The 251047-nt window shown below is 42.3% G+C and overlaps 12 protein-coding genes across 27 annotated transcripts; 4 read left to right on the plus strand and 8 right to left on the minus strand.

Moving 5' to 3' along the window:
• Positions 1–4770: 4770 nt before the first annotated feature.
• Positions 4771–8336, minus strand: six3b (SIX homeobox 3b). The gene is made up of 2 exons (XM_084341986.1): positions 7377–8336; positions 4771–5502 (listed from the first exon to the last, which is right to left on the minus strand). The coding sequence occupies exons 1-2, from the start codon at positions 8069–8071 to the stop codon at positions 5364–5366; spliced, it is 834 nt and encodes a 277-aa protein (XP_084198112.1). The 5' UTR covers positions 8072–8336; the 3' UTR covers positions 4771–5363.
• An 11722-nt stretch (positions 8337–20058) lies between these two features.
• On the minus strand, positions 20059–43459 carry ppm1bb (protein phosphatase, Mg2+/Mn2+ dependent, 1Bb). Of its 3 annotated transcripts, none has more exons than XM_084343302.1 (6): positions 43056–43454; positions 30990–31832; positions 28185–28302; positions 27514–27625; positions 26574–26631; positions 20059–21187 (listed from the first exon to the last, which is right to left on the minus strand). In XM_084343302.1, the coding sequence occupies exons 2-6, from the start codon at positions 31818–31820 to the stop codon at positions 21158–21160; spliced, it is 1149 nt and encodes a 382-aa protein (XP_084199428.1). In that variant the 5' UTR covers positions 31821–31832; positions 43056–43454; the 3' UTR covers positions 20059–21157. The 3 variants fall into 3 exon arrangements, with proteins under 3 accessions (XP_084199428.1, XP_084199426.1, XP_084199427.1); XM_084343300.1 differs by lacking the exon at positions 20059–21187 and adding an exon at positions 21905–25193 and having other exon boundaries at positions 43056–43459; XM_084343301.1 differs by lacking the exon at positions 20059–21187 and adding an exon at positions 21905–25166 and having other exon boundaries at positions 43056–43458.
• Positions 43460–52264: 8805 nt separating this feature from the next.
• Positions 52265–79805, minus strand: mta3 (metastasis associated 1 family, member 3). 4 transcript variants are annotated; one of them, XM_084341718.1, is made up of 19 exons: positions 79488–79805; positions 77185–77252; positions 75955–76048; positions 70866–70992; positions 70654–70717; positions 69649–69766; positions 68988–69090; positions 67718–67817; positions 67438–67626; positions 65396–65470; positions 63202–63260; positions 62923–63041; positions 61669–61826; positions 60662–60884; positions 58883–58975; positions 58465–58626; positions 57854–57885; positions 57647–57762; positions 52265–52914 (listed from the first exon to the last, which is right to left on the minus strand). In XM_084341718.1, the coding sequence occupies exons 1-19, from the start codon at positions 79513–79515 to the stop codon at positions 52743–52745; spliced, it is 2100 nt and encodes a 699-aa protein (XP_084197844.1). In that variant the 5' UTR covers positions 79516–79805; the 3' UTR covers positions 52265–52742. The 4 variants fall into 4 exon arrangements, 3 of the variants coding, with proteins under 3 accessions (XP_084197844.1, XP_084197843.1, XP_084197845.1); XM_084341717.1 differs by lacking the exon at positions 79488–79805 and adding an exon at positions 79324–79426; XM_084341719.1 differs by lacking the exon at positions 79488–79805 and adding an exon at positions 79324–79426 and having other exon boundaries at positions 52826–52914; positions 57637–57762.
• A 2678-nt stretch (positions 79806–82483) lies between these two features.
• kcng3 (potassium voltage-gated channel, subfamily G, member 3) lies at positions 82484–87124 on the plus strand. Its single transcript, XM_084342001.1, has 2 exons — positions 82484–83538; positions 84874–87124. Exons 1-2 carry the CDS (start codon positions 82913–82915, stop codon positions 85517–85519), a joined length of 1272 nt encoding a protein of 423 aa, XP_084198127.1. The 5' UTR covers positions 82484–82912; the 3' UTR covers positions 85520–87124.
• A 2211-nt stretch (positions 87125–89335) lies between these two features.
• Positions 89336–95679, plus strand: cox7a2l (cytochrome c oxidase subunit 7A2 like). Its single transcript, XM_084343110.1, has 3 exons — positions 89336–89494; positions 93983–94114; positions 95305–95679. The coding sequence occupies exons 1-3, from the start codon at positions 89423–89425 to the stop codon at positions 95443–95445; spliced, it is 345 nt and encodes a 114-aa protein (XP_084199236.1). The 5' UTR covers positions 89336–89422; the 3' UTR covers positions 95446–95679.
• A 9692-nt stretch (positions 95680–105371) lies between these two features.
• Positions 105372–107784, minus strand: pigf (phosphatidylinositol glycan anchor biosynthesis, class F). Its single transcript, XM_084341415.1, has 5 exons — positions 107410–107784; positions 106758–106849; positions 106473–106589; positions 106236–106344; positions 105372–105712 (listed from the first exon to the last, which is right to left on the minus strand). The coding sequence occupies exons 1-5, from the start codon at positions 107635–107637 to the stop codon at positions 105599–105601; spliced, it is 660 nt and encodes a 219-aa protein (XP_084197541.1). The 5' UTR covers positions 107638–107784; the 3' UTR covers positions 105372–105598.
• A 991-nt stretch (positions 107785–108775) lies between these two features.
• cript (cysteine-rich PDZ-binding protein) lies at positions 108776–111008 on the plus strand. The gene is made up of 5 exons (XM_084343107.1): positions 108776–108920; positions 109106–109171; positions 110020–110074; positions 110293–110396; positions 110537–111008. Exons 1-5 carry the CDS (start codon positions 108905–108907, stop codon positions 110599–110601), a joined length of 306 nt encoding a protein of 101 aa, XP_084199233.1. The 5' UTR covers positions 108776–108904; the 3' UTR covers positions 110602–111008.
• A 1998-nt stretch (positions 111009–113006) lies between these two features.
• Positions 113007–117094, minus strand: gch2 (GTP cyclohydrolase 2). The gene is made up of 6 exons (XM_084341976.1): positions 116725–117094; positions 115909–116018; positions 115427–115482; positions 114238–114269; positions 114046–114130; positions 113007–113756 (listed from the first exon to the last, which is right to left on the minus strand). Exons 1-6 carry the CDS (start codon positions 116987–116989, stop codon positions 113627–113629), a joined length of 678 nt encoding a protein of 225 aa, XP_084198102.1. The 5' UTR covers positions 116990–117094; the 3' UTR covers positions 113007–113626.
• Positions 117095–120543: 3449 nt separating this feature from the next.
• On the plus strand, positions 120544–128679 carry msh2 (mutS homolog 2 (E. coli)). The gene is made up of 16 exons (XM_084342595.1): positions 120544–120777; positions 120995–121143; positions 121425–121709; positions 121849–121995; positions 122645–122794; positions 123571–123704; positions 123925–124124; positions 124703–124812; positions 124914–125037; positions 125932–126082; positions 126179–126276; positions 126504–126749; positions 126974–127178; positions 127261–127508; positions 127988–128163; positions 128383–128679. Exons 1-16 carry the CDS (start codon positions 120570–120572, stop codon positions 128548–128550), a joined length of 2799 nt encoding a protein of 932 aa, XP_084198721.1. The 5' UTR covers positions 120544–120569; the 3' UTR covers positions 128551–128679.
• Positions 128680–129412: 733 nt separating this feature from the next.
• On the minus strand, positions 129413–142682 carry fbxo11b (F-box protein 11b). Of its 4 annotated transcripts, none has more exons than XM_084342599.1 (22): positions 142351–142682; positions 141007–141170; positions 140757–140817; positions 140408–140549; positions 140177–140306; positions 137801–137884; positions 137501–137633; positions 137242–137348; positions 135532–135643; positions 134009–134115; positions 133779–133916; positions 133476–133693; positions 133053–133233; positions 132825–132947; positions 132640–132725; positions 132436–132512; positions 132207–132350; positions 131916–132026; positions 131477–131584; positions 131265–131373; positions 131068–131166; positions 129413–130845 (listed from the first exon to the last, which is right to left on the minus strand). In XM_084342599.1, the coding sequence occupies exons 1-22, from the start codon at positions 142436–142438 to the stop codon at positions 130716–130718; spliced, it is 2652 nt and encodes an 883-aa protein (XP_084198725.1). In that variant the 5' UTR covers positions 142439–142682; the 3' UTR covers positions 129413–130715. The 4 variants fall into 4 exon arrangements, with proteins under 4 accessions (XP_084198725.1, XP_084198724.1, XP_084198723.1 ...); XM_084342598.1 differs by having other exon boundaries at positions 140408–140552; XM_084342597.1 differs by having other exon boundaries at positions 140736–140817; positions 142351–142681.
• Positions 142683–147828: 5146 nt separating this feature from the next.
• On the minus strand, positions 147829–162101 carry fshr (follicle stimulating hormone receptor). Its single transcript, XM_084343078.1, has 14 exons — positions 161730–162101; positions 158504–158575; positions 157108–157182; positions 156895–156969; positions 156726–156800; positions 154901–154975; positions 154532–154612; positions 152683–152751; positions 152496–152570; positions 151365–151550; positions 150924–151147; positions 150217–150398; positions 149944–150135; positions 147829–149850 (listed from the first exon to the last, which is right to left on the minus strand). Exons 1-14 carry the CDS (start codon positions 161924–161926, stop codon positions 149311–149313), a joined length of 2118 nt encoding a protein of 705 aa, XP_084199204.1. The 5' UTR covers positions 161927–162101; the 3' UTR covers positions 147829–149310.
• Positions 162102–167169: 5068 nt separating this feature from the next.
• nrxn1a (neurexin 1a) lies at positions 167170–234251 on the minus strand. Of its 8 annotated transcripts, XM_084341869.1 has the most exons (25): positions 233893–234250; positions 231421–232834; positions 225291–225308; positions 224454–224483; positions 208252–208553; positions 207161–207184; positions 205148–205309; positions 203199–203270; positions 202711–202935; positions 201797–201944; positions 199676–199806; positions 198318–198570; positions 193475–193678; positions 191255–191281; positions 188117–188239; positions 186622–187003; positions 186038–186228; positions 185162–185335; positions 183784–183903; positions 182103–182284; positions 180115–180286; positions 179095–179184; positions 177683–177993; positions 171251–171329; positions 167170–169808 (listed from the first exon to the last, which is right to left on the minus strand). In XM_084341869.1, exons 2-25 carry the CDS (start codon positions 232151–232153, stop codon positions 169507–169509), a joined length of 4455 nt encoding a protein of 1484 aa, XP_084197995.1. In that variant the 5' UTR covers positions 232154–232834; positions 233893–234250; the 3' UTR covers positions 167170–169506. The 8 variants fall into 8 exon arrangements, with proteins under 8 accessions (XP_084197995.1, XP_084198001.1, XP_084197996.1 ...); XM_084341875.1 differs by lacking the exon at positions 179095–179184 and having other exon boundaries at positions 233893–234251; XM_084341870.1 differs by lacking the exon at positions 225291–225308.
• Between the last annotated feature and the right edge of the window lie 16796 nt (positions 234252–251047).

Raw genomic sequence — 251047 nt, forward strand, 5'->3', positions numbered from 1 at the left:
GATGAAAAGTCATACTAATGAAATGAAAAGTCATACTAATGAGATGAAAAGTCATAATAATGAGATGAAAGTCAAAGTTTTGAGATGAAAAGTCCTAATAATGAGATGAAAGTCACAATTAAGAAATAAAAAGTCATACTAATGAGATGAAAAGTCATAATAATGAGATGAAAGTCAAAGTTTTGAGATGAAAAGTCCTGATAATGAGATGAAAGTCACAATTAAGAAATAAAAAGTCATACTAATGAGATGAAAAGTCATACTAATGAAATGAAAAGTCATACTAATGAGATGAAAAGTCATAATAATGAGATGAAAGTCAAAGTTTTGAGATGAAAAGTCCTAGTAATGAGATGAACGTCATACTAATGAGATGAAGGTATAATAATGAGATGAAAGTCACAATTAAGAGATAAAAAGTCATCATAATGAGATGAACGTCATACTAATGAGATGAAGGTATACTAATGAGATGAAAAGTCATAATAATGAGATGAAAGTCAAAGTTTTGAGATGAAAAGTCCTAGTAATGAGATGAACGTCATACTAATGAGATGAAGGTATAATAATGAGATGAAAGCCACAATTAAGAGATAAAAAGTCATCATAATGAGATGAACGTCATACTAATGAGATGAAGGTATAATAATGAGATGAAAGTAATAATGAGATGAAAAGTCATAATAATGAGATGAAAAGTCATAATGAGGTGAAACGTCATACTAATGAGATTAAAGTCATAATAATGAGATGAAAGTCACAATTAAGAGATAAAAAGTCATCATAATGAGATGAACGTCATACTAATGAGATGAAGGTATACTAATGAGATGAAAAGTCATAATAATGAGATGAAAGTCAAAGTTTTGAGATGAAAAGTCCTAGTAATGAGATGAACGTCATACTAATGAGATGAAGGTATAATAATGAGATGAAAGTCACAATTAAGAGATAAAAAGTCATCATAATGAGATGAACGTCATACTAATGAGATGAAGGTATACTAATGAGATGAAAAGTCATAATAATGAGATGAAAGTCAAAGTTTTGAGATGAAAAGTCCTAGTAATGAGATGAACGTCATACTAATGAGATGAAGGTATAATAATGAGATGAAAGCCACAATTAAGAGATAAAAAGTCATCATAATGAGATGAACGTCATACTAATGAGATGAAGGTATAATAATGAGATGAAAGTAATAATGAGATGAAAAGTCATAATAATGAGATGAAAAGTCATAATGAGGTGAAACGTCATACTAATGAGATTAAAGTCATAATAATGAGATGAAAGTCACAATTAAGAGATAAAAAGTCATCATAATGAGATGAACGTCATACTAATGAGATGAAGGTATACTAATGAGATGAAAAGTCATAATAATGAGATGAAAGTCAAAGTTTTGAGATGAAAAGTCCTAGTAATGAGATGAACGTCATACTAATGAGATGAAGGTATAATAATGAGATGAAAGTCACAATTAAGAGATAAAAAGTCATCATAATGAGATGAACGTCATACTAATGAGATGAAGGTATACTAATGAGATGAAAAGTCATAATAATGAGATGAAAGTCAAAGTTTTGAGATGAAAAGTCCTAGTAATGAGATGAATGTCATACTAATGAGATGAAGGTATAATAATGAGATGAAAGCCACAATTAAGAGATAAAAAGTCATCATAATGAGATGAACGTCATACTAATGAGATGAAGGTATAATAATGAGATGAAAGTAATAATGAGATGAAAAGTCATAATAATGAGATGAAAAGTCATAATGAGATGAAACGTCATACTAATGAGATTAAAGTCATAATATTGAGATGAAAGTCACAATTAAGAGATAAAAAGTCATTATAATGAGATGAAAGTCATGATAATATGATAATGAGATGAAAGTAATAATAATGAGATGAAAGTCAAAGTTTTGAGATGAAAAGTCCTAATAATGAGATGAAAGTCACAATTAAGAAATAAAAAGTCATACTAATGAGATGAAAAGTCATACTAATGAAATGAAAAGTCATACTAATGAGATGAAAAGTCATAATAATGAGATGAAAGTCAAAGTTTTGAGATGAAAAGTCCTAGTAATGAGATGAACGTCATACTAATGAGATGAAGGTATACTAATGAGATGAAAAGTCATAATAATGAGATGAAAGTCAAAGTTTTGAGATGAAAAGTCCTAATAATGAGATGAAAGTCACAATTAAGAAATAAAAAGTCATACTAATGAGATGAAAAGTCATACTAATGAAATGAAAAGTCATACTAATGAGATGAAAAGTCATACTAATGAAATGAAAAGTCATACTAATGAGATGAACGTCATACTAATGAGATGAAGGTATAATAATGAGATGAAAGTCACAATTAAGAGATAAAAAGTCATCATAATGAGATGAACGTCATACTAATGAGATGAAGGTATAATAATGAGATGAAAGTAATAATGAGATGAAAAGTCATAATAATGAGATGAAAAGTCATAATGAGATGAAACGTCATACTAATGAGATTAAAGTCATAATAATGAGATGAAAGTCACAATTAAGAGATAAAAAGTCACTATAATGAGATGAAAGTCACAATAACGAGATAAGCAGTCCAAATTGTGTGATGAAATGAAATTATGAGATCAAAAGTGTTGATTATGAAATATACAAAGTCACAACTGTTATGTAAACAGTCATAATCATTAAATAAAAAGTTGCAGTTATGCAGCAGAAAGTCGAGATAATGAGATAAATGTCATTAACGATAATTAAATGACGTTAATGGGCTTCCATACTTCCATCATTAAATGTTCCAGAAACAGCATTTTAATTAATATATTTCCATACCTGACTCTTCAGTGCTGCAGTCAGCAGCTACTGTATGAACATTACACAGCTGTGATGGTTGTGTTGTTCACCACTGAGTCTATTATTACATAGACCCACCAAGAAATAGGCTACCTGTATGTACCTGCAGCGAGGGAATGTAAGTAAGTACACTGACTTAAGTAATGTACTTTAGTACAATGTTGAAGTACTTGAGTATTTACAATATCTGAAAAATGATACAAACCTGAGTAAAAGTCTTAAAGTACTTTATATTAGAGAAGATACTTAAATATATGAAGTACAAGTACAAGTTAATTAAACATAGAGTATGTATTTAAAAAAGGGGGAAGACGAGAAATGTCCATACTGAGCATCATGAATCAGGCCGGACCAGCTGCGCCACCTGCTGGCCTGAGGGACACATTGCAGGGAGGATGACGCTTTCGGGACATGACGTCACTGAATGCTGTGTTCAAATGCTCCTCGTAGATTTGAAGTTTCGACGAAGATCAAGCGGCTGTCAAAGTTTTCTTCCTGGGTTTTTAATTGTTTTATTTAGTAAACCCCTGTCAGTGTGACATGATATTAAAGGGGCACTTTGTAGTTTTTTATGCCTAAATAAACAAACTCTCTTTGTTTTCATAACTGAATAAACTGAATAAACAAACTGACCTTAAAGGACAACACAAGTTCATACTTGTTTTACTGTGTTTATATGTGGCGGACCCTGCCAGCTTTCTAGCTTCAAACAGTGTTCTGGGGATCTGGTTTGTGAGATTTACAGCTGTTTATTTTCTGTCTCACACTGACATAAAAACTTGGCCTAATAGAGGTGAAAATGCAGTTGGGAGTTTTTTGTCTATTACAACAACAAAGGTGTGCTGTACTCATTTTGACCACATGATGGCGCCACTCAGTCTTTACTCTGTGGTGTCTGCAGGTCAGCAGATGACTGAAATAAAGAGGATAACTGGGTGTCTTTTAAAATACTTTTTACACATTCCCTTTTCATCCAAGATGGAGGCACATTGGAGGTGAATGGATGTTAATAATCATGAGTTTTGCACGAATAGATAAATAAAACTAAAAATATATAAGATGTTCCTACTGTGCAGGATGCTTAGAGGTTAGTGTGAAACATCTGGTTTAAGAGGGAAAATATCAAAAGTAGCCAAACCTAACAGACAGAGGTGGAAGAAGTCGACTCCACAGATCTTTATTTAAGTAAAACTAATAATACAGCAGCCTAGAAATATAGGATAATTCAGATCACATTATTTAATCAAAATACTGACACATTAGTGTTTAAATATTTTGATATCAGAGCTGTAAAGGTGGAGCTTTTTTGTGAATTTGTATTTAATATGTTTGTTGATTATATTTCATAATATTAATCTGGATCTATAAAGTAACAGCAGCTAAAGTTATTGAAACCAATGTGGAGTAAAGGACAAAATAACATGTTTGGAACAAATTAACTCTAAAAATATTGGTTATCCATCTGTTTTATTGAATAATTTCCTCTATTCTCTTTAAATATATTATAGTATGGCACACTTATTTATAATACATACTGTGAGATGACGATGCTTCCTCTTTTTATTTATTTATTTATTTTTCTTTTTTTCATCTTGTTTTTAACTTGTATTTTATATCTTGTACTCGACTGTTGCTGGCCCCTGAAAACTTGTTGTATGACAAATAAAGTATTTTACGTCTTTACGTCTAAAGATTAACAAGCATAATTTATCAGAGGTTAAAGCTACAGTTAAACAATTAACATATTTAAATCCACCTGTGAATCATCAGTATCTTAAAACATGCTTTATTACACACTGTAAGGATTTGTTCCTGTGTCTAATCATACTGTATATCATTAAATATGATATGTTATGAAATATGGTGTGATTAAAGAAGAACAGGCACAATAACAGTCATATATTAAATAATTTTATTTATATAAAATACCAAAACATTTATTCAGCATCAGATTGAACATAAAGGACGACATCACACACACAGACTGCACAGTGAACTCTGTGAACTTTAAATAAAGTCGACGCGAAGGTAAAAGAAACTTGAAAAAAAGGTCAGACGGGAGGTAGAAGGCTTCAGTGCGTGTTGATTGTCTACAGCAGTGGACATCCAGGGGTCTAAAGAAACTAGCTTTATTTATAAAAAAATAAAATGAAATGACACACAATTAGAGAAAATAAGAATAATTATGTCACTGGTCTGTTTAGGTCCCTTAGTTTTAGTCCAACAGGGGTCCACGGCTCGATGTCACCATCCAGAGAGGTTAAAAATAAAAACTGTGGGTCTGATCTGCAGCAGGTGATCAATAAACAAGCAGCATAGACATAAATCTATTAAAACAAATCTTTAACATGGAGCTGATTTATGCCCTGAACATTTATTGCAAACCCTGACCAGCCTTTTTTTGTCTGCGTACGTCCTCCTCCTCTCTCTGGTAATCCACACCGGAGCTTCACAGGAGTCCTGAAGGTCCATTTTCATAGATTAAAAAGTCTCAGACATCCAAGTCGGAGTCACTGTCCGTTACCGAGAGAAGAGTTTCTCCATCTGGTGGCTCGCCGCCTTCGTCTGGACTGCACTCTCCTCCGCTGAACGACCGCGCCCCGTCCGGACACATCCGGTGGTGCTGCAACCTGAAAATAAAGAGGAGAGGAAGAGTTGTTATGAGCGAGGAAGTCGAGGAAGATGTCGAAACTAATAGGACCTCCTGCAGCTCTTAAATCACGTGTCCTTTGACAGGCTGCTTCTACGGTACTCGACGACCCTACTGACTGACTGCCTTCCTTCCTTCAGTACCAGCCAAACAGTAAAGGATATCATCATTTTCATGATCCACAAGGCCCTCTCTCTCTCACCCTGCCCCCTGAAGCTGCATCCTGAATCACAGACCACCTCGCTGGTCAGCCACAGTATGTCAGAAATGGATGGTAACGCCTCTGAGATTGTAATCACCAACATCGGCACACCTCAAGGCCCTGTGCAAGGACCGTTCCTCTTCATACACCTCAGATTCAGATTAAACTACAGGAGGATTCACCTGAAGCTCAACTTCAGCAAGACCAAAGATCTGCTGGTGGATCCCTGACGCCTTTCAGTCTTTAGTCACCAGTGCTCTGCTCTTCGCATCCACTGCCGTCACACAGCACAACAGCAGTGGAGACCACAGACTGTCTTCAAACTGACCAGCCAGCTCTCCCTCACCATTGTCTTTGTTGGGCTTTACTTGCAAATACTGGACACAAAACTAATATATTTATCATTTACATTATAATATCAATATATTGTCCAGACATATGTTACATCAATAATATGCCTAATTTCTTTGCATATATTTAACTAAACTGTTAATATATTCATACTTTATATCTTATCTGAGCTGTTTTGCTGTCGTCTTCATTAATACCACAACATTTCTGTTACACTGCATTAAATACCACAATATAATGCTATGGAAATATGCACGGTTTAAATATAACACTATACTGTTTGTTTTACATTACTGTGTCAACACTAATACAGAAAACTGCAGGTATGATTACATCATCATATTATACAACATCACTTTGCTTTACATGCTACGGCTCCATTAGTTAAAGAACAGCCTCAGCTGCGTGTGCTGCTATTATCGCCTGTAATTTTGCATTTTGTGTCTAATTTCTCTTTTAATCAGAAGAGAAATATCTTCATTGACTGATTTCTTTTTTCATACTGTTTCACTTTGTTTATATGTGGCGGACCCTGCCACCTTCCTAGCTTCAAACAGTGTTCTTGGACCTCATTTTCCTCTGAGAACAGCTCGTTTATTCATTTATGAAAAAAATATGTATTTCTGAGTTTTACCTCATTAATATTGTAAATATTAAAATTCTGAGTTTGAATTTCTTCTCAAAAAACTACACACTGCCCCTTTAATGTTCCCTGTTTATCCTTGTGCGGCTGTAACTGGGATTTCCCTTCTGAGGGAAGAAAAATCTTATTTTAAAACTGAAAAACAAAACTTTTAATTTAATTTTGTTCTTGTAAAAATAAAATCCTAAAATGAACATAAACAATAAATCTATTGTTGTATAAATAATTGTTTTAAATCGATCGAAACCCTCAAAGCCAAACACCAAATTATCTCCTGTGTGTTTTGAGCCACTCGCTCCCATTCACGCACGTTTTGCCTTCACCACCAGAGCGGTTGACCCGCACACTGACCCTGAAGTAAATTATAGAGAGGCAGAGGGTGAAAAAAGATCGACCAGGTCAGGGGAAACAAAAAAAACCTACAAGCTGGATGGCCGCGCGCTTTTACGCATGAATGGCCCTTTTAACGCACAGCCTTGTGCTGCATGTGGAGAGGAAACAGCCTCAACAAGAGAGCGGAAAATAAGTGAGTGATCAACGAGAAGACGGATTAAACTGTGGACATTTACAGCTGCCGTGATTTTAACAGTAAAATAAAGTCTAAGTTCTTTCCTGTGGAGACTCAATGAACAACTTATTTCCAGTGGGAGTCACTGACCTGTTCTTGGCTGCAGCCGCTCGGTCTCTCTGCCTCCGGTTTTTGAACCAGTTCCCAACTTGAGTCGGCGTGAGTCCGGTTGCGTGCGCCAGCTCCCGCTTCTTCCCGGGGTTGGGGTACGGGTCCTGCAGGTACCACTCTCTCAGCAGCCCCCGCGTGCGCTCTTTAAAGCAGTGCGTCTTCTGCTCTCCGTCCCAGATGGTCCTCGGTAACGGGAACTTCTTCCTCACGCGGTACTTGTCCACCGGTCCGAGCGGCCGCCCCCGGAGCTTCTCGGCCTCCCGGTAGTGCGCTTCGAGCCACATTGCTTGCAGTTTCCCGTGCGAGGCGCGCGTAAAGCGGTGCGTCTCCAGGATGTGATAAAGCTCGCGGAAACTCCCCGTGTGGTAGGCCACCACGGCGCGAGCCCGCTGCACCGACTCGTGCTCGGAGATGGAGTCGCGGCCGTCTGCGGTCACCGGGAGGGACCAGAGGAAGCGGGCCAGCCGCTCCACGTCCCCGGTCTCCTCCAGAGTCTCGCAGACGCTCGCGATCTGCGCCGCAGAGAAACACAGTCCAGGGAGAGCCAGGGGAGGACAGGCGGAGGGAGGGTCCTCCGGGGACCGGGACCGGGCCAGAACAGGGGGCCCATCCGCGAAGTGGGGCAGGAGGATCCGGGAGGCTGAGAAAAAGTCGAGTGGCGATCTGAACACCATCAGGATGACAGAGTGAAGCCAGAGAGGAGACGAAGCGTGTCTCTGAAACAGTCTGACAAGAAAGCTGCTCAAGTCTGACTCTTTAGCTCACCTGGGAGTCAGGGAGGGACCCTCACTCCGACTTCTGATTGGTCACCCTTCAGCTGATGCGGGGTTGTCATGACAACACTGTCAATCAAACGCAGAGGATTTATCTCCGTCCTGAGGAGGACAAGGAGGCTGGACACATACAGTGACTATAAAAAAGTATTCAGCCACATGGATGTTTTACCCTGTTAGTGCTTTTCAATGCAGTCACTTATTTTACATTATATGTTTTTAATTAATTAACATTACTGTGTAGAAATCTGTTTATCTGAATCTGAATACTTTTCATTGGCGCTGTACCATTTCATTAAACATAAAACAGATACTTTGACTCAGAAAAACTTGACTCCAGAAGCACTTACTGGCTTTTTGTCCACGCTTGAGTGGAACTGATCTGAAGATGACAAAAAACAGCATCAGAAACAAAAAAAAACTAATAAAAAAAATCACTATTTTTGTCACAGACAGCATTTATCATTATTTTAGATCATTATAGTTTTCAGATCAGTCGGTTCTGTCTGATCCAGAAGCCCCAACACAGAAAGAGACACATTAAACCCTCTGTCGAAACATAAAAGAACAAAATGTGTCTGAACAATTTAAAAAGATATCCACACGACTCAATTCAACAAATATTATTGATTCAGGTGAATTATTGATATTGATTATGACTTTTGAATCACAAAATCAAGAGAACGCAAGCAAAATACAAAGTAAGGAGACCACAAAGCGGAGGAAAAACTGACTTTGACAAGAGAAATAAAATGAAAAAACATGGTGAACTAAACTACGCCGACATCACAATCTCCTATCAAATCAATCTCATAACCTCTGTCGTCCTGCCGGTAAGCTGCTTGCATCATTAATAGCAGTAATGTGGCCGGTGTGATTGGAAATCTCACCCGGACCTGAAAGCGTATGTTTCTCTAAGTGGTCTCCCGCCACTCTAATCACTTTCTAATCACTTTTCTATTCTCTAATATCCATAAGTTTAGAGATAATCTGCGCTCCAGCTCCATTCTATTACCTTGGATTAGCATCGGGCCCATACAGCCTGCTAACATTAGTCTAATAGAGCAGCATATTCAATCAGCATTAACACATTTTGGCTGCCCTGGAGCCATATGCTTCAGGAGTGTGGCACACTTCATGCTTGTGTGTGTGTGTTTTTGTATGAAATATGAATAGAAAGAAGTTGTTTTTGGGCACAACAAACAAAAGACGTTGCACGAAAACAAGCAAAACACACTTTTAGTACGTTTATTGTGCAAAATCTTCATTTTGTTTTGTCACACACACTCTTTTCACGAGAGCTCCAGTGCAGATGTGTTGGGCGTGAAAAAAGGGGGTCACCCAGATTAAAAGGGTTAATGCCAATTACCCCAACAGACAGATGTCCCTGTGAGGAGTCGTGTGCCAGTTTTTCACCCCAAATGATGCACAGGGTTCACGCTTATCAGGGTAATCTCTCCTGCCTTTATTAAATCCAATCGAATAAGCTTTATGATAACGTATAATTATAAAAATGTATTTGTGGCACTTCTCAAAATCAACAATTACCCCACAAAAAGACAACTGAGGATAAAAGGACTATAAATATAAGAAAGTAGCCTAAAAACAATTAAATACAAATTGTAAGAAAGCAGTTCAGTGAAAGTAAGTTACTGATTGTTGTTAACGTTAGCTGAATAGCAATTTGCAAACCGTTATAGCCAATCTACCAACATCATCCACCCAAGACAGTATTTTGCTACGTTAGCTAGTTAGCAATTCATCTGTATTAGCAGACGAGCTAACATTACGCACCCAAACAAAACACTCCCATCAACCACTACTAGCATAAAACAACCTCGGTTCTCAGCTGTGCCGAGCTCGTGTTAGCTAGTTTTAAAGGAACAATAAGTAAGAATACGAAGTAGATTACATGCATTGTTGATGTGTGCCAATCCACCTCGCCTCTTATCCTACTAGCCTACTAGTGACAATCGCTCACGACACTAGCCAACGTTAGCTTAGAAATGGAGCGTGCTAACGTCAACAAACAACCAGCTCCCACTACAAGACAGACACCGACACTAGAGTTCAAAGTCAAAGCTAACATACTGCAAAGCATGTGAAATACATTGTGATATTTTAATTTTATCTGGATAATGTTGGCTAACTTTACTTTGCTTGCTAACGCAGATGAAAACCTAGCCACCTAACGTAGCAAAATACTGTCTCGGGTGGATAACATTTGCGAATTCATGCGGCTGATTCGGCAGGTAAATTTACTAGCATGCTACTGACAGACAGGCTACGTTTGCATTCTGGGTAGGCTAATGTATGGTAATGGTTTGATTTAGCTGGATAATGTTAGCACCTTAGACTAACAGCACAACTTCATCGTCATATTCACAAACACAGATGATTAAAGGTGATCCAGAAGGTTATAGCAGCCAAGAAAGCTGTTTCAGCATCAGTAAAGTTTCTGTTCTCCTCTTCCCACACATACATTCAACATCAGTAGCTCGTTCTGCTCTACTTGAGATGTTTGAGTCTGCAGAGGATTGCAGCATGTTTCTGTCTTGTGTGTGTTTTAACAGCAGAACAATGGACAAACACACACAACAGTCTCTGAGCGACAGTCATGGCCAGAGCTCCTCCAAGTTGAAAAGACATTCTTCGCAGCTGAAGCAGGAAGGACACACCAAACACACTCGAGGGAAACGTACTCGAGGTGTGTGTGTGTGTGTTGTGGGGATGAGGGGGCGAGTGTGTTGTAATGGTGACAATTAAGTTAATTCAGCTACATCTTTCCTTTCAGCGACAGGACAATTATCAGGGAGGAGCAGGGAAAGCAGCTACAAGCGGGTGGATGACACTTCGATTGTGGCTCGAGGAACACAGCGAGGATACGAAGTGAATCGCCTCTGCGCCTCCTTATCCCCCCCCCCGTAAACAAAAGCCCAGCTCCTAATTAACCTCTCCACTGACCTCTACAACTTAACACTGACCTGTTAAGCCCTGAAACTTTAACCCCCTCACCCCGTCTCATTGGAAGAGGCCGTGCAGCCCCCCTAACTCCCCACAAAGCCTCCTCTTCGTTAAGCCACTAATCACTTCCTGCGTCTTTGTTGTGCTTTTGTGCTCTTGCAGGGCTCCAGGAGAGTTTGGTGCACAATGGTACCCAAAAAAACAGGAAGGATGGGAGGGGGGGTAGATGGTGGCAGACTAAAGGAGGATGAAAATTAAGACGAGGAAATAATGGGAGGATGGAGCTTTTTATACACGCTAACCTGACGCTAAAGTGCTGGTTGATCGAAACTTAATCAGCGAGTTAGTTGCCATAAAAGTAATCAACAACAATAATTTAGAAGGATAATTGAACGTTTTGTGAAATATAATGCACATATTCACTTTCTCGCTGAGAAACAGTCGAGAAGATCGATACCACTCTTGAGCTAAATATGTAGCTAAAGCCAGGAGATGGCTAGCCTAGCTTAAAGACCTGGCTCCGTCTGAATTAACAAAATATACATTGAGACACCTCTGAAGCTCACAAATTAACATGAAGTACAAAAACTAAAGTGCAAAAATGTGAAATTGTTGTTTTATGGGGGGTAAATGTAGGAAAGAGCAGGCTAGCTCTTCCAGTTGTTATGCTATTAACCATCTCCTGACTGTAGCTTCATATTTAGCGTACCAACACGAGAGTGGCATCTATCTTCTCAACTAACTCTCGACAAAAGAGCAACTGTTTTTTCCTAAAATGTTTAACTAGTCCTTTAAACACACAGTATGTAGGCTAATTTCTGCTGCTAGATTCTAACCAAAACAAAAGACATAAGTAGCTACGATGCTATATCTTTATGTCTGAGGAGTTATGTATTGAAGTTAGCATGCTAACAGCCAAAAGTAAACAAAACCAATTGTTGTCCATCGTATTGTTCTGTGCTCTGAGCTCACAAGCTAACAGCAGCTATAGTTAGCAGCAGTTAGCGGTTGCTCTGGTGATATGCGGCCCCCTATTTGTTAGGAGTATGAATTCTTACATTTTGCACCTTTAATTTAGTAGAAAGGAGGAAAAGTCTGCTAGCTGCTAGGCTAAGTCATGCAGTGTAAAATGCCATGGGCTTAAGCTAATAATGACATTTGTATCCTTGACAGTTATTACTGAGATGTGTGTTATAGTTTTGTTAAAAGTTGTTAGCATGTGTGCTGCACTTTACAATTGTTTAGAGTTATTTATTTGTAGTTATTTTTTTAATGGCCAAAAGCAGAAAATAACAGATTTTGTTAACTGGGCAGATGATTTGATATATTTTTTATGTAGCCTTTACTGATATTGATATAATATTGTCTCATATACATCGTATTGTTGTCCAAATAAACAATACATCATCGTTTTGTGATATAAAAAATGTTACATATAATATCTTTAAGTCCTTCATGAAGGAAAATGTTGGTTCCTTCCTCTAAAATATGATATATATATATATATAGTATTTCTAGTTTAATGTCGCTGTAAAATGCATTTTATTTGGTTTGGGAATGTTTTTCACACAAATTGAGCAAATTAAAGACGTCACATTGAAGTTCTGGGACTTGTGACGAGGATCAACAGTCACAAATTGTGAGTCTTCTCATCATCATACTGGTCCGAAGGCAGGGAGGCTCTGTGTGTGTGTGTGTGTGTGTGTGTGTGTGTGTGTGTGTGTGTGTGTGGTCACCGTTTGACCACAGCTTGACCTCTGAGGACAGGTACTCAAGTAACTGTACCTGGGCGACTAATCCTGGCCCCTGATTGGTTTGTAACCCAATACCTCGAAGTTAATCTCGCTACTCTTTACTGCCGAGTCCAGCTGTGCGAGCGCTGAAACAGCTGGACAGGGGAGGTGTTTTTCAGAAACACATGAATAAAAAACAAGCATCCACGGCATGACAGATGCACAAACACCTTTACTGAACAAACAAAATAATCAGATAATCAGATAATTTGACTAATAATTCCTCTCATGTGCCGCACTGCCCTCTGGAGCCAGATGTGAGCAGTAATTACATCATTATCCTGTGTTGTGTCGGTGTCATCTCACCACTCGACGGTGTTTTTTTTAATTGACAGCTTAAACGACACAAACACAGCAGCTGCCCGACAAACAAACCACAGCGGCCAAAAATACAAACAGCTGGAGCCCGAACAAAGACTGGCAGAGACTCACAGTCGGTGTGCGTTAACACTTTCCAAGCACACTTATTCATGCAAGAGAACAAAACACCACGTCAACGGAGAGGAAACGGAGAGAATGAGTGAGATTAAAGTTAATTTCCTTCAAACGGAAATATTATTGTCACAGGAGTCGTTGTTGTTTCTTGGTTTTACTGATTCACCTCCAGATTTAATCATTTTTCAAACAATCCACCCAAGAAATCAGTTAAAAAAGAGAAATCTGTTCACCTCTTTGAGAATCAAGGAGGTTTACTGAGGTGTTCAGACATTAAGTATTCATAATCATGCATTATGTTTTCAATATTGTGTTTTTTATACTCATCTGAAACAAAGAGTTGTTGGGTTTTATTACCTTGGACTGAGTCTTATGGTAGCCCAGAGTGGACAAACCAAACATGGACTCCGGAGCGGGCCTTCAAGGTTTTAACGGCCACCATAGTTTCTCCCTAACGCTCAGTAAAATGAACATCTGTAACCACATGCCATTTAATCCTCCTCGCTGCTCTTTTAACTTTTAAAAACAGCACGCCTCACTGTAACAACCTCCAAGAGATGGTCAATAATACTTAACATCTATTTCTTTATCTCTTTATTTTATTTATTTAGTTGTATTTAGTGAATTGACACCGGATCCAAATCATTTGTTCAGTTATGTGCAGGTCATAGCAGTAGAAGAGTTTATACTTAAAGCTCCATTAAAGTATATTTATTTACATTTCCCTGTGTTATACACAACATGTGTCCGTAATTTATCACTTGTTGTTTGTGATGTCTTGTAAAACCAAGTGGACCATCGTGCATATAAATTATTTGAACTGAAAGAGTTTTTTAAATCTCATTTCACACTTTTACTCACACTTGTTTTATCTCGACAGTAGTTGATGTTGGATTGAACCCGTGAACATATGGACAAGTGTGTTTTGTATCGATTAACGACAGAATGAAACTAAACCAGGCGTACTTGCACCGTTCATATAAAAATGTATTTAAATGTCAGTAATATCACGTTAAGCACACAAGCGCTCATCTCCCTTAATCCCACGATGGCGACCTGTTTAAATACATGGAGACAGAATATAAGTAGTTATATTTTAATGAAGAGTACACTGTGATATGTAGCACATGTCCATTACATCTTATGATGTTTACTTTTTTTTTTAAATAATGCTCTTTGTTTAAGATTTTGAATGGATTTTTAATGAAAACCACAAAGACAGGGATCAAAACGTCCTTTTTCAATGTCACAAATAAGAGAAACGAAGGAAGGAGTTGACAGTGTTTCGACGTTTTGAAGAACATAGATTGTATTTTTTTGTTTCTACCCTAGAGAAGAAATCAAATCATTAGGGTTGGATGATGTTGGATGATGTTGGATGAGGAATACGTGTTGGAGGATCTTGAATAAAGAAAAGCCTGATGAGAATAAAAAAGTGGGACGAGGATGTAGAAATGAAAAAGCCAAGAGAGTCTGAAGTGAAATGAAGGCAAAGAGGGGAGGCTCAGCTCAGATGGATTGAGGGAGGGAAAGGGAGGAGGAGGGACTACAGCTCCTGTCCTGTCTGGTGTGGTTTGGGGTAATCTGGTCTAATCTGCCGCATGTTAACCTATCTGAGCAGCAAGAGCCAGATTATCCCTCTAACAATGGCCACACGCTCATCTGCTAAATTACTCCACTCAAAATCATATGCTAAGACACGCAAACATGCACACACACACACACACACACACACAGGGAGGGATTTCAGGGTGGCCATCAGTATATTATATTTCACCATGTATGGAGATTGAACGCCTTAAAAGTCGCCTTCAGACGAGAGGTGTCTTGATTGTAACGTGATGCCGGTCACCGTTTGTCTCGCCCCCAGGCGGAAAGAAATCCACAAGAGTGGGTGGAGGAAGAAGAAGTCGAGTGAAAGCACCCGAGCAGGTAGAAAAGAAAAGAAGAAGAAGTGAAGGAGAGAGGAGAAAGGGCCACACTGCCGGCATTTTCCCTCCCTGCCGAGCAATTCATCTGTTGCTTTTTCTATTGCCGTGTTCTTCAGTGTGTCGGGGTCAGCCGACCTCGAGATGGAGAGCGCAACATCCACCGGCAACGAACACCTTCGCTGACCTTTCAGGAGAGTAAAGGAATAAATACAATGCTTAATACGGACGCATTAAATACAAATGTATTATAGAAATATTGTAACGCCGGGGCGGTTGGGTGTCATCGTGTATGCGCCCTGTAAATTGAAGTTTCTGAAGCCGCGGCTGCTTTTCAAACAGCTCCGGGTTAAAAGGTTGCGGAGCCGCTATCAATTCAAATAAGAGGAGAAAATGTGAATAAGAAAGAGGTCAGAGGAACAAGACCGAGCTGGAGAGCTGCTGAAAGTCTGAAAATATGAGATGTTTTTATGTAATTGAACAAGACTTGAAGTAGAACTGACTCTCACGATATATACAACATGAATCAACGACCAAGTATCTGAACAGTGTTCCCATTGTAGGGATGACTATTGGCACTTTCACAAAAATATTAAAGGTCGTATTGAACATTTGTATGTAGACAAATCGTTTAAAAATCAACTAATTTATGACACTTATACTCAAAAACCTATTTATTTGATCGTTACCTTTCTTTTGTACGCCGATGACCTAATCCTGTTACCTGTAGTCCATATTTCTCCGAGCCTGCTGATGACGGGACGAGTTTGAAAGTTAATGAAGTTGGCAGGATTCATCCTCTGGGCACAAGGAACGTCTGTACCAAATATGCCAATCCGTCCAGTAGTTGCCGTAACATTTCACTCAGAGGAAAAGTCAGAGGATCACTGAAATGACTCAGCTTCCTCTGGGGACCATGAATATCTGTTCAATGCAAATCCAGCCTGTACACATCAGTGGTGTAATGTAACTAAGTACAAATACTGCACTTAAGTACATTTTTAAAGTAGATGGATGTCCAATTTCTGCAACTTTACACTTTTGCTATTACTCCACGACGTCACAGAGGGAAATATTGGACTGTTTAGTACATTCACTTCTCAGATACAGTTTCTATTCAGTTAGAAGCATCCCAAAGTCTTTAAAAATATATTTCTAATCTTGCACACGATCCAAATCCGACATGCACAAGTTATTTTCTGTTAACACCATCTTTCGGGACCATGGGGAGCTACGTAACGTGACACTGATCTCATAAAAAAGCCGATGCTGCCTGATTTTGATACTTTAAATACATTTTGCTGAAAAAACGTCTGTACTTTTACTCGAGAAACATTTTAAATGCAGGAAGAGTGAAAGGTTTGACCTGCTGGTAAAAGTCAAAACATCACCAAAGATGAATGAATCCCCTGTGGACCATGAATACATGTAGAAAATATCACGGCACTCCCTCTGGTGGTTGTTGAGATATTTACATCTACTCACCGACCGACCGACGCCACGTCCCTGAGAAACGTAAACCAAAAAAGCCAAAGCGGCTGCGTTTCTTGCATTAATCTTGTTTTGTTTTACGTCGTGTACTTCCACAAAAACAAATTAAAGTGACAGAGATTAAAGATGAAGGGAGCACAAGCGGAGCGTGTTAACGGGTCAGTGTCTATTGTTTTGTAATATCAGGCTTAGCGTGGATTCGGTGGCGGACTCAGTGAGAGGGCGCTCTCTGTACCCCGCCATCATCAAATTAATATCACACACACACACACACACACACACACACACACACACCACACACACACCATAATGTAATATATTCGGACTGCTCATTCACACTTTGACACACACATGCTCCGCAATCCCACATAATCCCGCTCCAGATTGAGAACACCTTTAAGATACGACGTGATTATGATTAGAGATTATGATCAAATTATGACAGAGTGACAGATTAGACCGGTGTGTGTGTGTGTGGTTGTGTGTGTGTGTGTGTCCAGCACAAACAATAATTCATCACAATGTCATCTTTGCAAGTATCTTTGTATCGGGTGGAGGACGGTGTTTGTCTACATTCATCGCCTGATAATTGAACTGAATCACCGTTTTTTTGTTTCACTTCAGATTAAATCGATGAACTAATCTGGTGACGTTGGCGCCATTTCAGAGCTAATATACTCCATATTTTTCATACTTTTAATTGTCTTTTTGCACATTATTACGCATCACACTGTGTCACCTGACGCTGATCTTGTTTTCTATTTTTTAAAACATTCATTACATCTTAATTTTACACATTTCCACAGTAACACTTGTTTGTTTTTCTTCCACTCCTCTCATTCTCGCTTTTCTTTGGACACAACCTTCTTTCTTTTTCAAGATTTCAACTATCTGCTTCACTACCTGCCTACAGAAAAAGGTTTGTGTGCACTCTCTCCTCCGTAGAGGTCATAAAAAGTAGCAGGTCGTCAGCATGTCGACTGAAGACGCTTTTAGCGGTTTACTCCCAACCGCTGCTGCCCTCACTTTAACGCAATTCGTCTCGTCGAGAAATGTGAGCGTCACAACACCAAAACGATACCAGGCAAGACAGTTAAGAGTGGAAAATGATGTAGGCGGAAGCTTTCTTAATGACTGATGAGCCGGCGATGGAGCAAGTTCACCTTAAGCCTTTCGAAGCTGGTTCAAGAGGCTCGTTTAACTTTTTTTTCCAATCCAGTTCATGTGAAACTTATTTTGAGCAACATCATCAGAGCCATGAATGGAAGACTTGAGATCAGCGACACGGGAGGGGAAAGTTTCGATTAACCGTCGAACACAAGGAACACGTCTTTAAATGTGTCGTCAACATGCTCACCGAGCGTTTCCTTTTGACTTTCCTTTTGGGCTGCATTTATAATTCACTGCCAGCTAATTAAAATTGTGGATTTTCTTTTCTAATAAAAGAAAACAGCGGGTATAACGTTCAATATTAATTATCACCGAGTCGCCTCGTGTTATTCTGGAACAACAGGAGTGTAAAAAAAAAAAAAAGAGTGTTACATAATTTTCAGCTGTGGTGAACTTTAGCTCACTTTGCTTTAAAGTTGCTATTTGTAAGAAAAGTAGATTTTTGAGTCTCATCCCCGGACGACGCTCTGGTTTTCACAAACTCGTCAAAAGTGGTGCGTTGGGATGGCGGCCGTCCCGTCCTAAGACGCCAACGCGTCAGTTTTTGAATCTACTTTTCTTACAGATGGCACCTTTGAGCCCAGATATCCTGGATAAATCTCTCTTTATCATACCCTCAAAATCTGCTCATGTCCATGTTGAGATCCTGAAGGAAACTGGACTTTCCAGTGTTCTGATTGGTCAGTGATCGGGCTGTCGGCAGGTTTTGATCTGATGTATTCAGATCCTTTTCTTAAGTAAAACCACCAACAGCACACTTTAAAAATACTCCATAACAAGTAAAAGTATTGGATTATGTTATCAAAATGTATTTTAAGTATTAAAAGTAAAATTAGTCTATGCAGAAAAAGTACCCCCAAGTGTCAAAATAATACACGTTATATCCTTGAATTATTATTGCACGTGCATATTTGATTTATAGGTTGAGACAGGATGATGATTATTTCCAGTATAGATTACTCTGCTGATTATTTTCTGGGTTTGATAGATTGATTAGAAATGCCCATCACAGTTACTTAGTGACAGTTTTGTCCAAAATTCAAAATTAGTAAAAAATAAGTTGAGATTGTTAAAAAGGAAAAGTAGCAAATCCTCACGTTTTTACATGAGACAAAAACCTTTGACAGTTAACAAAGTAGTTTTAAAAGTAGCTTAAAGCAACTACATACTGTTTTTTACCTTAAAATAACAGCTTCAAATCATGTTGATGGTTTCTGCACTTTGTTGGATCACAGCGTTAGATACACGTTTACTTCGAGATACAAATTTTCAACACATAACATTGTGATGATGTAATGAGTTTTGTTTCTACATTACATCTTAATAACTGTTACAGACCTGGACTTTGTGTTCACGACAGTGACTGTGGGGGGCGCCAAATCGCACAAAATGCCAATTTTTTAAACATAATGTTGCTTTAGTTTATAATAAAGCAACGTATTTCATAAGATCTTCATGTGTTCTGTGTGCAAGTGTAAATAAAAAGTAACTAAAGCTGTCAAATAACTATAGTGGAGTAAAAAGTACATTTCCCTCTGAGTTGTGGAGCAGAAGTAGAAAGTGGCGTGAGAAGAGAAGACCAGTAAAGTAGAAGTACCTCAAATTTCGAGAACACATCGTCTAAACATCAGCTGATCGCGCACGAGGCCGAACAGACAGTACACAAACAAGCACAAACGACACGACCGCTCCGATTAAAATACGCAGCCACCACCGGATCCTTGGCAGGTATTTTATTTCATATATAGACGCTTTCTGTAATCAAATGTGAGTGCAATCAAACAACAGCAATACAAACATTACCAATGCAGTCTGAGAACCAGGAACAGGGTTAAAACAGGGAGTTCACTCACTCTACATAGCGAGCAGCTAGTAACCTCATGGACAACATTAAAAAAAAAAAATAAAAAAAAAATCTTTCCACTGTCAGGACAGTCCGCCGTCATGAGTACTTCCAACCATGATGGTGGGGAGGGAGGTGGGGGAACCTGTTTGGCCCACCGCCCTCCTGCCCTAACCCTCCTCCTCCTCCTACAGGAAGTCCAACCAGTGATACAACAATCCCGCCCCCCCACCCCCACCCCCTAGACCGAACCCACCACCCCGCCTCCATGAGTCCCAACTTGCACTCGGCTCTTCAGTGAACAAATAAACCTCCCATTTCCCCATCATGATTATCATCGTCATCATCCTAATAGTATCAACGAACAAAAAAAAAAAAAAAAAAAAAAAGGAGAAAAAAAAAATCAAAATCCTTTTCCACTTCTCACACGGCAGGAGCCAATCAGCGTACAGAGGTCCTTCGGGTTCAGTCAGTCTCAACCAATCCGGGTCGACTAGAAAACCACGTAGCTGTACATGTCGAACCAAAGTCCTCATGCAGTGCCCTGCGAAGGTGGCACATCACATACGTGCACAGGTGGAAGTGTTGGGTGGAAGAGGGGGGTGTTTTTATGGATTTTGGTGTGTCGTGTATGTGTGTGTGTGTGTGTGTGTTAGAGAGAGTGTGTGTGTGTGTGTGTGTGTCTTTTAAGAGGGGAGAAGCAAAGGTGTGTTAGGCAATTATCAGACCCAGGAGCACAAAAAAAAAAAAAAAAGTCCAGGAGAAGAAGAATTACATACAAAGTCTTTATCCACCGTCTGTCTTCTCTTGGCCCTCCTTGATAAACACTCTCACACACACACACACACACACACACAAACTCTCTCACACACGCACGCACACGCACGCACACACACACACACACACACACACAATAGGTCCTCATGTCATTGTGAAGTCAGGTGTTCAATGTCAACATTCAAGAAAAGAAAAGAAAGAAAAAAAACAAACACCTCAATGGTAAAAATCATCTCTACCATCACAATGCTTCAGTTCATAAAATCTTGACATTTCTGAAAAGTGATTTTCGTTTTTTTTTTTCCCTCCAGGTTTTTAAAGCAGTACGCGTGTGTGTGTGTAGTTGTCGTCTTCGTCTTTGTCCCGCTGCTGCAAACACGCACGCACGCACGCACACACACACACACACATGCACAACCAACATACGCACACTCACGCACTCCAACACACACCACATGTCCTCTTTTTTTTTTTTAGTGGAGAAAGACATGGCGCAATGGAGAGACAACTCCTCCTCTGGGGCGGACCGCACCGATCACCAGGAGGAGACGGGGAGGGGGAGGGGAGGGGGAGATCGTTGCCACGGCTACCAGGGGTCTTCCAGCTCACCGGCACTCTGGGTGAGTAAAAAAGGAAAAAGAGATGGAGAGAGGTGTGTTAGCTTTTTTTGTCGTCTCACACAGAAGTTAAGATGCTGCTTCCTGATGCCTTTAATAATGTCAAATCTTTCACATTTTGAACCTCACTGCCGTCTATAATCTACTCAAAACTGAATGGAGAGACAAGTGAGATTCCCCTGCCCAGCCTTAACACAACCAGAACCCAGACCTCTGATGACTCACCTTGCGGAGAATCACGAGGCCAACTGTCAGACTGAAAAACAGGGGGTGGGGGGGGAGAAACGGAGAGAACGGAGTCCCTACAGTCTACGCAGCTCCCCTCTCTCCGCTCGTCGCTGCCGCCGCCAAAGCTCGTGCAACGCAGCGGCGGCAGGCGTTTATTTTGAGCTTTCAAACTCGAGAGCCGCTATTGTTTTAAAGGAGACGACAGATTAAAAATATCTTTGAGCAGCTGAGATGAAATTACGAGCCAGCGGCTAAGAACTAAAAGTTAAAAGAGAGGCGAGGATTTATTTTCTGCTCGAGCTGTTCCCCAAAAACTTCACAGCCTGCACAGAAACACAGCAACACATTAAACACAGGGAATGGATACCTCGGGGCTACGTCAGGGATTTTTCATGACATATTTTGAATAGAGAATATGTAACTCTTTCTGTTTCGGTACAGGACAAAAAAAAGACAAAGACAGTGAGAGATACACTTGACACAAATCGTAGCATTATACCTCAAATCATTTTTATTTGTTCATTTGTCATTTTTGACCGTGTGGGACTGATTCGGCCCAACGTAATCACATACAAATACAACTCACACATACACAAACGCACATACATACACACAGTGTTTAGCATAACCTCCCCTCTGATAGTTAAGTGCCTTATATTGACATGATAAGTGCAGTGCATGCATTACCAGAGTCACTGGGTACTGGGCATTATATACTGTAGACTTACAATAACCTCCCTGCACCTGCTTTCAAAGAAGAAGGAGAAGAAAAAAAAACACTGTCGGTTCAGTCTGTTTGAATCAGATGTTCACAATAAGAGTTTCAGACTGGGTTTTTCTTAACGGTCATAACCTCCAAGCTATGAAATAAACTCGAAGTGAGCTGTTGTCAAGCAGAAACACATCCTGCCACAGGTTAAAACCCAACTGAACACCTCCGAAATCAATATCTTGGCAACTACAGGATGGATGAATATTTGGAAGAAACATTTGTGGACACAATTCTCCATATAACACAGCATGTGAGCATGTTAACATTATAAATGCTACCATATCGGCAAGCTAAAGTGATAAACCCTCTCCACTGAACGTCAATAGTTGTTTACATGCTAATTGTAGCATGTTAACATAATAAACATTACCATATTAGCAAGCTAGCATGACAAACACTTGATATTGACTGTTAGCATGCGAGCAAGCTAAAAACTAAAATGTTACATAGTAGTTAGCATGCTAATTGTTGGCATGTTAACATAATGTCACCATATTAGCAAGCTAACATGATGATTGTTAGCATGGAAACAGGCCAGAAACCAGAATGTTTCAGCTTCACTTAGCTCAACTGTCATCCGTCTCACATGTACTTCCTGAGAAAAGCTGCACTAAAACTCTGTGGTGCTTTGAGATGAACGCTAATGGTAGCGTGTTACCGATGATGGCATTAGAATTCAGCTGAAAACACCTCGCGTTATGCTAACATGACTTAAGAGCATTAAATCTAGTAGCTGCTAATACGCATGATGGCATTTTACCATGTAAACATTAGCACATTAACATACGAACAGTAGCCATGTTTGGACAGACGAGCGCCTTTACCTAGGATAGCGAAGGAGTGACCCGCCCTACTCTGCCTCTAACTGGCTAGTACTCCTTGCCTTTATTGTTTGGATTGGTTAGTTTTTGGCATGAGGGGTGATGATTGGTTGGTTGGGGTAGGACAAGTCATTCCTTCGCCAGTCCTAAGAAAAGAAATATCCCATTCAGGACTTCCTACTGGATGATTTTATAGAAGCTGCACCAAACCATCCACTTCCTTTTCTCTCATAAAATCAAACAAATACTGTTTGAAAACATTTATAATAAAACTATAAATCTCACATTTGTGACGCCTAACCTCACTGTGGTAGAAAACACTCACTGGTTCTTGATGGTTGATGAGAACAACAGTTGAAAAATGATGTTGTTCCCACAACGGCCACAAGAGACAGCAATGAGCTTTTTCCCCACTCAAAAACAAACCTCGCTAGGCAACACAAAGGTGAGATTCAGGCTTTATCTCAAACAGCATCTTTTGGTCTCACAAGACAAAGACATCAAGGATGAAGACTAACTGGTTATTTTGGCAAATGTACGTCTGGTTCATCTCCACACCTCCATTACAGTGCAGTGCACAGCCACCTCCCTAAACTTTTCTATGGCACCACCCAGGACTTGTCTCTTTGTGTCAACTGTGATTTGAGCTGACAGACAAACGTTGAGCCACGTCACACCTTGTGTTGCACTGCAGAGCAACGTACTGTTAGTCTAAGGCTGTTTATGACCTTTTGTCTGGTGCTGCCATTTTTTTTTTTAAGGTTTCTCTCCATTTTTCATCCATCCTATACTTTGTTTTCTGACGTGTACTAGTGCTAGCGTGGTTATAGTCTATTACTGTTATTTCCATTTAAACAAATGTTAATGTTATGGCTGCTTTGGTCATGTTTACTGACACATTTACATCCCAACCAGGATGAAGTCTTAACCCCTTTGTGCTAACACGTGTGGTGATATGCACCGATTTTAATTAAATGAAGCTCAGACTACAAGTACGCACCCACCAACCCACCTACACACAAGTGTCCCTTTGCGTTAAACTGCCCCGTGTTTCTGTACCCCGAATGCTTCGAACATCCTAGCATCCCCGAACATGCCGATCAACGGGCTGACACTCGCCCGCCACCACAAAAACACAACTTTTAGTAGTGATGGTTGGTCGCTTGCTCGCTCACACTCATGCAGACACACATACACACAAAACATATACACAAAAGAGTGTGTTCTGAGTCTGTAGATGGCCTGGAGACGGTGTGTTGAACACAGCTGCAGTTCAGAGAGGTCTCCTCTCCTTTTGTTGGTGAGTTCGTCCACTGTAAGCAGGAGTGGGGTGAAGCTGGGGGGGTGAGGCTGGAGAGGGGAGGGAGGAGGGGTTCAAGTGGGAAATCAGCCAGAAGCCAATACTGGTATTTATAGGCCATGGAGTGCAAGGTTCATTTCTGCTTCACCAGCCACTTTTGCATGTTATAGTAACGTGTTATTGATTATTTCTCTAGTGTAAACATCAGTCTGCGAGTTGTAAAAGTGGCTGGCAAGTTTGGGGATCCAAGCCAAGGTGGTCAGAGGACAAACACACACAAGAAAGAAAGAGTCCTTATCAGGTGGAAGGTATATATGTGGTTGGGAGACAGAACTTTAATAGACAGAGGGGCCATTTTTACTTCCATTGCGTTATTAAAATATTCATGAATAGCAATGGGAGACTACTGATAGGGAGTGGCCGATGTGTCCATTCGAGTTCTGTGATGAAGGAAAGAGGAGGAGAGGTCATAGCACATCTGACTAGCGCTCTGGGGGCGTATGAATGGGTTGGTTGGTTAATGCGGGCGGGGTTGCTCAGTCAGAGGAGGTATCGCACTCAGGGGCGTCTTGGCAGGCCTCCGGCTCTGCGGTGGCGGGTGAGGGCGGGGGCGAGGGGGGAGAGGGAGGGGAGGCGGGCTGCTCCTGGCCGTCGTCATCGTCATCGTAGGTCCTCCTGCCCTCCCCTGCTCCCTCGGCAGCGCTCTCCCCCCGCAGGTGATACGCGGCCAGGGACTCCTCCAGCACCGTGCGGTACTGCCCCCGGTGGTGCAGGCGGAACTGCCGCAGAGCCTCCAGCAGATGAGCCGCCGTGCTGCCACCTCCCTCCTCACTCTCCTCCTCTCCCCCCGCACAGGCCTGAGGTGACACGCCAGGGGTCAGACTCTGCAGGCACGCTCCATGGTCAAACACACACATACACATACATCTACACGGTACTCACATCATTGTCACACAAATATCTACCACACTCTAGCGTGGCGATGTCAGAGACATCCGTGCACCAGTCCAACAGGCCCATGCAAACACTACCTCTGACCCTGTGACCAACAACCCTTTGTGATATTCGCTGTGTGGTGTAACAGAGTGGGTGGGGGTGGGGGTTTGGTCAGCACCCACACAGCCCAGAGAAAAGAGCCTGCAAGTCAAGACTCAGCTGATATTAATATGACAAATACACTCATGTGCCCCTCATATACACACCTCCACCATCACATCCACCCTTCCAGGCTCATCTCCTCGTTAGAATAACACTTGAAGTGAAGTTCCTGTGGCTTTAACAGCGACTGAAATCTCTTCCTACACTTCATTTGAATCTTATATAAACTGAGGCTTGAGTTGCTGTATGTTGATTGCTTCGGAGTAGATTTATATTATCTATAACTGTATTTACTCTCAGGTTAATCAGGTTATTCTCAAACAAATCTATATACTTTGTTACACATCTGAAAAGCTCAGCGTCAGTCTCACAATCACAGTGATATGACTTTTTTGTTAGTTACTTGTGTTTCACTAAAAAACATACAATGACCATGAAAGGAGTCGGTGTGGAGTCTACCATGAAAGTTACTTTAACTTACTTGCTCAGCTATACACTGTTTACCAGCATTGTGATCAATATGTTGCAACTTTTAAAGCATGTTTTTCTTATTTTCACTTTTCTTGGATGTTTGGCCTTCACCGTGCAGAATTATATATGTGCAGAGTTTGACACTGGAGTTCATACCATACATTCAGATTTCTTTTTAATGCAGGAGAAGGACGAAATGTTGTTTTGCGAGTCCAAAGCAGTATTTTTTTATACATGGCAGAAAACATGTTTGGGGGGGGATCTTGAAAAATGCTTTTTTTTGTACATTGTATTGTAAGGAAAATATTACAGATAGTTTACTGAACAGATTTCAGCTGGAACTAAGATGCTTCTGTGCTATCAAAGAGTTAATTAAGGTCGGTTGAGTCGTCTGTAGGTTTTGCTGGACGTCCATAAAGAGGGTTATCGGGGTCTTACTGTATATCCTGTTTCAATGAGACGTACAAAATGAAACTGACCGCACAATATGAGATGCAGTCAATAAGCGTTTCACTGAGCTTGCCATCCTGTCCTCAGCCCTCTTTCACTCTCATTCTCACACATACATGCACACCTACACAAAAGAGTGCCCTTGTCTGGGCTGGTGTGTGTTTACGAGGTCATGTTTGGGGAGGGTGAGGGGGGTGGGGGTGTAAGGTTGGACAGGTGAGGGGTTTAGAGAGCGATTGACTCACCCCTTCCTCTTCTCTGTGAGGGTTCAGCTTGTTGTACACCGCCTCGATCACGCTCCGTCTGTAAACACACAAGACAGCACACGGCTCGCTGCTTAGAGAAGAGAACAACTCCCTACTTAATACAGTCTGTACAATCCTCGCAAATGTGTATTGATTATCATTTTAATGGAGCTAGGTAAGCAACTGAGTCAATACTTGAGTATCCGCTGTTTATGCATAAAGAGGCTGCAGCGTCCCCCGATGAATGTGAACATTTAGGTGTTTCGAGGAGCGTTATCTGCGCTTTTCTATGAGGTGTGATGCCTTTTACTGTGTAATCTTATTTACGGCAAAGTTCACCCAAAAATGAAAATTCAGTCATTTCTGCTCACTCACATGTTGATGGAAAATCAGCTGAAGATTTCTAGTGCACAGCAAAACAGTGCTAAAGCATTCCCTTAAACAACTGAAGTAGATGGGGACTTGTTTTAAAACATAAAAAGACAACTGAAAACAAACATAAAATGGCTTCATCCGGTGTAATTCACGTCTGTGGAAGCCTCGAGTTCGTACATTGACTTGAAAAGACGTTATTTACCCTTTTTAAAGCAAAAAAAGCACACACACACTGTCTGAAGTGGGTACAATCTCAACTGCAAGTCGAGGGTGTAAATAACCTTTTCAAATCAATTAATGATCTTGATCTCTTCACAGAGACTTTGATTACGTCGGACAAGCGGTCTGGAGCCATATTATGTTGTTTATTTAGGTTTTAAAACAAGTCCCCAGTCCACTTCGGTTGTTTAGGAGAATGCTGCAACACTGTTTATTTGTGCAGCTTCAGAAATGTTTTATGGACCATGAAACTAATGTAGGTGAATTGTGAAGTCCAATCATATTTTAACATGTTTTCTATGTGTGTAAACATGCAGTTCAATGTTGTTCCAGGCTGTGTATTTACTTGCTGGCCAGGCCTCCTCCAGGTGGAAGGTTGGGGATGTTCTCTGTGGCAATGCTCCTCAGGACAGACACGAGATCAGGGACTCCAGCCTCCCCACAGTTTCCCAGCAGCTCTACAAACAAACGCAAAGAGGACGACGGGTTTGTGAGAGGTCATGTTGTACACTGAGGTCAAGTTATGGTATATTAAACACCGAGACTTAAGAGTTAAACCGCCACCTTTCTCTGAGAAATCCATAGTAGTGGAAAAATCTGATCTGCTTACTATTTGCAGCACCACTGTGTGCAGCTAGACTGATTTCAAATATTTGTACTACCTAAAGAATGTTTATTTTGTCCTGGTTATGTCCACAGAAACTGAGCACAGTATGGGGGCGCTTGTTTCCCTTAACCTTTTTAAAAAACATTTTAGAAAGAGGCAACAGAAAGACGGCTGGGCTCAAAGAACAGTGTCGGCATTTATCTCCCACTGAACAGTTCGATCTTTATAGTAATCTAAGTGTCTAGCAGCACAATCGGCCAGTGATATTTTGTTCCTCGAGACACTCTGAAACCAACAATGGTCGACTGTCACAACTAAAGCATTTCTTAAACATCACTGAGTCTAATCTTAGATTATTGTAGCCGTGTTTGTTATGTTTGTATGTGCACAAGTGCTGTGCGTGTGCTGACCCTCAACACGCGTCTCCAGATATTTATCCAACTCCTCCTCTTTCTTCACGGCCTCCTCTGAGATCTTGGGAGATCCGGGGAAACACACCAACACCACGCTCATGTTGTCCCTACTCCCCTGCAGGAACGAGGACAGGCACAGACAGAACAAACAGAGAGAGAGAAATTAAATCTATGCAATACACGAGGTGAGGTCTGTAATTTCTGCTGTTAGAGGTCTTTCAATCAACACCGATGTCATAACAAAAGACAAAGTAGCGCGGGATCATGGGAGTTGTTGTCTTCATTGTTTAACAACCACCGTTGCTGAGGAAAATCTGTCTGACGCAACTCAAAAATGTTCACAGTCGATGTAAAGTTTTAAGTTTTATTCATGTTACATTATGTCACGCTGGCCGACTTCCTTCCTCCCTCTCTGACTCTCTCCCAGAAGTTATAGCGACAGGCCGTATCGTTATACCGGCACCAGCTGTGCTTTGTCACTCTCTCCTCTCTCCGACTGCGAGTTGACACACACGCGCACACTATTTTTAAAGGCCTAATTTAAAGTGAAGAAACAAATGTTTCCAAAAAAGGAAATGCATTAATATCTTTGATATTTTTCAAGTGCGTGTAGTCATAATGTTCCTCATTCTTGTTAAATCTAAAGCAGAGGCGCACAAACTTTTTTCCTGGGAGGTTCAGAACTTTACCTCACATTAAAATAACAAATATTATTTCTTATTTTTAAATTTCATTACACTAGAAACATCCTTCGAGCCAAATAGAGCCGTATGGCGGGCCAACTTCAGCCCAGGCAGAAACGATCTAAGGCAACTGGCCAGCAGTCAGTGTTTTTAACACTGCTTTACAAAAGCTGCCAAAAAAAAAAAAAAAACACACGCACATTACAAGCATTGAAGGGTCAACTTAAGCATGCTGCTTTGTATACTCAAAACTTTCCAGTGCAGAGGATTGCAGAAAGTATAGAGGAACTAAGAACTTGTCACAACTCTCCGGTGGACAAACAACATGGACGTAAACAACACAGGATTGAAAAGGTTAAAAATATAATAAACAAAACACAATAAAAATGGGCTTTAAAGACGTCTTACGAGGAAGGACATATATTCAACTTTTGTGTACGAACTCAAGGATAGAAAAAAAAAAGAGTTTTGGTGAGTGGCCCTGAGTGTGAACATGACATTTTGTGTTTACAGGGCACTGTTACAGTAAACACTTGTAAACAACGTTTTCTTGTCCTGTTGCTCAGAATATAAAAGAAGGTTGAGTTACAATTTGGACACAACAACAGACAAACTAACAGCTTCTCTCCAATACTGAAAAATGTTGGAAAAACAGCCCGACTGTAACAAGCTGTCAGCTGTCGAACACTCTCTCGTCTTTTTGAAGTTTCTGGACAGTCTTGAATTTATTATCAAATAAGAAAGAAAAGCAGCAAATCCTAACAGAAAAAGTCAAATCTGCAAAAATTTAGCACTTCTGCTTAGAAAAGGCAGATAATCAAAATATTTGCAGACTACTTTTCTGCTGATTGACTCATCGTTTCACCTCTAAAACACAACCTCTGGCTGGACACTGGGCAGGATATCAACTAGCATTCATAGGACACACAGTGAGAGACAAGATAGGGCTCTGGCTTTAAAGCAGTGGGTAGTCACCTTGTCATTACCTTGTAAAAGTCAATGTGGTCAGAGTAACTTTCTGCGAGTGTACAGTGTCGCATACATCAGAAAAGACAGCAGCGGCAGAGGAGATTTATGACAGTGTGTGGCTGTTATTTGAGATAACCCATCCAGTAAGTAAAAATAACTAGGCTGCTGTACGCTCGCCGGTTCTTGGAGTACTAGCCTAGGGATGCCACGTGGAGGAAATTTTCCCACCAGTTAATAAACTCGTGACAACAGCGGTGTAACTGATTACACCAGACTTTTTACAGGAAAAGATATTCACTGACGCCACTCAATATCTGTAGAGCGTTTACTTGGAGCTTTCTGTGTGTCTGGTCTCTGAGTCCCGCGGGGCTCATCTTGGCAGCCTCACGCTTGTTTTGTGCTCGAAGGTGTGTGTGTGTGTAGTAGAGCGACCGATACTATCAGCTGATATTGGCCAATCACAGATATCAAAACCTTTTTCTTTTCTTTTTTTTTACAGAACAGAATTCAGAAAGCGATACTTTGGGTATTAAATCTCCAGGGAAGTTTATGTTTTCTGAGCATGGATGTCATTTTGGACAATAAAGTAGGTTGGTGTCATTACCACATTTTAAGGGATCACGTGCAGAAATGTGTGTTTATGTGTACATACTGTGTTTATAAGAATATTGGCATATATATTGATAATTGAACTTCTTACTCCACGATATCTGTATAAACAAAAATCCAGTATCGGTCAATTCTCCTGACTCTCATCACGTGATAAGTAAAATATGACTCCTGTCACTGCTGCAGCTTTCCAGACACTGTCCGACTTGGCATTGAGACATTCTCTGGGCACATTCAAATCAGTATCTGTCATTTACAGACAGTATGATCCCTTTCACGGTAATCTGTCCCACACACCACAATGGATTTCGACAATAATTTAATTTTAAAGTCATTTTTTGCTTTTAAATTAACGTAGGGCTGCACGATATGGTAATATTCCCGTAAGTCTCGATAATGATAAAAACATAATATTGTAATGAATTGCTCTGCTCTAAATTAAAGTACTAATAGCAGTAAAATTAAAGACAAACTGAAAAGCAGGTAACTCTGTGGACACTTTAACTTCTAATGTACATCATGTGTGATATGTAAAGCTTACCTTATGCAGACAGGTGTCCACCACTGAGTTACAGACCTTCTCCAGGTCGTCACACACCAGGAGTCGTGAGCGGACAAACTCACACAGCTCCTCGTTGGACATGACGTCCCAGATTCCGTCGCACGCCAGCACCACAAACTCGTCTCCTTCGGTCGCCCGCTCCAACACACACACCTCGGGCTCGGGGCTCACCAGCTGCTCCGTGGGGCCCTTACCATCCACACATTTGTAGTCGTAGTCCCCCAGGGCCCGGGACACAGCCAGGGAGCCATTTACCCTCTGGATCATGACCGAACCGCCAGCGTTCTGGATGCGCTCCTTTTCACGGGGGTTGCAGGGCTTGTGGTCCTGGGTGGAGAAGCCCACCTTGGTGTCTCGACTCAGCACGGCCCGAGAGTCGCCGCAGTTAATGAAGTAGAGGTGGGTCGGGCTGAGCAACACGCACACGGCTGTTGATCCACTGCGGTCCAGGCCCTGCCGCAGGTCAGAGAAGCTGCGCATGTACTCGTCAATGTTCAGGAAGCCCGAGCGGATGCCATCTTTCACGCCCTCCACGGAGCCGGGTCCTGAACTGAAGTCGGCCCCTCCCGACAAGATGTGTTCCAGCAAGTGGCCGGAGCAGTAGTTGGCCACCCGGGAGCCTGCGTGGCCATCGTAGACAGCAAAGAAGGACCAGTCGGCGAGTCCATGGGGGAGGCCCACCACAGCTGTGTGGGCATCCTCCATCTCCACCCGCCAGCCCTGCATGGAGCTAAGGCCATAGCGCAGTCCATTACCCTCACCGTGGGCGCTATGCTTCTCCGTCTTCGGCTTGTCCAGGAATGCACCCATTGCTGCCTACAGCTGCAGATTAATCAATGGAGGAGAAGAAAGAAACAGAAATTGAATCATTACTCCATCAGCAGCAAGGACAAAAAGATAATCAATTCATCACTAAGACAGCCCCTTTTATCCTAATGCACTACCGTTCCATAAATAAACTGTTTACAGAGTAAGAATCAGAGCTGGAACAATAATCTGACAATATCAGCCTAATGCAGGTTCGTGTATCAGCATCAGCCACAAAAAATCATGTATTTGTCAGACTGTAGTTTGTGTGTGTGTGTGTGTTTTTTTGGAGTGAATGAGCCTAGATGTAATTTTCAAATTTTTAAACTCAGAAATCTCACTCAGGCTCGAAGTAATAACTCAGCGAAGGAAGGAAGTAAGTAAACATTGTCATCATGCTGTTGTTTAGGGATGGGTAGCGACGATTGGTACTAAATCGGTACTGGACCAGCTCAGTACCAAATATTGATAAGATCCTGGACAGACTGAGCTGCTATCAGTTATAATTGTTTAATGTTAATGCATTATAACATACTGTAGCGGACATTTTCAAATAATGGTGAAGAGGCTGCCAAGTACATTTGACTTTGCGTAACTCTGAGGTAACATTGTGTGATGTTGTGTCACGGCTGACGAGGCAAAATATTCAGAAGTGTAGAGTCACTTTACTAAACTGAATGATAATGCAGTGGAAGTGGGTAACACCAGCAAGCTTGTGAAATACTTACAAATACAACATTGTATAGATCTGAAGCTGAGCAGCGCATTTGACTGCAAGTGTTTCCCACACATAGACTTTACCCGGGAGGGCCAACCAGGTCAATTAACCACCGCCCAATCAATTTGACGACCCATTTTAACTAGTTGAAAATGTGCCCTCACTCCTCCCATCTACTTACATTACACATGCTGTGCAGAAAAACAAAGCGGGAGAGATGTTCTCTGGCATTACACCCCTCCTATAAATGCACTCTCCCATTTAATGCAGGCCTACTTATGCTGTTGTTTCGTACAAGATGTAAGTGCACCTAATGGGCCAAACTAAAAATGCGACTCGGCCTAATCAAGTAAAGGCACCACTCGTTATCACTACATAAATAGCTCTGCAGATATTAACTCGTGACACAGTTAGCATTGGTTTTAAGCTTTACTAATTTCTGTTCCTAAATAATCCCATGGACGTCAGTCAGGCAGCCACAGCCTCGTCAGTGGATAGCAGAAGTCAGCATTTGTTGACCAGACATTTGTAGCAGTTGCTGCAAAAATAACGGTTGAATCATTTTGTCACGTCACGTCTTTAAGTTATGGAGAGTACTATCAATAAGAGTATCTATAAGAATCAGTATCTTTAAGCAGTATTAGTAGCAATATCTGCATCAAGACAATCCAAACCTACAGTAATGCATTCGATTTAGTATGTTTTCATTATCAACATAAATTAAAGAAATAAACAATTGTTGTTGCCCATCATGACTCACAGGTCGTCATTCAGTTCAATGTGTAAAACGTCACAAATGAGACTGAAGTTAACCCGACTACATTTGTCAGGTCTACAAAAGATGACATAATATTATATTGTCTACAGTCATACCCGCGGTACTATGAATCCCTGTGTAAATCATCAGTCTTTGGTGTCAGTAGTTCAGTAGGCTGCTTCATACGGTGATTACAGAGTGCTTTTAATTACTCGATGGATGGTGAGAGCCAGAGATCCTGACAACGAGACAAAGATAGCAGAGGAAGGAGGCACAGAGTCGAGGATTACGCTGCAGCTGTAAAGCGTCTGTGAGCACACAGAGTCTCTTTCACTCTCAACACAAGGTAACTAATACCATTAGTTAACTTGTTGGCAGAACATAGAGAGTGACATTCGTGAGTCAGCAGGGCCTGAAATGTTCGCAAGAGCTGAATGGGGATGGACTCTGCCTTTGAGGGTTAGTTTTGGTCTTCTAAACTCCCATTAAACATCCATTCTGAGTGAGCGTGAACCACAATCAAAGGCTGGAGATGAATGACGATGCAGTCAAACAGTGTCTTTGTTTTGTTAGTGGGCATTCGCAGGGAAAACAGTCTGTGTTAAAACAAATTTAAAGAGCTGTGTTGGTTCGGGTACTGGTGAGACAATAAACCACAATGCAGGAACTCCAGTTTGAGTAACAGATCCTTGAGTTTGAAGGCGTGTTGGTCAGATGCCAAAACACTTATGAGGAGGCATTTTACTGCTCTGGACAGTTATCACAGCTTCGGCTAACCCAGTGCCTCGCCAGATGACGTGCTATCTAAAGTCAAACTGACTGCTAACTGAGTCCATTACAGACACTGGGAGTCTGAGATAGCATGCTACAAGCTAACAGAGCTAATGGAGGTGGCCAGGAATTGCTGTTTCATTGCCTTATAATTCACGCTGCTCGGTGAACATTTAAAGAGGGATACAGAGGAGGGAAACCTTTCAGACAACAGAAAGATACATAGGAAATCACGATCCTAAGTGACATCTTTGCCAGACTCGAAGTAGGCTTTGAATTTCTACATTTCCACCATTGAAACTATACTGTATTAAAGTTTTTTGGCACAAGCTCCTGATCCGCCATTTTGCTATAATTTCCACTGCATTCAAGAGCTACATGAAGTAATACATCGAATCAGTGTGGCCATCCAGTTGACTACAACACTCTGTTGGTATGTTCACGTAGCACAGATCTGCTTGTCACCGACTCTTCTTTTATGACCTGGACACGGCAACACCACTCCGCCATTGCTTCCAATTTTACCCAGTGGCCACTTGTGGTACTGCAGCCATTAAACCTCCTTGAAGAAGTGATGTTTTAATGTTAATAAATCATATCATTTTGGTCATTACGGCAGATATTTATGTTTGGAATCTACTAACAACTATACCTGAAGACACTAGCTGCACCTCGTGGTCCTCACACCGGCCACGGTCTTCAAATGCTCAACCGCCTTACGCCATATCTCTGGCATTTCTGACCTGCACTATACTTTCCCATCACACCAATCAATTCTGACCCGAATGTCAGCAACTGCTGCAGTATGGAGCTACTTACAGTATGTATTGCTTGGATGGTGTAGCACTCATGAGATCTTGAAATCGATAAAAATCAAAAGCGCCTCGAGCGCGTCTCTCTCTCTCTCTTTTTTTTTTTTAACACATTGATTTCTCGCTCTGCATTACCTCCCACATGAGCGCCCAAAAAAGGCTGGTACATGCAAGGAGCGACTACAGCTGGTTTCAGAGGAACGTGTGCGAGTGTGTGTGTGTGAATATGTTTGCGTCGGCTCTGCGCATGTGTGCAGTGTCACAGTCTATGTGCGAGAAAAAGACGCTCTATAAATACACCGGGCCGGTTTAGATTTCATGTCCAGGGTGGGGCAGTGGGCCACGCCATTCACATTTCTATTGCTTTACTGCTGCATGACTGTATCAACAGAATTCCCTCGATCGGGCTCTCGCCACGGGCCACCGCCGCTCAGAAGTAGCCCATGTGTTCATGTATGGTAAGAAAGCGTGTCCACGTATGAGTGTGTGTGAGAGAAAGAGAAATCTGTTATGTTCACCGGCAGTGATTCTCGCTAAAAATAAAACAAACACACTGCCATTGCCTAGCAACCACCCACCCTGCAGGGCAAACATCCAGGCTGAGCTTCATTCAGCGACATCCCCCTCTCTATGTCTTTCTCTCACTCTCTGTAAAAGACACACACTCACACACACTCAGCTGCCTGGTAGAGAGAGGAAAGGGGAGTTGCATCATCCATCCATTAAAAACAGTCGCAGCAGCCAGACCCTGAAAGGAGACATGCAGACTGCAAGAACACATGCAGATACTATGAGATTTCTCTGGCTCACAATGGTAACAACAGACATCTGGCAAAAACACACACACTCTCTCTCTCTCACACACACACACGCACGCAGAGGCAACCCCAGAAAAATATCTCCATTGAGACATCACAGGAGCTCTCAACCACTTAACCCCCTCAAAACTGCTGTCACCCGTGCTGTAACCGCAGGTCGAAACCAACACCCCCTCATGCTAAGACGCACATGTCTGCCAAAAACCACTGGCTACGAAGAGGGAAGTGGAAGGTCGGGGATTACATAATGCTGCAGAGAGCCTGAGTGCTGCTCTGAGAGCAGGCACACTCGCACAAAACAGTTAATGCTATCCTGGAAGCGATGTTAACACAGCTTCCAGCACTATCCCTGTGTACACACCAATACACCCTTTAGCTCCAAGCCCGACTCTCCAAACGCTGTGATAATTGAGGACACAACAGTTTGGGATGTTATTTATTTATGCTATTGACTTGATAACAGTTTGATGGTTAGAGCATCTGCAACAAATGTTTGTTTTTGTTTTTTTTTTAAAGGCACTTCCTAGTCCGACTCTCCAGATGTAGATTGTTGGTATAAGCCTGCCATTGGCCAACTTTTTCAGACCGCATCTCCTCCCCTTCCACTATCTGGGTGTTAGTGTCAACAACAACAACCTACAAGCTAGCAAACTACACACTGAAAATGGAAAATGGTCCAAACGTAAACAAGCTAGAAGTTTTTATCCTTTCTTTTGCGGGAAATCAGCCATTTTTTGCCAAGGCTCGCCTCCCTACATGCACCTAAGACGATTGTGATTGTATTTCTTTTAACCAAACAAGCCAGAGCTTTCTTTCTTTTTTTATTGCAACCAAACCCTTTGTTGAGTGCTGGCACAGTGCTGCGGAGATAGCTCTGGCTAAGTGAGACTAGGAAGGTCCAGACCGTTAAGTTAACAACCAATTATCAGATTTTGGCGAGTATTAAAAATTGGCTTGGTGTTGCTTTCATGAGCAACTGTTGCCATGGCTGGGAAAACAACTGAGCCAATGAAGAGCCGCTATGGTGCACACCACAGTGGCCAACAATACCAAGCTGACATCTTAAACAAAGTGATGGACAGCGGTTTACAGGCAGCATCTGACTGCTTAATGACGACATCCTTTTTCAACCATGATAAAGAGTTAGCTACATTACCACATGTTTGCTTGTCCACAACAAAGCTTAGTGACCCCGGTTCTTTAAAGCTGTATGATGAGCTGTATGGAGCTATTTTGTCTTTTACTTAAAACAATATCCCATCTACCTCAGGTGTTTAGGAGACTGCTGTAAGACTGTTTTGCTGTGAAGCTCCAGAAATGTTTTGTAGACCCGACTTTCCATCGGCATGAGGGTGAGTAGAGAATGACTGCATTTTCATTTTCGGGTGAACTTATCCTTTAATGTTAAGTTTCCTGTATATACTGTGACATTAAAGCAGAGACTTGAGAAAATGATAGCAGGACTAACTGCAGATGATAATTTAGTTAACGTGTTTTCTTGCAAACAGCCAGGCAGCCTGGCCAGCCTGCTGCTTCCTGCTAATAATACATTAGCTAGGTCAGGCAGACACAGTGTTTAAAAAATCTTGACTGCAACAACAATTTGTCTCGGCTTAATTAAACTCAGCCTCCCCTTGGTTTCTTAGGTAATTAAACTTTCTTCTGTCTGAACACTTTGCTGTGCAATATTGCTTATTTAACCACTAAACTGTCATCATGTGGACAAATTGTGATCTCAATATCTGTAGACTTACTAAACTTATGCCAACTGTCCGCAGGCTAATGCAGCTTCATAGATTCATTCTCTATTGTATACCTGTGTATAACACCGTAATGTCTGTACAAGGTATTTCCAAAGTTTCAATTAACATCAAAATCTTATGGTTCATTTCTATGATAAAAATCCCGTCCAGTTTCCCCATCACACCACTGAAAACAATCCCAAATCTACCCGAATTTGGCAGTTGACAGGTGTTAATTTCAGACCCAGGTTGCAACGCTATGAGATTTTCACAGTACATTAACCATCAAAAAGGACGTAGGACATGAGTCTGAACCACTGGCTGAACCTGCGCCTCCTAAAAGTCTAAAACTCTAAAGTCTTGACTCAGAGATTCACGTAGTTCTTGTTAACTTGCTAGCTCAACATGGATGGGGCCTTAAAATGACCAATAGAGTAGTAAGTATCAACAAATAAATGTCCCATTCACAAGATCCAAGATACTAGAGTTCACCTCATCCTATAATAGACAAATGGCGAACAATGCTACGTTAATAAGTATCCATAGATTATCGCATTTAGACTTTGCTGAGGTTTTCCTCATTGGTCCAGTCCATGTGATGGATGACTGATGACCACCTGATAAATACAACATGATCATGAGGTATTTCCACATTTTTACAAGGTGAGGAGGACCACAAGACGTCACCATTAAATCAACCAACCCAGAGTGGATTGAAGGACAGTGAGTGAGGACCACACCGGGTCACATTTCACAGCCACATTTGGAAAAGCATCTGGAACGGGACAACCTTGTCCGAACCTGCCACACGTTCCAATAACATCCATTCACACACCTGAAATATTTAAATCTTGCTTTTAATCTCAACCGCTGAAATCATTTCAACCTTTTTTACAATCAAACTGTGACCTGGCCTTGCCTCTGTTTTAACATTTCTTTTATTACACACAGAACAAAAGGTGCACAGATCCAACATGCAGCACTTCAACACACTTTATTGACCCTCCGTTTCTTCATCTCCCCTTTGAGCACTAAGCTGTTCCAGAGTGCTGCCAAGGTCGGACATACAACTCCTGCCTCATACCAGTCAATGGAAATCACTCAAGTCTCATGCATTATTTTCCTTTGATAGTCAATAATAAACTTTTCACTTCATGACTGTTAGATGGCAGCAGATTCTCTACAACAGCGCTCGTGCATGAACGGCAACACATGACACGTTTATTGTGTTTTCAAATGTAAGACGAAGGCATGGAGACCGACAACCCACACTCCAACCACTAATTACAATATGATGAAACTCTCATTATCAATAAATCTGTCTTTTATTGTGGTTCATCAATTCATTTTGTCTATGAAATTGTGCTAACCAAGCTGACATCTTCAAATGTCTTGTTTACCTGACAAAAACTGTCCGAAACAAAACTTCCGAACAGAGATATTCGTTTTTAAAAAATTGGATTGATTGGATCGATTTTCTGAATTGTTGTCCGTCGCTCGACAAACCAACCGACTGACTGATTCCTCACAGAGGTTCAGTGCTCTCCATTCAAGAAGCAACAAGACTCAACTACACTCCTGGCAGCAGTTTTCTATGATCTTCTTAAAAACCAGCATCACCTTCCTTCACAAGTGACTTACAAACTAAAACAAAGACTATCTGGGTTACTGAGATACTATCAATACGCAGAGCTGAGCCTGTAAATCATCACAAAGTATTAAAAGCGTTGTGATGGTGATTCTGTGTGTAGCAGAGGCAAAAAGAGTGAGTGAAGATTTTGGCTTCTCTATCAATCTTTAAAAAATATTGAATTATTATTAAATTATCTATTCATATAGATTCTGAATATTTGAAACAGTTTCGATACTCATTTTTGGCAGTATCAATACTCCTCCCACTCGTCTGGCTTTGGTCAGAAGTGAATTAATTTAGATGCAGTTGTGCTTAAAACAAAGTACAGAAATGTATATTATTTTTATCTTTTAATGAATATTAAACATTTCTATGGCCTAATTGTTGAATCAATTCTGCCCCAAGGTATCGAACATCAATAATTGTTTAAAAAGGACAGAAAATACAGTAACTATGTATCAGGTCTGCAACTAGCGATACATTTCATTCACGATTGATTGACCAATTATCTTCTCGATTAAGTGTTTGGCCTACAAAATAGCGGCTAGAAAAAAAAGTCTACCCTCTAAGAAAACACATCTAAATCCGTTGGACTGGGACTTTTTTGGGATCCGCATCATATTGTACTCACTCATAGATACCAGTCACCTAAATATGCTGGATTTTTATCATCAACATCTATGAACTCTTCCCTGAGAAATTAACAAAAATGTCATAACATGCCCCGTCCTGCAAGGTTAAAGACCGTGCGGAAAAATGCCCGGATGCATCTCTTTACCTGGATCCGCACCAAAAGTTAATGGGTTTCTATTCTGGGCCGAGACTCATGCTGCATCCAAGTTTCGTGGAAATCCATTCAGTAGTTTTTGTGTAATCCTGCTGACAAACCTCGTCGGTGGAGGTAATTAATTGATCATCAAAGTAGTTGCAGATCAACTGACTAATTGACCCCATTTTCAAGTGTTCATGAAAATGCAAATGGACATTTTTTCAAATGAGTATAAAAACATGACCCTAGTATAGAGGGAGAACACTTGATATCATTGCACCAACATTAAAAGCAAATATTAGCCCTATATGTTATATTTAAAGGGATTTTTTGTCAATTAAATCTGCATAAAAAACATAAATGCAGGGCTCAGGTCCGAGTGAATGATCTAAGTAAGCTGATGAGAAAAGTGCAGTCAAACTAAAGTGATTATAACCCGTTTGAAGTCTTTCCCATTACAGAAGATCAATGTGCGCTCCTATAGTTTTTTTCTAAAATAAGCTTGTTGACTGTCTCAATCTCCCACTGACACTGCGTTTCATCTGCTCCTCAGCCTTTACACAGCGACTGCTGATTCAGATAAGATTATCAGCTATTGAACCCCTCCCGTATCTGGCTCGCTGGGCACAAGCCCAACACCAAGTGATGTCATATACTGGTCACCTGTGCACCTTATCGCAATCTGATATACTGGAGAAGGTGAGCAGGGCGGCTGCAGGGCTACATTTCAACTCTGCACAATACAAAATTGATGATGAAATGTTATCATAAGCCGAGGCTTAGATGACAAATCTCTGCAATATAGGAGGGCAATTTAGACTGCCGCAATCACCTGAGAACATATAAAACTCGCATACTGTAAGGGTAATAAAAAGAGATAGCAAAGATGGCCTGCTCACACCCTTTGCCCTCTTCACATGGGAGTTGTAGGAACTTCACCTTAACATAAAATCAAACATTTAACATTTTCTTTGCCACGTCACTGGAGACTCTTGTTTGAAATGAGTCAAACTAGGAATATTTCTGTTTCGGACAACCGAGAACTCAAACATTTCCAACTTCCAGCGAGAAAAATGGTACAATTGAACGCCAATCAAAGTCAGAATTCTTACTTGTAATCTCGAGCCAAAATGATCTACCCCCACTTCATGAGGGAGCAGTTGTCTGACGTCACAACAGTGGCAGCACCCATGGGGAGGGGTTAGGGTGTATTTGCAGATGACAGTATTTGTATTAGGCTGATGAATGTAATATTAATATACGTTTCCTGGTGTAAAAGTACTGTAAAATAAAGTATATAATCACTTGTGTCGTTTATCCTCCTCTATTTTGTGTACATTCGCACGGAGGACGCACTGCTGAGGGTTCAGTTGTGTGTTCACTTGCCAAAGAGACGTCACTTTGTTACGGTCAGCCAACGTTTTGTTAACTTTTGGCAACGAGCACCTTGAACACTTGGAGGTCGGCAGGTGGAAAATTTCAACCAGGAAATTCTGACCATCATAACTGAATGAAAACATGCAGAAATGCCTACTACAATATTGGCAAAAAAAAAAAAATACTCGAGATGATTGATAGGTTTGATTCCTGAGTGATTTACTGAACCGATCACAGCAGACACATTGCAAGAGAGTCTAAAATGAATGAATGAAGAGAACAGGACACAATGTTCAAAAAGTTAGCAGCAGGAGTCAGCGCCTCGCTGCCGACTGCTCTCAAAACATGAAAGAAATGGCTCGTAGAGCACAAATTCAAAGACCACTTTTATCAATTCATTATCATTATTTATCATGTTATGGCCGATCACATGTGCTAATGGCCTGTGCAGCTGTATATCTAAAGTGAAGCACATGTTTCTGGTCAAGGCAACACTGCCTGTGCCTACAGACCTTCCTCTCTCTCTTATAGAAAGCAATATATTGACTATATAATAAAGAAATAAACATACCGCCACATAGCAGCTGACATTGCTGTGACATCAATCAATTGGGGCATGAAGCATGAACTTTAGACTTGTGCAGCTGTCATCGTACTCCAGTTAACAACCGAAAACAATTGAATAAAGCAGTTTAAACTGCAACATTAAGAGCTGATTATCTAGTGTTTAGCTTGTGTTTAAACATGTTGTTATTATAGTTTGCTTCAGTTATTTGACAGTCCTTCAGCTCCACGACACCTACCGCACATTATCCCTAAAAAGTAGTGTTACAGAGCTGTTTCTATCAGTAAATGTGACACTTTTGAGGTGAATAATGAGCTGTAGAGGGTCAGGGAAGTGTTGGGAGGAGCAGTGCTGCCTGCCGCAGTGAAACATGACTGGTTATAAACGCCTCACCAGCTTAACATTAAGCGTTATCTTCTGAGATTATATTTCATGTGTGCTGACTTGATTTCCCGGGCTTAAACAAAGATACTAGATGTAACAACGAGGGCTGGTGGTTGTAATTACCCTCTGAGGTCACTGCGAGCACATACAGTATCCACTCAACTGGCACTGCGAGCATTTTTGTTTTTGACACATGTTGACGGCTAATTCTGGTCACTAATATCCTCACATACTGAAGCTACGTACTGAAATTAATAAGACAAGGGCGGTTTGTGTCTGTGCGCTTGTTTAAATGCAATGTTGTGTCGTTAGAAATACCATTACAGTGCCAAGCTAACATCACAAAGCTAACCATTGACACCCATATGACAGAGTCCGCTAAGCTGTCATTAGCTAGTTACAGCTAGTATAGCCTATACCATACTAGATTAGCTCGCTTGGGACCAGACTAAGTACTGGAGCCCAACGTGTCGTTTCACAGTTAACACCAGTGTTACTTTGAATTTGCTTCATTCAGAATTGGCTCGCCGTCGTTGGCGGTAGCCAAGTTTGAAACTTCAGATGATGGATCAGGTTTTATTCTGGCAATGGTCCGTTTGTACGCTGACGTTATTGCACGGCACAATTTATGTTGCATGGACCGACTGGCTGTTTTTGGAAATGCGTTTCTGTGTTAAATACCAATCCACTGACCACATGCTGAACTCCATTCCACTTAACACTGGTCCCTCTACGGAAAGGCCTAGCTTGCTAGTGGTGTGTTGATATGCGCTAACGTTAGCTGGCATGCTAACGTTAACTTAACAGTTAGCTGTCGGTGGAGCCAACGCATTTCCCCAGCTTGTCAAACTCAAGCTAATGACGTTAGCGCACATACTAGCATGCTACTTACGTTTTCCTGCTGCTGCGAATGTAGATCCAATGTTGATTATCTGCTGGATTCTGCTTTTGTGTGAAGATATGTCGGTAACCTAGCTATCTACGGAGCTAACGTTCGCTAGCTAGCTATGTTATGTTTCCTTATTTGACAAAAATAATCGAGATTGGCCTCAGAAGAGCGGCGATAAATCCTTTCTCGGTGGTTCCCTGCTTGGACAGCGTTGATTTTTACGCATGTTTGACGCCAGTTCTGTCTCTCACATTAAATTAAGACAATTCCGATCGTTCCAAAACACATATGGACACTGAGAATTGGTTATATTATACAACACTGACAAATCTAGCACTTTCTTCAATTGAAAGGCCAGAGCTATCCTTCGACTTTGGGTGCTGAACAAGAGGAGGTGTTATTTTTGGCATATGCTCGCTGATTGGTCACAACGTCCAGGCGAAACGCCGGTTAATTGGCTGCTTCTTCTGTCATTCAGCTCTGCCCCTGTCCAAAACTACATTCTCATTGGTCCGTTACCGAAGTTCTGTGACGCATTGGGCTCTGTAGAGTACACTCGTAACTTTTTTTGGCGTACGCCGTAGCGGACCTGGATAGGCGGAGTCAGTCTTTAAATATGTGCGTTTAACCTTGCGGGGGGGAGTCGATTGACCGCAACCTGGCGGCCAAGACTCAAAATATTAATAAAATAAAGGTGGCACAGTTGAAATGTCTTATTATCCTCATCTTCTATATGTTTGGAAGTAACCACACAGGTACGAGTGTCCTGGAGTGAATACCAAGCGCGTCTATACCAAGCACAACATTGAATGGGTTCCAGTGGAATAACCATGGTGGTATAATGAAAGTACAGTACACCACTCAGAATAAGTAAGAAGTATTGGGATATGTTAGTGTTTTCACCTGAATAAACTTAAATAATCTTTCATTTTTAATAAAAAAATGTTTTTTCATGAGATAACACCAGTTCCTGAAAATAAATGCATCTCATAAAACCAAACAATGCACCTTTAGTTTCTGGGTTAAGGACCTGAAGCCAAAAACCACCTAGTCTTGAAAAAATATCTCTATATTTTTATTATTTACTCACAACACGCAGCAGCAGATTGGAACCCCGACCACTGCATTACTCACTGCATTAGTACGACATGTCTTTTTTTCTGCACATGACAAAAAACATTACGCTGATCAGACCTCGGTAAACGTCATGAGGGATGGTAATTTACTCCCACACGCTTCAGTTCTAACCTTTTTAAAGAGGAACTCCAATTTAAGCATTGACTCTAGTTAGGTGTTACAGTTCAAGCCAATAGAGGAAGGAATCGGTTCAAACTTAATCCAGCCACAACACACATCTGCAGAAGAGAAGTGTCAACAGGTAGCCTGGTATTTTGGCATTGAAAACTATACATACTGGACAGAGAAAGGGAGGATGAGGGGATTAATTTGGAGCTTAGCCGAGCAGGTTAATCTAGTACCTGCAAGAGACTGTACAAAGTTCAATATGAAACCAGAGCCATTCATAAATGCAACACACTCGACAGAAAGATGTTAAATTGCAAAATGGGTCAAGGGGTTTGCAGCCAGTCTGGTGGTTCCCCACAGAACATGATTAGTGCATGTTTAACATGAGCTCTGCCTGGTCTCATAGCGGGAGATATGAGTCTCATTTGGGTTACAAACAAATGTCTCCCTCATTTTCAAATAATCTGGTCGATGATTTTTGGGGGGAGATGTTGAGTTCACAGTCGGGCATGAAACGTCTCTGATGGAGCTCAGGATTTAAAGGGAAGACTTTACTCCAAACAGTTTTAGTGTGCAAGCCTGGAGTGTGTGTGTGTGTGTGTGTGTGTGTGTGTGTGTGTGTGTGTGACCTTTTGGATGTGTAGAAAAATACAGAACATTAATTAAAATTTTTTAATTTTTTTTCTTTTTCAAATACTTTAATTGCATTAAGTTCGTATTTCAGTACAGCCACAGGGTGTCTTTTATGGTTACATGCATTTTTTTCACGTTAATATTTTATACATCCAGTGAAACAAAAAGGGAAAAGAACAGAACAAAACAAAGTGGAAGTAATTAAAAAAAACAGGACTTTTGCAGGATCAGGGAGACTCTAGTGTTTTAAAGTTAAAAATGGGATCCTTTCTAGCATCCTAAACCCTTTACTCTGCAGTGCAACGGCTTACTTACAAACCAGCACAAAGATTACATGCATAAAAATACTGACAATATATAAAGAGGTAGATTTTTGAGAAGTTCTTGTCTCACCAGAGTATAAATACAGATGATATTCGTATTCATTTGAATAATTGCATGCAAATAAATCAAATGTAGGCTGCAGCGAACAAAACAGGGGTGGGGAGATTAAAGGGAAAACACGAGTTCAAGTGTGTGTATAAAGATGTTTAGTTAGATAGTGTATCAGTGGATCAGAGTTATGGTGTGTGTGTGTGTGTGTGTGTGTGTGTGTGAGGGGAAAGCAGGGCTTATCCGTTGTCATTTTGTGTTCTTCCCTCAGGATTAGACTTGTGTCTTATTAATGAAAAACTCATCAGATATCAGAACAGTTCCCCAAGGAACCAAGCAGGGTTATGAGACACAGGTCAGATTAAGACCCTCTTTAAATACTGTGTGTGTGTGTGTGTGTGTGTGTGTGTGTGTGTGTGTGTGTGTGTGTGTGTGTGTGTGTGTGTGAGCATGTCACAGACAGATAGAGAGTGTGAGCGAGCAGAAGAGAGACAGCAGAGTGGTATTTAATTTACCAAGATGGGGGATTATCACTGGCAGAATTTGATCATTCTGCTCTGATCAGGATGTTCAATCACAGCTTATCCCTAATATTAAACTCTCCGTCTTTTGTCCCCTTTCCCTTCAATCCCTCACACACACACACACACACACACACATGGTATGACCGCCAAGCTTCTCATTGAGTAAAGTGGCCCGCTGAGCCTACTGTCAGGGTGCTGTGTGTGATTGTTCAGCCACCTGGTCACCTCAGGGGATGGGTGAGGAGGAGGAGGGAGACACGAAGGGGGAGATAGCAGGAGAAGGAGGAAGAGATGATGTAGGGTGAGGTCTGCTGGGTCGAGGTGACGGGGGTCTCTGGTGGGGCCATGCCAGGCTTTAGCGTCTTATGGAAGCAGCTGAGGAGAGTAAATTAAAAAACTGTTACATCTAATCCGGAGCACCAAGAACTAAGTGGCACACACTCCAAAATCTGATCCCTCGTGTTTACATGGATCGGGATGAGCTTAAGCACACACACACACACACACACACACACACACACACACACACACACACACACACACACACACACACACACACACACACACACGCACACACACACACAGAGGGACGGCGACAACACATGCACATTCCCTCAAATGATACGCACACATGCGCTTACATACAGACACATATTCCCTGCTGCTAAATACCCTCTGATTGTGTCCCAGGCCGGATAGAGGGAGGGACGGGGGAGGGCGGAGGGGGTGACAGGAGGTACAAGGCCCTGATCTGCACTCTCATTTTCAGCCTGGAGGATCTGCACCCGGGACATCTGGGTCACATCATTACAGCAATCTTCTGCTTGTTCATTCCCAGCTTTAAAGGGCTTAGGGTGACGGACCTGCACACAAACACACACACACAGAGCGCACACACACACACACACATGTATTTATACAACATGTAACAGTCAGAAAAATCATGTTTAAAAAGATTGATGGGAGATGCTTGGGGTCTTCAGTGACAGATGGAAAGAGACAGTGAAGATTTTAAGCAGTGTGCACATGCTGTTTGAAGAACATGTGTCCAGTGTGCAGGCTGAAGTATTTTATTTTGAAAAGCTGGATTGCAAATAGATGTTTTATTAATTTTTTTATTGTAAGACAAGCTACCTGTCAAAATGTTCTTGAGGAAGATAAAAACTCCTCTACAGTTAGAAAAACATGTTGAGAGCTACAGCAGCTCTGGGCTCTGTCTGGTGCAGCTGCACCGCCCTCTAGTGGTAACAGGCTGGTATCACAACAAGAGCTGCAGTTCAACCTGTAGACCAGCAGGGGGCGCTGCAGAAAGACTTACCTGAGAGGACTGAGGCATCTCTGTCTTTATTAACCCATTTTAAAGGAGGAGACACACACACCTTTATTTATTTATTTATTTATTTATTTATTTTCCTTTTTATTCTTAGTTACTTTATATGCATGCATGAATGAATGTATATAACATGTATGCAAATATGCATGTATGAATAAATATGTTGTTGTAGTGGGGTTATTATGTTTGATTGTTTCAGCCTTTCCTCTCTGTTCTGTATCACTGGCTGTATAAAACATAAAAAAGTAATCATAATTGCAAATACATGTTAATACAATGGACATTTGTGGCTGTACTGAAATATGAATGTACTGCAATAAAAGTATTAACAAAAGAATACATTTTTAAAAAAGTGTTTGACGAATATAACTGACAATTTACTCTATTATGACTATATAGGCCAACTACTTTATTACTATTTGTTTTTATTTATGTCTTAAAACTTTTACTTTATCCTTCTGCCACATGATAAAGTTATTGATATGACAGATGCTGTGAGCATGTACATTTATGTAAGTTTATATATTTTATCTTCGTGTGCACACAAGTTGCTAACATGATTCATGTGTGAACAAGGGGCTCCATATAAAAATGATTATAAGGATTATTAGTGGCAGCTACTAATAGTGTAATTCATGTGCGTTTGGTTAGACCTTCATAAGACAAACAAAGGTCTTAAGATGCTTTTTGCAGCACTGGTACTTATAATACTACTACTTTTTTGTAGTAGTAGTAGTATAAGTACCAGTGCTGCAAAAAACATAGTTGTAGTAGTAGTAGTATAAGTACCAGTGCTGCAAAAAGCATCTTAAGACCTTTGTTTGTCTTATGAAGGTCTAACCAAACGCACATGAATTACACTATTGTGTAAAGTTGCTACACAAATAAAGCTGCCTTGCCTCATTTTTATGGAATGCCAATTAATATTATAGAAAGAAAGAAAGAAAAGATATATACTTAACATACATACTTCTGAGAAGTTATAACATTTCTGCTAACATCACGTTTTCTGCATATATTTGATGCACAGTCCTTTAATCATGGACACAATGAGATCATCGCAGGGTGACTGTATGAACTCACCTGTTGACAGGAGGCGAGCAGCCCAGGTGTTCCTGTGTATGTGTAGGTGCACCTGAATATATCACTACTGTTATTGTACGGGGGGGAATTACTCAGTGACGTCATGACTACGCAGTACAGGAAGTCCCCCATCTGACTGAGCTCGAGGGTTGTAGTTTTTTTTTACCTTGCTGCCACCAGGTGAGGGTTCGTCTAAAAACTCTGCTCCAGGTGAGGCTCGAACTCACAACCTCGGCATTGCTCTGCTGCATACTGTCATATAAGTACCGCGCGCTAACCGATTGCGCCACTGGAGCTTCGGCGGGAAACAGGCAGGAAATGGGTTTAAGAACGAAACACGACGCCTGTGACGAACATGTGTGTTTTATTTCCACCGATTCGTGTTTTAAACGGACGAGGCGTTGTGAACAGTGGAGTCTGGGTCAGAACCGGACCGCAGGGACGGATCACAGAGCCGCAGCTTACACACAGCCGATTTAGCTGCTGCGTTCAGGTACCTCTCACAAAGCTCCGACTTCCAAGTGACAGCGGGGGTAAAAATGTGACGTGTGTGTTGAACGAGAAACAACGCGAGTCTGAAATAAGTTTATGATATATGTTATATAAGAAAGAAACTAATACTAATGAAGTACACCTGACCCTCCCCTATCAGTCTTGTTTGCTTTTGGTGTTTACATACACAAGTTACAAACAGGAAAACACAACACAATGACACATACATTGATTTTTGTAATAAAAAAAATTAAAAAAAGAGAAGAAGAAGAGGAATATGTTGGCTTAAAATGGTGATATTAAAGAGTAGGGAAGCCCTTTTCTGCCAGTTAATAAAGAAAACAAATGATGTAAACTTAACCTTGATTAAAAAAATGAGAAAAGCCCCATTGTAAGTCATAATAATGACATACAAGCCGAAATAATGAGATAAAAAGTCATAATTATGAAATAAAAGCTGAAATAATTAAATAGAAAAATATTATTATGATATAAAAGTCATAATTATGTCATTAAAAGTCATAATTATGTCATAAAAAGTCATAATTATGAGACAAAAAGACAAAATGATGAGATTAAAAAGTCATAATAATGAGATAAAAGCAGGAATTATGTTGGCCAAGATGACCAGTTTGAGTTTATCAAATTTAAAATATCCGTGTCAGTTGATAATAGGTCATAACCGCTCCACTTCATTCTGTAAAATGTATCTTTATGATCTTAATTTTAAAGCTTCCACACTTCAAAAATGTCTGCTAAAGATAAAAACTCGCTTTTTGCTTCCTAACATTTTGACACATTGTCTAAATGTCCTGTGTCTGACAGCACCTGAAGGCAGCAGGTTCGTACAGGTGCAGCTGTGCCAGCGACAAACTCAGTAGATTATATGGCCACAAGTATGTGGACACACCTGTGATTTTGGCTGTTTCATGGTTTGGGCTCGGCCCTCTAGTTACATCTGTAAGTGAGCGTGCTCTTAACTTGGTGGCAACATGTTGGGAAACATCCTTCCTGTTTCAACACTCAACCACACCTCTGTGCACAGAGCCAGGTCCACCAACACATGACTGTCTGAGTTTTTGAGACCTCAACAACAAGCTTGTGGCTGAATGGGAGCAAATCCCTGCAGCCAGGTTTCAAAATCTTGTTGACAACAGCACGTTAAAGCAACATTATGTAACTTTTTTACCTTAAGTTATCAGCATGAAAATCCAGTGTCTCAGTGTCAGCCACTCCGACCTGCTATAACTTGTTTCTGAAGAAGGTTCAGGAGATGTGGACGTAACGCTGAAACATTTATTGAAGTTCAATTGTAAACCTAACTCTAAAAAGTCAGAATAATGACATAAAAACTCAAAATTATGAGGTAGAAAGTCATAATTTTGAAATAAAAAGTGATAACTTTGAGAAAAAAAGTCAAAAATTTTGAGATAAGAAGTCAAAATTATAAGATTAAACATCTAAATTATGAAAATAAATCATAATAATTAGTTTACAAATCAAAACTATGAGTTAAATTATGACTTTTTTTAAAAGCTGGCAGAAATGGGCTTCCATACATGGGAAAATATAGGTTTTTAAATATAAATATTGGTGTTCTGTTATTGTTGTGCTGTTATTTTCATTCTTACTGGGACCAGAGACTGTAAAGGAAATATGGCGGAAACAAAAACACACAGCTGTTGCAGCAGTTGGCTGGGAAGCTGCAAGGAGGAGGGCAGCAGGAAAAATAATTTCAGAATATAACAGCAGAAAAGTACCTTCAGGCCGGCTGTAAGCTCCCGAGAACATGATTTATGCTCTGAGAGCTCCTCATTCCTCATCAGTGTGTCAAGATGCCATATTTTGTGATGGTATTTTACAACATCCACACACAGGCCGCAGTGTGTACCATCCATTACACTCCCCCTCAAGAGCAACACAAAGAGAGACAGAGTAGGAGGCTGAGAGACACGGCAGGCTGACGGAGTATAACACCAAGAAATGACTCACTCAGACTGGACACCATCAGCCGTTATGGCGTTATGTTGTTGTTGTCGTTTGTTTTGTTTTTTTATTATTATTATCATTATTATTGTTCTCAGCATATTCATAAGTCAACACATGACATACAGGAAAACACTAACATAAACATTCTGAATGAAAGAGAAGAAATCATGTGACCCGATCGGTCAGCCGAGGCTCTCACCTCAAAGACATGCGGCGGCGATGCCAGTTCTTAAAACTCATAATCAAACACGCCTGAAGCCTCGATGGGGTCGCCGGCAACGTTTTGAGGCCCTCTGGCAAAAATTGTCAAGCAGCAAGGAGAGAGAGAGTGAGAGGTCTGAGTACAGGATCAACTGGACTGTTTGGGTGTGTGAAGATTAAAGGGACAGTTCACCCCAAAACCAAAAATACATCATTTTCCTCTCACCTGTGGCGCTATTTATCCATCTAGACTGTTTTAGTGTGAACACGGAGACTCATCTACTCACTAGTCTGTCTTTAAAAACTCTAAACTCTAACGTTACAACTTATAGATTGATCTTTTTGTGGTAAATTGTGTATTTTATAGTGTAGTTACACACTTAGCGGTGGTGACGTTGAAGTCATGTGACCGCGATGTAGTTTGTTTATAGCCTTTTATAACGTTAGCTTTTCACTTCTGGTGACTGAATTCATGCTTCAAAAATCATAACAGTGGTGTTCATTTTATTATTATCTTGCTGAATTATCCTTAACTTGTGTTTGCCACAGAGTTCATGGTGAAAAAATCCATTTGAAACTTCCACGTTAGCGGAAAAATAGACAGTCATCCCTGCTACACTCTCTAGCACTACAGGTAAGAGGAAAAAATCCTGATATTTGGGTGGACTGTCTCTTTAACTGCAATAAAGATAAAACATGTCAGCGAACAGCTGCTGGCAAAGTTGCTCATTGGTTCTGCCTCAAAACGTCACAGGCACATCGAAGCCTCGAGGAAAATATGACAGATTCATGCCCTTTTTCTGCTGCAAAGGAAGTGCTTTAGTACCCATTGTTAGGGCTAGGTAGGTACAGTCGGCCATAGAAATAGGATGAGTAGATTTACAGTGCTGTAATGACATTTACAATATATTATACACTGGTTCATGAGGGAGGCTGTTCGATGTAAGCTGGCTCTCTATTTCTTTGCCTTGTTATATTTTTCCTGCAGATTTGTCATGAATAACTGACAGGTTTGTATAATAATGCCTCCGGGTTGTCATTCTTCAACACCGGCTCCAGCTCATTGATTTAAACTTCGAGAAGAGCGGGAAAAAAAACTGCAGGTAGAACACAATTTAAAGCAGCCGTTTCTTTAAAAACAAAAGAAAGAAAGAAAGAAAAGAAAAGGCTGCTGGTTCATTCTTTGTATAGTGCATTTTTCTTTTTAACGTCAGCCTCTTTTTCAATGGTAAAAGAATCTCAGTTGCCACAAATGCAATCCCACCCCGCCACCCCGCCACCCACATCCCATCCCCACCCTTCCCATCCCCACCAGTCCCCATGCCCCCCCGCCCACACCACCCAAAGTAACCTTATACAAACTGATAAAACTTCACAACAATTCACCATCAACACAAAGGTCACACAAAGTTCTGTCGTCGTTATGTCCATCCATAAAAACCAAAGAACAGCACACGTCAGGATCCCCTTGTTCTCTCTCGTGTTGTTTGCATGATCACACACACACACACACTCACACACACACACACACACTCACACACACACTCTGCCACACCTTTACATACAGATCGCACACATACAAACACATTCCCAGGGGATGAAAGACAGGCAGCGCTTGCAGCCAGGTTCAGGTGTATGTTTCTATTGCATCACATCCTTCTGTCGCCCAACAGTTAGATAGCGTGTTTAAGTGTCGTCATGGATTAATCAGAACGGTAGTTTGGAGGAACGAAAAAAGCAAAAGTTTTTATGAGAGAACAGGAGGTGAGAATTTGTTAGTGTATGTGCAGTAGGGGGCGCCGAGGACGGAGGGTCCGATCAGTCGTGGATGACGATGGGGCCTCGCATCCTCAGGCTGGGGTGAGGGTGAGGAGGGGCGAGGACGAGCCCCTGCGGCGGGGCCTGGGAGACCCGGCGCAGGGTGATCTGCTCGCAGGGCTGCCGGCAAGCGTGCCTCAGCTGGGAGCGCGACAGCAGCCGTCTGGCCCTCCTGCACAGGTGGAGACAAGACAGGACATAAGTGCAGAAGAAGATACACTGATACAATTTTAGTCTTGACCTCGGAAACAGCAGTTAGTTGTAGTAAGAGTCAATTAGCCGACAGAATAATCTCATCGGTCTGCTCAATTACTGTTTCAAAGGTCAAGAATCCATTTTTAAAGGAGACTTATTAAGCTTTTCCAGTTTTTATCTTTCCTTTAGTGTTTTATAGGTTCTTGTGCATGTAAAAAGTCTTGAAAGCTAAAAAGCCAAAAGTACGCGCCAATGGGAGCTTGTCAATAGCTCGCCTTTGATTCCCACGACTTCGTGACATCACACTGCGTAACCATATTAATTTATGCCTTTATTCTTGCTAGAAGTGAAGCATGACTCAGCCCACTGGAGACACACTGAGTGGCGCTGGCTCAAGTTTGATCATTTTGACAGTTTTGTTCTGCATGAAACAGTTCGAGCTCCGGATATTAAATAATTAACCTCAAATTCGTTGGAAGCCCGTAAATCATGACTGCATCTTTATGTCTCAGCAGATTACAGTAGCTCAGCGTGCAGATAATGCTTGTTTGAATACATTATTAATACGTATCTGACCACAGGCGTGATGCTTCAAGTCCTTTTAGCTGCCTCTAATTACTGGAGCCACCGATGGGCTTCTTACTTAATGTACAAACTGCAATGTGGCAGCAACAGCCTGCAGTAAAAAGGGTGGTAACATATTGAAACAATGATGAAGTGGTTTCTGTGAGACAGCTTATTTTTCATGTATACTTTTAGTTTACCAGCAGCTGATGGCTGATTAATTGGTTGAAAGAAGTTCTCACTGATTCTGCTTTTAGCCAGCGACGACTGAGAAGGAGGCTTTTCTTTTTCCGTTTCAAGCTTTACGTGAGCGGTGTAAAGACTCGACACGCATAAGATGAAGAAACTCATAAAAGAAGGAATTAAATGTGAGCAGTAAAGTTCATTTTAAGGGCACCAGGCCGCTGAAAATTATTAGAAACCCCCGCTTTTTCTCATTTCAGGAGGATCCGCTTTAGAGCAGAGTGCAAAATTTATTGAGCATCAGTAATAGAGTTTTTAATATCTGGTATGAGGTAAGAGAGAGGTACATCTCAGCAGGATTTTCAGGCTTATAAAAGGAGCTGAGTGGTAATCTCCAGACCGAAGTGGGCTTTGTGCTGTGACAGGAAGTCTCTTTTAACAGCCCACAGCGACCAAAGGCACTAAAGCCAAGACCATTGGGCGCTATAACAAATGTTGGACACGGCAGCACTAATGGAATTCATTCAGAGACAACTGTGAGATGCATAACCACGATGTTTGGATGATTGCGCATGGTTCCCTTAAGGCTGTCTAGAAAAAAAATAAACTTAATGCACTGCATAGGCCTCTTGAAATGCTCTCATCTTCCTCCCGAGGATGTTTCTCTTGTACTGTGAACCGGAAAACACATCGGCTTCTTCCAGAGACTGATTTTTATGCAGCGTGACACGCGTTTTGTCAGTCAGAGTCAGAGCAGAATATAAACTGGAGAATAACAGAGCAGATTTATCTCTGGTGGCACATTATCTAAAGCTGTGCTGTTTGTCTGCTCAGCTGGCCGTCGGGGAAGGAGGAGAGCAAACATGTAAATCCAGACTCAAACATGTCGAGCTTTCTCATTTACATCCCTGTTTTGCTTTTTTTGCGTTCTGTTTCCTCTTGTTTCTCATCTTTGATTCGTTGTCCTTTAATTTTGTCTAATTTTCAGATTAAAGGTGTCAATTTTCAATCCAATAGATTTATTGGCACAAAGTTGAGACATTCATGGTTCCCTGTGGATGAATCCTAATAACCTTGTCGATACCCTGATTTTGAAAAGTTGGAAGATGTCAATTATCCAGTAAAAATATCTCAACATCTGACAGATAAATTGACCCACAATTTTAGACATTCTTGGTTTCCAGAGGATGAATCATATCAACCTTGACAACCCCTGACTTTGCCTCTTGTGCCACAAACATTTAAAGATGTCAATTTTCCAGTTAGATATCACAACATAAGTTAAGATTGACTGGAACACAATTTTAGACATTCATGGTTCCCAGAGGATGAATCGTAAAGACCTTGTCTGTCCCCTGACTTTGCCTCTAATGCCACCATCAGTTCACATTTGTGGCGCAGAGTGAAATATCACTTATCCAGTAAAATATCTCAACATCTGATAGATTGGCACCACATTTTGAAGCGAGATTCATGGTTCCCCAGAGGATGAATCCTATTAACTTGATTGATTCACAGACTTTTCATCTTGTGCGATCAGTTGGTTGACATTTTCGATTCAGAGTAAAATGTCGGATTGATTGCCATAAAATTAGATACACACTTTAATTTAACCTAAAGGATTAATGCAATATCAAGATTATTTTTTTATTCCTGACGTTTAATCAGCTTCATCATCAGGTTTCATGACACTCTTTAATGCGGCAAAAAGTGTTAATTTTCCATCCCTTTCAGTCTCTCGGGTTTTTGTCCCTATTGCCTCCATGAATAAGTGCTTGAGAGGGAGAGAAATGGTGGGATAAAGAGACAGAGAAGGGGAGAAAATGAAACTTCCATTCATTTCTCATTAGCAGCAGCCTTTCAGAGCAGATCTATTAATGTCTTTTATTCGGAAAAGCATCTCTACAAGGAGAGCGAACAGACACGATGATATAACAAAAGGGTGCAGTATTCATAATGATGCCGTCTCTCTCTCAAACGCAAACATACAGCCGTCATGATCGTAGTGCTAAGTGAGTGATCCATACGAGCGCAGCCATAGTTAATGTGGTAATGATATTTCCACTCAAGGCCCAGCGGTGCCTGGCTCCTCGCTGGCCCATCTGCACCAGTTAGCTACTCTAATTTTAGCCCTGACGGTCGGAGGGCGGCTGTGAGGGCCCGGTGCCATGGCTCATTTAGACACAGGCTTAATGGAGGAACATCTTTCTCCCTCACATACAGTCATGCAAACATTGACTCATTATGTGAGCGCATGAGACAGTGTGAGTCTATGCATGTGTGAGAAAAATAAAAAGAAACTGATTTCTGTGATTAAATAAATGTCTGTTTATTCAACAGTATATTCAGTCATGTATTTAACACAACGTGGACTGATGTAGTGTTTGCAAAGCGAGACCGACCATGAATGTGCGCAATCCGCTGTTTGGGGTTCTTGAGCTTTTGTTTCAGATGATACTTGTACTGCAGGTCTGAGGCGAGTTATGTATTTACAAGGCAAATAAACAATCAATACAAGGCAGCGTCAGTGGAGCAGGACAGTGGAGGCTGCTGAGGCATCACATTGTGTGAAGAGCAGTTTATGGAGGAGCTAATCGATTTGATCTAATTTCCATCCGTTTAGCATTTCTTGCTGACCACAATTTCATCTGATTCAATTTTGAGTTGTAAAAAAAAAAACATGATAATATAATATTATCTGCAAGTGTCACATTTAGCAAGACAGAGAGTCTAAAGCTGTGCTAGCAGCTTAGCACAGCAGTGCTTTAAGCTGAATTTTAACAGCAGCATGCTAACATACGTGCAGTAACTGTGTTTTCATGGACATAATATTCCTTTAATAATCAGAATAATAGGCCACTCAGAGTTAAAATGCCACATGTGAACACCTCAACTGGAAGAGACTGATCCAATTCAATCTGAATGACTTTTTAATCAGATCAAGAGGGGTGCTGTTCACCTTTTATAACGTGTTTCATAAGAAAATATTTGCGCCTAATAACCATGTAAAGCTGATTGTTTCTCTCTGATGGGAATAAATTAATTATTTCTGCGCATGTTCGCCTCATGTGTAGCGAACATTAGAGGGACTGCAAACAACCGAACACTCCTTGTTTCACTTTCCGCGACAGTGGTCACACGCGGATGTCGTCAGTTGGTTGCAATCCTCACAGCTAGGTGCCACTAAATCCAACACGCTGGACCTTTAAGCTGCCTCTTCAATGCTGCATACACCTGAGCAAAGAACAGACCGGTTTAACCAGATCGTATTCACTCAATCGGCCTTTTATCTAAATGTGGGGGAATCAATGAGGGCATGACCTCATTTTAAATGATGCTGAGAGGACAATGTTCCAGGTGTTAAGCACAAAATCTGTTGGACCTGAGACTTCAACAATAGACGATCACTTGAAAGGGTCAAATAAAGACTTTGTGACCAGATGAATAAGGAAGTGATGTATGATGGCATGCCACATTGAGGTCTTTATAACTAACTAGATGATTATATCTACTTAGGTTAAAGTGTCTGATCCCACTGGCCTGAAAAATGTCTTAATTCGGTCTGTATGGTTTGGTGCTTTTACAGTGTTTCGTCGCTGTGTGAGCTGAGTGAGTGTCGTGGTGAAAATATACAAATTAAATCTTCCAAACGAGACATTTTTACACCCCTAGATGGAGCTGCATTAGTGACAACAAGACTCTGCAGGCTGCCACTCTGTTTCACTCGACGTCTGTGTGGATTTAGGCACATATGTGTCGTATCTGTTTGTGTGTGTTTACACCACACAGCTGTCTGAGGTCACCACAGGACTAAAATAACTCCTGAGAGTCCCATTTCTGTCACGGTTCAATTCCTCTCGTCTGCTGTCGCTCGGCTTTTCGGCCTCACTTGCTTTCCTATCACACACACATACACACACAGTCAGCCAATCAGAGGTCAGAAAAGGGTCACCTTTGCTTACCTGGTCTCCCGGGTGACAAGGAAGAAGCTGTCATCGGGGGCATCGATCCAGTTGGGGCGTCTCTTGCGGATCATCACTCCGCCGCGGGTGCTTCCGCTGCTGTTGCGGCCGTTATGCTGCAGAAAAGACATTTACATATAATCTTATTGAAATGAGCAGATGCAGTTGTGCAGGATTTGTTTAAAATTAAGAGTACAAGACACTTACCAGGAGGGGTGCACTTGTTGTTCCTGGGTTCTCTGTGGAAACAAGAGAAAGATGCAAAATATGCATGAGGGAATCTGTCACTTGTGAATATTATTGATGAGTTTATTTCTTTTCCTAGCTACAAGTGGTGCAACAAATGACTGTGTTTCAATTTCAGTAATAATAGTGAAGTTACCAATAAAAAACAAAGTGTCAGACTGAAGTTGAATCATCCAAATTATCCAAATGACCCCCATCTGCTGATTCGTTTTCATTAGAATTAGTTGTCATTCTCTCCAACGAGCTAGTTTAGATAAGAAATGGCAGAAAAGGTTATCAACTCCGGGTGTGTTTCCACCAATCGGATTTTATCAAGCAAAAAGGATGACAAGAACATTGGATATCAACACTGTTTGGTCCCCAAGGTTCATTCACATCAGAGGTAACTCGGTTAAAAGCAAGACGGGATGCATTTTCCAATTTTTTTCGGGGGTGTTCAAGTAATACAAGTAATGACTTTCTGCTTCTGGGCAGGATTAGGTTAAGCAACAACAGCCTTATTGAAAAACAAGCCATGATAACTTTTTGTGGAATTAGTCCGGCTCTGGAAACGTGGGCCTGTGTGTGTGCACCTGCGCGCCTGTCCGGCTCAGCCCTGCTGTGGTGATGGTAGCTGCGTTTTCCCAGCATGCCGTGGGGGCCGTGCGGGAGGGAGGAGAGGAGGCGTCGAGGGGGAGGCGTCTGCAGGCCCGGGGTGCGGTGGGAGCGAGGGGCGTGAGCTGCCGGACGGGACTCTGGAAGAGACACCACACTGGAGCTGCATCAACTGGTTCTGGTGACACTTCATAATAAGCATCATTTAAACATTTATAGCTAATTAAACTTTAGTGATAGGTTAATTAAATGCTTTAGAAGCCATTAATTAACCAGTTATAAAGATTTTTAAACATCAGTTGCAACTAAAGTTTAATTAACTATTAATTTAAATATAAAAGTGTTGATGTGAGGCACATTGTACAGCTCAAACACTTCTCATGTGTGTCTATTTACCTAGAAACTGGAGAACACTGGTCAGAGTGCTCCTCTGGGCGGCTCTGGTTTTGGGTAGGCGAGTCCCCTGCCCTTCGGACACCCTTAACATGTCTAAACCAAACACACACACACACATTTTACAAACCACCGCACTGTCCTCTCAGACTGCATGATCTCCCTCCGTCTGCTCAGACTTACCAATACTACTAAACACTGCCCTAACATTTCTGCAGAGTCATGCAAGTAGAGGTTGGTAGAATCAGTCCTGATCACCTGTTTGATGTCTTATGTAATGACAATGTTTTATATTTTAATGAATGCAAATGCAGTCGAACAAGAGAGGAAACCACTCTGAGGTGTTAATGTGGTGACTTACTTTCAGGGATGGCATGTCCATTAGAGAATCATCTCCCACATGCACATACACGGATGTAAGTACATGCTCACATGCACACGCAAACCAACAAAAAAAAAAAAAAAAGGAACGTATCGGAAGCACACATACATTAAAACATGGATATGACAGCAGGCACCGGAGTCCATGCTGGGGGTGGGGATGCGAGCCTCTATGGTTCCTCTGAGTGTGGTGGAGTTGATGGACAGATAACACGGGACACATGAAGCACAAGGACTCGGAAGAGATGCTTTCAGGTGTGACTTTATTGGAGGTCTACTCTCACATTCACACAGTGATGAAAGAAAAGAGCAAAAAAGAGGTAGAAGGTGAGATGAGAATATTGCAACAGTTGTTAGAAGATGAAGGACGAGGAGGCAGAGGAGTGGAGGGGGAGGGAAAATGGCTCTGAATGGCAAATCCTGTCCGCAGGATTTACAAGAGGCAACATGATGGATTCATATGAATATTGCATGATCTGAACACAGGAGGGGGGTAAGGGGGGGGGACCATATCACGAGGACGTGGTCCGGTTGATGACTCCTTATGAATAAGCCTGATCTACAGCGGGAGATGCAGCCAGCAGTAAAGAAATCAAGAGCAGCTAGTTATTCTTTGTACCAAACAAACCAGAGGAGGTTCTTATTTCAGCTTCGACCTCCCTTCTTTCAAGTTTCATCAGTCCGAATCTAAAGCTCGTTATGTCACAAAAACACACATGATTAACAGCATGAGAATGTGCGCGTAAAGAGGGCGATGGCAAACACACTGTAGCTGAGGTTCAGTATTTACAATAAACATTCGCAGCTGAGGGATCAGCCATGACAGCACAGAGTGGGCACGCCTGTGCCAGCGGCGCTGTGCAAAATAGAGCTTCTCTTAGTAAAATACATTTTCTCTACATCTAAATTCAGTAAATATACGGCTCAGACTAGAGTACGACTTCTATTACAGTCTACTTGTTTATGACAGGAGCGACATGAGTTATTATGCGAGTGTAGAATAGCCCTGTTTAACCAAGAAATCTTTGTATGTCATTTCAACAATGGCTTTCAGTTCACAGTGACTAAGAACCACAACAGATAAAAGAATAAAAAAAAAATAAAAAAAACACGAATGAAAAGATGATCAGAACTCATAGTTATGAGGACAGGCAGTCTTTATTGGAAACAGGGGGTGGGAGAATACAAAAACCAAAATAATAATAACAATAATAATAAAAACAGAAAGAGAGACAGACGGGGGGAGGGGGGCAGAGATGGGCAGAGATGGGGGGCTGATGGTGGGGCAGTCGAGGGTGAGGAAGGGTGGTGAATGCGTGTGTGTGTTTGTGTGTCTGCGTGTGTTTTGTCTGCATGTGTGTCCATGTGGCAGAAGTTAGGAGGAATTGAAAGAGCTCTTACACTCTGCCTTTATGGCCCCACAGTTAATGGGGACAAAGGGCCGGCGTGCGGCACGGCGCAGCCTGATGATGTCACGGCACATGTGCCGGGCCAGCTTGGTGAGGCGGGTGGCCTGCAGCAGGAAAGCCTGCTTGGTCTTCATGGAGGATTTGGGGCTGCCGCTGTTTCGCATCGGCACCATGTGGTTGGACTGGCGAGGACCGTGACTCCGTGAGCGAGGCTCCTGGGACGGAGGGAGGGACAGAACAGAGGACACTGAATACAGATGATATCGATACCGGTATTGATACTGCAGATTTGTATATCGTACAGTGTCCTTCAGATATTTTATGTTCTTTTTCTTTCTTTATCTCTTCTAACATCTTCTAATCATTTTATTTTCTTATGTGTTTTAATGCAAAACAGCACTCAGAGCAGAACAGAGAGAATTTCACTATAACAGGAAGCTTGTTTTTACCTTTGCATATGACAAAACCTTTGACTCGACTTAAGGAACATTTTAAGTGTTTTGAAAACTGCTTTTAAAAGTTCTGAATCCTTTTTTTCCTCAATCATTTTCCTAGCATATGCCTATGCAGTCCTATAAAAACATAGAAAAGTTTGGGCAAAGTTTGTACGAGAGATTTCTGAATTTGGGTTTTCGACTCTGTTCTTCTCACCGTCTAAAAACTGTTCGTAAAATGTTCAAATGTTACGACCAAGTGACATCACATTTCAGTTTTTGAATGCAGAAAGTACATGCAGAAAGACAACACGTATGCAAAATGTACGTCTAGCTAAAACTGACAGTCAAACGATAAATCCTGCCCTCGTGAAGGTTAAATGACACGTTAGCAGAGGGTGTTGACTCAATGTAGGTTTAGAAGCTGAATTCCTTCAAAACCACAAGGTTAGGTGAATATAGGCATGTTTTGAAGAGCTGCAGACACCCTGATGTTTTTCAGAATCACCCTCCTCCCCCACAACATCCCCTGTGTTTTACATATCTGCCTTCTGACTGAGCTTACATTGCTTGCTGGACTGGGGGAGGTCCTCTCCTCTGGGCCCTCTGCTCTGCTTGGCATCTTCAGGCCGCCGTACTTCTTCCAGTACATCCAGCAGGAAACGCACAGGCGACACTGCATGTTTGGAGGCCCCCACGAGTACCACTGGGCCGACTGCATGGCTGTTAATGTACGAAATGCATTAATGAGAGTTGAAAGCATCGCTGGAGAAAACTGGCCCACAGACACTCAGCATATTGATCTCTCTTTGTCTCAAGTCTCTCCCTAAATGATTTAATCAATGTCGTATCAAGTCTCACTGCAGGCCTGCTGCTGACTGATGAGATTACCTTAAGTGATTTAAACATCTGAAGAAGCTCTGTCCACACACACACAAAAAAAAAAAAACGGCAAAAATTTAAACCGTTTATTATGTTCAACAAGAGCCAAATCCAATTTTAAATGAAAAAAAGGGTTAGTAACAGATGCTTGTTGTTTTAAGGACTAGTATTCCAGGTGCAGACCAGCGAGGGCAGCAACATGTAATCGACCAGTTGACACATCGCACCAATCACGAGTTTCAAGTACAAAACTACAAAATACTAATAGAAGTGGCCACCTGTTGAGTTCATCCTCAAAACAGATAGGGGGCAGGAAACTGCTTACTGCTGCTAACTGAAGCTGCGGTTAGCTCAGTTAGCGGTGCACTTACTGGTCTGGAATGGGAGCTAAGAGCACACATGCTAACTTTAGTAGTTATCTCTGCCACAAACGTATTGACATTACATCAAAACTGTCATTTTTTCCGCATTGTGTTGACCATTTAGTTAATCTTTGAACGTTTTCAACTAAAATTTGTACCTACTGCACCTTGAAATGTAAGGATTTGCACTTCAATCTGTCTTATATTATTCATTCAGGGGTTTTGGACTGTGAAACTGTAAACGTCAAGGACGTTTTTATTGGAAAAAAAAAAAAATCAACACATCAACAAGCTTGTTAGCCCTTTGCTTTCAGGAACTGGGCGAAGGGGAGATATTGATCAGTGGATTAGTCACAGCTGTCAAGATAAATAAGCAGGTGAGCAGTGATGAAAGCATCTCTTTCAGTCAGAAGAGCTCAATATTGAAAAAGAAGTCCTTTGGCTGGCTAACGCTGAATTGTTTCCCTTTCATTTATAATTGACCTGTGCTCACAGCCTCTGTGATTCAATTTCACACCTGCAATGCTTAAACACACACCCACTCTCTCTCTCACACACACACAAACAAAACTCACTATAGCAGCTCTCGCAGGCTCTGCCCCCGCCTGCTGCGTGGTAGGCCCCAGGGCCCGCTCCATTCACCGTCGCCATCTTGCCGTTGGTCATTGAGATCTGGTTGGGGTTGGGCTTGTTACTGTCGGAGAGAAGAAAAAGGTTTTAACTTCTCAGGGAGAGATTTAAGGCATTGACTGCAGCCGGCTTGTGCAGCGCTTTAAATCAAACACATCAATTATGTATAAAACAATGATCATCTGGCAGCTGAAGGTACAGTAATAACACCAACATCTACTTACTATGTGGGGATATAAACCTGCTTCAGTTTGCTCTCTGCCTCAGCTGCCTTCAGTCTCTTCTGCTCAGACAGAAACACAGTGGATTGATTCATTAATAACAAAAGAAATCAACAGTTGTCTTGCAAAAAAAAAAAAAAAAAAACCCTCTGGAGGCAGTTTGACACCTTACAGAATTAAGTCTGACAGGCAGTCTGAACACAGGACTGCAGGATTACAAAGATAATCATTAAATGTGTCAATGTGTTTTCAAGTGTGTCGTTTCCTTTCTTCTAGACACGTTTCACTGATAATCTACAGCTGAGGTACATGAAAACTCTGTGGCATTAAAAGAGTTATCCATTGTGACCTCCAATCACTTTTGTTGGCTGTTCAGTTGAGCGAATCAGTGCATGAGAAGGGAACGGATTAAGTTTGGGAAAGACCCTCGAGCCTCTCTCTGTAGTATCAATGATTTGACCCATTTAGCACGGTTTCTCCTTATTTCGCCTCTGCCTCTGCCATTTTTATCAGACATATTTTCGATTAGAAGTGACCGTGAAGCGAAAATGATGACAAACGCTGCTTTATCATATCCAGCTGGTGGTACAGAGAGTTGTTTCCTCTCACTCAGGTGGAAAACATACAAGCCAGTTGGCTGTCGATTGTAGTTTTTGGGGTGTGTTCAGGTACAGCTTGTTTTTGATTTTCCTGCATCCAAAATTCCCTTCACTTCACTTTACTGTCTACATAATTCTTACTCCACCAATTCTACACTTGTTCTGTTTATTCTTCATGGGGTGTACTATTCAGTCTGTAAAAACAGCTGTGTAATGTGCTCTGTGGCTCTGGAGGGAGCAACAGGAACTTTGCCAATTTCCAACCAGCTTTGTGGCACCACAATTTTGGTGGTGTATGCAAATGAACAATGTTAAACTCTCCACTTTGCCTGCGCCGCTTTTGTGCCAGCAAAAATCTGGCAAAATGTGTCAGCTGGTGGCTGCAGGGCGGTTTTATCAACTACAGATTGCAGTTCTGCATTTCCACAGACACAGAGTGTAGCTGGAGGGACCCTTTCTTTTTCTCCGTTTTCTCTGGTCATGTAGCACATATTTCAATTTCTTTCTACTGCATATACAGCACAGTTTTATGCAAGGACCATCTTTCCCAGACCGGAGGCAAGGCAGCCTGTCTGTGATTTTTATCTGAAGCGTCACATTGTACGTCACTGGCGTCACGTTTCACGTCACGAATGCGCAGGAAACAGTTGTAACAGAAGAGAAGACAACAATAGACCCATTGTGAAAGAAGCATCTGTAAAATGGTGTCTAAACTGTTTTGAGCTCGACAACCCCCGCGAAATGACTCGTTTCACTATCATGATTTGAGCCATTCGGTCCAGTAACATTTGGAAAGTCTAGAAGAGCCACACGATTTAATTATTTTATCCCCATTCAAGTTAGCTGGGTGCTAAACCGGCAGTTAGACGGCTCGGTCTGCGATCCAGGTATGTTCACAGCCGGGAAGTCGAGCTTTTTTGGCTTCAAAACACCACAGAGCAGCTTTCATAGGAATGAACAGGGCTCCACCTCCGTCACGAGTTTACACATTCCCATCGCACACAAAAGCCCGATCTTAACGGGTTTAAATGGGATTTTTGGCCAGTGGAAAAGGGGTATCAGAGACAAGGGTGTTTAAAAGGCAGAGGAGGTTTACTGAAAGATGCTCTTGAAGGGCATTGTGGGAAATGTAGGATCCAAAACTTTTCAAGTCTGAGTGATACGAAAGACTAATATTCAACATTTCTCAGCTTCATCGATTTTGAATCTCACGAGTCCTTTAACTTTATGGAAGTGCAATACTAAATACTAACAATACTAAACTGCAATACTAAACAGAAACAGAAGGAGTGAAACTACAAAAAAAATGACATAAACATAAATGAAGGCCTAAAGGCAGGACAAACAACATTAAATGATGGTTTTGTTTTGTTTGTTCTCATAAAAAAACACAAATCTTTTAGGGGGTTTGGCTTCAAGGGTGCACATAATTTGTTCAAGAATGAAACCCTGAATATAAACAGAAGCTTTGTTGACAAGAAAACGCCACAGGGCAACTTTCAGCCTTGGAAAGTCTTTCAGACGGTCCCAGGAGGAATACACATCGCATTTTTGAATCAAACATTTTTGTTGTTTTGAAAATTGTGAATTAGCCTCACCTGTTGCACATATCTGTCTGTGGTCTTCCACATGTAGTAGTACTCTATGATACTAGTCAGAGACTTCCATGGCAGCTGCACGAGAGGAAAGAAAGAAGAAGAGTGGAGGGAAGAGGGAGGGAGAGACAGAGAGCAAATTAATGATATTAATATCTCATGTTCTTGCCATCTGGGTGCGAAAGCCTTCATGTATATTCATGAGCGAGACGCATCGTGACCAAAGAAGCTGAAAGCTACCGGCTTTGCTCGGTTCCGAGCCTCAGAAGAAAAAACACACATACTCTCTCTCACAAACACACACGCACAGTGATTCACACATTTAATAAGTATTCATGAGCACCTGGTGCCACCGCATACACCCATATCCTGCCTTTATTGTACAGAAGTGGTAGCTGGTGGGAAGGAAAGTTCAATAGTATCAAATAGTCATCCCCTGTAGGCTTGAAAGGCAGCTGTTAAACTTGTCCTTCACAGAGCAGTGTGTGTGATCAGCTCGAATTCATGCAATACGAGGGAGTCCCGAGTTCTCACTGAGGAGGAAGAAATAGCAAAACATCCAGAGAAACTCCTTAAAATCACATCTGCAGCATAATAAATCTTCCACCTCCATCAATCTGTGAAGGAAGTTTCAAAAATCCAGATTTTCCACCTAAGCACTGCCAAACACACAATACAGATGCAGAGCTGACATACATGAAGAAACAGCCAGCTGTGACGTGAATCGAGTTGGACGAGTGAACTGAGAAAGTTTGAAGACTTTTCATCCCGACACGAAGCCTCTTCACTCATTATTGGAGCAGATTTTAACATTTCAATTCAAGCCACAGCTTCAGTTCTCCATTAAGAGTAAAGCAACCACTTCTGAACAGCCACATTTCAAGCCTTCAAAGGAGAATTATTTTATTAGAGCGGGAACGATAAGTCAAGTAATTGTTCAGTCGATTAAAAAGAAAATTGGTTGCCTCCTATTTTGATAACTGATTATTTGTTTTAGTTATTTTTCAAGTAAAAATGTCAAACCCTTGCTGGTTTCAGCTTCATAAATTCAAGGATTTGCTGCTTCTCTTTGTCATTAATGCTGGTTAATGACCCTATGAGGAAAAACAAAAAAGGCAATTTGAAGACTTTGGGCTCTGGGAAACTGAGCAGAATTTTTCGCCACTTATAGATTTAACAATTAATCTTGAAAATAATGAAAATAGTCAGTAGTTGCAGCCCTTTATTTTACTCTTAAGCTCCCTACAACTTGCTTAGGAAGGTAGAATCACGGTGGACAACAACGCAAATTATAACAAATCCCAGTTCAGACCAAAGATTCGTGACTAGGCGAAACCGTTTTAGATCGCTGCAGGGGAAAGTTGCAGAAGTATGAACTGACCCGTCTCAGCACGACTCAGGCCGGCTGATGGTGTCGGCTGAGACTCAGCTTGTCAAGTCGCTGGCGGCTCGTTTTACAATGAAATTCACAGAATACAGCTTTTGCACACCTGTGGATCGACAGGTGCATAGGAGAAGACCAAAACTCCAGCACACTATTCACTTCACTTGCGATGAATTTTAATAACAACGTTTCGGTACTCAGACCTTCATCAGGTTATCTCCCTCCGTCTCTCTCCTGTTGTTAAAATGAATTGCAAGTGAAGTGAACAGAATCAAACTCACGCAGTGCAGTCAGCACCTCGTACCGAGTCAGCTGATTAAGTCACTTACAAACTGTCAGCTGGCGGAAATGGCAGACACACCTTTTGCTTTTGCCATTTTATCATCACTAGACTTTGTAACAGAATTACAAAGAGTTGTAGCAGTGCAGATGTCTCTTCTAGTGGCACTGGTGTGAAGGTTTTCAAACCAGCACAATGCAAGAAACTGCAGGTTTCAACTAATCTCGTCATGAATCTTTGATCTGAACAGGCGTTTATACAAACCTGAATATCAAATTTAAAATATTTTGTTCATTCAATCACCTAGGGCAGTTTTCTCTTGCAGCTGGTGTCAGTCAGAGTCGGGCCGGCGTGTGAGCACGGTTAGTTAAACACACTTACAAAGTCTTGTCGGATGTCATTGAAGTCTTTTCCGTATTTCTCTAGTGCCTCTTCAAACATGGCCGCTTCCGAGGCGCTCCACTCCTCCATCTCATCCCTGCAGAGCACCGGGCCACCCGCTGGGACCAGTACACTCAGCGCACTGGACAGGTCGTAATTATGACGATGCAGCGTGTCCATCGCATGGAACTGCGGCCAACGAACACAGAGAACGGGTTATGATCTATCATTTAAGTTACAACCAGGTGCTTCAGGGCGTGCGAGTGTGTGTCCGACTCACCAGTGTGATATCTCGAGAGGCTGCAGCTGCACTCATGTGTAAGCTCGGCTGTCTGACTGAACTGCTGCAGTCCAACGCTCGAGCAAAGGTCCCAACCGCCCTGAAAAATACACACAAACAAACACATAAACAACCATACACAATACTTATAAATCACACAGTATGGGCTCATTGTTTTTTGTTAATTGTTTTTTAGCAAATAACCCACACCCACACCCAAGCTTCCAGTAATGTGGAGCAGAAAACAGCACAAATGAGCCAACCATGAATCAAACACAGCAATTTATCATTTGAATATTTGCACCGATTTAAACACAAATCTGTGTTTCGGCTATTAATATTAAATGCAGTTTTCATCAATCTTCATAGAAATATAAACAAACAAATCCACATATAATTTTTGTAGAACAACACGTGAAAATAATGAGCCTCACTCTGGAGCTTTTCCTCGAAAAACAACAACAAGAATCTATTACTTTTGCAATTACGCTTGCATTATAATCCACAAACAGAGGAAAATAATTAGTGCTGGGTTTAAAAAAACAAAACAAAAAAACACTTTCTATCGATTCATAAAATCAGAGATCGTTCCAATCTCTTCCTCTGAATGTGTGACAGGGTCCAAAATCAACACCAGATTTTCCATTTGCAGGTAAATCTCTCAAGGTTGTGCGCCACACTGGTGGGTAAATGTTTGCGCCACAGCAGTAACATGATGAAAAACTACTCTGAGATAACTGTCAGTTACAGACAGTTTCGGTTCTCTGCCGTCCGTCTGTGTCGGAGTTTCAGACACGGCAGAGGGGCTTCATGGTGCATTCAGGGGCACCGTGTAGACTCAGAAATCTATTGACTAATGGTCACAAAGCTTGTTCAAAACAGCAAAGTTACCTTTTTTTTTACCCACAAAACTCAAATTCACTTTTAAATGTAAACATTAATATTCTTAATAATGCACCAAACTTTCCTTGTATTATTCTTTTCATATACAATGACTTGGCACCTTCACTTAAATATCCCTGCGTGAATCGATATTTAATCATCAGTGGTGATACCCAGCTCTAAAATAATGGCATTAAAAGTACCAGTGAGGTTTCTAATACTCTAATACCTTAATACAAAATGTTCGATCTGCCTGTTAGTGAGGCTAATTGGCTGCAGCTGCAGAGAGGAGGAATCAAGCTCATAACATGCTGTTATATGATACCGTCTCGTCGGTCGATGTGGTCAGGTGATTGTCAGTGTCCAGGTCGGTGATGAAAGGTCTTACCGTGCCACCACTAGGAATTGGTCTATCTGTTTGTTGGTGAGTGGACACTCTGGATCCCACAGCTTCTCTTCTAACTTGGACTGGTCCCTGTCATCTGCCTCACCTGCCGGACACACACACACAGACACACACCAAGGCTTACACACCGAGCCAACATCATATACTACGATCATGAATATCGACCTGTGAGATTGCTGTATTAACCTTTCTGGTAGAGCAGGTACTATAAACTCTGCACACACTTTGCTACCAACTGAAAATGTTATACTTTCTAGCTGCTTGTGTGAAAAAGGCTCATCACGTCAGTCATGAAACCAAATCATTGTTCATGTCACGTGTGGATAATCTATAAATAAGCAGTGTTAATCACGTACTTTAACACCAAACCTCTAGCAGATTATACTTCATGCTACATTTCTATTTTCATACTATACTTCAAGGTCAAAAAGCTGTAATTATCTCCTTTAGAAGAACAAAGTCTGCATATTCGCACCCCTCCAAACAACAACTACCCTTCCCCACCGTAACCCTTTGAGACCAATCACACAAACATACACTATAGATGTTTTGATAATGAAGTTTCTACACAGATTTAGAAACACAACTTTTAGATCCGATTAAATAAATCATAGTGAGTGAATCATGTACAGTTCTCACTGACCCTCTTGTAGCATTTCAGGTACGTCTGCCTGAAAGCGCGGTCCCACTCTGATCTCCCCTTTGTCGGCCAGGAGGGTCTTCTGTGTCGGGTCGTACACCAGTGAGTAGAAGAACGTGTCCTGAAGAAAACAACACACCAATCAGCCTCCATATTTCACAGACACAAGCTCTAATGTCAGACTCCTTAATTATACGTTTAAATCTTAAAAGGTGCAATATGTAGGAATTTTTGTTGAAATTTGTGAACATAATGTAAAGAAATGTGGACGTTAAGTCAAAGAAGTCTATGAATTGTGTTGCAAAGATATCGGCTGATGTAAGAAGCCATGCTAACCAGCCCAAGGCCTGAAAACCTCTGTCTCCCATGGGTCCAAAGTCCTTTTTGTCTCAAGTGATAATAAACTTAATAGTTGTAGTCTTGAGATGTTAGCTGGACATAAAAAAAGTAATCATCTTGGGCGTAGCAGACAGGGTGTCTACAGGTATCAGATACGTAATTCAATGCTTTTCAAGACCTTTTAAAGATCATTTTAGCCAAATTTAAGACCGATTGTTGGACAAGTCTAACCCTAACCCTTTCCTGGTTGTCCCAGCTGTTGTTTAATAGTATAATCGTACTTAGCTATCTATAAAACAGTAACATACTAAAATTAGAAACAAGGTCAAGTTTTACAAGGAAATCAAGGTAACTGCTGCAACTGCTTATTCAAGCACTGCAGGCCAGTAAAAAGGTAGGTAGTTTGTATTGAATGTGTTGCCGTTGAGATGTAGGTTTTAAGTGGGAATATGGTTTTTAGAATGATGTTATGCTAAAATGTGTTGACCAAAGGATAAATGAAAGAAATAACCAGCTGACTGATCAACATTGAAAGCAATCTGAGGCCTCTCTCTCAGTTTTTTGTCATCTGCCATATAAAAGAGCCGGACCTGACCTGATATGACAGTCTGCAGCAGGCAAACACCAGTAAAAGATGACATATCTAAGTTGTTTTTCTCTCCGACTCACCTCTTTGTCAAGGTATGAAAGAACTGCTTCGGTCTCATTCAATAATGCGACACTGCACTTCCCCCTAATAGGGAGAGAGGGAGGAAACAAGCACCATGTAAAACTCAGGAAGTGAGCATTTGTCTTTTCATGGCTGGATAAGTGACCGTCCATGGGCACTGCCTGCACTTGACGATGATGTGTGTGTGTGTGTGCGCTTCTTTGCACAGTACCTGATGTGTGTTGCGGGTAGACTCTCGTACTGCCGGGAGAGGAAGAGCTCTCTGTGGCGAAGCTGGTGTTTCTGTTTTTCTGTTAGATCTGTCTCTGTCGGGCTCTCCTTCTCTTCTTCCAACTCCTCTGCAAAAAGGCACACAGAGGGGACAATTACACGTTAATGGTGTTAAAAAATGGTGTTCGTGAGCCACAAGCTGAAGAATATGAGACAAGAAACATGACAGTGGCTTAATCGTGACAAATAAAATCACAGATTATCAAAGTCACAAGTGGTTTCACCCTCATTCAGCCATTTATCTCAAAGATTTCAGACAAGAACGCTTCATGATATTTCATAACGGCGCCGTCTTCAGATTTAAAACAGGCTGGTAAAATGGCTCCCTGCAATCAGAAACTATTGCTGCCATCCATTTAAGACACTCAAGCTATTATGTTCGGGACTATTACTAGAAATGAAATTTTAAGAACAGCTTTCATCCATAAATACTGGATTAGTTTGCTGCAGCTGAGTCAGCACACAACGCCAAGAGGCAGATAAACACTTTAAATCATAGTCACACAGTGCAGGCATATACCTGGATAAATAAACATCATCTGCCACTGGCAACTCCTTATTATTACACCAGCTGTTTATCATGAGCCAGTGCTGGCGCTCGTGCAGCGTCACATCCCTGTTAGAAAAGCCCCTGGTTCCCCATTTCCTGATATAAATCACACTTTACGTTGCCAGTGTGCTTCTTCAGTAGCGCTTGTTGGATGGTCAGAAAGCTTTGGAAAACCCTCCTCCCACACCTTTCTGTAACTTTCCAAAACCGACAATCACACGCCCACCTCACACTGTGATTAGCCCGCTGTGCAGAAGGTGAGAAGAAGCCAGGGAGGGAACTTCGCTCTCTTTTTTCATTCCTGATACGACTATTTCTGTCGTTTTCCATGTGAATAACTGAGCGCAACACTCTGAAGTCTTCCAAGAGAGACTCTCTGAGAACGTGCACCCACCGAGTAAAACGCTTTTGCACGGCCACCCTTCCATTCTGGCTGTTGAGAACAATTACTCATTTCCATCCAAGTGTAAACCCACTATGACATCACCCATTGCTTTGAGCATCAGAACATAATGCTGTATTGACGAAGATTTTAAACCAGAGATTGAGACCATTTACTCATGAGGAAACTGTCTACTGAGGTGATAAAGTGAGAAGTAGGGTCATTTTCTCATAAGCTAACACACAATTGGACTTGAAACCAGTGACGTTGCCTCGTTGGCAATTACAAAGAATGCGGGGTTAAGGCACTTAAGGCGCTCCTTCAGAGCTAAATCCTCAAGGCCTCAATGCTCAAGACAAACTTGTTCATGAAGACGAGTCTGAATACAAAGATTACTGTTGTTCTACCACAGAACAACAGCCACACCCAAGGGCAGGGTAAAAAAAACTGTCCGTCATAAACTCCTTTCACGCTGGACAAATAACCCACCAACATCTGGCTTTTGTCTTCAGTGGGAAAGGGTCCAATCCTCATTCATTCCCAGGTCAGTGACTCTGCAGTACTCATGGGTGTTTACTGGCTACAGCTCCACTCAGCAGTGATGGAAACATGACATTCAATGGACAAACAAATATTTTTCCCTTTTCCATCACAAGACAATGACAAACGTTGAAATCAAAGACTTTGGCATGTAAATACTTTTCTATTTGTCTCTGTTGGATTAGAGGGGAAACATGGTCAATGTGGATTTTCTATTATTCAGTGAGAACCTGAGGTAAGAGTATACATTTCTCTCAACAATAGTATGCTAGCCAACGTTAGCCTCAAGCGCTAGAATGTTTACCGATGCCTCTCATTGGTTGTTGCGGCCTGGCTCGGAAAGTACCGATACAATCATCCAGATTTTAAATATCAAACATGTTTGATATTATCGAGGGTGGCCCCGATGGAGTCTGTGAGCATTTCAGGAGGCTCTGTAAACCAATCACAATACCAGGTAAACTGTGCTGGACAGCATGTTTTGAGCAGGCAATGCACAAATGGATATAAAAGAGTAATCACCATAACACTGTCACTGGCCTTCATGCGGCTTTATACTGTTGAACTGTCGAACGTGAAACATCAGGAGAAACAAAAAAGGCAAACTTGTCCGCTACGAACTAATTTTGGTGGCACAATGGAAATGCAGATGCATCAGATAATTGGGAATTAACGACAAAAACGTTTGGACAGTTTGTCCTCGAGGGCATTCGTGGCCCTTGTTAGATCACACAAAAGCGACAGACGTAAAACCTCTGCACACCTGCATCACCCCTCCCCAAATCAAACATCAGAGCTGTACGACCCTTCAACAAGCACTTCAGTTAAAGTGATCCCTTGACGGTCCACTCCACTGAGCAGTGTCTCTGGTTCGCAATCTTTAAAAGCCTCTCCTTATGCTCAGATTTTAGTGCAACACTGTCACTCCATTTTGGAGCTGCACTCCTACATTATGTTGGCTGTTCGTACTTTTACCCAACAGACAGCAGGCTTGTTGCCGTCTGATCTGCTCTCCTTTGATGCATCAGAACTGTGACTGCTGTATGAAGACAGCTAATGGAAACTGAAAGCTGATTTTTGTGCTGCTGTCGCTTCACGCTGAAAGCTTTCCACCAGCAAACCACTGGAAGTCAACTACAGGAAGTCCAACTCTTTTTGTCACTGACGTTAGCAAACGGTTGGTATTTATATGTCTTCACATCAAGATGCAGACGTATGCATCCTCGGTAGGAATGGTAGAAGAGGAAGCAGTCGCAGGCAATGTTGAGTTATAATAAAATCTAATTTGGGGATGATTTTAGTGCCACAAACACATTTCACCTCACCTCTATTGTGGCGGGTAGGCGGCAGCAATTTCATCGGCAGACACTTTAAAATATTGGCAAATAAAACTAAACCTATCTGAACTGCTTGATAACAATGAGGTTGAGAATGTGTATTTTTAGGTTTCAGCCCTAACCGGTTAGCTCTCCTTAGAGCTAATGTTAAGCCCTCAGCTGTTGTTTGATCTTGCGCTGCATGATTAATCAGCTCGACAGACAAAATGATGCAAAAGATGCAAATTGCAAAGATGCAAATTGTGCAAACAAAGCTCCCGAATAACTGAAATTTTTACCCTAATTTTAAAAAAGTACACATTCAGAGCAACACATTGATGTTTTTTTTTTTTGCTTTAGCTCAACTCGTTGATCAGTAGTTTGGTAATAAGTGCAGACATTTCAGCTTTGACTCCTACAAACTGCACATTCTGTTTCGTTTTTATAAGCTGGCTGTCGTTTTGTTTTCCCCTTGAAATAATCTGAGCCATAAATTGTGTGAATTCCTTTTCTTTCCAGTGTGGTAGGCAGTGTTAAATGTTATTGTTGTTTCTGGTTCCTCGGCTGACCAGCTGGGAGACGACTGAATCCAAATAGCTCGTGGAATTGGCTGTGATGAATGCATATGTTCCTGCACATTGTGTGGTTTACGTTTCTGTGCTTAAGGCTGCTTTATGTTTACAGAGTCTAGACAAATCCGCAAAACTGGTTTTCCAAACGGCACAGAGTGAATAGTGCTCAGCCACACAATACATTCTTGTCAGTCTCAGTGGTATATGTTCAATTTCTAAACCGTGCCTCGCTGGGTCTCCAGCTGCTCACTGCTCATCTCAATCATTCTCTTCAGAGAGGCGGGTTCGCTTTGGCAGAAGGAACGTTTCTTTTATGTCCAGAAGATGATCAATAACTTGTTTTATTCTAAGTGAAACATCACTGGAAACAGGTAAAAGGCTTCCCACACAGAACAGGTGATGTTGTGATAACAACACCTTCCTTTCCTTCATACAGCCACACTCATACTCCAGTTCCCTCCCAGAAATAACTAATTGAGAAATAAATGTGAAATACAGATATGAATAGCATCCGAGCACCTATGTATGTGACTAAATGGCCGCACTCTGGCACAATGTTCGACAAAAAAAAACATCATATTGAGAGTAAATGTAAAATGTGCAAAGGAGATGCTAAGTGGAAACACAGCTGGAGATGCCTGCTCGACTGACATGAAGAGGAAAACCCGAATGGACGTTTCTCTCACTGAGGAAGGAAATTCAAATGCACCCGACAACCATACAGTTTTCAAAATGGCGCTGTAATGTCGTTGCATTGCGTTTAGCCCCACAGATTATTTTCTCTCATCATCTGCCAAGTAGCTTCCCGATTCCTCAATTAGTTGTTTGACTTATAGAAGGTCACAAAACAACAAAACACAAACAAAACAAAAACGGCTACGACTGTGGTCGTGTTCCAGGGCCGGAACATGTTAACTCAACCTAACTAGTCTGCAAAAAAATCCAACTGTGAACGGCTTTTTGGCAATTTTACACATTCAAGTGTGTTCGCAGGTCTTGGAGAGTACAACTACATGCGAGAAAAAAGTAGTATTAAGCCTTTTGTTGCTCCAGGGGAAGCTGCATGTAATCTGCTAAATTGCCACCAGTGATGTCACTAAGTAGCTACATTGCATTGTGGGTATTGCAGGCACCAGGTTTTGAAAAAGGAAGAAGAATGCATGGAGAAGTCCATAATGAGTCAAAAAGTGTTATAGGAGTGCAATGCTAGACCAGTGAACTGCTGTTCAAAACCTGGTGCCTACCTTACCCACAATGCAACTTTGCCACTGAGTATAAGCAGCTTCCTCTGGAGCCACAAAAGGCTTTATACTACTTTTCCACATATGCAGTAGTACTCTCCAAGACCTGCAAACACACTTTAATGTGCAAAATTGGTGGGAGTGTTACCTTTTACCCGAAGTCCATTTGTAAGCTCCATTCACACCATGTTGTCAGGTACCGTGTTGCCAGCAAATGACATAACCTCCGATTTCCCAGAGTTCACGGTGTGGTGTTCAAATGGCCTGTTATGCCTGACCAACAGCCAAAAACCCAAATATATATCCATTTACAATGATTTCCAACAGGGAAAAGCAAGAAATCTGCACATTTCATGAAGCTAAAACAAGCAAGTGCAAGAGACTGACACAAGTGACTAAACAGAAAGTTTGACAGGAGTTCCTACTCACTTGCATGTTTGTCTGCGAGCTGGATGAGGCTGTGGGAGATGTCTCTCCTTCTGTAGAAACAAACCACCTTGGCCTCCACATTGCCGCTTGCCGTCTGCAACAGAAAGAGTACAGGGATCCTGGTTGACTGAAAGAGGTGGCAACACCTCCCTGCACAAACCTCTAATTTCCCAAGAGACCTGGCGCCTTTGAGTGCTTGTCAAGCTATGCTGCTATGACAGGCTGACCAGGGCAGCAACAGCGCTTTTGATCGAATGATTGATTGATTGTCTCGCTGTGTAATTAGGCCGACAGGCTTAAAGACTCATCTACTATTAAATGCTGTGACTGATGGAGAGTGAATGGACGTGGGGGGTACGAGGCTCAAGAAAACGGCTTCCAACTTCTGTTGCTGCTGCTTTTCAAAGGAAGTTGTAGGTACGAGTAGATGTAATTAATGATATTGTTAATGGACAAAATAACAGGAACACTGCATGATATATTGCAACATACAAAAACATGTCCATCGAGCTGAATCAACAACTCTCTTTCAGCCTCACCATAACTGTCACAGGGCGACTGTTTTACATTGCATCATCATGTTGCCAGGAGTTCCTGTTATTTTGTCCACCCACTTTATCACTTAGGATAATCACAACGTCTCCGATCTTTGTTTTATAATTTACAGCCTCGATACGTTTTTTTTTTCAGGCCGATACTGACCTGATCTGACACATTTCCACCCACGCCGTCTGATTATCACATGAATTCATCTGAATATCTAAGTGCATATGCAACACAGGAAATGCTTTTCGAACACGCCTGTTAAAGATGCTTGTGTAGGATTTAAACATAGTTTTGGTCTGTTTTTAACCGACACACCTAGGAAATAATTTAAGACAGGCGGTTTCGCAATTGATCAAAAATCAGCAGGAAAACATGAGAAGACGTCGCTTTTCAAAACTGGTATAAACTGGTCTTTAGTCCAAAGCCATCTGAGCTCCTGCAGTGGCTCATTACAATAATCTGCCACGCATACACATACACTCCCGACAGGTGTGTCCTGCGATCAACGGCAGTTAGGAGACCGTGCAACACCTGTCACGTTCCATCATATTACAAACACTTTAAGTCACAAAACGGATTACAAAGAGGGGGTTGGGACAGGAACAGAGAGGAATCCTGGCTATTCACCCTCAGGCATAAAGAGGAATAATCACACACAAAAGTGACACGCAAACACCCCATTACCTTGTTGAGTTCTTCTATCCGGCGGATCAGGTAAGGGTTACTTGAGGAGTTCTCAAAGAATACATAATCTGTAACAGAAAACACACAACTGGTCACTTCGCTGTAATGCCGAAACTGTCAAAACAAAAACAGTGGTCACTTTATGAGGTCCACCTGAACAATCCTCAGTTCAAAATTGTGTTTCAAAGCAAACTCATGACATAAATTACACATTTGCAAAAATATTAATGTTTTAATTGACACTAGTTTAACTACATGTTTATTACTGAGGTTGTAGTGATGCTGAACTGGATTGCAAGTGCTTTTAACCTTTTGCCAACCCGGTTTATGCACATGAGGGGAGAAAGAATATGGGAAACACAGTTCAATATAATGCAGTTCACCACTAACTGACCTTAATAATAAGGATAAAGTTGAATTACTCTCTGTCCAACAGTGTCAACATAGAGACAGCCTAATAATCTTCCTAAATGTGCAATGTCTAGCATGAAATTGAATGGGTGTGCCTGATAAAGTGACCAGGAAATGCATATACATGTATACGTGTACTTACTGAAACCAGTAAAACGTAAGTTGAGGAACTGGAAACTGGCCGAGTAACATACTGTTGAGCTCTCCTCATTTATTATATGTAACATTGAAAACTAGCGGTTTGCTGCTACAACGGAGCCAACACTAGAGGCATGTTTATCTGTGCAAATGTGAAGAAATAAACAAATCTATCAGCCTTGTTACATCTAGAGGATCGGGTTAAAAAACAGACATGAAGACCACTAACAAACTGGACAATTGTAATGAGTGAACGCCACAGAGACTTTCAAACAGGGCAACAAGGCGAAAGCAATTTTCCTGGATGTGCACCGAAAGATTCTCGTCGCCATACTGTTAAGATTTTCTAACGTAAATAAAATTGGAGGACAGAGGGTACGTTTCAGTCGTCATTTTTCCACTGCTCATAAACAAAATCAGCATGAGCATTACATGACTTCACCTCGCCCCAGAGACATAAATGTAGACCCACTGAGCTCCGACTGGGCAGAATATACAATAAGTCTGGAAAGCATCAGGCCATAGAAAAAGGCTTCCTCCAAGTGCTGTCTGAAATATTGTAATAACTATGTTTCAGACAGATAAACAGTTAGGCGAAGAGGTAAATATGTCAGAGTTGTTAAGGGGTGACATTAAGGTGCGTTCAGTCAGTGCATGTAAACACTACTTGTGTGTGCCTCTGGATTTAAATATATAAATACATATGTATGAAGAGGCAACATTTCAACAACACTAATTTCATGTGAGATTTCTTATCATTACATGCAGAATTTTAATGCACCCACAACTTTTACGTGAGAGAAGTTGGACTTTACGAAAAGCACCTGAAGGCAGCAGGAGGACAAGCTGAGGTGACCACACGAACAAACGAGCTGACACACTGAAGCTGGTGCTTGATAAATCGTTGTCCATAATATCACCTGGGAGAAGGTGCTTCTTGTTTGTGTTTGTGACATGTCAAGCATCCGTGCCAGTTGAGCTCGTGGCGCCGAAGACGTGTAAATAAAAGGTGTTACGGTTTAATCCAACCTGACGCAACGACGCCATGAATCGAGACAATAATTTGATGGATTCCAGCAGACTGCTAACTAAGCTAGCTAGCCAGTGAAAGCCAATTTTGCTAATTAACTGCGCCCGTGTTAGAAGTAGGTGAACTGAGTGACAATAACCAGCGTCTAACGTTACAAAGTGTGTGAGAGACACTGCTTATATTGTGTAAAAACGGGGCGCCACAGCTGCGTTAATGGTAATCAGTGAAGCCACTGCTGGTGCTAACGTTAGCTAAATAAGGACTCGTACTAATGGCTGCATGCCAGAAGAGGCAAATACAAAGGCAGGCTCAGACAGCCCGTGGTAACATTTTAACAACCTTTTAAAACACATGTCTGGCCGAGAGCTCCCGCCGTCTATCAGCACATCCGTATTCCGGGTCCGATTATCCGAAAAGCAAAGCCCAACAAAGGTGCCGACGTCTGTTAAAATGTTTACATTGTAAGCTAGCTATTTAGCAAGCTGGCGTGCTAGCTGCTGTGGCCACGACAGACGCGAGGCCTGACCCATTTTGAATCCCAAATATTTAGAAATTCTCACCTTCCCGCTCCAACTTAACGCATCCCTCGCTAGCGTAGCACAGCCGTATCTCACTATTAGACGCAAAGCGACAACAATAACGCCACATAAACACCCGGGGGATGTAAAAGTGGAGGGGTTTCTGTTTGATTAAAAAAAAAAGGGATCCACATTGACATACATACCTCCGACCCGGTACATGTTGGCCGCCATTTCTGCCCTCCCGGAGTGTTAACGTAAACCATAAACCAAAGAGGAATAGAATAAATTAATAAAAGCGATAAAACTCCCGTTTCTTAAAAAAAAAAAAAGGGTATAAGGTGCGATAAATTAGGATCGTCGAGACTCCGGATGTGAGGCCAATCGGGAGATTTTTGTGTTGGCAAATGAACCCCCCCCTCCTCCTCGGATTCACTGTTCCCTTTACAATACAGTGAACTCACGGCAGCCAAAAGAAGTCGGATCAGCCCGAAAACCACCGGCTGGTGACGTTGAGAGCGGCCGCGCACGCGCAAACACGGGCACGTCGTACACACTCGCGCGCGAACACGCACCTACACCCATTACCTTTAAAACACAGGTGAACTTTATTTATTACACTTAAGAGCACTTTGTGTTTAACAAGCGCACATTCAATGTCATGTATGTGTTTTTATGTCATTTACTCATCAGACTTAATATTTAAAGGTGCAATGCGTAGAAAAAATATAAAAGTTTTGACATTGTGAAAAATAAAACTATAGTAGTTTTATTATGCAACTACTTAAGCATTTTATTGTATATAGTACTTTATTGGGTTTTTTGTATATAGTACTTTATTGTATTTTTCGGATATAGTACTCTTTTGTTTTTTTCGGATATAGTACTTTATTGGTTTTTGTATATAGTACTTTATTGTTATTTGCATATAGTACTTTATTTTTTTTGTATATTGTATAGTACTTTATTGTTTTTTGTATATAGTACTGTATTGTTTATTTGTACATAGTACTTTATTGTTTTTTTGTATATTGTATATAGTATTTTATTGTTTTTTGTATATAGTACTTTGTTTTTGTATATAGTACTTTATTATTTTTTGTATATTGTATATAGTACTTTATTGTTTTATGTATATAGTACTTTATTGTTTTTTGTATATAGTACTTTATTGTGTTTTTGTATATTGTGTTTAGTACTTTATTGTTTTTTGTATATAGTACTTTATTGTGTTTTGTATATAGTACTTTATTGTGTTTTTGTATATTGTGTTTAGTACTTTATTGTTTCTATATTTGCCCTTTTGATTGTATTTGTACTTGAATGTACCCGCTGCTATGATAACCTTATTTCCCCTCAGGGATTAATAATGTTATCTATCTATCTATCTATCTATCTATCTTATGTCAAAGTAGGGATGATAATGATTAACCATTAATCGATTAATCGCTGTTAAGATTTATTTAAAAAATGTATTAACCGATAATCAGAGATGGGCGCAAATACATCTAGAAATATATATATACTGTGTAATAAATAATGCTACAGTTAAAATATGGGTTATTGCACATTATTTGTCTTAATTATTGCACATTATTTGAGAAACAAAGCGTCCAGAGTCCTCCTATTGACTCAGAGTGTCTGACACTCAGAGCGAGGAGTTGAACAGTTTGATGGACACAGGCAGGAATGATTAACCATTAATCAATTAATCGCTGTTAAGATTCCCACCTATTAAAAAAAATGTATTAACCGACAATCGGAGATGGGTGCAAATACATCCAAAAAAGTATCTTACTACAATTACAAATACTTGCTTTAAACATATCAAAATAAAATACAAAATACTGGTATGTAGTTGCATCAGTATAGCTTGGATTTTGTTGTACCAGTTGTTGAAGAGCAACAGACAGGACACAGGATCTCCGTAATCAACATCAAGTCATTTTTTGTGTTATGTACTTTATTATTAAGTAACTTGGTGTTTACTCTAGCTGTTCTTTTAACTCCTAATGCAGTCTACTCTGATTTTCCATCAAACATAAATCAAGTCAGTGGTTAAAACAGTTATCAAATGGATAAACGTCCAACATATTTCATATATAATGAATGATTAACTGGCCCTTCTGGTGAACCTCATGGGACCGTATATATAAAAAATAGTGTTCAGTAGTTAATGGGGAGAGACATTTTTGATCCCATTTGAGTTGTGTTGTGAATTACGCTGTAATGTTTGCGAGTTTAAAAGATATTTTTTCAAATCAAGGAAGTCAAGTTTGTCGTAAATAAAGTAAAACACCATCTAGTTTTGTGTGAAACTGCTCAGTCATCACAGACACCAACATGGCCGCCGCCTCAGCGCAGGAAAAGTATTAACAAAGGTGAAAATCTCAATAAATCTGGTCATATTGACAACTGCAGTTATGTGAAAGGGTAGTTAATAATATACAGGAGCAGCTCTACAATGTTTAAGAAGGAAACAGGAAGTGGCGTGATCTCGGCTCTCTATGAGAGATCTACTGAAGTTAGCATGCTAACCAGCTAGCCTGAAATCACTTTGTAACTCTAAATAGTCTGTTAGAAAACAACACCAACACTCCCTCTGCTCTAAAGACCAGTCTGGGCAGAGTAAGCTAATGCTACTGCTAGCTGCATAGCTAGCTGAGCTAACTCGCTAATGAAAACTATAGTTAGCAGCAGTTAGCGGTTACTTTGGTGCAATGCTGCCCGCTATAGAGTGCTGTAGTTTGTAGTCCTAAAACCAGGAAATAAGTTAGCATTTTTTGCACATCCGATTCCCTTGTCCTCGCCATCAAGTGTCACAGAGCTTATTTTGAGCAATATTCAAAAATCCAATTAAAAAATCTTATGGGCGTTTTGTTAGGGGACCAGGGCGATGCTAACATCCGGGTTAGCCAACAGAAATACGTCATGGCTACACCTCTCTATATGTTTGGAGTATGAATTCAACTGGTGGCAAGTTCTTATATATCGCACCTTAAAGTCCAGGGTATAGGAAATAACAAGAGTTACTGCAATCATTTTGTTTATGTTTGTTTGTTTATCTATTTATTTGCTTGTTTGTTTACAGTGCAGAGCCAGAGTTGGCTATAGGTGAATTTACCTTTTTTAGAAAAACGTCTCTGTTGAGAAAATTATCACTACAGTACAAAAGAAACTCACTTGTTACAGGACAATCAGCAACCTCAACCACGAGCATAAGATAAAACAGTAAAACACTACAAATTATGTTGAAATATAAATGTAAAGCAAATATTTATGGACTGTTTTACATCTGGAGATGAATGTGTGTCTCTGTATGAGTTTTCCTCTTTCTGTGCATGTGTCCATGCGCGCGCCCATGTGACATCGTTGATGGGATTGGCTCCCCCTGACTGGGGTGGAGAGTCTCCTCTACAGGCTACAGAGGGAGAAGAAGAGGAGTGAGGGACAGAGGGAAGAGTTTCCATCAGCCACGGAGCTCAACGCAGTGCCACCTCCACTCAGAGAGAGCCACGCCCCGGGGGACAGCCAGGGGTGACTGTGGCCCCGCAAGTGCCCAAAAAACTCCTGTTATGGAAGGGGGAGTGGACGCTGGAGAGGAGTTTTAGTCTGGTTACAGGTTGCCAAGATGAAGTTCGGGAAGAGCATCTGCGTGCTCAACGTAGGGGGGACACGGTACGCCTTCACCCGTGAGGTGATCAGGGATTTCCCTCTCCGGCGCGTCAGCCGCCTGCATGCCTGCGCAACCGAGAAAGAGGTCCTTGAACTGTGCGACGACTACGACCGGGACCGGAATGAGTTCTTCTTCGACCGTCACGCTCAGGCTTTTGTGTTCATCATGCTGTACGTGCGCTCCGGCAAACTCCGCTTCGTCCCCGGAGTGTGTGAGCTGTCCTTCTACTCAGAGATGCTCTACTGGGGGCTGGAGAGCGCGCACTTGGACTCTTGCTGCCAGAAGCGTTTGGACGACAGGATGTCCGAGATCGGACTGGACACTCTGTCCGAGGAGGACCTCAGATTGTCGGGGGATGAGCCTCACAGCCCGGCCGATCCGGTGCAAGGGACTGCGCTCACGGGTCGCGCCAAATGGCTCGAGAAGATGCGCAAGGCGTTCGAGGAGCCCAACTCTTCGGTCGGGGCGCAGCTTCTGGCTTCGGTGTCCGTGATCTTTGTGATCGTTTCTATGATCATGCTCTGTGCGAGCACCCTGCCGGACTGGGACACAGCCAAGAGGACGACTGTGGAGGAGCACAGGTAGGCGAGAAAGTTTAGAGGAATAGAGGGGCGCAGACTGGTGCGTAAAAGTCAGGTGTGACTTCATGTGAAGGATACGTTATTGTGATAAAGGATCTCAAACGTGCGCAATGATGCGTTCAAGGCAGCGGTCAAACTATGGTTTATCACCCAGAAGATGATGCATGGACGCATTTATCATACTCCAGCTTTTAGATCCCAAATAATACGCTATTGTTTTATTGTTTTTTTTAAATAAAAAGTAAAAAATCAACTCTTTACTTTGAAATAATTGGATATATAAAGACAGAAAACAGATATGGGGACTTTGTCCTTGTGTTTAGTGACTGGAAGTCAATACAGTAATGACAAGTTTCAGGCAGCACATTAAACATTAGTATCCTCACATGTCAGGGAAGCTCCCAAGGAAGCCGATCAATAACCAATCCATAGCATCTACAAAAAGTGTAGTGTTAATTATTACACAGAAAAAAGCCCACTCTTCCTCCTGAGCCTCTTCCCCTCCTCTTCACTGGTCATTTGAATATCTTTATTGGCGTGGTTAGTTTACACTGCATGGTACACAAGGAGGACAAACATACCAGATGAATGCCTGATGATGCACAATATTCCAGTGGGTAATAAATGGATAGAAGAAGGTGTACTGAGGGATTATATATTAGTGTAAGCAAGCAAAAAATGATTTAAGACACTTACAGGAATCACCTCCTATCTGAGTCAGCTATTTTGGCTGCAGGATGAAAAAGTGCACCTCTCTTTCCACATTATTTTGGCCGCGGCCTGTCCTCTGTAAGAACCCTGAGGCGGCCTTTTCTCTATATAAGGCTAGGTTATGTTCACTCGGGCTGGATATAGTTTTGGATCGGTTGCAGTGGTTAGGTAATCGACTAATAGTGCAGTTTATACTCGGGGTCAAGAGGATTCCAATTTAGTTTCATGCCTGTGGATGATACAATTCTCTCGCATGCTCTCAGATTTTTGTAATTTGGTTTGGTCTAATTGTGCTGATGCAGTTATCCTTTGGCTCCGAGATCTTTTGCTCGGCCTCGTTGCTCCAAATACGAGCACCACCTCTCTGTAATTCAGTTTGATTGCCTATGCTGTGCTAATCAATGGGGTAATGGGGCGCCTGTGTCACACTTTCTTTGGAGGTTTTGAATCCCCCCCCCCCCCTGTGCAGTTTCCCAGCATCGTCTCTCCTCCTGTCTTTGTTTACTCGTCTCAACCCAGATGTCTTCCTTATTTTCCATAATTTATATCAGCCTCATATCGTCCATATCTCTGTGTAGCTCCTCTGACATTTCCTGTTTACACTCTAATTTTTCTCCTCTGCAGGATAGTCGAGGCCGTGTGTATTGGCTGGTTCACAGCAGAGTGCGTAGTGCGCTTTCTGGTGGCCAGAAACAAGTGGGAATTCCTCCGCCGGCCGCTCAACATCATCGATGTGATTGCCATCACCCCCTACTATGTCACCATGGCGATGGCCCGTGCAGGGATGCCAGGTGCCGGGCTCGGGGTTGCTGGGGTGATCCTGCGGGTGCTGAGGATGATGCGGGTGTTCTGGCTCATGAAGCTCGCCAGACACTTCATGGGCCTGCAGACGCTGGGGCTGACGCTCACACGCTGCTACCGGGAGATGGTAATGCTGATGGTGTTTGTCTGCGTTGCCATGGCGATATACAGTGCTCTGGCCCAGCTGCTGGAGCACGGATTGGATTTAGGGACGCAGAACCCGGATTACTCCAGCATCCCGGCTGCAGCTTGGTGGGTCATCATTTCCATGACGACGGTGGGGTACGGGGATGTGTATCCTGTGACAGTCGGGGGGCGGGTGCTCGGGGGGATGTGCGTGGTGAGTGGCATCGTTCTGCTGGCACTGCCCATCACATTCATCTACCACAGTTTTGTACAATGCTACCATGAACTCAAGCTGCGCTCTGCCAGGTGTGCACGCAGCCTGGCGCCGGACATACTGCAGTGAACACGCATTCATGGCTCTGGAAGAAACTCAACAAACCAGTGGACCCGCTGCTCCCATTGTGAAATAATGAGCCTCAACCAGAAAGAAACTCAACAAACCAGTGGATCTGCTGATCGCTTTGTGAAATAATGATCAACGCTGTGCCCTGCCCTGTTTCCTGCCTGAGCTGCACCTGGTTTTATTCGGTCGCTCCAGCTCCTGCCTGTTGTGCTGATGATCGTCAGTCTTCAACCAGCATGCTCTGCATGGGCAGAAGAATAGAAAATACCCAAATAATTATTTATTAAACACGCACAGGCGCAGTCTATCCAGTGGCTTCTGTTTACACTGCATCCCCATGGTTACAACATTGGCAGAGACGGCTGCTTTTTTTGTGCGATGCATCGAATGCTCTGTGTTTGTCTGGCTGTCAGCCTTTCACTTTGTCTAAGCCTTGCACCCAGATGGGACAAGTTACACAAGATTGATGTGTGACCTAGATGCATTCTGTTAAACCTGCGAGACAGAGAAAAGGAGCGAACAAGTGGGTGCTGAGGGTTTTGGCGTGCAGGAGGGGCTTAAGCCAACGATAATGAAATATGGAGACAGGTCAGCGAGGACTACAAGGTGTCAGGCAAATAAAAGGGCCACAGATACGACACATGGCAGACGCACTGTGAAGTGGAGAATAAAAAGATTATGGGACAAAAATGACAGCGGTGGCAGAACGTGGAGCGAGCCTGCACGCAAGGAATGAATAGATGAAGATGAAGTGTGTGTTCTGCCTCTCCATTTGCGCCAGAATGTAAGGCATTTTGTATTTCTGCGTCTCCAAGGCAACCTCGTCCTCCGGCATGTCAATCATGATGGCGGTTGATTGTTGTGCACACAAATAGGCCACATGCGCACATACACATCTCCTGACTGGGAGGCAGCGTTTTTGTTCTGCCATTCTTGGTCGAATTACCTCTCGGGGATTAGCTGAAATTCCTGAAAAGCGAAAGAGAAAAAAGAAAAAGAGCAGTAGAGGATGTCACAGATGACGGCTCTGACATTCATGATTCAGACATGTTCGCCTTGTCCTTGGTCTGCCAAGATGATATGATTTGTTGAGGAGACACATGATCCAAACAAACAAGTCAACACCTCTCCCACACAACAGTCTTTCTCCTCTCCTCTTCCTCCTGTCGCCATCAACCATCCCCTTTTTACACACACACACACACACACACACACACGGAGCCCTTGCTCTTCTTTTGCAAAGGAAATTAAATAATTAACGAGTCTGTTCATTATCTGTCCGTCCCCACGTTTGTTATGTCCTCATGAAACCTCGCAGCCTCGTATGAGTTTAGTATGTATTGTAGACAGTACATATCTCAATATCCTTGTTGTTGTGTTATCAATGTGCTTTTTAAGTAGTCACAAAAAAAAAAAAGAAAGATAATCCATATTTTTGTCACCCTCCCTTCCGCTCGTAATTTCCTAAACTCGGTAGCATTGCTTATAGCCCAGTGAATTTTTTGGCCGGGCCTGATTGAAACCATCAATCAGAAACTTTTTCATTTGTAGAATAGGAACTTGTAATTAATGTGATCAATGTCTGAGCTTTTATAATAAAATTACTCCGAGCAAAATGTCTTTGAACGTGTAATAATGACTCATTACAAATCAAACTCAACCATAAAATGGTAAAACATTTAACTGTTAGACTCCATCTTCTGCTCTCACTGTGTAGGAGTATTGATCTTAGGCTTTTGACCTAAATAACCTTCTTAATGAATTAAAGGTCTCATGTTGGGGGATTGGCTGAGGGCAGCGACTGTATCGTTTTGACACCACAACCTCACTGATGTCTCAGCTCATCTGAATACGAGCTGTGTGAATTATTCCTTGGTTTGAGGTTTTTGAGGTCACGGTATTTATACAGCACCTGGCCCTGCTTTATTATAGAAACAATCAACAGACATCTCACTTTTTACAATATGGGACGTTTACACTTGTCCCAGCTTGGAGGAGTGATAAGTGCATAAGGCCTTTTGCGGCAGATGGGGCCTGATACATCTGGATGTGATGACATACTATTTACACCTCTAAGTGTCCTGCAGGCAATGGAACGTAATGTTCAAGGGGAGAACACCTGAGCCCGCCGGCAAGGGCATTCGGCGCTCTCATCAGACCCACACTGGGGTGAACATTGTGCCTCAGTCTGGTACACAAAGTGCTGTTATACAAGGTAAACGACTTGAATCACAGATTGCTGCCACTCTGTTCTCCAGGTTCAGACCTTTTATGCAGCTTTCCCATCTGTCGTTGAGCTTTGAAGGCTTGAGTTTCAGGTCTCAGTCTGCTCACCCTGTATTATAACACCTATGGTAAATAGAAATACACATAAGGGTGAAAAAAATAAAGGAAAAACTAACATTTAATGTCTTAGTAAGGTGTTTCCCAGAACACATTCTGTCTCTGACACTCTACTGGATGAGGATCATGATGGTCATTTGGATTAACTCTTTGGAGACCCAAATGCAATGGAAATCCATCCGATATTTACTGTGAAAGCACAAAATGTCAAGCTCATGGTGGGGATGAAGGAAAGGTCAGGGGATTACCAGCGTCAGTAGGATTAATCTGATGGGGACAATAAGAATTTGCACCAAATTTCATGGATATTGATCATATACACATTGGGATATTTCAGTCAGACTTAATTTGTGGACATCTGCATAGCTAAAAATGTGTCTGTGTCAGCCACATGACAAAGAATGTAACATTAAAGCAGTTCTTTCTTAGAAATGATCAATTTTTACCACAACTTTTATGTTCGCTGATAAAGTAGATTAATTTATAGAATGTGCAAATGAAGTATTTTATGAAACCTACCAGCTTTTCATCAACCTGTTACAACTTTAAGCCTCTATAAAATGTTTTGTCAGTCAGTCATTTGGTCTCTGAGAACTTCCAGTGTGGACGTCTCGTAGAATCTTGTGTTTTTAAAGATTTGTATTTAAGACATAGTACAAGACATGCTCTGACAACTGAACTCAACCTGGGGGCGGGAAATAGACACAATTACATGGAATCAATGAAATCCCCTTGCACAGCCACAGGTCGTCAGGTGCTGGTAGGCAGCAGGAACGTGTGTGATAAGATAAACAAACAAATCCTCCGCACACTGACATAGACTTTACTATAGTAATTTATTAAAGTGAACAACACGTCTCGCGTTCACCGTCATCAGGTTCACCTCAGGTCTGAAAGTACATTATTTGCAGAGTGTATAAAGTATACAGTAGCTGAAAATGGAAATACCTAAATAAGTACCTTAAAATTGTACTTAAGTACAGTACTTTGGTAGTAACATTCAAAAACTGGTAAACATGAAACCAAAGAGTTTGTTCTTTAGCAAATGAGAACATATGAACCAGGAACAATGGAGTAACTTTCAGTGGGTATAGGGATATATTTTATTTTTATAATGGGTGCTGTAACTTTCTGATTGATGGGAGGTTTATTGAGGCTGATGGTAAGACCTGCAGACATTGTTAAAGCCTGAGAAAATGACTGCTACCTCTTCTGCATATCTTTCAGTACAAAATCCTTAAATCTATTATGAATTTACACTTGACAATGTCTGATTATAATTCACATTCTCAGATAAGGCAGTAAAAGACAGCTCTCTTTTACCACATAGCCTATTATGAACAGCATCTATCATAATCTACAATGAGTATCAGGTCTCTATCATTTATTTAAGGATTTTCAGTAAAGTTTTATTGTAGTCTTCTCTCATACTGAATTTTCAACAGGCAGCGTCGAGCCACCTCACTGCTACGTCACTTTCCCTCGACGGACGCAGCCGGAAGACCCTTAACCGGTTGATTTTGTTGTGGGTGACACTTTCCCCCGTCCTTCAGCAGGAAAATGTACTACAAATTCAGCGGTATTACCCAGAAATTGACGGGGTCTGCTCCCACGGCTGCCTACAACCCTCAGGTGAGTCCTGGAGACGGGGTGTCGGTTTAAAAGAGACTCGTTAACCGCCGAGGATGACCTTCATGTCCGGGTGTTGGATAACGAACCGTTACTGTCTTCACTGTGGCTCCCGGGGCTGTCAGTTCACTTGAAGATAGTGAAAGTTCTCCAGTGTAGTTAAATGTATAATTGTGTTTTAATTCTCAAACGTGGTGTCGTTTTCCTGACTTGTTTCTCTGTTGAACAATAACTGTTATTAACGGCCGTTTCCGGTTTTGTTACACGGGAGTTTAACGTTACAGCTAAACTGGACTTCATCCCTGAAGTGTGTCCCAGAAAGTCATCTAACAGTAGTTTTGTAAAGTGATTTACGTTTTTGAAGACTTTCAGACAAACCACACAGAAGCAGCGGCCTCTCTTTCTTTCTTTATTTCCTTCTTTCCCCATTGTTCATCAGTGTTTTATCACAGCTCCTTTATTTAACCTTTATTCTGAAAGGTTAGGCTATTTCCGATGTGTCGATCTGGCCTTTGTGTGACTTAACAGCCAATTTTCTAAATTCAATAGTCTCTCATAGCATCTGCCAGATGTGACCTTTGTTATTGCTGCTCTGTCCTTTACACTGCAGCCTACTTGTTATTCTATTACAGAGGGTTAGGCTGCGTTCAAGCTCCCCTCTGCCTCCATTTGGAAGTCACTTATCCGACATTTAATTATTCTTAGTGGAAGGAAAATGTCCCTTTTGAAGTTCTTTAGCTCAAATCTGAACTACTGTATTTGTAGTTCACTCAAGTATTCTCCTTTCTAGCCTCTTTACACTTTTACTTTTCTAAATCTCAGAAAGAAAAATTGTAGACTTTGACTGTGTCTCGATATTCTTTTAAATCATTCGAGTTTAATTACTGTTCTCACTTTGTCGTCATAGGTGGTGGTGATGCACCTTAATGCTGGTCGGCCGATATTGGCCTGTCACACAAAATGCGCCAATTAAATCTTTTAATTTAGAGATTATAATGTAGAAACAGTTGCCTGAGGTGATTTATAATTATTAAATTCCCAGTGAAGTTTACTATTTCAGTTCAGTGTAATTGTTGCCCGCTTTTCTACAGTCATAGTGACCCAGACTCTCTCAGAAAAAAAGAGACAACACAAAAAATAAACAAAGTCATAGACAAAGCCAAACTGATATATTGGCCTATTAAATATATATATATATATCGGCGTATATTTTTCCCAATATGTCAATTTTCTGTGAAGTTGATTGTGTCAGTTAGCTGATGTCATTTTGGACAATAAAGTTTACTGTCAAACTCTAAAATATCCTGCCTACATCAGGTATGTAGCTTTGTGCAAAGCGTTTGAGAACCACATTTGAGGGATCATTGCATTAAATGTCAAATGTACGTTTATGTATATATTATGTGAATCTTAGAATACTGGCCAATATGTCAATATCGTTATTTCTTTACTCTCTAGTATTAATTAATTAAAATGTGGTCATTGCTTTGTGTTATTTAGTTTATCATTCAAGTAACTCTGTGTTTACTTTATCTGTTCTTTTAGCTCCTGATGTAGCCTACTTTGATTTTGCATCGAACATAGATCAAGTCGGTGGTTAAAACAGTTTCCTAATGGAAAAACATCCAACATATTTAATAAATTATTAATGATTAACTGATAATCGCTTATTAAGGCAGCCTGCTATCAATTAAAGAAATTGCTTCAAATTTGAATCCTTAGTTGGTACGCTGTGTAAAATGTAAATAAAAACAGAATGCATTGATTTGCAATAATTCTGACATATATCCAGTTAAATACAGCACAAAAACAACAGTTCAAACTGATAAACTTTATTGTTTTTTGTAAATAAATACTCATCATGAACAGCGTCCCAACAGCTCAGTCACACAGAGCTGTGGTTTCTCTCCACTTGGTCCTGCCGTCGTGTCACTTAGCACGCAAGCTGATTATAGTACAGGCGGCATATGAGGTGTCAGGCATGACATTTATTCTCTATTAGCAGATAAACAAACAGCAGCAGGTGATGAGACGCTGTGATAAACTTTAATTTCATATTCGTTATACTGACAGGTGTTGGATTCAGCCTCTGCAAAAAAATCTGTTAATTAGTCTGTGTAGTTTACAATTCTGTCTGTTCAGTTGCCACCCAGTGAAATGGATTGTATCGATTGAATATTATATGTGATAAATGTCAATAGATTAATCCATTCTAATCGCTGTTCTCTTAGCTGCAACGGCAGCAGTGTAAATCTGAAGGCTAGCTGCTCTGTATTCATCAACAATCAAACGGGGAAACACGGTTCCTTTGTGCCCAAATTCGGCCATTGTTTATGCGGGAAAAATCCAGCCCCGTGGTAGGCTGATTAGCAAAGTGAGTGTGTTAATGGGATTTATAGTGAAGCAATCTATATACAGTGTGTGTCATGTTTCAGCCATTACACTGCAATCAGTATTTACTTCAAAATGATAAGTTAAAGCAAAAATGTTGTCTATTGCAGCTTAAAGAACATTGAATTGGCTGTCCCAACCCAATTCTTAAACCTTAGCAGAGAAAAATGCCATTGCACTCAGAAACAATCAGAGCCAAGTTAATAAATAAGTGTTATTGTTAAATACATCAAAAGAACTGAACGAACAAAACGTTGAATAAAGACCCGCTTTTCCTATGAAACACTGGCGCCCACTGAGCATGCTGAGAAAAAAAAGCCCATGCCTGAACCTAATTTCTTTCGCTGTTAGAGGGTAATAGAAAATCTCACCTTTGCCAGTAATTTGTTTGCCTCTTTGCAACAGCAACCGTAATACTGTGGCAACTGCCTCTTTTCCCACTTGCACTCAGCAATTATCACCTTTAAAGCTGGTCATGTGACCTCAACTCAATCTGTCCTTCCAGGGTTTCACACTTGGCAGATTGGTGAATGAGCACGATCAATAGAAAGGCTGTTAGTCCGTCAGAAGACGACAAAATACAAACAAGAACAATCACACCTCAAGTCACACACCTTCAGGCCATGTAGATGTAAATAACCTAACCTGCACGCGTGTGGTAAAAGGTGAGGGAGCTCCCACAAGACGCCGGGCGCAGTTCACATCCGTCTGCAATAACAGGTTACACAGGAGCAGCACAACAAAGGTGAATGGTCCGTGTTTTCAGGTGTAAATCACAAATGTGTGCTCCTGCTGTGAACACATTTAGTTAAGCCTTCTCTCAAATGGCAAGTAAAAATAATCTGCTGTCAGTGCCTCTGCATTTTTTATATGTCAGATTTAATTTCCCCGCTCCCACACTATCTGCCTCCACACACTCTTAACAAGGTAATGGGTCTCCCAGTGATTTTCAGAGCCAAGGTGGGTGAGAAGCTTCTTCCATGTGAGAGGATATTAAAGAGGCACGCTTGTACTTCATTAACACCACAGTGTACGTCTCGTTTGGCTTGACAGCTAATGATAATTTCCCTAGATTCATACAGCTGAATAGTCCAAAAAAAAAAAATACAGCAAAACCAATCTGTGAAAAAGGTCTGGCTGCATTTGACAAGCCCAGACATTGAACAACTGAATACAAAATAGGCCTGCATGTTAATACACTCTTGTTTTGAATGTTGAACTGCTTGAGGTGCTCTTAAATGATCTAAGCAGGCACTCGAGAGGCATTTCATGGCTGGAAATGATGGCTCTGGCATAAAACTGGGCCGTCTGTGCAGTAGAAATGGCAAATATTTTTTTAAATTGGTGCTACATGACCAGAGGAAAAGTGTGGTGGTGTTCCTTTTGCTCAAAAGGTAGAAAATCTACAACAACCGGGACCAATAGACACTTTTTTTTCTCCTAACCTTTATTTATTCAGAGGGGGGTTCGCTGAGAGTGATGCTTTCTTTTGATAGGCCTGGTCATATTCGCACAGTTACACATTCACACCTGGAAGCTGCCCAGTACAAGTTTTCATCTGTTGGTCACTGAGCAGCTCAAGGGCACCTCAGTGGTGGTAATGAGGGTGGAGCAATTGTGCCTTCACAATCCCGCTTCTCTAACCTTTAGGCCTTTAGACAGGAAACATTATGGCAGCCTGCTGGTATTGAACAATATCGTATTACAACGAAACAGAACACTAAAATATGTTTTTAATAACATTTAAAGGGAGAATTAGACAGTGAGCAAGGTCGTGGTTCATATTTGATCAGCACTGCTTAGTTTTTAGTGTGATTGGAGTTTTTTCAGGCTCCGTTTTCACAATACAGGATCAATATTGTAGCCACTTAGGGTTCACAAACGTTCTCAGTTGCAGCTAAACAATACACTAAAATATGTTTCTGAAAACATTCTAGGCCTGAAATAGACAGTGTAGTAACAGAAAAGAGAGAGTGGTGGTCAGTCAGAGGGAGATGAATAGTTTTATAGGTATTGTAAATATGTTAAATACATTTGTATCAGTAGCTTTGAATGAAATTGGGCATAACCGTGACAAGTTTTGTTGTTTTTTTTTCTCAGGGGTTGAGGCCAGCCGTGCCAGAGGCCCCAGCCATGATCTTTGCCTCACCCACCAAGGTGGTGTCAGAGGCCGGGTCCACGGTGGAGTACTTGGGAGCAAACAAGGTTCCTGACTTCCAGAGGCTATTCCAGGTAATGAAGAACACAGACTGAAATAGACGTCAGTCGTAAAGCGCCTGGGTCTTCAACTGGGGGTCCTGAGAGTTACTTTAGGGTGACGGCCAAACTGTTGTTTGATAATATTTTGTCCGTTTTTTGTTTTTTTTCAAAGATTTAAACGTTTTCAGAAATGCAAACTAACTTGAAACCCACGTATTATTTGCAAAGAAACATTTGTAAAAAGCAGAAAACACATTTAATCCAACATCAATGATGATAGTTTACCCATTCCTTGTTCAATCATGTGAGCAAGTCACAGCACCATCCATACATAATTGAAATCCTTGAAATGGCTCACAACACATCCTCTTTAAAGCGTTCATTTTGTTTCAGTATTACAACTTAAAATTCATGAACGCACCGAAATTGGAAAAAGGACTTCCAAACACGGGAAATGGTACCATCAGAGGAGTACGGCCAGATTTTTTCCACTCACGCAAACTTTACACAGTGAATCAGCTTTTGATGAATCAAATCAGTTTTCAGAATAAGAGTTCAGGACCGGCCAACGCGTCTAATGGGTCGAACTTTATCTGTCAAAGCACTTAAAGTTTATTAGTTCTCGGTGCTGACTGGCATTTATTTCACTCTGGTCTTTATGGTCTCTTGCTTTCACCCTCAGTATTCATCACACGAGAGGCGCTGAGCGAAATAATAAGAGACCCTGGAGTTGGGGAGAGCAATCAGTCACACAAATGGAAATTACAGTATCGACTGCTGCTATTTTCAAATTTGAATATCCTTTCTTTCTGTATAGAAACTCTGGCCTTCAAAAGCAAATTGCAGTCAGTAGAAAACCTTTGTTCTTATAATAAGACTGTCAATTTGGTGTTTCTTGTTCTGACAATATTTTTGAAGAAAAAACTGTGCATGTTTTCACAATATTGAATAAGAAAATGATTTCCAAAACCTGCAGAAGTGGTCGGCAGTTCGGTATTTTTGGTGCGTCGTCAAAGAGAAAGAGAGGTTTATACGTAGCTACAGGAACATTGCCCTCAGACCCAAATAATTAAACGTGCTGAAGCCTTTCTAACGCAGAAAATTGCTCAGAATGCCCTGTACCTTCTGTTACGACTCAATTATTGTATTTTTCACGTTTTCGTTCTTTCTTTCTTGCGCCAACCCTCCCCTACCCCCCGCCATCCCCCTCCTGTTTCTCTCAGTCATCAGACGGTATCCCCATTCACCTGAAGCGTGGAGTTCCCGACAGGCTCCTGTACCGCACCACCATGGCTCTCACTGTAGGAGGCGCTCTCTACTGTCTGGTGGCTCTTTACATCGCAGCCCAGCCCAACAACAAGTGACCAACACTAACCCAGGATCTTTTCTGTAACACCTCTGACACGTTGCTGCTGTAATCCATCGACCCAACATTCCCGGTGTCCACCTGCCCTCGCCACGCCACCTCTTGGGACTCTTAGATGAGAATTAATTTCTGTCCGACCATCACGCCAATCATAACAATGATAATGTTTGTTTTCTTCGTCAAAAAGATGTCTAAGTTAATAAATTTTAAGGGGAAACAAAGATAAACCATGCTCTGAGTCCAAGTCTTTTTGCTTTTTGTTTGTCTTCAACTTGATGTCTTCTGTTTATATCGCCACATTTCCTCCCAAAGCACCTGGTAATGTTAGTGCCAGGAACTGCTTTTAAAAAACTAGAAGGTTCCTTCAACCGTTTGTTGTCTGTGTTTCCATCAAGATAAGGCAAATAAGTCCACTGTCATGTGAAAAAGAGACTATTATTAGATGTGATTTCTGCGTGCAACAATATATAGATGTATGGAAAGAGGATTAGGGCCACTGTAAAAAAAAAAAAACGTTGAGCGCTGCAAGCCCAAACCCCAAAGTTCCTGTTCTTATGGATAGAACGACCCCACATGCAGGGAGTTTCTGGCGTATGCAGTAATCTTCCTGGACCTTAATTTAGACCCGGGTCCCTGTTGTGTTGAGTTCCTCCAAATGTTCCTTCTCCTTTGGGAACATTGCTGCCTTGGAAATGCGGCTTCAGTCCCTGAAATAGCACTTCCTGTAGTAGAGGTGTCATTATTGCCAATCAACCCACAGATGCATGGACATCATGTATGAAATTATGTATAGGCTGGAGAGCTGCGGCGTCTCTCCCTGCTGCTACAAATGCTAAAATAGAAGCGGGGATGTAAAGATTTCTTGATGCCTACGGCCATCGACCGGCTTGAAGTAGCACAGTGATAAGCATGTGTGTGCAAGAGAGAAAGAGAGAGCAAGCATGATGGAGACACCCGGTCTGGAACATAGCTGCTGCTCACTTGGCTTAAGTACTGTCTCATACAGTATTTATATGTGTGGGCCCTGGTGTGATGTCAGATGCTTCACGCCGAGTTCAGAAGGGAAGGGAGGTTGTTTCAGACCGATATGCTGGCAGTCCCACATCAAGCTGCTGAGCACAGATGATGATCGTAGTGTCTCTTGCCTTGATGTGTTTTTTCCGCCGTTATCTCCGCCGAGGATTATATGTTTTCACCCGTGTCCATTTGTTGGTTTGTCTGCAGGATTACGCAAAAAATACTGAACGGTTTTCCACGAAACCTGGATGGAGGGTGGGTCTCGGCACAGAATAGACCCCCATTTACTTCTGGTGCTGCCATGATCACCAGTTATACCACAATAGGCTGTTGCACTGGACATGCCCAATGCTTTAATCACCATCATCTTTAAGAAGACCTTGGTCGATTGGTTGCAGTGTGTGGTTTGTTTAAAACTTGCCCTTGCGGCTTCCGTGTGCTGGTATTGATCGTGCGGTGAGGGGTCAGGGTCACATGAACACTCGCAACAGGTGGCCTCCACTGATTTAACTGATTGGTGCCGTAATCAAGTTGCACACAGCACGACCATGTAACATGGTACGCACACGTACAGTGAAGTCATTGTGTCGGTGTGATGTTGTTTCATCAACTCTTTGCTGCCTTTAAACCTCATACTCAGTTTCACTTTAAATTCAGTGCCGTTCCCAATTTGAGGCCGGCGCAGCAGGACTGCAATCCTACACACACGCACGCACAAGGCAATCAATGAGGTTTTTTTTTTCATGGCCAGACAGTTGAGAGTATGTAGGTCAGGCCCCTGACCTCAATCAATCTGTTCAAATGTTTCACTCCTGAGGACCAGACTGAAGGCAAAAAACCCTCAAAATAAGACACGAGAGGGAAGATGGAGTGCATGCTGGTTTCTGAATAATTGATGTAAAGTGTGATTATGGCATAACATATGTACCCATGTGATTGTCTGGAACGACACTAATCTCCCATGTAATCAAGGCAAATAAATGCACTTACAGCTCAGTACACAAAGCGTGAGGCTCCATTGCGTCCACACTGGAAACACGAGCTGTGCCGCGTTGAGTAATGGTTCAATTAACGGCAGAAGAATAAGATATTTACATATAGACCTTTACCTTGACCTATTCATTGCTTATTCCACAACATTCACAAACCACAGTCGAGCCAATATTTCCTCCTAGTTTGTCAATCGTAAATATGTAATTGTTACCATGGAAACATGCCTCAAGGGCTTGGGGGTCTAGCTACCGTCTATCTGGCAATAGAAAAGACTATAAGACTCTGTTGACCAGTTGAACCTCACAGCTTTTATATGTAGACGAATCGCAGGCACTGCTGTTCCCTCCCGAGATGGTTTCATTTACATATTTTTGGAAGCTAAAGTAAAGGAATCTGATATTTCACAATCGAATAAGAGGAAAGTTTTCCTCTGTGAATAAAAAAACCTTGAATGCTCCTGTTAAAAATCTGTATTTTCTGACAATGGAAAAAGTGCATTCTTCATCAGTCGGTCCACATAAACTCTGCACCTTTTGGCGGCCACGCTTTTCTCCCTAGGAGGCTGAAATTTGGCGTGGAGGTGAAGTGTGTGTGAGAAAGTGTGTTTGCGTTCGTGCCAATTTGCTAAAAGGGGGCACAGCAATTGGTGTGACCTATCAAAAAAGACAAAGGGTGGCGATGGGAGCAGCCTATTGCAAAAAGGTGTGGAACGCCCCTGAAGTCAGATTTCCAACTCGGAAAGTTCGATGCACCTCAACAACCCCAACCTCAACCTCGGCCTATAACAAAAAGGTACATTAAACTGAGGATGCATGGGCGCTACTGGTTGCAGATATTGTGAATTTCTACTTGTTTACAGTTAGAATTTACACTTCCGTCATCTCGTTGCAATTCATCCGATAGTCGTGGAGACATTTCACTCAAAACCACCGATGTCAATCTGTGGAAAAGTTAGGTAATGGATGAAGAGTTAAAGGATTGGCGGAGTCGGTCGGGATTCATCCTCTGGGGATTATGAATGTCACAAAATTTCATGGCAATCCATGCAACAGTCTGAGTCAAAGGCCGACGTGCCATCCCTTGAGCTACGCAGTAAGTGTAAGTAAATCTCTCGAGTCCTCAGGAACAAATAACCCTTGAATTTAAGGTGTACAACGGGCTGTTTTCGTGCTGTTCATTAGTTTCAACGAGGAATCCCGGCTCATTCCTTCCCTTTACGACTACGTTTCCCAGTTTTTCAGTCACCATCCTCCCACTTGTTTTGCTTGTAAACCTCGTATCTGCTTTGCATCGAGGAATACTTCAGCATCCCCTTGATTCCACCCTTCCATCTCCCTCATCCCTGCTGTGTCACGACAGCCCACTTGAGCGTCCCTCTGTAACAATAGACCCTTTTGTAGACGCTCTTAGACCTGACAGAGGAGACACGAGAGCTCTGCAATAACATGTTTATCACTCAATAAGGCTGCACTCCAACTGTTAATGAAGTACGCACATGGGGGGGGGGATGCGAACACAGGAAACTGGGGGCAAAAGGAGAAACATACACAGGAAGCTAGACGGGTGTGAGGAGGGGGAGGATGAGAGTGTGAGAAGAGGGTTGTTACAATGGAGGAGGATGGGTGTGACTTGGTGGAGGAAAATTGGAAATGTCATCCGTCTTTACAGATACTGACATTCTCCTCAGCAGCACCAGATGTGTAAGGGGGGTTAGATGTTAACGCCTTGCACTACGAGCAACTCCTAGTGTTTAATTTTTATGTCATAACTATTCAATAACTATTAGTTAGAATTACTGGTATTACTATTGGTAGTACTTTCCCCTCCAGCTCCAGTCAGCAGTCAACATTACAGAACATTAACACCCGACAATGGAGGTCACCTCTGCCGATTGCTGCTGCAGTCAGATTGATAAACAGGAGCGAAGTTAATCCACCTGTTTATGCCCAGATTTTTTTCGGAGTTGTAAGGCATATCATTTTATCAGTTGAGTCCCTCTGAATCATGTTATGCATTTATTTTTTCCATTTTGTACTTTGTTTTGGAGAAAATAGCATTTTTATGACTATTCACACAGCTTGTCACTAGGTCAAATGTCACCTAATAATAATATAGAAATAATAATAATAATATAGTCATAATAAATTTTAAAAAATGTATAACTGTACATGGATACCAATGGATATTATCATATCATATCAACATCATTCTACAATTTGAAATAAGTAAATTATGAGCAATCGTGCACAGTGTTTTCCTTTAGTTAGGGACAAGCTATGTGCCCACTGGCAACTTTTGTTGCCACTCACAGAAATAAGCCCATGAACAAAAAGATATTTATCCCAGGTACAATTTTTTAGGGGAAGGTTACTCTAGAGACTTGAATGATTAAATAATTATACATATGTTTGGGGGGAAAATCATAAGAAATGTATGTAAATTACCTCTTTCCAGGAGGATTTGCATCCGCCATGTCTTCAACCGGAAGGAGCAGGAAGCAGATGATGTCATGTAATAGGAAGCACTTAGAAACTATTTTTTATAAATCAAAACCTTTGTCTAAGTTGTCTACTAGCATATAAGTGGAAAAAGTTGCATTAGTACCTTTGAGATTTTTTATTGTGAGTAGAAAATGACAGTGATACACTTCGGCAACAATTGTTCGGCAACAGTGGGCATAACGGGTCTGCTCATGTCAATAAACGGATCTGGATCGGAACAGAATCTGCTGTGGCTGCAGGTGTTTATTCCTCCAGAAGGCCTGGCTCTGCACCCGACTCTCTCTAGCCGGCTCTGTGCAGCTACAGTGGTTATGCCCTCACTGCAGAGACGACATATTGTGCATTCAAAGCAGAATATGGTAAATTGTGCAGGGAAGATCAGGGAACATTTCACGGTGGACAGGCCCAACAATCCACCAGCTCTGGGGGAAGATTGACTATTATATACTGAATGTCTTAGTTCTGCCATTTGTATTCTGCCCACGACTTTATATTTCTTCAGTCTATCTGTTTAATGATTGGACCCAGGCAGCAATGATTAGAAAGAGAATTATTCTCAGGGGCCGCAGCGCCTCCTCATCAATATTTGCTGATAGAGTCGGGAAAAAGTTGTTGTCTATAAAAGGACGCCATAAAAAACATGTGTTAGGACAAAATATTTTCTCAAGCCAGGCATAACTTTGGCAAAAGAATGAAAAATGAGCTTTCTTTTGATTTGCAGAAAGAGGATTGTTGAATCAACTTTCCAGTCAGTTCTGCACTATGCATATGTGATTTACTGACACGCTGCTGCCTCCACACTTAGATTGTGTTTACCACCACTGAGGTTTATCTCTGGAGATAGCTTCAACACTCACCACTGTGTCCTTTATGATACGATTGGTTGGTCCTCTGCGACTGAGAAGCGCAATAAGCAGGGCATCTGTATATCTATAAAGCTGATTGGAAAACTGCTCTCAGACATCACGTCTATGCTGTATTGGAAGCCCGGTCCACTTTTAACTCGCTCCAGTGACTCCGCAGTGACTTCTTCTTCTTCGGCCTCGAGCCAGGACTGATCTTGGAACGACTGCTTCACTGCAGCAGTCTCATGCAGTTTCTTTTAAAGAGGCATAAAACTGAAAACTTTATCACGGCTCGACACTGTGGAAGTGTTCTCATTAACTTGGGTACGCCACCGTAACTGCTTTGAGTGATTATGTTTGTTGATCTGTATGGTTTTATTTCCCATGGTAACTATTTTACCTGATTTACTTTGTTGAATTAAATATATATTTGTATTTTTCTATGGTGTAATATCAACATCATTGAAAACTGAAAAGGGATTTCTTCGAGAATCTTAACTAAAAGTTGAAATGAAGTTAAATAAATGTGTAAGAAATGGATGACTTGATTTATACGTGGGAGCTAGGTTTTTGTTTTCTCGTTTTGTATTATTTATTTTTCTCTTGAAAGCCACTTCTCTTGTTCCTGTGTTCGGTCGGGGTTGGGATGGGACATTTTTTAGAAGTTGTGAGTTTGGAAAAATGCTTTTTTTCCCTAAGTTGTTGATGTCATATTAGATTTCAAAACAGGAAGACACATGTTAAAACTCTCAGGCACAGATGTGCTTTGACCAAACCAAAATAGGAACTAATTAAAAACCCAGAAGATTGCTCAGTGATCCATGTATGTACCAAATTTCCCAACAAACCATCACATAGTTTTTTTCATGATCCATAAATCCGCTTAACCTTTGCACGGTCGCTGGGGAGCTGGAGCTGTTTGCAGCTAACATTGGGCGAATGGCGGGGTACATTTTGGGTTGCCAGTCAGTCCCAGGGCTGACATTTAAAACACACACAAACAAACAAACAAGCAATTTAGAGTGACTGATTAACCACAACCTGCAAAACTTTTTTTTTATGTGAGAGGAAGCCAAAGTACAGCAGGCTCCACCCAGCCGAGTATCAAACTCAGGATCTTCTTGCCATGAACGATGCCCTGATATGTTTAATTTCGGGCAAAATTCATGGACCAACGGGCTTATAATGCCATCCGAGGGATTACAAGTCATAAAAGAAATGAAAATAGGGTGACCAGGTGTCCCACTTTCTGTGAGACTGCACATTTGCATCCCTTGTCTCATGTCCCACATATTGAGACGATGTCCCACATTTTGTTTGGCTATAGTTTTCGAAACCACTGCAGGACGGACACTGTTGACACAGTTTTAATAAGGTCTGTCTGTGAAGATGTGCTTTGTTCCATTTCAATCAAGCTGCACAAATGCAGGTGAAAGTTGAGGTCAACCTGTGAATGTCTTTGCTGCCTGCGTCTGACAGGATTAAGGTGGAATATGATGGAAACTAAGAACGGTAACCAGCAGCTGAAGTAACTAGGTTTTTCCTTCTTTTTTTTTTTTTTTATCACACTGTGCAGCACTTTTAAATCAATGTGGCTACTGGTTAGTATGTAGGCTAGTTTTACTACCTTGTACTTGTGCTCTCATAAAATCTACAAAGTATAAAATGTCTTGGTGTGTGGACAAAATTAAGTTATGTGTGTTTTGCAGCGCAGACAACATTAGCATCTATTCGGTGTCGTATTTCTGGCCGACAGATGAATCAAACTCACACTGCTGTGAGCTGTGAGTTACTCTCCTGCAACTCCTGAGAAAAATGTGGCTTGTTACCGTCTTTCACGACAACTCTTCACTAGCTAGCTTTGTCGGTGCTGGGCTGGAAAGCGTGCAGGGGGTCAATGAGAATCTGCTTGCTGAAAATAGCATGGCTGCTGCAGCCGGAAACAATGTGAGAGCTGTGAAGCTGAACCTTACATCTAATCTACGGGCAAATAAAACCAAGATGATCTAAAGGAGGGTAAAAAAGATGTATAGAGCTGGGTGTTAATACGTTTTGTCGCATTGCACAGCCATTTAATGCAGTGCCACACAAAAGATACTGATTAAGCGCGGTTTAATTTTGGGTGAGGGCAGAGGATGCATCTTAATTCCCACTATACAACTCTGTCTGTTTCTCTCTCCTCAGAGGAACAATGCAGAAACCTAACAGCAAACAAAACAAACGCCTGGCAGGAAGGACTGGAGGGGAGAGGAGGGGTTGGGGAGTGACAAATTACCTCTCCTCACAATGCCCTGCGACAATAGCACCGCCTGGGAACAAATAATGAATAAATAAAGTTCTCCGAGATTGGATGAGGAGAGCAATTTGTGAAGCAGCGGCTTTTGTGAGCGCGTGAGCGAACGGCCTTCTGCTCGTCTCTCTCAGATGAAACGACCACAAGCGCATGAACAAAACGACTCCATCCACGAATCCAAGAAGCACATCGATTACGCATAAAACAAACCTCGAGAAGCCGGAAAAAGACTTGTCACCAGATGTGCCCTGATGTGGAGACATGTATGAGTCATCTCTGTACATTCACACTACTTAACTGGGAGGGTGAGATCAGACTGATCACACCCTTTACTCTCAGAGGGCCCTACTCTACACTTCCACTGCTCTCCACAGGTAATGACGTATCAGAGCTGAGGTTGAAAAGAAGGAAAAAAGCAAAGAGAACAAGGGTAATGGAGGTAACAGCGTGAGGTCAGAATGAATTTCATCAAAGAGATGGAGGGAGAGATCGAGGCATGAAAAAGGCGTGCTGATTGATGCTATAAGTGCACACAGGCTACTTTAAAGGCTTTGAAATTCCCTCTCTCCCTGTATGCTTTTTAAAAAAATGTGTTTTTCTCTTTTTCCTTCAGGCTATTTTTCTCAGCTTCTCCCCGGCAACAACCTTATATAAGACATGAAACATAGGGTGAATGGACAGCTCTGCCCCTTGGCTCTCAGCTGAAACTCTCCACCAACCCCACACTGCAAAGATGACTGATATAATCTGCCTGTCTTTGCATTATTACTCAAGTTGTATTACGAGTGTCCAGACTAGTCCCGTCTGCGAGCAGCATCCCTCATTTACTCTGCAATTTGACACTGCGATGCAAGAAAATGTAAGTTTCATCGTAGTTACCGGCTGCGAGGGAGAACAAGGGGATGTGGGCGGCACGAAAAGGAGGAAAATTAATGTCCCTAAAATGAAAGTGAATCAATATGGTTGCCCGAGGACGTGAAAAGGTGGAATGAGAATGAGAGCGGCAGAGGGAGGGGGGTTGAAACAGAGCTGGAATAAGATTAATGGTTCTTTAAAAAAGAACAGTATTCATCAGGAGCCGGCTTCAGGTGCAGAACGGCGTCCGTGTGTGTGTGTCCGTGGGGGTGTGTGTGTGTGAGTGTGAGTGTGTGAGTGAGTATGCGTGTCACAATGAAAGTTCACTCCGCAGTAAGTTTACACTTTGTCTTTAACTTTCTAACTTTCCCTCATGAATCTTTCAATAAATGAACCATAATACTTATTACTTTGCAAATGAGAGTGAGGCTCGATTTCTTCTCTTCATTTAAACACAGACTCACACACACACACTCACTCACACTCACACAGAGGAAATCCAACAGCACCACCTTCAGGTTTGAGCTGTTTTAGATTTAATCCTTTAAAAACAAAAAATAGAGGTTTATATTAAGGAATGCATTAACTTGTGGCTTATTAGCATACATATTAGCAGCATATTGGCTGTTTATCTAGGCCATTAACTACAGTTTTTCCCCAGTGACCTCCTAAATACTGCATATTTATACTAAGTCAGAAGGCTGTTGTATATGAATCACAAGCTTAAAGGATAAGTGCACCCAAAAATTTAAATTCAGTAATTATGTTCTCCATAAATGTTCTGTGGACTTACGGAACTTTACCCGACTTTCCATCCGCATGGGGGTGAGTAGACAATAAATGAATCTCCATTTTTGGATGAACTTATCCTTTAATATGCTTTAGCCAGTGTTGGCCTTATAGGGTGGTATTTGTCCTAAATAACACTCAATAAAAATGGTCTATTCTTATATAACTTCTATTCTAATACACATAACTGCAGGTGTTTGGTATGTCCACATAACTCTAAAGTCTTTCTAACTTTGAATATGTTCCTTTTTTAAAGCAAGGTCTTGCTCATAACTAATTCACTAGTAGTTTCAGTTGAGTTTTTAGGTGTCAAACTACTAGTGAATTAGAACGGCACTCAGCAGAGCCAATCCTGCCTAACAGTCCCCTTTAAATAAATCAAGCCTAATCCAATGTCAAATAAAACATTTAAATCTGCTTGATCCAGATATTTATCTGGATCCACACCAAAAGTTAATGGGGTCTATTCTGGGCTGAGACACATCCTCCATCCAAGTTTCGTGGAAATTCATTTGGTAGTTTTTGTGTAATCCTGGTCACAAACCAACCAAACGACCAACAAAGGGACACAGGTGAAAAACATAACCTTGGGGGAGGTTATTAGGTCTAAAATAATTCCAAAAAAAGTGCAGACTGTTAAAGAAGTAATGTTTATTCATGTCAAAAATCTTCTCGAACATATCAAGCCTCCGTGCGTACAAAATAATGCTGCTCAAAAAGTAATCGTTTTTAAAAAATCATCTTCCCTACAGGCAACAAACTGAGCAAATCTTCCCAATAAATAATCAGTACGAAGTTAAAGGAATACAAGAAATAGCCTCACGGCTACATTCACACGCACACATATGTGTCTGTCCATCACTTGCACTTGTATGTGAGCTGTTTGCGATGATAGTGGATCCACGCAGGAGCAGCAACAAGCCCGGTCAGGTAACCAATCATAGCGCCCAGACTGCAGGAAACAGGCCAAACCTGCAGGAAGCAAGACAAGTCAGTCAGATAGCACCCGACTGTGCACTGATAGATCAAGAGGAGCTAGACTAATCGACATGTTAACACTTTTTTTCACCCCCCCCACACACTCGCATGTCTCCACTTGTAATGTTCAGATAATATAAAGAGGATCTTCTACAGCAAAAAGTACAGCAGCCGTGTCGTTAAGAGTTATGCTCCAATTACCACCGTCTAACTCTAATTTGCATTTTCCTCCAGTCATCTTGCAGAGAACGGCCTTTGCAATTATAATTTTAATCTTTTCCTATTTCCATTCTACAATATTGAATTCATTAAATAAAGAGAAAGATTTAAAGTTTACTGTGTTGAATTATAAATCCATACTCACGGAGGTTGTGGTCAATACTGTTTAAAGAGGAATGGAAACAACTGGCTTCTTTTTAGCTGAGGAAATTCCAGTGATTTACTGTACAAGCTCGCAGTCGGGGAGGCAAAAATGTCTCTCCAACAGTGTGTGAGAGGATTATCAGAGTGTGCTGACCTGCCACGGCCTGTCCCAGTCCAGAGGTATAGGAAAGGCTCCCACCCAGGCTCCCACCACTGTGCAGGCCACTGTGATCTGCAGACAGGTGTCCCACACAGACATGGCTCTGGAGCCGGGGACAGATTTAATCAAGAGCAGTTAGTGTATTCAATTTAGAGACACGACAAAAGCATGTGAAACATGTGACATAAGGACAGGAAGCAGGTGAAAAAGAAAAGCAGAAGTTAGGCTCACCCATGCCGACTGAACACTCGTATCCAGGCCTGGACGTTGGGGCCGAGGACACAGAGACACCTCAGTGTGGTCAGAGAGGTCAGCAGCACAGCCAGGGAGAACGTCTCCAAAGCGGATCTGAAACACACGAGGAATTAAAGGCTCAGGGTACAGTTTCAGTGACACAAACTTTTTGTGCAAGTAAAATCTTCATTCACTGTCCTGTGTGTCCTTTTTTACTTTGTTGTACGTCTATATATTATACATGCATACAGGGAAAGGACATGAGCAAATCCGGCTACTCACTCAATCAGCGGAGCTCCGTAGAGAACCACCACAGTGTGGAAGAAGAGGCACGACAGGAAGAAGTACAGACAGGAGCGAACCAACCTGGACAGCTGCAGAAAGACACAGGCGAAGACAGTTAAGGTACATGTGAAGTATACGAAAGAAAAGTTAAATTGTCTGACATTTCTTGTGTTTAAAAAGTTAATTTCCTGGTGAAATAGTCTTGTTGGGATGAAAGTAACTGGACGCTTACTTATATATCATATTTGAAATTGCAAACAAACCAAACATATTTTTTAGACCATATCTGCAGCCACTGGGCTCCTTGATTTCTAATTATCTGTATCAGTATCGGCCCTGAAAAAGCCATATCGGTCGACCCCTGGTACCAAGCTACAACATTAAAATGCTACTTAAACACTGATGCATCATTATTGACAGTCTAATTCTGCCATATATGATAATATATCAATCACATGGGACATTTTACTGCAGTCAGTAGTTTGAACTTTCATATTACAGCAGCTTTTGGCGCTAATACTTCTTAACGCCCCTTTAATATTTAGTAGTAGTAGTAGTATTTGGAGTATTTGTCAACAATCAACAGTTATTAGCCACAGTTAGCCCTCTCATGCTAACATCAACAGTCTCAATGAATGGAGGTCAGCACCTTGTAGCCCAGCGTGTGCTTCTTGGTGGGCGGTGTGATGCCGAGCAGCCAGAAGACGGCGACACTGACCGCGGTGACCGCTGCGGACACCGCGTACAGCCACAGCAGGTGAGTGCCGTACACCGAGAAGCCCGGCACCAGCACCGCAGGTAGGACGGTCGCCATGAACACCGAGGCGGCGATGATGGCGTGAGTGGACGCCATGGCTCTGATTTCATGGTCCCACATTATGGATAATGAGCCTATCTACAACACGAGACAAAGACAAAAGACGAAATCCTAATAAAGTACTGCAAAATGTTAATGTAGTAACCGAGGCACGGAGCAGGTCGAGGCCATGGGGGGGCTCCAGTGACCTGTCTTCCGTAAACATGGAGTGACACTGACTTCCGCTTGGACTTCACAATAAAAGTCAAGTGGTTCACCTTGAAAATGCAGCAAGCTGACTTTGTGATTTAGCGTTTCTGTTTTTAAGAGAGCTGATGTGACTGCAATGGCGTAATTATTTAATGTATGTGGCATTTTCCTATCAATAAAACCAAATGAACAACTGTAACATATCAGGATCATGTAGTTGGATAATATTTCTTTTTATAAAATGTTTATGCCTTGGGAATGTTTTTGTGTAAATATAATGAAAGATGACAAATAATTAACTTTTCCTAATCCTTGTCCACTTCCCTCCAAGACTTGTTTTCATGATATTTCCAGTGCAAACTCTATAAGAAAGCTCTCCTACCTTATAGTAACAGAGAAGCCCCGCCTTTTTAAACTATTATCAATTTACCACCATATTTTGCCAGGTAAAAACTCCATTAAGGTGTGCCCAAAAACATACAGTGTCATTTAGGGTAAAGTCTTGAGTGATATTTCTGGTATTTGAGCGTTTTTCTTAGTTAAATCAATTTCTCCTAAGACTATAACTGCATTGTGAAATGTGTGAGATTGCTGTACATCCCTTACAATGCAATTAATCAGAACAGAAACAGAAATATCAGGTTTATCTTGAAACTGTCTGCTTAATTGTGCAACACTCCAGATGTTTGAACAATGTGAAAGCTCATTTTACTCAGATCATAACAGATAATACCCATTTTGCTCCTAGAGACTCGTAAATATCATACACAGCTGGGATGTGACCCATTTGTGTCTGCCACCTCTTGTGGACTTTTATTCTGAAAAAGGAATTCAAGCCTTCAGCAAACAGGAAGTATTATTTTGTAGGTGTGTGCTTTACAGACGTGAAAGGCATCCTTCTAACCAATCGCTGAAGGCTAGTGACGTTTTACCGGGGCTTCCCGTGACGGACGGTAGTATCAGCCAATGAAATGTGAGCTTGTCACAGTTTCGACCAATCAAACTGTAGAATGGGAGCGAGAGGAAGAGAGACGAAGACACGACCGGAAGTTTACAAACAACAACTGAGGAAGCTAGGATATAGCAACGTTTTTTTGTTATTTTGACAAACTGTTGGAAAGCTTTGGTCTGAACCACGATGGTTTGTGAGAAGTGTACGTATCACATTGTTTAGATGCTCTCTATCTTCATAGCTAACCTGCTGTCTGTGCTGGAGAGTCTTCTAGAGCTAACGCTATGTTATGCTAACTGCTGCCATTAATGACCTCAACGTTTTATTACATTATTGGTTAAATAAATGTTATTCACTCCACAAATGTTGTGTTATTTATTATTTCAGGCGAGAAGAAGCTTGGTAAAGTCATCACGCCTGACACCTGGAAGGATGGAGCACGGAATACAACAGGTGAACCAAGAAAAAACTAACTAATTCAGTGTAAATATGGTTTTGTCGTAGCTGAACTCGTATGTAGTATGTCGTATGTGGCTACAGTAGATCAGGTTTTATAATTTGAAATCATAACACGAGCCGAGCCAGACAAACACACAATGACGTAGTTGCAAAACCTTTATATTGCAAGGTCTCTTCATAACAAATTCAGGCTGTAAATGACTGAGAAACCCTCTTTTCAGGGCCATATTCAATAAATGACAGGCGTGTACACAAATCATAAAATGTACAAGTGATATATTTAAGATATCAAACTGCTTATCTCATAAACTGGTATATATTTTAGTAAGGTAATTAAAAATGACACCTCATATCACTAGTGCCACAAATGTCTGGTTTAATACCATTAATTTGGTGAAATCATTGATCATGTATTCAATAAATTGTCAGAAAATACCAAACCAACAGTCTAAAACTTGAAGATATATGATTTATAATTATACGAGATGGATATAACAGAGAATGGTACAGTAGTTGAGGTCTCAGGTCAACGTTATTGTCACTTCCACAATGTAGTATGTTAAAAACATAAAGAGGTGTGAAATATTGTTTCTCCTTATCCCAACTACTAGTGCAACAGAAAAATAAAATATATAAATTATATAAGTTAACAGGATGAGGTATAAATGTGCAGGCTGACGTGGCAAAGTAGCAATCAAGATAGTCCAAAGGTCCATGTGCCGGTATTATATTATGAAAACAGCAATATAAACAGAACAGGAAGCACTGTAGGCTAGTGGATACTTGTTTTCACTTTGATGACAATGTTTAATGCAGTTTTTTCCCCCTCTTCTTTCACTCAGAGGGTGGTGGGCGTAAGCTGAATGAAAACAAGCTCCTGACCTCTAAGAAAGCCAGGTGAGTAGCTCACTATAGCCTGACCTTAAATCCAGATTTAACTGTGATCGTTTGTGAGGGAATATCCCAATCAGTGTTTTTATCTACAACATGTCACACTCCCTCACTCTTATTGTTGCACATTATTTTATTCCCTTAAGCTGACAGCATGTTTTTTAAAAAAACCCCACATTGTTGGATCTCAAGTTATGGATCTGTGATGTATCTGTCTCTTTCAGGTTTGACCCCTACAGCAAGACAGGCTTTGCCATCTGCAGGATCTGTAAGAGCTCAGTTCATCAGTCTGGATCACACTACTGTCAGGGCTGTGCATACAAGAAAGGTATTAACTCTCAAAAGCATAAGCTCACAAAGGGACTAGTATCATTGTTTACATGTTATGTAACACAAGTTTGCTCTTCTCTCTCGACGGATATTTTTTCACCTATTTTCTCTTTCTACCCTCCATTTTTGTCCTTCCAGGAATCTGTGCGATGTGTGGAAAGAAAGTTTTGGACACCAAGAACTACAAACAGACATCAGTGTGACAGCGTGACGATCTGAGGGCAGTTCTACGAGCGAATAACAGATGTGAAGATGAGACTAATGGCGCATGTCATCTTGTCAACCTGTCACATTTTCAGTATTTTTCCACATTGTTCTGCCACTGACAGCTAGAACTGTTAACTGTTCATCTCCCCACCTATGTGAAAGAGAGATCCTGAGGTGGTTTTGCCCTCCTATTATACACAGTAATAACATATAATGCTACTGGAACAGTGGCCGTAAACAGGGAAGCACTGTTGTCTCTCAATACACCGCCGGTTATCACCTGTTTCTCAGATTTTTTGTATATTTTAAATTCAATACTTTGACTTGATTCTCTGCTTTTTAAACTTTGATTTCTGTATGCCTGTATGTATTTTTTGAGTGAATAAAGCATTCTATACAAGGACATTTGACAGGATTATTTTGTACCTCTGCCTGAGGCTATAAATGTACAATTTTAGCCTCTTACGCACAACATACCCATCTTTGTCATGTATGCCTGTAATAATTGGTTTACCCTTTCATAATCATATTTGAACACAGCATGGTACGCTGCTCCCTCCCCTCCCCCACCTGCTGTCAGAGATGGAGGTTATAGTTCACAGGTTCACTGACGACAGGCTCCTCCTTTGATATTTAAAGGCCTTGCACTCCCTCAGGCCTTTAGCCACATGTGCACACGCTTACGTCTCTTTATTGATTTACTGTGTTGTGCCACAGCACGAAACACAGCACCAGTGTCCAGATTAAACGGGTAATGTACACTAGGTAATGTTTGGGTGAGGCGTTTAGTAGAGTAAACTGCTTATATAAGAGATCCAAAATTAAAATAAATAAGCATCTACTTTGGTTGACTGCAACTGGTTGTAAAATTCTGTAGTTTGCTTGTTATGTCATTGCCCTTTTGCTCCTGAGTCTGCTGTGGTACATTTAGGGACATCAGCATAATATCCCTGTTTTAACCTGTCTGACAGCAATGCAAAATTATATCAATTTAATAGCTGTGTCCCATGACCATACTACATAGTAATAGTGATGATGATGATGATGATGATGTGCTATATACGATATATACTATTATTTAAACTGAAACAGACATTAAAGATCACCAGACGATGAAGCATAGTCAAAATTTCCAGATCTGAAAAGTGAAGCCAATGCGGAAGTGCCTTAAAACTGCACTCTTTCTAATCACCAGCAGGGGGCAGATCCACTGGTTTCAAAAAGAAGTCCAACTGTATGTTAGCTTATGAGAAAATGACCCTACTTCTCACTTGATTTATTTCCTCAGCAAAGAGTTTCCAATTGAGTTTATGGTCTCAGTCGCCAGTTTCAGGTCTCCTTCAGCACAGCATGATGTTCATTTAGTCAATAATGGTTTAATTTATAGTTAAATAGACGATAAAGCAGGGTGTGTTTTAGGGCGTGGCTATGTTGTGATTGGATCATTGACAAATTGATGGGTGACGTCACAGTGGGTTTACACTTAGGATGAAGCGTATTGACTTTTCGTCTAATAATAACCACGTCTAATAATTGGATTGGAGCAAATTTGGTGCAATTATTCATGTTCCCAGGATATATTGTATTAACATTTGGTGATCCCTTGACATTTCCTCTAGCGCCGCCGTCAGGTTAAAGTTTCCGTTTCTCCAGTACTTTGATTCATGACCGAACACCTGCCAAGTTAATTTCATTCCCACCAGTCTTAACTTTTCTCTTTGTTTCGTTGCTAATTATGATAGCAAATGTTAGCATGCTAACACGCTAAACTAACATGGAGAAGTTTTTTCGGTCCACAAAACATTTCTGGAAGCGTTGAAGCATTCTCCTGAACTGAAGTTGATGGGGACTTGTTATATATATAAAATGGCTCCATACAGCTTGTCTGCTTTAATCCAAGTCTCCAGAAGCCCAAAGACCCCATATTGGTTTGAAAAGACGTTATTTAAACCCTTTAAAAGCTGCAATCTTCACTGTAGCCGCTGAGCTAAAAGCGTTAGCTCACACCCTATCTTGAGTGGGTCCAAGAGCGCGACCAAGGGTCTAAATAACGTCTTTTCAAATCTTAAGGCTTCCAAAGACTTGGATTACACCAGACAAGCTGTATGGAGCCATTTTGTTTTATTAAGGTTGATTTTTTTAACATTTTAAAACAAGTCCACATCTATTTAAGCTGTTTAGGAGAACACTGCAACGCTGATTTGCTGTGAAACTCCACCTGACTTTCCATCGGCATGGGGTTGAGATTGAATTGTCATTTTTGGGTGAACTCATCCTTTAACATCAGCATTGTTAGCATGTTTATCTCTTACCATGGCTGTACTGTCTTGTCCAGGTTATCTTTAGCAGTGTAAACACACTACAGGTTCAAAATCAAACAAAGTAAAATTCACACAGTTCATAATGTTTCCATCATTTTATTAAAGCAAAGAATCTCCAAAATACATGCATCATTTAATAAACCAGAACAATCTACTCAGCACATCATTTAATCTAATCTTTGCACTATAGAGTCATATAATTTGTATCTTAAAAATGTATGTATATCACAAAGATCTTATAAATGTATTTATAAATGACATAAAGCTTGTTAAATAATTAAAATCAGCGGATTCTAACTACGATAATAAAACAAGCAAGCGCGTACAACTGTGCAAATGCTCCAATGAATTTCCCATAAAAAAAAAGAGAAAATCTTAAGTATTGTCACGTTACAACATTGCACTCAGGTTTCATACTTTATAACAACAATATTGCCGTGTAAGACTGTAAAATATCTACCAAAGGCACCAAGAAAGTGAGTCTTGTATTTCCTATTCAGCTCACAGTGATTTCGATTAATGGATTTCTGCAGCAGGCCTTCAGTGCATTAAGGTGAGCCCCAGAGTGGCTCGGAGCCTGCATCATACAGCACCTATAGTTTTGTGTGTTTTCTTGAGATGCAGATCCACTGTTACTCTGGAGCTTTGTGTGTGTGCAACTGTATACGGAGGCTCGGGGGTGAATGGGGTGTGACATTTGTTAAACGCGCTGTGAAAGAGTCAGGAACTCCTCCCGAGTTTTGGGGTCCTCGAGGTAAACTCCCAACATGGTGCTCGTCACTGTGCGGCTGTTCATCTTCTGGACGCCTCGCATGACCATACACATGTGCCTGCAAAACACACACATACACACGTGCGGCTCAGATTTGCAGCTGGAGCGAATGACATGCTTTGGGAAGGTCTTTGACCTGCAGAACACGTGTTGAAAGGGGAACACCACCAATCTTACATACATGTGAAAAAAGTCTGCTTGGGGCTAGCGGCCAGGGGCTACATTAGCCGCTACTGGTCTTGTAAAGTTGTAAGAATCACAGGGGAATATGCATTTAAGCCTGTGAGGTATAAGGCAGCTTTAAATCGTACAGATGATGATGATGAAGGTGGTGTGTGTGTACTTACGCTGCTTCAATAACCACAGCTACACCCTTAGGCTGCAGAGCCTCTAATATTCCCATAGCGATCTGCTTGGTTAGACGCTCTTGAACTGAAAGAAACAAAGTACGACATGTGGAAACCAGACTGCAATCAAATGCTGAACTGGAAGAAAAGTGCAAAGCCTGATAATATTGCATAATTTCTTTGGACGCTTACCCTGAAGCCTCCGACTGAAGATCTCCACGATCCTGCAGAGACGAGAACACAACAAAAGCACATCCGATGTAAAAATGATTCATCTTTTTGTGATCAAAAGTTTTGCTTTCAAGAAAATGTACAGTCTGACAGGCCGGCTAACAATACACAGGTCATATTTCCAGTTAAAACAACGTAGCTGATAGCTCATGAGCTAATGTTAGCACTCGACCACTTCATAGCTGACATTGCTGTTTGATTACACCCAGTGTGTTTTCACTTTCGCCTCCTGCATCATGTCACACTATCAAACGGTAACGTTAGCTCGGAAGTGGTTGAATGCTAACATTAGCTGTTGCTTAATGTTAGCTTACAGGTTATTACATTTATTGAAATATGGCCCGATGTCCTCGCAGATTTTCACAACCCTTTTTTAATCAGGAAACGTTAAAACGATAAGAATTTGATTTCCTGCATTTATGATGATGTCAGATGTCAGTGATGTCAGAGGAAAATGGCCGCCGTGTGACTATGGTCTATCCTGTGGACAACTAATCTCACAATCTGCGATAAATCTACACCAGCATCCCATATTTTAATGAATAACGTACATTACGGTAACAAGACAGACCTGGTCTGCTCTGTGGTGTAAATTCGGCAGCATTAGGACTCAGATCCTAATGATTAATCTTTTGTTAAACATAAACTGTCATCAGTCCGTGACCCCCTGGCCTCTCCGGACATCCAAACTGTACACGACCCTTCATCTGTGAATGATTCACCCCACAAAACTCTCCGGATCTGTCGTGCAAGATTCAACAACAGCAGGTCCGTCTAAAAACCCAGCGACTCTGTTACTGTTATTCTTGGGGTTTTTGTGTCCAGAGATGGTGTGATATTTTAGGAAAGGGACAGAAGGAGACAGACAGAGAGGCTGTGATAATAACTGCGGATTCCCACAGGTCCGAAGGGATTTTCTCATGGCTCGAGGGCGGATAGAGTTTAGATTTGTGTCTGTGAGTGTGCTTGATGAGGGGACCAGATGATGGCCGCTGGGCTTAGACTTAAGCCTCCAGGTCAATGCACTGAGATAACAGAAGAACTCAGCCACCCGGCACTAACACCAGAAGCATACAGCCACAGTGGCAGCAGGACGGTTTGATGTGAAAGTGTGTATGTGAGTGTGTGTGGTTGTGTGTGTGTGTGTTACCTTGCCAGCTTGCTCAGTCCCACCACTTTTTTGTTGGGAATGTATCCGATGTGAACCTGGAGAGAGGTGGCAGTCAGTAAGAGCAGAGGTCAGACAGTCGGAGCAAAGGATTGTAAATATTTGCAATCCAATGCTTAGAGACAGCTGACATGCAGAAACACAGGACAGTGACTTCCACATGCACACACCTGATCAGTGTTTCAGCTCGTTTTTATACTCGCTTTCGAACGCAGAAACAAAACTTTTGCAACAATCTTGTAGGAATGACTTCTGGTGCTTTCACAAAATATCAACACAATGAAGATTTTTGATAAATAATCATCACTAATGTGAATTTAATGAGTTAGTGAGTGAAAGCAAGTGTAAGAACAAGTAGACCAGTTCAGAAAACGTCCTCGCTTTACCATAATGCAGCCTTTAAAATCAGGAAAACACAACACCAATGCCGTATCACGATATCCAAAGACGATATTTAGACTTACCTTGCCAAAAAAGGGCACCAGGTGATGTTCACACAGCGAAAACATGTCTATGTCCTTCACAATCACCATCTCGTCGTGGTCTTCATCAAATATGGCATTGTTCAGGATGTCTGGGGGCACAAACACACATAAACACACATTTTAAGAAATATGATTCACTAAAAAGAGGAGTGTGACGTCATCAAATGTACAAAACATATATGAAGATATTCAAAATACGATACGATCGTGGGGAAACTAAGATATCTTCACAGTTGTGAAGCTGCAACTGCTCAAAGCTGCATCGCTGTTTTGCTGCGACGCTCCAGAAATGTGACTACAAAACTTCGCCTGACTTTCCATCAGCATTGGGGGGTGAGCAGATAGTAACTTGATGGGTTGAACTTGTCCTTTAAAGATGTTGATGAAGGTTCTCAGTCATCCAGGTCCTGGTATTTCTAAGTGTTGTATCGTAGGCAGCTGGACTTGTGTCAGTTTCTTGAAGAGTCTCATCCAAGAGGCCTACGATACAGCACTTAAAATCTCCTTTAAAGGAGCCACAAATCACACAAAATCCCAACTGTTGCCACTTTATAGACCGACTAATGGATTTACTGACAAAGTGTGGCTGCTCTTAACTCATGACATCTTTTAAAGCTGCTGTAATCTAACACACGTGCCAAGAATAACATGTGTATTGTATGTTAGGTCCCTAAATCACACAGCAAACACATGAAAAACACCCTGCAGTTAATTTCAGCACCACTAACAACACCTCACAACACCTTTACTGAGAGGCCCGAGCATCTTCCATTAAACAGGACACCTGTCACTCACCCTCCACGGTCTCGTGGTAGCCCTTGGTGAGGAACTGCATGGCCTTGGCTGCGCGCAGCGGCGTGCGCAGCAGCCCCTGCCGGTCCGTGTCCTCCCCGAGCTCGCTGAGGATGCTGGTGTAGGCGGCCTCGAGCGCAGGTAAGCGGGACATGTCCTCGGACTCCTTGCGGGACGTCTCGTGATTGCGGTGCGCGGCGGACTTCTTGCTGTCTATGATGAGCTCGCCGAAGCTGTCGTTGAGCTTCCCGTTGCAGTGGCCGTTCATGTCGGAGGAGCGCTTCGTTGCTGTTTTGTAGACTCTGGAGGAGGAAGGAGGAGAAGAGAGGAGGAGGTCCTGGAGTTCAGACAGCCGGCAGGTTTTGGGAGACTTCTCCTGTTTCCAGCGCTCACCGCGTTTATAAAGCCTGTGCCCGCCGCAGCGTGCGCATCAGGCTCCCATTGGTCAAGGTGCAGCCCACGTCACGCACAATTTCGTCAGCAGGTTTAAATGTCATCAGGGAATAGGACCCCCCTCCTCCTCTTCCTCCTCCTCCTCCTCCTCCTCCTCCAGCAAGGTGGAACATAACTGAATTTTCAGCATCCCATCTCATGACAGATCATCCTCTCCACTCATGAGCTCTGATGTCTTTACAAGCTGCACACCAGCTCAGCAGGCTCATGACTTCTCAGACAGACTCGACTTTAAGTTGAACTTCATCATGAGCAGGGCCGTGCAGAGACCTTCTGAGGGGAAGATGCTGAAAATAATGATAATAAAAATTGTTTTTGTTTTAATCTCTTCTCTACCTGAGGCATCTCTGCACTGCTGAATGAAATGCCATGATGAATACAAGATGACAAACACAAAAAACAATGTAAAGATACACACAACAGTGTCGATTCAGCAGTTTTAAATAATAATAAAAAAGTAGTATAAAGCCTTTTGTGGCTCCAGAGGAAGCCTGATAGAAATCCTCCAGTGACATCACTCAGTGGCTGAGTTACATTGTGGGTAATGTAGGCACCGGGTTTTAAGGACGTAGTGGTTGCTGGGACACACTCGGGGACCCTGATAGAGATAGAGATGATACTGGAGCACATAATGAATCATCCTGTGGGCTGAAGTTGTAGAGTTGAAGTCAAAGTGTAAATTAGTGTAAAACCATCGGGAGATGAAAGTGAGAGTGATGTCAATATCTACTGAGACTACAAACAGATACCACAACGCTTCCGATACCAAAATCTTGTCCCTGGCCTTTCATTCATATGTAGATTACAGAGATTACCTATCAGCAATTAAGGACTTCTGACTCATGCCCGCCCAAACTCTTGGCTCGGAGTTGTGGTCTTTCTGCATGTGACGTTTGATGTTTGGCACGAATTTGAAATGAAGGGACAGTTTCAACCTCTTGATCCTAAACTGTCCACAGTCCAGTCGGGTTCATTCAGTTTGAAGACGTGATGGTTTGGACTGTGTTGTGTCTTTTTTTATTCATTGTTCCCAGAGGATTTATTGTAATGACTTTGGTGATTCGCTGTCTTTTTCTCCAGCACCACCAACGAGGTTCACATTTGTGGTTCTGAGCGAACTATCTCGGTAATTACTACTACTGTCTTACCATCAAGTCTGGTACATGGATTCACGGTCTCCTCAGGTTGAATTGTAATAACTTCCCTTTACTTTTCATCAGGAAATCACAAAATGTTTATGTCAAAAACTTTGGTGTTTTATGATGAAATACCTGCAAAACTGATGATATTCCCATCACTCTGAGCTGTTCTTTATGCTTAGTGCTCATTAGAAATGTAGTTTTAAGTGCCTAAGTTCAAGATATTGACCCTTTACATGTCTGCTGCTGCCCCAATACATTGGAGGCAGAGCTCACAGCGTGTAAAAAACAGTCGAAAATCTCAAAAGCGATTGACCTTTCCAGAAACAGCGTTAAAGTTACTCTAAATATTACATAACCCTCACTTTCTTTGACTTTCTTTGGTAGATTAATATGTTACACAGTAGGCGATCATTAGCTGTGATTACAACATGTCCTCTGAGAATAATCAACAGCATCACGATGCGGTCACAGCATCCACAGATAAACCATATTCTCTTACACGGACACTTAGACGTTGACAATGGAACAAAAGGTGTGAATAGAAAGACTGTAGATGATCACGTTAGTCGTGCATGTTTCTTGGAATAGGAATGACCGTGTTTCTCCGGAGCCGACCTGTCACATAGTCTCACATGCAAGCGTGTAATTCCCTTTACTTTTTACCCTTTAATCAACAAAACACAATAGTCTTGTGTCTGTTGGGACTTTCCTTTAATGGAAGGAGGACATGAGCTACGAAAACCAGAATAGCTTTATTTAAAGTAAACAATATAACAATAATAACATTAAAATGTTGTACATTTCAAAGCATAGGCTTCTTGAAAACAATAATGTCTGTGATAATCTGAACAACGCATAAACAACGATTAGAGCACTTCTCTTCCATTTTATGTAAAATAAGTTTATTTCTAGAGCACATTTAAGTGCTTTATAGGGAGATTAGATAAAACAAAGTGATTTCCAAATAAAAACTTCTAAAAAATGTCTAAAAATCACTAAATCAGTTTGCATTTAGCCCTTTTTTGAAAAAATTGGTTTTTGGTTTAATGCCTTAAATAAGGTCTGTGTTTAACACAGGCCGGAGATATTTACATGTTCCCCTCTACAACATAAGCTCTTGTGTGTCTTAATCGTCATCACAGCGAACAATACTCACTAGTCCGTCTTTAAAGGCCGAATTCAGTTAAAAAAAACTATTCTAACTCTGACTTTACAACTTGTAGGTTGATCAGTGTATAGTAATTGTGTAGTCACATGCTTTGTGGTAGGCGTAGTGGTTAGCTTTTGACCTCTATTTAATTTATGCTTTGAAAATCACAACAGTGGTGCTCAACTGAGAAGATTATCTTGCTGAACAACACAATTATCATATGCTTATGGTTGCCACACAGCTTATTTTCAACGATATCCCAAAATCCAATAGGCTTTTTGTTCAGGGAACTAGGGCAATGCTAACTTCTGGATTAACCTACAAAAACACGCTATCCCAACAGCACTCTATACGTCTCCTTTAACAGATCATTTGAACAATTAAATTACTTTTATTGTTTTTTGTAAGTTTCATGATAAAAACCCAAATTACTTGGAAAATATTACAATCTTTTAATTGTTCTTAATTCAAAATAATTAATCATTTTAATTTGAAAACAAGTTTAATGATTGAAAGCTTGTCTTTATTGATTTTTTTGTTACCATCTACACACATATACAGGAGGTGGCCTTTCACGATGGTGTGCGGCCCTCCAATAAACACGAAGAAGAAGAAGAAGAAGAAGAAGAAGAAGAAGAAGAAGAAGAAGAAGAGCGTAGTTTTTTTGTGGTTTTTAATGTATTTATTTTATTTGATCTTATCTTATTTAATTTTATCCTATTTTATCCTAATTTATTTTATTTTAATTTATTTCATTTTAATTTGTTTTATCCTTTTTTATCTTAATTTATTGTATTTTTATTTTATTTTAATTTATTTCATTATATTTTGTTTTATCCTATTTTATCTTAATTTATTGTGTTTTTATTTATACAATTTTCTTTTCTTTTCTTTTCTTTTCTTTTATCAAATTTAATTTAATTTAATTTAATTTAATTTAATTTTATCCCCATGCTACATACTCCGGTACAGCAGGCGGCGGTATGCAGCGTAAAAGTCATCGTTTCAACCCGCCATAAAACCAAAAGAAGAAGAAAAAGAAGACGCAGAAGAAGAAGAGCGTCATTTCCTGTTTGTTCCTGGCGGTGGCGGGAGATTCCAGCATGGCGGTGCAACCGAAACAGAACCTGTCCATGGACAGCGCAGCCGAGCACGGCTTCCTAAACTTCATTTTCTCCATGCCGGAGAAACCGGACACCACTTTCAGGATATTCGACCGTAACGACTACTACACTGCTCACGGGAAAGACGCCATATTCGCGGCGAAGGAGGTTTTCAAGACGAATGGGGTCATCAAATATCTGGGCTCAGGTAATCTCTATAGCCTAGCTAACCGAGAAGCTAGCTGGAGCTTACAAAGTGTTGACAGGCTGCGTTTGCTGTTTCAAAGCTAATTCAGCTGCGTGGTGTTAATGCGTGTACTCAAATGTCAAGATGTAGCCGCGAGCTAATCTAGCTACAAATGCTGCTATTAGCTGCTTCACAGGGAGCTTTGCAGAAATATTAATGTAAACGTGTTGGTCTACAGGGAGTCGTAGGCTGGAGAGTGTGGTCCTGAGCAAGCCCAACTTTGAGGCCTTTGTGAAAGACTTGCTGCTGGTGAGGCAGTACCGAGTGGAGGTGTACAAGAACCAGAGCAAGAGCAGCAAGGAGCACGACTGGAGGATCGAGTACAAGGTGACGTGTTTATGATGGAGGAGTGACACTGTCCTTCACTATATATTATGCTTCTGTATGTCTACATGCCATTTATTTGGTGCTTTCACTGTCCAGTCTATACTGTTGTTAAATACCAACTCAAGCAGGGTGATATGACTGAACACAGGATGACAAATGTAAGCAAAAGTCAGGAGATTTTAAGTAGATTGTTTTGAGTTTAAAATCCACAGATGTTATGTTATTGCAGCTTCAGATAAACCAGTAGTTATAATCCCTCTGTCCTTCTGTCTTTCTCTCAGGCCTCTCCAGGAAACCTGACCCAGTTTGAAGACATCCTGTTCGGCGGCGGAACCGGAGCTGAGGGCTGCGCAGGAGTCGTGGCGGTGCGGTTCGCTACAGGCGCTGACGGACAGCGCGTGGTCGGGGTCGGCTACGTGGACGCGGCCCAGAGGACGATGGGAGTGTGCGAGTTTCCGGACAACGAGATCTTCTCCAACCTGGAGTCTCTGCTCGTCCAGATCAGCCCCAAAGAGTGTCTCTTAGCTCAGGGTGAGGGCAACGCTGACGGCAGTAAACTTCGGGAGGTATGTGTCGAGCAGCGCGACGCCATGACAGAAAAGCATCTGTGCTCCGTGTCAAAGATTTGAAACGCTCGTTTCATGAAACTCGCTTTAACTGGACTTCATGGTGCGAAGACATTATTGTCGTTTCGTGTTTGTGCAGGTGGTCCAGCGTGGAGGCGTGCTGGTCTCTGACAGGAAGAGAGCCGAGTTCAGCAGCAAGGACATGGTCCAGGATCTCAACAGGCTGCTGAGGGCCAAGAAAGGACAGACGGTGGCGAGTAACACTCTCCCTGAGCTGGACAAACAGGTGAACAACAGACAGAGCTTCCTGACACTTAAGACTGACCTACTTGAGACGAGCAAGAAAGACAAAAAAATCCACTAAAATCACAGAAGATTCTGTCTCATGTGATAACATCAAGGGCTAGACAATAACGATACAGAGCTCTTCTCCTCAATGGAGGTAATTTAATCACACAAGGTGCACAACTCTTTTATGTTCTTGTTCTTGATTCACTGAACAGGACGACCTGATTCGTGTGAGACTATAAAATAATCATGCAACATATAAAATCTACCATTTTACTTTTGTCATTTCTGTTTTTTATTTATGTCATTATAACATGTCACTGCAGTTGAAGTTGTGGATAAAGAACAGTCTGTTGCATTCAAGGAACACCATATACTTTTGAAAATGGCTTTCCTCTTCTGAACTGTGCCCGACTAATTATCAAGTCAAATTCGTATCATCTGTGTTTTCTCATGCGTTGCTTCGTGTCCAGTTAGTTTTCTTGCCAAACAGTAAAAAAACGCATGATGAAACAGTCCAACGTCTGAAAATGTAAAGAAAAAAACATTTATTTCCCCCTTGTTGTCTGCATAAACAACATCAGGAGAATGGTTGAATTAAATAAAAGCTGAATATATTAAACGTCCGTGTGTTGTTGCGTTCTCAGGTGGCCATGTCTTGCTTGGCTGCGGTGGTACGTTTCCTGGAGCTGCTCTCTGACGAGTCCAACTTCAACTCCTTCAGTCTGACCACTCTGGACCTGGGTCAGTACATGAGGCTGGACAACGCTGCTGTGAGGGCTCTGAACCTCTTCCAGGTCAGTGACAGGAACCAGGTGTTCTTTGTCGCACCTCTACGGGTGTCTACCAATACATGTAGTTTGGTTAGTCATGGTTTTTAAATCTGTACTTCTGAGAGGTATTAAAAAATGACATCAGAGACACTTAACAGCAGTGAATTTTCTTGCTAATTCAGTTTCAAAGTGGAAGATGCTCTAAATACAAAGTATACAAGTCAAAGTTACAGGTCCTGAGGTAGATTTAAGCAAGAAACATCCAATCGTATCGTTTAAAATCCGGCTACATGTATGGAAGCTGAGAGGAAGTTGAGAAGACTGACTGCTGGTTACAATCTGCAGCTTTAATCAGTTTACTTTTGCAGAATTTAATCAGAAACTATGGCGCCTGTAAACACATCTGGAACCAATTTACAGCTGTATTATGGCAATCTATTAGCTTAGCTTAGCATAGAGAATAGAATTAAGGGGAAACGGCTAACCTGACTCTCTCCTAGTGTAAAACTCTTAACTCATCAGGTTAATCAGTGTAACATTTGTGGTTGGAGGAAGGTAAAGTGTGTACTTCACTCAATGTATAACTTGTTCCCGAGTTGTTTTTTAACTAGGAAGCTTGTTTGTACGGTGCTGTGGTCTCAGAGCCGACCTTTTGCAGCTGCTGACACATTTTCCACAGGTGTTTATGTCACAGGATGGCCTAGACTGGTAGATTGTTGAGGTTGTTTTTGTTCCCAGGCATCTTTATTACCGTATCATGTTGATGCATTGAAACTCACTTTTTCAATCATCTCCTGCAGGGATCCCCCGAGGACACCAGCGGAGCACATTCGTTGGCTGGTCTGTTGAACAAGTGTCGTACACCGCAGGGTCAGCGGCTTGTCAGCCAGTGGATCAAACAACCACTGATGGACAAAACCAAAATAGAGGAGAGGTAATACAATGATGGGAATCAATTGTCGAGATCAAGAGATGTCCAGAAGCACGTTTTTAATAGATGGTATCGGCTAAAGCTGACTCTTTGGTTTAATTACCTTGAAAGTGCTTTAAACTTTCTCTTAAACAGTTGAACATAATGTGCGTATGATTAAAGCTTTCAAACTTTGAGTTGAACCAGACCATACTTGTGACTTTCTTTGTTTGGTTGTTTGTAGGCTGGACCTGGTGGAGAGCTTCGTGTGCGACTCGGAGCTCAGGCAGACCTGTCAGGAGGACTTGCTGCGGCGGTTTCCCGATCTTCACCGTCTGGCCAAGAAGTTTCACCGTCACACGGCAACGCTGCAGGACTGCTACCGCGTCTACCAGGCTGTGAGCCACATCCCGGCCCTCATCACCGCCCTGGAGAGATACTCAGGTAAAATGGTCTACAATGTGTTGGTTTGATCAGTGTTTTATTAAAAACATACAGCAGAATTTTCATTTAAAAAAGGTTATAAAAATGTTTGTGTATGCTGTTAATTATAGCTCGTAGAAGGAAAGAATTGGCAGGTCAGACTTTTAAATATTCGGTAATTTGACACGGCCAAGAAAATTGCAATCGCTGCATCTCTAGTCTTATTGTATGATGGAAAAAGAAACCTGGTTTTGTTTCCCTGCTCCCATTGAAGACATTCTTATCAAGCAGGATGGATCTGAGGGGCAGAGTGTGACACAATGTGATCATGACGCTCCACGCTCTTGAATAAAGACTTCATACTAAATTGGTTTCATAGTACAAGCTGGAAGAAGACGGCCATTTAGGATCGAGTCTTGATGTGATCAGTGAGAATCTACAAGGAATATTTTTGACCTTTTGGGACGTTTCTGCTGAGAGTCACATGAAGAGATTCATGCACTCTCACGTCTGTATGCTAATTATGGGGCTAAAGCATAGGAGCTATTATCTTATACTCATTATATTTGTATAATCGGCCTATTTGTTGTGTGTTGTAGGAAGCTACGAGGTCCTGCTGGAGGCCGTGTTCCTGTCTCCTCTCAGAGACATGCAGAATGACTTTGTGAAGTACCAGGAGATGATTGAAACCACTCTGGACATGAACCAGGTCTTTCCTCAACTATTCAAATATCCATCATATTTGCATGTTACCAATTCTCCGTGTTGTTAACGTGGTTTCTTTCCTTGCGTGTCGTGCGTCACGCGCAGATTGACCACCACGAGTTCCTGGTGAAGCCGTCGTTCGATCCCGTGTTGAGTGAGCTGAGAGAAAAGATGGACGAACTGGAAAAGGGCATGCAGGTCGTGCTGAACAGTGCAGCCAGAGAGCTAGGTGATTACACACACACACACACACAACGCCAACACCTCTGCCAACAAGGTAATCTATTAATCTAAGTAAATCCTTCTCTGTGCTGAGTCAGCATTGTCTTATATAAGGCAAAACTTTAAACGATATCAAAGTACAAGCTCATTGTCTTTATTATTTACCAGAAGATGAACCAACTGTAGTCATACTACAGACACACAGTTTCTCTTCTCCTGCCTTGTCCACATGAACATGATATTTCTTAAAATAAAGCTTTTTCTATGCGTTTTGGCACGTTAACGTTCAGAGAAAACAGACCTCTTGGGCGACTCCTTCAAGGGTGAAGATATCTTTGTGTTGTGCATTGACTTAATGGGTGTTATATTGTCTATACAGTGTTTCCCACACATACCCTGGCCTCCAGTACCCTTACTACCATACTATTTAGTATGCCAGAAAAAGATGTAGTATGTTCCAATACTTAGTATGTGAAATGCAGTATGCCAAAAAATACGAGGATGTCGTATTTTTGCCGTATGCAAGCCAGCATGCTCCACAAATCCACAAAATATGTGTCACATACGTCCCAGTCTGTCACGCAAATATAAACCAAGCCAAGAGAGCACAAGCATGTGACGGCTCATTTCAGACAATAACCCACACAGCAATTACAGATTAAAGCTCTGTAAAGTGTAAGTACTATGTCCTTTGTACAAACTTCCTGGTGGCTTCACATTTATTATGACCTTCTGACTTCTAGTCATGAGCTTTGGTTTTGACACTAATGAGGCTGTGAATAATAGCCGTATACATGTAGCTTGATGGCTGTACAGATGAGGCGGAGAAGTCTTTGTGTTTTGATGCTTGAATGTCGTCCGAGTCTCAGTTTGAGCTCATCAGAGTAACGTCGTGTTTCAGGTCTGGATGCCGGTAAGACGGTGAAGCTGGAGTCGAATGCCATGCTGGGTTTTTACCTGAGAGTCACCTGCAAGGAGGAGAAGAGTCTGAGGAACAACAAGAAATTCACCACGCTGGACGTGCAGAAGAACGGAGTGCGCTTCACAAACAGGTCCGTCCGACAGCGCCGCCTCACACCTGACGTCGGCCTCGGTAAACCCTCTGCCCCTCCTGTCAGCTGATGGTCTGTTCTCTCACATGTCTGCAGCAAGCTGAGCTCCGTAAATGAGGAGTATTCCAAGAACAGGGAGGAGTACGAGGAGGCGCAGAATGCCATCGTCAAAGAGATCATCAACATTGCCTCAGGTGAGGAAGCTCATCACATGGTGCTCACTGTATCTCGTCTGCATGACATTGATTTGACAGACAGACAGACAAACAATGATCATCTCTTAATTAGAAGGAATTTGCCTTTTGTGACCTTTTTAGTAATTGATTTCATTCAGTTCAGCACACAGAGGAAGACTTTGTGCAACATGCAGCAGCCTCTCGTCTCCGTATTAACTCCTGTGAGGAACTCTTTAAACCGCCAGGTTACGTGGATCCCCTCCAGACGCTGAGCGACGTGATAGCGCAGCTGGATGTGGTGGTGAGTTTCGCCGTGGCGTCCGTCTCGGCCCCGGTGCCGTACGTTCGACCCCGTCTGTTGGCCGACGGCCGCAGGCGCATGGAGCTGCAGCAGGCCAGACATCCCTGCATGGAGACGGACGCGGACACCGCCTTCATACCCAACGACATCACCTTCGTCCAGGGAGAGAAGAGCTTCTATATTATCACAGGTTCGAATTTGGGATGTATGTTTACCTCCTGTAAACCGTGCCTGATTGACGTTATAACTACAAATAAAGGCTCAAACTACAAAAATAAGACGATGAAAAAGACGTTCCCGCAACATGTTACTGTGTAAAATCCTTTGTTTTTTCTCTGTATCTGTAGACACATCTTGTACCTCACCATCACTCATGATACACTTCATAAACCTCTTCTCTTTTTATATCTGTAGGACCAAATATGGGCGGCAAGTCTACGTTTATCCGTCAGGTGGGTGTGATCGCCCTGATGGCTCAGATCGGCTGCTTTGTGCCATGCGAGAAGGCGGAGCTCAGCGTGATTGACAGCGTCCTGGCCAGGGTGGGAGCAGGAGACAGCCAGGTCAAAGGAGTCTCCACCTTTATGTCGGAGATGCTGGAGACGGCTGCCATTCTGCGGTAAGATGAGACACACGAGAACTTGTTCAAACTATTGTGACAAACGAGCCTTTTCTCATCGCCCCCGCTCGTCCCCCTCCAGCTCGGCCACGGAGAACTCGCTCATCATAATCGACGAGCTCGGCAGAGGCACGTCCACGTACGACGGCTTCGGTCTGGCCTGGGCCATCAGCGAACACGTCGCCTCCAAAATCGGCTCCTTCTGCCTGTTTGCCACACACTTCCACGAGCTGACGGCGCTGGCAGCGCAGCAGCCCACCGTCCACAACCTGCACGTCACAGCGCTGACCTCCCACAACACACTGACCATGCTGTACAGAGTCAAACCAGGTCAGACCTCAGCACACGGCCATGTTATTAATGCAGTTTTATACATTTCCAAGGCGTGAGGATCGATGTGATTGGATATAAAGGAAGAACTCTTTACAGTTAGATTTATTTAGGTTTTTTTTAGGTTTTGCTACAAGTAATGACTATTTCCACGATTATTTACATTGTCAATGCATCGTTTGATTGTTTTCTTGATTAATTGATTAGTTGTTTGGTTTATAAAATGTCACAAACTTGTGAAATCTTAGTTTTTACTCTACAGAGTACCAGGATATGTTACCGAGTACTTAGTACTAAGAGAACTATTTCTGACAATTGATTATTAACAAACAACTTACTTGTTGTGTCCGTCAGTTTATTAACTTAAAGTGTAAACAAAACAAGTAAACTAAAACCAAGCAAAAAAAATTCTCTTTAAAATGTTTAAAACTGAGTTTCCTTGTCTAAGTTTGTATCTTCGGCCCTGACTGTACGTCCAGGTGTGTGCGACCAGAGTTTTGGGATCCACGTTGCCGAGCTGGCTGCCTTCCCGCCAGCTGTGGTTGCCATGGCGAAGGAGAAGGCGGAGGAGCTGGAGGAGTTCCAGGAGCCTGCGGGGGAGAAGTCGGAGCAGGTGGAGGAGCCCGAGGCCAAGAGACGACGGACTGACAGACAAGTAGGGCTCCGTTTTCCCACAATCCACCGTCATCACTTCTTATATATGATAAATAGTTGTACATAGTTGACGGGTTGGTCCTTTAAGGGTCATTGTAACTCCTCCAGCTGTTTCTAAAACTGCTAAATATGTAAATATACTTTCTCTTTTGAAGATACAAATATTTACCCAACATCTGCAGTAGTTTTTGTAAACCTAATCCACTGCCTGTCCCTTCAGGTGGGGGAGAACCTGATCCAAGACTTCCTGGAGAAGGTGAAGTCACTTCCTTCTGCCACCATGAGTGAAGAGGAGGTGAAGACGGAGCTCAGGAAGATGAAGAAAGAGCTCGTCGCCAAGAACAACACGTACATCACAGAGATGCTTTCACGCTGCGTTCCACGTTAAAACAGCTTGATATTCAGACTTTCATTCATGTATTCATCCTGATCTGCAAAGGTCAGAGCTCATTTACTGTAGACAGCCACACTAAAGCTCTTATACTGTATAGTTTTTCAATAAAGAGTCATTTCTCGATGTGCTGTGAGTTTGTTTTTGTGTAATCTCATCAGAAGTGTCAAAAATAACCATCAGTCACATAACTTCATATGTGACAGTCACATCCAATGTTATTTCATGGCTGCACCGAGTTTAAACGCAGATATTCTCAATTTCATGTTAAAATTCAGCAAACATGTCTCATTAATCATGTCTGAACTAGTATTCTGCAGTATGTATCTTTTCTGTACAGTTACTTGTATCTACAGACACCAGATACTGTAAACAGTGTTTACATTTACCTCTCCCTACTTTAAAGCACTAGGATTTAAGAAGTAGGAACAAAACCTTAAGATATTCAATTTGCTGAAAAGTTCTTCAAACTGATTTATCAATTGTCAAAATAGTTGGTCAATCTGTTTAACAGCCCCAATGTGTCTTTTGTGGCTGAAAAGCTTCTATTAGAGCAACAGCAAGTCAGTTTTAACATTATAAATCATATATAACCATAGGTTCATGTTTCAAAACAATCAGCGACCACTGAAAATATTTCAACACTCGGACATTTAGATGCTGCGATCACCACAACCCAAGAGAGCCTCAGCTGTTAGAGGACTGATGCAGGTAAGGGAGTATTTTCAGAGCAGGTGAATGTTTCCGATGCAATTATTCACCTGCAGAACATCTCCTGGGGTTCTTCAACAGCATTTTGTGTTATAAAACCAGTCATTTATTGTCAGTTCTGTGGGATGTGAATTTAAAGACAGACACCTCTGATCTAATAAAGTTTTATTTTCTTAGAAATGGCCAGTTTCCTGTTTTCTTTTTTTGTCTTTCTAAGAAAGTATACCCCTTTTTGAATTCCAACTAGCATCTACATAATGGTTATTGAATACTTCACAATATATTAAGTCTAGATGTTATGGTACATGCATACGATTCAGGCTGCATGAGGAGCCACAGTCACCACGATACACGGGGGAGAGAAGGGGGGGAGGACGGGGTGGGTGGGGATGGGGGACTGCAGATTGACTTGTCGGTTCCAGTACAAAAGGAGCTCTGACGCCCCCTATTGAAACCCTCTCCACGAAACACTGACTGCATCAACTTATAAACATATACACGCACACACACAACTTCCACTGTACACAACACACATTTACACACTCACATACACACCTTTATACAACTGTGGAGCCCCTCCACCTGCCATTTAAGCTAATATACTGGAGAGGGTTTTTAGTGTTTAAACGAGATTCTCTTTCACAGAAAGAACTTCACCACTGGGACGTCGGAGTGTCTGCAGTTTGCCTCTGTGTCGGGGTGGGAGGAGGGACGCTAACCAAAGAAAATAATAATAATTATAATAATATATAATAAAATAAAAGACATTCAAATACAGTCAGCTTTTTGCTTGAAAATACAAAACTACATGAGAAAGCATTGAAATAAAATCCATTGATCAGAACATATTTTTTTTTTTTTTTAAAAAAGCCCAAGTGCTCCATCACACACACAACCTTGCTCCTTATCCACACACAACAGAGCAACATCCGCCCATTCGTTGCCTAGTTACAACTGCCTGGGCAGCCAATGGGGGTGACAGCTGCGAGGAAGCAGGAAGTCTCTTTGACAGCAGTTCTTGTGAATAAGAAGAAATGGGCCGAGGATTAACGCCGGAGGGGTGGGGGGTCGGGGGGATATCTTCACTCGCTGGCTGCCGATCGACAGCCCTTCTCTTCCCATCTTCACTTTGTCTACAGACTGCATTAAGAAATACTCATGAGGAATCTCTTGTGGCCGTTCTGTCAGCTCCACTGCTCCCTCTAGTGGAGTCTGGCCCGCTGCAGTCAGACACACCGCAGCGGGCAGGAAGCTGCTTCCTCTGCAGCCTCTTTCACCTCGAGCCCGTCCGAGAGCGCCGCAATCGCAGAGTCTCTCTGGGTCCTTATGGCTGCAAGTGGATGTGTGTATGTAACTGCGTGTGTGTGTATATGTTTGTGTGTGTGTGTGTGTCTGTGTGCAGTGTAATGTGTTTGTATGCTAATGTGAGAGTGTAACTAAGGCCGATGCCTTCAGTTATGTTGCAGCGTGTTGGACTCGATGGGCGGCGCCGAGTCATACAGAGTGTCTGTGTCGTGTGTGGGCTCTCCGGCCAGCGTGCACGGGTTGGACAACGTTCCCGCTCCGCAGTCACAGAAAAACCTGCAGGGGGGCAGACGTCAGGGATTATGAACCAGAGTGTCTTTGAACGGTTTTGTTTCCTGAGCCTATCTACATTAAATATATCATCTTTGTACTGTTTTTAAACTGAGTATGTGTCAAGGAGGATTAAGAAATGATCAAAGCATCACAGCATCCAAAGCTTATTTGTATTCAGGGTTGTATAGAACACAATTGGACAGCATGAAAATAAAAATGTCTTACCGATCGTGCCGTATAAACTCTACATCGTGCCCTTGGTGGCACTTTTTGATGCAGTTAACACAGATGGCGTTCCTATCTGTTGTATTACAGGTGTGACATCTGGAGAGGCGAGACAAAGCAGATTTAGATAAGACAATGTGCGTGTGTAACTGATCACCGAGATAGGTGCAGATGAGTTTGGGTTCGACTCGGTTTACCTGTAGAAGTCGTGCATGGGGTAACTGGTGTAGCTGGAGATCTTGTAGAGACACTGTCCTCTGCTCACCGCCTTCTCAATGGCATCCTGGTTATTCAGAATCTTGTTATCTGAAGGAGGAGGGACAGAGAGTAAACACGGGAGAGTGATTAGAAGGAAGATACAACCAGATCGTAGCCAGACGGGGAAAAGCTTAACTGCACACAAAGTTACCTTTCATGGTGACGTTGACCCCCGAGGCCAGAAACAGGCCTCCGAAGCGATTGTTGAAGATCTGGTTGCCCTCCAGCGTGGCTGTGGCGTGGTTAGTGATCTCAATACCTGGAGAAGAAGAAGACAATCAGCACCACAAGGAGATGAATGCTAAGGAAGGAAAACTGATGCAATATTCACAGGAAATAGTCAACAAATCACTTATTTTAGACCACATTCTGGCAGGTGTTACATTCACTATTTGTTCAGTTTATACGCCGTGTTGTACTGGCATTTTATGGACTGAGTATAAAATGAACTATCCATAAAATATGTCACTTAGTCAGGGGTTGTTAACTCCTTTGCTCATTGAAATAAATCAAGTCCTTTAATAGAAAGGTTGGGAGCCACTGAATTAGGATGTTATGTGTTCTGATACGAGTTGATTTTGAAAGCCAACCTGCAGCGAAGCCGTCAAAAATGCGGTTCTTGCGGAGTATTGGATGGCTGTTGGTGCTGATGAGCACGCCGGCCTGAGCGTTCCTGAAGATATCGTTCTCTTCCAGCAGACCTGCCGAGAAAAAGATTGCAGATTATAGAAATACATCGGCAAAATCATGAGAACAAATACCAACGTAACAGGTAAAAAGATGCCCGAATTCTAGTATGTGAATCTTAACAGTGAAGTGCAATAATAGGTTAAAGTTTCAGACAGATATCGAACAAAAAGGAAGAGGTTTCAGGCTCGTACCTCTTCCTCCATTGAAGATGCAGATGCCTCCGTCTCTGCCGTCATGAATCTTATTCCGTCTCAGCGTGGGGTTGCTGTCCGTCTTGATCCACACCCCTGCCATGGCGTTGTCAAAGATCTCATTGTCCTCGATAAAGCCCAAACCTGTGATAACAAACAGCAGGATTTTAAGTGTACAAGTACACATAATACACATACATGTGTCAGACAAAGAGTGAGAAATACAGACCTGAGTTGTAGACTAAAATCCCTCCATTCTGGCCTCCCCAGATCTTGTTGCGCCTGATCTTTGGGTTGCTCCCCGTCCTGTTGAGATTCAGCAATCATTTGAGTCAAAAATAAAACTAGGAAAGTCGGTAACATGCTGACGTTTTTACGTAGGATCGTGTGGTGTTGTTCTTTGATTAAACTGCTTGAAGGGGGTAATCTTTACCTTATTTGTACACCAGAGTACATGTGATTATAGATGTCGTTGTCTTCCAACACACCGTGACCGTTGTCGTAGAAATACACACCAACCTAAAATTAAAAAAAGCCAGATGATCATGCTGTAGATTCAATGCAAGGTTATTTATCAAGTTACCTTTACACAAATGTATATAGTCTTTACAATGTTACCTGTTTGCCACTGTGGATGCGGTTCTTGCGGAGGACAGGAGTGCTGCCTGTGGTCACCCAGACTCCAGCCAGTGTGTTGCTGTAAACCTCGTTCTCCTCAATCACCCCCTGGCCTTTCTCATGCTGAAACACAAAGCGGGATCAGCTGTCAAACATGCTTTTGACGAGGATAGCTCAAGCTTTTATTTGAACTAAACACCATACAGATATTTAACTGAAGACATTTACCACATAGATGCCGCCGTGCTGTCCATCGTGGATCTTGTTGTGCCGTACGATGGGGCAGCTGTTGGTTCGGATCTGGATTCCCGCCAAGGCGTTACCATAGATGTCGTTACTCTCTATCAAACCTCGGCCATCTCCAAATATGTACACGCCTCCTTGGTTACCGTTGAATATAGCATTTCCCCTAGAAACAAAACAAAATAACAATCACAGTCTTGGAATAGATGCTAAAAATGAATTTTCCTACGTTTACAAGTAGCTGGAAAGTACAAGCACTAGTGTCCCCAGGCATCCCAGGAAAGATGCCATTAGTCTCGAGCCCTGATGTTGACCTTGACATAGTTTGCAGTCTTCAGTACGATGTCATTTTGCAGCCACTCCATCGCCTGAATGTTTTCCTAAGTTTCCTGTGTGTAGTGTCCTCACCGTATCGTGGGGTCACTGTTGGACGTGATCCACACACCAGCGAAGTTATTGGCATAGATTTTGTTCTCTATAAACTGTCCCCTGCCCTTCTCGTGGACGTAGATTCCTCCCGTTTGTCCGTGATGGATCTCGCAGCGCACCACCGTGGGGTTGGCGTAGGCCTTCACCTCGAAGCCTGCAATACGGTTTCTATGGATGTTGCAGTTCTCAAAGTAGCCCTGAAACACAGAAGAGGACGTGTTAGATGGTCCTGATGTTTCCCACGCAATAATGTGCGACAGGACATGTGTGATGTGTACTTACCATGCCATGATCGAAGGTGAACACTCCGACATCTCGTCCGTGGTGGATGTGGTTACGTCTAATGATGGGATTACCGTGGTTTTTCACCCAAATTCCTGCTAGCGCGTTGTTGCTGATTTCGTTGTCTTCATAAATGCCCTGAAACGGACAACGAGACGTGGAGTCACACACACACTAAGGAAAACGTCTGCTTATTACTGAGCTTTCATGGCAAAACAAGTTATTTTTACCTGTGCGTGATCCGTAATGTACAGTCCTACGTTCTCACAGTCACTTATGTTGCAGTGTTTGATGGTTGGACACGCTCCCTGGCCACTCACACACACAGCTGAACCCACTAAACACAGAAGAAAACACAAGCGTCACATCACAGTAGAGTTGTAAGTGATCATGGCTTACTTTATCAAATGGACAACAGACAAAAGCAAGGAAAAGTTTCAAGCACTTCATCCAAAACAGCACATTAAAATCTATGCATTTTCATGAATTTCCAGCATCCACACAGACCCTAAAATATATGCTGGTTGTGGTCATAAAATGTGTACATGTTCATACAGTCTGTTCAGACCCACGGGTCAACAGCTCTGCCAATCATCTATCATGTGGATACTACAAGATCTAATTTAAATGCATATGAGTCCCATTACCAAGTAACCTGTATTTACCAGCTAGAAGACTAAGATTTCTGTGCAACACATACATAAGAATTAACACTAGAATCCCACTACTGCCAACACTGTAGTCATTAAGGTTTAAAAGGTAAATTTAATATGTTTTTTTTAATGACATGCAGGTTTAAAAAATTTAATATCAAAAGGTTAGGATGTGTTGTAGGTAGGAGCAGTTTGGCTTCACTCCAAATAAGAAACTACTCCCAAGCATGTGTTTAATTGATGCTACATGTGGTGTGAGATCTCATGACACCAAGTCACATTATCAGAGACACATGACTCTGCTGCCCACCTGTCCTGCTGCCTGCTAACAGCTAGCTAGCTGTTAGCTCTATTAGCTCTGCAAGCTGTTATCCCCCTTAGCCAAACATACCGCAGGACTCTGCTGTCTACCGGCTGCTAAATGCAAACAGCTAACAAACTCTTGAACACATAAGTGATGTACAGAATATAACGTTATATCCTGTAATACTGGCCCTCGTTTTTCCATTGCTGTTACCGAATAACATGAAGAAAAAAGAAAGACTGCTCATTTGTTTTTTATCCAAGACCTAAATGAGAAATAAAGTTTCTCATCCTGGGAGATAACATTTACAGAATTCCTTTATACCAGCAGCAATCAATGTGCGCTGTCACTTTAGTTTACTTCATGTTCTGATCATGAGTATTTAATTCTTGCCAGTTTTGATGCTGGGAGACAAACAAATATGATGACAAGATCATTTAATGTCAAATATTAAAAGATGTTCGTTTTAAATTGTGTTTTTAAAAAAAGCATTTATGAAGGAGTATTCAAATTCAAGCATATTCCTAACCTTTGTTAAATTCCTTTGTAAGAACCCGGTCAGAGATAAATACCAAAATGAGGCACACTGTGTGCTTTGGCTAAGTTACTTTGGCTCTAAACTGTAACACAGAGTACAAACATACACCCGTGCAGTATAATATAAAACAATACTGCAGTAATTCTAATTTTTAGAAGCTAATGTTAGATCAGTCAACAAAGCGCTGATTCAACTTTGTCATTTTAAGGCTGTACAGGTACAGGTGTTCAGGTGTGGTCAGCGTGTGCGGTAGGGTACCTGTGCATGTGGAGCGGATGATGCAGTGGTCGATGTTGGGGCTGCAGTTGACGGTGATCTCCAGACAGTGGTGGGCGTTATGGTGCTGTGCCGACTTATCATCAGGATTAAACTGAGGAGAGAGAGGCAGCAGAGTTCAGACAGAGGCTGCGCTTACTGACAACACATCGAGCTTCTTTCCACCCACCACATCCACACCGGACTCTCCCTCACTGGAGGCAGCAGTGCCACTAATACTTGTAACTGAAAACGGGAATTCAGTCAGGAAACAGTGATGTCTTACACCACAAGAGACGTTGTAAGTATTTGCAAAAGATGGAAAACCTTTTCATTTGCATTTCTGAATAATATTGTCTCATAAAACGTTACAGCTGGTTTAATTCTACATGCAAAACTACCCAGACAACCAACCGAGGTGTTTTTCTAATGTTTAACGTCAGTCAAACATAAACCCAAATCTAGTATTTTGTACAGTGCAACTGGGACTGTATGACATCAACTCGGTTCACTAAAGTAGTCTGATTACGATCAACATATCCGCTTCCTGAGCTCTTTAATGATAAAGCAGACATTTCTAAATAGGGCTGCAACTAATGATTTTCATTACCGATTAATCTGCAGATTCTTTTCACGATTAATCGTTTATAAAAGGTCACAATTTCCAAGACCCCAAAGCTGATGTCTTCGAATTGCACAGACTCTTCATTTACATTATGATGACAAAGAGCAGCAGATGTTTGACATCTTTGCTTAAAATCGATTATTAAAATAGTTTGTAACTGGTAGGGGTGTTACAATTTTTATTCTCAATCAAGAATCAGTCGCTTTCAATTTTGATGTTTAAAATCAAAAGCATGATGAGCGTACTTGGGACACATATTGAACTGAAACTGAATTTCTATATTTGTCGTTTATTGTCGCATCCCTGAAGGGTGGCATTTTGTTGTTGTACAAATAATTGAAGCAAGGTATGTTTGTAAAATAAACAAATAAAATATCTTTTAAAAAGGGAGGAATTTAAAACTATAAATGACTTGTCAGGGCACGAAACCAATGATCTGTTGATCTTTAGAAATCCAGATGCGATAGTCCAACAGTGGTACAGCGATGAGTGCTAGAAAGTGTTTAAATCAAAAATCTAATTGCACTGTAACCTTAACATTGAAAATCAAATCGAATTGTGGATTTGGAGAATAGTGACACCCCTAGCAGCCACATTTCATCTCGATAAACTAATCTTTGCAACTCTAGTTCGAGCTTTAATTAAAAAAAATTAAAAAATTGAATCAGTTGATCAACGACCAGCAAATGGAAAAATTCTTAATCCAAAACATGACGATGAAGCAGCTTTGAGCTGTAAGAATATCTGTTATAGGTCACAGTCTTCTTTTCCACTCTTCAAAGATGCAGACAAAGTTTCCAGTCGATCAGATAATTTTGTTATCAGGAGCGGATGAGCATCACTACAAAGCCTGTGTTTGACATGTTTGACTCATTTGTGATTCTTGCTCACATACAGCATATTCTCCTCAGACCACACAGGAACTCCATTTGATAAATGAGCGATTTATCCTCAGCTATGGAGAAATAACTCAGCCGGTACATCCCGCTGAGACAACATAACTTAACATAACATAACTGACAATATACAGCCAGTAAGTTTGTTTAAAAAGGTGTATAAATCAGGGGAAAGATGAGATCTGTGCTTACCTTGATGGTCATGTATCCCACATAGGCATCCTCTGAGCCCTCCATGAAGACAAACGTTGAGTCTCTAGTATTCTCTATCACCACCTTATCTGCTACTTTACCAGGAGCTGAGGGGGAAGCAGAGAAAACCTCATTAACACCCTCATACACATGGACATAAACACAGCTGAGAGAGTATCTCTCTTTAAAAGAGATATTGATTGCATGCGGCACAGGCATCAAGGTAATGTCTTAAGCACTTTTCAGTGAACATGCTTACCTGCACCAATCATGGTGATGGGAGACTCTATATAAATCCACTCATCTGTATAGATGCCAGAGTGGACGAAGATTAGACCGTCAAAGTGGGCCTCCTGTACTCCTCCCAGCGCATCCTCAATGGTGTCATAATACTGCAGGAGAAAGGCACAAACACTTTGAGGCTAAATAAACATGCCTACAATTCATCAGAGGGCAGTTAGGAAAAGCTAGCAGGTGTTTACATTAGCTGTGCTTTGCACAATGACCAGTGAGGTAGATCCTGAAAGGGTTTCTCTTAAGCGATGAAGTTTAGACTCACCAGCATGTTCTCTCTGCCTTTGTATCTGCCAGGGTTACTGTAGAAATGCTCAGCGAAGCCTGGTTTTACATGAGCGCCTTTGTACTGCAAGACAGACAACACCAAGGTCAGAATAAACGTCAGAGGCATCTCACCAGAAAAGTTTGACTCAAAAGCATCTTTTCTTTAGTTGCTTAAGTCAGGTAGGGCTACAGTTATATACCATAGTATGAAAAGTCTTGGTTATCATACTGTTGCAGCATGGGACGATATGAAAATTTCCTGTAATGGTTAGCCAGTCCGACATAATCACGATTCACAATTGTGAAATCATCGAAATATTCTTAACTTAAAAATAAAAACTTCAGTTGCACTAAAACATACTGGAATCACTTTAACCTTACATTTAGTAAGAAAACAAATATTTTCATTGCATCAATTATAGAAAATGCAGTTCTTTGTGAAAAACAACCACAGAATCTTAAATGGGTAATGACAAGTCCTCAATAACAAATGGAGGAAACCTCATCGACCCAGTCCGTTTCTTTTTTGTTTTTAATTCTGAATCAGTAGTTTTTACACATCGGGGTGCAAGCCATGCCTTCAGCCACAGTGACGGGATTAGGCAATTCAAAGTAAATCAGGAAACCAATACAGGACTGTATGTCAGCGAGCTAGACAGCTTTTTCAAGTCATAAATGTGAGGATATTCTTGATTTTCTCCATTCACAAGTATCCCTGTAATGAAAATTCGTCCCATCCCTCATACTGTGTACATTCTCTTATCTACAGTACACGTTATTAAAAATCTATATATTTCAAGCTTCAAGTAACTGATAATAATTGTGAAGTACTGTATATTGTGATGCCATTAAAGTGTCATATTTTCTGTGGTGGTTATTGCACTGTGAAGGAATAAGGTTTGTGAAAAGAAAATGCGTAGTAAAGATAATGTGCTGCACAAAAGGGCACCATAAAAAAGGGGCACGGTGTAAATCAGTGCTTCTTGTGACCCTTTAAAACAAAGCAATGTTTCTACTGGTGGTGAACACTTACTGAGGAGGTAAAATCATTCAACAACTCACTGGAGAAAAGGGGCAAAAGTCTGAACAAATAATCGAATTTTGTGTATTAGTAAATGTCTTTTCAGGGTTATGCGAGACCCGAACCCCAAGTTAGGAACCACTGGCATTCATAAATATATGCAGCCCACAAACCAAGCAAGACGAGGCAAAAAACTGCATTCTTCTCTTCCTAGACATCACAATTACAAGCCACAAACAATAGGTAGGACTCCACGATCATTACAAAAACAAACTATGATCGATGTTTTGTTTTGAGTTGGAATTTTCCTACCACATTATAATTGGTAAAGCAAACATGTTTGTCTTCCATTAGCCTCAGGACCTTAGACGATGTTTAGTCTGAGAAAATCCCAGGATTGACATCATTAGATAATGAGATTAACTCAACGGTAAGGAATCTTACACATGCTATTGTTGACATAGGCCTTAGAACAACACTGCAATCAAAAGTTCACATATGAAACTGATCTGACTGTGGATGAACTGAAAGCTTTTCGTTGCGAGACTGAACTTCTGAGAAATACCATGTATGTAGTTCTGAAGAAAAGAAGCAGAAGAAGAGTTCTGACAAATACTGGTCCTTAAATCTGCCAAACAAAAGTCACGCTAAGGATCAGCTTTTGAGAAATTCTGAGTGTTGGTGTTTCCAGAAAATACTGACAAGTTTGAACAAGCACTTTAGTGGAGGCACTTTTTAAAAAAGTCTTTGACTGTTGTAGTTTTTACATTCAACTGCTTACCGTTACTTAATCGAGCACATATTCCCATGTGCTTGTCCAAGTTTTACTGTCAAGTAATAGCTAAGCTTCCATCTCTCAGAGGACACACTGTGACATTTCAAAATAAATACACAGACCTTGACTTGCTTTCTAATGTGTGTGTGCAAAGTGTTTTAATAACACTGTTATTTGTAAGTGATCAATTTTTTTGTGGATTTTTGTGTCCAGAGACAACCAATGTATCTGCATGGGTTGCTGTGGTTAACGACCTAGGTGCCAGTCACAACATATACTCGTTTCAACACAGAGAAAGGAAATGGAGAACCATCACCTCTCTCTCCAAACAATCACGCTGTCAAGCTGAGAACTCTGAATTCCAATGAAGCCCACGGACGTGTCTGTAGAAATCCGACTTGAATCGCTTCTCAAGGTACCCTCCAAATGTTATTTGGATCCAATTTGCAAAGATCACATTTCATATAGTTTTTTGCAGCTCTGACATCCTAAAATCAATCTGGATAAAATCTGAATATTCCTCTAAAGAAAACTGGGTGGCCTGGCCGCCTGAGCAGGGTTCATCAGGGCAGACTTACCAGCTGTTGGAAGCTCTCCTTCCAGGGGTTTGGATGTTCATGCTCCTCGGGGCTGACCTGGTAGAACCTGCCGGGCTCAGGGTGCATCATGGGACGCGTGTACTCAAACACCTCCATGTATAGACGCTTCCTAGAATATTAAATGCCACACAAAACTCATTTCAGTTGTCTGCCTTTAAATGACATTCAAAACAGGAACAGGCAAGTTTCGGTCTCGACAGCCGTACTGACCATAAGATGGGGTCGTTAGCTAGCTGGCTGAATCTTTTGCAGACACAAGCTGCCTGACAGAGGTCCTGTTCCAGTAAGTACGAGAAGATCTTCAAAACTACCTCATCTGGAAGCTTCTGTTGCAGATATTGCTCTGCTGGGGCTGCTAAAAAAAAACAAAAAACACAAATACACATGCACACGCACGATTTAAGCTTCAGGAAACATCTTTACCCACCAAGGAGTCATGCTATTTAATGGATTTATCCGCACACACTGAAAAATCAATAAGGATAAAAAAAAAAAAAGCTATCACTCTCCTTGCCCTAGTTGGAGATTTAACACACACCTGGCAGGTCGTGGCTCTTACCGGACACTCGTGCCCGCTTGGCTCGATGGCCAAAGGCCTCTGTTGATGAAGTGGAAGCTCCCTGCAAAGGAGAGGAAATAGGATATCAGCTTCATGCCAAGATTCAAGCACTAAGTAATCAACTGGGAAATTTACTGCTCAGTCACAAAATCATTGTTCCTTCAGAGAAGGACTTAATCAATCAGCAATTCTCTCTCTCATCCACAATCATACACACACACAAAAATGCACTCAAATGTTTCAGTCTTACCTCCATTGGGCCCTTGCTGGGGCAGGCAGAGGCGGTGGCAGAGGCAGCAGCGGTTCTCTTGGGAAGCAGGGTCTTGCGTCGAAGCTGGTAGGGACTGTTCTGAGCTCCTGGACCGGATTCCTCAATAGCCATCTCTGCTGCAGCTGCTGCAGGAGCCTCCTCATCTGGACAGAGAGGCATACATATTTCCTATACATACACAGTGTTTCTGAACAGGCACAAAGCAAAGAAAGAAATACCTGACAATAAAAGCCCAATCATCTCTCTTTTGCTCAGTTGCACGAGTAAAATTTCCTCCAGCAAAACCCTTAACACCACTCACACTTTTGACCATTAATGACACAATGGTGTGCATTCAGCTCACATGCAGTATTCTCACTGCGCAGGCTAACAGACAGGGTAATAGTTGGTAAGGCAGACAAAGGTTAGTGATTGATAATGGCAGATGCACCCCCTGCAGCCACATCTACCAGCCTTTCATGTCTAGTCATTGCCCACTGACATCGGGGCAGTGTGCATTTGAGCCTGGGGTCCTGCATGAGCTGAATCAGACTCATCTTCTTGCGGGGCTGTCAAACGAAAAGGGCCGCAGATGAAGTCGATCAGACGTGCGGCTAATGGCTAAAAACTGAACTGCGTAGCTGGCAAATCCGCGGTGTAAACAAATCGAGCTACGGCTAGCCACCGCCGCGAACAAGGAAGGGGACGCGGCTTCGATCTGCTCGCTTTGCGTTCAGCCTCAAAACTTACAGCCACAAGCGCAGAAAATAGACACGGCGAATTCATCCTAATCACATCCGTATCATCTATCACAGCTGATCCGTGTGGCCTCTTCGAAGCTGGGGGCAGCTAGCTAGCATTGCCCCCGTTCGCCGCTAATGTTTTTGTTAACGTTACACCCCAAAAATGGCAGTCCAAAGACACCGCAGATTTACACCCTCGGAATCGGTAGTGACAGCTGGGAATGCAACGGCCGAGCAGACACGCAGATTGTGGTGTGAGCGTGTGAGGTCGACCCCTTTGCCTCCAGCTGAGGTTACCTGAATAAGAGCTATTAATGTTGGCCGTATAGCTACATACGCATTACGTTAGGTGAAGACAACCCCCAACATCCACATATCCTGCTAAGCTAGCTAGCGGTGTTAGCTAGCCCCGATCACTCAAGCCAAACAAAGCGCGGCCTGGCCTAAGCCACAGAGCAAGAAGCCTCGGGTTTTCCTGCTGAACCCGCCGTGTCTAGGAGTGGAGAACAGGCCGGTGGCATAAACCGAGGGCTGCGTGAAGGCTGTTATCGCCTGACACGGCTTCGTCTTTAATCATTAGCTTGGCCGCGGCCTAGCTTACCTCTATCCCCGTTGTTCCGTTCGGGCTGCACCGGGCGCGGCCTCGACACTCGCCTGGGTCTCCTGTTGGTGGCTCTGACGGAGTTCATCTGGGGAGTTGGTTGTCGAAAAATAGACTGCTATCCTCGACCGCCCGCTGCTAAATTTAGCCCTCGACCCAAACTAGCACCCGGACAGCCTATTTCCCAGCTACACCCAAACAATTGCGATCAAAAACCCGCTGGTATTTGGGGTGTAATCGCTTTTTTTCTCCTCCGTGGTGATACAGCTCCCCCCGTATCGCCGCTCGGTGCCAGCTCCGTCTCAGACTGTAGCAGGAGGAGCCATTAACCCACACGGGAAACAATCGCGAGAAAAAAAAAAAGAGCAGAGCGTCCGTTCGACCAATCACAGCTCGCGTTGTATGATTTCCTCCCGCAGCGGCCAATCAGGAGCAGCGTAGCAGACGACTTGACAAACCTTTCTGTTGGGGTTCGGGATCGGTCAAGCGGCGATATAATCAATGCTTTGGCTCCCTGACGGACTCCACAGTCACCGAAATACTGTTTATTTTTACAGCTACATAACGAGTGAGCTAAATGCTAGTGCAGTATGTTAACAGTATGCATTAATGACAATTAACAGTCAAAATATTAAGGAGATCTCAACAAGCACTGCCACTTAATAACCAACAAAGAGCATTACCATGGATATATTTAATTGTCTGGCTATCTAATTGACATTTTTCAGATTCATATTCAGACAATTTTATTTATCCCACCATGGGCAACTTGCCCTGCTCACATACTAAAATATACAGTAAGAGGTGGACACAAAAATAGATGAGTGATAAATAGAATAGACTAAAATTAAATAAGATATGCCAAGGAGTTCAGTGGCATAAAGGACTCCGTAATCAATAGAAGATGTTAATAAATTGTTTGATCATCAATTAATAATATAAAAATGAAAAAACTAGGAACTATAAAAGCATCTACAGAGAATTTTAAAGGCGAATCGCAGAGGGAATAAAAGATTTCAAATAGCAGCTGGTTTTACAGGCAGGTAAGATGTAACGACGCCCTGATGGTGACATTATTATTTGCCATATTTATTTGAAAATGAGTTTTTCTTAGAACATACTGAGCATATAAAAGACAGAGTCTTGGGTTATCTGGTAAGTAAGTAAGTAAGTAAGTATAAGTGTTTATATTAAAGGGGCACTGTGTAGTTTTGGAGAAGAAATTCAAAATCTATATTAATATTTACTATATTAATGAGGTTATAGTACAAACTCAGAAATATTTACTTGTCCTTAACTGACATACAAACTGTTCTCAGAGGGAAATAAAGTCCCCAGAACACTGTTTGAAGCTAGAAAGGTGGCAGGGTCCGCCACACATAAACAAAATAACGGTATGAAATTGTTTTGTCCTGTAAGGTCAGTTTGTTTGTTCAGTTTAATCAGTCATGAAAATAAATGAAGATGAATGAAGATCTTCCTCCTCTCATAAAAATGTCTACCCCCAAAATTACATATAGCATCTTTAAGAGATTTCTATGTTTTTATACTTAATTTTATAAAAGTTAAATGGAAACATGAGTGTGAAAGCTGAGGAAACACATGCATAGTGAGATGGAGGATTTAAGGCACAGGAATATATATTTGTAAATGGAAAAAAAGTCAAATTAAAAAGCCAATCCAATAAATTCATTATTAATGAATTATTTAAAAGTGGACAGTAGGATATGTGTAAATATGAGCACATGGAAGGCAGAGTCTTGGGTTATGCTCCAGGAAATGTTTATAACAAGAGATTTTTATGTTTCTATCCTGTCACATTTTTGTGAAATCAAAATAGTTTGTCGTTTGTGAAAGGAAGAGGAATGTAAATAAGTAAATGGGGGAAAAGTAAAATTAAAAAGCCTTTCATTCAGTTTAATAATGAAGTTATTACTTAGCCTAATTATTCAAACAGAAACTGTCAGAATGCAACTTTTCCCCTCGATTGTTGTTATTTTGAGTTTTTTAATGCCTTATTAAAAGTGCAAATTGAATTAATCAATTTATGATAAAAATGTTAAAGGTATTAATCAATTATAATGAAACTACTTCACGTGCTATAGAGCTGGTATCCGTTTCAACTCCCACGACAAGCTGAAGCCGAAACTAAACCACAGTGTTTGTTATGCTTGTAGGCGGTGGGTGTTCTGAATTATAGATTTTTGGGTGTAGTATCACTTTAACGAACACGCTCGGTCAATTAGTATTGTTTTATGTAATTGGACCACCAGATGGCATTGTTTGGCTGCGAAAGATTATGATCTCAACGTACTTAGCAGACACAGCACTGCACTGAGGCTGTGATTGTGTCTGGAGAGGATCTGCACCACACCTTTCAGCATTCAACAACAGCAGCGATTAATCATTTTTATAGTAATCAGTGCATGAAAGTTTGTGGCTGATAATATTTTAAATAAAAAAGAGAAAAAAATACAGTAGAAATAGTCGAATGTCACACAATTTAACACAATCATCCTCACGCCGGGTGGTCATCAAATAAACTACATTCTACCATTTCTGCTGGTTGGATGTTATTACTTTTTTAATGTGGTCTTTTTTTTATTGGATTGTTTTTCAGCGAAGGAGAGAGAGAGAGAGAGAGGAGGGTGACATGCAGCAAATTAAGGTCAACAAGATGCCCTGAACGTTATGAAAAAGCAACAAACCAGCTGTAGTGTCAGTGCTGGAGACTACGCCTTTGCACCTGTACGAAGATTCAATTCACAACAAAGGATTCATCTAACAGATTTTGCCATTGTGTTAAGATTAATGCACGAAACAGGACGCCATCAGATGCTACTTTGGGGACACCTTTCGCAGCACAAACCAACTGCAAGAAACGGGGGATAAATCTGTTCCACGGTGCTGCTGGTGTGTCTAGACACTTAAAGGCGCGTGCTGTCTGCATGAGCAGGTGACGAGAAGAAGTTCTTTCACTCTTTCAACTCCTGAGCTGCAAAAAAAACATCGCACTGAGACTGTATCAGTAAACTTGAGCCGTCTCTCTCAGATATAACATTATTTTTAGGTGCAGACAGTGACAGTGATGTGCTCCATACACTTGTATGCAACTGTTGTCTGTTAGGGGCACTATGCAGTTTTGGAGGAAGAACTAAATAAACAAACTGACCTTAAAGGACAGCATAATCTCATACTGTTTTACTTTGTTTATATGTGGCGGACCCTGCCACCTTTCTAGCTTCAAACACTGTTCTGGGGACCTTATTTTCCCCTGAGAACAGCTTGTTTATTCACTTATGGGAAAGATAAACACCTCTGAGTTTGAATTAATATCTCATTAATATTGTAAATATTACAATTCTGAGTTTGAATTTCCTCTTGAAAAACTACATAGTGCTCCTTTTTACTGATAGTTTGATGCCTCCGCTTCACATTAAATCCTGTTTTTACAAACATGTTATGAAAGAAGTCAACTAACTACAGAACAACACATTTTATTGTTACTGCTCTATTGAACCTAACCTCTACATTGACGTATGTTCTTGTATCTTAACTCATTTTAAAATTGTTTTCTGAACTGCAGTACAGGTTTAATTTCTTTTACTGCCTGAAGTTGACCTGGCACAAGGTTCAGTTTGGCCCACCTGATGTTTTAAGTTAATAAAAGGAAAAGATTATTGCTGTTGTGACGTTAAACATGTAGGACGGCAGGCGGAGCGACATTTAAAGGAACTTATGATCATCCTGCATCTTAACAATATAATAAAACATGTTTCAGTTTTGGCCCTAAAATGGAAAAACTTTGCTATCACTACTATTTACAAGTAACTGTCTTGTTTTATCAACATGTTACTTTTTTTTTTTTTTACCATAATCCATTTATTTTGTGTTGTATTTAACTTCATTTGCTATGTTATTAGTATTACTTATTATTCATCTTTCATTATCTAAACTAACCATCTTTTATTTTTGTCTCATTCAATTAACTTTGTTGGGGTTTGGTTGTTGTGGTGTGTAAAATCCTCTTTAACATTATTCACTACACTTTGTCAGTCTCTTGTAAAGCATGTTGAATTGCATTTTATCTGTTTGAAAGGTCCTACATGAATAAAGTTTGATTGTTTGATGAGGTAAAGTACTGATACCACACTGAGAAAACACTGCACTACAAACAAGTAGTCCTGCATTAAAAACATTTAAAGCAAAATGTTATGAGTGAAACGCAGTCAAGGTGTGAACTTATGAAGATAATGGTCCCTGTCATACTTGACTTTTACATAGGATGTTTTTTTGTTAATATTGCATTAATGTTGTTGGGTAGTTAGTTTTATCTACAGCAATGCATCATGATCTATCATGTTTGCTGATCTTTTCATGAGCTCAGAAAACTTTAGGTTTTTAAATAGTTTATTTAGCTTAAGTAGAACAATTATCCCAACCCCCTTCAACTAAACTTTTTCTCTTGCAGGGCCAAAACTAAAACTTAACCTGTATTGTATTGTAATTTTTTGTTTCGATTGCAAAATGGTACTAATGTCTTAATATCTGAAGTTCCCATCACTGGATGATTTTTCCTGTGCAGTGTCATTGCCTAAAGCATTAAAATTATTCTTTTCAAAGCGTTATTTGTATTTTTTTTTTCAATCTTGCAGGCGAATGTGATCCTTGTGGTGGGCCAACTTTGACCTGCGGGCCCCACTATGAGCAGCCCCGCTGTAAAGGAACATATAACGCTTCAATTTATTGTGAAAATCTAATTAAAAATCACCAAATTAGCAGATACCTGATTTAACACTTGAAAGAAGGTTTTAAAATAATGTAATCTGAAGAGTAAACAGTAACAAAGAAAGTACAATATTTGCATCTGAGATGTAAAGTAGAAGTATAAAGTTGCATAAGTTAATAAAAGGTACATTTATAGTAAAATACATTAAGTTAAAAAGTTGTTTTCAGTGTTAACAATGAAGGAAAAGCTTTAAAAAGTATTTATTAAACAATTGTTCATTGTAAAGTTGCAGACAGTAGCAGCAGCACCTCCTGGTGGCTAAAGAGCATAAATGCACGCACATGTTCATTGTCGGCATGTAGGAGGCAGTGTATCCATATCAATGAGATGCACTCGGATTCTTCTTGCAGCTGCAGCCTTGAAACGCTGTGTTGCTTGCTCCTTAGTGTGTGTGTGTGTGTGTGTGTGTGTGTGTTATCTAGTTGCCATATCCATCCTCCTGTAATAAGCAGGATGAGCAGCTGTGTCGTCTCCCCCCTCCCAGATCCACCCACCCTCCCTGGCACACAGAGCGGAGGTTGACGGGGTCACTTTGTCCTTGAAAAGCTTTGGATGCTCTCAAGGACGGTATTTCTAGATAAAGACAGCTCAGTTTAGTGTGTGTGTGTGTGTGTGTGTGTGTGTGTGTGAGAGAGAGAGTTTTACCTTTTGTTACTACTCCTTATACACTCATTCAACGTACAAAGAGATGATTTAATAAACAAATTTATAAGTGAAAAACACCATGAAAATACATTCTGCACAAAACACACAGATATATTAAAAAAGTGGCTCTTAATAATGCTTTCATTCACAAACATAATAACACGTCCTTCAGTTAAAAACAAAACCAAAACAGGCAAACCGAAGGGTAACAGGGACGTGGCGAGCTACAGCAGACAGAGTATATGAGGAGATTATTAATCAGAAGGTCCCTGCGGTGCGTTTCTTAATGAATATCATTCAATCATGATGCTGAATGTGAAATGAATGTTGCTTTTTCTGATGTGCGTGCGCTGATATCCCGAGTGTCGAAACCTTTATTAAACTGTTTCAAAGCGCTTCGGTTCGTTTCATCATCTCGGGACACCAGATGGATGGCATTTCTGTGAGCGTAAGACGATGAGTGAAAGTGAAAAATCAGTTTACTTCTTCTTCTGTTCTTCCTGCTCGCAAACTCAGTTGTTGTGATGCGGTGAACTTCACCCATCTGGCCTTTCAATCGACTTAAAACAAACGTGGGGGAATTATCTGGGGCAGCTGTTTGACCTCGATCTGGTCAAAGTGTCTGCAGTTGTTCTGGAGCTATCTTTACATGGATTTTGTTTGGACACTGGGTACGTATAGCAGAGTTTACCCATGTGTCACAGTGGACACTTGTGCCCTCCGTATTTGCATGCCTGAGGTCAGGCCCGACGAGTGAGCAGCTGTCGCACGGGCCAAAGATACTGGCAGCAAATCAGAGATGCATCCGATGTCATCTGAAGCATAAGGGCCGAGTCAGCTTTTGGCCAATGTCGGGCCGTCGATGAGCGTCTGTGGCATGTTGAATCTGTAACCTGAGCCTGTTCAGAACTCCAGGATGCGACTGTTTTTGTTGCACATGTGCCCAAAAACAACCTAATCGCCAGAATAAACGTGAGCTAAATACGTTTCTGCAAAGTTTCTTCATGTTGCAACATTTATTTACATCCAATCTTCTATTTCTCTTTTGTCACAGCACTGTGCGTATGCTTTAGGCACAAAAAACACTTGGTCAGGGTTAGAAAAACATCATGGTTTAGCTTAAAATGCCTGTTTTGGTCGCCACAAAATTGCCTGGAGATGCTTCCGTAATGTCCCCGTAAACAAGCCTTGCAGCTTGTAATGACGCTACCTCCTTCCCCTCCATCTCCTGATGTGAAAGACAGCTAACGAGCATATAATACGAATGTGATATGCCACGGCTGGTACAAATGTCAACCTTGGACGTGTCTCCGGAGAAACATTGACTGCTAACATTAAATCCTGGTGACTGGGTTGCCAAAAATCTGTCAAGTGCCAATGTGATTTATTTGGGTTTGTGAGGCACTCTCCAACTTTATTTTGTGAACAACTGTTGTAATACTTTAAGGACTTCTCGGTGGACAGAAATACAACCCTCCTCTTGACAATCCAGCTATAACAAGTCTGTATCTTCTTCTGAATGACAGTCAGCCCTCGTCTTGTTTCCCATCCGGACTTAGTGCAGTGGCCAATGAGTACAGCATCACATGGCTGCTCTTTGCAGGGATCCACGGCGGCTGCTGACAGGTTGAACTCTCTGTCCGGTAAATCTGCGCCCGGGTCTTAAACAGGCCGAATCGAGCCGAGAGGAGAAAGAAATCTCGCCTGAAGTTGCGGGTGCAGAAGGCGTACAGGAAGGGGTTGCAGCAGGAGTTGATCGGGTAGAAGAGGACCAGCAGGATCTTGGCGTCCGAGACGGTGATGAGAGGGAGCTTGAGGGCGGCTGAGACGGCAAAGAAGGAGATGGGAGCCATGCAGACGAAGTCGGTGAAGATGAGGACGGCCATGCGCTGGGCCACGCTGGTGTCGGCGTGGGCTGGCGCGGACGAGGGGTTGCGGACGGTCAGGTAGATGCTGAGGTAACAGCCGCACACACAGAAGAAGGCCAGGATGTTGAGGAGGAGGAGAGACACCACATAGACCTGAGACACCAGAGACTCCACGTCCATGGGCAGGCAGATGCTCACCTGCACATATAAAGCATATTTTTTACTTGAGTACGAGTTCATGCACCATTTTGCATCCCCAACACCTTGAACAATGGAGAATGAAGCGCTCACCTTGCCGTAGCTGCTGACCCCGACTGTGGGCAGCAGAGCGGCGAGGGACGAGAAGATCCACCCTGCCGTCATGACGGTACACGCGTGTCTCAGGCAAAGCTTACGGTCGAGCCGCAGAGCGTGCGTGATGGTGTACCAGCGCTCCAGGGTGATCGCTGTCAGCGTGAACACCGACAGCTCACTGGCAAAAACCTGCACGGACACACAAACACACACATTACCAGTGTTCGACTGTTGTTTTACGTTTATTTATTTATGTAGAGCTATACACACCGTGAAGAAGCCCGCGGCGCTGCAGCCCAGGCCCGTCTGCCAGTCTATGGCGTGGTTATAGTACCGCCCATGAGTGACTATGTCTACAGTTGCTATGACGACCAGGTAGACGCCCATGCAGAGGTCAGAAAAGGCCAAGTGGCACATGAGGAAACGGGGAACAGTCAGTTTGGAGCGGCTGCCTGTGAGACAGACCGACAAAATGTGAGATAAGTAAAGTTTTCTTATATTCTCAGGCTCATATTGTACCGTAAAAGAGAGTCAAACTTAGTTCTGCTGTCGTGCGAAACCTTTTAATTCCAGATTTGGTAAAGAAATAGAAGTAAATAAGAAAGGATATAAGCACAAAAGCAAGGAACTGTTTGAAAATTACGAAAGAATGTAGAAAGAAAGAAATAACACAAGGAAGGAAAGCAGGAAAAGGGTGTGGGAAAATGGTGGGAGAAAGTAGGACATGAGGCAAGTAAAGAAGGAAAGCAGCAAAGAAATGATAAAAGTAGTAAGTTAAATTATTCAGTAATCTCATGTTGAATCTCTAAACGTTTTATCTACAAAGCAGGGACGGAGTAAAGAGTAGATTTGCTTCTTAAATGTAGTGGAAGAAAAGTTTAAAGTCTCATAAAAAGGAAACACTGACGTAAAGTGCGAATAGAAAATAGAAAATAAATAGAAAACCTAACGTGCAATTCGATTGTTCAAATCCGTACCCAGCAGGACCAGAAGCACCGCTGCGTTCCCCAGCAGGGCGAGGATGGAGATGAACCAGATGAGGATCCGTAGTGGGATGCCGGACATGATGTCCTCACAGGGGTTAAACTCATCTTGGGTTGGGGTGCAGATGATGGCGGTGGAGTTGGAGCAGTGGTCCTTGTAGAAGTGAAGCATATCCGGAGCATCAGGATGTGAGCAGAGGACGGGGTTCCAACTCGATCTAGCACAAACAAAAATGATTTTTTTCAGGGTTTTCCTGAGTTTTTCAGGCAACACAACTTCAGGATCAAGGCTCTGTGGGTCAATACTGCAATAAGAATGGTAATTAACATCAAAATGAAAATAAAAATGCCCTTTTAACCTTTTTCGATCACATCCTAATCTAATTATACTTTGATCCTTTCACAATAAGGTGTTGGGACACCTCTTGATGATACCTGTTCCCGTGTGCGTTGTGGAAGGCGCAGCAGTGCGACGGGTACGTCAGGTGGGCCTCCTGGAGGTTGGTGAAGAGCTGCAGAGGAGGAAGCTCCTTCAGATGGATGACGGACTCTGCGATCAGCTTCTGGAGTCCACCGAGGATGTTCTCCGGCAGGGAACTGAGGGCTGTGTGGGAAACGTCCCTGCAGAAACAAATACAAACACTGTGGTATTAACGGAGAAGTCATTTAAAGGGACAGTTCACCCCAAAATCAAAATGTTTCGTCTTACCTGCAGTGCTGCTTATCCATCTAGATTGTTTTGGTGCGAGTCGCTGAGTGGATTATCCGGTTTCAGTCCTATAGGCTAGGTATTTAAGCTAGCTACCGCTGTAGCTCAGCTGAGAGGGACACCATTAATGTTGACATACGAGGTCTGTGGATTATCTTGAGAAACCCGGTCATGATTTTTGAAAGAGACATTACTGGTGAGTTTTTCAATAGTAGTCTATCGGTGTCTGATCTGATCTCTACGGCAGATATCTGCAAAACTCGGCAACTCACAGCAAAACCATCCAGATGGATAAATAAGTCTAGAGAGAGGAAAAATATGTGTTTTTTTTTATTTTGAAGTGAACTGTCCCTTTAACTTTCAGGCTCAATGCCATTTAAACATTGTTTGTTATATGTAACACACATTTGACCGATGGTGAGTTATTTTTCTGACTGAGAGAAGAAGTTATATCAACAAAGTCCCAGTTTTGCTCGATATAAAACACCAAATCAGAAATTTCCTGAACAGGAAAGAGCCACTGTTTGATTGCCAAGTGATTACGAGGATGTAGAGCGAAGCAAACATTACAGCAACGACAGCCTGAAAGGAAAACAAATACAATTTTTTCTTTCTGATTGCTGCTTCAAGGTGTCTCTTCGGGGAATACACAGGTTTTTAAAAAAAAAGTCCCTCTCTCTCCCGTTAATGACTTCACCTGCTCTCAGTTTATTTTTACCGTTATCTGGCACGTTTTGTGCAGTTTTTTTTTTAGCCATCCCCCCCGCACACATGCCTCACTGCTCCTCTCTCCTACATCCTGAGATTAATAAGTGATGATGATGAGGACGGTGAATCATGTAGGATGTCATGCTTACAGTACCACCAACTCGCTGGAACCCACAAAGGCGTCGGGGTTGATGTGAGTAAGCTGTTGGTTGCCATTTAGGCGCCTGTAAGAGAAGGAGGGGGAAAAAAAAGAGAAATCAAATATGAGAGCTATCTTTTTTAAAAATGTTTTTGGTAAATCTTCTGTTTGTAATTGTGTCTCTGCCTGTGACTCACAATCTGTGCATCTTTGTGCCGTTGAAGGCGTCACTTGCCACCTCCTTGATTCCATTTCTGGTGAGCCGTCTGTCATTAGAGAGAGAAGCCAAATTACAGTCATGTGGCTGCAGCACAGAGCGGTCCCAGCAGCAAACTTATCTGAACTATCAAAGCTTTTTTTAGCGTGTGAAGTTCTTCTGTTCTCTCCGGCTCGTACGAATGCAGGAATAAATTGTATTTCGTGTTATGTAAGACTTCTTCTTGATCTCGTTCTTCCTTTTTTTTTTTGCTATTTAGCAGAACATTACTTTCACAGGTCTGGACCTGGAAGCTGCAGGCAAACCGAATCCTGCTTCTCTGCTTAACGTTTTGGGAAATGCACTTCCTGCTGAGAGTTAGATGAGATGGTTGGTGCCACTCTCATATCTGCCAGGTAAATGTGAACCTGCAGGCAGCAGACCGTTAGCTTAACCTAGCATAAAGACCAGAAACAAAAGGAAAGTCTACCTGTAAAGCATGCTAATTCACACATTATATTTTAATATGTACAAAAACCACACTTTATACCAATATTACTGTACGCTGTAGTTGACGGTTTATCAAGTCAGTCTAACGGTTGATATTTTAAACTAGCTGTAGGTTAAGGTTTGTCCTATTTCAGGTACTTTTTTGTTGTTGTTTGTTAATCAGCTGTAGTAAACAGAAGTTATTTTCAGCCGTTAGCCTGTTCAAGGACTATCGGCCATGAGAGACAACACAGTAATAAACGGTGCGTTGAAAATAGTGCTTTTGACTAATTGGCCACAATTGTGTCTCACTGGAGCAACTGATCAATAACACAGCTGTAGTATCAAGCTAATTACTCCCAACGTCTTGTTTAGTCTTGTCCAACATGCTAAGCTAAGACAGAACTCACACAATAAAATAACAAATTATAGTTTTCGTCGAGATTAAACAAAAGAGGCATAATGTGTTAGTTAGTGAGCTTTAGAGCTGCTGGTCAGTGTATTTGTTAACCTTTTGACAGAGCCAGGCTAGCAGTTTCCCCCTGTTTCCAGTCTTTGTGCTAAGCTAAGCTAAGCTAAGCTAACTAGCCGCTGGTTGTAGCTTCATAAATGAATCTTCCCATCAAACTCTTGCACAAAAGCACATCACCATAAATGTATGGCTTATGGCTTTAAGTAAAGGCGACAATACTACAATTTAAAAGTGGAAGAATGTTACTCAGGTTAAAGTAATAACAGCAAGAATTAGCAGCAAAATGCACGTAAATTATTAAAAGTAAATGTGATTATTATGTGGAGGAACTGTTTTATACTGAATATTGGATTGTTATTACTAATGCAGAACCATTAAAGCTGCTTTTAGATGTTTTAAAACTATTTAACACTCTATTTGGCAGTTTAATATATACATTGCATCATATTTCATAAGATAATAACACAAATTGTATATTAAATATTTATTTATTTTAATGATTTGATGCAAGTTACATCCACAATTAACCTCTGTAACATATAGAGGTATACCAGGGTATTAATAGGCTGGTAAATAAAATATTGATCACCATATTTTTCACCAAAGAAGAGCAAGATTAAAACACGAGCCACTCTGATTTCTTGACTCTGATTCAGTCGGCCTACATATACACCTGTACGCGGTTTCCAGCGACTTCAAAGAGGGACAATGAAAAAATGAAGTGGCAATTTTTAGCAGTAAGAGTGTTGAGAGATGCAGAGAGAAGACAGAGCTCAGTAAAGAGGGCAGGGAGCATCTCGGGGAACATTCATCATTGCGCATGTAAAGCCCACTCGGAGCTGTGTGAGGGTTGGAGCGTCTGTTTCTAAAAAAGTGATGAATCTCTCACATCTCGCTGATAGTTTGAGTGCAGAGGCCTCTGAAAGCATTGACGGGGACTCTCTCGATGTGGCTGTTCTCTTGCAGGCCACTGTGTAGATATAAAACACATGATAAATGAGAAGGAAATACCATATTTTCAAGTAGAAAAACAACAGATGTATGCATATATGAGACGGTTATAGGCTGGATATTCTAACAAAGTGCGTAGGTTTTAACTACATGTTTTTTGGTGTTATTTCCTCTGGGCATAATTAATTGGTTGTGCATAATGTATAAACTATATGCTCAAATGCATGTGGGAATAATGCTGTGTGGATGTTTATTTCAGCGTGTATTTGTATATATATATACATTTGGGTATATTGTGTTGACCTACAAAAGAAAGTCACTGGCCGTCGAGTGGATCTTGGTGAAGTCTGGAAAAATTCTCAGTCCGGTGTTGGAGATGATCCTGTGATGTGCAGATTAAGCACCAAATGTTGCAACTCTCACACTTCAACCTCTGAAAAACAGACCCTCTGTGCAAGTGAGTCATTGTGATAAAATCAGACAATGTAACATTCATCGTGTTGACCGAGATAAAATAATTATCAAGTGAAGGGTTTCCAAAACGTTTCAGAGAGAAGCTCAGCTGGCTGAAAGATTAATCAGACATTTAAAGAGCTACACGCTCCAAACAACTGTCCTGCTTTTGGCAATAACACGTAACAAGTTCAACATTCATTATCTATTCATCAGTCTGTAAAACACCGATTAATTCATTATTATTCACTCTTATTTAGTTTAATAAGAGTAAATGCTCATTTATGCTAGTATTAAGAGCAAAAAGTCAGATAGGATAAAAAAAAAGGCACTGGACTTCATCTGCTGTTCATGTCCAGTGCGAAACCAGAAGTCAATGGTGACCCTGGATCCCTCATGGATTCATACTCTTGGGATCATGAGAATCTTTCCTGTCAACCCACCTCGTAGATGATGGGATATTTCTGACGTCAGCCATTGGTTTGCTGACTACCGCTTTAAAGCCTCGAGTTTGGTATTACGGCCGAGGACAAGCAAAGGTAGTGACTCGCCAATCACAAGGTAGCCACACCCCTAAAGAGAGCCTAGCCTGCTTTATCGTCTATTTTGTGAACACAATACTCTATTGAAGAAGACGTGAACATAGTGATTGAGACCATAAACTCGTTAGGAAACTGTTTACTGGGGTAATAAATCAAGTGAAAATAAGGGTCATTTTCTCATAAGTTTACATAAAATCAGATTTCTTTTTGCAACCAGTTGCGTCGCCCTCTGCCGGCCATTAGAAAGACTGCAGGTTAAAGGCACTTCAGACCTACTACTGATTCTGTTTGAGTTTTGGACCAAAGTAGATCAACGGACCGACCGATTGGCGCTGTAATCCATAGAGCCACGCTGCTAGCTTGCGTGGCTAATACCTGAATTTGGACTGTACTTATGAAAAGCTTTTTTGAAAAGATTTTGCTACATTTTGGAACAAAACTGTGATATTTTAGACTAAATAACAGGGTTTTTTTTGTCTAAAAAGCAATCAAATAGACATATTTTCATTTTTATGCAACATTTAACAGCTTCCTTTTAGAGTTTAGACCTCTTTGTATTCAACCTTCAAGAAAAATAATTAAACTTTTTTCAAATAAACTACTAAGCCAGGTTCAAGATCACTTTGGGAGAGCAACATCATGGACATTTAATCATCATACAAATCAGAAATATTTGAGGTCTAATTCAAAATACATCGTCCTTGTGCTAAAGTGCTCTGGTTTAAAGTTAAAATTTTCACCAGAGCGACTTCTTTTTATGTGTCCCAGTTCTCACAAATTGGGACATACTTAACAGTAACAGTTCTGATAATGACGGTAAAGAATTTCGGGGGTGTACTTTCCTTTATAAATGGTCATTTTGAGGCCGGTTGAAAAGCTTTTTTTTCTTTTGCAGCGAAGAGATTTAACATGGCTGAAATGATGGTTCGCTTCTTTTTTCGTAGATGAAGTGTGACACTTGATTTCTCTTCCAGGGGAACCGAGCTCATTAAAAAATCATGTCTCTGGTCGTGTGGGGGCCCATCAGAAGTAGGCCTGTCACCCATGACCCATTTTGGACTCACAATCAGTTTGACAAACACAAATTGGAGAAGAAAAGTATTCCTCCTCCTCGCCGCACTCTCACCGAGCACTCACAGAATCTGAAGTTTCACGAGGTTCTTGAACGCATCTGGATGGATGCGTCGCAGGTGTTTTGACTTTGTTATAGTCCTGAAAGAAACACATTTAGTCAGGTACTCATTAATATGAATGACTTACAATCACTGGCTTTCACCACTGCCATTATCCTGCCAGTTATACTTACATCTCAGTGAGTTCAGGGAGATCAGAGAAAGCAAAAGCTCCGATACTCGCTAGCTCAATGTTCTCAGAGATGAAGCTGAGGGAAACAGTAACGCATGCCGTCACTCACATTTATTCTTTGACATATCTTGTCTCCACCACCCTGCTGAGCTTTCTCCTCGACTATCTGGGTGCTAAGCTCTCGCAGCTCTTCTGCAACTGCATGTGTACTCACATGTTGGTGAGCTGAGGGAGGCTGCTGAAGGCGAACGCACCGATACTCTCCAGCATGTCGTTCTTGGATATGATGCTGAGGTAGTGGAGAAACATTGAGTGAGTGTGATCTCACAGCTTCAAACAACATCAAGTAGGGCACACCTGTTCTTTGTCATGCAAGTACACATAGAAAGTGTGTATTGGAAGTGCAACAGACTCGAAAATGACAGTAGTGGTCCTCCAGATTTTGAATCCTAGATATCAAACACATTTGATATTTATCAGAGCAGCCCTGATGAGTCTGGAGTCAGTGTAGGAAGTTAAAGACTGGATCTGTGCACACGTCATATTACTAGATAATCTGGGACCGACCAAGCGCTCGAACCAGATGTCTCCTCCAGTTGTCAGGAGGGGCGTAACGGGCTTAAATCTGCCTGATACTCCTACAGAATGAGCCCGGCCTGAGACAAACTGGTTCTGTCTTGGCTTGAAGTAAGTAACGTATCTTTTAAATTGACAAAACACCGTGTGTGTTATTCATGGCACAATTCAAACAGGGTATTTCTTATTTATTTAACCTTGAAAAACCATTGAAAATAGAATAATACATCTCTCACCTCTCAATTCTTAAATGCTTCCTTTGGATTTAAGTTTTCAGAGCCTTACTTTTGGAGAGGAGATCATTCATCTGTGGCTGAATGAAAAACATTGTCTGGTTCAAGCTTCACCACTAAGGTGACTTTCTACTTTTTCTCTGTTTTTATACGAGTGTAAACTGAATATATTTTTGGGTTTCGCTGGTTTGAAGACTTCACGTTTGGAAATTGTCGAGGGTGTTTTTCAAAGACAGACTATAAGATTAAACGATACATGAATTAATAATGAGGATAGTCATTCGTGTCTCCCCTCAGGAGAAAAAACACACACTGGAAATTACTATTAAAAAGCAAATGTAGCGAAAGACTAATGAAGCAGAAAGTAAAGATAAAAATAAATGGATTCATCTATAAAATCACCTGTTGCAGGTTTGCTGTTATCCACATCAATGCACAATAAAAGACAGATATAACACTTCCATGTATCATTTTCCATTAATTTCAGGGATTTTTATATGTGATTTAAATTTACGTAGAAACATTTTGAATGTAGGAGATAATTTAAATGCTCCAGCTTCATGCACTGTGTATAAATCCAGCTAAATATTAAGCTGCATTAGCACCAAATTCCTGTTTTAAATCAGAAGGAATAACACAAAGCAAAGAGACATTTGTCGATGAGGTCTGAACAAAGACTCTTCACCCTCCTCCGCACTTCTCCTTTGGTTTGGATGATCCAAATCCTCAGTGTTTTGACCTCCTCAGTTCATTATGTTGCACATCAAAGAATGAACATGAGCCACAGACGCACTCACGTACAGTATCCTGAGGTGCTGCAGGCGGCTGAGGGCGCCCTGGGGAATCACTCCGATCTGCGTCTGCTTAACTTCCCTGTTGGAACAGAAACAGCCACTCACATCACATCACATCACATCACATCAGCTCTCGGCGATACGCAGACGACAGGAATGTCATCGCTGAAATGCAAATGTAGAAATCATCAGGGCACGAGCGAGGCCGTGACAAGTTCACTCACGTTGGGGTTTTTCTTTTCCTGCAAGAAGCATGTTTTGTGTACACGATGTCTTGATAAGATCCCGAGCTTATTTTGCACGTGGCCATCTGAAATGGCCACCTAGTGCTGCATACTTGTAGATATGCGCACTGTTCCTGAGCCTTGACCTTTGAGCAGAGCAGAACAGATGAGATCACACACCTGGGAGTTCACAATACGTCTCCTGGGAACAGATGCTGCCTCTCCCGCAAAGTGAGTCCTTGTCTGTGTTTCCATGTCGACTGTAGCCTTCTTTTATTTCATTCAATCAAAACTTCACTCTATTCTTGTCTATGTAAAGTCGTGTTTGTGCAGAAGCTTGAGTCAGTCCTCATCTTCATGCGGACCCCACGGCCACCATCCCACCTCCTCCTCTCTTCTGGCCCTGAGATTCCTTCAAAACGTTTCAACGGCCAAAACAAGAAGCCAGTGTTCACTCCATGTAGCAATCATCCTCTCTTGCCTCATCCAGCTGTGTGTCACTCTGGCATAAACACCCAAGTCACTTTTAGTACCTTTAATCACACCTTCGGAGGCTAAAACAACATTATATAACAGCGCAAGTCTTAAAGCTGCAATATGTAAGAATTGACCACCTGTCGAATTCATACTCAAAACAAATAAGGGCTAGCATAGCAACTGTAGTTGGCGTTAGCTAGTTAGCTCTGTTAGCCATGCAGGTAGCGATCCTGACTGGGAGTTTGGGAAGTGTTTACAACGCTAGCAAGGGAACCTTGGACTGGGATGGAACAGAGTTAGCTAGTTAGCATGCTACTTCTCTGCAACACAATGCACAGAGGTCATTACATCAAAACTGTGATTCACTATCTATTTTTTTTGCATATTGCACCTTTGAAGAAAACGTTGGAAGTATGAAGCTACAGCCAGTAGCCGGCAAACTAATTAGCTTAGCATAATGACAGGAAACAAGGGGATACAGCTAGCCTGACTCTTCCAAAGGTAGCTCTCTAGAGCTAAAAACAACTATTCCACAAGGGCAGGTTAGCACGTGTCCCCCTGTTTTTTGTCTTTGTGCCGAGCTAAGATAGCTGGCTGCTAGTTTTAGCTTCATAATTTCTCTACATACATGAGAGGTGTATCAACTACTCAACTAAGTCTTGGCAAGAAACCATATTTCAGTACAATGTACATACGAAATCAGCCTCCTAGGAAGCGGTGTTTAAGTATGTATTGTGAATACTATGCGTACAAATATTGTATATTCTATCAAGTATGTGCATCCCTTTCCCTTATCTAAATGGTAAGTGGATTTACCTTGGACTTATCTTGCACAAGGACACTTTGACATGAGCAACAGCCACTACAAAGCTACTGTAATTGGGGTGTCACTACTTGCATTTTTGTGCATACGCTTTAGGTCGACGTTCTTGGCATCCAAAGTAGTCGTGGTAATTTCATAAGCAATAAAACGCACCCTTACGAAATTCAAAACACTAGACAAGTCTACAAGTCTAGATTAGGGAGGCTACTGTTCCCCAATGCTGGCAACTGTTAGCTATGTGTAATTGACATTGCTGAGCTAGTTCCCTGACACTTGTCTATTTTTGGTACCATAATGCTAACTTTTAGCACTTAGCAGTACGGGGACAACACAATACACAGCCACCAGTTGGTGGCAGAAATGCATAAATTCAATGAAGAAGACTAAAACGCCAATAAACTACTGTCAACAGTTTACACTCGCACAATTTAAAATATTCAAACAAAATTCACTTTGCAAATGTTCTATAAGGAAGAAAAATTCATTTGATGCCTTTGTTACGTCAAGGACAAACACGACATGTTTTTGTGAGACAAACTGAAACTAAACATAACTTCTGTTTCCATGAAGTTTTTCTGTGGATAGCCGCCGAGGCCGCCAAGGACAAACAGACGTGCTGTGCATACATTTCCTGAGTGAATGAATGTTGACAGTAATAAAACCAGAATTGGCAAGTTTAGAGCAAAATTCAGCCAAGAGGAGATGAGCAAGGATTAGAGAGGAATTATCTAAATGAGAGGTCTAAACGACTGCACGCTCACGAGATAGGATTTTTAATTGTCTGCATTGCATATTCCCTAAATCTGTACTGGCGCAAAATGGTGAATGGGCTTTACTATTTTGGGACGTAACCTCTGTAATATTGATCCGCGTCACTTGTCGTAGTTAAGTGGAGGGACGCAACATCAGTTTTACACATTAAAGACGGTTGACTCATCATCAGGAGTTCGACTCGTACTCGGAGTGATCCTGAATGGAGGATACCCGGAGGTAGAGAGTATCAAAGACGCTGGTATTTACCCGACTTTAAGGCTGTTGCATTGTGGGAAATGTAGGATCCCCTGACTTTGATTTGATTTTCATCTTTGAGACTCGAGTGTCAGGATGTCTTTGACTTAATGTTGGCCTTATTTAAAACAAAATGTTATTGTCCTACAATATTAAACACTACTAAAAATATGTGGCGGGCAATTCAAAATATCACCAGAATAAGAACCCGTATTATATTTCTGGAGTGCCTCTCTTACAGCAGAAATAACTATATAAAATACAGCAATATCCAACTACAACAATTCAAATGAAGGAGAAAAAGAAACCAGGAGAGAGCCACCATCACATTCACAGCAGGCCATTAAGATGAGCTACATTTCAGTTGAGGTACTGATTTTATTTTTTTTTAAATTAGAGAGTAGAAGAGAAATTGGCCAGAGCATGTTGTTGTTGTTGTTGCTCTCCTGTCTTGGCATTAATATGCTGAGAAATATTTCACATAAAAGCTTATTTAGTAGTTTTCTGCACAGTTGCAAACCAGACGGCGAATGCATCAAGAGATAAGCGTCATTATCATAACAAAGTAACACCACAAATCAACCTGCAGTATTAATATGCTCGGAAATTCAACTTTCTCTGAGATTCCAGCGAGCAAGTGACACATAAACATCTGCGATGGATGCATTTTCCTGGCTAGGTGTGTGTTTGTCTGTACTCACAGGCATTCGGTGTCACTGGAGATGTTGAGGGGAATTTCTGTGACCTCGGATGGCAGCTGGTTGCAGATTGACAGGGTTTGTTTGGCCAAGACGGTCTCAGCTCCGGGTTTAATGTCCATCTCGGCGTCGGGCGCCGAGGCTGCTGCCGTCTTTATCATCACAGTTACTGACATTATGAGAACCATCACCATCATCATTGCAGTCTGTCCACACAGTCCAGATTGTTAGGTTTGTCTGTGTTTACATGTATGCAGGCGTAACCACAAGGGTCCACACAGTCTGTCCACTCTGGGTACACCGGCAGGTCGGAAAGAGCGTGAGATGCTCATGTGCTTCCTGCCGTGCAGTGGTGAATAATGGGGGCGTGTGAGAAGTTTTATGGGTGTATGAGGATGTAGGAGGTCTTTGCTGAGTTTTGTGTGTGTGTGTGTGTGTGTGTGAGAGAGAGCTCTAAATCTTTCAAATTAAAACTAATCTAATCAAATCACAGAAGTATTCATGCATCAGTCACTGAGTATAGTACTGGATGAAATAAAAGGTCACTTATTTGTACAAAACTCCCTTTTTTAACATATTTATTTGATGGATTTTGAAATCTTACACTGTGATAATTCTTCTTTATTTGCGATTTCCAAAAATTGAATCGCAAATAAAGTCAAAAATCTTTTATACGGAGGTAAAATCACATAATCTCAGAGCATTTCTGTTAAGTGAATCTGTAAAACTCGACTTTTCAAAGTTGAAAATTCAATTTTAACTGTTTGTCCAGAGCCCCAGAGTTTATGTGACAGCAGGATGTAGTGCTGTATATGGGTGATTAACAGATCCTAGCCTACTATGGCTGGTTTATTAGGCAAGATCAAAAAATAGGGAAAGGAAAGAGCCGAAAAATGAAATACTAATGCGAGATAAGAAGAAAATCTGAATTAATTAATTTTTTGTGTATTTTATAAACTGATTTGTATTAAAAAGGAGAAGAGAAAATAAGAGTTAATGTCATAAAACTTCAACGTTTGATACGTTTCTGGGGTCCACTAAGTCACATTTAGATTTGAAAATCTCTCACGCGTTTGTTGTTTTGGTTTTTAATGATCGTTTTAATGCCAAGTTATTTACAGTTTTTGGAGTAAATGGAGACTGCAGGGACTTACTTATTTCTGGCTGATTGTTTAACTTCAAAGTGATGTCAGCAAACTAAAGAAGAAAGAAAAAAAAACACCATCATGGAGAACAGGAGTGAATCTGTTTTGTTTCCTGCCTCGTATTTGTGTTGAAAGATGAGAACAGTTAGATAGCGATGGACATAATATTCCCTTCCACTCCCCACACTTCAGCAGGACAGCCAGCTCGCAAGGACGCGCCTTCTGCATTCACATTCACACACACACAACAAACACACACACACATATTTATATAACAATCGTTGTTGTCGTCTCCTCCTTTATGCATCTACGGTTTCTCCTCTCCACATCCGTTGTTGTCTCTGGCAATGATACTGTTGTACTGTTTGTTCATGCAGAGGAACAGAGCTCTTTATGATTTATTAAAGCAGGGCGAGAAAACGCAGCCTTGAGCTCCTGACATGACCACACACACACACACACACACACTCTCCCTCGCTTATACACTGTCTTGTAGCTCTGCTGAGACACAAGGCATGAAAGAAAGATGGGTACATAGACAGTCTGGCAAATGCAGGTGCAAAGAGGAGTGAAAATGAAGGACTGAGGAGCAGGAAGGTCCATGGCGTCTGTGTGTGTGTATGTGCGCTGACGCATGATATGAATCTGTAGATTAAGTTGGTGCTGATTGTTCTGCACCTGTGGAGCTGTGGATGAATATACGACAGTTTTCAACAAGAAGAGTGGTATTTTCATCCATTGCGATCTCCTGCTGGGGCACTTTAATGGACCACAGCCATGTTAATGTTATTAGAGTATCTATATGTGTCTCTATATGCGCCAGTAGCGGCTAATTGTCTCGCTAGTCTCATGCAGAGTGGACTAAAGAGGTCTTGTAACAGGATGAGACTCGAAGCAAGGATACTAATGTGCACGTTAAGATCCCTAACACGATCACCAGGATAAATGTTGGCAATGCATGTTTCTGAAATCCACGAATATGTTGCAAGTTTACATTTTACGTTGTGACAATCCTGTGCTCAGCATCTGGTTAGGTTTGGGAACAAAAATCATTTGGTTAGGGTTAAAAGATCATTAAGATTTGGCTCACCTGGTTCTGTCACCACAAACACGGCTGCAAACTTACATTTTTCTGACACTAAAAGGCCTGAAAATTATCCCGACATCTAGTTTCAAACACCAAGTTTCCTCCTACAGATTGCCCTGACATCTCCTCAAAGATATCTGACTTTTTTGCAACTAACACGGCTGGGAATTGCCCCGACATCTCGTTTCAAGCGCCTAGATTTTGTCTGCAAAGTGTCCTGACGTCTCGCCAACAATATCTGTATAATATATATAATATAACAATATATTATAATGCAGCTGGAAATCTTGATGTCTCATCCAAAATACCCAGTTTTCGGCCGCAGATTGTCCTGATGTCTCATCAAAAAATTACACAGCTGCAAATTGTGCTGACATCTTACCCAGTGGTATCTCACTTGTAGAAATGTTGGTATGTATGAAAAGATCCTGTAGCTGATAACATGAGTGATGATGTTAACACACTTACAGTAAAATTTAACTCAATCCAAGTCTGACAATGGATGAAATGTCCTAAAATGGCCTCTGGCTTTTTAATCAAGTGGCGCCCTGAGTCCAAACTTTCCACTTTTTATTCGACCAGTAAAAAGGATCAGATGATTGTAATTCTGTCTCCAGTTTCCATCTCTCCGAGTTTTACTGTCTGGTGTGTAATGAACATTACAGCTTCATGGAGCTGCCGCTGTGAGTTCGCTCTATCTGCAGACTGAATGTAAACGTTGGAGATGTATGCTGACACGAGGTAGCTGATTGGCCGCAGCTGAGCACTGGAGTGTCTCGTATTTACCACATAAATACAGCAGGGCTGTGTCTTTATCTATGTACTAGCTGGCTTTGGTCAAGGACAAGCACAGCGGCAGATGGCTACAGCCTAACACAAGGCTTTTGTTCAGGCTGTTCGGCAACAGACAAAAAAAAAAGCAAGAAGCGAGAGAGAGAGGGCAGAAACACTGAGAGAACAGGACCGACTTGGGAGGTGTTTATTGAAATAGCAGGTCCTTGTAGCTCCCCTCACCTGAGGACGCGAGCTCCTCTCTGCAGTCTCGGGGATCTTTTCATCCGGCAAACAGCAACTCTGCAGAGACTTATACCGTTCACTGCACTGAGTCATACTTCAAAGCCCTGTGTGGTGTGTGTGCGACGGGGTATTTATGTGTGTCTACTGTCCCAGTTAGGCTGAACGGGACTCGGAAGAAAAGGTGCTGCTTTTCTTACTTTGATAAAGCAAGAGGTGAAAGGGAATAAGAGGAGTGTAGGGGGATCTGACACGTTTAGAGGATTGAGGAATATCCCGGGAAATATGGTACACCGCTCCCGTGTGCTTCTGTTAATACGGGCTGTAACTAACCATAATTAGCACCATAAAGTCATCCATCGAGTAAAACTATAACAGAGCACGAGAAAGCGCAGAAATATGGGAATATATTTGAGCTACAAACTCAAGTTTTTCATTTGTCTTCTTTTAATTAAACGTAAAATGACATAAGTGCCCAAAATGCCACCAAGCTTGTACATCTAATGGGAGCTGTGGGTCGATTTCTTCTCCTAACTGCTGCATTGATGCCAGTTTGTCTGAGAATATGGAAAGTCAGGAACACAATGACAAAAATGGAGGATCTCTTTCAGCAGTTTATGGAAAATGGGCTCCTCTATGATTCTTTAGCGCCCTTCCAGTCTACTGGACGCCCAAAAGCACTTTACTACACTTGCCGCTGGAGCCGAGGAACCCAACCAGTGACCCTCCAATTACTGGACGACCCACTCGACCTCCTGAGCTGCAGCCGTCTCTTTATAGTTTACTTCCATAGACTGCACTTGGGTATCCTGGCTTTTGATCGTATCCAGGCTGTGGTGTTTACGTGGACCGACGTGGTTATTCATCCCTGTGTCAGGGCACTCAAGTGTATGTAAATGTGCTCATAAAAGACAAAGAAAAAACAGAAAACATTTCCATTTTTGCTTTCTTAGTTCACCCCCGAATCAAAAGCACATATTTTTCCTCTTACCCAGAGTTGTGGAGACACCAGCCGTAGAGATGTCTGCCCTCTCTTGAATATAATAGCACTAGATGGCCCTCAGCTTGTGGTGTTTAAAGCAACAAAAAAAACTCAACAGCAATAAAAATCATGACCCGCTTACTCAGAATAATCCACAGGACTTGTTGGGAGCAGTTCCCTGTGGGGACTTCTTTCTTTCTAACCAGATTAAACGCACAGACAGAAGGATGCATCGGCTCGTAGACGAGCGGCTCGTGCTCGTGACTTCCTGGAATGTAAACATTAAAGACGTCCTCCATGGTCGAGCCAAGACCCCCAGGAAGAGCGCCAGAGCTTTGAAGCCAACCTTCATAGCGGCCAACTGTGTAGTTATAACGCCACGTGATGCACTCGGGCCCAGAAAGAGCTATAGGCTTACATTGTGAAAGAAAAATGACTGCCACTCCGTCTCCTACACTGTATCCAGATTTGACCCGTAACGTTAGCTTAGCTTAGTTAGCTAACCCCTCGTCGGCGAGTAGATGGATGCTTCCTGATCCAGTAAGCAGGTGTAGCTTGGTAGATAGAAAATAGTTTCTACATGAACCTGCTCACGATAAGGATTATCTTGAGTAACCAGGTCATGATCTCTGGAAAGAGACATTTTTGGCGCTTTGAGCTCCACAAGCTGAGTCCTGGCTAGAAGGACATGGAGGGAAACGTACTAAACAAGGGGGACAACGGAAAGGAGGTCAGAAAGGCCAGTTAAGGATGGAGAGAATAAAGCAGATGTTCAGTTCATTTTGACATTTATGTGTATTTGTTGGCGCTTTGAGCTCCACAAGAGTCCTGTTTAGTTTCAATATATCCAAGAGAGGGCAGAAATCTCTACAGCTGATATCTCCAAAAGTTTTGTTTTGTTTAGTTTTGATTACTACTTCTTAGCTCTGACCAGGTGAATGTATAGAGCCAGGGTGGCTGTTTCCTGTCCTTATGCTAAGCTAAGCTAACTGGCCTCTGGCAGCAGCAGCATGTCTCTAACAGACGGCTCATCATCGAACTCTCTGCCAGAATATTTCCCAGAATTCCTGTTCCTTTAAGATCTGCTTCCTAACATCATGTGGGCTGGTATTTACTTGTCTTAATTCGACACTGATCTGCTCTCGTGGCGGTGGGCGATGTGAGACACACACACACACAGTACTGTTGGGAGCAAAAACCACATAGAAAACTCACTCCAGGCTCACTTGGGTAATATTTTATTTACTCGTTAATCTTCAAAACTATTTTTCATAATAAATTTCCACTTTATGTTCATCAAAGAACCGTAACAATAAAAATAAAAGTAAATACTGTAGAAAAATTGTACATATAGAAAATAAACATGGTTAATGAACACCTAGATGTAGAATCCCATTGGTTTGAGACACCTCCTTTTTGTTTCAGATGGCAACACAACAGAGAGAGAGAGGGAAAAGAAAGCGATAGACACGGAGGGCAGAGAGGGAAACGTACTGAACAAGGGGGAAAACGGAAAAGGAGGTCAGAAAGGCCAGTTAAGGACAGAGAGAATAAGGGAATATGTTCAGTTAATTTTGACATTATACTTTGAAATCTCACACACAGTCCTTTTCATGTCCTCTCTTGTCATTTTGCATGCATCTTTGACTGGTTGCTTGGAAGAACTAGAGGGGGGCTTGTTCATGTCATGGCACTGTTTGTATTGATATATCGTGGAGCTACAATTCTTCAGCTGTGGAGGAGCTACAGACAAGTCCATAAACAGATAATTATACTGTAGCCCGATCGGAAACCCATCCGTCCGTCCCGCGTTGGCCGAGCCACGAGTATTGATAAATCAGTCAACCAATAGCATGAAGACAAAAGGACGCGAAGAGAGAAAAAGGGAGAGCCGATGAAAAGCAACTCAAGTTGTCGTATAGCCAATGGCGTCATGAACTGGACTTTTCTATCTATTAGCAACACATGGTAACATTTATTTGATCTGTTTTTGATTCTTTTCCTCGGCTGGTTTTTGCTATAAAAGGTGGTCGATTAGAGCAGGTATAGTGGGTGTGGCCTATAAGACATCAGGCTAGAAAACAGGACGTGGCCTGTGATGGGCACACACATCCAGGCGTTGCACTGGAGTTACATCGCGACCCGCAACAACACCCCATCCTCCTCTTCCTCCTCCTCCTCCTCCTCCTCCGAACAAACAAACAAACAAACCTACCACCTCTGGACTTCGTGGGACACGCCACCACTTTCACAGCACAGCTCGGAGACTCAGGCATGCAGCAACACTCGAGATGGTCACACTTTTTTGTCAATGAGGATTTGATTAAATCATTTTTGAATCCCACACACTGAAAACCATTTTTATTTAGGAATACTTCAAGCCAAGGTGGTAAGTTTATGATGGTGGTGCGTCACGGTGTAACCTCTGGAGTTTCAACGCAGTATAAATCACACGGAGTAAGATAATTCACGTGCAATAAGACCCCCCCTCCCTTCCCCAAAGAGTCTATACTGCCCAAATGTTCTTCATATTCATCATTATCATTGCCATAACAATTATCATAATGGTCTTTGTCATTTTTCACCATTGTCTTCTTGTATAGTCTTCAGTCTCATGAAGATATGGTGGGTCTTTAGCATTGCAGGTACGTGTATGTCTGCATGTGTTTATATTTTAGTGTGTGTGCATGTGTGTGTGTGACACTGCAGTGTCTGTAGGTAGCATCTGAAGTCTCAAGTATCCTGTCCAGGAAAATATCCGCTGATTCCACCCTTTGTGATTTACAGCGTGCTGTAAAACATCAGCCCGTTCATTATATTAACGACACCAGCCCTGCCTCCGCCCACTCGCTCGTGATTCACCGTCTCTATGGCTACACCCTGATTTTTCTGTCCCGTTGGTGTGCTTGTTTCTCCGGCGTCCTCGGTGCTTCGTCGAGTCCCGTCTGCTAACAGGGAGGAAGGCCAAGAAAGCTTGGAAGAGACACTTAGTGCTTTTTCTAAATCATCTTTGTTCTGGTGCTCGGCCCTCTCGCTCAACACAGTCTGCCATGTGCTTCGCTTAAAGTCTTCCTCGACCTCTCTGAGTCCGACGGGAGAGGCCCCTCTGTGGCAGGGGAGTTCACTGGTCTTTTTTAATCGTGCTGGCCCCGAAATGGTTCTTTACTGGGAGTTGAACTGGTGCTTCTTTAAATCATTTGGAATGGTGTTTATGTTCATAAAACGAGCCTCTCTCAGAGGCTCTTCTCATTGGTAAATACTGTACAGTAAGGGTCCACGCCCTTGGGCCAGTCTGTATGTGTGTGTGTGTGTGTGTGTGTGTGTCTGTATGTTTGTGCTTCAATGTATGTGTGTGTGCTTGAATGTGTTTATGTTTGTGCTTGCCAGCATGTGTGCAGGTGTGATTATTGGAGAGTAAACATTAACATCAGCATGTCTATGTCAGTGTGTATGTGTGCATTTTTTTTTTTTTAGAATATATCTATTTATGTACATATACCGTTATATATAAAGGTGTATGCGTATATGTCTGTGTGTCAGACGTCTTCCGCCTCAGACGTAGTACTCCTTGTCTTTGTTCTTCTTGTTCTTGGAGATCTTGGCGATGCCCAGCGGCTTGTCCTTGGCGCTGCCGTTGGGCTGCGTGGCCGAGTTGCTGATGTAGTTGCGGCTCTCGTCCACGTGGTACGAGCCCTCGTCCCGGTTGCGGTACTTGTACATGGCGTAGAGGAGGATGAGGATGCAGAGGGCCGCGGCCGCCACGATGCCCACCACCATGCCCGTGGTGCTGCTGCTCTCCCGCACCACCTCGGACGGACCCGGGAACACCTTCACATCCGGCAGGGGAGGGCGGGCTGCGAGGGGAGAGGGGAGAGGGGAGGCACGTGATGTTACATTACAGTTTACTGCATACATTATTAATTTGTACTACATGTCAAGGTGATGGGTGGAGAGCTGGGGCAAGGAAATACAATGCATCATCATGATGAATTAGTTGACATGCATTTTGCATAATTCTACAAGCTGGCGAGGGAAAGCTGCAGCTCAGAGCCAAAGCTGTTTCTGTATTATCACATAATGTGTAAACAGATTACATTACAGCGTGTTGAGAGGAGGGCCGGAGCACAGGTGCGCATTATATCAATTTTTATTACATACATTTGACACTTTATGACATGCACAGGCAGCCAGGGCTGCAGGACTGTGATATACGACATCGTATTAAAAGATTGTTGGTGAAAGAATTTGCATGTGAATTCTCTGAGCTGGATGGAGATGAGGTGAGGGAGGGAAGAGAGGAAGAAAGGATGACTATCAAGGGATAAAGGAAGGTGAGGGAAGAGATGGAGACTGAGATTGTGGAGCGGATGGAGAGTGTTAGGTAATGCCTCGAGGCAGAAACCTAAGTAGAAATGAAAAATTCATCACAGCGAGCGACAAAGTGGCCGGAAAAGTGACGCTGAATGTGGAGACACATGGGGAAAAAAAGTCACAAAGGCAGTGTGATGTGTGGATTCGAAGGGGGGGGGGGTCACTGCTTGACGTCTGGCGTCTTGGACAGTTAGGTACGGCAACACTACTCGGACAAAAAACACATATAGAACTGCAGTGAAACCAGAAATGTGTTAAGCTTATTTATGATTATGATTACATGTGCTAGTTTAAGATAAGCTTTTAAGAAGGAAAATGTTGTCTAATAAAGATAAATAAGCCGTAATCGTTAACAGGAATTATATAATTATGAATCACCCAAGGCATGTTTTTATGCGTTGTGTCTAAAAACCAAAAGTTTCATATCATTTTCTATCAATTTTTTAATCAATTTTCTGAAGGGTTGCAAACAGGAAAAACGATGCAAACACATGTTTTTTCATTTATATCACAGCACATGCAACAAGAAAGGTATGTATGTGTGTAATATATGTATGTATATATATAATATGATTAGATAAATAATTCAATATACAGATTAATACATAATTAATGAGGTAGTGGAGAAGGGGTATGATTAAATTAGTGTATACTTCTTATTTTCAAGCATGTAAACTGTAGTTTTTTGAAAATGTCTTTATTGAATTTGTGAATTCTTGACTTATTTTTTGATAGCGTTTCTTTGACAGTTTGTTGTCTTTTGTTTTTACGTGTTAAAAATGTATCAAAATCAAAAATAAACTGGGCAAATATAAGTTGTGCTGCAGTTCGGCAGGTGGTTTGTTCAAGATGGCGGACGTGCTCGATCATGCGATGCTCAGATCTGGCAGCCGCTCAGATCGGGTTGGTGACAGGTTCATCTCACCTGAACTTGGGTCACAGGGGTCGATGTCTTCATCATCGCTGGGACACTCGGCCGACGCCACCAGCAGGTCGTCTGCCGACTGTGGAGAGAGGAAAAACCAGAAAAACTCACATATATATATAGACACAAACTCACTATCCACAACATCTCCAAGAAAGAAACAGCCTGTCCTCCACACCCCTTCTGTTTATTTTCTACAGCACAAAATCCATCGCCCACCCGTTCTCCAGTTTGCCACAAACACTTTTGCCTATTACGGCCCCCAGCGATGGCAGGCGGCCAAAACGAGAGAAGAAGAAAGGAGGAGGGAGGAGAGAAACACTGAATCCTGTTTAAAACCACAAGGGGAAAGCCAGTTATCATCTCCTACTCTCTTGACCCTCCCCCTCTTTTTCTCTCCTCTTCCACACCTCCTCTGTTTCTTCTCTCCATCTGATATTGGCTGCTGCTGATATGTGTTGTGGAGAATGCGCAGTGAGGAGGAATAAAAACCACTTTTTCCTTCCCCCCCCCCTCCAGATTTCATTAAGTATTCCAACTAAACACTTCACGGTTCATTAAAATCTCCTTTACTTAACACCTCTCCTTAAGCACCATGCCAATAACCCACTTACATCCAACCTCTAACCCAACAAATCTAACCTGATATCTCAACCACTGCTCTTTTCTTCCGCACTTCGCTCCCTCTCTATGGAAAAGGAGCCCTTTTTCCCTCTCCATCCCTGCTCCTCTTGTTGCCATGGCAACTCTAAGTTCAGGCTGTTAAAAATGATGGGGAATAAAAAAAATAAATAATAAAAAAAAATAAAGGAAAAGGAGTGTGCACCCTCAGTGGGGACCTGTGCATCGATTTGCCATTCCAGCCAGAGAGTGCGAGGAGGGGAAGAGGGGTGGGAGGAAAACGAGGGAGGAAAAAGATAGATGGATACATTTTTGGGGAGAAAGAGAGAGAAAAAAGAAGACAGAGGAGAGAGGGAGGAAGAGGAGGACTTCAAAGTGCTGCGGTCTTTACTTAACACCGTGCTAATGCGCGCCGCATATTCATGAACCACTGTTAAACATCGCCCGCCTTGGCGCTCCAGCATGAGAGATATGAACGCGTGTGTGTGTGTGTGATTTAACCACACTGGGCGCTCAGTGCCAGCACTAAATTAAAATTGGATTGTGATGCATTGCAGTGGATGTTAGTAACCCACAGAATAAAAGGAGAGAGCGGCAGCAGCTATAAAAGACCAGAGCTCTAGAGGCAGATTACAACCAGACCAGAGGAGATTCTGAACCAAATCAAAGTGCTAAGTGGTCGATGATGCCTCAGCTAAAACCTACAGGCAGTATTTCAAACTGAAATTCATTAAGCTTCCTCTCTGTCCTTGGTTTTCTCTACTTCCTCTTCTCCTCGTCTTTGTAAGATTACATAAGGTTCAAGAAGCACTTAGTTTATTCGTCTGAAAGAGCCCACACTGGTCTTGCGTGGCGTGGTCGTGGTCCCGACAAGTCCACTGTGGGTATAGTTTTGCCCTGAAACATACATTAGGTTATTGATGCTTGACTCTGTCTCTTTCCTCCACTGCCTTTCCAATCAGTTCTGCCCATTGGGCTGTCAAATGCTGCTAGGGTGAGCTTAGCCTCTGGAATCCAGCCAGTCAATAAGCCTCGCTGCCTTTGCCAGGATCCAAATAGCACGAGAACCAATCAGCCGGTAGGAAACACATCACCCCCTGACTGTCAGCGATCAATGTCGAGCCACCATGCTTGATTATCGATCCGGAGACACCTATGTGCCCTCCGCGGGAACCTGTTTTGAATCCTGATTCCAGCCAAAACAAAAGCAGACAAGTACATTTGCCAAGGCCCCTCCTCTGATCTGTGACACCCCTCTTGTCAGCTGACCAACCCCATTCAACCGGGAAGGTGTCAATTGGACTATTGATCCACCTATCACACGGGAGACAATGAACACGAGAGGAAAGCAGAGACATGCCAAACTTAAATCACATCAATGAAGTGCAGAAGTTTTACTAAAGAGACCTCTGCCCCTCCTTCTGTCCCTCCCTCTTTGTCCCCGTCCTTTTCACAGTCTATTAACAGAGCATGCCGACACAATCATGGACACGGATGCACACACAGAAAAGAGAGCAAAGACAAAGGAAGTGTGAGCATGCTGAAAGAGCAAAATCTCTACCTGAGCAGCCGAACAGTGCCAACGACCGTCCATGCCTCCCTGACTGCCTAGTTCACACATAGTAGCTGCACTCTGTCCTCACACACACTCTTGCAGAAGATTCAACAGCTTGTCTGCTGACTTTCACAACTGGAAAATCAAACACGCCTGCACATACTCGAGCTCTATAATAGCCAAACGTGCTCCATTGGTCTCTTTCTATTTAGACACAGTTACACAGACACACACGGGCTGAAGTTGGCAGGCTGATGAATAGATCCTGACGAGAGAGGAGTGAAGCTAGCTCCACTACTGCAGATGGTGAGATAGAGTCATACACCGCCTGCATTAACAGCCTATCACTGAAGCTCAACCACAGAGAGAGAGAGGGTGGAGGGAGGGAGGGTAGGATGGAGAGGAGGAGGAGGAGGAGGGGGGGAGTGACGGGTAAATATGGAAAGATATGGAGGGAGAGAGAGCAAAGGAGAGTGAGAAGAAAGGAAAAGAGAGAAAAGTGAAGCGAGGGAGGAGGGAGAAAGTATCTCCAGAAGATGGATAGCGAGCGGAGGGAGGGCAAAGAGGGAGAAAAAGATGTGAAAGATGTGGAGAGAGGAGCGAAGAAGAAGAAGAAGAAAAAAAACAGACAGGGAGGGAGGATGGGAGCGAACGAGAGATAGATGCTCAGAGTGGAAGTGTCTGGGTCAGCTGATTCCTGGGAGCCAATCGTGGGCGCCGCTGCGAGCCTCAGGTTTCTTCTATCAGTCTTGCCATCAAACACAGGTACACACATACACCTGAGCGCGCGCACACACGCACACATGCACACACGCACACTAGACAGATACCAAACATCAAAACCAAACTCGAGCTCTGTGACTCAGAGCAGCCTCTAGCATAAACACACACACACACACACACACACACACACACACACACACACACACACACACACACACACACACACACACTCTCACCGACTCTCTCCCTCTCTTCTCCTTGCTGGTGCTCAGCTGTCATGCATTATTAATCCCTTCCACTTTTCAACAGGAATAAAAAAAAGAAAAAGAAAAGAAATTCAATAAACTGTGGACTTCAGGAGGAGGCACATAACACATTCTTACTGCACAAAAAAAAAAAAAAAAACTAACCGTAGGAGTAAACCCGCGGGGCGACTTAGGCAGATCAACACGCACGCCGCTCTCAGGCGTGCGCGTGAAGATCGATACATTTCTTGGACCCGACGCACCTCTGGAAGACATCCCTCACTGCCCCTCCTCTGACGCAACGTGCTGCAATTCAAGCCTATTGTTCTCAATCCACCTGAGTGTTTGTGTGTGTGTGTGTGTGTGCGTGTGCGTTCGCCTCTACATCGCATGTGTGCGCTGGTTGAGGCCAGGTTGGTTGCCAGGCAACACTAGGCAGCCTCAATGGAGATGCTGTAGATCCTTTCTTAAACAAGACAAACACACACGGGGAGAGTTTGGGGGCCGGCAGGAGCGATTCGACTTTCTGGGCAAACACACACGCACATTCTGCAGCACGTTGAGCATATAGCGGCTCTGACCTAGTTCTCATACAGCGATACTGACTCCGGTGCACACGACTTCTGCAGGCCCAGATTTAGCACCGTCATCAGCATAGGATAAGAGCAGGAACGGTTGGGTTAAAACACCCCAACTGGGACAGATTGAGAGGTGAAGTGTGAAAACAAGCCGCTGTGACAACGCTGTCACTCTGCAGCACCATCCATCCTCTTCTCATATCCATTATTGATGCCTGAGGCTTAGCTCACAGCTCTCTGCGTTCTATTATTTATGTCTGAAACAGCTGGCGGTTGATACACAGAGGAGCTATTCTCTATGGGAGTCTGGATGGGAGAGAGCAAGCGAGCAGCAGGGGTAGTGGGGCTCACTATCTCCATGGCAACTTGTATCATCGGGATGGAGAGAGAGAGAGAGAGAGGGAAAAAAAAAAAGTATTTTTTCAGTGCGGCAGGCAGGCGGGCGGGCTCAGTTTTATAACACAGAAGAAGAGCTGCAGCACACACAGACGCCCACAAAGAGCCTGACAACATCTCACTAGTGATCTGAACAAAAGAGTCTGTGGTGCTGATAATGTATCCTCTGACATTAGCATCGACTCTGCAGTCAGATCCGCTATAAATACGCCTCAATAACACTTACGCATTTCTACTGTAGAGTCCCATTTGCATCAGTTTACTAGACGCGTGCTATGGAAAAGCTATTACGGCCTCCATTAACACAAACATTTCTCCTCCTATAATTTAATGGGCAGGGACCACTTAGTCAAGAATTCGTCATCCAGTCCATTCATGTGGATGATGCGCTGGAGCAGAAAAATTATACGTGAGAAGTCTATTGACGTTTTCTTCTTAACAACATTTGATTCAGATGTAAGTTTTGATATGGAGAAAACACTCTTGATCACTCAGGGCAGTTTTTTTTTCCTCGCCGCTGTCGCCAAGTGCTCGCTCATGAGGGAATGCTGGGTCTCTGTGAGTTAAAGTGTTTAGACTCTGCTCTGAATAAAAAGCGCCATGAGACACATTTTGTTCTGATTCGGTGAAGAGATAGGCCGACACAATTTCTTGTGATTTTTATAGAATAAAAAAAACTGCCTACATAGAAACGAACAGGATGTTACTCTGACTTTAGCATCTAATCATTAAAAAGGAATGACACATGACGTAAGCCTTCATATTTCAACACGGGTAAATGAGAAAAAAATCAAATTTCTCCCATTTAAAACATCGTTTGTGGCCATTTAAGTATCGATTTCTGAGTTTATGAGGTGCGCTTGATTGCACCGTGGAGTCCAAGTGAAATTTCCTGTATTAAGGCCTAGACATATTAAACTGACATTAAAGAATTAGCAGTGTCATCTCCTGTGTCTCAGCCAAAAAGCTGCACTTGAACACACCCCAAAGACTACAGCCGACAGCCAACAAGCTGTTATGTTTTGCGCCTGCGTAAATGGAAATACAAGCATTTTTTGACACCACTCCCCCAACATAGCTGCTTCTAATCGAGAATATGTCTGATAAAAAGTTGCAAATGGCCCCTGTGAAGAGGCAGAGGAGTAAAATAAGGACAAACTGAGCCAAAAAGGAGAAAAAAACCATCAACAAGCGCTGTCCAGTGCCTACTAGAGCCACAGATGCTCACTGACAGCCCTGACCGTCGGCCTGGTGTGTCAGGGCCTTTAGATCCATGGTCAGCGCCCAAACACTTTACAATACAAAGTGAAGTAGAATTTGGAGTTTACATGGTGCACATGAATGCACCATGAAGCAGCTCACCCATGAATGACAAAATGTCGTAGAGACTCTCAGCAAAGGGTTTTTATTACGTGACTACTATGTATGTCTTTCAGTTACTTCTACAACACTTGTTATCGGTCCACTTCATTACTTATAATCTGCATCGGTTGATCCCTAATTTGGCCCTATCAAGATTAAATAAACTGGACTCGCCCTCGACAGAAACAAGAAAACATCAGAAGAAGGTTAAACTCATTTTATATTCGTGTGTTGTATGATATTTGATTGGTTGTGTGAGATGAGACGTTCTTGCTCTTGCTTGCTCATTACAGTAATAAGTCGACTTTTCAGATGTGGCCTTTCATTTCATAAATTCCTAAATCAGTGATTAAAGCCTTATTTAGTTCTCCTGCTCCCACGAGCTGGAGCAAAGTGATATAAGACTTTTAAATCAAGGTTTTAAACTTTGATGTCGGAGCATCCCAGTGGCCTGAGGGTCTAAAAATAACTCCTCTGCCTTTGACTGAATCTTGAGCGTTCATTATTCTTCACTTTCTGCTAAAAACCACCTTCTACTTTTCTTTGTAATTTATTTAAAAATGTTTTTCTTCAATAACTCCGATTCAGGCTTTTAACGTCTTCTGCTCTCTGTTTTGATGTCTTATGTAAAACAGCTTGAGTTGGCTTTGTGTACAGAATGTGCGACATAAATAAACTCGCCTTGCCTCGAGTGGAGTTTAACAACAATCCCACTCCTCCAGACATATCTTGCAATCCTCGAGTCCTCGATTAGTGGGCTCTGTGCTTGCTAATCCTCTTACTGATTCCGAAAAAGAAACTTATCAAAGCGAATTAACACTTTTTAATTACCCATTGTGACACCAAAAGGAGGGCCGATAGGAAACATGTACAAGATATCTGAGGAATTACATACAAGTAAATCTGTGACCACACGCAGGAAGGACTTAGTGAGTTTTTAATGCACACAAACCTGCTGTGTGGCGCCTTGCTTCCTGTTGGTGGCCGTGGTGGTTGTGATGTCACTGATGGAGGGGGCGGAGTCAGAGCGGTTGCCTCCAGCTGCAGCGCTGGACTGCGGGGTGATGGAGGAGGACGGCATGTCGCCGACCAGCCTCGCGCTGCCCTCCACCCTGATGTGCGGGTGCCCCTCGGCGGCCATGTTGAGGATGCGGAGCCCGTTGTAGTAGAGGCCAGACAGCTGACCCTGGAACATGCCTGTGCCTCGCTCGCCTCCACCCACGCGCACCGTCGTCTGGCTGTTGAAGATGGTCAGCTGGCGACCTGCATGCACACACACATACACACACACACACCCAACACGCCACCAAACACGCACAGGTGCACCAGGAAGGAAGGCGGACGGACACACGCAAAGTACAGCCACACGCACATACATACCAGTGGTCACACACGCGCATACATACACACACAAGAGTGTTTGAGTGTTACACAATTCACCACCCCCAAGCCATGGTGAAAGGATGGGATAGATTAAGCATGGCAAGAGCAAAATCGAAGCCGTGGAGAACCGTGGAGAGGGCTGAGACGGAGAGAGTGAAAAACGGAGAGGAAGAAGAGGAAGACGGGTGAGGAGAAGTCGAGGAGGAGGATGAAGAGGGAGAGAACAGAAGGGAGGAGGAAGAGGCAGCAGATGAGAGGAGTCAGAGGGCCCTGAGTAGACGGGGCTGACAGATGGCTGCTGTGGTGATGGCTGTGCGGCACGACATTGTATTTGAAGGAGCAACAGACAGGCAAGACAGAGAGACAGAGATCTAGAGAACTGTTGTAACAGCCCTATGAAGCATGCACAGGTTATAAGCTCTAGCACTGCTCACTGTTAAAGGGACTAGAGGCTAATTTAAGGAGCTCTGCTGAAGTTTAGGAGGAAAACTTTTACATTTTTTTTTTTCAAAAAAAGAAAAAAGCATTGCTCTATTAAGTCATTTCAAATTTACATAATTCTTACAGGTTCGCAATACTTTTCATGCATTTTAATTTGATTACAAAAATGTGTTTTTTCAACATTATAATCTTTAGTAAATGCTTTATTGTTTACAATTTGAGAATAAACACAATTATTTACCAGTCTTAATAAAGCATCTTTTATCAGTACTTCTTTTTCTATTTTCTGATTTATTCACATTTAAATCTCTCCATCGTCCCTTTAACCTGATATTATCAGATACACACTAACAAGATACGTTCACAGGCACTACAGTTTACACAGTATTACACACTACAGCTGCCCAACTTTTAAATACTTAGTTATGGATTTAGATTTTTAGATGTTAGTTGATGGTGCACAATAAAGTATATTCAACTGTCTTCAAATTGTATTTTTTAAAGCTGAAAGTTTTAAGGAATTTTAATCAGGGTTTTTACCTTTGTCGAGTAGCCAATCGTCAACTACTCGACCGAGCCGATAGGGGATTCGCTGTCTGGCGATGGCCAGGCGCTCGTTATCAATGTTGCCTTTAATTTAGAGATGAAAACACAGTAGTAATTACGCACATCCAAACGTGGTACAGGAGCTGGATACAAAAAGAACAGCAATGAAAAGAAAGTAATGGTCTGCTCATTGTTAGCATGTCACTGCGTTAAGGTAAGCTTGATGAGGAGCTGAATTCACTATGTTTCCAGTGAGCGGACTCTTACTCTCTGTTCATTGGGTTTAATTTAAAGAGACATTTCAGGGGTTAACATCTGCAAGAGCACAGGGAAATAATGTTACAGCTGCCACATACTGTCTATATGAGTTTAGAGTTACATACATATAGGAAGAACCCTCACACACACCTCACAACAACTAGCATTTAGCATTTTAGCTATCAGCTATCTCATTGTGTTAAAGACTGCTACCTAAGATTACCACTTTAAATATAAAAAAACAACAAATGTAAAAACAAAGACTATGTTCAACAAAATACACTTTTACACTTTTTTTCTTATTTTTTCACTCTAGTTAAACATTTAACTCACAATATGACATGTTTTTAAATTATTGTTTGACCAAAAATGCACCAACTGTTATTATTATAATCTTTTATGGTGAGAAAAACAACCTGAATTGACTATTTTCATAAATTACCTTTAACACTATTTAACAGGCCTAACATGACATAGCTGGCTACTATATACAAGCTATTGTAATAAACTATCTCATTTTATGGTTTAAAAAGTCATGTTTCATATCAGATCACACATATTTCATTTCAAACACAATAACATAAAACAAAGCTGCAATTAAATTTCTCAACCTTCAGTGTTTGAATATAAACATTGATAGGAACATCAATCAGGAGGTGGGTTGATTTGGACTAAGGTGTGCTTAGCTCTGTCCCAGGACAGGCAGTGCTGTGGTGGCCTGGTGGGTTGGGCTTCTGTGCGCGGGGCAGGGCCTACCTGAGGGGTAACGCTCTATGACCGGCAGGTCGTCCAGTTGGAGGGTCGCATTGCCTCCGCTGCGGGTGAACCGAATTATGTGGTACTTCCCATCGTTGACAAACTTGGAGCTCTCCTCGATGTTGATGTCATCAGTGCCGACATTAAACACTACTCTAATGTTGCCTTTGTCCTGAGGAGGAGGAGGAGGAGGAGAGAGAAATGCTTCAGGGCGAATGTGACTGGCATGCAAGGATACAGTTTTGTTTTTAATGTCCTAGTTTATGGTGCTTGCTGCCTAACAATCTGTTCTGCACCCCGAATGTGGAAAATAACGACCTCCGACAGGGAAAAGCAGCTGAACATGCATCAAAGTCGATTTCCAAGTCGGGAATTTAGGCAAGATCCACCAAGCCCGACACAGGTGACATCACATAGGTATGGTGGCACGCGCAGTGAACAATTACCTTTTCATCACTATTCACTTCATGCACTGTTTGTGTTGTGAAAGCGTGCTGTAACAACAACTTTGCGGTTGCCATTTTCATTCCCAATCAGTTGTTTTAAGCTTAATAGAAGTCTCTGTAAGCTAGCAGCACAAACCCGCTCTTCCTGTCTGTTTTTAAGTGCCCTTAACTGTTAAATCTGCTGCTGCAGTGGCTCTTGAAGTTCACAGACTTGCCACACAAACATCCGTTTGCTGCAGGCACAAACACTGAGACGCATTTAGATTGGAAGTCGGGGATACCGACTCAGACATATCGACTTTCGACTTTCAATGTACTGCAGCATATCCAGAAGTTGTTGATTTAAACCTGCCGACTATAAAATGATGTGGGTTTATCAGAATTTGCTAGAGTTATTAGAAAACTGCAGAACTGAGCTTCAGATCAATGTTCGTGATCACAAGAGTAAGAGGACATAAAGTACAGTCAGCTTTTTCTTCATCACAAGTACGGATGATAACAATAAACATGAAATATTCAGCAGGTGGGAGCAGTAATGGAGGGATTTAGGCCAACTGTACATAAAAGAGACATAAAATTATTATTTTTATGGAGAAAATATATTTGTTTAATACTTTCATAAAAAGATATGATGTTTAAAATTGAGGTGGGCGAAGAGCAAGCTAAATTTTGACCCGTTCCCAACCTCCACAGCCAGCAGGGAGATGTTTTTGTGGCTGGTTTGCTACGTTAAACGAGCTCTCTCTGCTTTTTTTAGTCGAATAAATACATAAACAAACTCTTCAGAGCCAAAATGCCTCAATCATATAAATGCAAAATAGCCCTCAAAAGGATAACCGGCGTGACTTACTCAATTTGGCAGCCATTCTTGTGCCACTTGCTCCTGTTTTCAAACAGACTTTTTAGAGGCCTGCAACAGCCACAAATACTGGATTTTTTTCCTTTTACTCGTCTGAATTATTGATTTATTGATTGCTGTCAGGGTGTCGAGAGATTTCCTACAAATACAACATGAATGCTTCTGGAATAAATTACCAACCCTTGCTTTAATATTTGTTTAACTTGACATCAGATATGCAACATTGCTCTCATTAGTCTAATAAAGAAGAATAGATGTCTACATCTGTGCAGGTTCTGCCATGATTGCGTTGCGTTTGGACGTGAATAATAATAATAATCACACTGAAATCACCATGTCATTAACTTCTCTATGTTTGCATTATGCTGAACCACCAGAGTGGCGTTAGGCAGCAGATTGTGGGATAGCGGTGTTAGAAAGAGTGCGCGGCAAGTGTTGGTTCAGTGTACTGGCTCTTGGCAGTTTTCAGATGTAGGACACACTTGTCTACTACCTGATGGCACATGCAGCGTGAGTAATGAGACAGACTTAATGTGTCTCAAGAAAGTCTGCGGTTAAATAAAATAAATAAAAAAGATAAATGAATCATGTCCAGACAGTTTAGGTGTCGAAGAAGTGGATTCCTGGAGGAAACGCAGTCTGTAAAATGGCCCCGCTATTTGAATACAAGGGTGTGCACTTACTATCTGAAGCTGAAGGTAGTCTCCCAGGCCAGACGCGCTGTCCACCCGCAGCAGAATGGCGTGTTTCTGTTGGGTGCTGAACCCGAGGGCCAGCCGGTCCGCCCTGGTGCTGGGACGCTCATTAGGCGGCCACGTGTAGACCACCACACCTCCGTCACGGCCAAAGATATAGGTGGTCCCAGCTGGCTCACACAGATAAAAGATTTAATTGCAAGCATGTCTGTGTGCCATAAACAGCGTCATCAGAGGCTCTCCACTGCAGATGGAAGCTGGGTCTATTTTTTCTGCTAAGTGTTTAAGACAGAAACTGCATATTGGAAAATAATAATAAACTTTTAAAATGTCACAGTTGACTGGCCTTCCTGTTCCTCCCACACGCTAAAAAAAAAATCAGTATTTCCCGGACTACAACATTACTGCAGCGAGGCTGACTGTGATAAGTGACTCACATAAATAGCAGCATACAATGGATTGACTCACTGTATGGTGACTAAATAATCATCGAGTACGTTGCTGGTAAGTCTGCTGAGAATAATATGGAGCTAAAAGCTTGAAAATGTGAAGCGAACATTATTAAATGTTACAGATTATAATAATCAAACCAGACACTGAACAGGTAGTGTTTCTGTGCCACTTCAGAATCAACAGATGACAGTGCCCTCACGTGGCGGCTCTGAAAAAATGCAGATAAAATTGCTTTGAAACCAAAATCATCCAGGTGGATCAGTTCCAGTCCTGCAGATCTACACCAGGGTTCATGTTAGATAAGGAGTGTTTTCTGCAGTTTAGAGACTGAGGATGTCAAAAGTATCGATACTTTGATACCACATGAATGTATGGAAAGTACTGAACCACTAATTTTTGGTGTGGATTTGGAAAAAGGGACAGATCCAGGATTTTTTTTTAGTATTTTCTTTAACACTTTGAGGCATTTTTCAACATTTTTGTTACTTTCTCAGAAAGTAATCCATGTATCTTGATGTAAATGGCTGATGGCTGGTATCTTATAGTGAGTACAATTTGATGCGGATCAGCAAAAATCAGGTTCTGGCGGATTTAAATATGTTTTCTTAGATATTGGATTGGGCTTGATTGGATTAAAGGGGCCTTAGCGGAGGTATGCGCTCTACTGTGGGCCATTCTAGTAAAATCGGTTGATATGTGTACAGTACAGTGACTCTCTCTGTGTGCAGGTTGTTAATAAAAAAAAGAAAGAAAAATGTCCTGTTTCGCATCAATAGGGCTTTGCAGGACAAATGGACACTTATTGGAATCCGTTTTTTTAAGCTAATTATCAGTAAAATAATTAAAAAACGTGCTACTTTGATTCTAATGCAGCAAGTGAAGTCACTAGTTACTATCAAACAAATGCAGTGGAGTATAAAGAACAGTATTTGTCTCCAAAATGTAGTGAAGTAGAGGGATAAAGTAGCAGAAAATGGAAATAAACAAGTAAAGCACCTTAAATTGTATGTAAAGAATATATTTAGGCTGAAGGATTAAAGTTTGAGAGAGAGTGCCGGACAAAAAAACGATGTGCACATCTATAAATGCACGTTTAAACCTGATGCTCTGTGATCTACACGTATAATAATCAAAATGAGCTGTTCATACCATCAAGAGTAAAATGTGTCCACAATCCACGTAGATCTGAGAGAGAAACTGAAAAGCAAAGACTCACCATCGTTGCAGAGCGGCCCTGCGTACGATGTCATGCTGCAGTCACAGGTGAAGCCCTCCCACTGCTGCAAACAAACCCCCTGATTTGAGCAAGAGTCTTCTTGACATGTCGTGCTTGGACCTGCAGTAAGAGACGTGTCGGGGGTCGGAGGGTGCGAAAGTTAGGAAAAAGATAAACAAACACACTTTTTGTTGTTTGTTTTTTCTCTGGAGCCCAGTGTGTTCACAACAGTTGTTTGGCAGCTGTTATTTTCTAGAGCACATTTCCTTGAAACGTTTTGAAATGGCCCGGGTAGACTGTTGTGCTGCAATGGTGTTACGATTAGTAGTATTAGTAGAAAAACAATTGTGAGATATCGTAGATAGGCTCCCATACTTTAGCTTCACACTAACAGAGGATGTCAGATCGTCCGTTCAGACTGAAACTAAACTGGAATCTGTGCGACTACTTTGAAAATGTGGAGAGCATGCAGGTGGTGAGGCTAGATGAGCGGGGCGAGGACAGGAGGAGGAGTTAAACATAAGAGGGCAGAGTTATGTTTAAAGGCCTTCATCTCAATACTCTCTCTTCAGCAGTGTGTCACCGTTCTCTCCCTGCCTCGCGCTGAAACCGCACAGGAGGAGAACGTCAAAGCTCTACACTCGGTTCTCCTGCGTTGCACTTCTCGCTCGAGGCGTGGAGGAAAGGGTGCGAAATGATTTCACAAACGGAGTATTGAAGTTTAGGTTGGGAGTCAGTAGGAGGGGTTAGAGAGCATGCTGCTGGTGGAGCTGTGGTCAACTCAAGTCAAGCGGTGGTGATGTCACTACTGTGATGAAGTCACTACGGTGGCTAGGAGAGGACAGGTCACCTCTGACCTTTGACTCTGGATCACTCTGGATCCACACAACACTGGACACCACTGGGTAGTTTCACCACGCTCACACACACACACACACACACACACACACACACACACGCTCATACGCACTCGCGCTCACGCCACGCATTTGCCCCACACGTGTCTCACATGCTCACACAAAGCGATATACCTTGCAAGTCAGCTTTCATCAATGTAACTTTTGTCAGCCAAACAAAAAAGCAAACAAGCAAATTAAGTTAGATGGTTAGTCAATGCACACAGATGCCTGTGAACTGCTGAGAGAGTGGAGGAGAGAGAGAGAGAGAGAGAGAGAAAAAAAACACAATGTGCAGAGAGACTAAGGAGGAGATGAGAAGAAGAGAGAGAAAAAATTTACATCTAACAGACCAAAAGCTGGGTTAGTGGGTTATCCTCATAAGAGAGAGCATGAGTTAAATGAAAACTGAAAGAAAAGGCAGTAGGGGAATGGGACCAGGACACATCTACTGGTGTGCTGTCTGTGTGTTTGCACCTCACCTTCACAGCCTCTCTCTACTTGTCCCATGGTCGCCAAAGCATCAGCCAAAAGGTCAGGGAGGCGGCCGTTTAGATCGACTGTTGCGAGGCAACCCTGAAATCCCTCCCGGGAGTGGACCAGCTTAGGCAGGTCTCGGTACATCTCTTTGGAGACGCCCCCGATGTACAGGTCACCTGACGAGGAGCAACAGAGTGAATGGCAGCTTCACGGACCATTTATAAAGCCAGACTGTATCAGTGTCGGGGACGCAGGCAATCATTGTCATTATTGATTAGCGCAGCCTTTTTGATTTGTTTGGAAAAGGTTAGAAATGTGAGCACAGACAGCTGCACATTTTCTCTTTTTTAGAGCTGGAACCAGTGAATATTTAACTTTCTGTATGTCAGACAAATAATTATTCTTAAAACAAACATCACATTATCTAATTTAAGGCTACAGGCAAATATGAAGCTAACGCCAGCATATCGTTAGCTTAACTCAGCACAAATACTGGAAACAGCTAGCTTGGCTCCGTCCGAAGGCAACAAAAACTGTCGAGCAGCACCTCTAAAGTTCATCGGTCAGGAGCGTAACCCTCATGTCAAACAGCAAATTGTCATTTTTACACTTGTATGTGAAGAGATTAAATAAAATGACATATAACATGTTAATTAGTCAGCTTTGGAGGTACCGTGATGAACATTTTTCATAATTTTTTGGCCATTTACAAACTAAACAATAAGTTAACCGTCAAAATAATCAGAAGATTAATCAATGCTGAAAATAATCGTTAGTCGCAGCCCAACATCAGAGTGGTATCAGCTTCCTGTGACGCGGTTTGTCACGAGTATAAGCTCTTGTCATTGAGGCATCACTGCTTGTATCATTGTGCATACCCTTAAGGTCGAGGTTCTTGGCGCCCATGGTGGTCTGCGTGGTGACTTTGGTGTCGATCTTGACCGTGTGGAGATTGTTAGTGTCTCGGGATATGTGCACGTTGTGCCAGTGGTTGTCATTGAGGGGACTGTTGGAGTTGCCTTTGATCAGGTGTGCGCCGTTGCCCAGATCTGAGATGTAGTGTAGGTAGCTGGAAAGAGGAACGAGGAAAGGAGAGAGGAGGGGTTTAAAAACTGAGGAGAGAAAAGGCAAATTAATCGTATTCATGATGAAGAACAACACAGGGTCATATAATTCAGGGCATTATAATCTGTCTTGAAGAAACTGTAATTACAAGATGAAAAAAGGAGCTGCATATTTCATGTGTGATATTTCAGCCTCATAGTCAAGAAGTTTCTTTTTTGTCCATCAAGGACAACGTTAACTGTAAATCCTGAATGGTGAAACTCAACATGCACATTTCTGCAAGACAGACATTACCATGAACACATATTTAAACTGTATGATGATTAATTTCCCTTTGTTTCCAGATGTTAGTTTAAATGTAATGTAAATACCACACACTGTGCTTTGTCCAGCTCACCCTTTAACCAGCTCTACCACAATGAAGTCATTGCCGTCTCCCCTGTTGTAGAGAACAAGGCCGTCGGGGGACGTCGTCTTGAACTGCATGAAGAGATGCATGGAGTAGTAGGCCTGCAGCGTGGGCAGCGTGACGAAACTGGAGCGCGAGCGGAAGGTGACGGGGTCGGCCACGATGCTCTTATAGCCGATAACAGCGTTGAGCTCGCAGTAGTCGATGTCGCCGTTCTTGCACAGGTCGATGTAGGGCATGCCGTTCAGCGCCAGGCCCTGGAGGTGGCCGATGAAATTGGAGGGCACGGCGGGCATGAAGCGCTTCTCCGTCACGATACCCGTCTCCACATTGTGGAACTCCAACTGGGTGTGATCGCCCGCCATCTGACCTGGTGGCGGGGGTAAACTTCAGAGGTGAGGGCTACGGAAAGTTGGGTTTCATGTGGAACTGTTCAAAAACTTAAACTAATACTAATCCTAATGCTCATTTAAACACTTAAAACTAACAGTGACAGCTAGTAATGGATGTAACAGACACTCTGTGGTTACATGGACGCTCTGATTAGAGATTACAACTGTTTATATTAACGCTAAATAAAGTGATGTGATGAGGTGTGTTTACACGCCCCAAAGCATTCGATCGCAATATGACTTTTTTGGTTCTGGAGGCAGAAGAATTAGGTTTTTTCGAACTATTTTTCAAGTATTTTTTGTCAATAGTGTCCTGGAAACAGTCTGTTTCTGGTTTGGTTGATTTGATTTCATTCATCTTTTCAAACACTTGTTCTAACAGCTAGTTGTGTCGAGCCTTTTCGACCATTGAGGTGTTCAACAATCCTTAAATCTTTTAAGATCTCCAACAAAATAGTTGTATGGCCCACAGAAATGTTGTTTTTACTGTCGCGATGGGTCTGACCCTCCTTGAAGTAACGTCACGTTCCCCTCATGTGAGTAGGGCTGGGTATAATTTAAAAAATTCAATACGAGGCAGTTCGTCTCTGCCATAAAAGTATGGAAGTTGTATACCCAGTCCTACACGTGAACGTGAAAGCAGAGAGAAACGATCAGATTAAATGTTTTCATGATTATTAGGTGCTAATGTTTTTTGATGGGTTATCAAACACCACCCCTCTCAACCCGATTCAATTCATTCAGATTGGGCTGGATCGGATTACATGATGCATTTTTATTCTGTTTATTCGTGTAATATTAGGGTCCATGTAAACACAGCTACTGTTACTCATACTATAACCAATGTAAGTACTAGTGTAGCAGATTCAGAATGATTATTTTCACTTACACAGGTAGAGTTGTCTAAAAAAAAGAAATAAAACCCTTAATGTTTGTCTTATAGAAGTAAATAAAATAAAAAAACAGCATTTTATCATGTAAAACATTTGAACACAGAATACAAGCAGATGTCTACACACACATTGAAGAGCTGAGAGAGTTTATAGAGTCATTTTATTGTGAAAATCTAAAAGTAATGCTGCTGTGGTTACCTTCGGCGGGCTGCAGGTCGTCCACGGTGAGTTTGAGGATCTTGCCACGCCGGACTACCCTCACTGTGTGCCACTCATTATCATTGAGGCCCGACCCCGCAAAGATGGTCTCTGGGCCTTTACCTACACATAGCCCAGAGCACCATTAACATAATGCACAGAGAGGTGGAGAGAGACAGACAGAGACAGAGAGAGAGACAGACAGAGGAGATCCAGAAACAGAGACAGAGAAGAAGAAGAAGAAGAAGAATCCAGGCAGGTTGAATTAAAATTTAAGGACAGAAAGGGAGGAAATGGAGGGACAAAGCGGAGGGAAGGAGGAACCATACATATCCTGGGGAGACAAACACCTCCGTGTCAACGCACACACTCTCTCCACAGATAGACAGACAGGTCTCCTTGCAGATAGGCCAGCGAGACAGATGATGTGACACAGACAGACAGACAGAAAGATTAACATAAATGGATGCCATGGGTGCCTAAGATGGAGACTGTGAGTCACAACAGGCCCACGCTGAGACAATCCATCTGTGGACAGATCACACCGCCATGATGACCACCTACTACCCACACATGCACAGACAGCACATTCGCACCCCCATGTCTCCTAAACTGCGATACAACCCTCTCGCCCCCACACGTATAACATAGTCTACATGCAGGATCTTCTTTTTTTCTTTTTCTCCACAAGGACGCAATGCCTCGAGCATCCTCATGGTGGCACTAGACACACGGCTGAGCGTCGGAGAGCTCTCCAAGGTGCTGATGTGCAGCAGAATGAAAGAAGCTGAGCTGTCCTCTCATGATGTCTCTCTCTCTGCCCGTCTACCAGCTCCCATCTTCACATAGTTGACTGCACACATTTGACAGTTCCCAAAAACCTCAGAGTCCCCTTCCTCCCACTCGCTACAAGCACCCCACCAACCTTGAACACAACACCCACCATTTCCCCCCTACACACACACACACACACACACACACACACACACACACACACACACACAAACACACGCACACACACACACCCTCCCCTTCCTCCTCCTCCTCCGAGCCCTGTTGGTTCGAGCAGTGCGAGTGAGTCTGCTTACGGTGACCTATAGGAGGTAATGATGGGGGAGGTGAGAAGTAAACTGACCCGAACGGATTCTTGCTGCAGAAAATGTCAAGCATGTCTACATCACTCATGGAGGCACGCAGGCAGACACACACACACACACACACACACACACACACAAACACACTCACAGGTAGAGCGAGGTAGAGAAACAGGGAGGCTTTTTTTCTGACACGCAAATGTAATCAAACGGATATGAGGAGTCAATCAAACTGGATATGGCAGTGTGAAATGTGCGTGCGCGCAAAGCTAAAAGAGTGTGTTGTGCGTTTGGAGAGGACACAGGGTTCCCCTGAGGAGACTCAGCTGTGCTCTGGGCATGAGCATCTCATCCTGTTACCATGGATCACTGCCTAACACTGAGTGAAGGAGAGAATACGTGTATGTATGTGCGAGCGTTTCCGTGAGTTTGTGTGTGTTTTTGCATATGTAACCAAATACTCCTACAGAGACTGATGTGAGAGTGAGGCAGTGATCTGTGTCAACCTGGAAACAGGGAGAGGCACAAATACACACCGATAAACACAAGCGCTTATTTTGGGTTTTCGGCGGCGTGGAGAGCTCGGTTGTAACCGTCGAGGAGGCTTCGTGGCGGTCAGCAGACGGTCTGCCACTCCGTGCCGCTGAACCAAAAGACGAGCGAGGCGAGACAATTCAAACACAAAGACAAAAGGGACTGTTTGTGGTAGTGGGAAATGCAATTCAAGCCAAATGACGAGCTACTGGAGATTATAAGAGCAGGATAATGAAAACAAAATGACAAAAAGCGTTTCATATTTCATTAGCTCTAAATAACAAATGGCTTTTCTGCTGGATAAGCCTCAATCTCTCCCATGCCGAGGCTTTTATTTGACTGCTGAGTGGACTATTTCAGCGGCGCCCGGCTGTTAAATACATTTTTTTTTCTCCCCCCACCCCCCCCCTCGAATATAAGATGTATAATTTATTGCATGCACACGGTGTGCCAGAAAAGTGGCTGCCTACTGAAATGTTCATTGAGACAGCCGGTCTAAAATTGGCCGACAGGCATGCGGGATAGCAACAGCGCTGTGTGGCTAGTAGGGTTTCTATGGCAACTGCAGTCGTCCATTTCACCACCTCTTCGCCGTCACAGAGCATTCGTCTCCCTCTCTCTCTCTCTCTCTCTCTCTTTCCCTCACTCTTTCTCGCTCTCTCTGTGGTCGTGACAGAGAGAAACTCCACGTGAGGGAATTAAACTTCATCAGGGATTCAGCTCCACTCACAGCAGCATGAAGAGAAACACACACACACACACACACACACATACAGATGAGCAATGAAGAGAATGCACAGACGCTCACTCAACGCGCTAAATGAAACGCTACTAAAAAAATCCCTCATGTACAGTTTAGAGAGGAAACAACACGCAAACAAAGAAAAGCAACCAGAGAGACATCAGGATGAAGGTGCGACTGAGACGAACAGAAGGGATAACGAGTCTTTTGTCTCCGGCATGAAGGAGAAGTAATCACCCTGCAGCTCCACCCGTTACACACCTAATTTTTAGCTAAACACCTCATACTCCGATTTTCGCCTCTTTTCTTCTTCTCTTCCTCTTTTTTCTCTCCCCCCTCCTCCTCCCTTCAACCCCCACCGTCCTCTCTTCCGTCTATCCTTCTTTGCTAAAATGGCCGACCTGGAAAACCCTGGCCCTCAGCAAAAAATCGCACCACTCCTGTGGTGTAGCTGAACATGCAGACACAAACACACATATGTGCACCTCCCCTGTCCAACACACACACACACACACACACACACACACACACACTCTCTCTCTCTCTCTCACACACACACACATATATGCACACAGACAGGCGGCACAAAGATGTGTCGAATAAGGGATTATGAGGAGGTGGACTGACAAGACAGAGAGAGTGAAAAATAGTCAGACAGACACATTCAGAAAAACACACACTCTAGAGCGCACACGCACACACACACACACACATACTGAGGAGGAAGAGGAGGGGGGGAGGGGTTAGGTGAGATGGAGGATCACTTACTGGCTGTACAGTTTATCCTGATACAGTCTGGAGGGAGAGCAGAGCAGAGGGTTAATGCTGCACACATTCACATTACTCTCCACGCCCTGGGGACGCACACATCGACACACCCTGCACGCATATATACAAACACGCGCGCACACTTTCTCTGCTGAGAAAACACACACTCCTCTTTGTCACGGGACCATTTTCTTACAATCCAAACTGCAATTTCAGTGACGACGAAGAGTTAAAAAAAATCTGGATGGAGGTTGTTGGATCTTGTTCCATGTTAAGGAGAGTGTGTGCGTGTCCCAGCATGAGCAGTGTGCTCATTGGCTGCTCTGGCCTGAGCGACAGTTTCAGTCACCAATCGAAAAAAAAGCGCCAGGAGACTGAGATGGGTCATGTGTGTCAGTTTGTCTCATGACATCGAACACATCCCATAATTTTTGTCGCCCATCCAGAGCACAAATCTCCGCAAAACAGTCGGAAGATTCAGCCCCAGCAGCACATTATACACATATTTATTTTTCTACCCATGATGCCTTGGTGTGTCGTGTGGCGTCAACCACAGAAAAGACGCGGCTGCAGACAACCAGAGACCAACACATGCACCCCTCTGTTATGTACCTGTGTGCGTGTGAGCGTGTGAATGTGTTTGAGTTCATGTGAAAGTGTGTGAGGGTGGAAAGTCAGTTCAGCGACAAAGAAAGGGATGTGCTTTTTCCTTCAGTTATGTGCGGACTACATCACATGTGGTTGTTTGTACAGTTTGCAGGTCTTTGTGTTGATTGTTGGAGGTGTTGGGGATGCACAGGTCCACTGGGAGTGAGCAGAGAATGCAGCTTGAGGCTCGACCCTCTGTTCAACACAAAAACAACGCCACTGACCTTGTGTATGTGTGCGTGAGTATGTACTCAAAGATAAGCTGTGTATTAGGGTGGGGCGAGCGGATTAATTATCGACTATCGTTTTGTTCTGCTAATTTAACCGTCTGCTTTCAAGGAACAAGCGAGAGCAACAGCATGAAGAGGAAACGGAGAGAAACAGCGAATAGAGGCAGAGTATTTCACTTCTAGCTTGTTTTATTTCGACTACTACGACTTTTATAGACTATCAAATCGACCGCCAGCTATTTTGATAATCGATCGATCTGTTTAAGTAAAAGCTCTCTGATTTTAGCTTCTTAAATATGAATATGTTCTGGTTTCTTTACTCGTCTATGACAGGAAACTAAATATCTTTGCGTTGTGGACAAAATAAGACGTTTGAGGACGTCATCTTGGGCTTTTTGCTACATTTTTCCCCATTTTCTGACATTTTTTGGCCAAACAACTAATGGACTAATTGAGAAAACCAGAGTTGGTGATTGTTTGACAGTGAAAGGACAAACCAAGATGGTTGCGCTAAGTTTTATTTTGTTTCTGTTAAGTTAACTTGAAGGGTAAACTTTGAATTCAGACGTTGTTCCCCTTTCTTGACATTTTGTGAGTTCATTTTGTTTATTTATTAGACTTAAAATAGCTAAGAGAGCATTAAAATAAAGCAAACTCGCTGCTCGCACACATCTCCCATCAGAAAATACTAAACAGAACCAAAAGTTGAGTTGATTCACTAACGGCAGGTGAATGTACGGTTGTTTTTTCTGTTTGATGAGGAAAATCAATGTAACAATATTTCCTTTTTGGACATTTTGTGACTTTATTTTGTTTATTTATTAGACTCATAACGTGCTAAGAGAGCTTGTGGAGCACTGCTGCACACATCCCGTCTGAAAATACTAAACAGAACCAAAAGGGTCATTCATGAGTCGGTTCCTTAGTGGCAGGCGAAAGAAACGAACCAGCTCACTTGAAAGAACTGGCCTTCCCATCTCTTGTGAGGACTCCTCCTGCGCGAATGTATCTGAAAATGTTGGTTGTTGTGGTTGGCTTGTTTTCACATATCTCCCGATCCTACTTTATATGCACCATGAAGCATGAATGCCAAAGAAGTAACAGCCAAAACCTGTGAATCCATGTCTTGTATGTGCTTAGTGTAAACAGGAGAATTATCTGGAAGACTCGTCAGGATCGTCAGGAACTTAAGTTTACTTCCCAGGGACGATATATATTATTAATCAACACTTAATGACATTCCTACACAAGAAATAGCCAAGAGGCCAGTGTGAGCTGCATTCCCCAGACAGGTAATTAAAGTCATGTTTTAGTATCTACATGTTTGTGTGCATGTGTGTACCTAGGTTGACAGTGAGTCGGACGCGGCCCCCATCCAGCTCCAGACGAAGGGTGTCTGCGGAGTTACGGGATGTGGTTGCCATGAGAACGCCATAGGCCCGCTGGGAGCGAAAGCGTAGCGAGACGTCCTCCGCCTCGGTGTGCATCGCCACAGGCAACTGCACCTTCATAAACTTACTGCCGTCGTAAGACAGGATAGTCGCATCTGTACAAGGCGGCAGAGGCAGAGAGAGAGATGAGGATGAGGAGTGAGAGAGGGAGGGAAGAGGTGAGAGACAGGCAGATGATGGTGGAAGAGACAGAGAGAGAGAGAGAGAGAGGTGGGCGGAAGCAGAAAGAAAATATAAAAAAATGACGAGACTGACAAGGAGAAAAGACACGAGGTGGGAAGAGACAAAAGGCAATTTGACGTTGAGTGAATCAGATTTTAAACATGACGAAGTGTGTTGCGACAACACTCCCTCGTTCCCCCCGCCACGTCATGTTGATACTCAAAACCTGCTTCCTACAAAAAAAATAAAAAATCACCCCATCACTTTCCATCCTTAATTCATCATCACTCCCTCACAAAGAGCGATGTAAAAATAGCCGCAGCTGGTTGAGCTCGCCCTATTATCCGGTTAAATCAGAATGCACGGCGATGAGTGTGTTAGCCAACGTCGCTGACATCCCAGACCCTGGAGTCATAATGTAACAAGCTCAGGTGATCCCGCTTTAATGTCTTTTGCATACTCATTTACATATTCATAATCTTCTCTCCCCGCTACCTGCTGGGGCCAATCCCCGACCGCTAAACTGTTTACCTCCGAGGACCCTGTTTTTTATTGGCCAATTACATACACAGCTAAACACACTCTCCGTGTCTCTGTGTCTTTATCTCTCCCTCTCTCTCTCCGTCTCTTCTTCTTCTTCTTCTTCTTCTTCTTCTTATATATCTCTCCGCTGCATTCCTCCTTCGCTTTCTCTCTCCCTGTTTCTGTGGGAGACGTTCGGAGCCAAGGCAAAAACAAGAGAACAGGAAGAGAGGGAGGCCTCATGAATACTGATGAGCTGAGAAGGAGGGAAAGAGAGAGATAGTGTGTGTGTGTGTGTGTGCATGTCAGAATAAGTGAGTGAATTTAAGTGTGAACAGAGGAGGGTTTAGTAAAGTGAGAGCAGGGGGAGAGAAAATAGGGACAGAGCAAGACAGAGAGAAAAGAGGGAGGAGGGGGGGAGAGAGAAGAGCTCTTGGCTAAAATGCAAATGAACCCTCATTAACTTGAGGGGAAAAAAAGGAGGTGGTTGGCCTGTTATATCACAGATAACATAACTAACAGCCACACATACACCCGCACAAGCACAATCAAACACACACACACACACACACACACACTCGCACGTGCACTCAATTCTGATAAGGGAGACAGCTGACTTAAATTTTCTCCACCACGGCACCTGACTCACCACCAGGCAAACAGAGGAGGGGACGGCTGGCTGGAAGGAAGGAAGGAAGTATGGAAGAGCAAACTGACTGTGCTGCATACCGTCGCACCACGGGACACATGTAGCACGCGCCAGATGTGCAACATGCTACAGATGTTATGTAAATTATCGACGGACGAGCGCTAATCTCTCAACGCTTTCTAACGTCGCTGCACTGAAGAGATAAATCTTTATAAATTAGGTCACAGATATATAATGCGCTTTTTAAAAAGGTCGCAGCTGGTCACAGTCGTGTTTAGCAAACGTCGCTCAAACGTGCAGCGAATGGTGCATTTCTATTAGAGTATTTATTAGAGCCGCAGCAATTCTTTCGATTAGCGGCCGACTATTAAATTGAATTAATCGCAAACCACTTTGATAATGGATTTAGTGGTCTGAGTATTTTCTTAAGAAGCCAGCCTCTAGTGTAAATATTTTCTGGTGTCTTTCCTCCTCCACGACAGCAAACTCAATATCTTTGGGTTGTGGACAAAACAAGACATTCGAGGGCGTCATCTTGGGCTTTTGGAAACCCTGATTGACATATTTCACCATTTTCTGACATTTTATAGACTAAAAACGAATTAATTAACCAAATTAAATAAAAAGATTAATTGACAATAAAAATAGCAGCACTGATGAGTTTTATTTTGTTTCTGTCGAGTCTCCAATAATCGATGAGTTAACGAGGCAATTAACTAGTCAAAGCTCAACAATGGTTGACATTTCTCCCCATTTTCTGACATTTTATAAACCAACCACCAACTCAACCAACAATAATCAACAACGAAAAAAAACACAATTTAACTGAAGGAGTGAGTCAAAAACTTGAGGTAGAGATTTTGTAAATCCTCAAGAACATTAGTTTTTTTGGGAGAAATATCAACTTTAGTTTAAAAAAGGGTGTGTTACGGTCAACTGGTGGCACATTATATTAGGTAACATATTAACCATTAACTAGTTACTTATAAGCATCAATATAAGTAGCATGTTGGCTATTATAAGTCATTATGAAACACTTATTATTGCCTTATTCTGCAAGAGTAAAGAAGCTGTTGTTGCGTTAAGATCTCAATTTGCGATTATTAGTTTGTCGTTTATTCTCTCAAACAATCGATTAATTGTTTGGTCTATAAAATGTTATAAAATGCTGAAAAATGTTCAACAGTGTTTACCGAAGCCGTCCTCAAACTTCTTGCTTGGTCCACAACCCAAAGATATACAGTAAGATGTTTACTGCCATGTACGAGGAAAGAAACCAGAAAATAATCACATTTAAGAAACTGGAATCAGCTCATTTTGACTCAAACTCATTAATCGATTATCATAATAGTTGTCGATTAATCTAACAGTTGACTACTAATCGCTTAATCGTTGCAGCTTTACACATGAACAGTCGTTCTCATGAATAACACTTCATAAATAAACACAAATAACACTAAACTACGTCGTCCTCTTGCTCATAACTAATTCACGAGTAGTTTGACACGTATTAACACTGCTTCTACCAGCATCAGAGTCTAAAGCTATGAATTAATTATTGTTATCCATAATTATTAAAAGATGCAGACTATGCTGTGTTTTGAAAAACTGCTTTTATATAAAAAGTAGATATGCAATTAATTTGTACCCATTGAAACTATAAGATGAAGCTGTAATTCCTCATTTTTCATCTATTTTTTTCCTCTTCTAGGCAGAATTGAGCCTCCATAGGGAAATCAGGACAGCAAGAGAGAGAAAAAAAAAATATGTAACCCACCAGTGTGAACAGTGAGCAGGAGGAAAGAACTGACAACGTGTTAAGGAGATGTGCAAATGTGTCGCTGGAAAATACGTGCGACTGCTCTTTACAAAATAAAAATTAATCTCGCAGCGAGAGTGCGGCGACCATCTTTGTTCATTAAAGAAGAGAGAGAGTGGGGGAACAAAGGACGGAGTGAGAGAATGAGGTAGGGAGAAAAAAAAAAAAAAAAGAAAGGAGGAGGAAACCGCAGGTAGAAGGCGTAAACATGGCCAATCACTCTCTCCATCTGCTTCTCCATCTGTGCTTCCTTTAATCCACTGAACCACCAGTTAGTGACCCCTCAATGCACACAGAGAGGGATGAAGAAAGATGTAGAGGAGAGGAAGACGAGGAGGGAGAGAGGGAGACGGTGCATTGCTACGATAAACACACACTGCGGATGTTTGTCCTCAGAAATAAAACATTTTCATATCAACGCCTTACAGAGAGAGTGTGTGTGTGTGTGTGTGTGTGTGTGTGTGCGCGTCCATATCTCCTGTTAGATGATAGTACAATCATCACTTGAGACGCGTCAGCAGTTGCGGCACAAACAACATTTCTTCTCTTCTCCTTGTCTGACTCCATCTCGCTTCTTTCAACAGGCCTGTATCAGTCCCTCTGCCAATCTCTCCTGCTTTCCATTTCTCTCCCTCGCCCTGAATTCATACCTCTTCTCATAACTCTCTCTCTCTCTCTATCTCTTTGTCAGATTTTCTACTCCCGTCTCCCATTCCTCCTCATCTCCTCACCTGCTGTCATACGGCGGTTCCGGCCCGGTGCTTCCACCCTCCTCTGTCACAGCTCCTGCCTCCCCTGCTCTCTGCACATTTCCTCTCCCATCGATTCCCAGTCTCTACATCCATACAGGTCCAATAGTCCTGTCTGCAGCTCTGCTTCCTCCCACGTCTTCTCCTTCACCTCTGTTTGATGCTATTCTCTCCTCTGCCTCCACCTTCACTACTCTCGGTTTTGACGCACGAAAATTTGTATTTTTGAATAAGACGCAGCCGAAGATAGAAAAAGCTGAACTATTATTATCTATCTCTATATCTCTCTTATTTCTTCCCGTTCCTCGTCACTAAACCTACCAAAACTCAACCCGCGAGCCTTTTTATTTGAGGAGTTTAGCCACATTTTTATCAGCGATAAATCTTTATGAGGGTCCTTTTTTTAGCGCGCATCAGAGTAAGAACTAATCTCTTAGGAAAGGCCTTTTAAAGGGAAAAAAAAAAAAATCATAACTTAAAGGTATAATGAATAAAAAATTTATCACCCAATATAATGATGGTCATAATGTATCGTCAGTGTTTGATGGAGTTATTTCTGACTTTAAAACTTCAGACTCTCCTCCCCGTACCATCTGTCTTCTGTCACTCATCCCCTTGGCATTACTCAGTGTTCTCAAGCCAAAATGACAAAGCTGTCACCATGACTGTCTTCTGCTTCATGACATATTATTAATGTTTCACAAAATGTTGCTGTAATTAGCCAAGCTTACTCATCTCCATTGTGAAATTGTGACTTTAGCATTCATGCCAATTGCTACGCGGCGCTGCCAAAAGTCCAGCTGAAGTGTTAATCTCGTCCGCGTCATCCTCACCTCTCTCGCAGGAGCGTCCCAGGTATCCCGTCCCGGAGCAGTCGCACACGTAGCGATTCCAGCCCTCCCTGCAGACGCCGTTGTGCTGGCAGGGGTTGGACAGGCACTGTTTGGGTGGCTCTCTGGAGCACGACGGCTTCACCCCCACCGCCCTCTGGGCCTCGGCCAGCCGCCGGATGTCTTTGCTCTGACCGTCCACGAACAGGTCTCTGATGCAGCCCACGTAACCGTAGTTCAACAGAGCCGTCCACACCTGAGGAAGAGGTCACCAGTGTTGAGTTGTGAATTAAAATCACAATTACAGACACGGGTAAAAGCTGGAACTGCCGGCAGGTTTTGGCTTTGAAGGCAAAGACATTCTTGTCATGCTGTCAGATGTTTCTGTTTCACTTTTCACACGAGTTGGCTAAGTCAGGTGTTTGATTTCATTTTTTGAGATTATTTCCTGAATGAAGATACAATTTAACAAAGACGATTTAACGTTGAAGAGTCTTGAACTCTTCAACAGGGCTGCAACTAATGTTTGTTAGTTAGTAATCGATTATTTTTAATATCAAATAATTGATTATTCGTCCTGTCTTTAAAACATTCTAGTACGAGGAAAAGTAATGATCGCAATGTCATTGAGAAAAAGGTGAAGTCATCCAGCGTCTTTTCTTCCCTGACAAACAGTCCAAAAGAGACCTTCTCACTTTTTTTTTTTTACTTAAGTACTAATTATTTTTGGGCCCTTCGGGCTTTATTAGATAGTGCAGCTGAAGAGTGACAGGGAACAGGCTGAGAAAGAGGAGGGGGGGATGATTTGAGGATGCAGCCTCTAAAGATCTCCTGCACACACGTTTTAAGACATACATAAAAACTCTCTAATCTGTGGCTGATAAAGTTTTTGAAGGACAAAGAATGGACATCGTTTAAATGGCACCTCATCTTTCCCTCCTCGTTACAAATTCCCTAATAAATGAATACACAAACATTAGTTCAGTGATGTAACAACTCATGCTCGTAGGCGCACCTCTTAAAACCAGATATTCATGGACATTTTTGATGGGAGGGGGACGACACAAGCAGAAAATGGTCATATTAAAAAACCTACAGCCATCAAATGTTTGGCATTTGCTTCGAAACTTACTTAAACGATTTTTAGAGATAGTTGCTGATTATTTCAGCGACTCATTTAAAGTTTTTTATTGATTAAAAATCACATTTCTGCTGTTGAACAGACGCAGCCACAATTTTCCAGTAAATGATTCTTGGAAAATCCAATTAACAGGTAATCAAACAGTTAATTTAGTTCGCAACAAACTAATTGCTGCAGCTTAAGCAACCGAATTAGTGCGTCGCGCTGTCGCCACACACACCTCTGTGGGGAAGATGAGTCCGGCGCGGTCCTCGGGCAGTCCTCCCAGATACAAAGTGTCGTCCAGGTCCAGGATCTCACTGTCTCCCGGAGCCGTGTACGCCGTTCTCACGCTGTTCACCGAGATGGTTCCTGGATTCACCGCGAGACATAAAAACAACTTCAGTAATCGGCGCGACCTTCAATGTGAACATCCTCATCACAATCACAATCATCCCCGTCATCAGCAGCACCACCATTATGACTACCATCATCATCATTTGTATCATCGTCATCCTTCCACCTCTTTGTACTCCTCCTCCTTCTCATCACCATCACTTGTCACCGCTATAATCACAAGCAATGGAAAACCTACACAGGCTGTTGGTTTTTAGGTGCTACGCCGAACATTTTTGTCACCAATTAACCGTTAATAAATGTTTTGTGACATCAGGACAGTTACAGTAAACAAACAGGGCCCACACTGAGGGGACTGGCAGCCTCTACTGTGGCTGTCTGGGCTGCAATTAACACTGACGTGCAAACTTTAACTTTATTGGAGCTGTACATACGGTTTCAGTTGTTTGGCTCACGTTGTGCGGTAGCTGTTCAAAGGACTGTGATGAAGACAACAAAAGCCATCGTGTATTTCTGTTTAGCAGATCTACCCACAGGAGGCAAATGTGGCCGTAACTTTTTAAAGGGGACGTAAGAAAAACTCACTTTTTTTAGTGTTTGCCTGCCAACCCACAAACCATTAAATAAGACACCCCAGTCAGTTTTATGTGGCTAACCTAGGTCAGAAAACATTCCTCTGTTTGCTTTGGCTTCCTTCTTACATAGAATAAAGGCTGATTTGAGTAAAACGCCCCCAGACCGAGTACCTCCACCCAGCGTTTCAACATTTGTAAGCGTGAAACCGCAGGATATTTTTTTAACAAGACGAGGGCCAGTATAAAGCCAAGAGCTATGCACTGGAGCGACTCCGTTACTGGCTGCAAGGATCAACACAAAAGTCTTTATCTACTCCCGTCTGAGGATGTAAAGACCCAGTGGATTCATTTTTGATGGAAGTATGACAGAAATGTCCTCACAATGACTGGAAACTGTTATTTGATGTGGAAATCTTGCGATAGTGACTGTAAACGCTCAAGAATAAATCGATACCGGCTGTCTCTGACCCGCCTCAAGCTTGGAAGCTGTAAGCTTTACCATGTTTTATGTTAATTTGCTGTTTATTTTGTAGGCCGGCCTGTTGCTCAGCTAATGTGGCTACTCCCAGCGTGAGGCTAATTTGCAGCCAACTCAATAACAAGTAGTAGGTTGGATGCTGGTAACTGTTTTCTTTTTTGTGTGTGTTGCTTTTTGTGTTTGTAACGTTACTGCAGTGACACATGTTTTGCTGTGGGATCCTCACCGTGACTGCTCATGTGTGGTGTAAATGTACTTGACAGACATGCCCTGGAGATAACAATGTAGCTACAGATGTGTGAATAAAAGAAAAGGTGAAACTACAGGAATTCATTTGTTTGGCAACCGTGTGTGACTTTGATTAGGAAAGAGCAGTTAGCTTGCTTACAACATACAAAGACAGCTTTTTGCTGAAAAGAGGTTCTTGTGGGGATAGTCTGTTAGTGGTGCTGTGCTCAGGCGTGTGTGAGCTGACCAATCAGAGCAGACTGGGTATTCGGGAGGGGAAGGGGCTTAAAGATAGCTAAAAACAGAGCATTTTGATGTGTTTTTTGAGCATTAAAGCACGTAAACCTTTCCTAGTAGTAACCCAAAATAAAAGTATGAACCTAAAAGTGGGCACAACACTTCTCCTTTAATAAAACATTAACAGCACCACCAGTATCTTGAGAAAGCGGCAAGCAATTGCTCTAATTACAGTCGCAGTGTTGTGATAATTACACCAAAACATTACAACTAATATTAAAGTGTTAATTGATTCTGTTAAAATGGTCCATGCAGCCCCTTCAGAATCAGAGTCAGCATCCCCTGTTTGAATTAAATACAGACAGCAGGCGGGTAACACGTGCTTACTATATAGGATAATGTTCTTGTCTACCTCTTATCCTCCACCTCACAAAGCTTTGTGGTCAAGGTTACTGCAGCATCAGAGTCGAGAGAGCTGTAAGTGTACCTGAGCGTCCGTCCCTCTGGAAGTCCACGTGATACCATTCTCCGTCATTGACCTTCCTGTCGATAGCCTTGGTCTTGGTGGTTCCTGAGCCCATGTCAAGCAGTAAGTACAGGTGCCCGTCCAGCATCTCGATGGCAAAAAAATCCACCTGGAAGTCAAACAGACAGGAGCGTTAGTATTCTGTAAAAAGCAGGGACTTTGATGGCGAGCAATAAAAATGCAAATTATAGCTGCAAGTTACAGTAAGGTGATTAGGCTCAAGTCTAACCATTATAATCAGGCTCTCTGTGCAATTACATTCAATTTAAGTGGAGATTAGACAACCTATACATTTCTGGAAATTACAGATCTTGGACTTGTGGGGAATGGGGATTGATTCTGGCGTACCAACCCAGAAAGTTCAGGGAAAATCACGTCTATAGGAGAAGATGATTAAAGGCATCAATACTGGCAGCCATCTTGGATATAAAGTAGTAAAATGTCTCTAAAACAGTCACAGTTTTGCTTTCAAAATTCCCAAATTCAAATTCAAACTTTACAAACCACATGTGCCTGAGAATTCAAATTAAATGCTTTGACACCTTTTAAATCAGACGTGTCAATGTATTAAATATTATAATATGTTAAGTCATTAAAAGCAATTAGGTGACACATTATCGGCACTGTTTAATTGCTATTTGATATTTAATTTGCACAGATATTCACAGTTACCCTGATCCCTTAACTTGTTATCTATTACCACCATCAGCTGCATATTGTCCTTGACAAAATACCTGCAAAACTAATTTGTTAACCATTTGTTAGCATTTAGCTCAAGCCACCGCTGTGTTTAAGTGAAGCGTCATGGAGTCACTAGCATAACTGTAGACTATGTTTCCCGCGTGCATTCTTAAAGGAAAGACATATATTTTCACCTTGACTGTAGGAGGTGTGCGTGGGTCCTTGCGTTGCTGCTGTCGGGGTTTGCCATGGCTGAAAAGCATCAATCCGTTCGGCTCCGTGGTCCTGAAGTCGAACGAGATCGATCCCGCCTTCTTCGCCGTCCACTTGCTCAGTGCCACGAAAGACTCTGGGGTGTCAAACGTCACGGGGTCCAATGTGGCCACGCTCTCGCACTTGAAGGACACCACCCCACTCACCTAAAAGAAATATGGGTTGTTGAACCGATGTCCAGCGAATATCAAGACCAAAACGGTTCCTTTGTAGTCCGGGATTAAAATAAAGCCAGCTGTGAACTGACTAACAGACAAAAGCTTGTGGCTACCTCTCAAAAACATAATCCCATTTACTTAAAATTCCTACACTATAAGCCTCGCAGGGCCTGACAGAAGGTTGTGGCACAGAACGTCTGTGTCCTGTTTAAAAGAGGATAATGTGTTGTCACGCTGTTTGAAGTACGTACCTTCATCTTCGGGTCTCCCTGTTTAGCCAGTCTAGACAGCTCCAATCGTACATCATTGTTCTTGTACACCACCTTCAGGGGACGGGATTGAAGGGAAAAGAAAGAAACATTAATTCAACTTCAGAGCTTTATTTCTTCGCATTTTGTCAATTGGATTCCCTTTTAAACACATGTAGTGAGCCACGGGATTGTGATTTTCCTTTAACCTTAAACCTAAAACAAGCAAAAAGGCAAAGACGTACTTGATTAATCTCATCACAAGTCAAATAAAGAAGAGGATATTAAAGGGATAAAGAGGGGAAGAGGCATTTTGAATATGACCAGACATTCATTAACCTTTCACCCTTCAAAACGTTTTCTTTTTTTCTTTTTTTTAATTCAAGTGTTTTGGTATTTTTATATGAAGCCTTAAGACGAGCGAGCGAGCCACTCCAGCCTCATCTTTTGATAACTCCCATTTGTTCCTGCCACTTGCATGATCGCTTTTACTCTTTCTCTCTCCTTCCCTCTTGCGTTTCGCTCTTTCCTCTCCCTGACACAGTACGCTCTCTGACTGAGTGTAAAGACTGCGCTTGTGCCGAGCATTTTGATGTCGAGAGAGACGAGCAGCACACAGGCTCCGCTTTATTAATCCAGACCTCCTTCTATGACCTGCGAGCAACTCAGCAACATCGCAAAAAAATTTCTCCGTCTCTGCCTTTTTAAAAAAAATGATTTGTATGTCTGCCTGCGTGGAGGGCAATGAGGGCGATTCTTGAATATAAGTGCTGCAAGTGTGCAAAATGGTGTTAGCGCGTGGGCGTGTGTGTGTGTGTGTGTGCCTGCATCAAATGCACCAAACTGTTACAGCCGTGATCGTTCATGCGCGTGATTCACTGCATACATCTTAATTTGCTCACACGGATTATCATATCATCGTATTAAATATGTAAATGTGCCAGTGGAGGGTTCACTTTGACAGCGGCACCCTCGTTTAAACACCATCAGTCTTAATGAAGCAACACAGAGCGCATTCACCACCGATACAGATAGCTCTCTGTTTGGCACATCATCTGTCGGCTTGTTTGGTTGTTTGTTTATGCCTCTGTGTGAGTCTGCGTGAGTGAAAGTGAGCCTCAGACATGGTGTGTGCATATATGGGGTGTATTCGGGGGGGGGTTTTGTTGCGCCGACGGCCGTGTGTGCGCACATGTGTGGTTATTTGACTATGTCTTGTCTGCGTGTGTTTTGGCGGCGCATTCCTGCGTCTGCATATACATGCTAAAGTTGTGTTTGTGTGCATTTGAAGCAAATGAGTGTGTTCCATCCGTGTGTCATGTGAGTTTTTGTTGTTGCAGTGTTGTGGCCCATTTCAAGCACAGCGGATGGATGGAGCGTCTCTGTGGCGTAGCTAATTAGCATGTTAGTGCTTAGTGCTGTATCTACTCCCTCAACGACACTCATCACTGATTCTCTCTGATGCTGGGGAGGGTGTGTGTGTGCGTGTGTGTGTGTGTGTCTGGGACTGTTTGTGTGTGTCTGCCAAATGGAAGCATTTCTGTGTGTGTGTGTGCGCTTTATAAGATAATGTGTGTATAATGTTTACGTGATGCGTAAAGGGAAGGGAGGATGAGGGAAAAGAAAAGAGAGAAAGCGAGAGAGAAAGCAGGCAGATCTGTGTTTTTGTAAAACCTGAGAGTATACAGAAATATGTGCAGCAAGAGTGTATTAACCAGGCAATAATTAAATATTATCATTCATCGTCTTTCAGCGGAATCATATTGTGCAGAAACGATCATGTGGAGATTATATCAGCAGCTCATTAAGTCTAAATTCTGTCTAAATTAATTCTGAGCAAATTGTAGTTAAAACCAAACAGAACGAGCTGTTGAAGCCTTGTGCAGAGTTTTGGGAAAAATAACCTAACATGCTATTTGTTCAGCCGTGCCGCTACGAAATAATATGACTACCTCTTTGAGACAGCCCATGAAGTTATTGCTGACTGGAGACCCGGGCAGGTCGGCGGTGCTGGGGCTTCCTCCCACGTAGAAGAAGTCGTCCGAGCCCAGCATGGTGTAGTCCTCCTGGGTGTAGCCCGTGGTGGTCAGGATGCCGTCCACAGAGATCGTCACCTACACAACAAAGCACAGGGAAAGGACACGCTATATACTCACACCAAAGGCAGCGCTAAGCGCTAGCTAGGCGCTGACCAGCCAAATTAGCCCCCGTTACTCTGGTAACCAATGTGTATGCATTCTGGTAGGGAGAAGGCCTGATTGGTTTGGGGAATTGGCTAGTTGTGCTGTTGGGTGGATGGATCAGTGTTAACTGTGTGGTGTGTTTGAGTAGTGCTGCTCAATGCCACTCACTCACTCTGCCTACGGTTATTAATAAACTCCCTTCTACTACTCTTATACTCTGCAATCAGACTATGTTGTCTGCCTGCTTCTGCCTGTCGACAGCGGTAAGTCTATCGTACATAATAACAAACAAGGTCCTGTGTGTGATTAATAAAGATTTTCTGATACCCGAACCATCCGTGTAGCTCTCCACACCCCAAACTTCAAAGTCAAATCTCTGCCTGCGTTATTCTGACTACAAAACAGACTCAACAAACAACAATTGCATTAAAAGGCTAGCCTCGTCTTGCATCTACAATAGTTCCAGTTTCACAGTAAAAGTCTCCTCTATCACAGACTCTAAGCTGCTTCATCATGCACTCGATGCGCTTTGATTTACTTCGTAATATCCAAACAACAACTTTCCCTAATGCTCAACGTAAGGTGACTCTGACCCTGGTCTTATTATAGTCTAAACAACCCAGTCTGCTTCATAACAGCCTGTATGGGGGCTTGTTAGCTAAACCCTGTCACACACAAGTCACAGCTAGTGTTATGTTATCACCCTGATACTCTGCAGACCATGTTCGAAGGCTGCGAGCTCCTTACTTTCCCACTATATGTCCCCTCTCTCTGGTGGTGCTTATCATTGCCGGGCAAACTCGCCCAGCCAGGCAGGTGTTAGCAAAAGTCTCCGCAGGCTTCTTCGTGCGACACAGGTAGGTGTTAGTACTGTTTGCATGTTAGTAGTTGTTAGTTGTTGCACTGCTGACAGCCACAGTGGTGTTACTTGTGTCAGGCCAAGCTGTGTTGGGTTACTGAGGTTAGGGTTCATGATTGCAATGCTGTTAGTAGTTGTGATGATGTTATGTTGTTGTGTTGTTAGGGTGAGTTGTTGATGGAGGTGTTAGTTAGTTAGTTTGTGGTCTGGGGGGGGTTTGTTAGATCAGCGATCCTGAATGAGATGACACATGGACGAACACACACATATTGATGTACACACACACGCACAGGTGTTAGATGGGTTTTACGGCTCATTCCACACGTACGCACGCACATAAATATACAAGCATGCGGCCTGTTCCTCTCTCCGCATGCAACTGCACTGGCAAGGAGGACACAGTCGATTAAAAAACACCACAACAGAGTACAGGATGAATCAGAGGCACCATGGAGAACATGCAGTGGCAGAGTGGAGGACGAAAAATCAAAAGAAGGAAAAGAAAGAGAAAAAAAAGAGGGGGAGGGAGGAGGAAGGACCTCTCTTTCCTTTATACGGACCAATCAGAGAGGGGATAGGGTTTCTGAGTCACGCCATGCAGGAAGGGGGGAGGAGGGGGGGCTCGCCATCTGCGTGCAGGTGAGGGATGAGCCAATCAGAACACGCCTACATGTCAGTCACAGAGTGATGGGGTGAAAAAAACGGTAAGAGAAAGGGGGATTTAAAGAAAAAAAGTGGTTGGCAAGGAGGAGGAGGGGGGAGGGGACGGGGGCTTTTTTAAGCGTAAAAGATTACCAACCGCATTTTTTATCCTTTTATTGGTTTAGTTTTGATGTCTATGGTTCAAAAGGAAATAGACACGGGGCAAACCCAAACTAAGAAACAATTAGAATGATATCTACCGAACAATGGAGTTTGTTTACCATAGCGTGTCCAATGCCTGAGTGCTTTGTAGGAGAGGGGGAGAAAGGAAAGCAAAAAACTGTGAACAGAACAACTTCGGGAACAAAAAAAGGAAAAAGCTAGAAGGCCTCTGGTGAGGTTAGTAGGTTGGTTGGAGTGGTTTCGCTAGGAGAAGGGCACAGGTTAGGTTAGTAGAATGAATCATTCCATGGATGGTGGTTAGTTTCACTAGCAGGTTAGTAAAGTTAGTAGTCAAGTTAGTAGTACACACAGGCAAACGGTAGAGGCAGGTGGGTTACAAGCACTTGAGTGCGAGAGACCCTCACTGTTCTTTAGTTCACTCTCTCTCTCTCTCTCTCTCATTCACACACCCACACGTTCATTCACACACCCACAATTGAAAAAGCACTCACCTAGAGCTGAGAGCAGTGCTGGTCTGGTGGTTAACCCACTGTAAACTAAGACCAAAACCTCAGGTATTTTCTTCCTACCACAGCATCACTGCAGTCGGACAACAGACCACTGACCGTAGCTTCTACATTGATTAGCTTCTTGCTGCGGACTAAAGTCTTTTTCTGCTGCCCACTGCCCCTGAAACATCTGCAGCAGTCACTGTGGTTCGCCAAAGTCAAATGCACACTGAAAACTATTTAACAGGGAGTTAAAAATTAATGCTGTGACTCACAATCATTTTAATTGCTTGATTAATCTCTCAATTAAACAAATGAATCAATCAGAAAATAGTGAAAAATGCCTATCATGGTCTTCAAGGCCCGAGGCGACAACTCGAAAAATCATTTTTTGGTCCAAACAACAGTTAAGAAACCCATTTTTAAAAAATTTACAGTGATATAAAACAAAGAAAAGCCACAAATCTTCACATTTCAGAAGCTTAAACAAGCAAATTTTGTTGCTTGATAAAACACTTAAAGGATTAATCAAGATGATCAAACTTAATCATTTCATCACTAACTAAAATCCAAGCACTTTCCATCTCCTTAAATCTTTTCCTTCAAGGCTTATCAACAGCGTTACAAATTTTTTTTTTAATCTCCTCTCCTCTCCTGTTTGCTCGGTCGCTCACTCCTCCACCTCCTGTTTGTCTGGTTACCTGTCTCAGGTTGCGGGTGACCTTGACGTCGTGCCAGGCGTTGTCGTTGAACTTGCCGTTGACGGGCTCCACCAAGGCCTCGAAGGCCCCGGAGCCGAGGTTGATGACGAGCGACACGGCACCGTTCTTCAGTGCCAGGTTGACGTAGTCGGCTGACTTGCCGGTGTGCAGCATCAGGCCGTTGCGCTGCAGCGTCTTGAAGGAGAGCGTGATTTCATCGCTGCTAGACTGGATGGGGTTGGGCGACAGGTCATAGCAGAAATACTCGGAGCCCTTGAAGGTGGCGACGTACTCCTCGCGAGCTGAGATAGTGGAGGAAGCGGAAGAAGGAAACATGGAGGAAGAACAAAGAATTACATTATACTCTTGTTGAACATTATCATAATGATTAGAACAAAATCCGAGCTATGTCGCTGCTTCCCACACTCCTCTTCACAATATGCTCAAAGATGATAAAATGGTGGGTGTTCATCAGAGCCAGCGGAGTAAAACAAAGCTCTGCTGGGCCTGGTTAAATTTGATTCGGATGTGCGGTACAAAACATATTGTTGAAGATGCTGAAAATGTTGTTACTGTCAAGCAAAGCCTCACTGATGCCAGCACTTGGAAAAGAAACACTTCCTTCCATACCTCTAATCGTACCATGGAGTGGTGTGTAAACAAGCTTTGATCACTCATGTGGGTTGGAGATTAAACAGTGTGGATGCGAGAGAGACAGTCGTGAGTCTGTAGCGTTCCAAACTTGTTATGAAACCTGCCATCCTCTCTTTTGAGAGAACAGCTGTGCTGGCAGTCTGAAGTTATGTGGTCTTGTTTGACAACATGGCTCATTTCGTGATGTTCATCAAATGCCAGAATGTGTGTGTCTGCGTATGTATGTGCAGTCAGAGAGGTTGAGAAGGATGACGAACAGGATGAAGATGGAGACGGAGAGAACGGCAAGCCCGGAAGCGTTGCGGCAGCCAAAGCAGGCGGCGTTGGCCAATTACATTTTTTGAGAATAACAAGCAGACAGCCAATGGCAACTTACCTTGCGCACCCTTCGTGACCCACAAGGACACTAGACCAAGGTTTTGCAATCCATCATCCTTAAGCTCACACTCTCTTATCTGCTCTCTCACACCTACTCATACAGAAGTGCACGGCCGTATACGCAGGCAAGCCGAGGAGTAAATTTGCACACCTACACACACATCTGCGTGCAAAAAAAAATGATCATACTACTGTGCTGGCAAGCAGGGGTGACATTATCTGTCTCCTTCACACCCATCCCCCCCAAAGCATCACCCTTCCTCCGCATCCACTCCAGCATTCTCCACACCACCATCCTTACATCTCTCACACCTCCCTTCGAGCTTCACGCCACCAATTCCTCCCCGCGCAGCTCGTTGGCCTCTTTTTCTCTGCTCTGTGGAGCCTCTGGCATAACCACCAACATGTAGTTCAGGATAATGAGGAGAACAGAGGGGAATTTAACACACACTAGGTCAGGCCGGAGCAAAGACAGACACTCGGCGAAGAACGGCTGGAGAGGAAGGAGGCGGAGGGATTGCCACGTAATGAATAGACTGAAGTGTAATAGGTTATTAAGGTGGCGAGAGGCAGAGAGAAGAGTGTTGAAATGGAATCGGCCGCACTTGAGTGAATATAACACGGGGAGAATAATGAGAAGGAAAAAGTGAGAATATATCACAATTCAGAGAGCAATTATGGCAAATTGTCTTTCTTTGCTTTTGTTGCACGAAGATAAAAAAACCCAAAAGTGTGAATGCCAATATGTGAGCGAGAAACAACAAGTTGTTTGCCAGCATGCGTGTGAGTTCCCCCAAGTGTACGATTGCTTCCCTCCCAGCATGTTAATTAAGAGCGTGTTTGTGTGAGCATGTCGCAAAAAGGGAAAAAGTGTGTGCGGGAATGACGAGTATACGCTTTTTTTCTTCTTTTTTTTTTTATGTGTGCATGAAATGTGCAGGGGTGTGGGTGGGTGCCGGTCTCTGTAAATATTGGTGTATTGCTGTCAGAAAAGCTATTACCAACTCAGGGCCTCGGGCTAGTCTTTACTGAGAGGAGCGAGAGCGAGGGGGAGGAGGAGGGAGGCGCGCACACACACACACACACACACATACGGAGAAGGGAACAGCCACAAATGTTAACACAATCACACAAACGCAGACACGTAGATAAATGTAGATGAGGTGGCAGAGTGAGGAGGGGAGCCAAGTTGTTCACAATGAGAACACACGCAGCCGTCCGGCAGCATTCTAGCGGTAATTTACAGAGGTGCCATTAGGTTTCAGTGTGGTGCTACACCATTCTGTTGCTAATTTACAGACATGTCATTAGACCAGACAGGAGCACATAAAGCATCTCTGCATCGATCTGGAAGCTCTGGCCCGCAACAACAACGAGCGCGTACACACACACACACACACAGACGCACGCACGTACACAAATCAGGCAGGAAAATGCATATGTACGGTGACACGAACATGTGTCGTGCATGCGTGCGTTCAGTGTGTTCAGATGCAGACGTGCGGGAGACGCGCGCGCTCTCAAGTGGGCAGGTTGGAGTGGATCTGTTGTAGCTCAGATTAATGGAGTGAGTCAGTATTAGCTCAGAGTAAACAGTGAGACAGACACTGACATACACACCACATGTCACACTTCATCCTGTGGAGAGCACTGTCGATCAAAGCGAGCGAGCGGGAGGATGAGGAGGGCGGAAAAAACGCAAAATGAAAGGAAAGAGAGAAGAAAAGGAAAGCAGAGGAAGACAGATTTTCAAGCACTGTTTATGTTTTAAAACGCTCCTGTAATTTTTTCTTATATAACTTGTTTAACTGAGGTTGCTTCATTTTTCATTGCTTTCGGGTCACCTTGATTTCAGCGACACAATGGGATTGAATAACGTTATTATGTAGTGGGAAGGAAAAAGGAATCTGTCAAGCTAGGTTTTAAAGGTATATTATCGCATGACATCTTTATGAATCGTTTTTCTTGATTATGTCTTGCTGCCAATTGATCGTCGGTTGTCTGCCTTTAACGACGGCGTATTATGGCCATTGTAGGTAAAGAGCCAGAGGAGGTGGGTAATACTAGAGAATTGCCAACACTTAAAGGTCCACTTTGTAAGAAAGTAGATTTTTTTGAGTCTTGTTCTCAACTCATGAAATACTGACAGTATTTCACAAGTCAAAAAATCAATTCCTTGCATATTTTCCTGGTTCTTTCTTTCTTTCTCCCTCCTTTCTCTTCTTCCTACTCGCCTCTCTTTTGCTTTCCTTTTCCTCCAGCAGCTTAATTTAATCAGTCTCCACGAGATCAAGATCTGTTTTTCAAAGTAGAGCTTAGAAAAAGTCAGACAGATAGGGCCGCAACTCAAGATTATCTCTCATCACTTAAACGGTTGATCATTTTTTTCTATTGGTTGATAATTATTTAGTCGATAAACTGTCAGAAAACAGAGAAAGAAAATGTCAATCAGAATAACCAAAGATCCAGAATGACATCTTCAGATTGTTTGTTTTGTCCGACTGATTGTCCACAATCTTAAAATATTCCATTTATGATGATGCAAAACATTTGAAAAGCAGCTAATCCTCATATTTCAGAAGCTCGAGCCAACAAACGTCTGGCACTTTTCCTTGAGAAATGACAAACACTGTTTATTAAAGTCGTCAAATATCTCTTTTCAAGTTGGCAATTAATGAAAGAAATGACTTATCATCACCCGGACTCCAGTCAGAACTTAGACACAACCAGCATTACAAAACACAAAGGTCACAGTTCAAGACATATAAAGTCAAGTGTTAACGATAGACGATCTCTGAGATTATAAAGTCATTAATGTTTGACTTCTCTGGGATTAAAGTCACAAACTACGAGAGAAAAACAGTAGTTTATTTGTCAAGGAAGATTTATCCGCATGGCCCTTCTACACCATCGTGGTCTTTATATTTCTTTTTCTAGGATATTTCTTTTTATACGCTGGCTGTGTGATAGTAAGTAAGACCTGACTGTAGATGTTTTTCATTGGTCTCAAGGCTAGTACTTGAAAGATTTATTTACTATACATCAGAACGACAGAAAGGAAAATCTGTACAACCTCCTCTATGATATTTCCTTTGCTTTGCAGATTTCAAAGCTTTTAAAAACAGATTTCAGCTTTGTATTATATATAAATATACATATATATGTATATAATTTGCTGGTTGTGTCTAAGTTCTGACTGGAGTCCTGGTGATGATTAGTCATTTCTTTCATTAATTGCCAACTTGACAAAAAATATTTGACGACTTTAATAAACAAGTCATTGTTTGTCATTTCTCAAGGAAAAGGGCCAAACATTTATTGGCTCGAGCTTCTGAAATATGAGGATTTGCTGCTTTTCTATATTTTGCATCGTTGGAATTGAATATTCTACGATTGTGGACTGTCAGTCGGACAAAACAAACAATCTGCAGATGTCATTCTGGATCTTTGGTTACTCTGATTGACATTTTCTTTCTCTGTTTTCTGACAGTTTATAGACAAAATAATTATCAGCCAATTGAAAATAAAATTATCAACCGTTTAAGTGATGCAGATAATCTTGAGTTGCGGCCCTATCTGTCTGACTTTTTCTAAGCTCTACTTTGAAAAAAAAACAGATCTTGATCTCGTGGAGACTGATTAAATTAAGCTGCTAGAGGAAAGGGAAGGAAAGGAAAAGACAGAGAGGAGACGAGAGGAGAGGAGAGGAAAAGAAAGGAGGGAGAAGCAAGGAAAGTCTGCAAGGGATTAGGACGGAGAAGATGGCAGAAATTAATAACTATGGCGGCTATAGGCAGAGTGGGAATAGGCAAACATGTAAAGACGGGCGGTGATTGGCGTTCGACTTTGATGGCTATCATTAAACTGCTACTCTAATGAATAAAGCAGTCTGTGGGGAGGCAGGAGGGAGAGAGAGGGAGAGAGAGAGAGTGAATAACTGATCTGATGGTTGCAGCTACTGGGACCAGCTGCAACTGTACCGCCCCTCTGCCGATCAAACACACACACACACATCACATGGATTTCTCTGTGTGTGTTTGTGTGCATGTCGCCAGTGTGTGTGTGTGTGTGTTTCATGTGGCTTTGTCTCTTCTCGTGGGTCCCCCTCCTCAACATCTCACACACTAATTTGTCATTTCCATGGAAACCCTGTGTTACACGGGGCTACGGCAAATATGTGTGTTTCGGGGAGAGAGAAAGAGATGGGGAAGGAGGCCGAGAGAGAGAAAGAGTGATTGAGTGAACAGTACATTATCATGGACAGCTGTACTGAATCAAAATGGCGGATGGAGGCTGGGAGCACATCAGGGGAGCCTACATTATACAGCACCTGATAGAGGGAGCAGGGTGGAAAAAAAAAGGTGCAGGGTGGAGAGAAAAGGGTGGGAAGACGCACGTGGAGGAGGGTGGTGGGTTTTGAAAGAAGAAGGCGTAAAAAGAGGCGAGATGGAGGGACTCATTGAGATGGGTAACACAAAATGGATGAGAAGAGAGGAAGAAAAAGAAAGAGAGACAAGGGAAGGGAGTGGCGGAGAGCGAGGGATGGATGGCTAGAGAGACGAGGAAAAAGAGAAAAATGCTGGTGTATCTAAATCCTAGTGTAGCAAGCCTCAATCATGGCAGCCCTGTCATTCTGGAGATAGCACACTGCAATTCCCCTGCACCTCGTTTTTAGCCCACCATGCAGTTCTGCTATCAGCTCCTCTCAGACTGTCCACACACGCAAATGCACACACACACACACACACACACACACATACGGCAAAAAAAACTCAAACATCCTGCATGAAGGCATCCCTCCTTAATAACAGACAGGTGGATTAACTACGCACTCATACAGTATACAGATAGATGACCAGTGTTGGGAATGCATGCAAATGTATGCTAACGTATGCATAGTCTCTATATTAAGTTAAAGTGTGAAAATCCATACAGCCAAGTTCACTAAAGGCTACGGCGGCCGTTTCCATCTCTGTTCGGTGATATACAGCATCTGGCTTTGAAAGCGATTGGGCTATCACATCACTGCCAGGGGAGCAATACTGTAGAAGAGGATATTACTGTCAGGACACAAGTGACAGATTGGTGGTCTGCAGCGTTGGGCTCTTGTTCCCTTTTTTTGTTGTTGTTGTTGTTAAATTGAAGGCATTTATTCCCAACACGAGATATACTGTTTTAAAAAATCTGACACCGGCTCTGACAGAGGTGTTACAGGCCCCGGAGTAAAACTACTGCAGAAAGGATGAATCCATTAGTTAATCAATGATTTTGATTACAGACTGAGCATTTAAACGCTCCTTTTTTCCGTTCTTTTAATCACTTTAAGTAAGATTTGAACATCTCATGACAGTAAATGGAGACTTTGGGGGGTTTTGACTGCTGGTTGGACGAGAGAAGCAATCTGAAGACGTCACTTCGGGCTCTGAGAGACTGTGATGAACATTTTTCACATTTCTTTTGACAGTTTATCGACTTATCATCATGAAAGTGATTGATGATTAATAGATAATGAATATAATTGCTCGTTGCAGCCCTATTTATTACAACTGAATGTCACTGATCAAACAATTCATTGACTATCAGGCTTTTTTCAAACTCTATTAACCTGCAGATGATTTCTTAGGTGAGATGATCAACCATTTTGTCTATAAAGCAGAGAAAATGCCCATCACAATTCCTCAAAGCCAAGATGATATCATCAAACGTCCTGTTTTGAAAGATATTCAATGTATTATTATGTTAAGACAAAGAAAAGCAGCAACGTCTAACAATTAAGGAGCTGGAACCATCAGATTTTGTATATTTCTATGTGAAAAACACTCAAACAATGAAATAATTGTCACGATCTTTCATTTTCTGTCGATCGAGTGATCGAAGATGTCACGCTGGACTCAAACATGATGTTTCCAGCTTGTTAAATCGAAGGCTGTGCCGCTTTTCTTCATTTCTTTCATTTAGGAAATTGGGTTATAGACTAATCGATTAATCATGTAAATAATCCACAGATTAATCTGTTGCAGCCTTATTTATAACTACTTGATCAAACAATATGTTGACTAAGTGCTGCAACTAATGATTATTGTCAGAATTGGTAAATCGGATTGCGGATTGTTTTCTTGGTAAGTTGATCAATTGTTTTGCCAATAAAACAAAACGAGCAAGCAAATTCTCACTTATAAGGAGTTGGAACCATAATTTTAACGTATTAATCGATTAATCAAGAAAATAATCTGGAGATTAATAGACGATGAAAGTATTTGTTGGCTGCAGCCCAGGATTGATTAATGGACCAATCACTGCAGCTATAATTGACTAAAAGGTGGCGAACACATTGATTGAACTGACTAACTGTAGTGAGTAAATAGTTTGATCTATAAAGTGAAAATAGTCGAATGTGTGTGCGAAACCCAACCATTCAATTTGCGGCGATAAAAACAGTCACATGAAGCATTTTTGCTTCATTAATCCTAAAACAAATTACAGTTGAGATGGTTCGGAGCAGATATGGTCTTATCTGTTTTTAAGTGACTTTCAAATTGAATTTCCTTGAGACAAACAGAGCTCAACCAAATAATATCTTATATTGTAAATCCCTTTGAATTTCATTTTAAGAAAACTACCAACAGCACACTTCCTCCCATTATGCTCTATCTTTTTATTTCTTGTCCCTTTTTGTTTCTTTTATCTGCGCTCATCTCTCTCTCTCTCTGTCTGTTGCTTCACTTCGGCCTTCTCTCTGGTACCCAGGGAAACCGGCTTGTTTCCATGACAATGTCTGCAGGCAGAACAGTGTATTTGTCTTAAGCTGGATAAGATCAGAGTCAGTTTCATCCGTGTTAGACGCACACACATGCTGGCGGGCGTGCACACACACACACATACAGACGTCATGGCACGTATGCACAGAAGACCACTGTAAAAATGTGTGTTCTTGCATACAGGCGTCCAACCTGATTTGACATGGTGAAGTTAAATATACCCACACAGACTAATGACAATGCTCAAATTTGCATGGATTCAGATCCACACACATACTGCAGTGTCACACACACACACACACACACACACACACACACGCACACACACCTAATGAAACCCCTTACAGCAGGTTGTTAACCAATAACAACAGTGTAAAGACCTCTTTTCATAAAGGTAATGTAATGGCTTTTTAATGAACACTGTGGCTATTTCAGTTGTTGCAGTGATGCCAGACAAGTACTACGAGCAAATGATGTGTGTGCGTGTGCGCGACGCCTGCGAGTGAAAGTGTTGTTCATGTGTTTGTTCTTGTTTTGGCAAACAGCAGAGAAATGAACTTCAAATGCCAGATGGGGTACTGGAGTGAATCGCCAATTGGGCCACTACCCTGAGCGCCCGCCCAGACACAACGGAAATTGCTAGAACAGGTATGAGACAACTGGAGCGCCGACTTGCCTGTTTTTCTTTGCTCTTACTTTCTAAAACGGGAGTGTTTGCGTATGTGTGTGTGTGCCTGCGTTGGATGAGGTATCTGCATCTCTGATGAATACCATCCCGGCTGACGTGAGACTGTGTCAAGTCGGGGCGCCCAAGGAGAGATGCGGCGCCCCTGCTGAGCAACGCTGCAGTCTTATCTCCCTTCCTGTCTCCCTCTGCGTCTCCGACCTTCTCTTTCCAACCCTCTTTTTCCCACTTTCTGAATGCGCTCCTATCTTTCCTCACCATCACTCCTCTACACTCCTTTACCCTATCCCGCCCACCCCTCCTCCCGCCCTCCCCTCACACACTCGCAGCCAGCCTCCCGCTCTATCTTTCCCCTTCATCCTCTGTAAACGGGGAGTCCGTTTGATGTCTTTATTTTTAGGCGATTACAGGGTGCGTCGGCTTTGTGTGTTCCCTATTAGCGTTGCGGTGAATGTGCGAAAATGTTAATGTGAACGCTTGCTAACGCGATGGTAATTGCATACAATTACCAATAAATGTATACATTTACTAGTGGGATTGTTACACATTTCCCATGGTGAATGGAGTAACTGTGTATCCTCCTGATAATGTAGGGAGGGGGGAAGAGGTGGTGCTGTGACTTTCATTACAAGAACCGCATGGGTGTTAAGCATTAATGAGCACTGTAGTACAGTACTGTAATGGGTGTTAGTTGCAGATAGGAGAGGCAGAATTACTCCTAATAGTAGAAAGGACATGTCTTCAAGAAATGTGCATTTTAGGATTACAACTTTTTTGCATTTGCTTCATCCCTGCTGATGGCCGGAGTGGGCACAACTTAGTTTTAACAGTTTTTTTTTTTTTAATCACAGCTCAAAATGTGGCCATCACGAGCCAAATTCATGCCAGTCCATCGGACAGGCGGCCAATCGCCAGACACTTGCCTCTTAACACCGAGCGGCTCTCTCTCACCTCGAGTTGGGCGCTGCTCACTTGCTCGTCTTGTTAGATTACGTAAGGATTACAGCTACAGTGGTTAATGTGAGTCTGAGAAATGTACAGCATGTTACAGTATTTACTTCAAGGCTCAGAGGGTTTTGATGATTTTACTAGCAGGCCAAGAAATGTGTCTGTCTAAGGGTAATATTTAGAGATGCATGAATGCAATTTTCTTAGCCGATTTTTTAAAACTTTTTTTTAAAATACTATTTTTACTATTAATAATTACTCCAAAACCGCACCAGGTAACAGCACCTTCCCTCATTCTTGCTAATAAGCATTTATGCAGTTAAACTGATATCCAGGACTCTTATTGTGAAAGGTAAAAACAGAGGGAGTCTTACTAGCGCGCTGCAGTTAAAAGTTTGGCTGGCAGCCGTCATGCCTAAAACCGTCCGATTCCGGTACCTGGCCGGTCGATCGGGTCATCCATAGTAACGTTTCTTACACCTCTGACTCGACCTCTAGTTTTGAGTTTTGAGGAATCGCTTCTCTTGCAGCTAGTTGCTTGATCTAGCTCTGTTTATTATTGTTATATGGTTGCCTAAAGCGGAGGCAGTGATCACCACCATCACATATTCAGTGGATTAGAAATCTTTTTCAATTTCTCAGCTAGAGTAAATGTAAGTTTACCCTTGGAGACACGACTGACATGTTCTGTGGCAACAACCTCTATCTCATGTTGACGACTAAAACCGCCCCCACCCATAGCACAAGGCTGAAGTATACAAGCTCCATTATTATTATTTACTCGTTTATTTTCATGGTCGAATGCCTGCACTTAACTTAATCATTCTGTTTATGTTGATTATTAGACTATTATGATTTGCAATGCGAGGTACGTTTTCCTTTTCTTCGGCTGTTGGCTGAACGAGCAGTGCTGATGCAGTATGATTTGCATCACAATTTCCTTTGTCACCGAAAATTAGTAAAATCATGATGATGTGTTTTTGTTGTCGTTGTGGTCTGTACCAAACAAAGTACTTGCTTTTGTCACACATTTTACACCTTGGATATTGCACTCGGCCGTATTGCGATTTTGATAATGTTTCGTTTGATTGTGCGACCCCTCGCTGTAGGTAACAATCATTTTTAATTAATTGATTTATGGTACGTGTCAGTAAAATGTCAGAATATAGTGTAAAATACTCACTTAAGGTGCCAGAGCCCAAGGTGGACCAACAGAAATCAAAAAGCTGCAACAATTAGTTGATTAATCGATTAGTCACCTAGCATGTGAGTATTTACAGAGTATTTGATGCTCCTGTTTGTCATCGTGATATTAAATTAAATATTTTTGGTTTTTTTTTGACAGGACCAGGGATCAACAGATATGGTTTTGTCAGGGCCGATACATTTTCTTTTCTTTCTACTCCAATTTGGAGGCAAACATTGTTCGTTTTAGTCAAATATATTTATCTGATAACTTTAGTTTCTAGTTATTTTGCAGATTCAGATTGTTTATACTTAATTGTTTGGCATCAGAGCAAAAGTAGTGCATTTATTAATCAATATATTTCATCAACAATCTGAAAAACATCAATATTGATGATGGAAAAAAGAGGAATATCAAATCTCATAACCGGCCAGACCGTCAATCGGTCTATTAACGGGTATTTTTCACTATGTTCTGACATGCACCAAACAAAATGATGAATTGATTGATTGAGAAAATACTCATATTATTAATCTGTCATGTAATACTTGCACAAAGTGATGCAGAATTTGAAAAGCAGGATAAATGTTTGGCATTTTTTTTATCATTTATCCAAACTGTTGATTAAAATTCAGATTATTTGAGCACTACTGCCCCAAAAAAACACCTTAGTGAAAAGGAGCAGAGAATTAGAAAGGCTTAGCTGTGGTAAGAAAAATATGTATTTTTTAATTAGTTAAGTTTAATTTAGCCTGTATTTAATTAAACAATAATTAGTCCTTGTGTGATTTATTATTAGGACTGTTAGATGGTGATGAATAAGAGGCTGGAGACATGCTGTACTTTGCTGGTACTGACTGGTTCCTCTTGTCTTGGCGTCTGCTACCACTCCCAACCCTACATATGGTGGAGTCAGCACGGCGCTCATCCTCTACGCGAGTGCGTGTGTGCCCCGTGTGTGTGTGTGTGTGGGCAAAACACGCACATGTGTATGTCCGGGAGACAGTGCGACAGAGCGAGGGGGAGGGACAACAACAAAAGAGGCCGTTTAAAGAGAAATCCAAAGAGTGTGACACTGAACATGTGTGTGTGTGTGTGTAGTGTCCATCTATGTGTTTCTGCACCAAGACAATGTGTTAAAATGAGCCGCTTTGATTGCCGACGCTTTATGAGTCACAAGTGATGACTCACAATCCACCTCCCCTGAACATGCACACACGCACACACACGAGACGCACGCAAACATACGGACACACACACACATACGCACACACCGTTCCCTCTCCTGCCTTCATCCACTGACCGTGAAGAATATGTGCAGGCAGCCTTACTCATGCATATTTACACTGAACACACACACTCACTCACCTACTCAGCGGGCACTCTCTAAAGGTTATTGTGTGTTAGTGTGTGTGTGTGTGTGTGTGTCTGTTTGTCCGTCCGTTCACGTAAGCGCGTGTGTAAAGGTCACTTAGAGCGAGGCTGACCACTTGTTTATGCCGCGCACAGATTGTGGGGATTGATATCGAGAACGCTTGGGCGTGCAGACAAACAATCGCTATTAACCGGACAACCTGCTTCAAAGCTTTAAAGTAAATACATAAACAAATTATATAAACGAGCGCCGCTGCCAATTACGTCCAAGAGCTACTCCTCGATCCTATTCAGAAACCTACAATCACTCATTCACCCAGAACCCTTCACGGTCTATTCTCGGCCAGACAGAGAGAAGAGAAAGGGCAAAATCTGCTACTTGGCTTTAAGCACATTTTCCATCCAGATTATTGCTGCTCAATACTTTTCAAAAAAAGGAAAAAAAAAAAAAAAAAAAATCCATTTCCCCTCTCTTCCTTTGGCTGCTCGATACTTATGAAAATCCAATTTGGCTCCCTCTTTTCTTTCTTCCCTCCACAATTCGTGCATTTTCACCCACTCAAAGTGATTAGTGATCTGTGGGTATCGTTTCCAGGGAGAATGATAGCTGTGTTTTATGGAGGAGGGGAAAGGTCCACGGCTCCCCATCAGGGCTGGTGTCCCTTGGAGAATGACTGGGCTGGGAGGGCAGACAGGAGCACCGCTGTCCCTTTGCAGATACAGGCAGTTGCTCTACATCACAGGCAAGAAGACGACTCACTTTATCTCTCCCTCGCTTCCTCTTTCCCTCTCTGCTCCCTCTATCATTCATTCCTTTAGCTCTTCTCTCGCAGGCACGGTCGCTTTTTCTCAATTTCTCCGGCACAGACACACACACGAGCAGACACACATGCTATATATCTTTCTAAGACACCCCTCCTCCCCGCACCCAATCCGCCCCCTCAAAGAAACTCATTTCAGCTTTGCGGGCTCCTCAAAAAGCCTCTTTACGCTGAGCTAACCTAAGCTAGGCTTCGTCTGCACCATTTGACAGCCTTTACATCTCAGTATGCAGAGCAAAAACACACACACACACACACACACACACAGCTTTTTTTATGTGTACAGTTTCTGAAAGAGACTTCAAAGGTATTAAAAAAAGAAAAGAAAAAGGAAAATCAGCCACAGTTACTTTCAGCCTATCACAATCCAAACATCCGTAATAGTAAGGGCAGCCACCGTACACAAATACACTGAATACATTGTGTAATAATGCTGGAAACATATGTTAATACATGTCGACCCTTAAGTAGCTGATTTAAAATGCTGAGCATAAGCCAGATGAAGCAATTAAATTTTCACTGCCACCTGGATGATTCATGGCAGACATTTTGAGGCAGAAACTTCAGCACTGGGAGCTTACTAAGCAATCAAAAACACAGAGAAAGTGCTCAGATAGAAATATACTTGTCAGAATAGAGATATCTCACGGTGATAGATGGTTGAAGACACAATTTGCCGCTCTATTCAAGATATTTCTATCCGCCGGCTTTATTAAATAGCACATTTCACTGAATACACGGGCGGCCCTGTCACAATGGGAGACAGCCGTCATCATGTCCTCTCTCATCCAATCAAAGAGCACAATAGACGCGGATCAGCCCGTCACAGTCAGGCCTGTCTTCATGTGGGTCAATCAGTGTATTCATCAGCGTCATGCAGAGCCGGCCGATCCAGCAGCACCTACCTTCAGATTTTCAAAAGCACTGTAGGCCGGAGCTACCATTCGTTCACACGCATGCATGGACGCACACGCGCACTCGCACAGTCATGCATCAAAGGCTCTAAAGTCTGCATCCCCATACATACAAGAGCCTGTCAACACAGAGCTGAGGTCACGCCCCTGCTGGTGGACCGCCATGGGACCTTATTTCAGAAAAGTACCTATCGTGGCAAGAGGCAAAACATGTTTTGATCCCGTTTGAAATGTGCCATGATTTACACACACAATGTTTGTCAAGTCAAAAGATCTTTTTTCAACTTCGTGGTCGTAGACAGTGAAAAAACATTAGATTAGAGTACACACAACTAGGGTTGCAACGGTATGACATCTCAGAAAATATCACGGTTTCATGATATCACAGGGTTTTTTTAGGCTAAACAAACATTTTATCATAATTTCTCAAAATATTCTGTCCTGACAGATGATATAAACTTGAAATATATATATTTTAATAACTCTGATATGATAGAATTCAATATCTTAGATAAGCAAATGTTTACGGTACGATAACTGTCGTATTCAAGTATACCTTGAAACCGGTATATCGCCGCAACCCTGCACACAACAGTTACTTAAGTGACGTCTTCTAGTTAAACACTCACCAAAACCCAGAACGGAAACCATGTAGAGTTGGTCCCGTGTGTTAACTAGCTCACAAAACTGACTAACTCAGTAATTTGTCAATATTTTCGGACTTGTTGCGATTTTCACCTTTTTAAATTTTAAATTTTTCTGTGCGGAGGTGACGGCCATGTTGGTGTTGGTGATGTATGTTAAGTGAGACGATGTACTTCACTGAATGGTTTTACAAAAACCTAAACGGTATTTCACTATCCTTACGACAAACTGTGACTTTCTTGATTTGTAAAATTATCTTTAAAAGGGCAATTCAAATATATTAATCACTTTTTTATTGGCCGTAAGTGAGCAGATTGTAACGTGACGTCAAAAATGAGACCTTCCTCATCTCTCTCGTTGCCTACGCAAGCCTGTGGACGATTTGTTTAAGTTGTTTAAAGCTGCTGGAGTTTGGATTTCTTTGTGAAGGACTCGGGTCAGATTTTCTGCAACAATCCAATGGATGTAACTTTATGGATGTTCTCGAGTGCCTCGTCTCAGTGCCTCTCTCTGCTCCGCTAACAGAGAGCATCGGTGGCTAATGTTAGTTTGGAAATGGAGTCCGCTAACACAAAGTTCCACAGAGTCCCTTTTAGGATGAAAAACATCATATATGAAATTCATGGCACGATTCAAAAGGGATCAAAAACATAATTGTCTCTCGACTTCTGTAGAATTCGTTTCCAAAATGAGGTCCCATGGGGTACACCGGAAGGAGTGGGACTTTGCCTCGCTATGCATTCAACTTCAAAACCCATCCAGAACAGCCCATTAGCCATACACACAAGAAAATCAGGAGGTTGTACCTCTGAGCTTTGCTAAATTCACAAAGGGTGGTGTCCCAAACAGTGAGAAAGAGGGCAGGAACAAAGAAGGAAAAAGGAGAAAGAGGGCAACAAGAAAGAGGTGGCATCGTGAGTTTTGTTCATCTGCGAACAATTTTCAAAAGGCAGAGCAGTGTTCAAAAACACTGGACATCTCGGGAGGTTGAGGTATAACAGCATTGCTTTCATACATCAGTTCAGAATCACATGTGCTCGCCAAATGTGTGAGCAGGAGCCCATGTGAGGACCGGCAAACGGCAGAGCAGGGCATGCTGGAAGCCGATGAAAAGCCATAGATGATGTGGATGAGTGTTCCTGTGAAAACTGCCACGGTCATTGATCCAAACCATGATGTAGAAGCACACATGCACTCAGATGTAAACATCGTGCACACACACACACGCTCTCTCAACACTCCCATCCCCCTCGATCAAACTCTTACATACAGGTGGGAGAAAATGAAATGAGTGGAAGAGTAAAGACGAATTCAAACCATCCATGGAGTCAGTCGGTCAGTCGGCCCTTTGCTCCATTTCCATGAGCCGTGCCAAATCTAACCCAGCCAAGCACCGTCAAGCCGCAGCCGTCTACAGCCCTCCCACATCAGCAGCCATGATTTTTACGATATCACAGCAGAAGTTGCTCTCAGGCTCATTGCTCTCTTAAAAAAATAAATAAAATCATACCTAAAGTATTCTGTAAGGTCGCTTTTCAATAATCCTTATTCAATTGTTCCACTTCAAATGCCCAAGTCATCCATTTCAGTTTAAATTAAAACTGAAATTTCTGATGAGACCAAATGGGACCGTTTTAAAAATGAAGAAATCTCTATTACATAAAAAAAAAAAAAAAAAAAACTGACCTTAGTTCAGTGCCTAGAGAGACAACTTCCTCCCGCGCCAGGTGGTGATGAAGTGTGTGGGGGGTGGGGGGGTACAGGGAGTTGTGAGTGTGGGAGTGAGGGGATGATGGTATAGCAGAGGACAACAGGAAGTGAGGTAAGAGGAGGCCATACCTTGGTCGCCAATCATCAGGTGTGCCAGACCTTAAAGGAAGACAAGAGCACAGTCAGCACAGCAAAGGTTCATGGGGCGTGAAGTGTGAGTGTGTGTGTGTGTGTGTGTGTGCATATATGTGTTTTTGTGATACAGGAGTTTGTCAATGACATGCTGCTGAAGGCTAAAGTACTCCGTGTGAAAGTGTGTGTTGGTGTGTGTTTGTGTGCATGTGTGTACGAGTCCTCTAAATTATTCAAAATGTCTAAAAAAAAAACCCCTTGCTTTGAAGACACTTACTCATCCTAGGCAGCGATCCTACGCACAAACAGGTACGCACACAGACGCTCGCACACAGCTACGAACTAGGTCGTATACAGTACTGTATCTGTGTGTGCCTATGTCTCTGTAACCTTGAGGCCAGAGCGACTTCAGGTGATTACACACGGGATGTAGAAACTTACCAGACGTCAGCAACCAATCCCCTACATACCCACACAGACCAACATACATTATGCTGGCTACCTTGTGCTTTCATTTCCACAAAAGAGGATGCGATGAGAACGTGAAGGCCAGAGAGAGGAATGTAAAGGACGGGACTGACATGGAGAAGATATAAAGAGGGTGGAGAGGAATGGCTAAAAATAAAGTGATGACAGCTATAGAAATGTGTACTTTATATGTAATTACTTTAAGTACATGGAAAGACAGGATTCAGATAGAAATGTGAAGAAAGAGATGTTTGTCTGAAGAAAATAAATACAGACGGACATAGACAGATAGACAGATAGATAGATAGATAGATAGATAGACAGATAGATAGATAGATAGATAGATAGATAGATAGTGCGACCTACCTGGAGTGTAGCTGTGCTCTGGAAAGGTGTCGCGGCCGGCCGAGGAGAGAGAGAGACAGACATTCATTAACATGCATGCTAAGCCCTTGGGTTACCATGGCTACTTACTGTACATGCACACCCGTCCGGGGTTACCGTGGTAACACACATGCAAAGTCCACGCAAACGTCACAATGGATACCATGCTGCACTGGTAGCCAAAACTGAGGTTTGTCTATATATATATATATAATTTTTTTTTTTTACGCACACACAGAGCTGCATTAAAAATAACGCACAATCTCTCTCTTGTGCAAAAATACACTTACATGTAAGCGCACACGCACACACATACCCACCCACACTTGCAGATACAGAAGGGTGGAGGGGGGATGTGGGCAAACATATACGTTCCTACCTGTATGTTTGGATTCACGAGCCGTTTACCCCAGAACTTACCTTGGAGCCGCTTCCTCTCCCCAGAGCCCCCCGACAGGTAGCATGCAAACACACACGCACGCACATTCGTACGCACAATCTCTCCCTCGCTCGCTCTGTCTTTCACTCACGCACGCACACACGCACGCACACGCGCACACACACACAAACATTGACTATGGCAGTAATAATGATGTGAAATAGCAGGAAAACATGTAGGGATGGATTAGCAGTGCAGGAAAGACGAGGGGCATGCATGGTTCAATACTGGGACTTGAGTGTGTGTTTGTGTGCATGTGATCGTGTGTGTGCGTGTGTGTGTATTCTGAGCTGTGTGCTGATCTGAGTGTTTCCTTGCCTCTGCCCTTGTGCTAGTAGCATGGCAGAAACAGGTGGAGCCATTAGCATGCTAACAGCGATTTGCCCTCAAGGACAATGCAAGCCAGGCCAGGCCTAACAAGCCAGGTTCACTCTGCCTTCACTGGAGGGCACGATGGCTTAGACAGTAATTATATTTATGCACAGCCCTGCCCAAACTCTCTTCTCCATATTTTGAATTTCTCGAGTTATAATTCTTTTCTCTAAAACTGACATATTGTTGTGCTTTGGAACAAAAAACCCCTGATAAATAGCCCTCTCTTCACACTGCTATGAACGCAGTAATATACTGTCTTTCAGGGCTGAAAAATGCTTACAGTGTGTATTATATTGCTTTGCGAATGTTTCTAAGCTTGTCACAAATCTGCAAAAAATGAGTGTGAACAAAAGTGGATCATTAGGGAGGCTTGGGAGATATCGTGTAATTGTAAACGTGTATGGAAACCAGCAGCGCCACAGCCAAATTGCTTATTTCTTGCTTCAAACGGGGTCCTAAAGATCCTTTTTTTTCTTCCCTTTAGCAGAGCACATTCATTCTGTATTAAAGATTCATAACCAGTGTTTTTTCTAATTTTCAGAGGGTTATAATTTTATCTCAAAGCTTTATTTTGCAGCCTCAGTGAGGTTGCTGGGTTCAAAATAACAATAATTTCAAGGCACCATATAAGAGATAAACCTTTATACCCGACTGCCTGACTCTTACAAAACAACTACACAGCCTGGACGCACATACAGTACTGGCAAATAATGATTATCCTCATTTCCAAAGAGATGGCTATGGTTTCACTACATACAATCACAATTTTACAAAGCCTTCGATGCCGTCAACATAATAGTTTTTCGTGATTCGAGAAAAGGATTTTGACCTGAGCTTTTATTCCTTTTTACTCCCTTTGCCATTCACTTCATTTCTCTCAGATACAACCTTTGAATTTTCCTCTCCAGAGTGCCTCAGAGCACCGGAGGAGAGATTTCTTTTGACGCACTATAACTTTGTATGAGTTATTCATTGGTAGTGATATAAATGCACGGATATTAGCTCAGCCTGCAAATCCTGTGGTCAGAGATATCCCACTGAGCCTGCATCTTGTCAGAATAAAATGAACAACAGTACATGGGGCCAGTTTTAAAAAACATTTTACATCATCTGCTCACTTGTCTTCTTCAACCTCTCAAAGCTATTTTCATGTTCAATGATTCAGCGGTCTAAGATAGGAACCGGGCATTGGAAGATCTTGTTGCACTGTTGTCCAAGGTTTATATTTTTGTTAAGTGTCTCAGTTTCCTGCTGTTTATTTCTGTATAAAAACCTGCTTGTTCACTGGGAATAGTACTTTCTTTCCTGCGCTAATGTTAGTGATTTACCGTAATAGCACAACCTGCGAGTACTTGAAGAAAAGACATCAAGTAACCTTTTTAAAACCAGTCATTAAGCTTCTCTCAATATGTACTTCCATCTTACCGTCATATTCTCAGCCCTGCTGCAATTTCTACCTGAAATTTTGAGTAAAGAGTAAAATACCAGTCTGAAAAAATACTTCCAAAAGGTTTATCTGATTTTGTGTTGGCGTTGTTCCTAGAACATCACGATTAATTTTGTTCGAGGATAATTTTTTTAAGAAACTAGCTACGGAAACTGCCTCGTGGTTTATTGGGCTACGTATAAAGCTCATACAGGTCTCAATACGGATACCTGTGATATTGTTATACAGTTCACTTATTATTTTCCATCTCTTTATAGGTTTTGGCCGCTGTTTGGTTAGGTTTAGGCAATAAACATACTTGGTTCGGTTTAGGAAAACATGGTTTGAGTTCAAATACACTCTTTTGCAACAATGAACACGTGTTTGAAAGGGCAACTTCTCCCATGCGCGTATTTTTCCGGTCTTTTTCCCTGAGTGGCTCAGCTATGATCAAAAACGTGATCAGTCAGTTTGAATGATGGCCCTGGGGCAACCATACTTATGATGTTCTGGGAACAACACTAACACAGCGATATCAGATCGTGCACACTCAAAAAAGGGAGCTGGAAGGGATCTTTGTATTTCCACATCAGCCTTACGGCAAATTTAACCCAAGAACAACTCCCAATTATGTTTTATCTGAAGCTGTATTTTATTCTCTGCAGAATATAAACATTATTTAGTCTCGTAAAAGCTTTATAATTGCACATGATAGCAAATCTAGCTAGCAAATCAACCAAATACAGTAACGCTAAACCCATATACATCCATCCAAGTAGACCTCCTATCTGGGACCATTTTATGAGAGTACTATTACTAACATCAGCCACTACTGCCAAGAGAAAAAAATTATGCTAGCACTTGTTCTCCACAGCAACACTTGGCGTGACTCACAATTGAAATGTGAGTCCATCTCTAGGAATATAAAACAGTCCCTCTTAAGGAATAAGTAGCCTCTTGTTGAGCGACAAAGAGCAGGTAAAAAGCAGGTATCCATTGAAAGCCTTTATGTAAAACGTCTGCGCCTCTTATTGAGTCTGTAGAGCTACACTGCTTTTACCAGTGCTATTATCAGTGCTGATGTGACTAATGGTGGTGCCGGCGCCTTCACACTGCGTGAACGTGTTTCTCCGTGTGTTTGCATGTTTGTGTAACATGTGTTTGTGCAGGTATGTGTGTGTCGGTGCTTTCTGCATCTCCCACTGTGCCCTAACCAGCAGCAAAACATCAGACTGGATTAGACTGGCTTGGATCAAACGTAATTCTCAGCGCAGCACCAAGTTCTGCAGAGAACTGATCATCAGCTTCACCTGTCACTTCCTTCAGACCTACAGACACCAAACATGCAAAAACAAGCACCGGGGCTGCATATAATGATTGTTTCCAGGATTGATCAATCATTCAATTATTTTTTGATTTATTAGTAATTGCTTGGTCTAAAAAATGTGTCTACGACTTGCCAGAGCTTGAGGCGAGGTCTTTAAATTGCTGTTTTTTTCTGAACAATAGACCAAAACGCTGAGGATTTGTTCAACTGATTTACAGTGGTACAAAACACATTTTAGAAGCTGGAATGTGGGAATGAGGTTTGCACAATTAATTGAAATATTATTGAAATCAAAACATGGCCAAGTGTAACAATGCAACTGCAATTTTCTTGTTAGGTAAATGTGTGACAGAACAGCCTTAGTGCTGCAGAGATGCCCTGACCTACAATTTGCCAAGTTTCTTTCAGTGAAAATGAAAATTGTGATGCAAATTTGATTATTTTTTTACCATATCTTGCAGCTCTCAAGGGCATATTTGGGATTCTTGCTTTGCAACTATCCTAAATGTAGGGCTGCATCACAATTATTTTCATGATCGATTAATCTGCAGATAATATACTTGACTAATCGTTATCTGTCAGATGTTGCAAGATAGCCCAGGGTGATGTCTTCAGAAAGCTTTTTAAATTCGACCGTCACTTGAAAAACTGAAAGATATTGAGTTCACTATCATATATGACAAAGAAAAGCACAGCTGGAACCAGCTGTTGCATTTTCGCTCTAAGTATTAATTTTCTGTCGAGCAACTAATCAATTAATTGACTAATCGTTGCAGCCCTGCTTCAATTATTAATTATTCCTCTGTCAATCGACAAATCTTTTCAGCACCAGTGAGCATAACGCACCAGCTACCTCCCCCACCTGCTTGGAAGATTAAGACCAGCGGTCCAGACATTATCGCCTTATGGATGCCTGTCATACATAAACACACATACGCACTCACTCACAACCGCACACATGTAAATACAGTAGACTTGTGTAGCAGACGTGATGCCCGAAGCCACTAAGAGCTGAGATAGAGCTGTACGCAGCACGGAGTCCAGGAGGGGGAGGTTAGAGCTTAAGGGAGGAAGAGCGAGGACAGAAGGAGAAACACTCCTGGCATGAGGTCTCCTTATTAGTCCTGTCTCCATGGAAACCTAGGCCATCCCACTGCCCACTAAATGCTATGGTGTGATATGGTAGGTGGCTAAAGGGAGGTGTGATGCTTGCAGCGGTCTTGGGTGGAGTGTGAGGTCAGCTCGGTGACAAACGGTGGCCACGCAGCAAGGCCACGCTGCCCGTTTTTTTGGCAGATGCACTCGTGTCATTAAAATATCAATAACTCGAGGCGAAGCTGAAAGGTATCGAGAAAAGAAAAAAAAAAACTGAGGAGTTGAGAGCACTATTGATTAAGAATGCAGATTTGCTCTGAATGAACTGAAGCAAATCTGACGACACACACACAGCTAAGCAGGGGGAAATGAAAGCATTTGCAGTGCCGGCCATAACAAGGTAGCCGAGTTCATTAAGCAGCTGTTTCGTTTTTGTAATGGCCGTCATTACAGAGCCAGTGTATTGGCACTTGTATTGACCATGGGCTTGTTTGACAGTATTAAGGGAGAGTGTTTCTGTAGAGTTGAGATATTAAATCATTTGTGAAACAGCGTTTTTCTTTTGCCTCTTTCATATAAAATTTTTATTCGCACATCAAGCTGTTCATTGTCAAAGTTCTTTATATCTGTAAAGTACTCCTGACAGGACACTATTTCCTCTTTTATAATGCAAAAGCAAACTGATGCAAAAAAAACACACACACACACACTACACATGCTCACACATCCACAAACAGAGCATCTTAAAAGGCTGCAAATTGTTCAGATTAATGACAGGCAATAGATTATCCACATTTCATCTCAACAGCGTACGTACGCTACCTGTGAAGGCCATCTAGAATCAATGCAATCCATTAACACCGGCAGCCAGATATCAGCCACGTAACAGCCACTGATTTCCAGCCTCTAAGCCTCGTTCCAATTAAAGTCTCTCATCAAGAGCCAACCACCGCGTCCATAATGGATCTATATGGTTACCGTGTTTTGCCAAACACTCCAACTGAGCCCATCAAGGCTTTAACAGCCAGGTGACCATTTTCCAGGAATTCGACTCAAAATCTCTGGACTCTCTAGCTTCGATTGTCTGAATGCAGCTCAGATCAGCTGTTTCTCAAGCTCTCAGCTCCAGCTTCACTACGCTGACTGCTCTTCTTGGGAGGGGGCTCAGCTCTGATCTCTGGAGGTACATACTAAATTGGCATTATCATTGGCAGCCATAAAAAATCAATATCAAACATAATCAGTATGCATGTCTTGCACTGCTGGTGAAGGCTGCTGGTCCATACGACTGAAGGCGGCTGTGAAGGTGTGAATGAAAAATAGATGTCTACACTGAAGGAGCTGGTGTTGGGAACTGGAGGTACAAATGTGTGTGTGCACATTTACGTGTATGTGTGTGTATGTAAAGGATGAGATGTATATGATGGGTCAGCATGGTTCTAGGCCTTACCTTCGCTGCAGTCGTTGCCTTGGTAACCGGTGTCGGAGCAGTCGCAGACGGCCTGGTCGTTGACCACGCTGCACACCCCTCCGTTCTGGCACTGGTGATCCGGCCCACAGCCAGCCGTTACTGTGACACCCTCTGAGCTGTCCAGCGCCACCAGCGAGCCGTTGATGCTCACCGCCGTGATCCAGCCACGGAAGGCGGGGTGATCCCGCACCGAAGGGGACGTTAGGCGCAGGGGCGAGGAGTGGAGTTCTGGTGTCACCCCGCCCATAAAGGTGTGGCTGAATACTGTCATGTCTCTCCGCTTGCTCTTCACTTCCGCCCACCCCTCCAGTCGCCCGTCCACCTCCAACGAGGTGTTCCTCCAGTCCCGCTTGACACGCACTGCGTGCCAGTGTCCGTCACTCAGCGCCACACCTGACTGCAGTTCAGCCGGCTCAGCACAGAAGATGGAGAAGCGCAGGCGGAGGTGGCCGTGGAGAAGCAGCAGCTCCAGGAAGTCGCAGAAACCTTCATCGTCCAGGTAGAGCAGCAGGCCCTCCTGGCTGTGAGTCCGCAGGCTGAAGCTCAGCACACTCTCGCAGCAGGCGTTCCAGACTGGAAACCGCCCCCACTGGCTGGACACGCCTCCAAACTCCAGGACTTCCCCTTGAGCCTGGCCCCCCACACTGCACAGGCACAGCCCCAGGAAGAGCAGGGGGGCTGCCGCCCACACACACACCGCCATCACACTCATACACACACTCGCTCTCGCACTCACACACACACACGGGAGGAGATAGAGGCTAGAGCTGAGGTGTTCCCTCTAGCCTACAGCTCATGGTGACTACTGTAGGGCACTTGGTTGATCACCTTCTACGCGTCTCAGGTGCTTTCTTGGTACCGCTCTTTACAACGACAGGTTCCTACGCGATACAGCTCCAGTCGGGGCGGGGGGTCATACAGGAGCTCCCGCTGTCCTTTCAGCACACCTGGGCGATCTTCTCTCGCCTCGGCCTGGCGTTTGCGTCTTCTCTGAGATGTTCACTGCGTTCTCTCCATTCAATCTTTCATTCCTCACTTCTGACATATGCGATTCCAGGTGTGTGTACTTGTGTGTACATCTGTGTGAGTGTTAGATACGTGACGAATAGGATGTGAACTCCATCTCTGTGCCCTAGATCGGGCCTTATCCCCCATGAAAGCAACTCCCCACGGGGTACGAGTGTGTGTGTGGGTTTGTGGCTCACACATTGGTAATGGAGAGAAATGACACCGTCATAGCAAAAATGTTCTCCCCCTCTTTCCCTGTCTTAGTAGGGCAAGACTTAAAATGTGTGTGGGTAAATATGTGTGTGTGTGTGTGTGTGTGCGTGCGTGTGTGTGCGGGTGAGGTATGCGTGTCTCTCACTGCCACGTCATCACTCTCTCCAGCGACCTACAGAGAGAACAGAGACGGCACAATCAACCAGGGTCACACACACAACACATAAACACACGTACAAACTCTCTCTCTCACACACACACACACACACACACACACACACACACACACCGAGCCTGCTATTATTCTCAAATTACACACACACGCTGACATCACATTACACATATAAGAGACCCCCAAAATCAACAATACATACACTGTGACTTCAGCTACACACACATACACATAGTGAAACCCAAACAGCACCTCCTCAGTAAGAGCTCCCATCATGCCGCAGGAGATTTTTACAAAGGTGGCACATACCTGCGACTGAGCGTCAAGAAGCTTAATTTTTTTTAAATTTGTATTATTATTTAACCACTTTTGACACTTTCTTTTCTTTTTTTTTTCCTTTTGTGGTAGTTAATGTATGTTTAGAGGGGAGTCATTAACGCCAGCGTCATTGTGTTAGCCACCTCACAAAGAGCGGGAGCAGCACCCTGCCTGCTCCTCTCCGCTCCTCTCTGCTCTGCGGCGTATGACTCAAACCGCCTCGCTTTCATCGAATTAACGGCTCCGGAGCTCGTTTTTAACAACCGAAAACACACAACACAACACGTATCGGCTGCATTGGTACACACACACACACACACACACATACACACACACTGAAAAACACACACACATATATTTATATATACATGAGCTAAAACAGTTTCTCCAACGCGTCTTGAATCTCTGAAAAGCGGCGACATAGTTATTGATAGACGCGGGTGAATGAATGCGGTTGAAATATCGATTCTCGATTTGCGGCCATACCTCCTCTCCATTTTTTTTTTCTTCCTACGCGCCTGGGGTTCAGTCTCATCACCTGCGCCGTGGTGCTTAATTACTTTCTCCCCGTCTCTCTCTCACACACACACGCACCTATAAAGGTCTTAATTGGCATCTCAACCTCGAATAGCGGCACGAAAAGCCTCGCCCCGGTTAATGAAAAAAAAAACACACAACCTCAACAGCCGCTTTTCTCCCCCCCTCAATGCGGCCACATATGGGCTAGAAAGCCGACCTACCTCACGCACATCCTGTGGCTCCGTGGCAACAGTGCGGCGCATCGATTTCCCTTCTTCCCATTTGAGGAGGAAGCTCAAAAAGCCGCGAGAGAGGAGAGAGCACCCGCGCGCCCGGTGGTAGATAGAGCCGGTCTACCGGACAGGGACAAAATTATCACAGGCTCGCCTCCAGGCGACAAGGTGCTATTGGTCTCCCTCTCTCTCTCTCTCCCTCTCTCTCTCTCGCTCTCTCTCTCTCCTTCCCTCTCTCTATGTCTCTCTCTCTTCTCTCTCTCCGCTCTCTTGAGGAGGAAAAGGTGCAGTCTGATGCTCTCCGCGAGACTCGGCAGAGGGAGCGTCACGTGGTCGAGAGAGAAAGAGTGTGTATGTATAGATATATATATATAAATATATATGTATGTGTGTGTGTGTGTGTTAGAGAGAGAGAGAGAGCGAGGGGATGGGCGGGGCCGCGCGCTGCTGCAGCACCTTGGACAGCGCGCACGCACGCACGCACCGCCCGCACGAAAGAGAAACGCAATTACCGGAGGCAGAAAATAAGGCGAGAAACCCGGGGTAGATCCGAATGATTACATCCGTGAGTGACAGTGACGATGGCCTTTACCTCTCGTGCTTCAGGAGCGAGTGTAAAAGAAACAGAGAAGAAGAAGAAAAGGAAGACAAGCGAGGCAGTGAGCTGTGGGGAGGAAGGACGGGATGAAAGAGAAACAGGAAGAAAGAAAAAAAAAAAAAGGCCGTCTCAATTTACAAATATCTCACTCTGTTCCTGTTCCTGCCCGTCACACGCAGTCTCACACAGTTATACCAACACACTCTGGATTAATCTGAACACACAGTTCTGGATGGATAAATACTTCCAAGTACTTGTTCAGGGAAAAATCTTAAAGTCACAGCATATAATGACCTTTTTAGAAGATGGTGTGCTTTTTTAGTTTTGTTGCTACAGTCCATTCCTCTTTCAACTTCTCTTAAAATGTCTAAAAACAGCTTGACCTTTGTTTTATATAATCCGCTGAGTTGTGTACTTAGTAGGGGTCGACCGACCTCTTTTTCAGGGTCGATACCCAGTGTTGGGGGTAACATGTCCCAAAGTTATCCGTTATTACTTTTTTGTCGTAGCCAGTAACGTAGGGTGTTTGAAGTGTCTGGGCTGTCGTCCTCCAAAGGTGTCGGTGTGTAGTATGTTGATAAAGAAATTCTGCGGAGGCAGGCTGGGTGGACGATAGAGCAATCTTTACTGAAACAGATCTCAAGCCAGCGTCCGAACCAGAGTGTGGCCACTCCCTGGTATTCTCAAATCTCGGCAAAGTGATGCCCAAAATGCTTTGCCCTCTGCTCTATCAGAACTCCTCTCAGTCTTAGGAGATCAACCAAATTCACCCCCGTTCTTTGGTGTGCGGGTCCTTTTGAGAGTCTGTCCATTTCCTCTAATTGTTTACTTTTGGGGACCTGAGGGCCCCTCTATCCTGTTGGGAAAGAATGGGTCTGCATAACACCTCTGTAGAATATTTCTCAAGGGAATATGTTTGTGTGACCATATCGATGTTATCTAAAGTTGACCTGCTAGTCTCTCTATACTTAGATGGAAATGTATATATTAAATCAATCCTAACCTCTGAACTGGTCAGTTCTCAGTGTGGGCCTCTTCCTTCAGCTACTCTCTGACGCACACTACAGGCTAAGGACTTGTTGTTCAGTACATAAGACCTTTATGTCGTCACCTTCCCACATATACTTTAAGGGAAGCAGCTGGTCCTGTCCCATCCTGTCCTGTCACTCAGAGCTCAGGAGGTATAAGAAACACACAGACACTACATGTTAATTCTGCGATTCTAGTAATCCCTTATTTAATTCGTCTTTCATAAAAAGTAACGTTACTGGAAAAATTGCTGTCGCCACAAAAAGAGAAGAAAATCCCTGAAGTGTTTGAAGGTAGAGTCAGTACATTCAAAGATACATGTACAGTTGGCTACACGCCGTCTGGACGATACACCGACATTCACAACGAGTCGCGAACGGGTTTTACCGTAATTTGTGGCAACACTAAAGCTCTCTAACGCATTACTTTTCTCAGTCGATAACACAGTAACGTAATGAGTTACTTTATAATGGCAGTAACCTTGTAACGTAATGAGTTACTTTTAAAAGTAACCCAACACTGCCGATATCAATACAGATTGTTAGAAATCAAGGAGACTTAAGATCAATATTTGGGACCGATAATATTTGCAGTAAATATGAAAATCCTTGTGTTAAAATTTCGACACGACCAGTGATGGCATGAACCTAAGTACAAAGTACTCAACTACCGTCCTTAAGTGCAATTTTGAGGTATTTTACTTGAGTGTTTCCTTTTACTGCCACTTTATACTTCCTCTCCACTTCATCCGATAAATTGAGTTACTTGTTACTTTGCAGATTCAGATTATTCTGTGTTTAAATTAGTTTATTTCATCGGTGGTCCGACTGAAAAACCTACGATATGATTATCAGAAAATGCTAAATATCAGTCCCAGTGTACCCGTTGTACTCACATTATCCCACCACAGATCGCTGCTGCAGTCAGGCTGCTAAACAGGAGTGAAGATGAATCCACTTTTTAATCCGAAAATTTATCTCTGAGCTCTTTCCAGAAGGGTTGGCACCTCCTCACGCAACACTCGACAAATGTCCTTTGTTTCGTTTTGATCGAGACCCGGTCGCAACAGAAACTACATGTTGTGTGTTTAAGTTAGGCCCATAATGAGATGGTTTTCCCAGTTTGGTGTGTAAGACCTTGAAGGGATAGTTTAACCCAAAATCAAAAGATATTTTCCTCTTACCTGTGGTGCTATTCATCCATCTAAATCATCTCTTGAATATAACTAGATGGCACTCAGCTTGTGGTGCTCAAAGAGCCGATAAAGTACATTTTAATCACTTGACAGCAATGTCTCTTTGCAGAAATCATGACCTTGTTACACAAGATAATCCTCAGGCCTTGTAGTGAGCAGCTTCACACATGTTCTTACTGCCTGACTACAACCATCAACCCCATCACCGCCACTGAGCTAGCTTACAGCTTACTTACCTACACCATTATTGTTTACATCTCACACTCTTCTCACCCATGAGTGGGTGCACACTTCCTTTTGTGCTGTTTGGGATGATCTGGACCTTTTCTTCCAACACCAGTGACCATCCTGTACAAATGCTCTTGTGAGCCCCTGAAGCCGAAATCTTGTTGAGAGCCTCCCGCAAGCACAGCATAGTATGTTATAGCACTAGATTAATGCATATGGGATGAGAATTTAACAGTTATACATGGATGTAATGTTCAAGTGTCTGCATCCTTTTGGCCGTATAGAGTATGAGATCCCACTGAGGTGCTGTACAGTACAGTATGTGTGGCCAGGTATGCAGGTGTTCAGGTGCCCATGTACTTTTGGGCTCACAGTGTATTTACATTCATTCTACATGTACAAATATACAATCTCCTGCAAGATCACACACGCAGAAACAACCAACAGGGACTTTTCCAGCCTCTCCCAGGGAGGGACTCCAGCTGTGTTGAACCCAGCTCAGAGGTGCTCTCCCTGGGCTCCCTGGGCCAGCTGCTGCTGCTGCTGCTCTTTTTCCTCTCCCTCTCTTTCACTCTCTGTCATTCTGTATATTTCCTGTCGCTGATTAGCCAGCACATCTGCTTAACTCCTTTCGCTCTGCTTTAATAGTCACCTTCATGAAGGAAGAGGAGGAGGAACAGTAGTATAGCTAGAGAAACTGCCTCCTGTAAGAAGAACAACCCTGACCTGATCAGAAATACCGATTCAAGGTGCACTCAACAGAAACAATTAACGGAGCGGCATTCATACGCGGCCGTCAACTGCACACATATACATCATTACTATCTCGCACAGCAGCTGCCGTCTTTATGTGTCTGTTTGCAGTGAAATGTACAGTCTGAGCCCGCTGCTTGCGGCTGTGAGATATTTACTTATGTGCATATTTACTCCAGCTAGGCAGGCAGGCGACTGGTATACGGGCAGCTTTAATGGCTGAGCCACAGTATATCGTATGACCACACAGCTGGAACAGGAAGACTCAAATTGATTCGAGCAACAGATATTAAAGCAAAAGGGGTTTACCACAGAGACCGGCGCTGGGATGAAGAGGGGAGGTCTGAGCGTGCAGTTGTGCACATGTTTTTGAGAGTGTTAGAGAGGAACGACAAGGCTGGGAGGAGGAGTTACTATGGAAACTATCTCAACATCAGCACCTGGGTTCCCATTGGATCCCCTCTCTCTCTGCCCATCCCCGGGCCTGGCTGACCTTTTGGACCAAATGGCATTATCAAATAATAACGTTCTTCCATCTTTTCTCTGTGCAATGAAAAGTGCCATAGAAAATTCTGGTAGAAACACGTTTTCAGCCAAGAGGACCATGTACAAATAAAGAAAATCACATTCTGAAGCTTCACAGCAAAACAGCGTTGCAGCATTTTCCGAAAAAACTGACGGAGATGGGGACTCGTTTTAAAACATGAAAAAAAATAAAATAAATAGCACCCACTTAAAATGGGGTGTGCGCTAATGCTTTTAGCTTAGCAGCTACTGCGACGATTTCGCCTTTAAAAAAGGTGAAAATAAAGCGTTTTCATATTACTTTGGGATCTCAGTACTTCCAGAGACTCGGACTACACCAGTCGAGCTGTATTTCCACATTTTAAAACAAGTCTGCATCTACTTCAGTTCTTTAGGAGAATGCTGCAACGCTGTTTTGCTGTGAAGCTCCAGAAATGTTTTGTGGACGACAGAAATGTTTATGGTACAGTTGCAACTGATGTTTATAATACTTTGTAAATGATTCATAAATACCGTGTTGTTCATCTATGAACATTATTTGGCTGGCCAATATAAAGTTGTTTTTAAAAACCTTTTACAACTGCTTAATAAATGGTTTATTAAGCATTTCAATGTTTGTTAACAGTGACGTAATTATTAACTATAGTTTATTATTGATAACTACTTCATCAACGATGGTTATAATCAAATGTTGCTCATTTTCCACTTGTAAGAAAGTGTAATTTTCGTGACTCAATAATGCGTTAATCATGTGGAAATATGTGCAGCAAAGACACAAAATACATTGATATTTTTAAAAAATATCCATTCTGAGAAAGAAAGTGACACTCAGTGACAGATATCCCGCGCGGCCTTTGTGGGAGCGTTGCTTTTGCCCGACGAAACCATAAAAAGAGGATATAATTACCCGCAATAATTCTGAAAGATTGAGCTGTGAACTTCAGGTAACTTTTGTTTTTTTAATGGATTTCCGAATGAAACTTCTTTTGTGGCCTATTGAGGAAAAAAAACGAGCAAACCGTTGGGGAATAATGGAGGCTCCATTCAGCATGCTGTGGAGCAGGTTATCTGTTTCTACAAGAGCCATCAAGGCGTGAGGTGATGCATCATCAGTCTGTAAGAGGCACAGGGAAATGCATTATACCATGAGCATTTTAAATTGCTGCGACTCTATCAGCCAACATTAACCGTGACAGATATGGGCCGGCCCTGATTGCATTAGTCTTTATTGAATGATGAGGCGGAGGAGCTCCATTCTGTACATTCCTCCGACCACGTTTGCTCTTCCTCTGCCTCTTCTCACTTCTCCTCTCCCTTCCTCCCTCTGACAGGCTGACAGCAGGCAGTGACCCCTGACTCTTTGCCTAGTCAGCAGAGAGAAGGTCACTGTATATGTGTGTCTCTGGGTGTGTATACATATTTTTCTTTATGTATGTGTGCGTGTGCGCCGGAGAGCTTGCGCACGGGTAATATGTGTCTGAACTGCCAGCAGAGAGAATATACAGCCAAAAATAAAAACTCATCTGTCAGCATCCAGCGGGTACGCGTGTGTGTTTGTGCGCCCATATTTTGTGCTTGCATTTATGTCAGTTTGTGCTACAGTGTTCGGAGCCGAGCTTGAGACAGTGAGGTTTACCTAGTTTGTGCTGTGAATGGTGACAAACGGCACAGGAGGGGGGCAGGGGAGTGAGGCAGGAAGTGCTTCGTGTGGAGAAATCTCAGGTTTTTAACGCTGATATGATCCGAACAGTGGGATTAAACGTATGGGGCAGACTCACTTTGTCATGTAAAACACTGTACTTACACCGTGGTGAGAGCATATGATTACAAGGCTATCATTTCATGAGTCAGACGGACACTCCTGCTGTCACTCATACAGAGTGGGTGGTCTTTGTTTGAGTAAAATAATGTGTGTGTGGGTCTGTGCATGCGCATAAGTGAGTTAGTGTGTGTATGTGTGAGTGTGTTTGACAGGCAACCACCCTTTTCTAAATGAGATTAAATGGGAGGTTTGTCTCTAATCGTGTTGTAATGAGTTTCTGTGTAGCTCATACATTTACTAATTCCACTTGCCAATAGTGCAAACAGCCACGTGCGCATGTGTGTATACGTGTGTGTGTATGTGTGTGTCTCTGTGTGTGAAGCGGGAGAGGTCACCTCCCTGCAATCTTACTCTCATTTATAACAATAGCGCTGACCTGTCCTCATCAAAGGATTGCAATTTCTAAACACAAATAGCATTAGCTCATGTGCACAAACATGCACACATGGGTGCCCACACACGTGCACAGGCGCACGCACGCGCACGCGAGCGCCAGAGCAAACGCGCAGTCCATCTGGGTATAGATCTGTGTGTCATTAGAACTCTCAACAGGCATTAGCATTGATCATCTGACCAGCAGATGGAGAGTGACCGACAAGAACCAAACAAAGCCCGTCAGATTGTGTGTGTGTGTGTGTGTGTGTGTGTGTGTGTGTGTGTGTGAGTGGGCTCGCTTACATGTGTGACCAACTCGAGATCCATAGTTCATTAGCCCCTCACACCACTGATTTACGTTGGAGTACATGTGCAGCGCGTCGTGTGTGTCTGCACGCATCAGATCGACCATAAATCTTGACCGACGAGGCTGCCGCTGGTTGTCATGGCGATGTGGCCATTCTCAGCCCGCGGCGGTCCGTGCCCTACAGTAAGGGGTCAGGGGTCAGAGCGGTTTTGTGCAGCGGAATAGACTTTAAGAGCGGATAATGAACAAGGAAGCGAGTAACAAGAAACACATTGACCCCCCTTTACCTTTCACCTTTAACCTTTTCACCAAGTGGCCGAGAAAATGTCATCATGGCTGCACAGCACACATGGAGGACACTCCAGCGCCACAATGCCTGAAGCTATGTGGACCTCACAGTGCGAAGGAAGGAAACAAACAAGAGTAGTGTAATAATACCAGTGGTTTCACAGGAAAATTTCTCCGAGTGTTGCCAGATGGGGTGACAGGAAATCTTGGGGTCACATACCAAAACCAAGAGCCATAACAGGCATTCTCTACGGCTGTTGTAAACACACTAGTCAAACACTGTCAATATGACGTCAGCCGGTCAAAATCGACTGGCGACACACGTTAACAACTTGTTTTTTTGCCTTAATGTACCATCTTAAAATAAACACTGATTGCACAGTGCAATGGCTGTAGAAAACTGACACCAGCTTTCATTCAGTCAGCCGCCGGGCTCTATTTTTCACAAAATAGTTAAGAAATTACAACACAAAGGAAGCTTGTCTGCAATTGCGCAACCAGAACAGGAAGATGCATTGTTTGCCCTGGTCTCCATCCCCAAGTAACAACTGGAGTAACTGTGGAAACTGTACAAAAAGCATCCTGCTGACGGAGGAGGGAAAGAAGTTGAAGAGGGAGAGTCATAGAAACTGAGGTGAAACAAGAGAGAACAAACCGGACCACATAAACTGTACAGTACACACACAGATAATGGGTAGCCCCCACAAACATCATACCCATATAGGCCTTTTTATTGGAAAACATTTTGAAATGTCACAGCAGGAAAAAGCACAGGTGTGATTTAATAAGTGGTAATGATTACTGAATTGCATTTAGCCTCTCCAGTTTCAGGGTCCTGGTAGGGTGCATGCTGGCTCGCTCATAGCTTACTGGGACACTTAAACGCAGCCATCATTAATGTTATTACCTAACAAAGTCCAAATGTCTGCTTTTGACATTTAATTCCAAACCATAGGCATTATTCTGCTGCTGTAACAGCCTTCGCTCTTGTTCTTTGTACAGACTGTTTACATGCATGCAGCCAAAGCCCACTCAGATGTGACTGGTCAAGACTAAAACTAGCGACTACAAATAGACTACAAAGGGAAACAAATAAAAAAAGGTTTCCCTTGCCCACAGATTCTGCATTACAGATATAAAATGTACGAATTCTGCATTAAAATGTACAAAACAAGACCTTTGTTATATATTTTGTTGAGTTGAGAAATCCACAGGGTTACTCAAGGGAACGGTGTATTTCATGTGGTCGCTACTTCCAGGATAGGGAAGTTGTCGAAAATCGTTGAACGTTAAATCAAATAAAACTTTGAAACTTTACCTCATCTGTGAACATTTGTGCCCGAGTCACATCAGATAGATTTTCATCAGCAGTGGCAGGAACATTTGTGTTTATTCACATTACTCATGCAGTTTTAGAAAGAGTACGGAAACACCCGAGGTCTCCTCAGCAGATCGCCGCTGCAGTCAGGTTGATAAACAGGAGTGAAGATCCCCAGAAGTTTTAAAGTCATCTCTGAGCTCTCCTCCCGTCAGTTATGGATCAGAGCAGAATCTGAAGTGACTCCAGGCGTTAATTCTCCAGAGGGTCTAATCCAGATTGTGGAAGTTATATATTGTGTGTTTAATGTTTAATACGCATCTGTTAACAGTGAAGATGAATGTTGGTTATAAGGCCTATAGCTTGCAGTCGGCAGTCCAGTTCATCCCAAAGGTGACGTGTGAGCCAGTTCTTCCAAACCAAACTTGTGTATGACTTTTTTTTGTCATGTTCAAACAGGAAACGGCCTTCCACAAACTATTGCCGCATAGTTGGACGCAGCCTATTGTCTGAATCATCGCTGTGTGCTGAAGCATTAAGATTTCCACCCCTAATGAAAAACAGCCCCAGACCAGAATCACACAAAATACAGTTTGTATTGATCACACACACAAAGTGCCCCATTTGTACGTCTGTGTGCGTGCAGGAGCATGAAGGTACAAGTATGTGCACTCCGGCCACGGTGGAGAGGGGGGGTAGCATGAATTAGGAAGTGTGAGCAGGAGGAGAGGAGGGTTACTATGACAACGGGGGAGAACGTTCCAGGTGACAGCGAGATCGTTGAGATGCTAATTGTCCATTTTCAATCCTCCATAAAGTTTAACAGCCTCTCTGCCTCCACATGTTATTCTAACTCAGTCACAGAGTATACCTCTGGGATGTACAGCTATTCCCCCTGTTTCTCCATCCATCCCTCCCTCCCTCTCCCTTTTTTTCCCCGTGTATTTTAACACCCCATCCTCCCTTCACACCCCCTCCATCTCCTCCTCCTTCCTCCTGCCATCACTGGCAGAGAGAGGGAGCGCCGTGTAAATATCATAGACGATCTGGAGCATATGTGTGCATCTCTCTGGAGGCCAACCAACACCTGATCATCAGACTCTCTTTCCATCCATCTCTCTTTTCATTCGCCTCGTCCTTGCTCTCCTCCCCTCTCCTTCTTTTTACGCCCGTCCTCCCCCCCCCCCTTCTCCTCATTTCCTCCTGTCCAAATTCATCTCCCTCCAAGTTCCCTCTCCATTTTTTTTCCTCCCACCACCACCACCACCCCCCCCACACCCCGCTCGTTCCCCGCTGTTTATCTCTACCGCCGCTCCCTCCCAACGCAGTGCGTTTAACCACTTTGTTCCCCTTTAAGATAAAGATAATTAAATCAGCAGCTAAATGAGAGAGAGTGTGTGCTGCTGGCGTCACCATGCAGCGCTTTGATGTTCTATTTCAGCGCGATAGTATCAACATCTACTCATCAGTCCCAAACTACTGTTGCACACACTCACGCACAATCACACATATAGACGCACAATTCATGCATTCACACCCCACGTTCCATCCACCCACTGCCTCTTACAGTACGCACAAAGACAGATTCGACACGCTAAGCTCTACTGTCTTAGCTCCCATTTCCTGTCATCCAACCACGGCATTCTTCACTGTTGATCTCACCCACTTCTCTTCCTTCTTTCCTTCCCTCTCCAGACCTCTCCATCTCTCTCCCTTCTCTAATCTTATGCCTCTCTCCCTCTTTCTCTCTCTCTCTCTCTCTCCCCCGCCTCCTTCCTCCCGATCAGCAGGTTGCTAGGCAACTGTGCTCCATTGATCTAGAGGAGCACGATGACAAGCTCCCATAACTGTCATGCAAACACACGCACACACACACACACACACACACACACACACTCGCACAAACACAGCCGCACAAGTGAACACACACATAGTTATTGGAGATGTCTAGTAGCACCTTTTAGGAGGTAGGCGTCCCCGCTTATCTGATAAGGACAAGGAACGGGAGGAGAGAAGGAGGAGGGACAGAGTGATACAAATGACAGTAGAAGAGGAGGAGGAGGAGAAGGAGAATGGCTCTTTATGTTGCTTACCTACTCATACTACCCCCCCCTCTCTCTCCCGTCTCCTTTCTCATTCCCTGTTTCTTGCTCCAGCTTTCCCGTTGTAACCCTTGCCATCCCTGGAAAACAATTACCTCCTTTGGCGGCCTGGCTAAATTTCCAATCTGACCCATCACGGAGTCATGGCCACCTCATCATCACAAGCTACAAACTGGTTCCAATCCATTTGCGCCCCCACTCTCCAGCACTTACAGCACGCACTGTCACAATAAAATTAAACAAAGAGGAGCTGGTGGGTGAAAGAGAGGGAGGCAGAGTCTGTAAGTGTTAATAGGTCCAAGGCTGTGATGTAAAATGGATGAATTGTTATTAACAGGCATTGCAAAAAGGGTGCTGCAGGAATGAGTCGTGAAGCTTGGGAATACGGGAATCGAAGTCAGTGGGTTGAAATAAGGTGAGAGATTATCACGTTTTGCTCTATGACACAAAACATGTCAGTTAACTTGTGAATTTTAAAGCGTTTCTGTTGCTAACAAGTGGTTAATTGAGACTACAGAGATTAATCGTCATCACCGGGAACATGGAGACTCATCTACTTGCCAGTCTGCTGTTACAGGCAGACCTGTTCTGACTTTTCAACTTGTAGATTGATCAATTTATAGTAAAGTTTAGTAGGAAGCTTAGCGTTGGTGATGCTGAAGTCATTCGACCAAAATACAGTTTGATAATAGCTTAACATTAGCTTTTTACTTATGTTACATAGGTGAGGTTGTGTTTAGTGATGTGTTTGTTCATCATATGAGACATGTTTGTCCCTTATTAAAGTCCCAAATGCAGACTTCAGGCAGGCAGATGCTGGAACAATTAATGAAAAGCTGTTGTCAAAAAACAGGCAGGAAATAGAAAATATAAATACAAAATCTTCACAAACTAAACCAAGAACAAAACAAATAAAGCAGATGAAACACGAGGAACAAACACAGAGTAAACGCAGACGAACGGACAACAGAAAGACGGAAAACATAAACACGCAGGAGGCTAATCAGGACGATCTTAAGGGAGGGAAAACAAGACAAAGACAGGAAGTAACACAACATGACATATGAGGCTGACACAATAAAACTGAAACCTGAAATCATGACCACTTTCTTACCAAGAATAAGATAAGATACCATTGTCATACATGTTAATATGAAGCTACGGCCAGGGGACTGCTAGCTTAGCATAAATACTTGAAAAAGGGAGAAACAGGCACTATTAAATCTCACTAATTAGAACTTCATGTCTAAATTGTTTAGTTTGTACAAAAACTGAAGTGAAACGACTAGTTGTGGCTGTAAAACGGTTGTTTTTAACACTTTCACCTTCTGACAAAGCCAAGCTTGCCATATTTTCCTGCCTCGACGCTTTAGGTTAAGCTTCGCTAATCAGCTGCTGGCTCTAACTTCACACTACAGACATGAAAGTGGTGTTGATTTTCCGATCTAAGTCTTGGCAAAGAAGAGAATGAGCCTATTTCCCAACATGTCAAATTATTCCTGTGAGTAATATTTTTTTGTTTTTTAAGAAAGCATACATATCATATTATTAAAAGTCTCACGACATTCAATTAGCAGTTCTGTGTGTAAGTGATATACTATTCTGCTATAATTAGCTGAATGCAGAGCATATGGTCAATAGTTCACACTACTGGAGTGATATTCAGGAGTTAGATCAGTGAAAGAAGCGAATGCATCTGTTTTTCATCATGTTAGTCACTAATTACTGATTTGTAAAGACCATGAATCAAAAACATTCTTTTCAAAACAAGTCACGCAATCCCAAAGAATCATATAATACAACATTCATATAGAAAATACAGCTATAGTTCATTTATTCTCTGTTATACCCCTTTAAATGGGCATTTTTTGTATCAAATGTACACAAAAGATACGTGTTGAAGGATGAACATATGTTGTGATGTTCCTCCTACCCCTCCAGCTGTTTGTCAATGCCATCTCATTGTGTTCGTGCTACGCCGTGTGTTATCTTGTTATGAGCAGTGATCTTACTTGATGCTCCATTTTCTGGTCTACTATTTCAGAATTAGCTTTTTGCATAATCCTTTCTCTCAGACCTAGTTAAGAAAAAGTAGAAATAAAATGAGGCTCTTCACAAGGCTGAGGCAGAGAGAACGAAGAGAATGGGTCACTGAGATAAAGACCTTGTGGTGCATCAGTAAAAGGACTAAAAGCTGGATCCAAGGATGAAAAAGACTTCATGGACAAATTGGTATTGTAACCTGATTGTGGCTCTAGATGAACAGAAGGGGGGGGATCAAAGTGGTAAAGATTCGTCCTGAGGGGGACATGAATGTTTGTACAGAGTGTTGTGCCGATAAACATCTAATACACAATGAGATTTCTTTGCAGGGTAAAATGAAAGATTTGACCCGCTGGTGACATAAATCAGATGGTTACCAAGGTCTCGACGATTCATCTTCTGGGGACCATGAATGTCTGTACAAAGTTACAGGGAAACCCATTCACAAAACATGATGAACATGAATCATCTTCAGGTTCGGTTAAGACATTTCATATCGCAGAAAATGATGTTTTGGTCCATTAATTAAGTGGTGACGGCATCTAGCGTCTTCCCTCTGATGGTGGCCACTAAAAACAATAAAAACATGGAGCTCTTCTCTAGAGTCAGTGTTTGGTTTGTCCGTTCTGGGCTACTGTAGAAACATGGCTGTGTAACATGGCGGACTCTGCCAACCAATCGTCGAAATAAAGGTTGGAAATGTAAGTTTCTACAAACCGTGAATACGTTAAAACGTTACATTTCTTTATATTGCAACTCTACGTTTCTTCAGTATCAGTTTTTGAATGTATTTTGTCACAACGCTGTGCTTATGCTTATCGACCTCTCATCAAAAACATAATCTGTTGTCTCCTCAAACGTGGTTGGAAATTGTCCTGAAGTCTCCTTAAAATATCCGGTTGGATCACACTTATAAATGTTGAAACATAGTCTTGAACTGTGGTCACTGGCTTGGCAGCCTTCTCGCCTTGAACGCCTGGAATAATACCATACCAATAGATCCCTAAATCCCACACACTAGACCTTTAATTGAACATAGGGGGAAGAACAAGAGGATGGACGTTGATGGACAAAGACAAAAGGACAAAACCGCTATTTCAGATCCCTCTATAGGACATCCACTACAGCAAATGATTTAATCTGAATCATTAGATTAATGGCTGATTTGATATTGAGCTTGGAAATAGTTGTATGGTTGCAGGTCAGAATAAAAACTACAGATGACAATATTTACAGCATGAAAGAGGAGAGTAATTTTTTTTTCTGTGGCTACCAGCAGAGAGTCTGTCAAGTGTCCAGAGCGAAATGTTCTGTCTTCAGCCAGAGTGACAGACTCCCTTTAATCATATCAAATCAGGCCTCTTCACCTGCCAAGCTGAACATACTCATTGACAGCACAATTTCTCTCCGTCAGCCTCACACTGTTCTCTGCTTCTAAATTCAACACATCATTACGATCAGAAAGGGACTGAAATGGAGAAAGAAAAGAAAGAAAACTTTCATGAATCCCCAGTCCCTTACACCTCTTCATCTCAGCTCTCCTCCCCCACTCCACTTCTGTCTCTGACTTCAGTAGAGACTCCAGCAGCTTTTGCTGGCTCTCCTCCAGCAATTATCTGGTTGGTTCCACTCTGACGCAACTCAGACTCCACTCATCGTCTTCTTCGTCATCAGCTCCTACTTCCTCAGTAAAAGCGAGACTCCCTCTCTGACATCAACTCCTACTCATCTCCAGAATGGGCTTCAGCTTCCAGCTTTGCTCAAATTTTTTTCTCTGGCACCGGCTCAATCTCAGATCCATCTCCTCTGTGGCTCTTCGGCCAGATTGGCGCCAACGCCGACTCCGCTCTGATATGGCTATGACTCCACTTTGGCCGTGACTCCATTTTGACTCCAAGCCAGCTATCCACCAGCTCTGGCTTTGACTCATATCGTCTCTTAAACCCCAGACTCATGTCTGTCCAATGCAAAAGCTATGCCAGCACAGTGGTAAGACTTTATTTTTACCCGAGCTCTACCTGAACAGTTCATACTTATGCAGCTTATTACAGGGCCAATTTTCTAGCCATTCTAGCAGTGTGCAGCGAGCAGTAATTGTGTGACCTTTCTGACAGGCAGTTGGTCCAGCACTTTGGTCCAGACTGAAATATCTTAACTACCAAAAGGACTTCAGTGACCTCCTGACTTTTCTTGTAGTGCCACCAGCATCACATATTGGGGTTTTACTGAAAAGTCTAGACAACTGGATGGATTGGAATGAAAATTGGCACAATTATTCATGGTCCCCACAGGATGAATCCTAATGACTTTGGCGATCTGCTGACATTTCCTCTAACGCCACCAGCTGGTCAAAATGTTCATTCATACAGTGAAATATCTGAACATCTCCTAATCAATTTTGGTGACATCCTGACTTCTGTCTAGCATCGCCGTCAGGTCAAAATGGAAATTTGTCTAGTACTCTGACTTAAAGGTAGAGAAAGCGATTGTTGGGTCTCATTCAGAGGTTGTAAAATACAGATGCTTTGGGTTAGAATTTGGGGCCGAATACCGACCCAAAGCATCGGTATTTGACGACCTGCAAATGAGACTCAACAATCAACTTTCTTTCTCCAGAATTTCCCCCCCTACCTTTAAGATCGAATACCTCAGGAAGTGTTGGTGTTTACACCGCTAGCAAAGGAACTTTGAACTGGACCAGGACAGAGTTAGCTCGTTAGCATGTTAATTTTCTCTGCAACACAATACACAGACGTCATTACATCGAAACTGTTAGTCACATTTTGTTAATAACTTGATCATTTCTCAAATAAAATTCTTGCATATTGCACCCTTTAAATGCAAGGTAATTTCTGTCACTATGGGTTTTTAAAAAAACGTAGTTGACGATGGTGTAAGGCGGGATCACAGACGTTGTTGTCTTCATTGTTTAACAGCCACCATTACTGATGACAATCTATCTGATGTGACTCAGGCAGAAATGTTCATGGACGAGGTTTTAAAGTTTTAAAGTTTTTATTTTGTTCAGTCATGTTTGCCGACTTCTCATAAGTAATAGCGACAAGCGGCCAAATGAAACCTTGAACGTCACCTTGAATAAAATTACAATTTTCTCTGGGTTTTCACAAGTGCAGAATTTAACAAAATATACAACCAAGGTCTAGGGTTTGGAAACATTTTCATCCACAGGTGTTACATATTATGTCTTTAATAGCAATACAGTTTATTTCAGGGTCTGGATCACATCTACATAAAGCCCTCTCCTTGAAAACCACTCAGATGTGGTATAACTGTCAGTGCTGCTTGACGACTGCCATCTCTATTGTTCTAACATAATGTCTGTTGAACGACAAGGGCTTAGACTGTACAACCGGTACATGTGAGCCATTCATACTCTTAAATGAGATATTCTATAAAACAACTTGGGAGAACGAAGTGTTTTTTAACCTAACCCTGATCTGTATAATCATTCTTGCTTCTTCTCTGTCATATATTGTAGCTGTACATTATTACTTCACACATTAACATGGATTGCTGCAGATTGTGCTGTGGACTCTGGAAAATATTCTGCTATTTTTTGCAAGATAGATCAGTTTAAAGTGGACAATCTCGTTGCCAGGAAAAACCGAAGGGAGCCCTTTCTGATCAGTCTCCTATAACACTTCATGGTTCTCACTCAAACATGCTGATAAAGTTATGGACTTTGGTTAAGCTTGAGGAAGCTTTAGAGTATTAGTTTCCATTGCGGCGACTGGACTTAAGCCTTATTTATACCAATTTTGGGGGAAAATATCTTAAATCCCTTCAGCGATGTCAGTTCCCAGCAATATACAGTATATGTATATATATAAAGATATATATATATATATGTATAGAGAGACAGAGAGAGAGAGAGAGAGAGAGAGAGAGAGAGTTTTCACCACATGCAGGAGGAATAAAAATACAAGTTGGACGATTGGACGCTTAATCAAATTTTCTGAGGTTACAATGACCCCAATTTAGACATGTGATTTATCTAACTTGGAAATTAAATGAGAAAAAAAAGAGCAATGTTTAATTGCACTGCTGAAAGAGGTTTTACCATTTGATATCAGTCAATGAGGAAAAGTAGCCTGTGGTTCATTATTATAAAACAAATTAAGATCGGCAGTAATCTAATTTAGGTGGGAAAAAGGCTAATTTATTAAGAAAATGAATAACATGGATATTGCTCTCTTCTTAGTGGTGCAGAAAACCAAATATAGAAGAGTCTAGAGCCAGACTAGAAGTGATGGCTTTTGTCTTGAGAGGGTTATTTGTCAGAAACTTTCAATCAAAATTCTGAATATATTTATTAACATAATCCTCTATTATCACATGGACTCCAAATGTTTGGCTTTTGTTGCTGCAGAGACAAAAGGGAACGCAGCATTAATCATATACGAAACGCTCTATTTTATTATCATTTCAATTAATACATCTACAGTGTTTGAAGACAAGAGGAGTATCAGTCATGCCAATAAGAACATGATTCTCGTTCTATTATTCTAAGTCAATGCTTTTGCTGGTCCAACATTTTTA

The sequence above is a fragment of the Pagrus pagrus genome (assembly GCF_965226575.1).
Source record: "Pagrus pagrus genome assembly, chromosome: 21".
NCBI lineage: Eukaryota > Metazoa > Chordata > Actinopteri > Spariformes > Sparidae > Pagrus > Pagrus pagrus.

What these genes read in the sequence shown, in the direction of transcription:
- six3b (XM_084341986.1), bottom strand. Translation starts at nt 8,071, where the DNA reads ATGGTGTTCAGATCGCCACTCGACTTTTTCTCAGCCTCCCGGATCCTC. An exon ending in GCGGCTGCAGCCAAGAACAG is followed by an intron (nt 5,503 to 7,376) that starts GTCAGTGACTCC and finishes CTTTATTTTCAG; the next exon opens with GTTGCAGCACCACCGGATGT.
- ppm1bb (XM_084343300.1), bottom strand. Translation starts at nt 31,820, where the DNA reads ATGGGTGCATTCCTGGACAAGCCGAAGACGGAGAAGCATAGCGCCCAC. An exon ending in TGGACACCTGTCTGCATAAG is followed by an intron (nt 28,303 to 30,989) that starts GTAAGCTTTACA and finishes TCGTTCCTGCAG; the next exon opens with GGGAGTAGGGACAACATGAG. An exon ending in GGAGGAGGCCTGGCCAGCAA is followed by an intron (nt 26,632 to 27,513) that starts GTAAATACACAG and finishes GTGTGTTTACAG; the next exon opens with ACGGAGCGTGATCGAGGCGG.
- mta3 (XM_084341717.1), bottom strand. Translation starts at nt 79,411, where the DNA reads ATGTGGCGTTATTGTTGTCGCTTTGCGTCTAATAGTGAGATACGGCTG. An exon ending in GGATAGAAGAACTCAACAAG is followed by an intron (nt 76,049 to 77,184) that starts GTAATGGGGTGT and finishes TTTCTGTTGCAG; the next exon opens with ACGGCAAGCGGCAATGTGGA. An exon ending in CAGGTTTATATCCCCACATA is followed by an intron (nt 63,042 to 63,201) that starts GTAAGTAGATGT and finishes TCTCTCCGACAG; the next exon opens with TAACAAGCCCAACCCCAACC.
- kcng3 (XM_084342001.1), top strand. Translation starts at nt 82,913, where the DNA reads ATGAAGTTCGGGAAGAGCATCTGCGTGCTCAACGTAGGGGGGACACGG. An exon ending in ACGACTGTGGAGGAGCACAG is followed by an intron (nt 83,539 to 84,873) that starts GTAGGCGAGAAA and finishes TCTCCTCTGCAG; the next exon opens with GATAGTCGAGGCCGTGTGTA.
- cox7a2l (XM_084343110.1), top strand. Translation starts at nt 89,423, where the DNA reads ATGTACTACAAATTCAGCGGTATTACCCAGAAATTGACGGGGTCTGCT. An exon ending in CGGCTGCCTACAACCCTCAG is followed by an intron (nt 89,495 to 93,982) that starts GTGAGTCCTGGA and finishes TTTTTTTCTCAG; the next exon opens with GGGTTGAGGCCAGCCGTGCC. An exon ending in ACTTCCAGAGGCTATTCCAG is followed by an intron (nt 94,115 to 95,304) that starts GTAATGAAGAAC and finishes TGTTTCTCTCAG; the next exon opens with TCATCAGACGGTATCCCCAT.
- pigf (XM_084341415.1), bottom strand. Translation starts at nt 107,637, where the DNA reads ATGTGGGACCATGAAATCAGAGCCATGGCGTCCACTCACGCCATCATC. An exon ending in TACGGAGCTCCGCTGATTGA is followed by an intron (nt 106,590 to 106,757) that starts GTGAGTAGCCGG and finishes CGTGTGTTTCAG; the next exon opens with ATCCGCTTTGGAGACGTTCT. An exon ending in CGAGTGTTCAGTCGGCATGG is followed by an intron (nt 106,345 to 106,472) that starts GTGAGCCTAACT and finishes CCCCGGCTCCAG; the next exon opens with AGCCATGTCTGTGTGGGACA.
- cript (XM_084343107.1), top strand. An exon ending in TGGAGCACGGAATACAACAG is followed by an intron (nt 109,172 to 110,019) that starts GTGAACCAAGAA and finishes TCTTTCACTCAG; the next exon opens with AGGGTGGTGGGCGTAAGCTG. An exon ending in GGGCTGTGCATACAAGAAAG is followed by an intron (nt 110,397 to 110,536) that starts GTATTAACTCTC and finishes TTGTCCTTCCAG; the next exon opens with GAATCTGTGCGATGTGTGGA.
- gch2 (XM_084341976.1), bottom strand. Translation starts at nt 116,989, where the DNA reads ATGAACGGCCACTGCAACGGGAAGCTCAACGACAGCTTCGGCGAGCTC. An exon ending in GGACTGAGCAAGCTGGCAAG is followed by an intron (nt 114,270 to 115,426) that starts GTAACACACACA and finishes TCGTCTCTGCAG; the next exon opens with GATCGTGGAGATCTTCAGTC. An exon ending in CTTCAGTCGGAGGCTTCAGG is followed by an intron (nt 114,131 to 114,237) that starts GTAAGCGTCCAA and finishes TGTTTCTTTCAG; the next exon opens with TTCAAGAGCGTCTAACCAAG.
- msh2 (XM_084342595.1), top strand. Translation starts at nt 120,570, where the DNA reads ATGGCGGTGCAACCGAAACAGAACCTGTCCATGGACAGCGCAGCCGAG. An exon ending in CATCAAATATCTGGGCTCAG is followed by an intron (nt 120,778 to 120,994) that starts GTAATCTCTATA and finishes GTTGGTCTACAG; the next exon opens with GGAGTCGTAGGCTGGAGAGT. An exon ending in CGCCCTGGAGAGATACTCAG is followed by an intron (nt 124,125 to 124,702) that starts GTAAAATGGTCT and finishes TGTGTGTTGTAG; the next exon opens with GAAGCTACGAGGTCCTGCTG.
- fbxo11b (XM_084342596.1), bottom strand. Translation starts at nt 142,438, where the DNA reads ATGAACTCCGTCAGAGCCACCAACAGGAGACCCAGGCGAGTGTCGAGG. An exon ending in AGGAGAGCTTCCAACAGCTG is followed by an intron (nt 137,885 to 140,176) that starts GTAAGTCTGCCC and finishes TCTGTCTTGCAG; the next exon opens with TACAAAGGCGCTCATGTAAA. An exon ending in CATCACCATGATTGGTGCAG is followed by an intron (nt 137,349 to 137,500) that starts GTAAGCATGTTC and finishes CTTCCCCCTCAG; the next exon opens with CTCCTGGTAAAGTAGCAGAT.
- fshr (XM_084343078.1), bottom strand. Translation starts at nt 161,926, where the DNA reads ATGATGATGGTGATGGTTCTCATAATGTCAGTAACTGTGATGATAAAG. An exon ending in CTCCCTGAACTCACTGAGAT is followed by an intron (nt 156,801 to 156,894) that starts GTAAGTATAACT and finishes TGTTTCTTTCAG; the next exon opens with GACTATAACAAAGTCAAAAC. An exon ending in TCCAGCGAGTTGGTGGTACT is followed by an intron (nt 151,551 to 152,495) that starts GTAAGCATGACA and finishes TTGTTTCTGCAG; the next exon opens with GGACGTTTCCCACACAGCCC.
- nrxn1a (XM_084341869.1), bottom strand. Translation starts at nt 232,153, where the DNA reads ATGAGTGTGATGGCGGTGTGTGTGTGGGCGGCAGCCCCCCTGCTCTTC. An exon ending in GGGACGCTCCTGCGAGAGAG is followed by an intron (nt 193,679 to 198,317) that starts GTGAGGATGACG and finishes CGCCTTGTACAG; the next exon opens with ATGCGACTATCCTGTCTTAC. An exon ending in CGATTGGCTACTCGACAAAG is followed by an intron (nt 177,994 to 179,094) that starts GTAAAAACCCTG and finishes GTGTGCATGCAG; the next exon opens with GTCGCCAGCTGACCATCTTC.